Genomic DNA, 288,358 nt, shown 5'->3' on the forward strand with positions numbered 1-288,358 from the left:
GATGACTATCAGACTAAAAATTAAAAGCATTATTTAGAATTAACATCACTATGTTATGTTACCCGCACCAATAGAAATGCCTTCCTTCTATTGACATAATTGTTCCTTTTCCCTTTCTCATACTCGTTGCCTTTGTCTCCTGCTCGGAATACCATGTGGGCTTCTTCCTGAATCAGTGCATACCAGATAGATATTCTTAATGATCTCGAAGAGATGCCTGTTTCCTTTCACTTTGAAAGGCCTTTTATTTTTAGGTTAATAGGGTTCAGAACGAGTCACCCCAAGATGTGCCTCTGTGGTATGGTATATGGATTATTTTGGGCTAAAAGCATCCAGCCCAAGAGAAATTTGTGGGCTCAAGAGAAACTTTTGCCATCCCGCCCTTAACTATGTAGTGGAATTTGAATTTTGAAGCCTTGCCCATAATAAGAGGTAACCTTTTTGACCTACCTATATGGCAGGGCAAACCACTAATTACTGAACATGTGCTGTCCCTGCAATGACCTGAAACCCAACGTGCCGTACCTCATCTTTAGCTCAGAATGTTGTATATACCTCAATTTCCCTTACAGCCTCTGAACCTCTCATGTATGTGGGATTCCCATGCATGAAATTAGATTTTCATTTGTCATTGTGTCTCATGTTGATTTGATTATTCAACAGGCCAAAGGAACCAGAGGAGAGATGGGGGAATGTTTCCCTTTCCACACACTACTATTCCTGTAAGTGGCTTATGATCACCTTTGTGTTTATTTATCAGTGTATGTGGGATTCTCCAACACCTATGCAGGGCAGCCTATTAGGATCTCACATGGAATGGATTGACAGGTGGTTTTGTTCCCAGGGGACCAGAGGCAGTTAGATCAGTAAGTTGAGAACTTCTCTTCTGAATCATTTCAAGACAGGCTTCTCAGTCCTCAACCTACTCACTCATTCAACAAATATTTTGAAACCATTTATTGAGCACGTATTGTGTTTCAGGCACTGTTCTAGGCATTTCAACTTCTTTCCAATGCTGCTGGCAAGACAAGCAGCTGGTTACTCTCATGTTGGGCAGGGCTGGGATTCGGGTGAGGGGAGTGAGGCACTCTCCTCAGATGCAAAATTTAAAGGGGTGCCAAAAGACTCAGTGATAATGATAAATATTTTAAAGCAATATTTTTTAAAAAATGAATATTAATTTAAAAAATCCATGATGAACAAATTATCCATTTAAAATAAAGGCGGGACCCAACAGGCCAGGATTAGGGCAAAGAGAGTGAGGCCAAGCCGTGCAAGGGAGGCCACTTGCCTCACCCTAGTCCCAGGCTTTCAAGTCCCATAGCTGCCTGCCCATGCAGGCAGAGGGGTGGAGGGCAGTCACTCTCTCTGCCCCCAGGGTTCCATTGTCTCCCCCAGTCATGTAATCAGTGGTCTGAACCACAGGCATTATGAGAAAGCCAAGACTCTTTCCAATAAACAGAAACCATCTTTTGTCCAGTGAATTAAATTACCACCTTTATCAGGTTCTAAAATCCTGTGCATATTCTGGTCTATTTCTGACTTTTCTCATCTGTATTTCAAATTTTTCAGTTTATATCATGAGTCTACCAATTTTGGGTGTTAATCCCAGAATAACATTTGACCAACTATTTGGGTACTCTGTGGCCCAGCCAAGTTGACAGAAAATTAACTATCACAGCATTTAATTGAAAGCAGGAAGATGTTGAAATCCAATAGGCAGGGCTGTCAGGATTCCCATGGGTCAGTCCTCAGATCCCTAACTTGGGAGCAGTGTCTGCAGGTGAGAGCAATGGAGAGGGGAAGCTGAGAAGCCAGTAGAAACAAGAAAAAGACCCTCTTTTCCTCAAGACGCAGTGATCAAGATTAAGACTGTCCACCACAGTCAAATTCTTAAAGAGAAGAAAGATAATAAAAGTATAAGTGGGTGGGCGCTATGATCTGAGCTTCCCACTACATGTGGGGAAAATGGTGTAGGGTTCCGTTTGTGGTTCCCATAAGAGACATTTTGCAAAGCCCTGTGCAAATGAATATGAAAACTTGACTGAAATGGATGTTTGGAGAATATGAACTTTCAAATTAACCTAAGAAAATATATTTTAAAATCTAAAATTGAATGTTATCAAAGAGTTACAAAAAATCAAAAACAAACTAACAAAAAACCACGTCAGGACCAATTTCACAAGTGAATTATTTTAAACCTTGAGAGAACAAATAATTATTTTACCACGAAAACTTTTCCAGAGCACAAAGAAAGTTTCCAAATTCTTTTGACAAAGCCAGAAAAACTGATTCCAAAAACCCAACAAAAATACTATAACAGAGTATGTAGAAAAGGGTCACACATAAATACGAATGTAAAATATTATATAAAATATTTGCAAAAACAAATAAACAAAGACTATTAAAAGAATGGTAATTCAAGTGGAGTTTATTCAAGGAGTGCAAATACAATTCAACATTAGGAAATCTGTTATCAAAATTTAACTAATTAATAGATCAAAAAAGAAAAAATCAAATGATCATCAAAGAATAGTAAAAAGACATTTGACATAATTCAAAATCCCTAATTAAAAAAATGAATTCTTAGGGATAGATGAATACTTTGACATATTAAGAAAACTTGTCCAAAAACTCATTTGGACACTAAGTAGCAAGTTCCTTCCTTCCTTCCTTTCTTCCCTCTTTTGAGTTCCTTTATTTATTTAGGTATAAGTTACATACCATAAAAATTACCAATTTTTAGATATGCAATTTGATGAGTTTTGACTACAATCACATAATCACAGTCATTATATATAGAATATTTCATCACCCTAAAAATTTCCTTAGCTCCTTTGCATTCAATTCCTCTTCCAACTTCCTAGCTTCTAAGAACCACTGGTCTTGCTTTCTATCATTATAGTTTTGCATCTCCCAGAATTTCATGTAAATGGAATCATAAGGTATTATATAGTCCTTCGTATCTGGCTTCTTAAATGTAATGCCATCTTATTATGACTTATCTATGTTTTTGCATTTATCAGTATTTTGTCCCTTTTTATTGCTCATAGTGGTCAATTACATGGTTCTATCACAATTTGTTTATCCATTCATCAGGTGATGGAGTTTTTGTTATTTTTCTGCTTAAGGCTATTATGAATAAAACTGCTATAAACATTCATGTACATATATTTTCATTTCTCTTGGGTAAATACCTAAAAGTAAAATTGCTGGATCACATGGTAAGTACATGTTTAATTTTAAGGAAACTGCCAAACTGTTTTCTTAATTAGCTATATATTTGTTATTACTACCAACAGTGTAAGAGAATTCCAGCTCTCCACCAAACCTTGGTATTGTCTATCTTTTAAATATTAACCATTTTAGTGGGTACATAGTGAGTGGTATTTCACTGTGATTTTAATTGCATTTACTTAATGACTAATGATGTTAGACATCTTTCTATATGCTTGCTTTCAGTTACTCTGTCTTCTTTGGGGAAGTGCAATTTTTTTGCACATTTTAAAAACTGAGTTGTAAGTGTTCTTATATATTCTGGATGAAAGTCATTTATCAAATATGTTTTGCAAATATTTTCTCCTACTTTGTAGCTTGCCTTGTCATTTTCTAAAGTGTCTTTCAAAAAGCAAAAGGTTTTCATTTTGGTGAAATCTAATGTATTTTTTCCTTTATAGTTCAGGTTGTTTCCTGTATAAGAAATTTTGCCTAACACAAAGTCACTAAGATTTGTCTCCTATGTTTTCTTCTAGAAGTTTTATAGTTTGGGTTCTTACATTTACATCTACATTCATTTTAAGGTGGTTTTTTGGGGGGAAGAGGGGTATTATTTGTTTGTTTCTTTGTTTTTACAAGGGTTGAGATAAGGGTCACAGTTAATATTTTGTATGTGCATAGCCAGTTGTTCCAGCACCACTATTGGGAAAGATTATCCTTCTCTTCCATTGAATTGTCTTAGAAACTTTGTAGAAAATCTATTGGCCATACAGGCTTGAGTATATCACTGGATCTCCATTTTATTCCATCGATTTGTCTTTCTTTACATCAATACCACACTGCCCTTTATTACTGTGGCTTTATAATACATCTTGAAGTCAGGTAGCAGTAGTACTCCAACTTTGTTCTGTTTCAAAATTGTTTTCTCTCTCTAGATCCTTTGAATTTCCATTTAAATTTTAGAATCCAACTGTCAATTTCAATTGATAAGCCTTCTAGGATTTTGATTTGGATGGGATTGTGATCAACTTAGAGAGAATGAACATCTTAATATAGGGTCTTCTGATCCATAAGCATATTCTCTCTCTAAATAAAGGGGTGTCTTTTATTTCCCTCAGCAATATTTTGTACTTTGCCACAGAATGTTTTTGCCAGAACCTCCTAGCCTTGAACCCAATGTTTCCTTTCAGTCCCTGTCCTATCTGACCTCTTCAGTGCTCAACACTGGACCTTTCCCTCTTTTTTGAGGCTCCCTCCTCCCTGGAATTTGTAACCTCATCTGGTCCTTGTCTTCCTTCTGTCCCTTTGCCCCACCCCATTCTCTTACAAGTGTTTTCCCTGTTTCACACGACCACAGGAAGAACAACTGAAGCTGACCATCCACACTCCCGGTGGCTGCAGTTTGCTGGTCAGCTGTGTTGGTGATGACCTGTTCTGGAAGGAAGTCCTCTCTTTGGGTCTTTTAGAAAATGGTCTCTGTTCTTTCCAACAATTGTGGGATGATGGTATTTAGAGTGTCTTAAAAAAAGATACCATTCTTGGAGTGGGTGAGCCTAGAGATTAGAGGAGAATTGCCATGTTGGAAAACCTAGCAGTATTGTAGGTTTTCCTACTCACCATCTCAGCCTATTGAGATCTCCACAGTTTTCTTTCAGTCACTATGCCCACTTAAATACTGAAATTCACATAACATAAAATTAACCATTTTAACATGAACAGCTCAGTGGCATTAATACATTCACCACCTCTACCTAGTTCCAAACCATTTCCATCACTCCAAAGTAAAACCCCTTACCTATTAAGTGGTCTCTCCCCACTTCCCTCTACCTCAGCCTCTGGCAAATACCAATCTGTTATGTCTCTGTGGATATATCTATTCTGGATATTTGATATAAATGGAATCATACCATATGTGTGACTATTGTGGCTGCCTTCTTTCACATAGCATAATGCTTTGGAGGTTCTTGAGTCACTTTTTAACTGTTCTGTTTTGTTAAACTGTTCTGTCACATAATGTGACCAAAAAAAGATAACAAATATGAATAATAAAATGGCAAAAACTACATATCTATCAATAATTACTTTAAATGTAAATGGATTGAATGCTCCAGTCAAAAGATAGGGTGGCCGAATGGATAAGAGAACAAGACCCTTACATATGCTGCCTACAAGAGACTCACTTCGGATCAAAAGGCACGAACAGACTGAAAGTAAAGGGATGGGAAAAAGAAAATGGAAACAAACAAAAATATCTGGGGTAGCAATATTTATACCAGATAAAATAAACTTTAAAAGAAAGGCTATAACAAAAGACAAAGAAGGACCCAGTAATCCCACTTCTGGGTATTTATCTGAAGAAACTCTAAATGTTACTTCTATGGGACATTTGCCACCATATGTTCTTTGCAGCATTGTTTATAATGGCCAAGATGTGGTGGCAGCCTGGTGTTCAGTGGATGAGCGGATAAAGCGTAGGTTGTACATATAAAAAAGGAACATTGCTCAGCCAGGGAAGGGAATGGGTTCTTACCATCTACGGCAGCATGGATGAACCTGGAGGGTATTGTGCTGACTGAAGTTTGTCAGACAGAGAAAGACAGATGCAATGTGATTTCATTTATATGTGGATCTAAAGAACAAAAGAAACAAAACAGAAACAAACTCATAGATACAGAGAACATTTGATGGTCGCCAGATGGAAGGGGTATTGAGGGTGGGTGTAAAATGGGAAGGGATTAAGAAGTACAAATTGATTGTTACACAGTAGTCATGTGGATGTAGGTTCTAGTATAAGTACTATAGTCAATAATACTATAATAACTATGTGTAGAGTTAGATGGGCACTAGATTTATTGAGGTGATAGGTGGAAGGGAATTGGGGGGCAGGATAAAAAAGGTGAAGGCATTAAGAAGTACAAATTGGTAGTTACAAAATAATCATGGGGATGTAAAGTAAAGCATAAAGAATACAGTCAATAATGTGGTAATAACTATGTATAGTGCCAGGTGGGTACTAGACTAGTTAGGGGGATCACTTCTTAAATTATATTCTAAGTTATATAACCACTATGCTGTATACCTGAAATTAATATAAAATAAAATTGAATAACAACTATAATTGAAACATTTAAAAAGGGGGTTAAAGGTGAAAGGGAATAAGAGTTTCAAATTTCCAGCCATGGGGATGTAATGTACAGCATAGGGAATATAGTCAATAATATTTTGATAGCGTGGTAATGTCGGATCATTGCTGGACTTACGGGGATCACTTCCTTAGGTATATATAAATGTTGAATAACTATTGTGTCCACCTGATAATATAATATTGTATGTTAGATATACTTTCATAAAAATCTTTTTAAAAGAAAGAAAGAAAAAAGCAGAGAAAGACAAGAAAAACTAGCCACGCCTGAGAGTCAGCTGTGGAGGCCCTCACACCTGGGCAGGGGAGGTAGAAATTGCATTCTCCCTTCTCTGTCTCCACGCATAATACCTGGCTGCAACAGTCCAGTGTAGCCTTAATGCAATGATGAAGCAAGGCGGAGAAATGCTATGAGCCCAGTGCTTAAAACCAGAAAAGCACAGTCCAGAACTCTCTCTAGCTCCCTGCCACTCCCACCCCTTTCTAGTTCTGAATTATTTTGTTTTGTCTTTGAAACGCACAAACACACAAAATGTCTACAACAAATGCTATTTTAATCTTCACAGAACGACTATTAGAGAAGGGTCTATCCTCAATTTACCCTTTCTCCTCTCCTCTTTTTTGCATCTGGTAATTGTGTAGTACAAAAGAAATTATAGCCTAATTTCAGCTCCCTCTTGCAAGCTGTGCAAACGTGGACACATAACTTCTAGGTCTGCCCCTTTATCTGTGAAACAGGAGATGACAGTGTCCCACGTCAGAGCTTTGATGTGGCAAAGAAGTAATATTTGTGAAAGGCAAATACTGGTGCTCTCGGTATGATAGTCAGTACTTAGAGCCTCAGTGAACACGCCCATGGTTAATAAGAAGCGCAGCCAAACACTTTTCCCGTGTGTCTTCCTCAATGACGTGTGAGCGTCTAAAGTCAAGTCCTATCTGCTACAGGGCAGAGACTTTGCAGGCCAACTGCTACCAACTTACAAGTCCAGGGCGAAGTGCCTTGTTTTGGTTTGAAACCCTAGGACTCAGTCCAGAGCGGCCCCAGCAGAAACCGTCAGACGCAACACCCGCCCCGGCAACCGTAGCTCAGGCTCCGCCCCCTGCGCCCATTGGCCCATTTAATTCACGCCGGCACCAATGGACAGAGGCGGCCGCCGCGCGGTCTAAAATCCGAGCCCCTGGCGGCCTGCGCTGTTCTCCCGGACTCAGAGGGACTGCGAGGCGGTAAAATCCGAGGTGGAACTCCTTACCCCGCACTGCAATGAGCTGTGCCCAAGCTGTGCCACAAGACCTACTGCTTCCCCCGAGTCAGAGGGCCCATCCCACGTTCAGAGGTGAGGGCGGCGGTAGCAGGATCGGTCGATCGGCGCGAGGCGGCGGGTGGGTGGTTTGCCTGAGGACACCGGGACTGAGGGAGGCTCGGGGGTGGGAGGGGTGACTCCGGCTTAGCCGTCAGGGCCTTGGGTCTGCAGACCAGTTTCAACCCTCACCAGTTGTTGGACAGCCTTAGCCAGGCACTTGGCTTTTCCTAGCTGCATTCTTGATAGAGCGGTGCCCCATCCGTGGTGGTAGTGTGCTTCTCGTGCGGTTGTTACTGGCCGGGTTTGGCCCATTGGTGGTGGAGACAGCCCTACGGTCAGTGATTCCGTTTAGCAAGGGGGCGCGTGTGGGGCTCGGGACCCGACCCGCGGGGGCCGGGCTGCGTCCACGCTGAGAACCGATTGCGCCTGCGCAGGGCAGTCCCACCTCCTGAGTCGGGAGCGAATGTCTGGAGGGGTGGTGTTGTCTCAGCTGATGCTCCTAATTTAACGCCCTAGACATTATAGAAATCTAGGGTTGGCTAGGTCTTCAGAAGTAACGTTGTTATTTCTTTGGCCTACACATGGGAAAACAGAACAAAGAAATTCTCACCCAACCGCGGTTCTGGTAAATTTGACAACTTGGAATCTAGTTTTCATCTCTACCATTTATTTGGTTTCCTGAACCTTGGCTTTCAGTAACTATGTTGAAAATGATTCAACATTCTTCACTTTAGATGATGTGATTCTTGTGCAAAGTGGTTGTGGGGACCTTTTATGGTAACAGTCTCTTAAAAATGAGATTATTTCTCAAAGACGATACTGAATTGGGAAATTTTTTGTTATATACAAGATGTGATCATAAGTAGAACGTTTTTTGAAGTAAAATCTTGTAGTCAGTATTTGATGTTATTATTGTAACTAATGTTGACTTGTAGCTTTTTTGTTATTTAGAACAAAGAAAACAAAACCTCAAGGAACATCTGTTCAAAAGAAAAACTATTTTTGCATACAAACACGAAAATCAGATATTATCCAGGTGAGGTCAATTTTTTTAAAATTTCAGATCTGTAAAATTATATCAGAACTGTCCAATAAAAATGTCTTATGAGCTACATGTATAATTTAAAATTTTCTAGTAGCCACATTTAGAAAGGTTTTTTTTTTTTAAGATAAAATGAATTTGAATAACATAATTTAACATATCCCGTTATCATTTCCACATGTGATACTTAAAAAAATTATTTACATTCTTTTTTGGCACTAAGTTTTCAAAATCTGATGTGTATTTTACATTTTCAGCAAATCTCAATTTGAACCTAGTCACATTTTAAGTGCTCAATAGCCATATGATTTTCTGTGTGAATTAATTCACACTCTTAAGAGGAAACAGTTCATTCTAATCCAAAGTTGTGTATATTTACTAAAATACTGACTTATGGCTTATACAATGCTACAAAGGCCAGTCTTTGTATAATTCTGCAAGGTTTTAGTCAGAGTGAGTGAGTGTGTGTGTGTGTGTGTGTTGGAGGGGAGTTGTTCTTTGGGAGGTGACCTTCCTAAATGTTTGGAAATCATTTGTGTTAGTCTCAACCTTCCATAAGAATATATTTGTATTGTTTTGTTAAAAATTTAAAAATAGTACATGGTGTGACTAAAATAAAAACCCATGAAAGTATATAAAGCAGAAAATCAAAAGGTCCCCTCACTCTCTCACAATAACTGCTGCTTAACATCCTTCCAGGCTCTTTCTGTGCAATCTAAGAGCATGGGCTTTAACGTAATAGGGACCTGGGCTGGAATATGTAAGTCTGTTGCTACAACTGTGTAAATTCAGGAGAGTTACATGGCTTCTTTGAATGTATTTACTTAAATGAAAATGGGGTAGTAATAGGTGTTTTTCTTGGAGATTAAATGAGATAGGGAATGCGTTGTGCTATGCCTGGAATACAGGGAGAGCCCAATAAGTAATAGATGATTTCATGATCTCACTGGCTTTACACAGAGTGGATTGGTTCTTGAAATACTTTATTCTCCTTGTTTCCCTAATTTTCTCCCAACGTCATTGTTATCCTCATGAGTTTAAAAGAAAAGCCTCATTTTAATTTTCAGTTCTTTGCATTAGGTACTTTACTTATTGTTGTATTTTGTCCGTATGCATGCTTCGTACCCTTTCTTGTGGTGGAAAGGGGTCAGATTCTGCTTATATTTAGGAGGACTTGGTGATAGATTAGGTATGGTATGATAGATTAGGTTGGTGTAAAAGTAATTGTGGTTTTAAAGGCTAAAAATAATTGCAAAAACTAATTACTTTTGTACCAACTTAATAAAAAAGAGTGAAATTAAAGATGATCCTGAACGTTCCAGATTAAAGGAGACTAAAGAGATGTGACAACTAAATTCAGTACCTGACCCTGTAGCGGAAGGGGAAATGCTGTAAAGGACATTATTGGGTCAGTTTTCAACTAGAATATGAACAGTAGATTAAAGTGGTACATCAAGGTAAATTTGTGAATTTGATACTGTGGTTATGTAAGGAAAAAAAATCCCTGTTTTTAGGAAATAAACACTGAAGTATTTAGGAATAAAAGGCCATCGTGTATATAACTTAACGTAAAAATGTCAGGTGAAAAATCATATATACTCCACATATACACATGCTCAGAAAGAGTGCAAATGATAGCACAAGTAGGATAAATGTTAACAATCTTCAAATTTGGGTAAAGAGTACATGAACAGTCTCTTTGAACTATTTATACTTTTGCCACTTTATAAGTTTGTCATTATTTCCAAACAAACTTTCTTTTTAAATTTTAACTTGAATAAACTGTTTTACTTTGGAATAAACATTTTCATAAATCCCACACTTCTTCGCTTAACGCAAACCAAAAAAATGGTCTTGGACTTTTGATTTGAATAGCTGAGTAGCTAGTGATACCGTATATCAAGATGGGGAATACTGAACTAGGAGTGGGGGAATTAGGAGTTCTGTTTTGACCATGACCATGTTGAGTTGGAGGTAGCAATAAGGCATCCAAGTGGAGATGCCCAATAGTTAGGTGCCTGATGTTCAGGGTATGAGATCGGCTCTGGAGATATAAACTTGGGAATTGTCAGTGTGTGGATGATATTTATTTAACACCTAGGAGTGAAATGAGATTATTAGAGAATAAGTAGAGACTATTAATTCAAATAAGACAGTGACTCTCAACTTCTTAAATAAGAATCCATTGGGGTCATGGGGTATGTAATTTATACACAATCGAAAGAAAAGAAAATTCTAAAACTCTTGGCTTTCCCCAGAAACCTCACAAGTGCTATTTTTACTCCTTTTAGGAAACAGATGTCAATTTAAATATTATTACTTGAGCTACAAATTATTAAATAGACAACCAATAAGAGTTGCAGCTTTTCAAAATTAAATAGTTCTATTTTACGAACTTTAGTGTGGGTATTTTAAGACTTCTTTGTTTAAATAACTCTTCTTAGGGCAATTTTATCATAACAAAATAGAATAAGATTATATATTTTAATTTAAGTCTCCATACTGGACAGATGAATAAGGTGGGTTCCCTTATTACCCTTAGTTTTTTTGTTGTTTTTTTAAGGTTTAATCATTTTATTTATTTTTTTCCTTTTTTTTAAAAATTTGAGTTATAGTTGACATACAATAATATTATGTTAGTTTTAGGTGTACAACATAGTGATATGATACTTTTATACATTATGAAATGATCACCACAATAAGTCTAGTTACCATCTGTCACCATACAAAGTTACTACAATATTATTGATTATACTAGCTATGATGTACATTAAATCCCTGTGACTTATTTTATGACTTGAAGTTTGTGCCTCTTAATCCCCTTCACCAATTTCGCCTGTCTCCCCACGTTCCTCCCCTCTGGCAACCACCAGTTTGTTCGCTGTATCTGAGAGTCTGTTTCTGTTCATCCTGAGAATTTTTTTAGCTGGCAGTTAGGAAGGCCAGCAATTTCAAGACTAAGCACTAGAGTTATGTCAGCACTGACAGAAAAAGAGGAGGCCCTCAGAAGTACAAAACTGAAATTAAAAGGCAGAAGAAAAGTTTAAGATTTGAATGTGGCCTTGAGCCCCAGCGAGGTTAGGAAGAAAAGAGACTTATAAAAAAGAAGTGGACTACTGAGGTAGGGGGGAAAGTAGAAGAACTGATAATCCAGTAGCTAAGTGAAGAAAATGTTTTAAAGAAAGAATGACTATCTGTATCAAGTGCTGTTGAAAAATTCAGTAAGACAAAGACAGAATTGACCATGAGTTGAATGTAGAAACCGTTGAAGTAGATGACATTAGGAATTTCAGTAAAGTGGTGGGGACAAATTTCTGATAGGCATAGCTGAGAAGAGACTAGAATGTGATAACATATACAGTGCATATAGATATCTCCTTTTGAGGAGTTTTGCTATAAAGGAAAGAAATGAGTAAGTAGCTGAAAGGGAATGTGAGATTTAAGGCTTTAAGATGAGATATAATATGTAGTGTTTATATGCTGATGGAAATGACCTAGTAGAGGACAAATTAATGATGCTGAAGAATGAGCAAATAATCACAGGCACAAAGCCCCTAAGTAGGCAAGAGGGAATGGAGAGTTTGGCCCTAGGTCAGCATGTGTCAGTTCATACATTAGACAGGAGGGAAGGCAGAGTATATGGGTGCAGAGGCAGGTAGGCTGGTAGTCTTTGGTGGAGGCAATATAAGCTAATTCTTGTTAAGATTGATTCTGATTTTCTCAGTGAGACAATATCACAGTGTACTGTAAGCCCAGAAGTATTAGAGGCTGAGATCAATAAGGGACCTGATTAGTGAAGGTACCACATTGGGAGCAAACTGGCAGGTTGACCCTGAGCATCATCTCCTCCCACCCCACCAGACAGCAGGCCAGGGAATGACAAGAGGAGTATTTGCCATTAGGTAGTGAATGCAGGAGCTTAAACTGGGGAGACATTGCAATGCTCTGGGTGATGGGCATGCCTGGGAGGAATAGGAAGCATCAACACTCAGAAGATAGCTACTAAGATACTCTGTTCAGTGGCACATTTTGACCCTTCGCTGCCATCATTCAAAATGTGTGGTACAAGCTATGTCCCTTCTGCCAGCAGACTGAGCAAGTAGATGTGAAAGGCAATATAACCAAAATTATTTTGTGGACTAAATGTACACTTTTTTCACATTTGAACATCTCTGAATGAGGGATCTATCTTAGAATCAATGGCATCTAATTGACCCTGATTTTTCCTTTCTTCACTTGCTAAGAGATTCTCACAGCCTGTACTAACCAGTCTCTATCTATGGAAAGGAGTTTAAGTCAAATTCTTGAGAAGTGCTTTTCTTTGGATATGTATTCTAAATGCAATGCCATCTAGAAACTAAAGTCCATATTAATAGATTAAGCTATAAGTGTGTGTGGAAAATTTTGGATTTCTTTTGAGAAGACTATTTTAAAATTATTTTCAGTGTAAGTCCATTACTGAGTACTTAAAACTAAAACTAACGAAAGAAAGTGTTGTTTAATAAAGGTTTTTGAAGACTTGTTTGAACGACTAGAACAAAATGGTTTAGAATGAGATTATCAAGTGTTTACATATTCTGTGGGGGTAGAGTGTTAAGACTTTTAAGAAAATATCTTTAAATTTCTCAGCCATCTTGTTTATAACATTTGATCATGCTATATTAAGAAAAGTTTTGTTTAGGACAAATAAATCTCTCAGTTATTGCCTCCATTTAAAATTATGAAGTCAGGTAACTTATTATTCCTCTATCTCTTCCCTCCAAAAGGAAACTGTGGCATGGGGTTAAACATTTTCTGTCTTTTTTTTTTTAAGTAGTAGAGACCAGAGAGTGATGACATCTGAGGGTCAAGTCCAAGAAGAAACAAAAGTTCTGAAACTTAAGACAAAAATGGTAAGATATGGACATGGTCTTATAAACTGTCCTTTTTTCCCTTTCCTAAACTCTTTCTGAAATACTAATTTGTCTTAACCCTTTTAGGCTGATAAAGAAAATATCAGTAGTCCTACAAAGAGCAAAAATAATGTAACAGTTGAAAAAAATTGTATTCCTTTAAAACCTTCTAATGAATTAACCAATTCAACTATAGCAATTGACACACATAATTTGGAGACTAATAATCAAACTCTGCAGTTACCAAATAAAGATAAGCCCCAAAATCAACGTATGACATTAAGCCAAGCATTTCACATTAAAAACAATATTAAAAAGAAGCAAATGACTGCGGAAAAACCAAAGCAAGATGCTTACATGCTCAAGAAACCTGTGCTTGGATCTTACCGTGGCCAAATTGTTCAGTCTAAGGTTAATTCATTTAGAAAACCTGTACAAGTCAAAGAGGAGAATTCTGTAACAACGAAGAAACTTGCAACTACTATCTCTGAAGCCACAAAGCCTCGGCCTATAAACACCAGCAGTATAACAGTGAAAACTGAGAGAGCCCCCAATATGAAACCTACCACTAAATTTGTGAGCACTACATCTCAGAACAGACAACTTTTGCGTCCTCCTATTAGAAGTCACTACAATAATACCCAGGACTCCATGAACCGAAGCATCAGTAGAACCTCTGCCAATGTTACAATTCGGAAAGGGCCTCCTGAGAAAGAATTACTGCGATTAAATTCAGTTTCATCTAATGTCAAAACCAGTTCTTCTCAGGAAGTGAAAAGAAAGCAGGCACTATCAAGAAGCATCACATCGGAAGTTATAGCCAAGCCTGCTTCATCTTCTAATACCAAACTGACAGAAAAGTCAAAAACCATTGACCAGCGTAGACATACTATCGCAAAAGCAACTGTCAATAGTAGATCTGCTCAGCCCAAAGAAACTGCAGAAGAGAGAAAGTAAGTAGATGTAATCTAATTACCTTAATTTTTGATACCGTACCATTTGTAAACTTGGTTTATAATTTTCTTGAATATATTAGAAGTTTTTTGTGAGGATTCTCTTCTGTCATATGCACACAAATTTATACACATTTATATGGTGAAGTAGTATGACCTAAGTTATTGTGCTGGAGTGTATTTTAATTTAGGTTGTTTTAGGTAATATAAGTTAAAAATGCTTAACAAAATTGGGAAATATTTTGTAACCTCTCTATTTAAAAATTCACTCTTGGGTCTTTAAGCATAAAATTAAGATTGATATGTTTAATGTTTTTTCTTCAAATTGGTGAACTATGTATGTGCCACTAGCATGGAACTACTTAAAGACCTGAGATATTTTTAAACTTTTCCTCTTATTTGACAATGCTATCAGCAATATCACAGTAATGTTTATATACTGTTTCTAACTGTAGAGCTCGTCTGAGTGAGTGGAAAGCTGGCAAAGGAAGAGTGCTGAAAAGGCCTTCTAGCTCAGTAGTTACCCATCCTGAACCTGAAGGACAAAATGAAAAACCAGTTGGGTCATTTTGGACTACCATGGCAGAAGAAGATGAGCAAAGATTATTTACTGAAAAAGTAAACAAGACAGTTTCTGAATGCCTTAACCTAATCAATGAGGTAGAGTGTTTATCTTCCATTTGTGCAGTAGATTATAGTTTGTAAATCACCTTGATAAATATCTAATTAAATTACATTGCTAATCTTTTTTGACCAAGTAATGTGTCAGTGGTGTTACAAAGACTTAATGTTAATAGTGAGATTATTTCTCTTTAGCCTTTCCTTTAATGGACTGTATTTCATTGAGTTTATGTAAATATATCTAAGGGATTGAATTTTTACTTGAGTTATAAATATTGTATTTCTCTAAGATGTTAATAACTTACCAAAGACTAGCAATACAAATTAGTGAATCATTATCACAGATTAAATTCAAGTTAATTAAAATATTTGCAAACAAAAATCCCATTAATCTCCAACAATATCATCAGGGTCTTAAACATATTCTACTATTTGGAGCAGAATCCAAGAGACTATAATAATTAACTCCAAAATGTTCTTTATTTCCTCACTACTCTTCAATTTTGCTTTGGTCTCACCCTACTGTCTAAGATCCAGAGCAATACAGAATATGATTTCAAACCTTACTCTAGTCCCATGAGCATCTTTCAACTCTTTGAAGTTCTGAGGACCAGTGAAATTACAGTCAGGGGAATGCCGATTCTTACTTCTGCTCAGCTGAGGTTTTTTAATTGATACCATGGAATTTTTCTGCCCTGCTGCTTAACTATATATAGCTCTTACTTACACAAACCATTACAGATTCATTTTACCCTTACTGTCAAAACTTGACAAAGCAATTTAAACAAACCAAGTTATTTTCATTAATAAATATTTGGTAGTTACAAAAATTCTAAATAAAGTATTAACAAATGGAATCCCACAATATATAAGAGGATAAACATCAAAGCCAGGTAGAGTGTTACTCTGAGTCTTTTGTTTTTACCAATATTTTTCTCAGCTAGTATTTTGTGTGTGTGTGTGTTCCTTGTACTTACAGCTGGTATGCTGCTTGCTAGCCATTCAGAATAAATTTAGAGTAAGAAAGATAATAGTGAATATTTTTCTGCATAATTTTCTGTCAGCTTTTTCTCTGTCACTGATCTTTTTTTTTTTTTTTTTAAACTTTTATTTATTTAAGTGTGCTTTTCCAGGACCCATCAGCTCCAAGTCACATAGTTGTTTTAATCTAGTTGTGGAGGGCACAGCTCATAGTGGCCCATGTGGGGATCGAACCAGCAACCTTGTTGTTAAGAGCACTGTGCTCTAACCAATTGAGCTAATGGGCTGCCCCTCTCTGTCACTGATCTTGATTATAGTAAGCTTACTTAATTATTCATACTTTCTAGGCTAAAAGATAGCATTCAGTTTATTTCTTGATATTTTAGGGCTGCCCAAAAGAAGAAATATTGGACACACTGAATGATCTGATTAAAAATATTCCAGATGCCAAAAAACTTGTTAAATATTGGATATGCCTTGCACGAATTGAACCACTCACAAGTCCTATTGAAAATATTATCGCAATCTATGAGAAGGCGATTCTGGCAGGAGCTCAGGTGAGATTACAACTTGCTGATCTTTATTAATTAGTGTAAATGATTCAGAATTATTTGGAATTATTCACAAAATAACAATAAAATTGTGGAAATATACACGTATGTCATAATGAATGTTTAAAGGTGACAAGGATTACGTATTATAAAAGACTGTTTCTCAACCTAAAACTAGGGCTAATCGGATGTTAGGAAATGGATATACTGTAAGCTGAAATGTACGTTTAATGAAACTTCCTGGGAGAAATATATTAGCACATGTCATTTTGCACATTTCCTAGTTGAGAAATCTACTGGGAAGTTGAATTTTTAATATTAAAATTTATTTATTGAATATAAGTAAATGGAATTAAATTAATTTTTCAAATATTAGCAGCTCTGTTGGCTTTGTAAGAGAACTCTTTCACTTGAGGAATGTATCTTAATGTACTCACATTTATATGCTGTACGTTAGGTCCTGCTCACATATAGGAAATGTCAATAAACTAGTTTCTCTGATATTTTTAACCCCATAGTGGGTTGATACCGTTCCTCTCACCTCTTCCTGCTCTTACTACACAGAGCTCTGGGCATAGAATAAATTGTCTCTTGAGGCTCTTTAGTGTGTGTTTTTTGTTTGTTTTATGGGCAAATGTTCCTAAAATGTATTTCCTTTTGACCAAGTTTCTCAAAAACGCATTCTTGGAGATTGTTTACAAAGAGTTTTGAAAAAATTCTCTTTTTAGCCTTTCCTTCGCATTTTCGCTGAGATGTTCATCAGTAGGTGAATGATAACCATGTTTCCCTGAAAATAAGACCTAGCCGGACCCAAATGGCTCTAATGCACTTTTGGAGCAAAAATTAATATAAGACCCGGTCTTATAGTAAAATAAGTAAAATAAGACCGGTCTTATATTAATTTTTGCTCCAAAATACGCATTAGAGCTCATTGTCAGGCTAGGTCTTATTTTCGGGAAAACACGGCATTACCATGCCACTGACTGCAGCGTTCGACTTTACCCCATGAGCTCAGTGTTCCAGAAAGGAAGTTTAGGAAAGCAGATGTACACTTTTCTATATTTTTGTGTTTTTCAAGAACGAATAACAATGGGAAATTTTTGTACTTGAATCATTTATTTTAATAAGATGTAGCACCTTAACTGTAGTTACTTAAAGATATAAATACTGTAATTATTGTCTGGATTTTTGACACATTTTGGAGAAGAAGCTTGAAATCAACGCAGTGAAAAGACTAATAAGAGGTCTACTTGCAATAGTCTCAGCAAAACCAACAAATAGTCTCACAACGGCTATTATGTATAAAACATTTTGAAGAAGAAGAATTGTATTTGACAGAATCCCACTTGGAAGGGAGTATTAAGTCCCTACTACATTGAACCAAACCAGAAGGGGGATTATTTAAGGCGGCTTAGGGCAGTATAAGTAGGATGCATCACTAGAGCTAAGGTTTCACATAGAAAGCAGTAGTGTAAAGAGAAAGATGTGACACTAGAGCTGAAATTGGGAAACAAGGATCAAAATTAGCCAAGAAAATTGAAAGCAGGATGGGTGAGTGAGTAGTTCAGGACTAAGTTCTAAGATAAGAATATGAGCCAGAGCATTCCTTTTATATAATATCTTGAATATGTTGCATTAGCAGGTATGGCAGTTCAGAGGAACACAGGAAGTGCTCATAATATCTGGACATAACGGACACTTAGTGAACTGCTGAATTTTTGAACCTTGAGCTGTTCAAAGATGTATTTAATGCCATGCGAAACAAGACTACAACCATGTGCTTGAATGTAGGAGAAAAGGAGTAAACTTAATATAAAATAAACTTAAATAAAATCAGCCTTGTAATAGATATTAATAATGTTAAATTGTTACTTGTTCACTAATTTTGTTCAAAGTAGGCCAGCAATAATAGTTATCAAAGGCTTAAGAGAAATTATGGGGAAAATTTTTAAACTGATGAAATGCTATCCCTTAAGTTTATTTTATAATTTGGAAAAGGAAGCCATTTTTTTCAATTTGAGTGGCAAATAAGTGTCTAAGAGCCATCGTCTTGTTTTAAAATATGAAATTTAATCACTGGTTTTAACATTTCCAACTTGGACAACATAGTGTCTGAGGATATCATTCTAATATAGGTCTGCTTTCTTCATTTAAAAAATTCTAGCCTATCGAAGAGATGCGACATGCAATTGTAGATATTCTAACAATGAAGAGTCAAGAAAAAGTTACTTTTGGTAAGTTTCTTTCAAGTGAATTGTGATCTTATTAAATTACTTTGCTGAATTATTTTTCTTTTATCATTTTTAATTTTTTAAATATGTAGCTTGATCGTTCCTCATACTTTTGTTGATATACCTCTCAGATTCAGTAGCTTTGTGTAGTGTGAAGAATTTTTAATTAGGAGGTCTCGTTCAAAACCTAAATTTGTCATTGAGTGTCTGTGAAAGCTACCTATCTAGGCCTTTATTTCCTGTCTTAAAGATGAGGCAGTTTGACTAGATGATCTGTATAGACTTTTTTTTTTTTTTTAAGTTTTTATTGGGGAAGGGGAACAGGACTTTATTGGGGAACAGTATGTATTTCCAGGCCTTTTTTTTCCAAGTCAAGTTGTTGTCCTTTCAATCTTAGTTGTGGAGGGTGCCGTTCAGTTTCAAGTTGTTGTCCTTTCAGTCTTAGTTGTGGGGGGCACAGCTCAGCTCCAGGTCCAGTTGCCATTTTCTAGTTGCAGGGGGCACAGCCCACGGAGTTGAAGAATCGAACCAGCAACCTTGTGGTTGAGAGGATGCACTCCAACCCACTGAGCCATCCGGGAGCTCAGCGGCAGCTCAGCTCAAGGTGCCATGTTCAATCATAGTTGCAGGGGGCACTGCACCATCCCTTGCGGGATTTGAGGAATCGAACTGGCAACCTTGTGGTTGAGAGCCCACGCTCCAACCAACTGAGTCATCTGGGAGCTCAGCGGCAGCTCAGCTCAAGGTGCCATGTTCATTCTTAGTTGCAGGGAGTGGAGCCCACCATCCCTTGCGGGTTTCAAGGAATTGAACTGGCAGCCTTGTGGTTGAGAGCCCACTGTCCCATGTGGGAATCAAACTGGCAGCCTTCGGAGTTAGGAGCATGGAGCTCTAACCGCCTGAGCCACTGGGCCGGCCCCCTCTATAGACTTTTTACATATGAGATTCTGTCATCTGTTCCATGCTGTAGAGAAGCTCATTTAGGAATCCTCTTTGCTAGGAGTAGTAGATTGAGAGGCGATAAGAGATTCATTAACTGTCAGGTATATAAAATGTAAACATTTTCTAGATTCAGATCTAGATTGTACCAATTACTGTGAACTTTTGCAAGAAATTTAACCCCTTCCTTACCTATAAAATGAGACAATGCTAATATCTTTCTCAAAATTGTTGGGACCATTGAATGAAATAATGTATGTAAGTATCAAATTCTATGGCACATAGTAAGTTTATTAATCTTTAGCCACTGTTAATATTAATTAGCTTAGCTGAGAGGAGAAATCACTACATACGAGTATAAGTGAAAGCTAATTTGTTTCTTTGTTTAGAGTTATTTCCAATTTTTTAGTGGAACTATGTCACCCAGTCACAAATATTTGAGCACCTATTATATACCATCATTCATTCCACCTGTTTATTTTCTTTTGATTAGTTTTAAAAAGTCAAATAGTTTAAACTTTTTAAGGCTGCTCATATATGCTGCTAAATTTCTTTCCAGATTAGTTTTAAGTATCCTTATTTTCAGTACACAAAATAAATTTAAAATACAAAGATATAGGTCAAAGGCTAAACTTTAAATAAAATCAAAGAGCATACTGAAATTCTAAGTGTATTATACATGTTTCGGTTACATGTTACAAAAAATAAAAACTGTTCAATGAGGTTAATGTGCTAATAGCTTATCTATGTGAAACAGGGAATCATCTTTTATTGGTTTAGTTCAACAATGACTATTTCAATATATGGTCACTGTTAATATACCACCAAGAGAAAATACAGAAGATGTATATGATCTGATCTTACTAGTTATATTTAATGAAGGAGCTTTAGTAGGAACGGTCAGGGAGGTAGGAGAAAAAATCAGGAAAGAGTAAGTAGTATACCACAGACAAGGTGGAGAAAAGTTTAAAAATAACCCAACCCAGTGAAACGGGTGAAGAGGGTCCAAAGGTATAAGCTTCCGGTTATGAAATAAATAAGCCATGGGGATGTAATGCACAGCATGGTGACTATAGTTAATAACACTGTATTTGTATATTTGAAAGTTGCTAAGAGAGTAGATCTTAAAAGTTCTCATCACAAGAAAAACATAATTTTGTAACTATGCATTGGTCAGATGTTAACTAGATGTATTGTGACCATTTTACAATATATACAAATCACGAATCAATGTTTTATACCTGAAACTAATATAATGTTATAAGTCAATTATACCTGAATTTTTAAAAGTTAAAAAAAAGAATAACCCAATCTTGTGTCTTATATGCTAAAGACAGCAAAGTGGAAATAAGAATTTCATTTAAAAAGGCTTCTTCATAATTCTCACTCGCGTGAAAGATATGTAGAGAGAGAAAACAGTATTTAATTCGCATTCTGTTTTTTATCTTATTTTTCCTTAATAGAGTAATACTAGTTAGGGGAATCTTTTTAGCACCTAGAATATTTGTCTTTAAATGGAAAAAGAAATGCTATCAATAAACTTGGCTTATAATATGTAATTATAAGTCGTAGATACAAAGTCAATTTTACAAATTAAGATTATTTATTAGGTACCATTGGGAAATAGAAGACAAATAATAAGAGAGACAAGCACCACTTGTGTGTGTTTCAGATGCCTCAATCCCATATATCCAAACTTGAACACATCATTTTTCCCTAAATCTTATCCTTTTTTTGGTTACCTTTCTCAATAACTGACACTCCAGTTCTCCGAGCCAGAAATCTCGGGATTATATTTCACTCCCTCTTTCCCACATCACCCTGTTCTCAGTCAATCAAATTCAGTTTAACTTCATAAGCATCTCTTAAAACCCATCTACTCCTCTTCATCCTTACTCTCATCACTGTAGTCAAGATCACCTACAGCCCTTACCTGGACTACAACACTGGTCTCCTAACTCGCATGCTTCTCTGTTCTAGCTCCAATCCATTCTCAACACTGCAACCAAAATGCCCCATCACTTACCTGCTTACGTTCCTTAGTCCAGCCTCCTCTCGTCACTTTTCCACTCCTTCACAGCCCTGAATTTCTTTCTTTATTTTTTTTTCATTTCCTAGAAGGGGCTATACTGTCTTGCCTCTGGGTCTATCCAAGCCAGTCTTCTACTTTTAACCTAATTCCTCTCTGTCCTTTGGACCTCGATTCAGACGTAATTCTTTTGGGGTACTTCCCTGATAGCCACCTTTCCTCCTTCACCCAACCAGATTAGATGCACCTGTTTTGCTCCATGTTTTTTCTCTCTGTGCAATAATTGATGCACTTGATTGTCTGTCTTGTCTTTTAAACTATAAACTTGATTGACAAGGACAATATCTGATCTCACCATCGTTTCCCCAGTGTTAATGCAATGCCTAGCATATATTAGGCATATATTAAATATTTGTTGAATTAAAGAATCCATATTCCTACTTTAACTTCTCACTAAAAGAACTGCATTCACTTTATTGTGCAACTGAAACATCTCTTAGTAAAAATCTCTAATAATTTTCTAATAATCAAATCCAGAGGTCTTTTCAGCTTGGTGGATTTACCATATGTCTCACAAGTATTTAAATGTTTTATTTTGAACTCTTCCCTCACTGCTTCCCCATACCATGTCTTCCTCCCAAAAAAGAAAAGGAAAAAGAAAGAAAAAAATCCTCCTCTGTGATTAAAGACTCCTAAGCAAGAAATTTTTCTAGAGTTGCACCTAATACATACACTCATTCAGACATGCATATGCATTCATTTATTTATGAACTCAGAAATAACTCTTAAATCAGGCTCTTCCTTCTCACCACCTACCTCTGCCACCTTGCTTAGACTGTTACAACAGCTTTATCTTCTTACCATCACAGATTATTAGTTTTCATTCCTGCTATTCCAAACCAGCCTTTATAGTGTCCAAAGCTACTTGGAACTCTGTCTCTCCAACGGATTTTTTTTTAACCAAACTTCTTGCATATAAAGATAATTACCCTCTAATCCCTTCCTACCTTTTTGAGGTGTGATCAAAAAAAAACGGTGGATGGTTAAATAAAAAAAATTTATTACAGTAAAAGACACATTTCTATTAACCTCCTTCAAAATACTCCCTCTCGCTTCGAACACACGTATCCCACCGTTCTTGCCACTTTCTGAAGCAGTTCTGGAAGTCCTCTTTTGTGAGTGTCTTTAGTTACACTGTCAAGGCTGCCTTGATGTCCTGAATCATTTTGACTTTGGGGAAGAACTGGAAGTTGCACGGTGCCAGATCCAGTGAATAAAGTGGATGAGGATACACTGTAATATTCTTATTTGACAGAAAGTTCCATACCAGAGAAGATGTATGACAACGGAGCATTGTCATGATGGATGATTTACGGCACAGTTTGAAACACACTTTCTCTCAACTGTAGCTCACGCCCAACTGACTACACTCAATAAGTTGAAACTTGTCATACATTATTATTAAGGTTTGATGCGCCACTTCCGCTATTGAAGATCCCTGCCTTCCCGTTGGATGGCTTTTAGCAGCAGCATTCACCATAATTTTTTATCACACCACAAATCTGAACTCATCACCTCCTCCCACATTCTGACCTTGCTCCTCACCCTGTATCCTAAGCACACTGGCCCTTTAATGTTGTCTTAGATCATTTTCTTTTAAGCTTCATACCAAGATTGCCTTCCTTGGTCTTGCGAAATACTCATTTTTCAAAACCCAGCATAAATGTCACTCTTGAAGCCTTCCCTAGCCATTGCCCTGTCCCACAAGCAAATTCAGTTATTCCTTTTTGTGGATTCTTATCTCAATTATAGCCTTTTTCTCATTTTATAATTAATTATTGTCAAGCATGTCTCTTCCATGGAATCTGAACGTCTCAAAGACACATTCTTATATTTGTATCTGTAATCCCTGACACATAGGAGTTAGTATTTGTTAAACAGTTGTCAGCAGTATTAGCTTAGGAAAAGTAATGGTTAGGAGATGGCTTGGTTTTTTTATTTTGAAAATCTGGCCCACTATGAATAACTTTAATGTAGCTTGATTTTGTTCTTTCAATTTGACCAAAAGCTCAATATATATACATATTTCTATAGGAGAAATTTTTGAAGAGCCTTGTGCAACCAAGGAAGAAATCCAAGAAGTCAACATTGAAGATACCAGTGTTAAACTAGAGTCAGGAAAACCAGAAATGGAAAATAAACATAGAGATGTAGTATTTCAAGACTGTGAACCAGAGCAAAATGACAAAACAAAAGATCCAGCCAATGATGTTAAAACTCCCAGTACAGAAACTAGAGAGAGTTGCTTAATTAAATATAATGTGTCTACTACACCATACTTACAAAGGTAAGCTTTTAAAATGTAATATGTTGTGATTCGTTTTTATGCTTAGGGATAATAAATATGGTACTTTTAAATCTTTAAAATAGCTTCGGATTAGAACTAGTATTTGTTACTAGAAAGGTTTCAAACAAATCTAATATCATTTGGACATTTCACCTTTTAAATACTGCATTTGCTTTGCTTTCTTCTAAGTATTGCCATTTTGAAAAAGAAAACTTTTACATCACTTTCTTTAATCATTGATTGTGTATTATTGATAACAGTAGGGTTTGGAATTCATCAGTTAGCCAGTTCTACAGATTTTCAAGTATCTAGTGTGTATAAGGTGTGACCAAAATAGGAAAAAGAGTTAAGTTTTTTATTTCAAGGAGCTTGCAGTACCTCTCTTTCTATATGACAAGCAATCACCTGGTTATAAAATACAAGTTATAGTATGATAAATAGCATCAAAATACAAAGTAAAAATGTTAACATGTTTTTTAACTCGGAATAATTTTGTGGGGTTTTCTTTTAGTGTGAAAAAGAAGATGCAAATTGATGAAATAAATTCTACATTTAAAGAGCTGAAGTTTCTAACACCAGTTAGACGTTCTCGACGTCTTCAAGACAACATTTCTAAATTGCCAGATATGTTAAAAGATCATTATCCTTGTGTGTCTTCATTGGAACAGTTAACAGAGTTGGGAGATGAAAGTGATGCTTTTATATGCCGCCCTAATGCAGCCCTGTGCCCGATGTATATGGAGCCTGAAACAAAAGAGAAATGAAGCTATGATTAGGAATGAGGTTTTTACTATTCCTGGGCTGTTTTGTTTGTTGTGACTTTGTATGTCTCTTAGGTCGGGAGTTGGCCAAGTAGCTAAGTATTCACGGCAGTAAGCTCTTGTACTAACATTGACATTATAGCGGGTGTTGCCTTCTGTGTGTCTGAAAGCTAAATCCTATGTTATCTAAACAATCTAAGGTTTTCTCTAAGATAGGTAAATTTTATCAACTAGTTTATTATGTTCCTTGAATATAGTTAATAAATGTCATTCTAGTTTCAGTGATATTTCTAAAATAACGAATACTTAAACTTGTTTTGTAATATAAAAATTTCACTGTTAAATCATGTCCCCTGAAACATGATAGTTAGATATTGTAAATAGTTCTCTTCTCCCCACACACATAAGTACCACCAATAAAATTGTCTTTATATACCTTTGAACTGATACTTAAATGGCATATATCCTCTACCAGCTCTACTGTTTCAAGTAAGTCGTTGTAAGATTAGCTAATTTTAAAACTGTGTGTAATGTGAATGTGGTTGAAAAATCACACACATAGTCCTACTGACGTTCATGTGTTCCATTTGTATAGCACTTGTCTTCTATTTATTGTCTTCTCGTGTTCTAGAGAATAGGATTTTTAGTTTTTAAACTATAGCTATTATGAATACAATAAATGAAAATGTCTACATAATGATGTTTCAATGACATTTATTTCAACAAATATGAAATGCACTTTAACCACAGTGAATAAATTTGAATCTTGCCTTCTTGAGGTTTTCAACACTTAAAATAAGTGTGTGCTTAATGGTTATTTACTTTTGAAAATTTATCAATTTAGTACTTATCTAAAATTTTACCCTAATTTTTACCTCAATTTTTTAGTTTGTTCTTTTCATATTTTGTATGAGCGGTGCAAAATATGCCACTTTGAAATAAACTTCATGCTGGTCTATACTTCTGAGCTTTATAATATATATAGCATAAGGTTCATTTGGTCATATAGCATGGCTTTAAATACCTCTGTGAAAGAGAACTTGAGATAAAGTTCTATATTTGGACAGATTCCATAGAGTGTTTTTCCCTCCCTTAACTGAGGGAAAATCGTCTCTCTAAATAGTGCTAGAGCTAACATTTATAGACATAGGTCTAACTCCTTTTCAGTTAGGTGTCTGACCTAGGTTTGTTCCAAACTAACTACATCTAAGGATTGATACATGGTGCGTGAACTTTGAAGTCCTTTATTCAAAATCTCAGCTCCTACCTTCCTTAAAAGTTTTGTAACCATGGAGACTAAGTTGAACCCCATCTTTGTGAGGGATAAAGTGGCAATAATCCCCTCTGATCATTTTGTACCATGTTATCTGCTTGTCCCCCTGGTTGATTGGCCAAAATGAACACCTGACCATCATAGCTGGACTGTCAGATTCTTTACCATAGGTGTGTGGAATCAGGACTGAATTAATTTTTTCTATGTAGTTAGACCTGAAATATATAAATATGAGGCCCTGGGTGACCGTATGAAGGTTGGGTAGCAAAGGTCACCAGTCAATGGAACAATTAAGTAACTACCCAGGGAAAAATATTCCTGCCTGGGGTTTTCCTATATTTGGGTAGTTGTGTATCCGAATACAGATAAAGCAAAATCCCTCTGCTCTAATCCCACTACCCTTCTTAAATGAAACTAACATTTGTATGGTAACTTGCCAAATTTTTATTCTGTATATGTAACATACACAGACATAAATATACACATAAACGTGTGTATGTGGATTTTATTTTGCTTTGTCGGCTATAAATGGCACCATACTTCATGTATGGTTCTGCATCTTGCTTTTTGTCTAATTGACTAAGTCAAGGAAATTTTCATTGACATAGATCAATGGAACATTAAGACACTTGGGAGTTTAGTAAAGGGTACATTTTATAATTCAATACAGTAGAGAGAATGGCTGTGAGTCAGTCCGCCTTCCATTTTGAGAACAAGAAATTCCAATCTCTACACCACTTGCAAAAATAATTTCCTGGTAGAATAAATAGTTAAATTTAAGTATATTAGGAAATGTAAAGTACATTTTTTCCTTAGGAAAAGAACAAGACTCTTTAAAGGAATCTTGACCATTGAAGGGTAGGGTAGAGCACACAGAGTTTAGCCACACTTGGCAGCAGGACTAGAGTAAGACATTGAGGAGCCAGACCAGTTACCCTACCTGAGATCTTCAAAATTCTGTGAGGAAATGGATTGTGAAACCGGAACTATATGCCCAAGGTATACAGAGGGTGCCAAAAAAAGTATACACATTTTAAGAAAGGAAAAAACTATTAAATTGTAATTCTCAATATATACCAATAATGAAAGATGAATACAAGTCACGTTTGACTTCTGCAATTACAAGAGGTGCTCAAAGTGGTTACCATCAGCGTCCAGACACTTCTGATTATGGCGAACTACTGCTTGAGCAATGCTGACCAGTGTCCACTTGTACATTATTTGGCACCCCTGGTATTAAAGTTTGATTATAAAACATGAAATGAAAATACTCCAGTGATTTCAACAGGAGAGGTGTTGAAGACAGAATTAAAGCTAATTTTGCTAATGAGCTTGTCATGTTTGGGAGCAGGATGCAGAAATAACGTGTACTCTCGTCTCATTTAAACCTCATTCAGTACTTGGGGTTTTAAAAAGTTAAAATACAAAACAAGGATAAGACCCAGCAATTCCATTCCTAAGTATCAGGAGAAATGAAAACATACCCCAACAAAGATTGTACATAAAGATGTTCATAGTAGTCTTACGCATATTTGCCTCAAACTGGAAACAACACAAAAGTCCATCAACTGATGAGTGAAAAAACGTTGTATGCTGTGTCCACATAATGGAAATTAAGCAAAAGGAAACAAATTAAGGAAAAGGAACAAACTACTGATAAACACGATATGGTGAATCTCAAAAACATTAAAAGAAGGCAGAGGAAAAAATTACTGATGCCCTCTACGTGAAATTCTAGAAAAGGTAAAACTATATTGACAAAGTAGATCAGAAGCTACCTGGGGCCACATGTGGGGGAGGGGACGTTTTGGAGTAATGGAAATGTTCTATATCTTAATTGTGGTTATGGGGCTATACATTTGCCAAAACTTATTGAAGTGTACACTTAAAATGGGTGAATTTTTTATTATATGTAAATTATACCTTACAACAGTTAAACATAAAGATACCCACTAAAAAAAATAGAATATATAACTCCAACCACTGTGGGGAGGTGGGTGCAATGGGGTTTTCATCTCTGAGGAGTTAACCACACAGACAGATGCATGAGGAACCCCAGCTGTTCCAGCCCCCAGCTGTTTGAGTCTTCCCAGCCCAGTGGCAGACCTGACCTGAGGTGACCTCTGATGATTGCAGCTCCCAGATTTCAAGCTGCCCCACCTGATGCTAAGTGGAATGGGTTCTCAGGTCTGATTTATTCTCTTCCTTTTCATCAAAGTTTCAGAAGTAGAGCAGTTTCATGTCTGCTTGAATCTGCCCTTATAGCGTCCCTCATGTCTATATACACGGCTTGTAGTGAAACTATTAAGACCTAAGGCACTTAATACATAGAGGGAGCTCCCAAAATTAAGACAATCTTTTTTTCTCTATCAACAAGTCCTAGAATTGGAGCCTATTACCTCATTAAGAACTCAGGAAAATTAACTTTGAGATTCCAAGTTCATTGGGCATCACACTACTAGTTTGACATTTTGAAAATATTTGTTGTAGCTATACTGTTTACCAGGACAGAAATCTGGCTCTGTAATCAATTTTCACCTGCTCATTGTACCCCATACACTGCAAAGCTGAGAGGTGATGCCTGCAATTGCTTACTGTGTTATCACCTAAAGACTGTTACTTTTCTATCTTTTGAGGCTCAGAGTATCCAACTAGATGGGTGGTTATCATCCAGGGGAAATTTTGCATTGCCTCCACCTCTCCCCATCCCCACCCCCGCCCAGGGACATTTCTAATTTCTAAAGACAATTGTAGTTGTCATGACTGAGGGCAGGGGGTAGGGATAGGCCAGAGACATTAATTACTAAAGAACCTGTAAAGCACAGGACAATGCCACCCCCACTCTGCCCCCCTAACGAAAACTTATCCAGCCCAAACTGTCAACAGTGCTGTGGGGACAGAGTCCCAGAGAGCAGTTTCCAGGCTCTGGGCCTCATGTGAAAAGGTGCTGGCTCGGTTATTAGATGGCCATCAACTATAATCAGATGGCCATCCACTGTGGCTGGGTGGCCATCAGCTGTAACCGGTTAGCCATTAGCCACTAATATAACTGTCGTGGCTACGCTGGCAAAGGGGTTGGTTGGTTGGTTGGTTGGTTGGCAGAGAAGCAGACTGCGGATTGCGGCTGGCAAGTGGGGTTAGCAAGCGGATGGTGGATTGCGGATCCTACTTCCTGTGTCTCTGCGGGCCGCCAGCTAGTTGGGTACAGGAAGACCCCTCATGGGGTACTGGTGGATATTTGTTTTTGTGTCTCAATCACCACCATTGAGAATATAGTGGTATGACTCCCCTACCTATGGCTCCGTGGGTGTTCCTTTTTGGCCTCACCATGTCCTGTGTGCTTGTGTGGGGAGCAGGAGATGAGACCCTGCATTACAAGAGCTGAGGTTGAGAAGTCCTGAACTAGATTACTGCCTCCTCTCTTTGCTAATTTCATCTAAGGACTTCTTGGTCACTCCCTCAGCTCTCATTCCAATGAACGTTGCCTCGTCCTTCAGCTACTGGTTCCTAGGCCGTACATGGACTGTGGCACCAAGAACTGCTCCTCTTCTGACATCTTAGACGTTATGGTCCCGTTCTCTTCACAACTGCTCTCCTGCCAGCTTTCTTTCTCCCTGGCTCTCTATATGTATTTTTTGACTTAATTCAGACCTCTGGTTCATCAAATGCTCCGTTTTCCCCCATCATGACTTTCTAGACCAGCACTAGAAATAGAAATATATTACAAGCTACATGTGTAACTTAAAATATCCTAGTAGCTATGTATTTTACTTAACCCAATATATTAAAAATATCAGTTCAGCATTAATCAATATATAAAATTACTAATGGAATATTTTATTTACTTTGTACAAAGTCTTTAAAATCCTGTGTGTATTTTATACTTACAGCACATTTCTATTCGCACTAGCCACTTTTTCAGTGCTCAATAGCCGCACATGTCTAGTGGCTCCATATTGGATGGTGCCAGTTTAGACTTCACTTCCTTCACAAGGATATTCAGCCTAGATTCCAAGGTGTATCATTTCAACCATCCTTAAAGCAGCACCCTCAACTCTCATCCCAGTGTACTTCTGTTTTACTTATCTGTATAATCTCAATTTTAGATTAATCCAAACTTCTCACTGCTACCGGTAGAGACAATTACACAGCTATGTATTGGCATCACCTCTGAGCTGCTCAGTAACTTTTGTCCACATTAGCTTCCTCTCATATTCTGATAAAAATAATCAAAACTTCACTACTCAGAGTTTTACTGTATATAATTTATAAACAAATATAAAAATCTTGATTTAAAAAAAACTTTTTAAGATTTTTGTCCCAACACCCAAACTCCATAGATGACTTAATTTTCTATTTCATAGAGAAAACTGAGTCTTTCAAGATTCCTTCTCCTTCTCTAAAATTGCCTACATTCATACACATCCTTATTTCCTCCTCTGGTTTCAGAAGTGAATCGGTCAGTCATTGAATCTGTTTACTGGACTCTTACATAGAGAAGTTTAATTACTTCCTATACCAGTTTCTGATTGCTTCAGTCTCAAGTAGACCTTCCTAGTCCCCTCTGCCTCTAATATTTTCAGCCTGTCTTTCCTTTCATTGATTTATTATCCCTCAACATATAACTTTATAATTTCCCCACTAATAAAATACTCTCTTAATGTTGTGTTTCCGTCTACCCAGTGTTATCACTCTCTTTCCTTCCCTTGTACGGCTAAGAATCTTCAAAGTTCTTCTTGACCATCCCATCTCAACTACTGCAATCTGATTTTCTCCTTCATCACATTGAAACTACTCTCGTCAAGACTACCTGTTAAATCCAATGGGCCCTCTTTAGACTTTGTAACTTTTGATACTGTTTACTATTGCACCATCTCTCTAACATTATTGTAGTGTAATGGTTGAGGCAGACTCTGGAGTCATACTGCCTAAGTTCTAATTCTAGTTCTACCACTTATTAGTTGTGGGACCTGCGGCAAATAACCTGTCTACACCTCAGAGATAATAACTGTATCTACCTTTAGGGTTATTTTGAAGATTATATGAGTTAATAACTAACACTTATCTAGTCCTATTCTAAGTACTATACATGTATAAACTCATTTAAAACAGTGCCTAACACCTAGTAACCTGTGTATGCCATCTATAATAACATTTTATTATTTCCAATCACTACCCAGTTCAGAACCTCCTTGGCTGGGATCCATGCTTGGCAATAGCTATAGAAAATGGGCCAGATCTGTTCTCAATGTCCCCACATCCCCATCCTCACCAGTCTGTGCTTGCTTATTATTGGTTGAATTGTGTCACTCCAAAAAAGATGTCACTAACACACTGATGAAACAAGGGAAGGAGTCTTTCTCATGACTGTTGACATTCAGTGGGAAAGAAAAGAGTTGGGTTCTTTTATCACCTTCTCCCCCATGCTGTGGTTGAGGTCTGTGCCTGTTGCTCAGTGGTAGTTCATGGAAACCTAAGCTGTAGCTGCATTCTGGGTATACACATGTGTAGTGGTTTTGTTTTCGTTCTTTTCATTGAAACAAGTCTGTTTTATTGCATACCATGAAAGCAAGCAGTACAAGTGTTGCCAGTGTTGACCATTCAAACATTATACGCCTACTCTTATCACTACCTTCAGAACAACCATATACGGTATTAACTATTACATGTTATAGTGCATACATTTAGCACTTACAAGTATAACCAGACATTATTCTAACATGTCTACATTCTAATATATATTCTAACATATACTTCTAACAATCATATTCTAATATATTTAATATATTTAAATTCTCACAATAATCCAATTATACTTTTACATAGAGAGGTTTAATTACTTGCTGTATTAGTTTCCGATTGCAGTTGTAACAAATTAACACAAATTTAGCGGCTTAAAATAACATAAATTTATTATCTTCTGGAAGTCTGAAGTCTGGAATAGATCTCACTCTACTAAAATCAACGTATCAGCAGGGTTCTGTTTATTCTGGAAGCCCAAGGGGGCAATTCGTTTATTGGCCTTTTTCCAGCTTCTTGAGGCCACCTGCATTTCTTGGCTGGTAGCCCTTTCTGGAGGGCCATTGTTCTGCCCTCCACACTTGCCCAAGGTCACAGCCAGTAAACTGAGTGCTGTGCCCGGGGAAATTTATCTATGTTGGCTGTTTGCTTAAATGGAGACAAAAGTTACTTTCCCTAAATACTACTGGAATTTTTCTAGAGCCAGGTGGAACAACAGTTTTAGAACGCGCCCTTCATGGGCCCGCCTACTCCGAGAACGGGGCCTCCCGCCAGACCAGGGAAGCGTCCTTGGCCCGCAACCTGAGAGACGACCAAGAGGCCCGCCCCACCCGGCGGAAGCGCGCCAGTCCTGGGGGCGGAGAAGCCGACTCTGGTCGCGGAGAAGTGGGTGAGCCGTCTAGTCTGGCAGGCCGCCTTTTGCGGGAGGATCGCGGTGTGGGGCCTGGGGAGCGGGCGGCGTCCACGCGGGATGGGGGCGAGTGGGAGACGCGCCCCGGATGCTGGAGGGCCGGGGCCCCAGCACAGCCCGGGGCCTGGCCGCCCGGCGCGCGCGCAGCCTGCAGACCCGGGGGAGGGGGGAAGGGGGGCGGCACAGGTGGGGTCCTGTCTGGGGAGCGGGGTCCCCGGGAGCAAGGATTTGGTCGCGGGTGAGCGGGGTGACTGGTCTCCTCCGTGGTGCGGTCACTCCGCGCGCACCTTCTCAACCTCACCTGTATCTCACCGGCGATCCCACTTCTGGGTATTTGCAAATCCCTTTATTAGTTTTTGTTTGGCATAGGCATGCGAAGGGACACTTTTGTCACATTCAGAGTATGTGCAAGTCTCTTAATGATCTTATGGGTGTAATGTTGAATAAAAGGGCAAATGTGGGCAGAGAGGACCAATTGTGGTTTTCAGCCAAGAAGTGTCAGTGGTTGCTGTGTTTATCAGTTACTGCCTGTCACGTAGTAGAATAGACACCCTGCAGTAAACACGAGTAGGAATGTGGGGAAACTTGCCTCCGTGTTAAATCGTGTAACACCAGGGGTCACGTAGAATAGTGGCAAAGAACTTTTTTTTTCAAGGCCCTTAAATAAACTGAAAGACCTAACTGTTCTTGAGAAGTTGTCTTGAAGACAATGCATCTGATTTGGTTATATGAAGAAATTATTTGTAGGGTTTCCTGCTAATTCTATGATAAACAGGAATACAAACGAAGTTTTACAGTTCTCTATATCATAGGTTTTGGTTTGTGCTTTTTTATCTACGTTGCTCTTAGTGCCTCATAATTCCTTGTGGTATGATTTAAAAAATATAAAATAAAACACTACAAATAAACTTTCTGAAAATCAAGTAAATTCACTCCAGTGTTTTTTCCTGTAATGAAAAAAAGAAAGCATCAACTTTCTAAGCTTTTAATAATAATAGCTGCCATTTATTTGGGGCTCCTATGTACCAAAGTATTAGGAACTTTATATTCATTCTATCTTACATATTAAGCAGTGCAACTGGCTGCTTTATCTGGGAAGCATAGAAGGGGAGACTGAAATTAAGAGACTCTTTAATGTCTCTTAGTCACAAGCACCTCCAACTCAACATGCCTTTCCCCACCCCTGCCACATTCCCATTGTCAGAAAAATCAAACAAAAACCACGCACACAACCATTGTGCCTTTCCTCTCTCTGAGAGAATGAGACCATCATTAACCCAGTTTACACCAGAAACCTGGGAGTCCACTGTGTCCCCTTCTCCCTACTTGTCCCCCATAAATCGATCACCAAAAATCTTGCCAATTCTTTCTACATATTTCCTTCCCATTTTCTTTATCCCTATTGCCACCACCCTATTCCATTCCATCATCATTTTCCTGCCTTTTCTGTTGTTGGAGTCTCTACTGCCCCATCCCCTGTCCAGTCCATTTACTTTGTAGCCAGAGTGAGTGAGTGTTCTAATAGGCAAATATAACTGTATTGCTGTCTTGGTTGAAACCCTTCTGCGACAGCCCATTAGTTACTCCAAGGATAAAATTCGGCAACCTGAATTTGGCTTAGACAGGCCCTGTCTGCTTTATTAATCTAAGTTCTCTTTCAATTCCCCAAACTGAACACAATTTCTTTTGCCCTTAAATATGCAATTCCCTCTGCCTCCATCAGAGGGAAAACCCTTTTTGCCTACTAGCCAGCTTCAGTTCATCCTTCAGGCTTCAGCTTAAATATCATTTTCCTCACTCCCCTGGAGATTTCTGCTGTGTGCCAGCTCTTTCTGTAAGACTCACTACTCTACATGTGTTGAGATCTGTGGTCCTGCCTATATGGCGGCATCCGTGATGGCAGGGATGATGAGAGATGTGTGCAGGATTATAAAATCTGGCGCAGGTGCTCAGTGTCTACCTGTTGACTAATAAAGGAATAAGTTGCTGTTGTTCTGTCATGGTGATTAGAGCTACTTTGCATTAATTCAGCCTTTTGAAAATAAATGTAACTCACACATTTCTGTTTTTGACTATAGTTTGGGAGTTCCTGGTGACTGCGAGAGTGGAGCCGGGCTGTCTCGGTGCCCAGCATGGATGGCTACACAGTCCTGAGAGTGATCGGGGAGGGCTCCTTTGGCAGAGCCCTTTTGGTTCAGCAGGACAGCAGTCATCAGATGTTTGCCATGAAGGAAATAAGGCTTCCCAAGGTCACTGCTGAATAAATTAGCTCATGTTGAAAGTGCACGTGCGATTTGTATAGGAGAATAAGCTCTTGAGATTTGACATGAAATTGCTCCTCGGTGCCAAAGATGTAATGGGTTTATCCATTAGCTTTACAAGGTTTTAATATATTGTATTTGGTTCTTAGGTTATTGTAATTAACAAAAAGGGAGAAAAAATAGTCAAAGGTGACGATTGCTGTTTATCTCAGAATAATTTGTAATAATTTCCAATTTTGTATACCTAAGAGTGTAGGGCGTCTGCCAAAAACAACTCAGGTGTAATATTAATGAAAAAGGAACATAAAAATACAATGAAGAGCAAAGACCTAACATGCCAGCCCTTGGTATCAGGACACCTATTCTGTGGATCAGTTTGTAGGTTTTGTTTCCCTGTATGATGAGGAAGGTGCTCATTTATCACTATCTCTGTGTATCTTAGTTGTCCTATGAAAGAATCCATGCCACGGAGGCTGCTTAATACTGTTTTGATCAATTTTTTTAAAAATGCATTTTAATAAAATTCCCAGAGTGCTATTCCCTGTCCCCCCTTCATTCTTGACCTTGTTTAGTGATTCTCAAACTTGACTGAGCATCAGAATCACCTGGAGGGCTTGTTAAACTGTTTTGCTGAGCCTCACACCTAGTTTCTGCTTGAGACGGCTGGACAAGCCTGTACATTTGTGGTTTTACCCAGTTCCCTGTTGGTGCTGAGGTTGCTGGTCTGAGAACCGTTGTTTGGTTTCTTTGTAAGATAAAGCAGTCAGGATTTTATCCTCATAGAGTAAATTAAAGGATAAACAACTTTGGAAACTACTTTGCGTATGGTCTTTGTCCATCTTTGCTGCAGTAATACACCGGTATATTCATTTTTATCTGGGCCGGTGGACTGATAAAGAGATGCAGACAGTAAAAACATGAAATCTCTAGTTTTCTTTAAGGATAGACTACTGTGAATGGCCTACTGGCTCTCCAAATCAGGTTATGCTGAGGCTGATGTTAACACTAGTTTACGTTTATACTTGTCAGAATATAAGAGGTCAGCTTAAGCATGCAAAATATAGCCATAGTTGAAAAATCACCATATGTGTTCTCTTAGAGTTTGAGAAACTTAAGCTGGGTCAAAGTGCCGTGCTGTAAAACTGTATCTGGCATTGAAGTATCGTATAAACTATATGATAGTGAAGCTGTCTACTTTAAAATGATTATTACGTTTACACTTGTTTAAAATCTTCCTCTAGTCTTTCTCTGATACACAGAATTCTAGGAAGGAGGCTGTTTTGTTAGCCAAAATGAAACACCCCAATATTGTTGCCTTCAGAGAATCATTTGAAGGTAAATATGAAGTCCCCCAGATGCATGTATTTCTGAATTTGATTATGGCCACTATGCTTTCCTAAAGAGTCTTACATTTGTTTTAGCTGAAGGACATCTGTATATTGTGATGGAATATTGTGATGGAGGGGACCTGATGCAAAAGATTAAACATCAGAAAGGCAAGTTGTTTCCTGAAGATATGGTAAGAGACTGACTTACATAGTTTCCTTTGATTTACAAGCAACTTTTCTCATAAAAATCTGTATAAGTTAAAACAAAAGCATTAGGTCTGTGATTACCTGACACTCTAGTTAGAATGGTTTCATTTGTGTGTCCGTTCTTCTGTTTAGTGTTGTCAGGATGTGGCTGCCTGAGATGATTTAAGGAAGTAAAATAGATATATTTATAAAATATCAAGGCATAAAACATCCATTTTAGAAGAATTTCAAAATTGTATTACTCATCATATTTTGTACTACATATTTAAAAGTTTGATTTTTGTTGTATTTAAAGTTTAGAGGGCAGATGGACTTATTTTGTATTTCTAGATCATCAGAAAAATGAAGCCCACATTTCTGTTTCTGGGGAGTACCTATTCTCAATCTGTTTCCTTCTAAAGTTTAGCATATTTCCTTAAGTTTAGTACTTACTGCCTTTTTAATTGAAAATTGCGTACTAATGTTTGAATGAATTGACTAAGGAAAATATTTAAATAAACAGCTTTTATGAGGTTTAATTTGCTTTCAGGTATGTTATAAAAATGTATTGGTATAAATATTTTTTTATTTACAAGTTGTTTTGTTAAAAATATGGGCTCCATAGTTCCAAGGAGGTCAAACCTTGACTTCAAATGAATGAATCTCTATACCAGAAAAGAAAAAAAATAATCAGTTTGGCATTTAGTTCTAGGCTCCTGGAAATTCTGGGTACTATTGACTGGGGATTTATAAGCAGAATACTGACCACAAATGATTATTGACAATACAATGAAACATTTTAATGTTAATATAAGAATATTCTGAAAAAGGGAATGAAAATCTGATGTAATGATTGCACTATACAGTTGTAGCATATTTATTTCAAAGTGGTAAACTACTTTTATATATGTGTTTAAGAAATACTTTGGGAGGAGATTGGTAGATGAGGGTAAAGGGGATCAAATATATGGTGATGGAAGGAGAACTGACTCTGGGTGGTGAACACACAATGGGATTTATAGATGATGTATTATAGAATTGTATACCTGCAATCTTTGTAACTTTACTAACAATTGTCACCCCAATAAACTTTAATTTAAAAAAAAACAACAAAGAAATACTTTAATTTGGTTGAATACAAGAAAAATACAGTGGGAGTTTTTTTTAATTGCTACTTGGATCATACATACATAAGATGATGAAACGTAATTTATAGCTTTTCTGACTTTCTCTAGGCAACACTGAATCTTAGTTGAAATATAATTTTTAGGAGTTCTGTGTTTACATTATGTAAAACCAAAGTCACCTAAGGCCTAGAGACCATTCTTTGGAATTTTGGGTTAATATGAACCAATTTTTTGCATTCTTGCAGATTTGCATGCTTTTTTCTTACAGATACTTAATTGGTTTACACAAATGTGCCTTGGAGTAAATCACATTCACAAGAAACATGTGTTACACAGAGATATCAAATCCAAGGTAAGTGGAATACATTTTTGGTCCATGAAACCCCCAAAACTATTTCATTTAGTCTTTTTTTCTGTGTTATTCTATTTCCTTTTGGGACATTTTTATTTAGTTCAGAAAATTTGTCAACCTAATATTCATACTAGCCAAGTAAGGTACTACGTGATAAAAAAATCATTAAATCTCTTCAGTAGTATATGTTAATACGTTCCAAGCTTTCTTACAGTAGCGACTGCTTACTAAGACTATTTGTTCTCAGATGGAAAATGGCTGAGACCTGGGCCTGCCACATGGAGTTACCCTGATATAGGTTCCCAGTCGGTCAGTCAGGGTCTGCTGATACAATCTTAAGCTTGCTTGTTAGATTTCTAAGCTGTCATTCTGAATTCCCAAGCAGGAGGATGTATAGCTGTCAAGAGGCTCTTTGTCTTTTTGTGTTCCACTTGAGGACTCAGCTATTAGCGTTTCTACCCTTCATCTCTCCATCATCAGCAGGCTTGGAAAGACAGCTTCTCTGGAGACCTCTGCCTTATGTTTGAGTGATGGAAGACATAACCTGAGCTCTTCTTTTTAATGCAGAATATCTTCCTCACGCAAAATGGGAAAGTGAAACTGGGAGATTTTGGATCTGCCCGTCTTCTCTCCAAGTATGTATGTCTATCCTGTAGAAGTGACAGTCATCAAATAATCCCTTATTCAGGAATGCTCTGTACTCACTCTTTGCCTCTCTATGGTTTTAGTCCCATGGCCTTTGCTTGTACTTACGTGGGAACACCTTATTATGTGCCCCCGGAAATTTGGGAAAACACACCTTATAACAACAAAAGGTAAGTAATGTACTTATTGGTGCAAGGGTGACTGTTTGGTGGCAGGCATTGTAGCCTACAAATGAAGTTTGGTTTTTAAAAAACTATAGGTGAAAGCAGTGTCGAATCTGACCTCCGAGGCTTCTAGATGAAAGTCATATTTTTCCAACTGTTTTAATCAGAGTTGAGAGGAGCTAAATGTAAATGGTGAAAGAAAGGCCAGTCATTTCTGGTGTGAATTATATCATTGGTTCTCAGACTTTGCTATTCCCCCTTCTGAAAATCCCAAAGTGCAGGTTGCAACCATACCAGTTCAGTCAGAATGTCTGGGGTGGGAAGCAGGCATCTGTAATTTTCTACGGTCACCAAGTGATTCCAATGTGCAGCAAAATTTAGGAACCACTGGATTCTGTCATTGAGTTAACATTTACAGGACTAGATCATAAGCACTCGATTGATAGGTTAATTGATTACAATAAGATAGTATGAAGACCTCATGATTTAAAACTTACCATTTTTTCTGATTATAAGTAATACGGTATGTGCCGGTTGAATGAGTCTGTGGTCAGGGAGGAATTGGAAATATGGGATGGTACAAGAAAGGAAATGTCAATCACCCACTTTTTCACAACTATTAATTACATTTTGGTGTTTTCTTCATCAATTCATTTCTCCCCCACCCAAACCTCGTTTATGTACTCTATATACAATTTGGTATCTTGCTGTTTTAATTTTATATTATATCATATTCATTTGTGTATGATGTTTAAGATTTCTGTAAGAATTTAATCACTTAAGTAATTATTTAAGTAATTAAACTCATACAAATCTTAAATATTTAAACTCTTTGTAAATATTGTTAATGGTTACATAATATTTTACTACATGGCTCTTCCAAAATTTACTTAACATTCCTCTGGTGTCTCCAATTCTCAATGTCATAAACAGTGCTGTGATTAATACACCTTTTATGCATAACTGTGTCATTGTTTTGTATCACATTCTTGTCATGAAATCTGAGAAGTAGGAACACCTAAAGGCTTTTGTTATCTTCTGTCAAGTTGCTTTCAGAAAAGGGTACGATAATTCATACTAAATAGGTTCCTTAAGAGTAAAATTGGCTGAGTTGGGGACAAAACAGCTATAAAGGGACTTACTGAGGCAATTGGGAAAATTTCAGTTTTGAAAAAAATATGAGATAATATTGAATTCAGGTTAAATATCTTGGATGTGACAATGGCATTGTGTTTATGAGGGAGAGTGTCCTTACTCTTAGTAGATACATGCTGATGTGTTTATGGGCGGAGTGTTTGATGTCTGCAACTCAGATATAGATAAAGGAGGGAAATAGCACTCAAATGTGACAGATGTTAATGAGGAAAACTAGGAAGGAGGAAGGAGCATATAGGCATTTATAACTTTTCTGTAGGTTTCAAACTTTAAAAAATTAAAATTGGGGGGAAAGAGTTGATAAAAGCCATTAGTTAAAATTGTAGTATCATCTAGAAAAAGTCTGGAGAATGACAACTAGGAGGTGAGAATGATGGAGATTCTTAACATGAAGAAGGGTGAGCATATAGGGCAAACAATAGAACTCTTCTGATGTCTAAAGAGCTCTTTTGTGGAAGAATGAGTAGTCTTGTTCTCTTTGTCTTGGAATGTAGAACTAACAGAGGGTGGAGAGGGTCTCCAGAAGACACGCTTGACTTAATGATATGGAAGAACACTGTCCCTTATAGCCTTCCAACAAGGGCATAGACTGTGCCCAAGGTAGATGGCTGGCCATCAGGGGGTGTGATCAAAAGCCTGGTTTGTTCACTGATGGTTTGGGTGGAAGCTGCACTAGAGGAATTTTAGTCCTTCGTACTGTGATAATCGGAGTCCACAAAGATTCCCTCTTGTACCAAATACTACAGAAGTGATATGTGAACCACCCTGATTTGGAGGGGTAGAGGTTGGGGAGCAGAGAGTTTATTGTGAACATTACTGTTAGTAAGTAAGTATTAGACCAAAATTACCAGATGTTTTATTTTAATAGCCAGAAATTACTTATAATATATAGTTTTATTAAAGGTAATTTTCATTTTTTTTTATATTGGAAAGTACATATGTTTTCATCTGATAACTCATAACCTGCATTGCTTCCAGTGACATCTGGTCCTTGGGTTGCATTCTGTATGAACTCTGTACCCTGAAGCATCCAGTAAGTATGGCGGGCAAAACGGAAAAGGCAGCCTTTCGTAGCTGGCTAAGTCCTAAGTAATGTGCCCAAGTCCAGTAGCTAGTTTGCTTCCCTATGATGAATTCTTCATTATAAAAGTTTCCATATCTTTCCATCACTATCATCTTTGCTTTGACCCATTTTTGTAGCAGATACTAATAGAAAATTTCCATTATTTCGTTTTTTTGTAGTTCTATATTTAGCTTCTCTCTCTCCCTCCTCCCTCCCTCCCTCCCTCCCTCCCTTCCTTTTTTTTTTTGCTACTAATTTTTTTTATTTTGACAAAATACATATAACCTAACATTTATCATTTTAACCATTTTAAGTGTACAATTCAGTGGCATTAATTACTTCACATTATTGTGCAACAATCACTACTATTTACAAAACTTTTTCATCACCCTAAACGAAACTCTGTACCTGTTAAACAATAACTTCCCATAGCCCTCTCCCCTCAGCCTTGGTAACCTCTAGTCCACTTCCTTTCTCTGTGAATTTCTATACTCTAGATATTTCATATAAGTGGGATTGTACAGTAGTTTTTATTTTGTGTCTGGCTTATTTCACATAGCATACAGTTTTCAAGGTTCATCCATGTTGTAGCATATGGGTCAGAATTTCCTTCCTTTTTATGACTGAATAATATTCCATTGTATTTTATGCCATGTTTTGTTTATCCATTCATTTATCTCCTGATGGACAGTTGGGTTGTGTCCACCTTTTGGCTATTGTGAATGATGCTGCTATGAACATGAGTGTACAAGTATCTGTCAGAATTCCTGTTTTCAGTTGTTGTTTTTTTGAGTATATATCTAGGAGTGGAATTGCTGGGTCATATGGTAATTGCATGGTTAGCTTTATGAGGAACTGCAAACCTGTTTTCCAGAGTGGCAGCACCATTTTTATACTTATCTTTTACAGTTAGATTTCATTTATTATGTGAGTTTCGTGTCTAACTGAATTATTATGAGAAAATAGACTTTGCCCTGTAATATAGTTTTCAAGATATTTTTAAAAATAATTTAACAAAAAAGAGATAACTTGCTCTGCTTCCTCAGCAGGTGTTTATTACATAGAGTGAGCAGTCATAGCTCTGATCCCTGTTAGGTCTTAGCTTTGCCTAGAAATCAATTCTGTCCTTTGGGTATGGATTGAAACTTGGTGCTAGCAAGCGTTTTTACAGATGTGCTGGAGAGCACATAGGGCTCATGAGAGTAATATCAGAAAAATCCTTCACCGCCACTAGATGAAAGTAGCTCAGACTGAAGTCATGCACTGCTAAGGAGTGGTTTATAATGCTGGCTGCAAAATTAGAACAATGTGGGAAACTTTAAAAAATACTGATGCCTAGGCCACACCAGACTAATTGAATTAAAATCTCTGAGGGTTTCCTGGGCATTAGTGTTTTTAAAACAGGTGATTCTAATGTATGGCCCAACTGGAGGACCGCTATTGTATATAAATAAAATTATTTTTTAAACTCCAATGTTGTATTTATGATTATATTATTTCCCTGATTTTATCTTTTTCAGAAACTTTTATATACATGTTCTTTTTTCTTTAATTTTTTATTGAGGAATATTGGGGAACAGTGTGTTTCTCCAGGGCCCATCAGCACCAAGTTGTTGTCCCTCAATCTAGTTGTGGAGGGCGCAGCTTAGCTCAAAATCCAGTCACTGATTTCAATCTTAGTTGCAGGGGGCGCAGCCCACCATCCCATGTGGGAATTGAACCGGCAACCTTGTTATTGAGAGCTCGCGCTCTAACCAAGTGAGCCATCCGGCCGTCCCTACATGTTCTGTTTTTCGTAGCAAGCATAACTATTAATGAGCATAGTGCCCGGAATGTTTGGCACACAGTCTGTTCTGTCATCTGCTTTTAGGCAAAGTAGTTCTCAAACCTTTAGGAAATGCAGAAAAACTCAGTAAAATTGTTAAAAAGCCTGAAGGAATGCAGATTCAATTTTTCGTTACTTGAATTTTTCCTTTGTCATATGTTGATTATTCCTTTTTTTATATCTTCACTTGTATATTTTATTAATAGGGTAATGCACTTCCAATGCAGAATGCCAACATGATCTTATTGTCGAGGCTGACACCTAATATTAATTCTATTAATTTTAATGAAAACTCTTAAAATGTTACTCTGGTATGTCATGTTATATCCCACTCTATTGTCAAATTTTAATAACTATGTTGATGACTTGAAAGGTGAAAAGGATTTTGCCATAGATGTTTAAAACTGGAAAAGTCTAAAGTGCATATTGCCAGGAAGTAGTCCTGGGGATTTCTAGGGAGGAGTGAAATAAACCAATATTTATTGTAAGTCTTTAGTGTCATTTGACTTCTAAAAACATCATATGTATGTATTACTTTGATTTTAAAAATATGTATAAAATGTGTATCTGCAAAAACATTGATTAAAAGTAATAAAGTACTGATGTTAAGACTTACTCTAGATGGGGAAGAAGCTTTTTTAATAGTTTTTTACCTTCCTCCCAAACAAAATCTTATGTTTACTGTAAGATTTCGAATAGTATTTTAAGGATACCTCTAAGAAGAAAAATGATCAAGCAGCAGATACATTTATAGATACATTTATTTGAATTAATTCATATGAATTCAGTTCCTCTGGTATTTTCTTATTTTTATTCTCCTCCCTTGTATCTATCTGCCTTTATAGTTTAATTTTACTTTTCAGTTTCAGGCAAATAGTTGGAAAAGTCTTATCCTCAAAATATGTCAGGGATCTGTGAGTCCACTGCCATCTCATTATTCCTACGAGCTTCAGCATCTAATCAAGCAGATGTTTAAAAGGAATCCCTCCCATCGCCCCTCAGCTACCACTCTTCTCTCTCGAGGCATTTTAGCTCGGCTTATCCAGAGATGCCTAACCCCAGAGGTATGCTATGTGTTGGATTGACTGTGAACAGTTTTCAAGTGTGTGTAAAATGGTTTATCTTTTAAACACAGTTACATGTTTTACCTGTAAAATCTCAAACAATGCAGCAGTGTATAAAAAAAAAAAGGTAGAACTTCCCTTCCCTCCTCTTCCCCCTTCAACAATGTTATTCCCCCAGTATCATCATAGGTATAGTTTTGCATAGCCTTTCAGGGCTTTTCCTAGATAAGTGTCTGTGTGTCTAAATTTTATTTATTTATTTATTTATTTATTTATTTATTTATTTATTTATTTATTTGGAAAAGGGGAACAGGACTTTATTGGGGAACAGTGTGTACTTCCCGGACTTTTTTTCCAAGTCAAGTTGTTGTCCTTTCAGTCTTAGTTGTGGAGGGTGCAGCTCAGCTCCAGGTCCCATTGCCGTTGCTAGTTGCAGGGGGTGCGGCCCACCATCCCTTGCAGGAGTCGAACCGGCAACCTTGTGGTTGAGAGAACGCGCTCCAACCAACTGAGCCATCTGAGAGCTCAGTGGCAGCTCAGCTCAAGGTGCTGTGTTCAATCTTAGTTGCAGGGGGCGCTGCCAGCATCCCTTGCAGGACTCGAGGAACCGAACTGGTAACCTTGTGGTTGAGAGCCCAAGCTCCAACCAACTGAGCCATGAGGTGCCGTGAGCTTGAGGCAGCTGAGCTTGAGGTGCCTTGTTCAATCTTAGTTGCAGGGGGTGGAGCCCACCATCCTTTGCGGGACTCAAGAAGTTGAACCGGCAACCTTGTGGTTGAGAGCCCACTGGCCTATGTGGGAATCGAACCGGCAGCCTTTGGAGTTAGGAGCATGGAGCTCCAACCGCCTGAGCCACCGGGCCAGCCCCTATATTTATTTTTAAATGGCATTTTTATTTTTCAACTTTCAATGTTATTGTGGGAAAGAATGTTCATAATTAAATGACATGGCAGCATCTAAAGAAAAGTGGTTCATATCTTTAAATTCTCTGCTTTAAATTTTCAGATCATCACAGATTATGGCGAGCAGATACTGGAAGAAACTAAAAAATCTAAGCATAGTACACCAAGAAAAAAGGGTAGGAATTTTAGAAAGCTTGTTTTTTGTTAAGTGTTCTTTTTAAATGTAGTATACCAAAAAATAAAAATGTAATTTTCAAGTTAATAGAGAGGTTTTTCAGAGATACTCCTCAAATCAAAATTTCCTCCTTGTTACTTAAGATGTAATTCTGTACTGAATCTTACACATTTAGTTTGCCAGGGATCCAAAAAGCTTGGAGATTTTAGTGATGTAGCGATTGTTCTCTGTTTTATTATAGTATCATATTTACTCTAGTTTGTTATGGGTAAGGCAGAAGGCTTCTGTGAGCGAGCCTAGGAGTCTAACCATGAAAATCCAATGTTACCCTTAGAGGAAAATTTATCCCCAAGTTTCCAAAGATCCATCTTGTAAATAAAGGTTTAAAAACAGAATCCTAACAAAAGTTGGAACTGTTCACATAATAGCTGCACAAAATTTTCATACATTGTCAATCCTGAGCAAATTTCAAATGTAATTTATTATCTCTCTGGAAGTTGTCATCTCTTAATTTTTTTCAAAGCTGTTTTTGTTATCAGTGACTCAGATTTTCCGTATGAAGAGATTCAAAAAGATAGTAGATATGACCAGAATAAGAGAGAAGAGTTAAGGTGAATGGAAGGTCACCCACTGTAGGGACATGTTGCAAAACCTCCCCGTTTGGTGTCCATTATCTCAGTGTTGCATACCACAAAAGAAACACTTCGAAAACTACTGTTTCCATAAAGTTAAATTTTAAATGTTATTTTTGTAAGAATGATGTAAACCCTTCAGGCTTATAATTTACTCTTTTCTCCATTATTTAAGAGGCAGCTAGTAATCTTTGTGTCAGCAGTTTGTTTTAGTGTTGATTTTACTTTAGGTATTGCCTTATAGCTTTTGTTCACATCCCAGGGTAGTTTGAAATTATTCGTTTTTAAATGCTGGGCAACAACAACAACAAAAGCAGTGTAAGAAAAGTTTAAAGATAGTTTGGAAAAGTGTAATTTTACAGTGTCTAAAAAGAAAGGAGTAAACCAGCGAGGAGGTGCCACCATGTTGGGGCCACGTGTCTGGTGGCATCTCCAACTAGTCTATAGACAGTGAGACTAGAACAATGAAAGCTCTGTGAGGAAGGGGACCCTGTCTCATTTTCTCACTGTTGTATCCTCTGTGCCTGTCATCACAGATGCTCAATAGCAAGTATTTAAAATGTTGACTGAATGAGGAACACAGATAGCAGGCCTCTGTCGAAGAAAATCAGGCCGGAGCTGTCCTTACCAAAGGGATCTGTTGCCGTAGTTCTCTCTGACTGAGGGTCGCCTATTCCACCTGCTAGTATCACAGGTGTCAGCAAAAGCACTGACTAGCTTGCGCTGAAGGTGTTAGTGACCTGAGAATGCAGAGTATCTTACCTCCTAGTGCCTAAGTGGGTTGGCATAAATAAATAGAGATGTCAACTTTCAGATGAATGTTAGGAATACAACAGCAGAAATGGCCTCTTAGCAGCTTAGTGTTACTAGGTGGTTAAAGCTTGATAATCACTATTCAGGCTAATGCTTTGGTTCTTTGACTTTAAAAACTTCATTTGTCTTCATTTGTCTCTCAAGCTTTATGCAAATCACATTAGCAGCTTAATAATGTGAGACTTTATGTGCTTTCTCTTTTTACCTTCTCTTTTCTCTTTAAGCAGACCCCAACAGAATCAGGATTGCTTTGGAAAAAGAAGCAAGCACAGTGGTAAGTGCTTGAAACTTAAATTTATGAAATAACCATTTCCTGGGTCCCTGGTATTATTAGGTGTCATGGGATATTTGGAAGACTGCGACCTGGTCCATGTAGTTTAATAGTTTTTTATCTTTTAGCATGTGAAGTAATTGGTAGCTAGATTCCTGTACTGCCAGGTGAGCCACTTTAGATCACCATTTATTTTGTTTGTTTTTTTATTTTTAATTATTGATGGCAAGTGGTTACAATATAACTGTGAGACAACTTTGTTCAGCTTTTAGTCATGAAAATCCTGTGTTAGCCCGGCTTTTGATTTGTGTTTTTTTTTTAGTGTGGTAAAATATATGTAACATAAAATTTACCATTTTAGTCATTTTTAAGTATATAATTCAGTGGCATTAATTACATTCACAAAATTGTGTAACCATTACCACTATCTGTTTCCAATACTTATTCATTATCCAAAACAGAAACTGTACCCATTCAACAATAAGTCCCCATTCCTCCCTCACCCCCACACCCGCCCTGGTCCCTGGTAACCTCTATTCTACTTTGTGTCTTTATGACATAATTGGCCTATTCCAGATACTTCATGTAAGTGAAATCATACAATATTTGTCCTTTTGTGTCTGACTTCTTGCACTTAGAATAATATTTTCAAGATCCATCCATGTTACAATATGTATCAGAATTTCCTTCCTTTTTATTTAGATCACTGTTTTGATATTGACATTTTTCTGTTCGAAAACTTTTAGTGCCTCCCCATTATCCCAGGAATCAAGTTTTTCAGCCTGTCCTTCAAAGTCCTGTTGGTATTGTTTAGCTCCGAGTGCTTTTGCATGAAAGCTACAGTGAAGTCATACATAGTAACGGCCATTCCACTTCCTAGTGTTGTCATAGCCCTCTTGGTGAATCGTGTCCTACTGATGATTTTTGTCTTTCTTCAGCATTTTAATCAATCTTTCAACTTGAAAGGATGTACTAACAACAAATTATTCTGTACTAGTAATTAAACTTCTAAATTTTTTGAATGACCCTTAGATTGTAAATAAATAACATCCTACCTTTATGTTGCTACAAGTGGAATATATCCTGCCTCTCTACTTTTTTTTCTTTGCATGGTTATACTATTTTTTCCAGCTTTATTGAGGCATAATTTACATAAAAATGTACTCATTTTCAGCATACAGTTTGATGAATTTTGGTAATTTTATAGTCTTATAACCATCACCACAATCAAGATACAGAAATCCCATGCCCCTAAAAAAGTTTTCTCGTGGCCTTTTGTAGCCGATCTCCACTCCCGTCCCAGGCAGCCACCACTGATTTTAATACCACCTAGAGTGGGTATCAGTCAGTGTGTTTTCACAAAATGAAAAGGATACAGTATGTACACAGAATGGACAAAGAACCAAAAAAGTAAGTCAGGTAACAGGAGACCTGAGGGAGGAAGCGAGTCCCGGGCAGGCCCACAGGTGTGATGGGCTGGGAGTGGTGTTGGATGCTGCTGTGTGCAGGGGAGTGACTCTCAGCGGGCATGGAATATGAGACTCTCCCCCCACCACCCCCGCCCCCTGAGCTTTTAAAAACTGCTCATCACAGCCACTCCTCCAAGGTTTTGTCTATTGGGTGGGTGGGTGGGGGAACCTTTGAAATCATGCCGCCTGGGTGTATGGGGAGAGAAGTTTGAGAACCACTGTATAGAACGTAAGAAAACAATGTGCCAGCTACAGCCTGCTGTTTAATTTATTGATTTATTCAACAAATCATTGAGAACCTATGTGTTGGAGACTCAAGGCACTGGATATGTATTCCTTCTCAAAATATGAGATTTAAAGATGATAGCATGTACTGTATAGTTCATGAAATCAAGTGCTTTGATAATTTGGAAAAATAATGAATTGAGTGGGAACATTTTGATCATATATAGCAACTTTGTACAATATTTCATTTTGATATTTCCAGCATGAAAAGCCCAATATAGCAAAAGATGTTGAGATTTTTTTATTATTTCCTCTATGAAGTCCTCTCAAATATCTGTCATTTTTATATAACCTCTTTATATTTGCAATGATTGATATTAACAGCTAGTAGTGTATATGACTATTAATATACATATACATACTGTATTTCCCCGAAAATAAGACCTAGCCAGACAATCAGCTCTAATGCGTCTTTTGGAGCAAAAATTAATATAAGACCTGGTATTATATTTATATTATATTATATTATGTTACATATTATATTATATTGTAAGACCTGGTCCTATATTATAGTAAAATAAGACCAGGTCTTATATTAATTTTTGCTCCAAAAGATGTATTAGAGCTGATTGTCTGGCTAAGTCTTATTTTTGGGGGAACACGGTATGTATGATGTATATGGCTATTAATATACACTTATGTATAAGATCGGTGATCATTAATGTTTTTCAATTCATTAACCTTTATTTAAAATTAAAACATCTGACTGCATAGTTGTTTACCTTTTTTGTAGCAAATCACGCATTATTTAATCTGTATTTTTAATCTCTTTTAAAGCAAGAGGAAGAACAAGGTACAAAGTACAGCCACACTGATTTAGAAAACATTAATAAAAATATAGTTGAAAGTGCACTGAGGAGAGTAAACAGAGAACAGAAAGGTAAGTTATTCAAATTCTAATCATTGTATAAGTGAGGGGTTGGGGAATATAAAAGGAATATCAGTGTTCACATGACTAGGTCACAGGTGTCATAAACAAGTGGACAGGCATACTTTTGTTTGCTTATCCAGTAATTTATTTATTTCAGGAATATCTTATCCATCAAAAAGAGAGAATAGTGTTTATTAGTAAGAGTCTTTAGAAAAACTAGTATTTGTTATGCTCTCAACCATAGAAAGCATCGCATTCAGTGTGTATCTAAGTCCTCTCAGAGCTTCATTCTTGTACATAGTGTAATATGTAAGTATATACATATTATTATTTTTTAATTGTATAAAGTCTTAATTTTTACTTTTTTAAAAAAATTTTTTATTGGGGAATATTGGGGAACAGTGTGTTTCTCCAGGGCCCATCAGCTCCAAGCCATTGTCTTTCAATCTAGTTGTGGAGGGCGCAGCTCAGCTCCAAGTCCAGTCACTGTTTTCAATCTTTAGTTGTGGGAGGCGCAGCCCAGCATCCCATGCGGGAATTGAACTGGCAATGTTGCTGTTAACCTTGTTGTTGAGAGCCTGAGCTCTAACCAACTGAGCCATCCAGCCGCCCTGTACATATTATTTTTAAAAATTCACCTTAATGATTTGGTTTGCCTTTTCATCTGGATTTTTTTTTCATTTCCTTTGCTACTTAGAGTTGAACAACATTGTTGTTAGATCTGAATTTGAAAGAGAAAAGAAAATACTTCTGTATTGTTGTTAGAGAAATACATGTGTGGATATAAACGAATAAATGAAAGAATATGTTCTGCAATCCTTTTTTACATTTTAAAATCAGATAATAAATCAGTCCATCCGAGGAAAGCCACTTCACCAAGTCCTCTCAGGCGACAGTGGGAAAAAAATGCATCCAGTGCAGCACTTACAGCTTTGGAAAATGCATCCATACTCACGTCCAGTTTGACGGCAGAGGATGATAGAGGTTAGTAGTCAGATTGAATACTATTATTATAGAACATTTTCACATAGTTGTTTAATGGGCTGGAGATTTTTTTTTTTAATGTCACTCTGTGAAGGATGTTTGGTGTCACACATTAGAGTGCTGCTCAGACAGGTGAGTGAAGTAGATTTTAATAGAGAGTAAAATATGATTGATTTGCTTGAAATATGATCTGGAAGATATGTGCTGAAAATCTTTTTTATTTGGCCCTAATTTTTATCTTTTCACAACTAGGTGGCTCTGTAATAAAGTACAGTGGAAATAATACCCGTAAGCAGTGGCTCAAAGAGACTCCTGAAACCTTGTTGAACATCCTTAAGAATGCTAATCTCAGCTTGGCATTTCAAACATACACAGTATATAGACCAGGTGATTCATGTTTGTTATGTAACCATGGAAACCCTTGGATTTTTTTTTTTTTTCAAGTTGTGGTAAAATATACATAACACAAAATTTACCATTTTGAATGTTTTTAAGTGTATAGTTCAGGGGAATTAAGTACATTCATATTGTTGTGCAGCCATCAGAACCATCGTCTCCAGAACTTCCCATCGTCTAAAACTGAAACTCTGTACCCATTAAACAATAACTCCCTATTCCCTCCTCCCAGAAACCCTTTGATTTTAAAGTTATAAAATAATTCATAGCGTTGTATTTTTAGGTTTTCTTGAATCTTTCTTAGCTAGTCTTAAGCTATAGTTAAAATTTCCCATAGAGCTATATTACTTCTATTTGCTCATTTGTTTGCTTATTTTAATAATCATGTGACTGCTTTCTTTAAGAGTAGCCCATTTTTCCTATGCAAATACACTGGTGATTTTACAGTTCAGACTTCCTCACAGTAAGAAACTGTAATCTGACTATCCAATGATAACTTTTAATGCTTTAATATAAGTTCTTATAATTGAGGATTTTAATTGTATTGTGAATTCTTTTGAAGAAAGTAGTATTTTAAAATGTAATACACACACTGATGCTTCCTGGGCTTGTTTTATGCCAGAAATTATGCTAGGTAAAGTGGGGAGGTACTGAAAAAAATATATAGAACATGGAATTATCCTCAATTAACTAGCAAGCTTTTGGAGGATTTTAGTCCAAAATGCACAATGTTTAAATGAGCATGATTTCTGTTCATATTCCTCTGAAGGTTCAGAAGGGCTCTTGAAAGGCCCCCTGTGTGAAGAAACAGAAGCATCAGACAGTGTTGATGGAGGTTATGATTCTGTCGTTTTGGACCCAGAGAGACTCGAACCTAGACTGGATGAGGAGGACACGTATGTTGTGATATACCTAGAAAGCTTTAGTTGTGGTGTGTGTGTGTGTGTGTGTGTGTGTGTAATTTAAATTATACTTTAATAATTTCAGGTTTAATCGGAGTTGGTTATATTATTTTACATCATAAATGAATATTTTGATTTTTTTTGTCTGGCATGGTACGGTAATACATAATAGTAATTACAGAATTCCTGACTGAGCCATATGTTTATAATGTTCAGCTTGGACTTATTATTTTTTAGTATATTTGATTATATATATTAACATATTAATATAATATATTGAAAAATTTATAGAAACAGTGAGAGAAGTGATCTTTTATAAGAGCTGACAATTTTTTTCTCTGTTCAGTGCCTTTTGGAGCTCATTTTTCAAAAATGTAAATATTGTTATGATGGTGTTCTGCTTACGATGTCCCTAATATGGAGGCTTAATATCCACACTTTTTTCACAGGGACTTTGAGGAGGAAGACGACAACCTTGATTGGATATCAGAACTGAAGCAGCGAGTTGGCTGGCCAGAAGTGTCTGATACTCAAGGCTAATACTCAAGGAAATGTACCTTAGTCACAATGAGTAGATATTAAAAGTGAGGAATTAAAGTTTGGATAATATGAGATTACGAAATGTATTGTTCCCCTTGGAAACAGAATAAAGAGGGGAACTGAATATTTAAAATTGTTCCTGGTTAGTATTACAAGGTTTGAAAAAAATCTACAACTCTTGTGAGTTTTTTAACTCAAAGGAGAAGGTGTAGCATGATGTGTGTGAGGCTTGGGCTTTGCAGTCAGAATGGAAATTGGATGCTACTGTTTACTGCTTGTGCGATTGTGGGAAATTATTTAACCTCGTTAGGCCCGAATTTCCTCAGCTAACATGAGGATAACAGTGCCTACCTCATAGGGATGCTGACCATAGAGCATGACAGCAGTCCATAATGTTATTTGCATTTTTATGATTTATATTTATTACTATGTGACTCTTTTTACCTTTCCTAAAAATTTGAGGATCTAAATATATTATAACATAATAATGTGTGCAGTTTTTCATTGATCACCGGGTCGTGATCAATGATCTTCAATGATCTTCACCAACTACCAGCTGTCCTTAAATGCAGCCCCTCACAAGATACACAAAGAGCCCTGGTCAGAGGATCCACCGTAGGAAGAGTGGGGTGGGCTACATATCTTGTCAGAAGGTGTCAGCCTGTGTGTGAGAAAGGAATGGCGCCAAAGGTGTGGAATCAATATGGAAAGTATCAGCAACTACAATGTTGTGAAACTAATAAAGGGGGTAGGATCCCAACATGTATGGATCACCATGACAAACTGCACTCCTTCCTGTCATTTAATTCCATGATACTTTAGTGAGGTGAGACTATTTTACTAAAGAAGGAACAGGCTCTTCCCAAGGGATCCCACAGGGGCAAGTGTGGGAATAGCATAAGCCTGACCTGGTATAGGCAACAATGCTCAAGAATAGGAGGAGAATAGCTGTGAAACTACAGTGGGATCATTAGTAAGGATCTGCTGAAATATGGAATACATACATCTTTTAAAGATTTAAACAATTTTTTTTATCTTAACATACAAAAACTGTGGTGTAACCTTCACCTCCACATAATTTATTTATACTTCAACATCTAGTCATCCTTAGGTTCCTCTGGTCTCTGACAGTCTCCCAGTCTTTCCTTATTTTTCAGGACCTTGACATTTTTAAGACATTAGGTATTTTGTAGAATGTTCCTCAATTTGTTTGTCTGGTGTTCTTCTCATAATGAGACTGAGCTTAAAGGGTTTTGGGGAAGAACACCGCAGAAGTGAAGTGTTCTTCCCATCACATCATCAGGGAGAATCTGATCTCAATGTGACTTATTACTTCTGTTGTTAACCTTGATCACTTGGTTAAGGCAGGGTCTGCCCAGTTCTCCACTGTAGTTACTAATTTTCCACTTCCATGCTCTGTTCACTCGAAGCAAGTCACTAAGTCCACGCATACCCAAGTGGAGAGGAATTACGCTCCATCTCCTGAATAAGGGTATAATCCAATACTAAGTCATTTATTTTGCTGCTTAAATTGTTCAAGCTTTGGCCATTGGGGGTTGTTTCAGGTTGGCTCTTTGTCCCTTTGATATGTCCACATCCTTTTGTGTTTTGAGTACTTCCTTACTTTCTGGCGCAGCAAGAAGATGGTCCAGGGTCATCTTGTACCTTCTCAAACCCAGCCACAGAATCTGCTATTTCTCAAAGATACCTAGTTCCTTTCACTGGTTTAGAAACCAAGATCTGGGTGCTGGGTGTGTTTGTTGCTACAGGAGTGTCACTGTTTTGAGGGCTTCTCAGCAGGAAGAGCTGGAAAATATATGTATGTATACTAGCCTGTGTATTTACTCACATCTGTAGTCATTTCTGTGTCTCTCTGTATGTATATCAAGGTAAGAATGGGTTCATACTGATGTCTTGGACTTTAATCCAGTATCATAGGGTTCATTCTAACCACCCCCCATCCTCACCCTGTGATTTTCTGTAGCTTCTCTGACAGCAAGAAACCTGGCTTGCTTAGTTCAACATCAAAACACATGTAAAGCAGTTTCCAAATTATTAACCCATACCATTGGGAAAAACAAGTTTACCTACTAGAATAGAGTTTATGTATTGTTCCTATTGTCGTTAACCTTACACTTCCAGTCAAAACACCATTTCCCAAAGTTACTTAGGTTAACTCCTTTCCCCCCCACCATTCTTGAAGACTTTTCAAGAGTTATGGTAGACGGGGATAGTTTTAAGGATACTTCCAGATACTCAGCTTCCATAAAGACTGTATTCTGTACCTCTTAGTCATCTCAAATCTTAGTATCCCCCAACGTGTAAACATTTCCAAACCACCAAAGGGAATTTGAAATTATGTATAGTTATTGAGAGACCAAATGAGTCTTGATTGGGTGACAAATGCTTTCAAAAGTCAGATGGTTTGCAGGGTTTTGCTTTTAAGAAAATTTCAAGAGATGCTAATGGATGATTAGGAACCATTTTTAGTGATAGATTATGTGATTCTTGACATACAACTCGGCAAGAATTAAGGGACACTTTTAACAAAACTTCCAATTCCTATTTTCTGATAAGAGGCTTCTCAGCACTTAGATTTTAAAAAGAGAAAACAAGAGAATCAATGTTGAACCTTGTCTGTTCTAGCAAAAAGTTAGCATTTCTCTGTAGATACTAACTGAATTAATCAGGAGGGAGGAAGAGGAAAGCCCATTCAGATCTTCAAATGAATTTCTGATACGATTTTACTTTTTATAATTAGTATTTATCAATGTGATTTTATTTTGATCAGTTATGTACTAGTGATTTTAATAATCTAATATAAAAGCCAGTGATCAGGAAATAGAAATTAATTTCCGTTTATATGATAGGGTTATCAATAAGACTGAAGCATGAAAAACATTACATACAGAGATGAGTTCAAGGAGAGAGTAATGATGTAAACTTTGATACTTAAGGAAGAGCTTACTTAAAAAAAATGGGTTGAAACTGCCATGGTATTTAGATTCCATTGGCTGTGTTTTACTTGTGTCTGTCAGCATTTATAATTGCTGGGAATTACATGCTTTTCAACTACTAAACGTAATGAAACGTGTTAGACAGCTTGATGTGTAATTTGGAATGAGGAATGGTGGGAACGGGAGCATGTTTGCAGGCCATTGGCTGCAGCCAGTTTTGTAAGAGGACCACATGGAAGGCCACCAGCTGTGGCCAGAAAAGTAGGACTCCGTTCCAAGTCTTCATCTCTTGACAGTATTTGAGACCTTGCACAAGAAATTTCCTGTCTCAGTTTAGCTCATTCGTAAGACGGAGTCTACTACCTCGCTGGGTTGTTGCATGGAGATAATATATGCAAAGCATCTGGTACACCGCAAACAAGAGCCGGAGCGCTGTGCTTGTTGAGGGTTAAGAAAGGAGTTCCGACCGGTAGGTCTCCAAGCTCCCCACCTCCGACTCCTCTTCCTGGTGGACAGTAGGGACACGTCCCCGCGCCCCACCCACGTTCCTTCGCGTAGCTCCGCCCCGGCCGCAGGGCAGCGCGGCCACCGCAGAAACCCAGATCCACCAAGGACGCTTTTCTCACCCCACGGAGCCCGCGAAGCAGGTATGCAGCTGGCGGGCCACCTTTGTCCTTATCCCGAGCTGTTCCCAGGGATCCGGGAGCGCCGAGGAAAGGGACCTCACTTCCGGGGAGACCCGGAGGGCGGAGGATGGGTCTCGGGTCCTGGACGCGTCGGTCTCCATGGCAACGCGCTGCGCGCCCAGCTCTCGCGCTCCTGTGCGCGCTCCGCCGCCTTCCGGAGTGTTCCTCAGGGAGAAGAATTTCCCCCCAAATCTGGGGCTTTCAGCACCTGGTGTCACCTGTGCGGGAGGGTCGCGGTCACTCAGTGTCCACACTGGTGCCCTCGAGTACCAGCCCCATCCTACTCAGTCGTCCCCACTTCCTACCCTAATACAAAAAATACTCAAAAACATAAACTGCTCATCAATTTAAAACAGAAAAAAATATTATGCCCAAACTGTAGTACAAAGGGAAATTGCAAAGAAACAATTTGTAGTAAAGTCTATATTTCCATCTGTACTGATGTATCCGGGTGCCCGCGCCGGGGCAGGGAGTCACCTGACCACGAAGTTCTTAGCTACCTGGAGCTGCATGGCCAGTGGGGGCGTGATTTTTCAAAAACGGTGACCAGTTCTTGATAAAGTTCCAAACAGAACAAAGTGCAGTCAAGCTTTGATTTACATGTAGTTGCATTCCTCGAAAGTTCACTGTTAATTAAAACTGCAAAAATTTATTTCGATGTAAAATAGAACTGGATTCTAGCCGCAAATAATAATAAACAGATTTTTCCACGGACATGAATGTGTGGGAGACTTTCTAAAGTTGTAGGGCTGCGTGATAATCCTTTATTGTGCAGGACTGTCCCTTGCATCATGGAATCTTAGTATCCGGTGCCTCAACCGCTTCTAAATGCCGCAGTGTCTCTCGATCTCTGGGGAGAACAGAAAAAAACTCCATCAATTTTCATAATGTCCCCTAGGGGGCGGTACCTCACCACTGAGCAAAACTGGACTGTAAAACTACACAAGCATTACGGACCTTCCTGCTTTATAGAGGGGGTGATGCCGGGGTATAATCTCTTAAATTCTCAGAACAACTTGCAAAAAAAGGTATTGTTATTTCCAAGTGAGGTTTTGCGCAGTTAAGTGAGTTCCCCAAAATCACAAAACTATAGTGTACCAAAACTATAGTGTTACAACCCAAGTCTGATCTCGGAGCCCACTGAGGGGCTCTCTCACTTTGGTTGTTGCCTGTGGCCACAAGGAGAGTTATTTGACTTGACTTGTCTTGGTGAGGCTGGAAGGAAAATTTTAGTAAAATGAGTTCTTTTACCTTTTAGGGATCAATTGTCTGATTTTGTTAACGTTTATGAAAAGTGTGCAATAAATTTTCATTGCTCTTATTTCAGGAACCTCCATGCATTGGAGACCATGGATAAATATGATGTGATTAAGGTCATTGGGGAAGGTGCCTTTGGGAAAGCATACTTGGCCAAAGGGAAGTCAGATAGCAAGCACTGTGTTATAAAAGAGATCAACTTTGCAAAGGTAAAGTGAAGCAGTTCACATTCCTGTTCATATCAGTGGTATATGCAGCCGGCTTTTAATCCGGTGTGAAAAGGGAACACATTTTGTTTTGTTTGGTTTTTACAAGTATAAACAGTTGACTGTTTACTCAACCTCATAAATCCATTGTCCAAACAACAACCAATTATCTTGTTTTTAAAAAAGAAAGGAAAAAAGAATAAAAAGGAAAGAAAAGAATTCGTATCATCCTGGCTTCTATTGCACTCCTTAGGGTGGCCTGTAAGGCCTGTGAAATACCACCCACCTCTACCACTCTTTTCTCTGTTTTGCCCTAGGGTGGTGCAGTTCCTGTGAAGGACTCCTCTTATTTAGGTCAGCTCCATGAGGGGGCCTTCCCCAAGTATCCTAGCTCAGGTAGCTCCCCAACCTCAAGCACTCCTTATCACCCCACATGGTTTATTCTCTCTCTCTCCCTCCCTCCCTCCCTCCCTCCCTCCCTCCCTCCCTCCCTCCCTCCCTCCCTCCCTCCCTCCCTTTCGTTGTCTAAGAGGTAGCCATTAGTCACATATAGCCACGGAGCACTTGAAATGTGGCTAATGTGACTGTGGAAATGAATGTTTACTGGTATATTCTGTTAGGATTTGTAATGATCTGCAATTACTTTCATAACTTAATTCTTCACTTGTTTATTGTCTATCTTCCTCAGCATGCAGAACAGTGCTCAAAAATATTTATTGAATGAATGGAGGAAAACCATCTATTATTGTTAGTGTAATGATTTTGTAGAATAATTAAATGTATTTCATTAAAAAGGAATCATTTTTGCTGAATTCCCCTTGGTCAGTGTTTATGTCACCCACTCTAGTGATGTGTTCATCTCAGAATATATTGGGACAATAATGTCCATTGTGTGTTAGAATTAGTTTTAAGGCAAGTTTTGTTGGTTGCCTTCTCGAGGATTTATAAATGAGTGTAGCAGAAAAAATTTCATGCAAAATGGATTGTTCAAGTTGTACAATGTGAATGTATTTTTGCCACTGAATTGTACATTTAAAATGGTTAAAATGTTATAAATTTTATGTTATATTTATTTTATCACATTTTTAAAAATTGCAAAATAAAAGGGACTAACCCACATTATATTAAAGCTCAAAGTATAGATAATTAGTTTCTAAAAGAATGCTTTATTTATCACTGTAGGTCCCTTTTCATGAATCCGGGGCACACTTCTACTAATGTCCTCTTATTCTAGTGACCTATCAGAGCTTCCTTCCACAACATTATTCTGCTCACTCTCTTGTTTACCTGACGCCTCTTCCTCAGGCCTCTGTCTCCTCACCCTCTCCATGTCCTTTGCTAGCGCTCATCTCTTTCTGTACATTGTGAAATCACCTCACTTCAATCTTTAAGCAAATCACTCTTAAAATTGTCTCTCCAGCCCTGATACCTTCCAACACCCTAACTGCCCGCTTGATATCTTCAAGTAATCTCTGTTAGTAATCTATTGTTGTGTAACATATTACCCCAAACTTAGTGGCTGAAACAATAAACATTTACGAGTGTTGTGTGCCTCAAGAATTCAGAGCAAGGATCATTGAGGGCCATCTTGGAAGGGACCTCAGTTGTACCTGAAACAAAGCAGAAATTTCTCATCTTTCCAAGCAGACGCACTTCACCTGTTGTGTGCTGCCCAGTGTTAATGATGTCAGTGTCTTTATGATATCCAGGCTCAAAACCTTAGGGTCTTCTTGGAATATTTTCTCTCTCCACATCCAATTTCTTGCTAAATACTGTTGACTCTTCCTTGATTTTGTTTCATTCCTTTTGTTGATGCCCTGAGTCACTTGGATCACTTCAGTAGTTTTTTCAAGGCTCCTACTTTTCATGTAGCCCAATTTTGATAATGCTCCAGCTATGCCCCCAAACCTTCACTGAGACCGAAGTCATAAAGGAAACCATGGCTCAGTGTGACTACATAAAGATATAAAACTTCTGTGTGACAAAAAAAGTACAAAAAAACAACAAAAAAACCCACAATAAATTGAAAGAACATTGACAAAGTGTCAAAAATATTTTTTGCTAGTATCAACTAAAGGGTGCTAGCTTTTTATAAATCAATAAAAACAAAAACCCAAACCCGTAATTGAAGAAGTCATACAAAAATTTCAAAATCATTAGTATACTAATTAAATAAATCAATAAATATCACTTTTTGCTTATATAATTGGGGAGGATTAAAAAGAATATGAACGTCGGGGAAAGCAGGCACTCTCTTTCTATACTGATGGAAGGTAAATTGGCACCACCCTGAATGGAATTTATCAAAATGTATCAAAACCTTGGAAGGATCCATGCCCTGTCTATTATTGACAAGGAGTAAGGTCCACAATATGTTGTAAAGATGAAAAAAATCAGGCCACAAAAAGCTATGTGTGTTTGTGTGTGTGTGTGAGTGTGTGTGTGTGTGTGTGTGTGTGTATATATATGATTAATGTTATACACACACGTAATATTAACAGTGATTATTGCTGGGTGGTGGGATTTCACCTCTGTCATTCTTCATTGTCAGAAATTTTAATATGGAGCATACATTATGTTTTTAAAATTATGAGTTGTATTATTTGTATAAGCAGAAAAAGCTATCTTAGTTTTGGGAAATAAAAGGAAAAGAGCACACATCTTAAGATCCAGTAGTTCTACTTCTGACAGCTTATTCCAGAGAAATACCCAGAGATGTACTCGTACAGACAGTTAGGAACACTTGAAAGTTCAAAAGTAGGGGATTGGTTAAGTAATCTATGAAAATCTAAGTGGCTCTTAGAAATCATGTTGTAGGTGAAGTACTGACATGGAAAATACCACAACTTTTGCTAATTGAGAAAATAGTATGTGTAGAGTGATTGAATCTTTGTAAAAGTATGTACATTATATATATATAGGTATGTGTATATCCACAGATACATTCATATACATACAAGAAAAAAAGACGTACTTGTTATTATCTAGGTGGAATGTGGGATTATTAGTAATTTTTGCCTTGTACTTTTTATATTGTTTTGCTCTTCAGATTAGTTTTGACACCCTCTCTGATTTATTCCCAAATACTATTTCCATCCTCCCCTTCATGTACCCTTCTGTTTTTTCACATACAAATCCTTTGCGCTCTAGCTTCTGAGCTCTTCCATGGGGCTGTTACTTCCAAGAAGTCTTTGCCTGCCCATCTTCAACCATCAAAATCCCACCTGTTCAAGGCTGAGCTCCAGATACCTTCCAGAGCCTTCCCACTCTAAATACTAATCTCACTTTCTCTGTAAACTCCATAGCTTTTACACATATTGGTGCTGCTGTTAATGGTACTGCTTGCTTTCTACTTTGATGTACTCTAGCTGTTTGTTTTGTGCCTTCTCCCCCTTCTTAAATTGTGTGTTCCATGCAGGCAGAATCCATGTCTCATTTGTCCTGATGCTTCACACAGCACCTAATAATGCTTTGCATCAGCAGGTGTTCAATAAATTCTTACTGGATAAATGATTCAATGAATAGATACTTTCAGGACCTCTAGCTCTATTGTTAAGCTGGTGCACACTTAGAAAGTACAATATAAAACCATTTTAATTCTAAGTAAAGAAAAAGCTATTTGGGAGGTGAATCTGTTACTGAACCCAAGGGGTTTGCTGCTTGGGGTGTTCTAGTCACTAATGAGACATGGTTGTCTTTAGGTGGTTTTGTTTACTGGAAGCAAGTAAAGGAAAGGAGATTTCACATCAAAAGCTCTGTCTCCTGAAGAGGAGGCTTAGTTGTTGCTTTTTTGGTTAATTTTTTTTTTTTATTGATTACCAAATAGTGACTTCTTCTTGGCAGTTGGCTAAAGTATAGTTTTGGTCAAGCTCATCAGGTTATAGCTGCATCTGCAAAATACTGTGCTACATTTTAACATTTGACAAAAATTGTATTTAGTAAAAACTGCCCAGACCTTGAGACCTTTGTCTTATCTAACAAATCCTTTGTAAAACTATATATTAATGCATTTCATAGTATCTCTCCCATTCTTTAGTGGAGATAATAAAAAACTGACTGTATTTTTCTAGTACAGCACGGATTATTTTTTCATCTTTTTTACTCACGAACCACCTTTGCCTGCATGCCAGAAGTAAGTAGAATGTTATATTAGGCCTCGGTATTCTCACTTTTCTATATTTCTTTATGTTATCAAGTTTGTCTAGCAACACCTGTGTAACAGTATCAACATTTATTCTTTCTTCCTTTCTACTCTAATGTAGTTTTTCATTACTTTTTATCTTGAGAAATTTACATTTCTTCTAATCTCTTCAACACCTCTCAGCAAACTGTAGACCCCAGAACTTAAATTGCTTATTTTTTTACAGGTACCAAAAAGCTAATAGAAAATATCATCATGCTACCATTACAAGCATACCCTTGTATTTCTTGCCTCAAAAAAGTGTTATATGTTTTCTTGAGATTATAAAAATAAAAATTTTCATTAGAAATTTTGAAAAGAACCAAAGAGGAAAATAAGACCATTTAGAGGAAAATAAAAATCATTTATAACCTCTCTCTTAATACCTATTAACATGGTGAATTTCCTCCAGGCTATTTTTAATGCATAAATGTACTTTGTAAGTTACTAGAATGGTTAGTGTCATGGTGGATATACTCTGTGGTTTTTTTTTAGTTTTTTTTTTAAGATTTTACTGGGGAAAGGGAACAGGACTTTATTGGGGAACAGTGTGTACTTCCAGGGCTTTTTTCAAGTCAAGTTGTCCTTTCAATCTTAGTTGTGGAGGGCACAGCTCAGCTCTAGGTCCAGTTGCCGTTGTTAGTAGCAGGGGGCGCAGCCCACCATCCCTTGTGGGAGTCGAACTGGCAGCCTTGTCGTTGAGAGGACGCGATCCAACCAAGAGAGCCATCCAGGAGCTCAGCAGCAGCTCAGCTCAAGGTGCTGTGTTCAATCTTAGTTGCAGGGGATTCTGCTCACTATCCCTTGTGGGAGTGGAGGAATCGAACCGGCAACCTTGTGGTTGAGAGGCCACAAGCCCATGTAGGAATCGAACTGGCAGCCTTCGGCGTTAGGAGCACGGAACTCCAACTGCCTGAGCCACCGGGCTGGCCCGGATATACTCTTTCATAGCAGCTTTTTACACTTTGCAGTATATTGTGAATATTTTCTCTTGTCATTCAAAGTTTTCATATAATGAAATATTCTCATATGGTAATATTAAATGTTCACAATAACAATAATGATAATTTTACCACTTACTAGGTGCCTATTATATGTCATGCCATCCTACGTGTTTTACATATATCAACTTCTTTTATCCTTCTAATAGTCCTAAAAGGTAGCCCTCATTACTCTAATTGTATAAGTGACAGTGCTGAGCTCAAATAGGGTAAGTAATTTACTCAAGGAGGTACAGAAACCAGCATGTCTTTACTCTTCCTCGCTCTTTCTACTGTAACACATTGCCTCCCTTTTTTTAATGTGCTTTTTTTAATGGCTGCGTAGTGTAACATCAGGTTAAAAATACCATAATGTATGTAACTCTTTTTCTACTTCAGATAATTATGTTTGATTTTTTTGCTATGATTAAATAACACTATATATGTAAAGTATGATTCATTTTTGTTAAATAATATGCATAATATATATTATATAAGTATATATGTATGTATATATTTACCTATAAATGCATTAAATAAAAAGGGTTTAACAATTAGTAGCAATTATCCCTAAAAATAGGACTGCATGGACTGGGTGGGGAAGAAAAGGGAAAGTTTCCGTTTTACCTTATTCACTTCTATCTGGCTTAAAATATTTTTTAAAATCACAGAATGTATTTTTAGAGTCCTTAAAAAACTGGTAAGACACTTTAGTTATGACTTTTATATGAGAATCCTTGGGCACATTGCTGATTGGTTTCTTTGGATAAATTTCCAGAAGAATTAATAAGCCAAAAATAGGAGCATTTTAAAGTTTCTTATTAATACCGTAAGATTGCCTTCCCAGAAAGACTTTACAGTTTACATACTTACACCTGAAGTATATGAGTGTCCATTTTGCTGCTTTCTGGCTTACAATGGGTATTAACATTCTTTTTGTCTTTTCCAATTTCACACATGAAATGTTACATCAAATGTTGTTTTAGTTTTTATTCTTTAATTACTGAGTGAGGTTGAATTTTTTTTCCTGTTTATCAGCCATTTTCATTTCTTTTATTTTTTGCGAGTTTTCTATTCATGTACTTTGCCATATTTCTATTGGTGTTTGCCAGAATTAATTTTTAATTCTTATTAATTGCCAGAATTCTTTATATATTACAAATACAAAATCTTTGTCAAATATATTGCCAGTATTTTTTTTTTACCTAACTTATGTTTACTTTTAATTTTGTTTATAATGTTTATATGAAAAATAGTAGTTAAAATTTTTTTAAGGAGCAAAATCTGTCAGTTGGGTAGGAGTAATTCAGTAATTTTTGTTTTGAAACTTGTGTATTGTCTATACAATTTAAATTGGGGAAGAAGATATTGAAGCTTAGAAGGGTTAAATAACTTATTGGATGCATAGCTAGGAAGCCACGTAGCTGGAATTGAGAACGTTAATTTTTTTTAAAAAGTTGTATTTCTAAGTGAGGATCAGGAATTTGGGGACTCAAACATTATGTGTGGGCCAGTGGTAAAGAAGAACATTACAGAAGGAGCCATGAAAAGGAACAGGTGACCCATGGAGGCCAAAAAGGTGGGGCAACTGGGCTGGAAATCAGGGTGGAAATGTAAGTTGGCAAAGTGCCAAGAAGGAGGGAGGAAATGTAGAAATGAAGTGTGGCCACTGCCATTGACACCAACACGTTTGAAAAAAGTACTGGCCATAGATGATAAATAGAATAATAAGTAAATACAGCAAATATACGAGGTCAGACAATTAAGTTCACGAACTCATCCTAGGAAAATGTGCTACATACCTCACTGCTGAATATCACTATGGTCACCTTCAAAGCACTCCCCTTGGGAAGCTATGCATCAATGCCAGCACCTAGTCCACCCTTCAAAGCAATTTTGGAACTCTTTTTCTGGAATGGCCGTCACAACTGAACTCATATTACCCTTGATGTCCTGAATGTCATCCAAATGTCTTCCTTTTAATATTTCCTTTCTCTTCAGTAAAGAAAGAAGTCATTGGGGGCCAGATCAGGTGAGTAGGGAGGGTGTTCCAATACAGTTATTTGTTTACTGGCTAAAAACTCCCTCACAGACAGTGCCCTGTGAGCTGGTGCATTGTGATGCAAGAGCCATGAATTGTTGGTGAAAAGTTCAGGTCGTCTAACTTTTTCACGCAGCCTTTTCAGCACTTCCAAATAGTAAACTTGGTTAGCTGTTTGTCCAATTGGTACGAATTCATAATGAATAATCCCTCTGATATCAAAAAAAGTTAGCAGCATCGTTGCAGCAAGTTCACGAACTTAATTGTCAGACCTCGTACATGAAGTCATAAGAGAATTTTTATTTGAAAATGAAAAATGCTGTAATCTTAATACAGAATTTTACTGGTCTGATTTATGTGATATGTGACACATTTTCATATTTTAGATTTTATTTCTTCTAGGCAGTGATTCCTGCTGGGCCATTGCATTTTTATAAAGAATTCCTTTGCTACAGAAAGATAAATATAAAATAACTTTCCTTTAGATGCCTGAATAATTAACACAGTATCATCAGCCCAACTGAACTTAATTGTTTTTTTCAATTACAGTTGATATTCAATATTATATTAGTTTCAGGTGTATAGCATAGTGGTTAGACATTTCTATAACTTACAAAGTGATCCTTGGCTCAGTCTTGCTCCCACCTGACACCATATATAGTTATTACAATATTATTGACTATATTCCCTATGCTGTACTTTACATCCCTGCGACTATATTGTAGCTGCCAATTTCTACTTATCCCTTCACCTTTTTCAGCCAGCCCCCCAACCCTCTTCCCATCTGGCAACCATGAGTTTGTTTTCTGTATCTATGACTTTGTTTCTGTTTTGTTCGTTTATTTTCTTTTTTAGATTCCACGTATAAGTGAGATTATATGGTATTTGTCTTTCTCTGTCTGACTTATTGCATTTAGCATAATACCCTCTAGGTCCATCCATATTGTTGCAAATGGTGAGATTTCATTCTTTTTTATGGCTGAGTAATATTCCATTGCATATACAGAGGGTGCCCAAAAAATGTATACACATTTTAAGCAAGGAAAAAAACTATTAAAATTGTAATACTCAATATATACCGATAACAAAAGATGAATACGAGTCATGTGTATACATTTTTTTGGCATCCCTCATATATACCACTTCTTTATTCATTCGTTTTCTTTGTGTGTGTGTTTTTTTAAAGATTTTGTTGGGGAAGAGGAACAGGACTTTATTGGGGAATAGTGTGTACTTCCAGAATTTTTTCCAAGTCAAGTTGTCCTTTCAATAGTAGTTGTGGAGGTTGCAGTTCAGCTCCAGGTCCAGTTGCCGTTGTTAATTGCAGGGGGCACAGCCCACCATCCCTTGCAGGAGTTGAACCGGCAACCTTGTGGTTGAGAGCCCACTGGCTCATGTGGGAATCGAACCAGCAGCCTTTGGCATTAGGAGCACGGAGCTCCAACTGCCTGAGCCACCAGGCTGGCCCCTCCATTCATTTTTTGATTGGAACATTTAACCCATTTATATGTAAAGTAATTATTGATAGATGTATAAGTATTGCCATTTTATTAATTGTTTTCTGATTGATTTTGTAGTTCTCTGTTCCTTATTCTCTTGTTCTCTTGTATGTCAATAACTTTCTGTAGTATTTTGTTTGGTTTCCTTTTTATGTATTTCTTGTATATCTCTTGTAAATTTTTGGTTTGTGGTTACCATGTGCTTCATATATATGAAGAAGCTATGTTTATAACAGTCTATTTTAAGTTGATAGTCACTTAAGTTTGAACACATTCTAGAATCACTACCATTTTTACTCAACCCCTCCACGTTTATGTTTTTGTCATTATTTTTTTACTTCCTTTGTGCATTTATATGTTTGTGTATATCCTTTAATTTCCTGTTGTAAATGATTTCCTACATTTGCCTTTGAACCTTTGTACTAGCTTTAGTGTCAGTTGATCCACTGCTTTTATTATGTTTGCCTTTGTCAGTGAGAATTTTTTTCTTTACGGTATTTTCTTATTCATATTTTTTATTTATGTTCTTCTTCTTAAAGAAGTGATTTTAACATTCCTTGTCATATGGTTTAGTGGTGATGAACTAACTCCTTCAGCTTTTTCTTGTCTGGGACCAAGTGAACTTTTAATACAGCAAAACTTCACCAGAAATATTTATTTTTTTGTTTATGATTGTCATTGACAAACTGTTGAGTAGATATATGATGCACTTTGCTAATTCTAGAAATGTCGTTTTCTGATGTCGAGAGATTGGTTTAAGAAGTGCCATTAAAAGCCAGTGAAATTCTGGAGAGTTTTAGATGGAAGTGAGCAAAAAGCATGTTCTTAAAGCAAGTTATCTTTACAGACTATTCTGTCTCTTAATATAATTTAGATGCCCATCCAAGAAAAAGAAGCTTCAAAGAAAGAAGTCATTCTTCTGGCAAAGATGAAACACCCTAACATTGTAACCTTCTTCAGTTCATTTCAAGGTTTGACTTTCTAGCATTCTTAAATTATTTTAATAAAGTTTAGTCATGTAGACTTCTATAAATGACAAAACCAACCATCCAAACAAACATGAAAAGAGTATTGGTCAGGAACCATCCATTCACTTAACAAATATTTCTCAAATGCTTACTACATGCCAGGCATTGTTCTAGGTGCCAGGAATAGAGCAGTGAGCAAAACAGGCGAAAATTCCTGTCTTCATGGAGTTTGCATTCTAGCGGGAAGAGGCAGACAATATACACATAGCTAGTCTGTCAGGTGTTTATAGGCTGTGACAGGGCTGTATAGGCCCACAGTTCACCATGGGGCATTCCCCATCCCAGCGCTCGGCTCTGTGGCGCTCATTCATAGGTGGTAAGTAGTTCATGGAGCAGGAGTGTTACCTCGCTATCTTTAAGCACCACCGGGGGCTAAAAATCAGTAAATAAATAAACACTGTTATTTGAGCTGTCACACTGTGCAGGGCACTGTGCTTCTTACAAATGAAAACCACTGCATTCAAAATAATTCTCTGTGTGCAGCCCTCTTTAGCTACTGGGTATTTAAAAGAATTTGGGGACTTCTGAGGTCTTCCTGGGAGCCGAGCAGTACACATGAGCATGGGATTCTCAAAAAGTTCAAGGGGCAGCCACGAAATAAAGTGTCTATATTCCTGATCATTGATTCCTAACAATAATGCCATACGATGACCTTTCTTTTCCTCATCCTTTGGGCTGTTACTGTGACTCCCTCTGTCTAGCTACTTCCTCCTCCGCCTCAGGCCTTCTCTGACATCACAGTTCAAATTATAGTGCCCTTTACTGATCTTGCCCAGCTCTTTGTACTTGTGTGCATATGTCTCTTTATATGGACAATTATGAATTGGTTTAATGTTTCTCTCCCTTTTAAATAGTAAATTTAATGGATTATTTTGCTCACCACGTGATTTGCAGTATCTAGCACATAGTAGGTGTTCAATACATTATTTGCTAAATGAGTGCATGGATTGGACCACTTTAATAGACTGGAGTGTAACTTTATACCATGCAAAATGGATATTTGAGGACAGCTTACCCTAGGTACTGTTATAAAATTAGAGGTCATTTTTACAGTGTAAATAACCTCCGTTGAGTTTGTTTGTATTGTAAGCTTAAATTTTCTTAGGACAGCTTTTTTCTTTTTATAAAGTAGAGCACCCCTGTGTTTAGAAAAACTAGAGCTATTGTGTTGCCTTTTCATTTGCTTGGAAGATTGTTGGGACTTAAAACACCAAGCTTATCTGAAAGCCTCAGAGTCCTTGCAGCACCTGACGAGTGGGGATTGGAGATAAAGCCTTTGCTTACCCTCAGACAGCGCTCATATTTCTGAACAGAACCCCGGCTCTAGTTCATTAAATGTTTGTCTATAGAGAGTATGAAGATTTACAGGTTTGAAGCAGCATACGAAAATGAGAATGTGGTGAGATTTTCCTGAGGCCAAATTAATTCCACTTAAATTTCTTCAGTAAGTGTTTATCAAGTACCTATTATATGCCAGGCATATTCTAGGTCTTGGGAATATACCTCAGTGAACAAAATAGGCAAAAATCCCTGCACTGTTGTTTTCTGTCACTGTATAACAATGACTGCATTGTTAGTGGCTTAACCGACACCCACTTATCTTCCGGTTTCTCTACATATGTCAGAAGTCTGGGCTTGGCTTAGCTGGATTCTCTGCTCAGGGTCTCACACAATTGAAGTCAATATGTCAGCTGGGGCTCATAGTAATTCTCTTCCACGGTTATTCACGTTGTTGGCAGAATTCATTTACTTGCTATTGTAGGACTGAGGTGTCCACTTTCTTGCTCGCTCTTAAGTCGGGGGTGGTTCTCTGCTTCTAGAGGCCAACTTCTCTCCCCTGTCATGTGGCCCTTTAAGAGGCTCTGTCCTGCTTGGAATCTCTTACTTCCTCTGTCTCTGACCTCTAGCCCCAATTTTAACGGCTCCTGTGATTAAATCAGGTCCACCTCGATAATCTCCTTCTTTCTTAACTCAAAATCAGCTGATTGGTAACTTTTATTATATCAGCAAAATTCCCTTTGCTAACATAACATAATCCTGGCAGTGATAGCCCATCATTTTTATAGGTTCTGCCTTCACTCAAGGAGAAATTACACAATGTGTGTGCACTAGGGCCATCTAAGAACCTACCTGTTACAACAGTGGAGTTTATGTTTTTAGGGGGGAGGGTGGGGAAAAACAGACAATAAATATAAGCATAATAAATATAATCTAGACACTCTGTTAGAAGGAGATAAGTGCTGTGGGAAAATAAAATAGGGTGAGGCAGGAGTGGAGAGAACAATTTTAAATAGGGTGGTCAGTATGGGCCTTATTGTGAAGGTGACATTTGAACAAAGACTTGAAGAGTCATGCTAATGTCTGGAGAAGAGCTTTCTTGGCAAGAGGAACAGCCACTGCAAAGAGAGGAGGCAAGAGCACATATGAGTCCGTTGATTAGAGTACTGAATATTCTTAATTGCATAGACCAGCCTCCTCGTTTATGATTTCCAATTTCTTTAGAGTTGAGTAAGAATTTACAGATCTTTTGTGTGCACAATCCTTTTAAAGCATTCCCAGCTATTTTCCACTTGCCCCATCCAACATTTAAGTCAATGACTTTCTTTTAGCTCTTCACTTTTAGAGTCATCCAAAGCATTCAATGTAGTTTTTGTAGAAATAATCACATCTTTCTTTTCCCATTCATGTTTCATCAGTTATGAAATAATTACAATCACAAGTATAATTGGTATAAACAGACTTGAGAACAAGCACAATGATCTTGGTAAGAATCAGTGGGAACAGAGGTAAGTGAGCCTACTAGAGAGTCTAATAGCCACCAGGGGTAATCCTGAGTGGGCAACCCTGGTGGAGCATGATGCCCATTAATGTAGTGTAGGTCAGGCAGAGGTCAGTTAAAAGAGTGTCTGTTGTACTCAATAACATGGTTGAATAAGTGTCATATAAATAAAAGTTTATACTCAAATTCGAGAAAGGTCTATTTATTCTTCCTGGAGTGTTGGGAAGACAGCTGCTATTTTACAGCAAACTTGTAATCTCTTGGAGGAATATATTAATAATAACTAACATTTATTGAACTATCATGTGCAGGCATAATTCTAAGCATGACATGGATTTAACTCATTTAATCGTTAAACAATTCTAAGAGGAGTTTATTATTATCTCCATTTCACAGATGAGATAATGAGGCACAGAGAAAGTAACTTGCTTAGTCACAGCCAGAGATAGATATAGATATACCAAATTTTGCTGTTATATTCTCCATTTTCTAGAACTTGAAAGACAAATGATTAGTAAATATCTGAAACCCTACCAGAACCAAATATTGCCTTTTCTTACAGAGCACAACAGGCTGTTCATTGTGATGGAGTATTGTGATGGAGGGGATCTCATGAAAAGAATCAATAGACAACGGGGAGTGTTATTTAGTGAAGATCAGGTAAAAACACTTCTAATTTGCCTTTTGATTTACGTGGGGCCATTAAATATACAATGCTATAAGCAGTAGACTGTGTTTAGATGAAGTATGGTTTCTGGTAGAGAAATTCAAACCATAAAATAGTAGATCAATATTCCTGATAGATTTAGTCCAGAGCATGTTTGCAGTTGAACTTAAATTGAATCTTTCTGAGTGAAGTTTGCTTGAGAAAAGACAGTATCTTATTTTTGGACAATCTCATGTAGGATACCCCTGATATAAATCTTCAGGGCTAAAAAAAAAAAAAAAAAAAAAAAAATCTGAATGTGGATGGTCTTTAGCCATTTTAAATGTGACATATTTATAGTTTCTCTCTTCCTCCTTTTACCGTTTGGTACTCTGTTTTAAAATAGCTGTCCCAGTTTCCTAAGGAAGATAGAAGCTCTTCTTAGCAATGGCTATTTAGTTTCATTGGTTATTAAGAGAGAGAAGCAAAAAGGTAAAGAATAATGGCCTCAATTCCCATTTTCTCTTTGCACAAACACATTTTTCTTTTATACTCTGAGCTTCCTTTAGAAACCTCTTGGGAGTTGTACTCATGATGGAGACAGGTATGTGTATGGAGAGGAATCCGAATCAGGGCCTGTGTGATTGATGGGAAAGGAGTGGTCCACCATCTTTCTGTAGGTCATTTATTTCTTTGTTGTATTTTAGCATTTAAGAGGATCATACCCACGTAACTTCTTCCTAATGTTAAAATGGAATATTTTGAATGTATGAATGATTAAAGAATCTATATCTCTAACCTCTGTAAATTTAATCAAGCATTTTTCCTATGCTCATTTACATTATAATTCCATATTTGTAGAAACCTTCCTATCTAGGTATTAATATTATTTTGCAACATTTAATAAAAATACTTTTTCTACAAAATTTTGAATTACATTTCCCTTTGTTGGGAGAGAACTAAAACTACAACTGAATCATAGTATCTGGCATATGGCTTTTTTCCCCCTATCGTTTTCCTTTCTGTATAATTTGGAGGACAGAGTGAATAAAATTTTAGAATAGTTTCAATAAATCTCTGTAGGCACAAAACACATTTTACTAAAGAGGATCATGACCAGCTAAGAAAAATAAAATCATGACTAAGAAAGTTAAGCTTTAAAAAGTTTAAAAGTAACATTTTTGTTTTTATATTATGAACATATATATGGTATTTCATTAAAATTTTTAATAACTTTTACATCCATTTCTTCCTTTTTCTCTCTCTGCCCTTGGCATCCTCCTTCCACTGAAAAGGAAAAACCAGTGGCACCACAGTTATCAAGAAACAGGGCTGCTTGTCTACCATCCTGATACAGTTAGCAACCTAGTGTTAAGAAAAAAGAAAATCATGAACTGCCTCCCTCTCTCTCTTGCTTCCATTTATCTTTTGTGTATGTGGAGTTCCCTTGGATACCAACATATTTGAATTGATTTTTGCACCTCCATTTTTCTAGCTGTAAAAAGAAAATGATAAGATGGTATATCAGTTAGCTTCATTCACATAAACACATACATAAATACATTATTTCTTTTTTGCATATTATGAAGACACACGATGACCATCAGACTACTCACTAATTTTGTCTTATGTTCCCTCTATAGGTTCTGAGCTGGTTTGTGCAGATTTCTCTAGGACTAAAACATATTCACGACAGGAAGATCTTACACAGGGACATAAAAACACAGGTAACAGCGGATCAGAGGGAAGACCAAGACAGAACTGATCTTTTGTTTTCTTGAAATTTCTCAAAGAACATAACATTTTCTCCATTTATAGAATATTTTTCTTAGCAAGAATGGAATGGTTGCAAAGCTTGGGGACTTTGGTATCGCAAAAGTCCTGAACAAGTAAGTACTTTTCAAAATCTTATTTTTTTGTATTCATAACAGCCAAAACATATACTTTTAGGTATTATAAATTAAGAAGCTATTAAAAGCTTTGTTTCCAAATAATTCAAAATAACTGTTTATATAAATCCATTAAATCATTCAGATGGTACTTTATCTGAAATTAAAATTCCCAAGATAAATCTTGGCATAATAGAATGTTGGTGACATTGTTTTGTAGTGTGATCTAAACGTACCAAATGAGATGTAACTTTAATATGCATAAAACTAGTGAGAATTTAGTGACCCATGCAAATTCACACATGCTGGGGGGAATATATTGGTGTAACTGGTTTGCAAGACAATTTGGCAGTCCTATCAAGAGATTTTTAAATGTTCTCTTTTTGGGAATTTGTTCCAAGAGAATAATTTGAATAATTTAAAGGCCTAATAATTGGGAAATGGTTAAATGTAATAGAACTTGGCATATAGGCTATATACTTGAATGTTATATAGCCACTAACAATCATGATTTTGAAGACTTCTTGATGATATGAAAAAATGTTTGTTATATTAGGTAAAAAATGAAATTCTGAATTTTCAATACACTGTGGTCAAAGTATTGTGAAAAGATATGCATGGAAAAATGATAAAAAGGAAAGTTATCACAATTTTAACAATTGTTTTTGGGTGGTAAGATTATGGATATTTTTTTTCTTCTTTATTCACTTTTGTATTTTCAAAATTTTAAATCAAGAGGTTATATTACTTTGATAATTGGAAATAGGGGACTCTTTCTACATCTGAAAGATTTTTGTGCTATGACAGTTGTCCCTCTTTGTGGAGTCTTTAGGCCATAAAATTTTTTCAATGTGTAGATTTTGGGGAGGTGAATTATAAGTTTAAATATCAACTATTTTTATCACTCTTATCAATGGACAATATGTTCTTTATTTTAATATGTGCTTACATCAAATTTTGTTCTCCAGTTTTATACTTTTTTCTTGCATGTCCATGTCTTAAGATTTTTCTTACTCCAATAATAAACCATTATTTTGCTATTCAATATAATTTATTAGTTCCATGGAACTTGCTCGAACTTGTGTTGGAACACCTTACTACCTGTCTCCAGAGATCTGTCAGAATAAGCCCTACAACAACAAAACGTGAGTTGCTATCCCTTTGAAAATCTCAGTAAAATCTGATGGAGTCTCTCTTTCTTATGGTACTACTGTAATTTCATTTTCTTCAAGTGTGAAATGGGGATCCCAGTGACTGTCTCTGGCCACTTCATGTTCCCAGAAGCTTTTGAACTTATTTAGAATAAAGCAAATTTTCTTTATTTAAAGATACAAGTGATGGGATAACGCTGAAATTTTCAGTCATTTTGATGTCCGTCTTTGTATTTGATTTTCATATCTTCTAAGCACTATTTAGGTCATTGCAGAAAAGTGTTGTAGGTGGGCCAGATAGAAGGCAGTGTGGTCTGGTGACAGAACACTCGATTAGGAGCTTGGAATCCTAGTCTTGTATAGGGGTTCAGAATGAGTGACTCCAAGATGTGCCTCTGTGGTATGTGGATTATTTTGAGATAAAGGCAACCAAGATCCAGCAGGCTCAAGAGAAACTTTTGCTCTTCTTTGATTACCTAGAAGAATTTAAATTAGGGGACTTGCCAATAATAAGAGATAATCAGAGATAGCCTTTTTGACCTATATATCACAGGGCAAACTTTCGTTACTGAATATCTGCTCTTCTTCGGTCCTGCAATGACCTCCCTCCCCTCTGAAGCCCCAAGATACCTTGCCTCATCCTTAGCTTAGAATGCCATACATACCTCATTTTCCCTTTCTATCCCTAACTTCTCATGTATGTGGCGTCTCTGACTCTCATGTATGCAGGGTTCCCATATGTACATATATAATTAAATTTGGTTATTTTCTCTTATTAATCTGTTTCATGTATATTTATTAGACCAACTGAAAGAACCTTGAGGGTAGAGGAAAGTTTCTTCCTCCCACACCTGGCTCTGTCGTCAGCTTGACCAAATCAGTGGACCTCTGTGGGCCTGTTCCCCTACCTATAACAACAAGAGTATTGGCTAGGAAATCATTAAGGTATCTTCCAGCTTTAAAACTCAGCTAGTTTTTATGAAGGTGATACCAGAGCCTAGTTCTGAGGGGTAATATTAATATACACAGTGATAAAAGATGAAGATGAGGTCGTTTTTACTTCCATGTAAGGGGAAGGAAAAAAATTTCACTTGTCAAAGCTGGCTGCCAGTTGAACCAGTTGGCCTATCAGGAAGACTGAACTCCTTTTGCAAGTTAATTGTCCATTTGTTTAGGAAAACATCCAAGGGATATTTGACTGTTTAACTTTGAAGCATAAATGGAAAGCAAAACCCAGCTGGTAGAGACTTACAAAAAGAATAATAAACATTTCTTCGCATAATAAAAGAATAAACAGGTAGTGTTTTGGAGCTATACCCTGGCACCAAGAAGGCATTTGGCCTCAAGTAGAGCAGGAATGCAGCTCATGTAGGGCTGGGTGGCAGGGCGTGCTGTCCAGAGCAGAGTTTTGTGCTGCTGCCAGCTGAGAGCCCTAAGCGAAGCAACACTGTTCTATTTCTTTGCACTGTTTTTTAAGAATTTGGGTCAACATTCAAATATACTGATGTGGTGATTCTGATAATTAGAAGATTCCAGCAATAATCAGCTGCCCCGTTTAGACCAGGAAATCATTCCCAGGATCATCATAGTCCTCACCACAAAGGGAGGTACAAGGCATACGGAAGGTGCCACCCTGTCCCAGGTGGCTTCTTGTCCTGGAGAGCTCTGCAGACACATGAGGTCACTGCACTGGCTGCAGAGGGCGCCCTGGGACAGAGGAGGAGTTTGGGCCTAGGAAAGACCAGGTAAAGAGAAAACTCTGTGTGGTGGGGGGAAGTGATCAGCAAGTTTCTAGAAACTCTAGAAAAATGCTAGAAACCAGTTAGAAGTTGTTTCCTACCTATTCTGTAATCACCCTCTATTGTACTCAAACCTGTAGTATATCGCTCTCTGTTTCTCCTGCATGCACACTCAAAGAAAGTGTTGCTAAATAGTGGAGCCATTTACCTCCCCTTACTGAATCCCTCTTGTTTTGACTCTGACTATCTTCTCGCTTTCTTGACTTCTCATTATATTTTCCTTGGTCTCTTAGATTTAATTATGCTTTTTGTTTTATAAGTTATCTCCTTATTAAACCAATCACATATAAATATTAAGTACTAAAGAGCAAGCCTCTAGTCATACATTGTAAGCACGTTTTCAAGTTTATTGAGTTGCAGTATTATTTTCATCACTTAATAAAACTTTGGTTCTGTCAATAACCTTGAGGGGAATGTACCTTTCTAAATCAACCAAAATTTACCTTTTGAATAAAAATAAATCCATGTTTGAGTCCTGCCTCCTCCCTCCACATTGCTCAAAATTCCATTTTCTTTGAGCACATGATGGTGAAGTAAATATTGAGCCATCAGATTGTAGTCAATTTGGATACCTTTTCTCCTCTTGGATTCTGACAAACTGCAAATTGTTTTTATTTTACCTCTTATATTAGTAAGAATAAGAATTGATAATGTATCTTAAAAATTTCTAAAAACTAGTCAACCTATATAAAATTGTAAAGATACACAAATATAAGGCACTGTAAGGATAAGGCTTTATTAAGAACTATGAATATTTTTTGGCATGTAAACTCTTATCTTCTCCAGGGATATTTGGTCTCTTGGCTGTGTCTTATATGAGCTCTGCACACTCAAGCATCCTGTAAGTATGTTAATTGTCAGATGAATCTTGAATTATTGAAACTGTATAAACGAAATTAACTTCTGAGAGAAAAAGGTTAATGTTTATTTTACTAGGTTGTTGAAAATTATGTGGACAAGCTATTAGGAATGATAGATCTATATATGCTGACCTGGAATGATATCCAAGCTATATTATAAAGCGAAAAATACCCATAGCCTATTTCCATTAAAAAAAACAAAAAACAACTTTGTGTGAATATAAATAATCAGTGAAAAGGTTCATGGGGCCGAAGTCTATAGGAAATAAAGCATAAGTTTCCAAGAGCATCTCCCAGTAGAGTCACACAGGATGCGCTAATTCCTCCAGCAACAAGTTGTGACAACACACATGAGGTGCTATCTACCATGGAAGCTCGTTGGAGACCAAGTGCCCAGGTTTCTGTTGGGGACTGGTTATATAGGCACCCTCTACCTGGCACGTATGAAGCTTCCAGACTCCCAGGAAGACAGCAGGTGTTCAGCATAAACATATCGTTTACATAAACAGTGTAGGCACAGAGAGCCACTCTGAACATATAGGGAGTTGTGGGAACTCTCCTGATGCCGAAGTTACCAGGCGTCAGCCAAGGGCCAATACTGTAAGCAGGTCTTTCTAAGGAGAGCCGTGTTAGGCCTTGTGTGTTAACTCTTCTACACAGCTGACATTGTCATCATCATCATCATCACTGTTGTCCAACGTCACACAGCTAGTGTTTACCAAAACCTGTATCTTTATTGCAACACCAGCACCATGCTGCTGTGCATTGTTTTTACAGCCATGCATCGCTTAACATTAGAGATGCATTCTAAGTAATGTGTTGTTCAGTGATTTCATCATTATGCAAACATGCTGAGCCTCTTTGCCTGTAAACGACCCAGAGCCAGCAGTCAATTCAACATCATAGTTGGGTCCAGCCTTTACTTTCAACATCATAAACTTTTTGCTGATAATCCATTACAATCTTTTTTATTAAATGTATTGGGGTGACATTGGTTAATAAAATTATGTAGGTTTCAAGTGTACAGTTCTATAATAAGTCTTCTATGTATTTACATTGTGTGTTAACCACCCATAGTCAAATACTCTGTCACTGTATATTTGACCCCCTGTACCCTTGTCTACCTCCCTCTTCCTCTCTTACCCTCTGGTAACCACTAAACTGTTGTCCGTGTCTATGAGTTTTTGCTTTTTTGTCTGTTCATTTGTTGCTTTCAGTTTTATATCCCATATATGAGTGAAATCATATGGTTCTTGCCTTTTTCTGTCTGAATTATTTCACTTAGCATTGTATTCTCAGGATCCATCCATGTTGTTGCAGATTTCAGTATTTCATCTTTTCTTATCGTTGAATAGTATACCACTTCTTCTTTATCCAGTCATCTGTCAAAGGACACTTTGGTTGTTTCCATGTCTTGGCCACAGTGAATAATACTGCAATGAACATACGGGTACATATATCTTTGCAGAAAAATGTTTTTAGATATTTTTGGTAGATACAGAAGAGGGATTACTTGGTCGTATGGTAATTCTATTCTTAATTTTTTGAGGATCCTTCGTACTGTTTTCTATAGTGACTATACTAATGTACATTTCCCCTAGCAGTGTATGAGGGTTCCTTTTTCTCCAGAACCCCTCCAACACATGTTATTACTTGTCTTATTGATAATAGCCATTCTAACAGGTGTGAGGTGTTACCTCATTGTGGTTTTGGTTTGCATTTCCCTAGCAGCTAGTGAGGTTGAGTATTTTTTCATGTATCTGTTGGCCATTTGTATGTCTTGTTGGGAGAAGTGTCTGTTCAGGTCATCTGCCCATTTTTTAATTGGATTGTTTGTTTTGTTGTTGTTGAGTTGTATGAGTTCTTTATATGTTTTGGATATTAGCCCCTGTTGGAGGTGTTGTTTGCAAATATCTTCTCCAATTCGGTTGGTTGCCTCTTTGTTTTGTTGATGATTTCTTTTGCTGTGCAGAAACTTTTTAGTTTGATATAGTTACATTCATTTATTTCTGCTGTTACTTCCCTTGACTTTGAGGTCAATTTCATAGAATCCTCTCTAAGACCAAGGTCCACAGTTTAGTACCTATGTTTTCTTCTATGCAATTTATTGTTTCAGGTCTTATATTTAGTTCTTTGATCCATTTTGAGTTAATTTTGGTGTTTGATGACAGATAACAATCTAATGTCTTTCTTTTGCACGTGGCTTTCCAATTTTCCCAGCACCATTTATTGAAGAGACTTTCTTTTCTCCATTGTATGCTTTTGGCTCCTTTGATGAAAATTATTTGCCCATGCATACAAGGGTTTATTTATGGGCTCTCAAATCTGTTCCATTGGGCTGTGTGTCTGCTTTTCTGCCAGTTCCATGCTATTTTAATTATTGCCGCTTTGTAGTATAACTTGAAGTCAGGGAGTGTGATACCTCCAGCCCTGTTCTTTTTTCTCAGGATTGCTTTGGCTATTTGGAGTCTTTTGTGATTCTAGACAAATCTGATGATTTTTTTGGTCTGTTTCTTTAAAAAATGCCATTGGGATTTTGATGGGGACTGCATTAAATCTGTAAAATGCTTTGGGTAATATGGCCATTTTAACTATGTTGATTCTTCCAATCCATGATCATGGAATATCTTTCCATTTCTTTATATCTTCATTCTTTTAATAATGTCTTTTAGTTTTCAATGTATAGGTCCTTCACATCCTTTGTTAAGTTTATTCCTAGGTATTTTATTCTTTTTGTCCAATTGCTAAAGGAATTTTTTTTTCATTTCTTTTTCTGAAATTTCATTGTTAGTATATAGGAACACATGGATTTTTGTACACTGACTTTGTATCCTGCATCTTTACTGTAGTAGTTTATTGTTTCTAATCGTTTTTTTGGCAGAGTCTTAGGGTTTTCTATATAAAGAATCATGTCATCTGCAAAAAGTGGCATTTTAACTTCTTTATTCCCAATTTGGATGCCTTTTATTTCTTTCTCTTGCCTGATTGCTCTTGCTACGACTTTCAATACTACGTTGAATAATAGTGGTGAGAGGGGGCATCCTTGTCTTATTCCTGATCTTAGAGGAAAAGCTTTTAGTTTTTCATCATTAAGTATGATATTAGCTGAGGTTTGTCATATATGGCCTTTATTATGTTGAGATACTTTTCTTCTACACTTATTTTTTTAAGCGTTTTAATCATAAATTGATGTTATATCTTGTCAAGCGCTTTTATTTGCATCTATTGATACGACCATATGATTTTTATCCTTTATTTTGTTTATCTGGTATATCACATTGATCAATTTGCATATGTTGAACCATCCTGGAGCCCCTGGAATGAACCCCACTTGGTCGTGATTTATAATCTTTTTAATGTATTGTTGTATTTTATTTGCTAGTATTTTGTTTAGGATTTTTGCATCTGTATCCATCAGAGATATTGGTCTGTAGTTTTCTTTTCTTGTGTTATCTTTACCAAATTTTGTTATCAGGGTAATGTTGGTCTCATAAAATGAGTTAGGAAGCATTATCTCTTCTTCAATTTTTTGGAAGAGTTTGAGAAGGAAAGGTATTAAATCATATTTGAATGTTTGGTAGAATTTACTAGTGAAGCCATCTGGTCCCGGACTTTTGCTTTTGGGGAGGTTTTAGATGATTGTGTCAATTTCCTTGCTGTTGATCAGTCTATTTAGATTTTTCAGTTCTTCATGATTCAATCTAGGAAGGTTATATATTTCTAAGAACTTGTCCATTTTTTCTAGGCTATTGAATTTGGTGGCATATAGTCTTTCATAGTATTCTTGTATGATCCTTTGTATTTCTGTAGTATCTGTTGTAAGTTCTTTCATTTCTGATTTTGTTTATTTGTGTCTTTTCTCTTTTTTCCATAGTGAGTCTAGCCAGGAGGTTGTCAATTTTATTAATCTCTTCAAAGAACCAGCTTTTTAATGCATTAATTGTTTTCTATTTTCTTTTTGTTCTCTATTTCATTTAATTCTGCTCTAATTTTTATTATGTTCTTCCTTCTGCTGACTTTGGGCTTTGTTTGTTCTTCTTTTCCTAGTTCTTTAAGATGTAATGTTAGGTTATTTGGGATTCTTCTTGTTTCTTCAGATAAGCCTGTAATAATATAAATTTTCCTCTTATTACCATGTTGGCTGCATCCCCGAAATTTTGAAATGTGTTTTCATTCTCACTTGTATCTATGTATCTTTTGATCTCTGCTTTTATTTCTTCTTTGATCTAGTTGTTCTTTAGTAGCATGTTGTTTAATCTCCACATATTTGTAGTTTTTTCCTGCGTTTTGCAGTTGATCTCCAATTTCTAAACATTGTGGTCAGAGAATATGTTTGGTATGATTTCAATTCTTAAATTTGTTGAGGGTAGTTCTGTATCCCAATATATGGTCTATCCTTGAGAATATTCCATGAACACTAGAGAAGAATATATAATCTGGTGTTCTGGGATGAAAGGCTCTATAAATGTTGATTATGTCCATTTGGTTTAATGTTTCATTTAAGGCTGATATTTCCTTACTGATTTTCTGTTTGGGTGATCTATCCATAGCTGTCAATGGGGTATTTAGGTTCCCTGCTAACATAATTGTGTTTTGTTAGTTTCTCCCTTTAGTTCTGTTAGTAGTTGCTTTATATAGTTTGGTGCTCCCTGATTGGGAGCATATATATTGATAAGTGTTATGTCTTCTTGATGTATTATTCCCTTTATCACTATGAAATGTCCATCATTGTGTCTTGTTACCTTTTTTATTTTGAAGTCTATTACATCAGATACCGTGTTTCCCCGAAAACAAGACCTAGCCGGACCATCAGCTCGATTAGACCCTTATGTTAATTTTTTACTCCAAAAGACGCATTTGAGCTGATGGTCCGGCTAGGTCTTATTTTCGGGGAAACATGGTATAAGTATGGCTATAGCTGGTTTTCTCTGGATGCCATTTGCTTGGAGTATCGTTTTCTACCTTTTCAAAATATAGACTTTGAGTTTATATTTGTCCTTGCAACTGAGATGTGTCTCTTGAAGGTAGCATATGGTTGAGGTTTGTTTTCTTGATCCAATCTGCTACTCTGTGGCTTTTTATTGGTGAGTTCCATCCATTTACATTTAGGGTGATTATTGAGATATGAGGATTTCCTATAGCTATTTTACCTTTTATTTTCTGGTAGCTCAGTTTCTCCATTTTTTCTTTGCATTTGTATTTCTGTCTGTTATTTTTGTTTGGTGGTATTCTGTGGTTGTTTTCCTCTTTTTTATGTTATGTATCTCAGTTCCGGATTTTTTTTTGAGTGGTTACCATTAACCATATGATCTCACTTATATGTGGAATCTAAAGAACAGGATACATGAGCAAACTAAACAGAAATAGTCTCAGAGATATAGAGAAAAAAACTGATGGTTGCTAGATGGTAGGGGGGTGGGGATGAGGGAGAAGGTGAGGGGATTAGAAAGCACAAATTGGTAGTCAACATATTGCCACGGACATACAAAGGCAGTTTGGGAAGTATAATCAATAATATTGTAAAGATTTTGTAGTGTATCAGATGGACACTTGTCTTATTAGAGATGGTGTAGATGCCTGATCATTGCGCTGTATACCTGAAGCTGAAGCTGAATAATATTGAATGTCAACTGTAATTATATATATATATATATATATATATATATATATATATATATACACACACACACACATATATGTCATAGGATGTGGAGTACAGCATAGGGAATAGAGTCAATGGAATTGTAACAGCTATATACGATGTCAGATGGGTAGTAGATTGGGGGAGGGACTTATCACTTTTTGAGGGGAGTAGATGTTTAACTATTACATTGTTTTGTATACCCGAAACTAATAAAAAAAAGTTTATGTAAAAGAAAGTTTCATATATACAGTAATCCCTTTTCTTCTGCATGCATCTTATCTCCATTCCCTTTTGCAAATTCAGACCTTCACCCCCTCCCCTTTTATGTTTTGTTGTCACAAATTACCTTTATTTGTCACAAATTATCTTCATTTCTTAGTTTCAGTAGCTTTTGTCTTCTTCTCTTTTTTTTTTTATGATTTTAACTCCTTTAACTTTTATGTTATATTTAAGTATATGATACCCTATTCTAAAGAGGGGTTGCCACTTCCTGCTTCTGTCTGTCTGTGAGTCTGATTCATAGTTTGATATCCTTTTGTCTTTTTGTTTCAGGTAGAATAATCCTCTTCATTATTTTCTGTAGTGCAGGCCTTGTGGTGGAAAATTACCTTGGCTTCTATATGTCTGGAAACATCTTTATTACTTTTATATCTAAAGGATAACTTTGCTGGATACATTATTCTTGGCTGGTAATTTTTCTCTTTTAATAGTTTAAATATTTGATTCCACTCCCTCCTAGCTTTTAGAGTTTCTGATGAAAAATCTGATGATAATCTACTGGGCTTTCCTTTATAGGTTACTGTCTTCTTTTCCCTGGCTGCCTTGAGAATTCTTTCTTTGTCATTAATTTTTGACAGTTTTAGTATAATGTGCCTCAGAGAAGACCTTTTTGGATCGAGATAATTAGGTGTTCTGTTTGCTTTTTGGGTTTGAAGGTCCAGTTCTTTCCATAGGTTTTGGAGGTTCTTGTTGACTATTTGTTTGAATAGGCTCTGTTCTCCTCTTGCTCTTTTATCCTTCTGGTATACCCATTATTATTATATTGCTTTTTCTGATGAGGTCAGATAGTTCTTGTAGAATTCTTTTATTTTTTTAACTCTCGAGTCTCTCTTCTTCCATCTGCATCATTTCCAGATGCCTATTTTTGATATCACTAATTCTTTCCTCCATCTGGTCAGCTCTATTTCCTAAGTTCACTATTTCATTCTTCATCTTTTATTGAGTTCTTCAGTTCCAGAATTTCTATTTGGTTCTTTTTAAAAATTTAAATCTCTTTGGTAAAATATTCATTTTGTTCATTGATTTTATTTCTGAATTCATTAAATTGCCTATTTGAGTTTTCTTGAGTCTTGTTGCATTTTTTTTTTTTTTTCAGAACTGAAATCTTGAATTCTCTGTCATTTAAGTCACATATTTCCATGTTTAAGTTTATTTTCTGGAGATTTTTAATTTTTTTTTTCTGAGCTGCCTTGTTACCTTGGTTGTTCATTGCCTTTGTGGATCATTTCTCTGCCTTGGCATCTATTGGAATGAGCTCTGGAGCAGGTTGATAAGAAGTCTTTCTTTTGTTTTTCAGTAGGTGGTGATGGAGCATTTTATTTTCTCTTGCACTGTTCTGACTTCTTGCAGTGGAAGATGCCTTATATTCCCTGGGGAGGTGGTTGTGTCCTTTGTGACTGTGTCGCCTAACTCTCAGGGCACTACCCCCATGGGAGAATATGGTAGGTGATGGGGTTCTGAGCCCCTGAAAGCCCAGTGCTGCACTGCCTGAGCTGTCCTACGTGCCACTACTGGGATCAACCAGGAAAAGTCAGGGTTGGGTGCGCTGGGAGAGCTGCTGGTGTGTTTGTGGTTTTATTCAACTCCCAGCAATGGCAACTGCCAGACTTCAGCTGCCTGGCCTCTGTGTCTCCACCTTTGTCACTAGGATTAGCCACAGTGTGTGTCTGCTGCTCAGGAACTGTCTCTCCTTTTTCAGGGCTGTAGGTATTCTGCTCTTTAACCTGACACTCACCGCTGTAGTTATTTCTGGGGCTTCACGCTAGCTCTGGGAGAGCGTGGGCAGGTGAGCTCTGGGAGGTTAAGAGGAGGCAGCCAGGCTCTGTGGCTTTGTTCTCTGCCTGGCAGGAAGGGCTGCTACACCACAACTATTGCACTTCTGTGTTTGGTCTCTGCCCTGATTGCTAGGTTCAGCCATATTATATGCTGATCACTCAGGCAGGAATGTTTGGGACCACAGAGAGTGCGCCTGCAGCCTGAGTCCTCCTTTCTCCCAGGACCACAGTGAGCTCCAGTCAGCGTCTGTGGCACCCGTCTCTGCTCTCATCTCTTCTCTCTTTCCCTGTTCATCCCTAGTCACCCAACTTCAGATGTTCCTATGTGCAGATCTTTCAGACGAGTTTGTGTGTTGCACAGGGAATCCTTTGTTGAATTATAGCTGTTCAGCTTGTTGTAACTTCAAGGGGAGAGATCAAGAGGGACCCTTCACACTGCAATGTTTCTCATCTAATCCATTGCAATCTTATTGGCCCATCATCATGTATGCAGTCTGTGGTTGGCTGAAACATTATGTAATGCGTCGCTGTATGTGTAAATAACTGAGGATTTCACACTATGGAAGACTTCCTGGTTTATGAAGAGTTTTTTAAAAAAATGTTTATGCTATGTTAATTTAAAAAGCAAGATGTAACATTTCATATCATTATGACCTCAACTCTATAAAATACACATTATTAAAAAGATTAGGAGCTAATATACCTCTGGGTGGTGAAATTATACGTATTTTTCCCAACTATTTATAACTTCCTGTACCTTCCAGTTTTTTATGAGTAAATATTGATAAGAAAAAATTAAAACTAAAAATATCTTGTCTTAAATAACATGCCATCTTGTTGAGTAATTGCCTGCAATACCTGCTCATGAAATGTTAGTTGATGAAAATAATTTAGGGTGGACCATGGTGCTTCTAACTGAAGCTCTAAAAAATTGTTTTGTTTCATGATACTACTTTAAATACTAGTGTTGGATTTTTCTCTAATTTAGTATTACTATTCCTTATCCTTCAGTTTGAAGGTAACAACCTACACCAGCTGGTTCTGAAGATTTGTCAAGCACATTTTGTCCCAGTGTCTCCAAGTTTTTCCCATGATCTACAGTCTTTGATATCTCAGCTCTTTCAAGTATCTCCCCGAGATCGGCCATCTATTAATTCTATTTTGAAAAGGCCTTTTTTAGAGAATTTTATTGCCAAGTACTTGACTCCTGAGGTGAGTTTTGAGGTTATTCTGCCTGGATTTTGACAGAGATTTTGGTAGGCAGGTCATTGACTCATGTTCAATTTTAGGTCATTCAGGAAGAATTTAATCACAACCTCGTATGTCGAGCAAGATCATCAGTTTCTCAACCTGCTGGGAAGGTGGCCCAAGGTACGAATGATTTAACTATGCAATCAAAAAGCATTTATTACCTGTGTGTCACATGGTGAGTCATAATATATGGCTGACAACATTAGCAGGGAAATGTCACCAAATATATTGAACATGGACATTTAAAAAATATGAGCAATATAAGCAAGAGGAAAATTATCTTGTCCAGTGGTGACTGCTGGGTGTGCCTATATATCTACTTCATGTATGACCTGGAAGAAGCATCTTCTCTCTGCTTATTAGTCAGGAAAACTTCATGAAGCAGTAAATTTGCTAAAGAAGAGATGTTTGAAGATGTAGAATCCAAACTTTTGTGTAGGTAAGGGATCAAGAGTAAGAAAAGGTTCACAGACAGACCTGATGATGAGATGAAGCTTTTTTTTTTTTTTTTTTTTAATAAAGAGGATAGACTGGTGATTAAGAATTCTCTCAGAAAGGCCCATTGGAGCTTAAGGTAGGATTTTGGACCTAATCAGTAACAGTAGAAGGACTGTTATTATGTGACCTCCCAAAGAAAGCACGTGATACTTTATGATAATTATAAGTAGAGAAAATTTTAATGTCAGGAATCAGCTGATGAAGTGATGAAGTGTGTGTGTGTGTGTGTGTGTGTGTGTGTGTGTGAGAGAGAGAGAGAGAGAGAGAGAGAGAGAGAGAGAGAGAGAGAGAGAGATTAAAGAAAATTACTAATTCAGTTATGTTGTGAAATTAAGAGGAGCAGGGTTGAGCCAAAATCAAATGTCTGAACTTAAAGGATAAGGAGAAGTAGAAAATGTCTCCAAGGAATCAGTGATAGGGAAATAATATCCACTGTGGTACAGAAACTAAAATTGAGGAAAGTTTTGGAGGCAAAATGAACGAATGAGCCCCGTTACCATGTTCAATTTGATTTGACACTGTTATGTGTTGGTTTAGGTTTAGAATGTTTAGAAAGTAAATAAGTAAAGGATGAGAGAAAGTACATTGTAAACACTTCTAATACAGGAAAGATAGGAAAACAAGAACAGATTTTGATGGCAACAAACATTTTAAAAGACTTACTAAATGACGAGGTGTCATAAAAAACTATGGTGAATGTTTAAATAAAAAAAATTATTTAAATTTAAAAAATTACAGTAAAAGACACATTACCATTAATCCCCCTCAAAATACTCCCCCTCACTTTGAACACACTTATGCCATCATTCTTGCCACTTTCTGAAGTAGTTCTGGAAGTCCTCTTTTGTGAGTATCTTTAGTTGCGCTGTCATGGCTGCTTCAATGTCCTGAATTGATTCAAAATGTTTACCTTTCATGGTCATTTTGCCTTTGGGGAAGAGCCAGAAGTCGCACAGTGCCAGATCTGGTGAATAAGGTGGATGAGGACACACCATAATGTTTTTATTTGACAGAAATTGCCACACCAGAAGTGATGTGTGACACAAAATTTCATTTAATGCATTGTTCATGATCCATGATTTATGGCACACTTTACCATTATTACTATTTTTTTGGTGGAAAGAAAAGCAGGTTTATTCAGAATGCTGACATTCTGGGAAAATGGTGGACTCTTGTCCAAATGTTAGGGGAGTCTGGATTCTTCTTGACACAGTGAAGAAACAAAGGTCACCAAGCTGATTAATATGCAAGCAGCGTTTATTAGCGATACATTCTCAGGGAAGAGAACAGGCCTAGCCAAGGTTGGAGAGAGAGACCTAAGCCTCTGGTGTTAGTGATATGTGCTCAGGGAAGAGAACAGGCCTCGTTGATGTAGGGGAGAAGGGAGAGAGAGGGAGGGGAAGAGAGCGAGGGCAAGAGAGCTCAAGTGTCAGAGAGAGAGCTGGCACAAAAAAAGCTATGGCGCACTTTAAAACCCACCGTCTCTCAACCCTAGCTCACACCCGACTGACTGACTTCACTAAACAAGTTGAAACTTGTCTTCACTAAACAAGTTGAAACTTATCATACACTGTTACTAAGGTTGGATGAGCTGTTCCTATATTGAAGATTCCTGCCTTTCTGTTGGATGGCACTCAGCACCCGCATTCACTGTATTTTTGATCGCACCACATACATTACAAACAACAATGTGACATGAATGGTGTGGCCTGATAATCCAAGCTCTGATGACTACTTTTAATTACTTGTGCCATTATCTTTTGCATATTGTTTCTGTAAATGTTAACATTAATTCTTAATATTTTTTTAAGTAGTATTATATCTAAAGGAATCCTGGAAAAAATAGTTTTCTCCGTTCAAAGAAAAGGCATAATAATTTTCCATCAGTACTTCTGTCACTGGGAATAAATGTCTCTGGGTAAACTTACTGTGCTATGAAATATCTTTTATGTTTATACCCTCACAAGCATCAATATTAAAGATGTGGAAATTTTTAAAAATTGAACTTATTTTATTTTGGTGAAATAAGATTCTGAAACACAGAAAGTGCGATTCCAGGGGAAGTGTGTCCCAAGATCAAGGATATCAGTGCCAATTAAAAGGAAGGATATAGTGTATAGAAATGAATGGAGACCACCAGTTGGAGCCCAGAAGCCATCTGTAAGTCGTACTAAACCATTCTGGTTTTTTAGCAGATAGTATATTCTATAAGCTTACTTGCACATATTCAAGAGGTACAAGGTCATTACTTTGGAATCCACCAGTTTTGAACTTCTAATAACGTATTTCTGTAATGAGCATTAGACTGGTAATACACCTGACAACTTCTAGTTGTTATTTTTTTTAAAACAATGCTATATTGTCTTACAAGTATTGTATACATTAGTTTTAGTTTCCTTTTTATAACTAGAATTCTTTTAATTTCTTTAAATAAATAGAGTTTTCCTATATAAGACAAATGAGTAGCGTAGTGGCAAAAAACATGCATTTCGTACTCTTAATTCTGACATGTTATATATAATTGAGGGATTTTTTAAAATTATATAATCATTGATCTTTTCCTAGAGATTCTTTATGCTTAGTGATTTGAAGCCACTTCAGCAGAGTGTTGAATCTTTTAGTTCATGCTAGTGAAATGCTTCTGGTAAATAAATAATAAAATGGTTATTATTTCTTAATTGAAGAAGTGTATTTTTAAAGAAGGCTCGTGGTATAATTAGAGGACCATTTAGAAGTACATTTACTAAGTGTTTACTTGCTATATAGACATTTTAGGTAATGTGTTAATGTATAAATAGATTTTTTTTAAACTATTAAATTACCACTCTTCATTTGCTAGAAGGTGGTTTAACTTTATGAAAGAAATTTTAAAAGTATGTTGTGATTTAGAATATTCTGTGGCAGGCCTGTAGGAGAGAAAAAATATCTAAAAGATATTAAGTTAGGAGATTAAATTGGCATTTTTCTAATCCTTTGCAAGCTTCTGCTAATACAATGAAATGAATGCGTCTCCACAGGAACCATCTCTGATTCTGTTACCATTTGGGATTTTAGAGAAAATCCTAAAGAAGCTGTTTATTTCCTTCCAACATTTTTCTTTATTTCCAACCATTTTTCAACCTTCTTTTGGGTTGAATATAGGTAAAATTATAAAACTAAGAAAACTACTTCATACTTTAAATATTTAAAATATAAATACATAATTTATGTTTAGATTAATAAATCAAATTTTGTATGTTTAATATTTAAATAGAAATATGAGAGTACCTTTTTATAAGTTGAAGATAGTCAAATATCTATAACTCTGGTTCAATCTAATACATATTTATACATATAAATATAAAATTAATATATAAAATATTAAAAATACATGAAAAAAACCACATAGCATTAAAAAGAAAAAAATATAGTATGTTACTTTTTACAGTGAGGAAATTTGTTTGGTTTCCAACTGCCAGGTCTAGGTCTTCCCAATAGTTTGACCTTCTTTTTCTCTTTTGTTACCAGCTGTTGAGTAGGCAGAATTGTTCTGATTAATGTTAAATTGACCCTACTTTGCCATTTAGCAACAAGGTGTTGACTGGTTTTCATGTGTTAATTTGGTCTGATTCTCGTCTTCTACCTCATTGGTGTCTACTGAACTCTAAGATAAACATTTGTGTCTGGTTCTCCTCCTCTCATTCTGTTCTGGTTGGGAAGGGTGGTGAGGTATAATGTGGGATGGCAACGTGTCTGTTACAGCTGTTACATGACTTTCCTTGTGTTTACTGGGGAAGAATGACTAAATAACTCATAATTTTGTTTTCTTCAACTCGTGACATTTTGTCTTTAGTCAATTTATTTGAACTTAAAATGTTGCAAATCCCCAAATTTGTGAGTTGCACAACAACATTTATTCTTCCATAAAGTACAGAAAGGTGTAAATAAGTTTATGAAAAACAGAAAATGAAAATACTGAGTTTAGTTTCAGATCTTGGATGGGCTAGGTGTACTCCCTAGCTAAGTATTTTTGATGTACTAGCCATGAAGTATGCATAATTCATACCACACCCTAGCAAAATTATAAACTACCATATTGCAGACTTCTAAAATCTTTTTCAATTCTAGGATTTGGGGATTCTAAGATTATTTTAATCTAAAAACAATTCTAGAGCAAAAACAACAAAAATATACCTTCAGTGCCTTGTCTTAGCTACAGTCACTATCAAACCGTCAATCATTATAGATTTGTATTATGTATTTTTAAAAATCTTCTCTCTTCTTTTTAATCCCAGATAAAAATGGTAGAAAGGCCCAAACCTGCTGCAGTGTGTGGCCATTATGATTATTACTATGCTCAACTTGACATGTTGAGGAAGAGAGCCCACGAACCAAGTTACCATTGTTTCCCTCAAAAAGATACTGGAATTGAGGAAGAAAGCCACAGCCCATCACCAGGTCAATGGTAACATGACAGTCTAACTGAAACTTTGTTCCTCTGAAAACATCTTGATATATCAATATTCTTTACTCTGCAATCCTTCCAAATTCTCCTAAAATAATCTAAGAACTTCCAAACTCTTCATTTTATATACCGTGTTTCCCCGAAAATAAGACCTAACCTAACCATCAGCTCTAAAGCGCCTTTTGGAGCAAAAATTAATATAAGACTCAGTATTATATTATATTACATTATATTAGACCGGGTCTTATAGTATAGTAAAATAAGACCGGGTCTTATATTAATTTTTGCTCTAAAAGACGCATTAGAGCTGGTGGTCAGGCTAGGTCTTATTTTCAGGGGAACATGGTACTTAATTCATAGTTCCCTTGACCCATTTTCTTTTTTAAATTTTTATTAAAAATTTTTAATTTTTTAATTACAGTTGACATACAATATTATATTAGTTTCAGATGTACAACGTAGTGATTACACATTTATATAATTTATGAAGTTATACCCCAGTAATCCCTTGACCCTTTTTCATCTCAAATCTGATGTAGTTTATCTTCTTACTCATACAGTCGTTTAACTATGGGCACAGATTCATACTCTTGAATTTTTAATGTTTTTTTCCTTTCTTCAAGTAAATTTCTCATGAAAGTTGTTGTATATTTATCACTTTTTCCAAGAGGTTATTCATATTCATCAATAATAATTAAATTATAATCAAATTATAATTTGAGACATATTGAAAGTGAAATATATTTCATTCAACGTTTATATTCTTGGGAATTTTCAGAATATGGATGTATTAGAAAGAAAATACTTAAACTGCTTTTATGGCAGACTTTCAAAAAATTTACTCCATAACAAATTTCTGCATATCTACAATATTTTCTGTTATTTATTTCACACCAATGTCAGTGTTCCTGCATTCAGAATAATTGACATCCATCCATAGGCTTGAAGACCTAAGTCTGAGAGTCATTTTTAAATAGTGGTTTTGCCATCACATTTTTTTCTTTCAGGGTTGGGAATTTGCTAACTTTTGGTGACTTACTTATTGTTGAAATTTTGGATAAATAATGAAAAATACAAGAGACTATGTGATGGTGAGCCCATCAGATAGCTAATGAAAACATTAGCTATGGGAAGAATAGACACTTTATTTTTAAAGATATTGGGTGCCATTATACTTTCATCCATCTTCATAACACATTTTTAATGACTTCCATGACCATCCAAAGTTACCATGTTTCCCCGAAAATAAGACCTAGCTGGACAATCAACTCTAATGTGTCTTTTGGAGCAAAAATTAATGTAAGACCGGGTGTTATATAACAAAACCGTGTCTATGTAATATAATACAGGGTCTTATATTAATTTTTTGCTCTAAATGATGCATTAGAGCTAATTGTCTGGCTAGGTCTTACTTTCGGGGAAACAGGGTATGTGTTCCACTAGTTCAAATTATAATGTTCATATAAGATTCTACTAATGAGTGATATATATTTTGCATAGGTGAAGCCACAAAACTCCCTTGCCTGTTCTCAGTCACTGGGAAAATGTCTCCCACTCTTTGTCTAGATATGAGAGCTGTCAAACTATCAATTATTTTCATTATTTATGATTTTATCCCCCAAACTCTCACATAACATGGTAGAAAAGCCCTTCTGTTTCCTGTATGCTGCCCATCACAGTCCTCATCCTACTGTATCCCAGGATGCCCTTCTGATGACTTGACCAGTAACCCCCTCCTCATTGTTCTTGTAGGCCCACACCCCCCGCTTTCCTTTCTATCTGAGCTCAGGTTACATGGGAATCCAGTCTTGATATACCTGTCTGGAGGAAGAGGAATCTGTGTAGAGTTGGGATGTGTGTGTGTGTGTGTGTGTGACAGAGACAAACAGAGATACAGAATGTATTTTGGAAAGCCCCTGTGTGACTGAATAGTTTTTCTCATGGAGATATTGTTATACACGCCACTTAGGTTTCTGAGAGAGGTGAGTGCTACACGTTAGCCCCATTTGATTCCAGCACTATTTGTGTCAGACACTGGCCAGGCACCTGCACACACCTAATCTCGTCTCATCTTCATTATCAATCCCTATGAGATAGCATTGTGCTCGTTTTATATATGAGGAACTAAGGCCCAGAGACCTTAACTAGCTGCCTGTTCCGTCCCATTTCTGAACGACTGACTTATTAATTTGACTCTTCATAAACTGCGGACTGCTCATCATGATGTTCCTGAAGAAGTTATTTCTGAAATGATAGTCCTGCCTTTCCAAACAACTTGGTCATATGCTCGTAGGTCATACTATTATCTGAAATGTGGTAGTTTTCATTTAACAATTAGTAATGACAGGAATTCTTAGCAGGAAATTCTGCAAAAAAGATAAACATATAGAACATAGGTATAAACCTGAAAATGGTTTGACCAGAATTGTGCTGGAAAAACACCTTAAACATTGTGATTCAGCTAAAGCCTCATTTTTTTATTCATAAAGCATTTATATGCCAGCATGAGGGGTAGAAGTAAAGTGATGGGATACCATCCTACTCTTGCTGAGCTCAGAGTGTAGTGCAGGAAACAGACTAGCAACCATCAGTCAAGTCAGGGTTGTCAAGACTGTGGATTAGATACCTGCACAGGGCATGAGAAGATCCTAATATGGGTTTGTTTTTTTCCCTGCAACGTATTGTGGACTCTGAAAGGACTGATCCAGCCCTGAAGAAAAATCACTGGATCAAAGTTTTTCTGTTTTATTTTCTTCTGTATCCCCAATTATCACGATTCTCTTTATCTCCCTTCCTTCTTGATTCTAAAGATCTTCTTTCCCAATGTACACACTCTGAAACTTTGAACTACTTCTTGAACTCAGAACTTCATGTCACAGGTGAATTGTGACTCTTATTACTAACCTGAAAATCCGCGGGTGAAATCGATGTCTAAGACTGGTTAAAATTTCTACTCAAGCTGAGCATTTTCATTTCCTAAGGCCTGCTGAATACCTTCAGAGGAAATTAGAAGCGCAACAGTATAAGTTAAAAGTGGAAAAGCAATTGGTGAGTAAAATATGAGAGGCAATTGGGAATTTCCTAATCGTGTCTGTTCACAAATATTCATGGATCCATAAGGCAAAGTTCATTCCACATTGAAGATCAAGTCTCCCCTCCACCTTAGTTTTTTAATAGCTTAAAGAAGAGTAATTGGAATAGACTTGAACCAGGGTCTGGGAAGATTGGCTTGTCTTTGCTGGCTCTAACACTTGCTGTGTGATCTTAGGCAGGTCATGCAACCTCTCTGAGACTCAGTTTCCTTTTCTATAAATGATAGTTTTGGAGTCGATGAGTTCCCCTTCACTGCTACAATTCTTTGATTCTATTTTATTAGAATTCTACACATTTTTAAAAAGGGAGTACTGTATTTTATTTGAAATAAAAGTTAACCTTTACCATTAAGTATAGTGTCAAAATTTAGGGGCTGAGGGAGACTGGGTATGCATCCTGTTTGTATTGCTCTTATTTTGAATTGCTAAATAGCTCCAGTTCTATTTCCCTAATCTAATCTCATGCTTCAGGGGTTGCTAAACTTTTACTGAATTTTTAATTTAACAGTTAATTTGCCAGTTCAGAAAATGAATCTAGGTATTTCATATGGTAGCATTGTTTTAGATAAATAACACAAATAGTTTTATTAATTTTCTGTAATTTTTAAGTATTTCATGCTTAAGAAAATTCTACTGTTCACTACAAGAGACTCCTAAATACTGAGTTTGATTGGTGATGTAATTCTTATTAAAGAAAAAAGTCAAGGTCAAATCAGAATATGTTTCCAAAATGCAAGTATGTTTTACAAATTACTTCATTCACATAATAGGGTCTTCGTCCATCTTCTGCTGAGCCAAATCACAACAGAAGACAAGAACTAAGAAGTAACGGAGAAGAGCCTAGACGCCAGGAGCGGCTGTTCAAGAGAAACAAAATGAAGGAACAGGTTAAAAACAGTCTGATTCCAGGGCCACCCCTGTACTTAACTTATATCATTGTCTTTTGTATTGTAATAGCGTATTGCTTTTACTGTCTACAGTACATGCCTGTGAGAGCCTGTTGCACAAATACTTGTTTTGCACACTCCTGTGAAGCAGCATACTGGAGGTTTTAGGGGATACAGAGATATATATCTCACCTTCTCTGAGAATGCAGCAGAGCGAAGTTCATAAGGCTTTTGACCTTGGATTGAGAACGTAATTGCCATCATTAACAGTTTTGAAATTTGTATTCACTTCCTTAAACTACAACAAACTGAGTGGTTTAAAGCAACAGAAGTTTATTGTCTTACCGAAGTCGAAAATCACAGTGTTGGCATGGTGTCATGCAGGGTGTCATGCGGGGTCTCTGGTCTTGCTCCCCACATAAGAACGCAGGACATGGTGAGGCCAAAAAGGAACATCCATGGAGCCATAGATAGGGGAGTCATACCACTATAGTCTCTCTGGGAGCTGGGTTGGAGACACAGGAAGTAGGAGCCACACAATCCGCAATCCACACTCCACCGCTTACTAGCTCAGCCATCATCTTTTTGCTACCTTCCATTTGCTGCTAGCGTAGCCACAGCAGTTATATTAGTGGCCAATGGCTCACTGGTTACAGCTGACAGCCAACGAGCCACAGCTGATGGCGATCCAATCACAGGTTATGGCCATTTACTACCTGAGTGAGCACTTTTCCACATGAGGGCGAGACCCTGGAAACTGCACTCCTGACTCTGTCCCCACACTTCACCTCTACAGGGTCTCGCCTCACAATCTACACGACAAGCGTCTTCCGCAAGGGGCCCTGTGCGAGGAGCCTGGAGGTGAATGCAATATCCTGGACACAGCCAGGCTCTCTGGCACAGCCAGGGTTTCTCAGGGCACCACCAGTCCTTCTGGGCATAGCCAGACTTCCTGGACTTCTTAGGGTACCACCAGTCTCCCCGGACACAGCCAGGGCCTCCCAGGGCACTACCACTCTCTCTGGGCACAGCCAGACTTCCTGGACACAGCCAAGGCCTCTCAGGGCACTGCCACTCTTTCTGGGTACAGCCAGTCTTCCTGAGCACAGCCAGGGTTTCTCACATATTCTCGACGGCGGCCGGTTGGGACACAAAAGCAAACATCCGCCAGTTCCACTGCATGGTGGTATGTTCCCAAGCAAACAGTCAAGTGGTCCATTAAATTAGGGATGGAGCCCATTCCCCATAGTCCATAGTCATTCGCCAGGGCTGTGCGTTGGCCTCACAATGTGTTCCCTCTCCTCAGGGCAAGGGCTCCAAGTCCTCCCCAAACTGGGGTGAGGGACGACCTTGACCTCACCCGCATCTTCCACCGAGAACTCAGCAAGCGTTTCCTGCTGGGACTACAAGTCCTGTATCCAGGCTGCCTCAGCAAGCACTTCCCAGCCCACAGAGCCGCAACGACCTTCGCTTTCTCCGGCCTATGCTGGTTGGGGAACCATCCACATCTTTTCACCCCTCCATGGGGGTCCAGCTCTCAGGCAGCTGCTCCTCCTGGTCTTCCTGAGACTGAGTGTTCATGCGCATAAACTGCTCCACCGCCTTTCGGAGAGCTTTGGCCGGCACCATACGCTGCTCGCTGTACCATTTGTCGTGCGGGAGACCCTGTTTTGATGCAGGGTGTCATGCGGGGTCTCTGGTCCCGCTCCCCACATAAGAACGCAGGATATGGTGAGGCCAAAACGGAACACCCATGGAGCCATAGATAGAGGAGTCATACCACTATAGTCTCGCTGGCAGCTGGGTTGGAGAGACAAGAAGCAGGAGCCACATGATCCGCAGTCCACACTCGGCCGCTTGCTAGCTCAGCCACCATCTTCTTGCTAGCCTCCATTTTCTGCTAGCGTAGCCACAGCAGTTATATTAGTGGCCAATGGCTCACTGGTTACAGCTGACAGCCAACTAGCCAAAGCTAATGGCCATCCAATCACAGTTGATGGCCGTTTATTACTTGAGCCAGCACCTTTCCACGTGAGGCCAAGAGCCTGGAAACTGCACTCTTGGCTGTGTCCCCACACAGGGCCACGCTCCCTCAGAAAGCTGGAGGGGAACCTTTCTTTGCCTCTTTCTAGCTTCTGGTGGTTTGTCAGCTATCTTTGGCAATTCTAGGCTTACAGCTAGATATCTCTATTCTCGGCTGTCGTCATGTGGCATTCTCCCTCTGTGTGTCTGTCTTCACACGGCTGTCTTCTTAAAAGACATGAGTCATACTGGATTAGGGGCCTGTCCAGTGTGACCACATCTTAGCCCAGCTAATTATATCTGCAATGACACTCTCTAAATAAGGGCACCTTCTGAACTACCGGGCATTACGACTCCAACATGTCTTTCCTGGGGGAACAAAATTCTATCCGTAACAGGGTTATATATAAAAGTGGGATTGTGGAGGCAGAGCCCCAAAAAGTAGTTTCCAGGCTCTCGGCCTCACATAGAAAGGTGTTGGCTCAGGTAGTAAATGGCCAACTGTGATTGCATGGCCATCAGCTGTGGCTAGTTGGCCGTCAGCTGTAACCAGTGAGCCATTGGCCACAATATAACTGCTGTGGCTACGCTAGCAGAAGAGGAAGAGAGGAAGAATGGGGGCTAGCAAGAAGATGGCGGCTGGGCTGGCAAGTGTGGATGGCGGTTTGCGGACAGTGTGAATCCAGCCTCCATTGAGAGTATAGTGCCGCCAGAGAGAATATAGTGGTATGACTCCCCTACCTATGGCTCCGTGGGTGTTCCTTTTTGGCCTCACCATATCCTGCGTTCTTGTATGGGGAGCAGGAGCAGAGACCCCGCAGGCCTCCCTGCACGACAGGGATATATAAAGGAATTGTATGTCATTCATGCATTTGAAATTATATATAAACGTGAGATCACCCCAAGCCACCGTATCACTCACGGGGTGAAGTACCACAGCCAAACGGAAGGCGGATGGAGTATTGTCTTTAGGAGCAACAGGTTTTCTAATTCTAATTATATGTCACACATTTTTAAATCATAGGCTATCTCGAGATTATTTTGTTAAGTAGTTTGCAAACATTTACAAATTTTGGATTGCGATTGCTTTGCAGAAATATTGGAAGCAGTTAGAGGAAATACGCCAACAGTACCACAATGATATGAAGGAAATTAGAAAGAAGATGGGGAGTGAACCGGAGGTGAATAAATTCATTCTCCTAAAGAAAACCTTGTTCTCTTGATTTAGAGCTAACTAAATTGAGCAGGCATTAAAAGTAACAATCTCATAGAAAAGAAAACTATCTTGTGAACTCTTTTTTTAATAGGAAAGCTGTCAGATTTAATTGAAGCTTTGCTTTGTTATCGTTTACTTGAGGCTACACAGATGATGAGGATATCTGAGATTCTCAGTTAGGAATGGCAGTTATGAAAAATGCTTGTTGATTGTCTTTCTCATGAATCAGTCAATAACTATTGACTGAGCAGCTAAACTACACCAGGACTGGATTAGATGCAGTAAGTAAATTCATGCTCATGAGGTAGGGAAAAGAGACAGCATTTAATGAATTCAACTAGTGGAATAGTTTCAGATGCTGGGAGAAAATTCTAAAGTCCATGCAAGACACATTTGTGTGCAGTTGAGATCGTTCCTGAAAATCCCTTTAGGGTGTCACATTGGAAAGTCATTTTTTCATCTCTCAGATCACTGCTTTTTCAGTAGAACTCCTGATGAAATAGCTGGCCTGTGTTTGCAGACCATGTTATATGAAAAACACACGGATATTTAAACACTAGCAACACTCTCAGTGCCCTGGATTATATATAAAAGTGAGATATATAAAGTGACTATGTCATCCTAATTCTAATTATATATATGCCTCTATGCGAGACCTGTGGGCATGGAGACCAGACAAGATGCAGCTGGGCTCTCATCTCACCTGCACTTGAGCTCACACTCATTGAGTAAATGATCGACGCTGCTGAAGTTGATCTTTCTCTTCCCATCTCCCCCACCTCTGAGTGCCTATAGATGAATTAATACAGATGAGATGAGCGTATGGTACAATTCAGTTGTACGTATCAGGCTCTGAACTAGAGCTTTCACATACTCTTATTTACTCCCCATACAGTAAAGTTAAGTAACTCATCCACACAAGGTAGACTAAGTACCGGATTCTAAAACCTGTTCTCTTTCTAGCATCTGCTCTTCTACTCATAAGTAGTTGGAAAGATAAGACACACATATAGGAAGCAATTTTTGAATAAGACCAAATATAGTTAAGCTCCGAAAGTCCATAGGAGTAAGGATGAGCAGGCTGAAAGTTTTCATGGAAGAAGAGAGGTGGAGTCTGGGAAGGAGTGGAGTTTAGGAGGCAGAGCTGAGGAGGAAAGCATTCTGAAAGATCCACGCGAGGATTCAGGCGGAGGACCGGAAGTGCCGAGAGGGAGTGGGATGGAGGTACTTCTCTCCAGAGCAGAGGCTTGGGTAGTGGTGGGGAGCCTCGTACCATCACCAGCCTTATTTTTAAAGTAGGTCTGTGATGGGAAACCTGAGTTCAGGAAAGATGGAGAGTGGGCATTTCTCAAGAGACCACGAAAGAAGCACTTGGGGAACTGGGGAATACCAAGCAGCTAGGGAAAAGGAGCCGTAAGGAGAGCGTTATCCAGCCACTGCCATTGATTGTCCCTCAGCCAGCTGAGTACCAACCTTGCTGACTGTATAATTTGTGTTAAAGGAGGACTTAAAAATAAGTCATAAAACCTATCTGGTGAAGAAGAGGAACCTGCCCATCCACCAAGGGGCACCTGAGGAAGACGTACCTGTGCAGGTGATGGTTATTGTTAGACATTTATGTGTTTCCCAGTGAGTTTTCCCAAGGCTGGTGGTTCTTACCCCTCACAGTGCAGGGTAATCATGTGGGAAATTTTTTAAGAACTCAGATGCCTAGGTTTTGCCCCAAATGGCTTGGGGTGGGGCCCAGGCGTCCTTTTTTCAGAAGCTGGCTGGGTGATTTAGTGTGTAGTGAAGTTTCAGAACTGCTCTTGTAAACGTATGAAAGTTCACTTTCTGGATGGTGTTTGAGTCAGAATCTCAGACACATTGGTCAGGAAATCTGATGGTCGGTTAACTTCTCTTCTGTTTCAAACTTACATTTTTGGCGGGAGTGGGGAACTGGGAGCTGAATTATCAGACAGCTCTCGAGAGTTTTTTTTTTTTTTTTTTTCCTTCTGGGAAGTCTTTTACCTTTATCTGCCTCAAGGGCTTGAGTAAGAGCAGGTGAGAGGAAACAGTGTTGAATAAAGGCTGAAAGGCCTCCCCGAATGTTTTGCTTTGTGCAAAACCCCGGGACCTGCACATGATGCCAGAGAGACCTAAAGTGGACTGAGGTTGAATTGGTGGGGGTCAGGAGTCTAAAATAGTGGTATTTTAAGGAAAATAAAGCAATGTGATACTTCGTGTACAATTGAGACAACCAGACTACACAATCAAATCAGTTAAACAACTTCAAAAACATAAGTAAGATATATACGTCACAGTCCTGTTTCAGAGTTCATAATATTTCCAGTCAGAAAAACACCCTTCCCAAGGTTGCAGGGCAAACAGCTAATACTGATTCAAACTGACACATGCTGTATGTGACGCATATATACAAAGGCTGTGGTAATGCAGATGAGGAATTCTACGGGAGAGATGATAGAGACCTAATGTACAATGGTGGAGAGAAGAGAGCATGACACACACACACACACACACCCCTCCAAGTCCCGGCTTGAAAGGGATCATTACCATTTCCTAAGATGGGGAAGAGTGGGGAGTGAGCTTGTGGGGGGCCACTTTGGAATGTCGGTTAGAGAAGATCCGAGCTTGCATACCTGTTGCGGGGTCACTGCCCTGCTGCTCCCCCTGATGGAACATGCTTTCCTGAGACCTTCATGTGCCGACGTCCGGGATCCTTCCAGGGCTTACAGCAAATGCCAAAATCGGCTTTTCCCGGATCACTCTCATCCTTTATGCTGTTACCGTATTTTATTTCCTTTATCACATTTAACACTTTGTGAAGTTATGTTGTTATTTTGTTAATTCATTTATTATCTATCTAACTCCCGTACAATGTAAGTTCGTGTCAGCAGGGACCTTCCGGTCACATTCACGGCACGAGCCCTTTGGACAGTGTCTGGCCATAGTGAGAGCTCAGTGTGAGTTTTTGGAAGATGATACTAAGTAGGCAGTTGAGTGTGTGAGTCTGCAACTCAGAGGGGAGGAAAGATCAGATTTGAAGGTGCACATTGAGAGCCATTGTATAAAGATGGCTTTTAAATCCATAGGAATTACTGAGACCCCCCTTGTGTTGAGGAAGAAAGGGGACGGGGGCCCAAGGCCGAACCCTGAGAAAGCTCAGCATTTAAAGTTCCCCTCCCAACTGTTTCTTTGAAATTCTTGTCATGGACTTTTACAGTCTTCTTTTCTTCTTCCTTGAAATTGCCTGTCACGTTTTAGAGCCGTCTCCTTCCTTTCTACTGTCATGAGCTGTGCGCTTTTCTTGTTTTCCTGATTAGGATCATAAACCTCTTAAGGAAAGGCTCCTGTAGTCAAAATTACATTCAAAATTAGGTTGTAGTGGACTGGACTGGAGTGATAGGCGTTGTCACATTGCAGACCTGTACCCACTGAGGTACCAGTTTTAAGTATACTAATATTTTGAGTTAATGGGCACTGTCCCCAAGTTTTTGTGAATTATTATTAAAAGCATGTTTCTATTCTCAAATCAGTCATTGGATTCAATGAAGAAATCAAACAATGTAAACATACCATGCTGTGAATTCAGGGGTTGTAAAAATATAATTGTTTGATCAATATTAAATGCTATATTTTAATTTTCCTCTGAATTTTCAGGATATTGAAAGAGACTTGAAAGAAATTAGACTTCAGAACATAAAGGAAAGTAAAATTCCAGAACAAAAATATAAAGCTAAGGTAACACACATTATGTCTTTTGGTTTCATATCAGAAAGCTGGCTGGTTTGGGGGGAGGTGGTCCATACCTTGCAATCTGGGTTGCTACAGGAGTTTTCCCCCTACTGTTTTATGGAATTTGCTTTATTTTGTGATGTTAGACTATTGGTTTTAATATCTATAACGTCAAATAGGGAGTTATAATTTTAAAGTTTTTATTGGATTGCTTAAACTAAGATTTTTTTTCTTGCTTTCTTCTAGAGAGGGGTAAAGTTTGAAATTAATTTAGACGAATGTATTTCTGATGAAAATACCCTCAAAGATGAAGAGGTATGTCATTAAGTATATACTTCCATTCGTAGGCGTGAGAAAATGAGTGTCTTAGTAGCATTTTTCATGAAATTTTTCCATAGCGGGTAGGGAGAATTTTCTTAAATCTTCCTAAAAGGATCTCTAGTGTTCTAATGAATCTTCTAAATCCTTTTTATCCTTCCATTCTTTTTAAAATTGAGGTTATCCCCTTAAATGGATTATTCAAATTTAATTTATTTTTCTTTTATGAAAGATCCATTTTCCTTATAATATTAACTTTTTATCATAACCAAATTAAAATAGCAGATATAATTCACAGTCAACAACTAATATACTTACCTAAAAAATTGAGCAGGTACCCTGAAATGGTTACCATGCACACTTATTTTAGGTCTTAGTTATTGATAACTTTGTACTGGTCTTTGGGTAAATCTCAGTTATGCATTTGGGCTCTCATTGATACAGCAATAAATGCACAATTACAGTGAACTCAAACCTCATTTTATTACTTGAGTTCAACATCTTTTTTAATCTCACTTTTTACCAGACCTGCTAACAAATATCAAAATTAACTGATTTGTGTTTCCATTTCATCTTCTCTAAATTTGTCTTTTAAATTACCAAAAGTTAAATATGTGTATATGCGTGTTCTATATCATACCTGATACTCATTTTCTTTCTTTAATGTTCTTTATTAGCATAAAACTTTTTAATGTTATCATTTCTTTCAGGGGTGTGTGTGTGTGTGTGTGTGTGTGTGTGTGTGTGTGTGGTATAGGACCATTTTTTATTTTTAATACACTTCATATTTTAGAGCAGTCACGGCAAAATTGAGCAGAAGGTACAGAGATTTCCCATATTCCCCGGCGCCCACACATGCACAGCCTTCCCTGCTGTCAGCATCCCTCACCAGACTGGAAAATTTGTTACAATTAATGAACCTACACTGACACATCATTATCACCCAAAGTCCCTAGTTTACCTTAGGGTTCACTTTTAATGGTGTGCATTCTATGAGTTTGGACAAATGTATAATGACATGTACTCATCGTTAGAGTATCATGCCAAGTATTCTGCCCTAAAAATCCTTTCAGATTCTGACTAGCCTTTTGCTACGTAAAACTTCATTAGAGTGGTGATAGTTAGCAATGACCTCCATTTATGTAACCTTTATGCTTCTAAGTGTCTCAGATCTGTATCCAAGGGGCGCAGAGAGGGGACAGTTTCTGGGTTGGAACCTGAGGAGTGATACGTCCACAGTGCTTCTGTGAAGTGAGGTGCTAAAGTTGGCCCGCTGGAATAAAATAATAGAGTCAAAAAAGTTTTATCTACCAGCGCATTCATCCTTTGTTATTCTCTGCTTTGATATGTTTGAAACAGTGATCGTTTTTGTATTGATTATGGAGTATTAGGAGCAGTTTTAGGGACCCAGTTAGGAATGTTGGATACTTAACATGGCGTGGAGGAGATAACCTTGAGAATTCTGTAGAATGAACTGCAGTAGTAGGTTGGTGCAAAAGTAATAGCGGCTTTTGCATTTATTTTTAATCTTTTCCACCACGATTACTTTTGCATCAACCTAATAGAATATAACTGAAAACAGGAAGGCTGGATAAAATTAAGTTGCCACATAATCAGTGCTTATCACTATTGATAAGGAAAAGAAGTGAAAACATTCTTGTTTCTATCTTGTTCCAACATAATTCCACTTGTAAAACTCCATTGACTTATTTGCTTAATCTACATATATTGAATACTTGCCATGTATCTTGGTAAATGCTATTACTGAGAACACAAACAAAATGTTTTAACTTCTTTTTTTCTTTCTAAATATGACTTGTTTCTCATGAAACACCATGGAATTGCTTTAGGCCACGGATATACTAAATGAAACTTTGACCTTTGAGGACGGCATGAAGTTTGAAGAAAATAAATGTATAAAGGAGTGTGAAGATTATACAGATGAAGCATTTGAGAAACTCTGTTGCTCAGAAGCAGGTACGTGTACCTTGAAAGCTGTAGATGAGAAAGGAACTGTTTTATTAGCAATCCATCTCAAACTGTCTGCCACTACTGCACTGTCCCCTGATGCCCCTTGCTGTCACTGAGCGGCGCAGAGACCTGGCTCCTCTGCCTCTGCCCTCCCCTGCAGGGTCCAAGCTCTGGGACTCAGCCCTCCTCTCTCTCCATCCACTGTCTCCTTGGGCAGTTTCACCTGCTCCCTTAGCTTCCATTTCTCCCAGCCAGCAGCTCCAACATGCATCCAATTTTCTCATGATCTGCTGGAAAGCTCCCTGGACACATCCCACTAGCATTCAGATACAGCGTGTGTGCATTAAACTTCTGAGCTCTTCCTTCCCAGCAATCCTTTATTTCGGGTCCCCAGGCTTATGGTTCCTGCTGCTCAGGGTGGTTTCTACTCTGAGAAGTCTCTGAAGTCTTTCTCCTCCTTCATCCCCTCTGCCCCTGGTTTAGGGCTCTGTCATCTCTCAGTAGTGTGTGGTGGAAAATGCATGGGCTTTGGAGACAGGTTTGAGTTTAAATCCCAGCTGGTACTGCCACTTTCTGATTGTGGGACCTTTCACTGGTTCCTTAAATCCTCTGCATCTCAGTTTCCTGTTAGGACCGAAGGATGATAGTACCTGCCACATGGGCTTACTGCGAAGACTAAAGTGAAATTTGGTATATAGCAAGTACCTGGCATAGGTTAGATGCTTAATACATGTTATCCCCTTATTCTCCCTCTCCCTTCCCCCCACTGAATTGCCTCTGTGTCATCCCTTTTTCTAGTATTTCCCTTTCATTCTCTAAATGATTGCTTGAGTCATCGTATCATATTATTACCCCCCTCGGTTTTTTTGTTTGTTTTGATAATTCTTATAGGATACAGCCCATTCCACGTAGTATCATGTTTGACCCTAAGTGGCCTGATCCTGTGGTGACCCATTTTTCTTATCCCAGCACCCTCTCTTTCCTTCCTCAAGTGATGGGATCTATACATAGCTATGTGAGCATTTACGCAGCTTGGCTTGGCTCAGCTTCCGCTTCCTAGAATAATACACTTTGCCTCATTTCCATCTGGAAAAATCTTTAGTCAATTCAGTGGGCATCTTATCAATAATCTTCCTTGTGCCACAGACTCACTAAGTGGTAGGGAATCTCAAAGCTGAATGAGACCTCAAAATCACATAGGTGTCATGAGCCAAAGAAAGGAGACACAAAACGTGTGTTCTGAGCCCAAAATGCAGATCATTGTTGGAGTGAGAGCTGGCAGGAGACACGGAGAGGTACCTACTGCTATACAGCTTGCCATGCCTAGGAGCTTAGGCTTTATACTTTGTGATAACTTTCAGTCAAGGGAATTAAATCCTATTAATGATGGAGAAAGAGCACGCTGGCTGCAGTGTGAAGAATGACGTGGAGGGTGAGGATTGAAGGCAGGTACGTAGCCCAGGTAGGAAATGACAGGTGCGCGGGCCAGAGCAGTGCAGTGAGAATAGACATGGAGTGTGAACCACTAGGTGTGGGGCTTGAGGAAGAGAAGAGAGTCAAGGATCCTCCCAGTTTTCTAGTTCAGATGGATGAAGCTGTCACCAACCAAACAGACATATACAGACATACCTTGGAGACAGTGCGGGTTTGGGTCCAGACCACCACGTCATCGTGCAAAGCAAATATCACAATAAAGCAAGTCGAGAATTTGTTTGCTTCCTAGTGCATGTGAAAGTTATGTTTACACTCTACTGTGGTCTTTTAAGTGTGTAATAGCATGTCGAAAAAACACAATGTACATACCTTAATTAAAAAATACTTTATTGGGCTGACCCGGTGGCTCAGGCGGTTAGAGCTCCGTGCTCCTAACTCCGAAGGCTGCCGGTTCGATTCCCACATGGGCCAGAGGGCTCTCAACCACAAGGTTGCCAGTTCAATTCCTCGAATCCCGCAAGGGATGGTGGGCTCTGCCCCCTGCAACTAAGATTGAACACGGCACCTTGAGCTGAGCTGCCGCTGAGCTCCCGGATGGCTCAGTTGGTTGGAGGGCGTCCTCTCAACCACAAGGTTGCCGGTTCGACTCCCACAAGGGATGGTGGGCTGTGCCCCCTGCAACTAGCAACGGCAACTGGACCTAGAGCTGAGCTGCGCCCTCCACAACTAAGACTGAAAGGACAACAACTTGAAGCTGAACGGCACCCTCCACAACTAAGATTGAAAGGACAACAACTTGACTTGGAAAAAAAAGTCTTGGAAGTATACACTGTTCCCCAATAAAGTCCTGTTCCCCTTCCCCAATAAAAAATCTTAAAAAACAACAACTTTATTGCTAAAAAATGCTAACCATCATCTGAGCCTTCAACAAGTCCTAATCCTTTTGCTGGTGGAAAGTCTCGCCTCAGTGTTGATGGTGGCTGACTGCTCAGAGTGGTGGTTGCTGAAGGCTGAGGTGACTGTGGCAATTTCTTAAAGTAAGACAACAGTGAAGTTTGCTGCATTGATCGACTTTTCCTTTCACGAACGATTTCTCTGTAGCAGTTTGATAGCATTTTACCCACGGTAGGACTCAAAACTAGAATCAGTCCTCTCAAACCCTGTCACTGCTTTATCAATTCAGTTTATGTAATATTCTAGAACCCTACATGAGTTTAAACAATCTTCACAGCATCTTCGCCAGGGGTAGATTCCATCTCAAGAAACCACTTTCTTTGCTCATCTATAAGAAGCAACTCCTCATCCACTAAAGTTTTATGAAATTGCAGCAATTCAGTCACTTCTTCAGGTTCCACTTCTAATTCTAGTTTTCTTGCTGTTTCCACCACATCTGCACTTACTTCCTCCACTGAAGTCTTGAACGCCTCAAAGTCATCCATGATGGTTGGAATAAACTTTTTCCAATCTCCTGCAAATGTTGATATTTTGACCTCTTCCCATGAATCATATATGTTCTTAATAGCATCTAGAATGGTAAATCCTTTTTAGAAGGTTTTCAATTTACCCAGATCCATCAGAAGAACCACTATGTATGGCAGCTATAGCTTTACAAAATGTATTTCTTAAATAATAAGTCTTGAAAGTCAAAATTACCCCATGGGTTACAGAATGGATGCTGTGTTAGCAGGCATGAAAACAACATTAATCTCAATGTACATCTCCATCCAAGCTGCTGTGTGACTAGGTGCATTGTCAATGAGCAGTATTAAGTTGAAAGGAATCTTTTTTTCTGAGTAGTAGGTCTCAACAGAGGGCTTAAAATATTTAGTAGACAATTACATAAACAGATGTGCTGTCACCCAGCCTTTGTTGTTCCATTTATAGACCACAGGCAGAATAGATTTAGCATAATTCTTAAGGGCCCTAGGAATTTTGGAATGACAAATGATCATTGGCTTCAACCTAAAGTCACCAGCTGCATTAGCCTCTAGGAAGAAAGCTAGCCAACTTGGACGCCAGGCGTTGACTTCTCTCTAGTTATAAAATTCCTATATGGACTCTTCTTCCAACAAAAGGCTGTTTTGTCTTGTTAATCAATTTTGAATAAGAACTGCAAGGCAAATAAAAGCTTTATTTGGGGGTCTTTTTTTAGGAATTATAATCCAGGAGACACAGATTTGGGTAGAAACCCCAACTATGTTCCAAAAGTGAAACAAAGGGAAAGAGTTTATAAAGACAGAAGTGGGGCTTTGAAAGGATTACCTGTTTCTTTGAAAGAGCTGTCTGTGATTGCTTCTGGCAAGCAGACTTACACTATGCTATCTACATGATTAATTGCTTATGTCTTTTATTAGGTAAAACTTTTATTTTATTTTTTAAAAACTTTTATTGGGGAATATTAGGGAACAGTGTGTTTTTCCAGGACCCATCACCTCCGTGTCAAGTCGTTGTTTTCAATCTAGTTGTGGGGGGCGCAGCTCAGCTCCAAATCAAATAGTTTTCAATCTAGTTGTGGAGGGCGCAGCTCACTGGCCCATGTGGGAATCGAACCGGCGACCTTGGTGTTATGAGCAGTGTGCTCCAAACACAGCCAACCGGCGCCCTAAAATTTTTATTTTTTTAATAGAGAGTTCAGTGATGCTGAGCCAGTTCCAGGAAATGTATCAGGATGTACCTGTTGTTGTTTAGCCCAGTTCAAAAGTTCAGTTTCACGAAGAGGGGGTGAGTTAGCTCAGCTTTCCAGAGGCCTCCCAGCTCCATTTTAGATTGCTATCTTGATAACATCAACTCCCTTTTGCTGGTGTTGTTTTATTTTATTTTTTTAGTCTACATTGAAAATCTGTTGTTTAGGGTAGCCACCTTCATGAATTATCTTAGCTGGGTCTTCTGGAGAACTTGCAGGAACTTCTGTATCAGCACTTGCTGTGGGTGCAGTTTGTGGCACTCCAAAACAATTACAATAGTAACATCAAAAATCACTAATTACAAGTTAATAATATCGTGATAAGTTTTCACGGTGACAGATGATTACTAGACTTAGTATGGTGATCACATTGTAAGATATATAAATGTCAAATCACTATCTTGTACACCTGAAACTAATATTATGTTGTATACCACCTATACTTAAATTTTTAAATATCATTGATTATAGATCACCATAACAAATACAATAATAATTAAAAATTTTGAAATATTGCGTGAATTACCAAAATGTGACAGAGACATGAAGTGAGCAAATGCTGTTGGAAAAATGGTGCTATTAGATTCGCTTGAAGCAGGATTGCCACCAACCTTCAATTTGTAAAAAAAAATGCAGTATCTGTGAAGCACAGTAAAGCAAGTGCAATAAAACTAGGTGTGCCTAATGTCACGTAGAGCGATGTCATCAGAGATAATGTGATGATCTGAATTTGGAACATATTGACGTTTGGGTATTTAAGAACATCAGCTGGAGATGTTTAGAAAACACAAGCTGTGTGAGACATAAGCCCTGGGATAAATCAGGGCTTCTTTAACATATACACAGTATTTCAACCTTGGTGATGGTTGGAAATACCTAGGAGAGGGATTAGGGAGAGAAGGAAATGGAGCTTAGGATGGACCCTAAATTTAGCCAAGTTCTCAGATACTAAGGAGAGTAAAGCCAAAGAAGGAGAAAAAGTCCTAGAAGGAGGTGCAGGGGTTGGCAGCATTGATTGGAAGAGAAAGGCCAAGTGAGGCAGATTAACTTAACAGCACAGGCTTTGGCCATCAGGAGTCCTTAATGCCTAGTGAAGGCAGTTCAGTAGAAAGGGTATATTCAAAGATTAGTCTTTGCATAAGTTTGCAGGGAAGCGAGAGATGGGTTATACATCTCAAAAGACATTAGCTGCCTTTTGTTAGGTAAAAAGAAAAATGAACCTTTATAAGTTTGATATTGAAAATGGTCTCATAATATAAACTACATTCCTGTAATTATTAACAGACTGAACAATTTTTCCATGTTTATTGACAATCTATATTTCTCTTGTGAGTTATGTGCTCATGTCCCTTACCCATTTTTCTACTGAAAATGGCATGTTTGTTTTTTCTTTATAAGACATTTAAACCTTTGACTGTAATATGTGTTGTACATATTGTCCCCATTTGGTCTTTAGATCTAATTCATAGTAACAGTAGCAAATGTGTGTGTGCATGTGTGTGCACGTGCACATGTGTGTGTGCGAGTGTGTGTACATATAACTTGGGAATAAACTTTACAAGACTTGTGCAGAGTATATGAAGAAAGCTATAAAGTTTACTGAGGTGTTTAAAGACCGTTGGAATAAATGGAGAGAAATAACACTATTATATATTGGAAGTATTCTTTCCAAATATAAGGATTTTGGGCAATTTCAATCAAAACCACAATAGGATTTTTTTCTGGTGTGAGGAGATCTTGGAAGATTGGAGAATCTTGGAGATTCTTAACTAGCCAAAATATTTAGAAAAGAAGAGCAGTGAAGGGACACTTACCCTTCCAAATAACAAAATATATAAATTACAGTAATTAAAACAATACACTAGCATCAGAATAGATAAAGTAGTAAAAAAAAAAAAAGATAGACTAGAAACAAACATTTTTTTGGACTGAGAAGAACTAGCTATTCAAAATACATAGGAAAAAATATCACATAAATTAGTAATAGATTCAGCTTTAACAATGAAAAGCTTTGGTAAAGCAAATAATACTAGCTCCTAGAATTGTCAATTTCAGTACTTTATCTAGGGTAAATAATCATAAATGTCCACAAAAATTTAGCTACAAATGAGTTCATTACAGTATTATTTAGAATAGTGACAAATCTCTAGCAACCTAAAAATCCAGCAGAAAAGAATTCGTTAAATTATAATACATGAAACAGAATACTATGTTTGCTTAAAATGGTTGTACAGAAGAATATTTAACAATTGGATATGATACGTTGCTAATTGAAAAAAGCAAGTTATGAAACGGTGTGTATTATGTGACCCATTTTTTGTTTCAAAACAAAGCAAGGGGAAAGTTCTTGAAATTTAAATAGTCTCTGGACAGTGGGATTATGGGTGATTTTCACTTTCTTCTACGTATCTGATTTTTAAATTTCCTTTAATGAAATGTAGGAATAAATAAGGAAAAGATAACACAAGTTGTCTTAAAAATTGAGATAATGGAATAGAATACATTTCCATGGAAACTGAAGAAAGTAATTCTCATAATGCCACAAGGAGTTTGTCCATTTGTGCTACTAATATTTCTTTAGCATTTAAATATTTTGACCAGTCAATCAAATGTTATTAATAAAAGTGAAACGATGTTAAATCTGTTCATAATATCAGTCTTATAAATGTGATCTATGTCTTTGTCCAGGCTGCTACAGCAAAATACTGTTAATTGGGTGGCTTATAAACAACAGATATTTATTTCTCACATTTCTGGAGGCTGGAAAGTCCAAGATCATGGAGCTGGTAGATTTGGTGTCTGGTGAGGGCCTAGTTCCGCCTTTTGGCTGTGTCCTCACATAAGAGAAAGGGTGAGGGAGCTCTCTGTGGCCTCTTTTATAAGGACACTAATTCTGTTCAGACGAGCCCCACTCTCAGGACCTAATCACCTCCCCAAAACCCCACCTCCTAATACTATTACATTGAGCATTTGGTTTCAACACACGATTTTTGGGGAGAAACACAAACATTTAGTCCATAGCAGTCTCTATTAGAAGGATGGTGGTGATTTCTCTGCTTTTGAATGTACCAGCTGAGGGACAGTCTCTGGGTTTCCTAAGAACTGTTCATGGCAATTAGTCACCCTTAGGCTGCTTTTAAATTAACGAGTTATTTTCTTACACCCAGAGTTGTTCATCCAGGATGCTGCTGCTGCTGTTGCAGAAAACAGAAGACAGTGGGATGCGGGAGCTCCTCAGACTCTGCTGCAGAGGATGGCAGAGGCCCACGTCACCTCCATCTGCTCCACGACACCTGAGGGTGAATTGAAATCAGTTGGCATAAAGTGCCAGCAAGAGGAGACCAACGTCCCTAATGCAGCTGTGCTCATCCTGCCTTGATAGTTCTTGCTTTTCAGTACAATCCCTATAGATTTGGTATCAGACACCTTGCACAGACGTTGTGTTGGTTCCTCCCCTAGCGCCAGAGAAACTTGCCTGCTAATTATCCTAGACAGCTGACCACTCTAGCTATAAGAATGTAAAGGAGGAAAGGTCCAGAATCCTTCCTTCCTTACAGTGAGAGAGAATGTATAAGGAAGGGCAGTTGACTTGATTTGCCTTCAAATCCTAGCCCAATAACTTCCTTGCAATTTTTTGGAGGGTTGGTTTTTTTAATCAATACATTTGGAATTAAAATAATAGCAATTCCACAAGATATAGAGAGGTAACAGTACAAAGACACATATAAAATTGCTTTGGAAACCAATGTGCTATTTAAATGTTTGGGGTGTTTCGTATGCGATGAAGTTTTCCATCTAAATTCCTTCGTTTACATTTGAGCTCCTGGCATAGTCTTTCCTTAGAAGAGGTTTACAGCAACATCCAGGCATTACTTTTATAGGTAATGAAGATTTTTATTATTTCCTATGTTCCCCTTGATGATAACATGGGGCTAGGGGAAAGCTAAAATGTATACCCATGTTATAAGCTGAAATACATAAGTATATCACTGAAATTAGTTATTATAATTGGATGAACTGACATATTTATACTATTACAAAATACTAACCTCATTAAACTTGCAAGAAAGGGCTTGCAAATATAGTACAATTTAATCTGTTCTAAGCCAATGAGTCAGTAAGAGGGGAAAGTTAATTTAAAATAAGCAATTACAGTAGAAATTTTAACACATCAAAATAGCCAGTTTACAGAGCAAACATGGACTCTCCTGCTCATCAGCTACGTGACAATAAGTCACTAAACTTTTCTGTATCTCAGTTTTCTTACTAATAAAATGAGTGGGGGGAAGGAGGGGATGAGGTTACCTCCAAGGTTCTAACATTCTGTGATTTTATAAAAACTCAAATGAAGAAGCATCTTTATGTTCAATAACCCAGTCTCCTCTTCAGATGGCCAAGTGATGGTGATCAAAAACGTTCCAGAAAATAGGAAACGGTGGCAGCATGAAGCTCCAGGAACTTTAATGAGTGTTTTGGCAGCTGCACGTCTAACAAGTAGCTCATTTTCTGCCAAAGAAGAATTTGGTATGTAGTTTATTTGTAGAACATAACCAGTCCCCTGAGGAATTTTGTCAAACACTTGTAAATGCAAAAAGGGCATAAAAATACCTTCAGCCTGGAGAAAGAATTGTGAGGGTGTCTAAGCCTTTTCAGAAGTTGATTTGTTTTGTCCAAGCCTGTCCCAAATGCCGTTAACAACATTTCCAAGAAGAGCGGGGTAATTTTGTTCAATGTGATCATTTGACAACTGATGAAAAGTTAAGCAGGACTGGTGGCTTTGTAGATAGTGAGCTGGTATCGCTTAGCTGTACCGGCCAGGCTCAGTTTATTTCTGACAGCTATTCAGCAGACTCAAAATACGATCCTATGGGCAATAAAAATACATCTTAACGTAGTTTTTTGGCTTTTGTGCTTTTTGCCTTCAATGTTTAGCAAGATTGTGCTTGTGTTTACTTCTAGGGAAACCAACTATCATTTTCTAAAGTTTGAGGCAATTCATATCACAATGGGGATTTGTCCTCTATCAGATATGCAGGTGTGAACTGCTGCAAGAAAAGCCATTGTGGACAGGCAGGTGTCAAATGAGGACCATCTGCATAGGTGTGCGGTCTGGGCCCTGGTGTTGCAGAGACGTGAGGCTGAGGTGGCAAGAAGGCATAGAAACAGACTAGATAGTAAGTGGCTGGCAATGCTTACAAAGTTAAAGAACAGTACAAAAATATATACAAGACTAAGCATAATGCAAAAATTACCCAATTATTAATGAAGAGTGGTCTGCCACCTTATGAAACCCAATTTCACAATCTTTGGGAAAGTTGAGTCCGAAACAATGTGCAGGGTTTGCCTGAGACAAGAAGAAAGGGCGTTTCAGGTGGGGAGTACCTGAGGAGACACACGGTCCTGTGCTGGAGACTGAGAAAACCGGTTTGATTAAATCTAGGAGCAGTAGAAGGGGCCAGAGTCCCTGAGTATATGAAATCCTTCAGTATTACGGCTTATCTAAGTTGACATACTGCTGTTTAAAACTTAAAAGAAAAGAGAGAGAGAAAAAAAAGAGAGAGAACGCTGTCTTTGAGACACTCTTTCCAGGACCACAAACTGAAGGTTACTTGTTTGCTTGTCTGCTCCCTTCCCGTCTGTCCTGGGATAACAGCGTTGTCTCTGAGTGGGACTGGAGGTGGCCGGAGGAAGCTTTGGGCAGGCCTGGCTTGGCCTGGAAGCCAAGAGCTGGGGCCCTGGGCTAATAGGAGGGAGGTTCCCATCATGACACGCCCATGGAGACATACTTGGTGGCTATGAGTCTCTCTTCTTCTGTTTGCCCCTATGATTCTTGGTGTCAACAGATGTAATGTCCAAACCTGTAGAGAATTTTTATGAGTTTATTTGAGCTAAACTGACCACAGTTGCCAGGAAGCAAAATCTCAACAGATTAAGAAAATGTTCTGGAGACTGGCTGTTTTACAGCTTATTTTATATAGTAAAACCAAAGGAGGAGACAAGAAGAGCACATGAAATTCATTGGTGGTAGATGAAGGAGGCAGGAGAAAGCCAAGTGGTTGAAATCTCTGGGACTGGATAAAAAGTAAAACAGAGAGATACATACTTCCTTTATGTTGGTGGGTACAGGAGTTAATAACTAACATTTACAGCACATAGACATGGTATGTGGGGAACAAGATAATAAGGAGGGGTTCTGTGGCCTCTGATCTGGTGTAGTGGGTTGTGCCCTGGAGGGTCTGGAAAAGGAGAAAACGCTGATGTTTCAAAGGTATGTTATCTTAGATGCAAAATGACAATAGACAGACTCACTTAAGTTAAAGACCTTTGTGAAGAAAGCTAAAGGCCTAGGATGTGAGTACCCGCCATGACCTGCTTTTAGTTAGAAATTTTGATGTTCTGACCATCCTATGTGACTACTTTTTTTTTCAATTTAATTTAATTTTGTGTGCGTATGCTCTTTTCTTTTTTATTAGTTTCAGGTATACAAAACAATGTAATAGACATTTATTATTTACACCCCTCACACAGTGTCAACCCTCCTCCCCCCATCTACTGCCCTCTGACATTGCACAGAGCCATTCTATGTGGTTACTTTTGGTCTCTGAGTTTGTAAGGCCCATTGTGCTGGCCTCCCCTGAGCTTGTCAGGTTTATTATATGGCCCCTTTTTCGTCCACATTGGAGAGAGTCATAAAAAACTCTTCTTTTGATCTATCATGACAAATTAATTCATAAACTTACTATATTTTCACATGGACGGTTTTACATTAGGCATATATGAGCAATGTATCTAACAAGTAGGATTAGAAATAGGAACTTGCCTCCAAAGGTGGCATTCAAAGTAAAGTGCAGGTATTTTCTTTCGTAACATGCTGACGTCCCATCCCAGTCCAACTCAGCGCTGCTCTTTCAGCCTCTAACTTTGTTGTTGGCCTCCTCTCACCTTTCCCGTTGGTGCAGCCATCTTGACTTCCTGTCCTTCGTCACCTTTTTTTCCTTCAGCTCACCCTCTGCAGTCCTGCCAGATAATCCTCCTGAAATGGATGAAGTCGCTTCTTGGCTTAAAATCCTGCAAAAGACCCCTCCTTTACCCACAGGATAAAATCCAGACTTTGCAGAGTCTGAGCACATTGAAGATCAGATGGTCCCTCCCAACCTGGACCATCCCCAAAACCATAGCTGCTAACATTTCTCTATTAGCAGAAATTCTTCCCGGTTGAGAATGAATGCTTTCGTCCCTTTGCCAAGATAATCCCTCCTGGAAGGTTTCACTCTGATGCGAACTCCCATCCATTTCTGTCATTATGTTTGTTTTTATAATTACATTTTTAAAAAATTTATGTGTCATTATGTTTTATCGTCAGTTACCCTGCTTTCCCTACTTTTCCCTATACTACCAGATAGGGCTTTTCAAAGGGGTCTGGAATATACTACAGTCTGAATAAGTGTTTTTTTGAATGAATGAGTGAAAGAGTTTGCAACTTGATTAACATGCTTCTCTTTAATCCAAAAAAGCCTAGTAAGTCCTCAAGTTTGTCCACTGTCTTTTCTCTGTTAGCTGCCTCTGACAATTTCACATTCACTCAGTCTCACTTAGATTCATTCACACTCAAATATTTGTTAAATGTAGAAAATATTGACACTTCATTACTATATTGATCACTTAAGTGCGGATCATAAAAAAGATGCAGTGATGATATTATTGTGAACTTTCAGTGATTGCTATAAACACTATCTAAATTAAACTACTGCGTGTGTACCATGGGTAGGGAACCACTGTTTTAAATGATTGAGAAAACGTCTGGGCAAGTTTTCCTTATAGTTCTCTAGGTTTGGTTTCCCTGCTTAATATCCCACAAGACATTAATTCTCTGATCATAAAAAGATAAGTCACTTTAATTTCTTGTTTAATATATTTCTTCCTCACTAAATAAGCTTATGAGAGCTTTGTCTTACTCACCACCCACACTGCCTCTCCATCCTTAGTGTCTGGTCTGCCTAGAACTTAGTAGGTGGCAGTAGTCTCTGTGAAGGAGCATGTAGCTATAGGACATTTTTAGTATTACTTTATGCAAAGGCACGAGGTTGCCAATATTTGTGTTGCTATTAAGTGGGATAGGGAAATTACATTAAAAATAATTCTTATGGATGCATAGAATCTTCCTAATGACTTGCTGCATGTGTAAATTTTAGTAACTTTGATTACAAGTATAATAGACAATTTATAAATGCTTTTAGGGATAGGTGATTTATCATACACTTAAGCATGATTCATATATCTTACATCAAACAGTCTTTAGCTTAAACTTCCAAATCCTTGAAAATAAATTGCTTTGATGTTTCTAACTCTAAATTTCATTTTAAAATGAGGCTTTCTCAAGTACATGTTTAATTTGTCCTAATTTAAAAAGTTTAAAATAGCAAGACCTTCTAAAATCCTTTTGAATGGCTCTTACTAGTAAAAGCTACACTTCTTAAATAAGGACAAGTATTTTTTTTAACATGTGCATAATTAATTCAGGTCAGTAACTTTGTTTATCATTTAACTACTCCAAGTGAATCTTTGGTGGGAAGGTACCCTCCATTTTTCTTGTGTAAGTTTTCAGGCCCCATAGTTGCCTTGGTAACAAGTTGCCTATTCGAATAACAGCTGATGTACATTTCTGTTGTTAACCATACATTCTTTCTTGTCTCCTATTAAACAAGAACAAGAACCTCCTAAAATTGTCTTCCTAAAACAGGAAAACAAAAACTGTCAGTTTGCCACACGACGTGGAATACTCAGGCTGCGTCTCATTAGCCAGACTACCTCATAGATGAGATATATCAATCTACTTCATTAATTTTGTGCACTTTTAGGAAATAATATGGGTTGTGGTTTTGGATGAAACTTATGTTTGATGAAAAATGGATAAACATTTAATTACAGTGTGGTGCAACATTCACCACACTGGTAGGATGTGTACATGAATAGTCATGTAATAGTTTACAAAAAAAAAACAAAAAAAACGTGCCACACTTTGCTTTTAATTCCACCTTTGACGGAAAATTCATATTTCAAATCCCAACTTCTTAAATAAATTTCTAGTATATTCCTAATGTAAAACTGCCCATATGAAAATATAGTAAGTTCATGAATTTACTTGCAGTGATGGAAAGAGAGAGAGACTATATATAACCAAAATAGCACATAAATTGGGAGTGGTAAATTACAGTTAGAATATTTTGTATTTGCATATTGTTTGGGAAATGGTAAAAGTATTAAATTATACTTTAAGATGTCAAGAATGCATTTGGTAGTATTTAGGGTAAATACTATATAATAGTAAAATTATGTATAATATACAAACAGAAGAAAAAATTGAGATTATAATAAATACTTAATTCAAAAAGAGGAAAGAAAGAAAAAAGGGGACATGGAATTGATGGGCCAATAGAAAACAAATAGTAAGATGGTAGATTTAAACTCAAATATATAAAAATAAATTACATTAAGTATGTATAGACTAAGGATTCCAATTAAAAGACAGAGTTTCAGACTGGATTAAAAGAAAGAAAAAAAGACCCAACTACCTGCTGCTTTAAAAAAGACACTCTTTAAATATAAGTATGCAGGAAGTTGAAAGGTGAATAGGTGGAAAAAATATAACAGGCGAACACTAAAAGAAAAATTCGTTTTAAGGAAAGTAGCATAACTATAGATAAAGACTTTCCATAATGGAAAAAGTATCAATATATCAGAAAGATATAATGATCTTAAATTTCTATGTACCTAATAACATAATATCAAAACGTATAAAGCAAAAGTTGACAGATCTAATAGAAATAAACAAATCTATCACATAGTGGGAAAATGTAATGTACCTTTCTCAGTAGCTGATTGAACAGACAAAATCAGTAAGGATGTAGCAGATTTGAACAACAGAATTAATAAACTTGACATGATTGACATACTTAGAACGTTACACCCAACCATGGCAGAAAATATCTTCTTTTCAAGTACACATGGAACATTTACCAGTAGGTTTCAAAGCTGGGCTATAAAGTTTTATTTCAGTAAATTTTCACTTCATTTAATATCCAGACAGGCCACATTCTAATTTCCCCAGTTGTCCCAAAAATGTCCTTTACATCTGATAGTCCGAAGCAGTATCCTCTCAAGGACCAACATTTCATGTGATTAATATTTCACTTAAGTCTTTTAAATTAGTACAGCTCTCCTCTGCATCCTTTTCTTCATGACAGTGATTTGTTGAAGGTATTACCATGTTGTCCTGCAGAATGTCCCATCTTCTGGATTTGTCTGATTGTTTTTTGTTTTGTAAATAAAAATATATCCCTTATATACAAGTATTTTTTGTAAACTGAATTATATCTAAAGTTTGATGGTTTGAAGTTAAAGGGTTTTTACTAAAATATATTCTAGGTAATGTATACTTTGTATTGCATCACAGCAGAAGACAAGTCCTATTGCTGCACCATTAGTTAAGCAAAGGCTGACCACTGATTGAAGGAGGTGCTAGACTGACAACCTCCCGTTTACAATTATATTTTGCATGTTAAGTCTAGAATGCAATCTGTGCAGTGTTACTTTAGCACTATACAAATGTACAAATCCCCATCAACCATTCACTTAATGGTTTTAACATCAGTAATTCTTGCCTAAAACAATTATTTCCATAGTATTTGTGAAATGTTTTTCTAATTCAGTTAAAGTATTAAATCTGTAGATAATCAAATATAGCAATCTTTTCCTTTGTGTATTGTGAGGATGTTTAGGATGGCTTTTTCAGCTTGAAATCTGAAAAATATACACTCTTATTTTCTAGTTCTTTTTTTGTTTTATTTTTTCACAATTCAATCTTTAATTCTTTGGTATTTATTTTGGTGTAATGTAGGAACTTTAATTTTTTTCTCAAAATAGCCAACTTTCCAAAATTATTTATTGACTAATAGATTTTCTTATTGGCTCAAAATTTATTTTACTTTATCCTTATATATACTTGGATCCATTCCTAGGCTATTTCTTCTCCATTGATACATAAATATAATTCCCTATACCTGTATCATTGTTTGATTTTTCTTTTAGGATTTTTTTACTATAATAGTATAAATTTTCTCTGTAAAAATGTTCAAAGGTGTATTGTGCTAAGAAAAAGGAAAACGCAAAATATCTAAACATTTACATTTACATTTGGAACACATAAAGGTTGTTTATACATTAGATTCTCTCTGCAGTATACTCATATTACCAGGCAGCATTGAATAATGGTTAAGAATGGATTCTATACCTAAACAGATCTGGTATAATTCCTGGCTCTGACACTACCAATAGGATAACCAATCTTTCTTAATTTTTCTCCTTTGTAAAATCAATATTAAAATGGTATCAACCTCAAAGCATTGTTTTAAATATTAAGTGAGATATGATATGTAAATTGTCTAGCAAGTTGCCTGTCTGCGTAAGTGCTTTATAAGTTCTAGCTTTTAACATGGTGACCAAGAATACCGGTTCTGATGCAAGTTCCAACTGATTATCACGTGCTCTTAAGTTAGACACTTAACCCTTCTGAGCCTCAGTTTCCTGAAATTCACCAGTTCTGAGATGCACATCATCCTCTTTCCTCTTTTAATGATTCTGAACTTGGGATGCAGTGTACAGTCAATGGTGTTTTATAGTCACTGTAGGCCAGGCAGTAGTCCTGATAGATTATTGTCTGGACCCCAGTTAACATCAAAACTAGTAGAATGGGTATCAGTGGGTAGGGTTTTTTTTTTCCTGGAGGCTGAAATGAAACACTCTTTGGACCCTTAGGAGCCAGATGGTTGTAGAGTGAACATTACAAAAATTATCACAGTCCTTCACTCCTCCCTGTAACCTTGGCTTTTGCAATATGACTTCGCAGCAACTACATCATTAAATGTTTTGGTTTTTTTTTTTTCCCCACTCTCTTCTTGAATCTCAATTGGCCTTGTGATTTGCTTCACCAGCAGAATGCAGTGGAAGTGGCGGTGTGCCAAGTCTGAGTATTCAGGGAGCTTCTGCTTTTTTCTTTTGGAAACCTGTTAAGCTCTCAACTAGCTTGGGTTGGTCTGCTGGAAAATGAGACCCCATGTAGAACAGAGAGACAGTCCATCCCAAGTGAGGCCGTACTAAACCAGCCAATTGCCAGCTTGTCTGGCCAGTGACTGCAGATGCGTGAGTGGGCCCAGCTGATACCAGAAGAACCAACCAGCTGAGCCCAGCTAAGGTTGCCTAACTTCAGAATTGTAACCTAAATAAATGGTTACTGTTTCAAGCCACTAAGTTATGTGGTGGTTTATTGTTCTGCAGAAGCTAACTAATGTAGACATATTTAGTAAAATTCCCAAAGTGGTAGTTAAGAGTAGTCTAGTTCTACATAAGTTTAAAGCCACTTAAGAAACCAGCATTTTCAGTTTTTGTGAATTCTTTTAGTTCTTTTGTGTATTCTTTTAAGAAAATCTGTTTCAACAATGCTCTTGGCTACAACAAGATTGAAATTATATAGAAAAAAATAACAGACATCAATGACAAACATATGAAAAGATGCTCAATATCACTAATCATCAGGAAAATTCAAATCAAAACCACAAAAATATATCACCTCACATCCATTTGGATGGCTGTTATCAAAAACAGAAAATGACAAGTGTTGACAAGGATATGGTATAATTGGAACCTTTATATACTATTGGTGGGATTGTAAAATAATGCAGCCATTATAGGATACAGTATGGAGGTTCCTAAAAATATTAAAATAGAACTACCATATGATCCAGCAATCCTACTTCTGGGTATATATAAAAAACAAAAAACAAGATCTCAAAGAGAAATTTTTGCACACCCATGTTCATTGTAGCATTATTCACAATAGCCAAGATATGGAAGCAAAATAAATGTTCATTGATGGTTGAATGGAGAGAGAAAATGTGGTATAAACATACAATAGAATATTATTCAGCCTTAAAAACAGAAGAAAATCCTGACATATGCTACAACATGGATGGACTTTGGGGACATTATGCTGAGTGAAATAAGTCAATCTCAAAAACACAAATACTGTATGATTCCACTTATATGATCTATCCAAAGTAGTCAAACTCAGAAAGTACAAAGGTGGTTTCCAAGGGCTGGAGGGAGGGGGAAATGGGGAATTGTTGTTCAATGGGAATAAAGTTTCAGTCATTCAAGATGAAAAAGTTCTAGAGATCTGTTGTATAACAATGTACATATATATGATAATACTGTACTGTTGACTTAAAAATTAAGTGGGTAAATTTATGTCATATTTTTTACCACAATAAAAAAAAAAGAAAAAAAACACCAATGACTTAAAAAGTAATTCAAAATTTCTTGATTGTTTCATGAATTGTTTTATTATGGTCTCTCTGAATAAGAATCCATAAAAGTTTGATTGATATGTAAAAAAATAATTCAGAGGAATAAGACTCTGAACATGAGGAATTTCAGTTATATCTTATCCAATGTGTTTCACTATATTTTCCTTTTTATGAGTATACAAGAGTGATATGAGATAAAATATATATATATATATATATATATATATATATATATATATATATATGCTCAGAAAGGGTTAAAAGAGTTCTTGTGATAATTTATATTTGTAACTTATAAATTCTAAGGGTAAGAAAACATTGTGTCATTTTACTGGGAACATTTTCTTTGCTATTTGTGTATAAAATAAAAGTGCCTCTTATAATCAGTGGAATGTTAGAGTTGTCAAGGGGATGCTACATTGCCATAAAGAAATAAAATATTGTACTATCTTCAGTCTGATATTTTCTCAAGAGGAATAAAATTACATTTTAAATAACAACAATATATCCACCCCACTGCCACCCAAAAAAGATAAAGTTGTGTGTATGTGCTTTGAATTTCCTCTGCAGACGGTAATGAGTAAGCCTAACAATGAGCTGGATACTCATGTTATAGAAACAGTGAAGAATAGGATGGTCCAATAATGTTGGCAAGTCTTAAATTTTTATAACACAAGATTTTAAAAAATTTTCTATACAATCAAAGCGCCTACCCCCAAAGTGGGAGTATTTTGTCTCTTCGTTACTTATCCTTATTCCTTTCACTTCTTTTCCTTGTCTTGTGTTTCCTACTAGTTTCAGTACAATGCTGAGTAGTTGGGTTTTCAGCTGTCATCACTGTCTTCTTCATTTTAATGGAAATGATTCAAAGGTTTTACTATTATGTTTGATGTTCACTACAGGATTTTGGTGCATACCCCTCATCAGGTGTATATGGTGGTATGTGTTCATCTCTCTCTCTCTGTCTTTTTTTTTTTAATAGCGGGAACATTAAAACAATGGCTTCCTAAAGAAGATGAGGGGAAGGTGGCAATGGCCTCTGGCATTGAGGTGGATGAGGAACCAGTAGAACCAAGATCTGATGATGATGATACGTAAGTAGGTCACATACCAGATGCCTAAATGAAAGGAGAACGTTCCAAGTGCTGTTGTTGAGACATAGAAGATACCCTCAGAGACCTAGCTAAGGAGACCAGGTTTTACTATGTTCATGGGTTTGTTTCTGGGCTCTCCATTCTTTTCCAATGGCATTGTTTTCTATCTCTGCATCGGTGACGTTCTGTCTTGATTACTGTGGCTTTTTCATACCTTTTGATATCTGGTAGGGCTAGTCCCCACACCTTCTTCTAGTCTCCACATCTTTTTCTTCAAACTTATCTTAGGTGTTGTTGCCCTTAACATATTCACCTTTGCATTCTCTTGTAAAGTGTCATGAAAACCTTGGTTGGGATTTTGATGAGAATGACGTTTGTTGATTAATTTATGGGAATTGACATCTTTGTGATTATAAATCTTGACAGCCATGAATATAGTATAGCTCTCTATCTGTTATGTCTTTTTTATATTCTTCAGTATTTTTGTAGTTTTTTTCATGACATAGGTGCCACTTAAATTTTGCTGCTGTTGCCATTATTAATGGGGTCATTAATTTTAATTAATGGGGTCATTTTTCTCTTGTGCTTTCAACTTTGCTGCTGCTAGTGTATAAAACACTATTGATGTTGTATCATGTAACCTTACTGAATTCTCTTATTAGTTTTAAAATTTGGAGTCCTTTGAATTTTAAAAATTTTATTATAATTTACTTTAAAAATCAGTAATATATATTCATATAGTTCCAAATTCAAATGGTACACTCTTTTCATAGTCTTTCTGCTGTCTCTACCTTAGCTACATAATTCCTCTCCCCAAAGTGAACCAATCTAATCTGCTTCTTGTGCAAACTTCTCCTGAGGAATTCCATTAAAATGTAAGCAAATATGTATATCTTGTATATATGTATGTTTTCCTTTTTTATAGAAAGTTTCATAGTGTACATACTATCATGAAACTTCCTTTTTTCCCTTAGCAGTGTATCTTGAATACATATCATCATATAAAATAGTCATATACATATATATTTATATATATTATGTGTAATACATATATATACCTGTATATATATACATATTTAAATCCCAGAACAGCAATGTATTGGGGCAAAGATTATGTACATTTGTATTGGATATTGTCAAATTATTCTTGTCAATTATAAAATTGATAAGTAAAAAAATGATGTCACAGTTTAGTTTTAATTAGCTTTTTTTTTTTTTTATGAGTGAGGTTGTCTTTACATATGCTTAAGATCCATGTTTATTTCCTCCTGTGGGAACAATTTATTAAATGACTGTAGCCATTTAAAAATTCTAGGCTATTAATATTGTATTGATTTTGGGAAGTTTTTGTATATTAGAAAAATTAGTTTTTTATCTGTAATATGATTCAAGAATATTTTCCCCAGTTTTTTATTTGCCTTTTGATTTTATTTATAGTGGCTTGTGCCATGTGGGAATTTCTTATTTTTATTTAGTTAGATTTATCAATTATTAAAAATTGATATCAGGATTTTTAAAGAACTTTTATAATGTAATTTTCTATTTAGTTAAATATTTTACTCATCTGAAATTACACTGCAAAGTGTGGCTCCAACTTTATTTTTTTTTCCAAATAAGTCCTTACTATTCCAGCACAATTTATTGAAAATCTTTATTTTTGCTACTAATTTCAAATGTCACTTTTATGATATACTACATTTTTATACATATTTCCATCCAATTTCTATTCTTTATAGTCTAATTACTGTATTATAAACGTATTGCTTATAATATGGATTCTTATTTTGGTTCCCCTAAATATTAACACTTTTGTTTTCCAGAATGTTCCTATCTAGTTTTATTTTTCCATATGAACATTAGAATCAACTTGTGTAGAAAATAAAGGAGGGAAGGGGGGGAGGAAGGGGAGAGAAAGAAAGGAAGGAGGGAAGAAAGGGAAGGAGGGAGGAAGGAGGGAAGAATTTTCTCAGCCTGCTTCTTGCCAGTAGAATTTTGATTCCAGCAGCCTCTTTTGATTTAGCACTGTCTCTGTCCCACTTGGTCCAACCTTGCTGTTTCTGCACATATATTTTTTCAAAAATCTTGTAAGGTCTCTGCAAATCTTACTTGGATTCACTTCATTAGACAAAATCCAGACCCACAAATCTTTTTGAGTCAAGCCATACTCAATCTTGAGCTTTTGCTCAGACTACTAAAGGATGACACCCTTACGCTTCCTAGAAACCTTACTGTTGGAGAATAATTTTGAGATTCATCCATGTTGTTACATGTATTGCAAGTTCATTCTTTTTATTGCTAAGTAGTATTCTACTGTATGGATGTACCACAATTGATTTATACATTTTCCGATTGATGGACATTTGGATTGTTTCTAGTTTTGGGCTATTACAAATAAAGCTGTTATGAATATTTATGTAAATGTCTTTGTGTGGACCTAAGTTTTCATTTCTCATGAGTAAATTCCTAGGAATGGAATGACTGAATTTATGGTAGGTAAATGTTTAACTTTTTAAGAAATTGCTAAACTGTTTTCCAAAGTGGTGGTGCCATTTTACATTCTCATGAACAGTGTTTAAGAGTCTAGTTGCTCTGCATCTTTATCAAGCACTCGGTATAGTCTGTTTAAAAACTTTTTACTAATTTAATGGGTGTGTATGGTATCTTCGTAGTTTTTGAGTTATAGGCATTGTTTACATGTCCTTGCTACCAGTTCTCTCACTTTCTGAATTTTCTTAATAGTATGATTCAAGTCCGAAGTATCTGACTAAAGTGTTTTTAAATCACTCTTTTAAAAGCCAGGATTTCTACTTTATTTTCATTTTGGACAGAGACCATATCATCTGAATATTAGTCATTTAAAAAAATATATTGGGATTCCAATTGCTATTTAGTACAATGTCAATTTTATGATTGTTACGTACTTGGAAAAAAAATGCGTGTTCTTACTATTTGGGGGCTACATATGTTCTATATGATTATATATATTTTTTGTTAATTATTCTAGAGCCTTTGTTTTTTGCTTCCTGATAGAGATACAGTAAAATCTGAACTATGTTTGTGGTTTTGATGCTTATTCCTCATACATCTGTCTTCTTTTCAATGTACTTTAAATAGGTAGAAGCCATGTTCTAACTTATGATTGTTGTATCAGTTTGGTAGAGTGCATATACAAGTGCATTTTTTAATATTATGTATTGTCACTTTTGTTCCTATTAATGCTGTTTGCCTTAAATTCTATTTTGTCTGATACTGATATTGCTATTTCAATTTTTAAATTATTTTATTTTTTAGTATTTTTTTTTTTTTATTAATTAGTTTCAGGTGCACAAGACAAAGCAAAACTTAGACATTTATCATTTATATCCCTCACACTGTGTGAACCCCCCTCCCCCTTTTTAGTATTTTTATGACACGTATTTTTCTATTGTTTTATTTTTATCATTTCTGTGTAGTTTCACTATAATGTGTTTCTTATAAAGTACTTGTAGCTGGTTGATATGCTCCTAGTTATGTGATAATTAGTCTTTAATTTGTTATCATAATCATCAACATATTTGGGCTTCACTATAAGCTTTAAGCTTGATTTTGTGTTTTACCTCCATTTCTCATTTCCTTTTCCCTCTTTTTTCCCTGCCTTTTGTAAGGTTGCCAAATTTTCTATATTACTATTTTTCCTCTGTACTAGTTTTTAAGATACAGATTATATTTCTATTCTTTAAATAGTTAGCTTTTATATATTACCTACAAATTGATCTAATAGATTCAAAAGTTGCTTAGTATTCCTTTCTTTCTCCCAAATATGAAAATCACAATTTAAATAACCACTAAAACTTTTGCATCCTGATCTTGTTTTCTAGTTGTAATTTTACTTAAAAAAACTTTTTTTCATTGTTAAATATTTAAACATAGTAAAAGTAGAGAGAATAACATAATAAACCCTCATGTATCAATCATCTAGCTTTAACAATGATCAACATTGTTCTTTACTTCCCCACACCTCCTACATATTATTTTTTGTAAGTTTGGAACATTCTAAGTTTTAGACATCAAATCATTTCATCCAATTTTACCTTTAAATAAATAAAAAAACATTATGTATATTTAAAATATATAGAGAAATCTATATCATTTTCAAATATACATTTAATCTCAAACTTAATTCAGTTTGCCAACGTAGTTTATCACGTTGAACTTGCCGTGTTTTTTTCTAGTCTATCCTTTCCTTCTATTTTCAGTTTTGTTCTTGTCAATGTATATTTTTGAATAATTCTTTAAGATAGGTCAAATAATGGTATACTCTTTTATTGACTGCATATCTAAAATTTTTTTATTTTACTTTCAATCTTTAGTAGTAATGTAGTTGAACAAACCATTTAGATTTAGATTGACAATTATTTTTCTCCTGGTCTCTATTATTGTTGATGAGAAATCTGCTGTCGTCTACTTGTTTTACTTTTAGAAATATGCTACTACTTTCATAATTTTGTTACCTTTATATTATGTTTCACTGTGGTATGTCTAGGTCTGGATTTGTCTTTTTCCTGCTTGGTTCACTTTATTCTGAGAACTTTTGTTCTTTTTTCAGTTCTGGAAAATTTTTACCTATTATTTCTCCAAATACTGCTTTTCTTATTCCCTCCATTTTGGTGCTCCAATTAGATATACTTTAGAGCTTCTTAATCTGTCCCCAATAACATCTAATTGTACTTTCATATTTTTCATTCTTCTCTTTGTTGCATTTTAGGAAATTTTTGAATACTGCTTTCCAATCTTATCTGGGTATCTATTAAGTTTTTATTGCTATCTATTTCATGTCTAAGATTTATAATTTTTGTATGTGTTCTTGCTTCATTATTGCATAATTATTTCCCTAATTTAAAAACATTTTAAAATGGATACTGTGCTTTAATTTCTCTCTTTGAGCATACTTACTTTAAGAGTTTTATCAAAATCCTCCTCCCTTGCTGCCATCTATTGAAAGTCAGCCCTCCACACGCGGGCTTGTAAATGAATAAACAAACAAGCAAGGAAATAAGAGTGAAAAAAATTCTCCATAAAAATAATTTCACCTGGAGTCAGTTCATGTTCGAATTTTTTTGTTGTCTTGCCCATCTTTATTACCATTATATTGTATAAATATATTGTGGGATTCTAATCTGTGGGCTCTTCGTTTTGGAGGTTTTTTTTCCCCTCTTTTTAAATTTTCGTTCTTTCCTTCCTGTCTCTGTGTACATCCTATACACCTAGTAGTAGGTTTGTTTTGTTTTGTTTTGTTTTCTTCAATGGGTTCGCCTCCATTCTCGCCAGCTGGAACCTTTGGAGAGCTACACATCAGTGCAGGGTGGTCTAGAAAAAAATCCAGTAATGTGGCTTGTCTGTGTTGGTCCCGTCTCTGGGAGAAAAATTCTTCCTGAGAAATTTATAACTGTGGATTTGCCTTCACTCAGTTTTGGAGTTTGAATTTACAATACTTGGATGGTCTGGAAACATGTACATTGAGAAATGAACATTAAAATTCACAGTGAGGGATCATAATACTCTGGGATCTCTAGAAGAAGTAAATACAAAACAAGCTATAACTTTAGTCCAGGTGACATCGAGTTTTCTCACTAACGCACTACTGAAGGTGACTCACAATTAAAAATTTAAAAACACAATCCATTATGAGAGATAGCAAACACAACAAATAGCTGAATTAGACCATGAAGAACTTCAGATAGTTATCTTATGAATATTTAATATTTGTATAATAATAATGTATATTTAAAATTATTTAATTAAAATAAGGAATCAAAACATGAGAGAAAAAGCAGATCCATCAAAAAAGAGTAGGAAAATGTGATAAGTAACCAAACAGAACTTTTGGAAATGAAAAAAAAAAAAAATCTACCAATAGAAATTAAAATTCCACTGACAGTTTAAAAAACAGAATAGGTACAGTTAATGAAGGAATTAGTAACTGGAAGACAGCTCTGAGGGAAAAAAATGTAGAAAATGTGAAAGAGGAGTTAAGAGGCATGAAGGCCTAATATATATCTAAAGAGAATTCCAGAAGGAGAGAATAGGGGGAAAGCTATAGTCCAAACAATTATAGCTGTGGACTTTTTCTAATTATTGAAAGGCATAAATCATATCTGGGAAATAAAAGCACCACCAAGAGGGAACAATGAAAAGGAATTCACACCTGGACACATCATTGTTTTAAGTTGTAGAGGAATGAGCACAGAGGGAAGATCCTGTGTAAGCATATACCTCAATAATGAAAGCTTAATAAACAGAGGCTGTAATTTGTGGTTCACCCCAAATTTATGACCTCCAGTTTTAGTGGGGGCCTCTGTGATATCTAGTAATCCTATGACTAGTCAGCTTCCTTTCAAACCCTCAGCCCTGCGCACTCACCCCCACCCACCCTGCTGTCATCATGTGACTGTGCCTCCCACTTCTCAGGGGCCGTGTGTGTTTGTAGGTGGCATCATCTCAGCTGTCTAGTTCCATAACCCGTCTATGTCCACATGAGTCCTTATCTCCTCTTTCCCTAGCTTCCTTCATAGATGAAAAATTGTCTGCCTTTCCGCTGAAAGCCCATTGTTGCACAGGTACTCTAAATCCTAGCCTTTTTTTTCAGTGACCTTGTTTTTAGCAATTAATCTGCTTTGTCGCTTTATTTTCAGTGTCTATTATCTATTACCTACTTTCTCTCAACACAGAAACATGGCCAAATTTCTCCCATCTTGAAAAACAAATGAACAAACAAACAAAAGCAAAACCATTACTCTCATGTTCTTGAGATAACACTGTCCTTTCAGAGCCGGACTCCCCGCAGAGGAGTTTAAGTTCATTGTCACCACGTTTTTACCTCCCATTGCTTTCTTGATCCACAGTGATGGCATCTGCCACACAGCACTCTGAAATACTCTCCCAAAGGTCACCTACTACCTTGAAATTGTCATTTCTCAGGCCTCATCTTATTTGGCTGTTCCCTCCTTGTGGATAGTTTCGGCTCCCTTGGCTTCCGTGATAAACATGCTTGGCTCTTACCAGCTTGTTAGTCTCTTTCACTTGCCACTTAAATATTAGTGATCTTTGAGATGGTTTTCTTGGTCTCTTGCCTTCTGCCCTTCTAAACATATCAGTGTTGCAGTCTTAGACACAATTTCAATTCCTACCCCTACTAATTAGTAGCTGTGAGACCTTGAGCAGTTTTTTAAACTTCTCTGAGCCCAGATTCTTTACAAATTGATGACGATAATATCTACCTCAAGTTTTGTTAGTATTAGATGAAATATAGCAAGTGTAAAGTGCTCTAGGGCAGTGACTGGCATATGGTAAGGGCTCGATATATATACGGCATATTATTTTTTCTTTTTTTCTCTTCCCTCTTCTTTTAAACATGAGTATATGGGTATTAATAAACATAATAAAGGTTGCTGAACAAAAGTCCAGCTGAACAGAATATTGATTCTCCCAACATATCATTCTTTGAAAAACCAGGTAAATAATTTATTACCTGGGTGAAAATGCAAGTTTCATATTGCTCAAGTAAGGGTGGGGCATGAGAAGGGAAACTAATTTTCCTATGTATTCTTCACTGTTTTGGCATCATGACGTTGATTTTTACTGTGTATTATTTCAGAAATTTTGAAGAATCTGAAGATGAGTTAAGAAACGAAGTAGTGGAATCCCTGGAAAAACTCACTACTTCCAGAGAGGAGGACAAAAGAGAAGAGGCTTCCGGTTCCTCTAAGGACATTGAAACGTTAGAATAAGAGTTAGGAGAATTTCTGCAGATAAAACGCAGAAATATACAGAATTAAATATTATGAAGGTTTGGAGAACATTTCTACTCCATCTAATGCCAAAATTTTTATTGTTGATGAAGACCAAGGAACATTAACAAACGGTCAAAATATACAAGTGTGATTATTGTACTTTTTAAAAAAGCAATGTTAGTGTCTATTAACTATGGTATCTGTTTGGGTATGTCATAAATATTCATGTATTTATAAGGCTTTTCTAGTAATCACAAGGACTTACTAACTTTACTCTCTAAATTTAGATAACAGAACTAGCTTGAGTGTAGAAATTAATATTTTCACTTGAACATTTCTATTAAGAAATCTTTCAGGTAATTAACATATGTGGTATGCGGAGTAAAGTGGTTTCCCTTCCTCAAATGTGAACCAGCATATGTTACATGGCAAAGGGGAATTAAAGTTGCAGGTGGTATTAAGGTTGCTAAGCAGTTGACCTTCAAGTAGGGAAGTTATCTTCCATTTTCCAGGTGGACCCAATGGAATCACGAGTCTTTAAAAGTGGAAGAGGGAGGCAGGAGAATCAGAGAGATGACAGTGTGAGAAGGAGCTGGCCTGATGCTTCTGGGTTTGAAGATGGAGGGAAGGGCCAAAAGCCAGAGAATGCAGGTAACCTCTAGAAGCTGGCAAGGGAAAGTATTTCCCCCGTGAGCCCTGCTGACACTGTGGTTTAGCGTAGTGAAATCTACGTTAGACTTCTGACCTACAGAACTCTTAAGACAATAAATTTGTGTTGTTTTAACTTAGTTTGTGGTAATTTAAGATGGTGATAGAAAACTAATACAAATTCATTTAAAATAATGAATCTGCCATTTTATAAAACCATGAATTTGAAATTTCTTAAGTTATACTGAAATGTTTTGAAGCTGATGTTGACCTGGGAGTACGGCAATTGAATGAGTAACAAGGCGTCATTAATTATATGCCAAATAATCATTGTATTATGTTCTATTATTTTCTGATAGTTTCAAACATATAGGTTACAAACTCTTATGATGGTCTGTTTATATATAGTGCTTAGCACAGTGCCAGAAATGTTTCTTGAATGAATAAATTATAATACAATTTCCTCATTAAGACTGTAAGCTCTTTGAGTCAGGAAAGCCTAGGCTTTTTGTGTATTGATTATAACAATCCCAGTGTTGAACATGTGCCTGGATCTTAATAGATATTGTTGATTTATCTGCTGCTATGAAGGACAAGGTTGTTGTACGTCTTAGTGGTACAATTCTGACTGAAATATTTGCTCTATAATAAAAATAAAAATAAAATTGCACATCGAGACAGTGCTGAACCAAGAAAACCTATTCTTCTTGGGCATGAGCGGCAAGGTTTTGTTTTGCCTTAATATTTTTTTTCTTTTAAAAAAATGTCTTGGCATGTGAAGCCTGAAATATTGGTAGGAGATAATAAATAATTCAGAATTGGGAGACCAAATGAGGGGTATAAAGGCACCATACTGTGAAAAGTACGCAAGATAACGAAAATCACTTCTTCAGATCATATTTAGATACAAATGATTTTGTATCTTAAAACACAAATCATATTTAGATACAGATACATTACTATACAAAAAACATACACAACTGGAACAAGAATGTGAATTGTACTACTGCTGTGGACACTCAAAAGCAACATAATATAGAAATTAATAATCACTCAGCATTCGTCCAGATTGTTGCTAACATATTTTGACACTTTTCATGGTAACATTCAGAAAAAAACAAACATGTATTATAATACATTAGGGACAGTAAAAGTAAATATATATACAAATTATACTTTCCAATGATACGTTTGTGATAAATGAAAATTATTTTGAAGAAACAGCTTAAATGTTTTATGGAGTTTCAGAATCCTTTCTTACTACATCTTCTACTTCTGCTACATTTCAATTTCTTTATCTTTGGTCCCACGATTTTCTTTAGGTAGAAGGGTAGGCTAAGTGTACAATGGTGTGAATCCTACCTCAAAGACTAGCTGTAAGGTAAGAAAAAGCACTGGGCTGGAATCAGAACACCAAGGTTATTTATAATCCAGATTTTTTCATTCAACAGCTTGTGCTACTGAAGGAGTCTAAGTTCTTTAAATTGCGCTTGTCTGTAAAGTTGAAAGTAAAACTGGGCTGTAGAATTTGTAGCATTCCTTCCATGTCCAGTTTCCACCAGTCTTTCTTTTCTAAGTTGAATGATCTTTGACACAAAGCTGTATGCGTGTGTCAGAATGTCTTGGGATTGTGTTTTGCTGCGTTTTGATCTGATGACAGTAGACCGCCTGCAGACACATCAACAATGTAATTGGGAGTAGATAACGAAGCTGGCTGGACCAATGAATGGACGAGGGGAGATTGGAAAGGAAAAACATACTCTTTAACATGCCCCAACACAAAGATGTATCAGACTGGGAAGGTCAACTCACTGAACTAGAAGGAACTGACTACGTATGCTGACAACGCCAGGAGTTGTAGGCCTCCATCGCCTTATGTGCATATGCATAAATTCACTTTTCCATGCTAATTATTCAGGATAAAAGTCCTGTTCGATTATACTAGTTCCTCGTTCCTGGCTTAGTAACCAAGAATCTACATAGGGTTGTAGTGCACTACTGATAAAGATAGGACTACAGAAGACGTTTACATACATGGTTACCTTTAACTAAAGAAACTTTTCTAATTTTCAAAGTACTTTCACATACTTTCCATGTTAGTATCAGAACTCCAGAAGGCAGTGGAGGACAGGCATTACCATGTCCAGATTATAGATGAAGAATCTGAGACTCAGAAAGATTAAAGAAAAGGCTTTAGTATCAAAAGATCAGACGCTTGTAAATGATGAAGCTGAGCTCAGGCCCAGGTATTCTAACTGCTAGTCCAGTGCTCTCTTCTGCCACCTGTTGCCTTGCGATGCATGATGCTCAGGGAGAGCCAGCGCATGGATCTGTATGTCCCCTCACCACTATGGGCAAAACCACGGCTGTTCTTACTCCGCCCTCCTGAATGACTGAAGCTGACTTGCAGCCGCTGAGATGGGGAATGTTAAGGGGTAATGAGAGCCCCGTACACTGGTACTGACAGCCCTAAGCAGAAACCGTTTTCACAAGTACCTGGCTATGGAGAAGGTTACCGGGAGCACCTTGGCCACGACATGCCACGCGCGCACACACAGAGCAATCACTGTCAGTTCGTCTTGACAACATGCTTTTAGAATATGATTAAGTCTGCTTCAAGTTTCTTTTTTCTTTTAAGAAAATCATTATATTCAAAAAGGCCATCTACAATATCATTTAAAATGTAAATGTACCAGAGTTTTTCAGTGTTCCAAAACTGTCAAAACAATTCTAAAGTACCCATCAATTATCTGTCACCCATTTTTCTTTCAACATTTCCTTTTTTTCTAAAAAGAAATTCTCTTTCCTGGTTACTAACGTGATTTGACAAATAGGATTTGAAAATTAGGAATATACCAAAATTAAGATGGTTCATTTTATTTCTTTCAGATATGTATTTTTCAGAATTTGAGACCAAACACTAAAATTTTTAAATTTAAACTATGTAAGTTTATCTTTTCCATTTATGTAATTTTGCCTTTTTTCCCATTGAAATAAATACCTTGCTTACACACACACACACACACACACACACACTGCTGAGAGCATTGCTTAGGCTGACTTTATTACAACAGGGAATGAGTTTAGAAAACTCAACATATGAAGGTGTTTGGCCATTTTATATAAAATATCTTTGTACAGGTACGGCATTACTTAAATAACTTTTCAACAGATGACAGGAATGTCACTTCAAACTTCTGATCAGAGAATCGGCTTACAGATGCCCGAGCACTGTTTCTGATTTGGAGTCTCTTTTCCGCAGACATGGAAAGAATATGGGCCATTGTCTCAGCATAGCCTTCTTCACTGTCAGCGAGAAATCCAGTTACCTCTCCTTCGTGAGGGACGACAATGTCAAGCTTTGGGCCCCCGGAATTGTGTGCAAGGATAATTGTGCCAGCTGCCATGCACTCAACAATCCCTGAGGAAGAAACAAAATAATGTAGTCTTTTAAGTTTTCAAATGCATTCTTAAGAACAAGAAAGAGCAGAAACCTTTAAAAATTTTAAGAGACTCGTGAGAAATTTAAGTATCTGTATGCCTATAAATTTGCTCATTTAAATTCCATGGTGCAAAAAAATAATTTTAAGTTTTTAAGTTTTCAAACCTTTACAATAATGCTTTATTCTTTTTTTTTTTAATTTATTGGGGTGAGAGACTAATAGATGGAAGAACAGTCTATACAAAAGAGACATACTACAGATAATAAGGCAAAGTAGAAGACTAGAGAATGTTAGCAAGATGGTAAATAACTAATAGATATCGAGAGATAAAAAGTAAAAAAATATCAAAAGCAAAATTTTAAGAGTTCGAATTACAGCATGAGGAGAAAAAAGGAAAAGAGTAAGCCGCCTGAGAGGCATATTATTGCTGATGCTTACGTTACTACCTAGATTTCTGGCAATTTTGAGACTACTGGATGCCCAACAGCAGTGAACTAAATGAAAGTTTTAGTTAGTTTCTGCTGAATGATGTATTAGGTTGGTGCAAAAGTAACTGCAGTTTAAAGGGTTAAAAATCACTGCAAAAACTGCAACTGCAATGACTTTTGCACCAACCTAATAGATGAGGATATAAGTTGCTCTCGTCAGCCTTTCTTAGCCACATTTCTAGAGAGAATTAAGTCGTCAGAAAATCATTTAGTTGACTGCTCACTTCTCCAAAGGGTGGTGCAGAAGTGATATCCTAGATGCACAGGAGAGAAGGGAGATCAGTATAACTGTTTTTTCAACACTGGTGACATTTTGACAGAACACAGTTTTCTGCTAATGTTGTAATTTGAATTCTTATTTGAAAAATATGTATTATGCCATAGTATTCTGTGCAAGGCTGGATACCACTCCTTTATACTTTCTTGGAGACCTCAATCTAATCAATTTTATCCCTTCCCTCCAGGATTTTCCCCCTCTCCCTTTCTGCCTGCCTTGTAAAATCAAAGCATGTGTGTGTGTGTGTGTGCGCGCGCACACACACACACACACACACACACACTCCTCTTCAGGTCACAAGTCCTTCGCTGGCTACTGTCTCTTCTTTCATCTCCGTTTCACAGATCAACTTATGGAAAGTGTTTGCATTCACGAACTGCACTTGCTCACCTGTACTCACTGCTCAGCTTAGCGTGATTCAACGCTTGCACCCCCTCCTCCACTAGCTCACTCTTGCCCAGGCCCCCGCTGACTTCCTTATCTGGCCCAGGCCTGCAACCGGCTGCTCTTTCCCCTCTTCTGCAACTCTCTCTTCCCCGGGTTTCCACGACATTGCACTCTGCTGGCTTTCCTCCTCCCTCCATGTCTTCTCTTCTCCTTTGCTGGCCCCTCTTCTGCCCACTTCAGAGCTGTTAGTGTTCTCAGCATTTTGTACTACGGGCCTCTTTTCGCTCTACTCACTTTCCGGGGAAATCTTCCCACCTCCACAGGGGCAGCAGTCACTACCCCGACAGCGACACCTCCCAGTCTGTATTTCCACATCAGGTCCCCCTCCTGTACTTCAGACTCATATACAACTGCCTGCTGTACACACTGGTACATGACCCTCAGACAATTCAAACTCTGCATGTTCCAAAGTTGGCTCATCAGCTGCCTCTCCTGTTGGATTCCCTGTCTAGGTAGAAGCCATCACCATTCACATAGTTGTCGGAAAAACACTCGGCAGTTGTCTCTGCCTCCTCTCTGCCCAGGATTTAACACACTCAGTTAATCACCAAGTCCGTTCAATACTTCAGAAGCTCGCTGGCGTGTCCACCTCCCAAGTTCAGGTGCCAGCACCGCTCATCAGGTTTCTGGGGCAGCCCCAGGCATCTTCCTGCCCTCTTTGCCCCCCCCCCCCCCCCATCCACTGCCCACACTGCAGCCAGAGTGAACTTCAGGAAACCCAGTACTTAAAACCTGTCTGTCTTTTTCCACCGGCTTAACGTGGCCGCACAGCCCCATGCAGGCCACGTCCCCTCCGCCTTGCTGTCCCCTCCATGCGCCAGCCACACTGAACTCAGTCCTTTGACAATGTCTGCTGTACCCTCTGCTGGCCACTCTCCCCTCTTCTGCATGGCTAACTGCTGAGGTCCCAGCTTCCGTTCTTAGCGTCCCCTGACCCCACGCGTCTGTGTTGGGTGCTCTCCTAGCCCTCTGCCCTGGCCCTAGCGAAGCACTCAGCACGCTGTGCAGTGACTGCCTGTCGAACTTGTATCGCCCAGAGTTGTAAGAGCGGCTCCCACTGCACAGTCACTCCCGGCACCCACTCCCGTGCCTGCGCAGTAAAAGCTCAGTAAGCATCTGGGGAAGGAAGCATGGAAGTCAGGCTCCCTGCGGAAGGTTCGGATCAACAAGTCGCTGCTGTTCTGTCTGAGCTTCGTACTGTGCTACCAACGAGGGACAGAAAAGGGTGAAAGAGAAACTGTAGCCTCGCGTAGGAGACTTCGCGTTTATGTTGTCCTATGGCCCCCTAACACCTGGCAGTATGAAACACGGAGGAGGAACTTGAGAAATACTTGCTGAACCAAATGAGACGTAAAGTAGTACTTGATTTTATACCAAAATCAAAGTTATGTGTGCATAACAGGTCACAGTAGAGAGACCCTCTGGGTTGGAATAAATAAGGCTCAATTAAAGGGGCAAGGAGATTGAAGTTAAACACTTAGGATGGGATTTGCAGAAAGGAAAGGAGAGGCCACTCCAATACTGAGTACAGATCAATAAAAGAACCCACAGAATTTTGTGAGACCCCCGCCTGCAGACACTGGCTCTCAGCTTTTGGGGCACAGCAGAATCACCTAGCGGAGCTTTACCAACGGACCTCGGGCCTGGGCCCCACCCGGAGATCCCACGTGGTCCTTCAGGGGCCTTAGGGTTGGGCCCAGGGATCTGTGCCAGGAGGTGGATGAGGGCAGCTGGGGAGAGGAAACGTGGTGGTGGCAAGCAGGGCTCTCTGGGTTAGGCTTACTGTGTGACTGAACTTGGGCGAGTTCTAAACCTCTGTGTCTGAGTTTATTTAAAAAATAGAGATAATAACACCTATCCACTAGGGTTTTAGAGAGGATTAAATCAGATAATACTTGCAAAGACCTCAACAGTGACCCTCCCCCACACACAGTAAATGATCAATAAATATTAGCTATTATTCCTGATCATAAATTATTATGTCTTACACGGTCTCAAATCAGGAAAGCACACTTAGTACACTGGGGGAAGAGAATTAGGACTTGATGAGAACTTCCAGAGTATTACTATTTTATCAAAACAACCTAAAATGTATTATCTCATTGCACCAAACAAGTTAAAGGACAAACTCACCAATCCCAAAATGCTCATTCCACATGGTGTGCAGACCGATTGTGGCTTCAGACAAGTAATTCTTTAATTCATCAAATGGAATATTTATTTTAAATTCCACATCTTCTTGAACTCCTAGATCCTCAGAGAGCCTTCTCAGTTGGTTTACCCTAAGTTCATCATCTTGGTTACGACAGCCTCCAATGAGGACAAGTTTAAGTGAAGGAAGTGACTTAGCCTCCTCCTTATTCAGCAATTTAGCAAAGGCTCTGATCTGCAAAGGATGATTCTTTTCAGGCCTAAACTGGCCAATAGACACTAGTAAGTGTCCCGAGGTCATTTTTTTCTCATGTACGGGAATGTCCAGAAACGTCTGTACATCACACGGCGGATAAACAATGTCAGTGCAATGCCCAACCTTCCACAGTGAGAGAATGTGGTTCAGTGTCCAAGAAGAATTGACCATGACTACATCACTGCAAGAACCAACAAGTCCATAAACAAAAGCAAATAAATAGTAGTAGATGAGCTTTACTTTGCTGAGAAAGGGATTCCTGGTAATGAAGGCTGCATTATTAAATCCAGCATTTTGATTCTTCACTATAGAGAGCATGTCAGTGCTGATAGTGGGATAATGAACGTAGCTTCCAACTCGGCAACCGCCTAAATACTTAAACAGAGGAAGCGTGAAAGCGTAGCCCATTGAGTCGATGTAAATATCGGGAACACACTGCATCAGAGCTTCCCAGCCAAGAAAAATGGATCCTAGACTTTGGCCCAGCAGTGTGAAGTGAGGGTAGAGGGAATCTTCCACAAGGTAGCGCTTCTTTAAGAAAACAAATTCCACTGGGTGCATTAATCTGATGTTAAATCTTCTGAAAGCACCTGCTAATATTTGCTGACTGCTGACATTAACATCACCGGTATAAACAACATAAACTGCTTCAGGAAACCTAAAACAATACAGCAGTTAAGAATTTCATTAGTTTAGGTTCAAATCAATCAAAAAGTTGTAGATATTTTTTTTCTCACCATCATAAGCTTATTTTTAGACTAAAAAATGTTTTCCACTGTTTTTCATTCACTGCATTTGGACTACTGACCCCACTCTTTCCTGCCCTACAACTCCAATGTTAGTCCTTCAAATGAGACCTATAGATCTTTGCAATCTCCTCCAGTAAGAGTTCTGCAGGGAGCAGATACCAACAAAAGCTGCTGATTTATAAATGAGACGTTTTCATTTTCAAAAAAGTAAAAAATTATATTTTGACAACTTTCTCAGTATAAAAATGGTGATGAAATATTAATAAAATACTGATAAACAAGATTCACTAAAGATTGAATGAAAAGTGTCCTGTAGCTTATGCCAAGTCAGGAAAGTTTTGTAGGAATTAACTGAGGGGAAAAAGGCTGTTTCAGAAAAAAGGGAACACTCTGAAAAGGCAAGGAATCTAGAGAAAGCATAATGCTCCTAGTTCAGTACGCTGGAGCACAGTGTCTGTGAAGGAGCAGAGAGGGATGAGAATATGCGGCAAGAGCAAGATGAAAAAGTATCTCCTATGTCACACTAGAGTTGGATTTTTCTTCTTGTAGGTGAATTAGGAGTAATAGGGGCTGCTGAGGAGCATGTGTACAAATATCATGAAACCACCTACCACTGCCTTCGAGTTAGATAATCTCGTCAGGGACAAAGGTAATATGCAGAGTCATGAGAAGGAAAGGACAGTGTGGATTAAAGGAGGGAGGGCTTCAAAGAGGTGGAAATTAAGCTGAGATTTAAGAAAATTCTTTGGATGTAGGCATTTATGGAAGACGGAAGAGGAAATACAGGGATGGTGGCTGGAAACCAGATGGGCCAAGAATATAGAAAAGTAGAGCTAAGGGAATTACCTGAAGGCATTGGAACTGAATGGAGGGCGTGTGCCAGGAGGTAGAATAACCATGAAAGGACAACAGTTTTTCTCATATGATAGAACAATAATGGAACCTGTATTTTACTATGGAACCTGGGTTTTTCCTTTCTAAAAGGGAATCATAAATATTTTTGGAACAGGTGTGGGAGAAAAAAGCCTAAAACACAAAATGATGTATAACACTATACTCTTTTTCTAACAAGCTAACTTACTTAAGACAATCCAATAGATAATGGTATCAAAATGAGAATAAATAGATGCTTCATGAAGATAATTTTGGGTATGCCGCTACTGACTATAAGTATTCAGGTTAAGTGCTCCACAGTACTGGGTATATTTGTTTAGTATTCAATTTCTCCTCCACACACTCTCCCAAGGTGACTAATTATTCCCACTAAATTATGCTATAAAAGGGCAGACACTTTCCATTTCTTTATCATAGAAATTAAAACTCAATAGGATCTTGTAAGGCAGGTTGGCATGTGAGATAAGTATTTCCTTATTAAAGAACAGTTTAAAACGGAATTCCTGGCTATGAATAAAGTACTAGAAAAAGATGAATTCTGGATAATGATTTTTAAAAAAGTGGTAACAGTATAGCCAATTAGCTAAGAAAGATGCATACCTACTTTTTCTGCAGGGCCCGTAATGCACACCATAAAACTCTTTCTCCTCCTCCGCCAGCATTGCAGTACGGATGGAAAAATGCAATCACCATTTGATTTTTCCCATCTTTTCCAGTCGATCTTGAGTTTTTCTTTCTCTGTAGCATCACTCTGATTCCCCAAAGGAAAATGACCAAACACAAACATAAAGTTCCACAAACAATTATCCCAGGGAAGAATAATGAATAAAAAAACCTGAAACAAGAGGGGAAGGGTGAAATAGGTATAAATGCCCATTGAACAAAAATAAGACTACAAAGTAAAGTCTACTTTTACATATCTACTTTATATATTAGTTGCAGACAGAGAAACATTTTATAGCTTTGAGAGTCTAGCAAAATACTCAATTATTAAAATTCTAATACTACAAAATATCCAATGACTAAAGCGTAAGTCCCCTTTACTTCCAATCTCCACAGCACATTAGCAATTTTTAATCAGCAGTAAAAATCAATGTTGAGCCAGCCACTTTTGTCCTAATTCAGTATATGTGTTAAGGGATTAAAACAAATTTAATTAATTTCAACTAGACACGATTAGCAATGGCATCTGATCCTCAAAATGACAATATGTAACCCCAAAAAATGTCTTCTTGAATGATCAGTATTCTACGAGTTAAAAGTTTGGTGAGATATTTATTCTCTTCATCTCAAGTAGAACAATTTCTGGGATAAGAGGGATGGAATTTAAATGTCTCCATTTCTATTTGAGTTCTGCATTTGATCTGTTCACATGACTCTAAAATCACTCCTTTCCCCTACTTGCCTCTAAACGAGTTGCCAAAAATCCACTAATGTCCTACTTCATGCACATTAGAAAACTCACTCCCACACTCACTTCTAAAAAGTTCTCTATTTTTGCCAAGTCAACTGAAGCTCTGCAAAGGCAAGAACCCAGGCTTGTTCACCACCGTATCTCAATGTCTCCCATAACCTGGCACAGAGATGACATCCAATAAATACACACTGCCTGAATGCAAAATTTTATTACCTCCTCAGATGACTCTTAAATTATTTTCAAATAATTTCTCAAGTTAAAGTTTTTCTCTTTGGGTTGGCCATCATACCAGGTCAGACAATTAAGTTCGTGAACATGTTGCAATGATGTGGCTAACCTTTTTTGATATCAGAGGGATTATTCATTATGAATTTGTACCAACTGGGCAAGCAGTTAACCAAGTTTAGTATTTGGAAGTGCTGAAAAGGCTGCGGGAAAAAGTTAGACGACCTGAACTTTTCGACAACAATTCATGGCTCTTGCATCACAACAATGTACCAGCTCACATGGCACTGTCTGTGAGAGAGTTTTTAGCCAGTAAACAAATCACTGTATCTGAACACCCTCCCTACTCACCTGATCTGGCCCCCAATGACTTCTTTCTTTACGCAAAGATAAAGGAAATACTGAAAGGAAGATATTTGGATGACATTCAGGACATCAAGGGTAATATGACCCACAGAATCCAAAGATTTTTATGACATTTCCTTCAAATGATTTAAGTGGGAAATTATATAAGATTTTCAAACTGAACTATTTAATTTAAAATTAGAAAAAAAATCACATTGACTAATGTTGAACCAGTCCTTTATTTTGTTAATTTTGAATATACACTTACAGTTCTTATAAATTTATTAAACATCCTGCAGTACTTGCACATCAAAATTGCTTTTTAGAATTTGTTTAAATATAACTAAAACATGTGCCATTAAATAATGTTTACCCATATTTAAACACAAGGCTTTAAAAAAGATAATTGTAAACAAGTGAGTCATTCATTTAGCAAACATTTATTTAGTCATTATTATGTGCAAAACACCGAGTTAGGGATATTTCAAATGACAGGGAAGAATATGAAGGCTCTGAAAATACTTTCCCATTCAAAATGTTTTTAAAAAATCATCCTAGAATGTGAAGTAGAGGGGACAAAAATGAAGAAACAACATCTCAATTTTGGAGAGAATATGTAAATACTGCTATTCAGAGTGCTATTGTGTTAATTATAAATTTTCCACCTGAACAAAAATACGTAGGTGTTAAAAGAACTGTTTAGGTAGAATAGACAGGGTCTTTCTGTTTTATTAGTGTAGTTCAAGTCAAGTGAAGTACAGCAGTATTACAACAACAAATGTGGAAAACAAGTCTGGGTAGTTTTTTCAGTAAAATATTAACAGTAGTTATCTCCGTATGGTAGCATTCCTGGCGAATTTTGGTTATTGCTCGTCTATTTCCTAACTTTCCTACAAGAAACAATTTACTACCTATGTAATAAAAACGTAATATTTCATATAACTCTTCTTAAATCATCAGAAATAAAAATCAATGGATGATCAAGAAGCAGGGGATTCAACATAAACTTTATGCATAAGTGACTAATGTTAACAATGAAGGCTTGGCGAGTGAAACTAAGACGTGAGAGGGAAGATTCCGTTTCCTCTTTACCAAAAAGACAGACACGAGTGGAAAACGATTCGTGGCTCAATCATAAAGGAAAATGAGGAACACACATGAATAATTTACGACTAATTGGAATGCGACCAAGAGAAAGATAAAGCGAAACCGTGGAGAGGGACTCGACCCCTCAGCGAGCAGTGGGGCAGGTGAAGAAAAGGCGGTAAACAGAGTCTTTAACCCAGTCAGCCCCAGTCCATTGAGAAGACCCCGAATGGGAGGAAGAGCGCTCACCGGCCTTGAGAAAACAGCCTAGATTCAGGACAAAGAAAGCCCTTCCCCGCACGCTTCAGCTGCATGGGACGGACACGTACTACCGCAATACCGACAACGCCTGCGAACCCAACCCACCGACTCCTCACCTCAATAACTCGTACAAGCACCAACCCCTGTCGGCGGCCATCTTCAGTCGACCCCAGAACGCAGGAAGCGCTTTGCTGTTCCTCTTCTCTATTGGCTACTGAGGAAGCGTGCGGTGTTTTCCCCGCCTTCACGGGGCCGACTGTGCATTTCAATTGGTTGCTGGTATAGCTTCCCACGGCCTTCCAGCCAATAAAATAGCTTGCGGAGTAGACAAGTTTTTGGGGTGGTGTACCCGGATTTCGCGGCCCATGGGCGGGGCTGTAGTGGGAGGTGACCTGGGTGGGAGTGGCCTGTGATGGACAGCCGGCTCTCCCGCCCTCTGCCCCCACCCCATTGGAAGCCCCCGCGCCCTCAGCCCAGAGAGCCTCCCACCGGTTGGAGACCAATGGGAGGCCCTTGCGCGTCTCGGGTCGATTTTCCAGGTGCGGAGTTCATTCCCGAGGCGGCTGCGGCGTCTGGGGACCGCGGTGCCCGGGAGTCAGGCGCGGAGCTGGAGAGGGGGCTGTGCAGAGCGAATCCGAAGCGGGCGCCCGCCACACCGCACCTCCCCCGCCCGCGGTGGGCGAACCCTGGGATCTGCATGCCCCGCGCGGGTCTGCGAGGCTGGTCCACCCTCCTTCCCTCACCGGCACACGCGGGAACTAAAGACCGAGTCCTGGGCGCATCGCCCCGAGGGAGCGGAGACTTGGGAGGTAGGATGGGCCCCGCTAGGAGGGACACTGTGGCACCCGCAAGCCCACCTCCGGTTGCGGGTTAGGGTCCGAGGCCCACTCTCCCCTCTCGTTCTCTTGCGGGCGCCCCCAAAGGCCAGGGGCGTGGTGGCGCGCAACTTTGAATTAGCCGGTAGGGTGAGGGCAGCGGATCCCCTCGTCCGAAATACTGGGGCGGGTTCCGAGATCCTGCCTCCGTGACAGCCGAACCGCAAAGATGCCATCCACACCTCGCTCCTCTCCTCTCTGGATTTTAACACTGCGCTTCTTTCCCACTAACCAGGTGATCTCTGGGCTCTGGGCCGGATCACAGAAGAAATTGGTTCCTCCGAGAGATGATGCCTGAGCAGGAGAGACAGATTACAGCTAGAGAGGGGGCCAGTCGGAAAGTAAGTTTCCTTCCCCCAGCGCTGTGCGCACACACCTACCTGGAGGACTTTGCACGCCCATCTGCTCACCTGCAGCCCTTACCCGGCTCCTGAGGGTGTGCTGGGAAGGCCGAGAAGGAGAACCCCATCCCCAGGGGAGTCATAGTTTGTAAGAAGAGCACCCTTTAGAAAGGGCATGCCATTAACTGGTTTTCAGGAACAATTTAAAACCCGGCACTTTTCTATTCATGTTTATGCTGTTAAGGGGCCTCATGCTGGAGAGGTAAAGTGAGTATTGAATTGCTGTGTAAGGGCCTAATTGCTTAAGATGATTAAATTAGTTACCTGGATAATTATTCAGAGTTGGTGCGTGGACCCCTTTATGGTCTATATCCAGATCCTGTAAACTTTTTTTTTTAACAACTATTTTGAATTCATTTCAATTATACAAGTAGTACATTAATGTGGACTCTTAAATTTAAACAGTACAGAAATATTTAGCGTGAAAAGCAGATCTCTTTTTCTATTGATGGACATATGTCTATTAATGTACATAGGTCTTTGTTCGTTCAGCAAATATTTGTTGAAAATTTACTCTGTTTCAGGTGGTGGTGAAAAGCTGAAAATATAGTGGTTAAGTATATATATGTATATATATGTAATATATATTATAATATATAGTATAATATATGAATATATATACATGTATATATGTAATATGTATACATATATACATATATACACATGTGTATGTGTGTGTGTGTGTATATATATATATATATATATATATATTATATATATATATATATATATATATATATATATATCCAGAGAAATCTTTAGGTTTTGTATGTTTGTGGGTTTAAAATTTTTGCTTGTTTTACTTGTAATCTTATAAATGAGATTACATAGTGTGTATTTGCTAAACTTTTTTCCCCCAATATAACAATATGTTTTGGAGATTGTTTCACATTAGTGCATAAGCATCTGTCATATTCAGTTTAACCTCTACACAGTATGGACGCACTATAGTATGTTTCTTGTTTCCATGTGGAAACATTCTGGCTGCTTCTTTTTTTTCCAGCTCACAAGCCAGTATATAGTGGACATCCTTGTACGTGATATTTAATGCTGACACTTGAGTATTTCCTTAGGATAGACACCTAGACCTGGTTTGCTGGTCTGAAGAGTATGCTGTGCCTTTTTTACAGATTCCTGAAATTAATTCAACATTATTGCATGTCCTATTGTAGTGAAATACGTCTAGGCTGTGGTGGTATAGAAATGAAAGGTAAGTGGATTGGTGGATAGGCACAGTCTGGTCAATAAATGAGGCTTAGTATGATGACTCTGCATTTAATGGATGTGTGAAGAGAGCATGTGTGAGGAAGGTTGGCTTGTATATGGGGGAGACACTTCCATCCCCCTGAAATGTCCCCACCTCTCTACCATCAGAAAAATCCTTATCCTTCTAGATCAAGCTTAAGACCCGCCCTCCTTGAAAGTTTCTGTGACTGCCTCTGCCCATGTTGACCTCACCCTCTTCTGGATTCCTTTGATACTAGCCAACGTTACTGAGCTTACTATGCGCCAGGCAGTATATTAAGCATTTCATGTTCCTCTATCTCATTTAATCTTCGCAAAACCCTTTAATGTAGGTATTCTCATCACCATTAACTAAACAAATATTTTTTCAGTATTTACTTTGTGCTGGTCACTGGGGATCCAGCTAAGACTCAGACTCCATCCTTAAGGAATTTATATCTTAGTAGGAGATACAGAAAAAAAGAGAGTAAACAAATATGGTAGTTCCCGCTCATCCACAGTTTTGCTTTCTGTCGTTTTAGTTACCTGTGGTCAACTGAAGCCCAAAAACATTAAATGGAAACTTCCAGAAATAAACAACTTAATGTTTTAAATTGTGAGCTGTTCTGAGTAGCATAATGAAATCTCATGCCGTCCTGCTCTGTCTCACCCGGGACATGAATCATCCCTTTATCCAGCCTCTCCGTCCTGCATTTACTACCCACTTGTTTGTCACTTAGTAGTTGCTTTGATTATCAGTGCTTGTGTTCAAGTCACGCTTATTTTACTTAATGAATCCAAAATGCAAGAGTAGTGATGCTGGCAATTCAGATTAGCCAAAGAGGAGCTATAAAGTGCTTCCTTTAAGTGAAAAGGTGAGTACAGAACAATAAGATTTTGAGAGAGAGACCATATTCACTTAACTTTTATTACAGGATGAGGTGTGATCAAACAATACGGTGAATGTTTAAATAAAAACAATTTATTACAGCAAAAGACACATTGCCATTAATCCCCCTCAAAATACTCCCCCTCGATTCAAACACACTGATCCCATCGTTCTTGCCACTTTCTGAAGCAGTTCTGGAAGTCCTCTTTAGTAAGTGTCTTTAGTTGTGCTGTTGTGGCTGCCTTGATGCCTTGAATTGATTCAAAACCTTTACCTCTCATGGTCGTTTTGACTTTGGGGAAGAGCCAGAAGTTGCACAGTGCCAGATCTGGTGAATAAGGTGGATGAGGACACACCATAATGTTTTTATCTGACAGAAATTGCTGTACCAGAAGCGATGTGTGACACAGAGCCTTTCTGTTGTGATCACAAAATACGGTGAATGCTGCTGCCAAGTGCCATCCAACGGAAAGGCAGGGATCTTTAATACAGGAAGCAGTGTGTTGAACCTTAGTAACAGTGTATGACAAGTTTCAACTTGTTCAGGGCAGTCAGTTGGGTATGAGCTACCGTTGAGAGAAGGTGTGTTTCAAAGTGTGCCATAAATCATCATCATGACAACGCTCTGTGTCACACATCGCTTCTGCTATACAGCAATTTCTGTCAAATAAAAACATTATGGGGTGGCCTCATCCACCTTATTCACCAGATCTGGCACCATGTGACATCTGACTCTTCCTCAAAGTCAAAATGATTCAGGACATTGAGGCAGCCACGACAGCACAACTAAAAACACGAAAGAAGATGTCCTTAACTGCTTCAGAAAGTGGCAAGGATGATGCCCTGTTTCCCCGAAAATAAGACCTAGCTGGACAATCAGTTCTAATGTGTCTTTTGGAGTAGAAATTAATGTAAGACCGGGTCTTATATTATAGTAAAATAAGACCGCATCTTATATTAATTTTTGCTGTAAAAGATTCATTAGAGCTGATTGTCCAGCTAGGTTTTATTTTCATGGAAATGCGGTGGGCTAAGTGTGTTTGAAGTGAGGGGGAGTATTTTGAGGGGGATTAATGACAATGTGTCTTTTACTGTAATACATTTTTATTTAAATAGTCACCATATTTTTTGATCACACCTTATATTGTTATAATTGTTTCATTTTATTATTTTTGTTAATCTCTTACTGTTCCTAATTTATAAATTAAACTTCATCATAGATATGTATGTATAGGGAAAAAAAACTATGGGGTTCAGTACTATCTGTAGTTTCAGGCATCCACTGGGAATCTTGGAACATATCCTCTGCAGTAAGAGGAGACTCTGGCAGTGTTATTTGGGGTAGTGATAAGGCTGAGACGTAAATAAATCAAGGTAGGGACATTAGGAATGACATGGAACAGGGAGATACTATTTTAAGCAAGTGGTGAAGAAATTCTTATCTGAAGTGGTGGCATTTGAGTAGAAACATGTATGATTCAAATTTGGGGGAAGTATTCTGGGTTGAGTAATCAGAAGGTGTCAAGGTCCTAAGTCAGGAGTGACCTGAATGTTGGAGGAAGTGTAAGCAAGCCAGCATGGCTGGAGCGGAAGGAAGAGGTGGTAGAACATGAGACCCGAGTTAATCATCTTTACAGATGGGGACTGTGAGGCAGAGAGAAGTTAAGTTACTTGCCCAAGGTTCTACAGCTACTAAGAGGCAGATCTGGGATTGACTCCGAGCCAGGCCTGTCTTTCTCAAATATGTGCTTTCTTTCAAACTTACTTAATACTTGGGCATACCGTCTTTTCTTTGCAACTCTGTGCTTCTTAAAAGTGGGGGCCAGGTTTGTATCACTTAAAAATATGCTCCACAGTGCACATAATAGGTGCACCACAATTGTTCTTGAATGAGTGACTTATAGCATGATTCCCCCTTCATTGTTTTCTCTTCAGAGGCCTCTTCAGGGGCAGCGGTGACCCTGAAAAGGAGGTGATCCGTGACCTGGGTCATTCAGCCTTTAGTCCAGAAACATTACGGAGCATCTTCTGTTTGCCTGGTGCTGGGTCCACCAGGGGATGCAAAGATAAATAAAGGTCAGCCCCCGAGCTCTTGGAGCTGACAGGCATAGGTGCTAGGTTATGTACTGTGTATGTGTCTACACAGTACAGCACTCACAGGCAAGAATGCTTGGTTGGCCTTTCCTGGGGGAAGGAATGCAAAAGAGCTTCACTAGGAGGTCGTGCCTGAATGAAGTCTTGAAGGAGGAATAGGCATTGGCTGGGCACGCGGTCGAATGGAGGCACAGGGGGAGACCAGTGTGTGCAAAGGCCCAGAGGATGGGAATGCTAAGATGCATTGGGCATGTGGGGTCGTTATGAGTGCCTGACAGGGCTGGAAGCGTGATTGTGGAAGGCCCTCTTTTTCAGGCCAGGACTTTGGACTTTATTCCACAGATTGCAGAGTTTTAACATAGGAAAACAGTCAGAGGTACTTCTCCAGAGAAGAGGGTGAACCTAGGAATGGAGCTGCTGGAGACTTGCGAGGGGCCTTAGATGGTGACCAACTCTGTTCAAACCCAATTGGTGGAAAAGCCTCAAAAGAACTGGGAGTAGGCTCTGTTGTGCCTGATTCCTCGTGGAGTTACTCAGCATTACCCTCTTCTCAGCAGAGAAAATCGGCTCTCTAGCCTCCTGAGTGTTCAGTGTCAGGGGCCAGTGGTAGTCCTAACAGCAACACCAGTATAGAGTGTAGTTGGTTCACGAGTAACTGGGTGAGAAGCTATGGGGATGAGAGAGCTGGATTTTAAATGCTTCTTTATCTGATCGAGATTTTTTTTTTTTTGTAAAGTTTTATCACATATATGAATGCCTGAATAATGCATTATTTTATTTTGCTTGTTTCTGAGCTTTATGAAAAATGGTATCATAGTGTGTTTCGTGTTTTGGGACTAGCTTTTTTCTTCTCCATTGCAAGGATGGAGGCGATGGCCCTGTGATACATTCCTGTCCACTGACACCATAGCACAGGTATCAAGGAAGTATCCATGTTCAAGTGTGTGCAATATTATTTTTTTACTATAGGAGTAGAATCATTGCCAAGTGAAATTCTGAAATGTCTGTAGTTCTTTTTTTTTTTTTTTTTTTAAATTGAGTTAAAGGAGGAAATCTGAGCAGATCAAAGGTTGATGAGCTAGAGGGTAAAGCAGAGAGTGACTTTTGTGATGTAACTAACATAGTAAATAAGACTTTAAAAACAGCAGTGATTGTGAAATCTGTGCTTTTAGAATGGCACCAGTTTTTTTGAATCATCAGTTTCTCCAGAAACTAAAAATCACTCTGCATTGAGCATGAAACATTTAAAATTATTTTTTTAATTATTATTATAAAGGCAAGTTAACTCCATAACAAAAATTTGAAAATAAAGACCAAAAGGGGAAAATTTACTTTTATTCCTACCACTCTTAGGAGGACTGTTGTTAGCATATTTGTAAACTTCCTTCATTGTTTGCTTTTGCTGCATCTAGATACTAATTTTTAGAAATAAAAAATATACTTTTACAATTCAAAGATAACCAAAATAAACATCTTTGGTCTAGTCTCTCTTTGTTTTCTTTTTCTAAACCCAGTTGTACTCACATTACAGATATACTTTTTTTAAAAAAACAGCTTTAAAAGCTGCCCATCAGTCTATTACTATGATTATTGACTGGCCTTTCTTTCCTTATCCTGAGACTGCTTGGTTTAAAGCCTGAAGTATTCTTTTTTAAAAAAAAAAAAACTTTTATTTATTTAAGTGTGTTTTTCCAGGACCCATCAGCTCCAAGTCAAGTAGTTGTTTCAATCTAGTGGTGGAGGGCGCAGCTCACAGTGGCCCACGTAGGGATCGAACCGGCAACCTTGTTAAGAGCACCACGCTCTAACCAACTGAGCTAACCGGCCGCCCTGAAAGTATTCTTTTACCTGCCCCTGGATTCCGGTGGCCTCCAACCTGCTGGCCCAGTGCTGCAAACTGCCTTCTCTGTCCCTATGAATTGCTGGGGGAAATTCAGGCATTTCACGGTTGGTGCTGTTAGCAATTTCTCATTTCTAATTGTCCCTGCAAATGCCTTTTACTTGTTCCTTGCAAACTTCCTGTGACTCTTATAAAACTTCACCACCTGCAGTCATCCTGTGCTCAATCTCTGCCTTCCCTTAATCTCAACAAATGACCTCACTTCTTACCTTGAGAAAATTGGTACCATTGTGTATGATTTTCTTCAACTTTCTGTCTCCAGGCACCTTCTTCCCAAATTTTACTTAGATGTCCAACCTATTTTCACTTCCGTATTTTTACTCTCAGGACAGGCCTGTCTTCTTTTTAAGGTTATCTCGTCTACCAGTGTCCTTGATCCCTACCCCTTCCTCTCTACCCGTTCTGGAGCTATCGTTGGTAATCTCCCCTCTTCTCTTCACCTCTTCACCTAGGAGAAGTCCTAGGACACAGACTTCTCTCCTTCGGCATATAAAGCCATCCGATTTGGCTTCATTCTAAAATCTCTCCTATCACTTTGTGTCCCCTAGTAGCTGTTATAATGTTTCTCCCCTCTCCTTCCTCTGTCTTCCAGGGAGAACCACCTGCATTTGTGCGTTTCCACTCCTTCCTTCACTTTTAAGATTTTTCCTCATTATTTTATCAGTTTATTGGACATAAAGAAAATACGTAAGTATATACTGTATATACAGTATATACATGCACACATATATAGTAATAAAGCATAATGAAATAGGAGACGCCTGTGAACACACCATCTGACCCAAGAACGAGGGGCCATGACATCTACCCAGTTGTTCTTCATCTTCTTGCGTGGCAGAGAGGATTCACTTAGAAGTAACCGCCATCCTCAATTTTGTGTTTGTTGTAACCCAGCTTTTTTTTGGTAAAGTTTTATCACATATATATGAGTGCCTGAATAATACATTATTTTGTTTTGCTTGTTTCTGAGCTTTATGAAAAATGATATCATAGTGTGTTTAGTGTTTTGGGACAAGTTTTTTCTTGCTAGACATTACAGTTCTAAGATTCATTGCTGTGCGTTATGCTGTTGTGGGAATACAGCACAGCTTATCCATTCTCCTTGAAGGACGTTGGGTGGTTTGTGGCTTTTTGCTGTTTAAGCAGTCTGCTGGTGTATACTGGCAGTCTGTTCCTATTGGTTCACCACTTTTCCTGAAACTTCTTTTGTTTAGTTTTCTATGAATGCCAGAAGCATATCTTCCCTAATTCTTATTTTAATGGTCTACTACATTAAACAAACAAACCAGATTTATTAAGATGTAATTTGTATACCGTGCAATTCACAGATATGTGCAGTCTCACCAATCAATTTTAGAACACTTTCATTATCTCCAAAAGGAACCCTGTACCCTTTAGCTATCACTCCCTATCTCCCCATGACTTTTATGCCTAAGGAACTACTAAACTGCTTTCTGTCTATATAGATTTGCTTATTGTGAACATTTCGTATAAGTGGAATCTTTGTCCTGTTCCTGATCTTAGGGGGAAACTTCCAGTCTCACCATTAAGTACAAGTTAGCTGTGAATTTTTCATGGTTGTCCCTTATCAGGTTGAGGAAGTTCCCTCCAATTCCTAGTTTGTTGAGTGTTTTTATCATGAAAGGATTTTATCAAATGTTTTTTTCTGTGTCTTTTGAGTTGTATCTTTTGTTTTTTGATATGGTGTATCATTGATTTTTGGATGTTGAACCAAACTTACATTCCTGGGACAAATCCTACTTGGTTAGGGCATGTAATCTTTTCATATGTTGCTGGATTTGGTTTCCTACTATTTTGTTGTGGAATTTTGTGTCTGTATTCATAAAAGTTATTAGTCTGTAGTTTTCTTATGATGTCTTTGGTTTTGGTATTAGAGTCATGCTGCCTTCATAGAATGAGCTGAGAAGTGTTCCCTTTTATTCTATTTTTCAGAAGACTTTATTAAAAATTGGTGTTAATTCTTTTTTATTTTTTTGTTTTTTTACTCGGCCACTCACGCTGGCCACTGGCTGCTCACAGCAGCTCAGCTCCAGGGAGAGCTGTTGTTCACAGTCTTAGCTGTAGAGGGCGCAGCTCACTGGCCCATGTGGGAATCGAGCTGGCAACCCTGTTCAGAGCTGGCGCCATAACCAGTTGAGCCATCTGGCCACCCCTAATTCTTAAGAAATGTTTGATAGAATTAATTGTTGAAGCCATCGAACTTGAGCTTTTCTTTTGGGAAGTTTTTTTATTTCTAATTCAGTATCTTTACTTGTTATGGGTTGATTCAGATTTGTCTATTTTGTTAATCTTTTTTTCTTAATCTTTCTTTTGTTGTGGGTTGAGTTTTGACCACTAAAAGCTGTATTGAAGTTTTATACCCTAGTACCTGTGACTGTGATCTTATATGGAAATAGGGCCTTTGTAGATTTAATTAGGTAAATTACGGTGAGGTTATACTGGATTATGGTGGGCCCTAAATCCAATCACTAATGTTCTCAGAAAAATATCATGTAAAGACACAGAGAAGAGAAAGTCACATGATCACGGAGAGATTTTAGTGATGCTTCTATAAACCAAGAAATGCTAAGGATTGCCAGCAACCACCAGCAGGTAGGAGAGTGGCAAGAAACAGGATTCTCCTTCAGAGCCCTGAAAAGGAAAACCTTGACTTCTAGCCTCCAGAACTGTGAGAGAACAAATTTCTAATACTCAATTTTTGGTATTTTGTTACAGCAGTCCTAGGACACTAATACACCTTCCTTCTGCTTGCTTTAGGTTTATTTTAGTCTCCTTTTTCCAGTGTCATAAGGCAGAAGATTAGGTTATTGAATTGAAATCCTCCTTCTTTCTTAATATAGGCATTTATGGCTATAAATTTCCCTCTATGTGCTGCTTTAGCTGTGTCCCACAAATTTTGGTATATTGTGGCTTAATTCATTTAATTTTAATCTCCTTTTTGATTTCTTCTTTGACCCATTGGTAATTTAGTAGTATATTGTTTAATTTCTACATGTTTGTTTCCTAAGTTTCTTTCTGTTACTGATTTCTGATTCCATTGTGGTCAGAGAATATACTTTGCATTATTTTTAATTCTTTTAAATTTATTGAGGTTTATTTTATGGCCTAGCATATGGTATATCCTGGAGAATGTGCTGTGTGCACTTGAAAAGAATATATATTATGCCGTTATTGGGTGGAGAGTTCTGTGGGTGTCAGATAAGTCTAGTTGGTTTATAGTGTTGCTCATGTCTCCTATTTTGCAATTCTGATACCAGTTCCAAAGTGTGGGTTTTACCTTGCATGAAGCAATTCTTGGACACCATCTGGGCATCCTACGATTTAACTCAATTCTGATACTATCTACCTGGAGGATAGCATCAGATCCCACAGGTTAATCCAAGTTATCTCCTGTGCTTCTGACTGACTGGCTATAGATAGGAGGTTCCAACAACCCCCTCCTTGGGTTGATTAATTTGCTAGAGTGGCTCAAAGAACTCAGAGGAGCATACCAGTGTATTTATAAAAGGGTGTATCTAGAACAGCCAGATGGAAGAGATGCGTAGGGCAAGGTCTCTGCAAAGCTGCTTGGAGATTCCATTACCCTCTCTGGGTGATTACTCTCCTGGATCTCCACATGTTCACCAACTTCTGAAGCTCTCTGAACTCTATTGTTTTGTGTTTTTATGGAGGTTACAAAGGTGTGATTGATTAAATCATTGCCATTGGTGATTGAACTCAATCTCCAGCTCCTCTGCCCTCCCACATGTCTGGGATGGAGCTGAAAGTTCCAACCCTGTAATCTGGTTGGTTTCCCTGGCAACCATCCTTAGGTTACCTATGGGGATTTCCAAAAGTCACCTCATTAACATAATAAAAGGCATCTTTATTGCTCTCCTGGCTTAGGAAATTTCTAGCATTTTAGGAGCCAGAAATGGGAGGAAGATCAAATATATATTTATTATAAATCACAATATAATAAATATATGTTCATTATAAATCAAAATGATCTTCTACCTAGTTTTTGCCCATTATTGAAAGTGGATATTCAAGTCTCTTAACTATTACTGTTGAATTGTCTTCTATTCATTTCTTGCTTTATGTATTTTTGTGTTGTTATTGGGTCTGTATGCTTATAATTATATCTTCCTGATGGTTTGACTTTTATCATTATAAAATGTACCTCTTTGTTTCTGTTTTTGTTTTAAAGTCTATTTTGTTTAATATTATAGCCACACCAGCTTCTTGTAGTTGCTGTTTGCATGTGTGAGGGAGGAAGAATCTTTCCTTCACCCTCAAGGTTCTTTTGGCTGGTCTAATAATCAAATAGAGATGAGACAGATCAGCAAGAGAAAGTAACCTGATTTAATACATATGTATGGAAACCCCACATGCATGAGAGTTAGAGACCTCATGTGCACGAGAGGTTCAGAGACAGAAAGGGAACATGGGTATGTATGACATACTGAGCTAGGGATGAGGTAAGGTACCTAGGAGACTTCAAAGGGTCATTGTAGGGTGACAAGAAGAGCAGATGTTTTGTAAATAGAAATTTACCCTGCCCTGCTGTAAAGATAGGTCAAAAGAGGTTATCTCTGATAATTTTATTATGGACATGGACAAGATTAAATTCTAATTAATTTAATTAAATTCTTCTAGGTAGTTAAGAGAAGGGCAGAAGTTTCTCTTGAGCCCTTAGCTACAGTTGCCTTCGTTAGCTCCTAACAATCCACATACCACAAAATCACATCTTGGGGTGACTTGTCTGAACCCCTGTTCATGATACATCTTTTATTTTCAGTCTATTTGTATCTTTGAATCCAAAGTTCGTCAAGCTCTCTGGATGTGTAGGTTATTTTTTCCACTAAATTTGGGAGGTTTTCAGTCAATATTTCTTTGAGTATTATTTTTTTATTTTCTCTCTTTCCTGGTATCCCCATTATACATATGTTGATGTGGGGAATTGTGTCCCACATTTCTATGAGGTTCTGTTCATTTTTCTGCTTTTTATCTCTGTTCTTAGCTTCCATAATCTCTTTGATCTATCTTCATGTTTGCTAATCTCCTATCAGTTTAAATCTGTTCAACCCAACTGGTGAATTATTCGTTGCAGTTATCGTACTTTTTAACTGCCATGTGCTTCTTTTTTATAATTTCTTCTTATTGGTATTCTCTATTTGATGTGACATTGTCATCATCTCTTCCTTTATTTTTTTTAAATGGTTTTAATGGTTTCTGTCTTTTCTGTCTTTGTATATTAAATCCTACATCTGGTTGCAATCGCAGGCAGTTCCTCTTGGCTGCTTTTTTCCTCCCAGTGTATGGGTTCTAGTTTACTGTTTCTGTGCGTGTCTCATAATCTTTTGTTAGAAAGTGGACCTTTTAGACAACTCTGGGTGCTGCTACTCGCTTACGCCCACCTGCCCGAGGAGTTTGTTACTGTTCTTTGCTTTTTTATTATTTGGTGACTGGCAAGATTATTTTAGTAGAGTCTGCCGCCCCCTCCCCCCACCAAACACACCTCCCATTAAGCCTCTGACGTTGATGGTATGCTCACAGTCACCTTGTGACGACATTGTTTTGTCTTTGTTTTTTCTTGGCATTTAAGCTCCACTAACTGTAGGCTGATATATTGTTTTCAATAATGTCCTGGGGCATAAATTGCTCCCCAGACTGATGCAACCAATTGGAGGTCCCTTTGATGGGATAGTTCTTGAGATCCTGTTTGGAGATTTATTCTGACTCCAGGCGTGCTTTCCGTGTCTCTTTTCCCCCTGGTTCACTCCAGCACACTATCCAGCCTACAGATTAGCCTACATGTCCAGTTAGTCGACCAGTCTCCTCCCAATTGCCTCTCACTCAGGCAGAATTGCTGAGCCACAGCTCTGGAGCTAGGGACGATAGCACACTTCATTCTGCGTGATTCCCCCACTTCAGGAGCTGAATGCTTGGGTAGAGGGTGGGGAAGTTTGGCGGGGGAGGTGACGGACAGTTTTGCTCAGCTTTCCTCTCTTGATGTGGAACCACCACCTGTGAGCCAGGGCAGGGGCAACCAGGCCCCATATTCTGGGTGCACTGTGCCCAAGGCAGTGCCTTCATTCCACCAGTGGGGACTGGATGGAAGAAAGGAGCCCCTGCCTCTTGGCTGCTTTGCCTGCGACTTATATCCTCAGCGTCAGGATGAGATGGACAGAATGAGCAATGCTGATGTCCTGTCCCTCCCGGGAATAAAGCCCTCTGACTAGGAGCTGGAGGAGAGGGAGCGCCGGTGTGGAGTGGAGTTTCTGAGGAGAGGGAGTAGGGTTGAAGCAGGGCCTGGTCTGCACCCCCACAGTGGAGGCCTCTCTTTGTCCAGGCCTCACCTTTACTTACCTACCTGTAGCTCAAGAATAGATCATCCCCCTGGGGCTTGAGCTCTGGAATGTCTCCTGTTCCATCCAGTTCCTTGTTTTAGAAAATTACCCTGAAACTTACGATTAATACCCTTAAGCTTATTGATCACAATCTCTGTGATTTGACATTCTTTCCACACTACTCCCATCATTGTTCCTGGGTTGCTGACTCTACCAGAGAATCATGGGTGCAGAGGAAAGGCTCTATGCTGAACCCCAGAACCTTCACGTCTCCTCTTGAGGAACGCCTAGATTTTGCCTTAAAAATCCCAAGTCGGTCTGAGACTGTTACGGCAGTTTTTGGAGGTGTTAACCCGCTGCCTTCTCAGACCACTGGTGCTCTGATAATAAATGCTTCTTGTAGGACCCAACTCATTTGGTCTCCGGTTTCAGGGTCATGGTTCAAATACCAAAGATTGTCACTGTTCTTACCAAACTATAGTAGATTTTCATGAATATATGTTTCTCATTTGCTGTATGTCTTTAGGGCTCACTTTCAGAGATTTTCCATGTTGTTTATTTCTTTGTTTAATAATTTTCACCAGTTTCACTGAGGAGCTGGTCTGCAGAGCTCTGTATACTGCTGTGACAGAAGTCCCAACCCCTCCACTGCATGTGACACTTGTATTAGCTAGAATTATATTTGGCTGTGTGTAACAGGAGACCCAAAACAATATGGCTGTTGATGAAGTCTGGAGGTATGCATCGCAGGTTGGTGTGGCACCTTCCCTGTCATCGGGGGACCCCAGACCCCTCCCCCCCATTTAACAAGCTAGAACACAACATAATTTTCTTAATACCTTATGGCTTGAAGATGGCTGTTAGGGTTCCAGCCATCTAATCCATGTTGCACCCAGCAGAAATGAGGAAGGGGTAAGGCCAAATGGTGTCTCTCTTTTAAGCAGCTTTCTCAGGAGTCTTGACATACAACTTTTCCTTGTATTTCGTTGGCCAGAACTTTGTAGCAGGTTTAAACATTTTAAAATTAGAAAACTTTATTGTGTAAAACCCCAGCTCCTTCTTTTAGAAACTCTGGTGACCCTAGGCCATTTAACAACAGTTGGCTGGAGCCCAGGAATAGCTGTTTCTGTTACGTGGCGCATGAGCTGTTCATGCGGCCCACATACCCGACCCAACCTATGTAAACTAAAGTCCAAAGAAATATTTTTTCTCAAAAGTATTTTTAGATAATGATTTGCAAACCAGGAAATGCACCCCTGGTTTGAACCGAGAATACGCTCCAAAATTGGGGGCGGGGGGGATAAAGGCAGAAGTTGCAAGGAGCTGCAACCCAACGAGATGGGTTGCTAGGGGAAATAAGACCACATTTACATCATTTGTTTTCTGATTGGCTGACTTAGTGGTCAAGCAAATGGGGTTGTGAGATGACAACAATGGGTAATATATGGTTAAGCATTTATCAACGTTCTAGTTTCAGCCCAGGCCTGTAGAGCAAAAAGGTTATTTTTTCTTTTGATTACACAATTGTAGTACAGGGAGTGTCACCGGTATGTATCTGCAATGCAAGGAGTAGGATTTATCAAACAGTACATCAGCACAGGGTTGCTGCTTGCTCTGCCCATAGTTTTGGAGCTCAAAATGTCATGTCTTGTAAGCAGTTTCAGAGCTCAAGATGCAGAAATTCAAATGTTGGGCCACAAGTTATGATATTAAAGTTCTCATTAATTCTCATTAAGGTCAGTGCCTACTCTTGATAATATTTGAGCTTAGATTCCTGGCTTGGAGGAAAAAAGGAATGAGTGAGAGAAGGAGGAAAGAGGGCCAGCTTTGCATCGGGACACCTTCCCATGTTGTCTATTTGTGTGAAAGTTTAGTGTTTTATCACAAGCAAATAAGTTTTGTTGGGTATTCTCTGTCATTGATTCATTCAATAACTATTTATTGAGAAACTTAAGTATAAGCACTGTTTTTGTGCTGGAAATACCGCTTTGAGTAAAGAAAATAGACAAAGGATTCTTACACTTTTGAAACATTCTAATTGGGGAGACAGTAAACATCAGTCATATATACATATATAGATATAGATATAGATATAGATATAGATATAGATATAGATATAGATATATATGTATATATGATACCAGATGGTAGTTGAGTGTTCTGGAGAAAATGCAATAGGGGGTGGGGGATGTTTGAAATGTTAATGGTAATTATGGGGACTGAGAAAGAGACATTTGAGCAAAGACCTAAAGGAGGTGAGGAAGTGAGCCATCTATCTAAGTGTCCACTTAAGAAACGTCCATACTTGGAGAGCACTTTAATGAGTTAGTTGACGCAAACTGACAATAATTGCCGGAAAACAGAATTTCAGCAGATTAATAAAATGTTCCAGACAATGGCACTTTTGCAGCATATTTTTATATATTAGGATCAAAGGAGGAAATGTCAGCAGGATTACATGAAATTCATTGGTGGTAGATTAAGGGGGCGGGAGAAAGCAAAGTGGGGAAATCTCTGGGATTGGATAAAAAGTAAAACAAAGATACATACTCCTTTTACACTGTTGGATACAGGATAGTTAATAATTAACATTTACAGCATATAGAGATGGTATTCGGGGAAGGAGATAACAATGAGGGATTTTGTGGTCTCCTGCTGTGGTGCGGTAGGTTGTGCTCTGAGGGGTTCGCGAAAATGGGATTACTCTGATAATTCAAGGGTATGCTATCTTAGATGCAAAAAGACCATAGACAGGCTCACTTAAGGTAGAGATTGACCTTTGTCAAGGAAGCTACAGGCCAAGGACATGACTACAGGCCATGACTTGCTTTTAGTTAGGAATTTTTATGTTCATACCATCCTATGTGGTTAATTTCTGTCTCTGAGATTGTAAGGCCCACTATGCTGTCCTCCCCTGAGCTTTTCAGGTTTAGTATGTTGCCCCTTTTTCATTTACATTTCCCTCTTTTGGTCGTAAATCAATCCAAAGGATGCATTAATGACCAACCGTTTAGTTGGATAATGTGGTCCCACCGTGCTAAGAAGGCTCATTCCTAGGAATTCTTAGTGTCATCCTTTGTCTTCCTGAAATGATGGGCGACTGGGAATGAGACAAGACCAAGACCTTGGATGGTAGTCAAGACCAAATTGGTTTTCAAAAGGAAAAGCTAAATGGGAGGCAATCAAGTCTTATGGGCCTTCACTAAGTAAGAAACATACTGGATCATTTCTAACCTATAACTGTCATCCAAGTTTTGCTGTTGAACTTTTCAGGGTTTTGCATGTAGTAGACCATTTACTTATAGTTTGAGGCTACACCATACACCTCTTTAGTATATCTGGCCAGGAGGGGGTTCTCATTTACTGGTTTATTATTGTTTATTATTTTAATATGGCCCGTCTACTTCCCATTGGAAGCACTCAAGTGTCATTTGTTATTAATCTGATTTCTGCTAATTGTGCAATTGGGAACTGTAACTTGAAGGTTTAATCAGGGCCAAGGCTCTAAGAACACAATGATGTAAATTACAATTACCATCTAAAAAATGTCCAGAGGTCAGGAGGACAGTAAGTTTCATAAGTAAATTTCCTGTACCTTAGCAGCCATTATAGAGGGCCATTTTTTTTTATAGCCTCTTCAGTTTTCATCTGAATTAATATAGTCAGTAATCTTTGTTGGGTTAGGGGGTAAGCATGTTCCGTAATTGTGTTCTAGTATTTATAGATAAAATTCCTTTCTCAGTGTTTCTTTTGCATTAACCTACAGCTTCACTTGTCCTCAGTTTGTCTCCTTTTCCTCATTCAGAAATAATCAACTTATTAGGACAAATTACTTCCTTTTAACTTCTCTCAAAACACACACACATCCCTTTTCTTCCTTCTACAATAACATTCTTTCTAAATTTCAAAAGAGAAACCATAAATATAGTATTATTGATAATATAAAAGTTATCTTATATACCTTCAGCAATTATTAACAGTTGGGCTATATAAGTACAAGGTTCGAGAGAAGCCCAAAGAACAAGTGTAACTATCATTATGACTAATACTATTAGCAGACAGTAAAGACAATCAAACAAATGGTTGCTTTAAGTTCAATATCAGTTATGTAGGCATGCAAGCCTTTCCAGTGTCTTGGGAGGGCTGTCTGCCCCTCATGTCGGTGGCTTCTCATCCTCGAAGAGTCTTGGACGCTCACTGTAGGTGGAGGCGAGTGTCAGATGGGCAGATAGTTAGGCACCTTTTTTTTTTAATGAGAAGCATGAATCCTTGAGTTAAGACCTTTCAGTTTAGCTGCACATAAATTACTTAGTAATACGTGATAAGTCCCAATGAGGTTGGAGAGAGTCTTTAACTGATGTCTTGTCCAATGGATGAAATCTCCTGGTTTTGAGTTGTGGTCTTTGAAGTTTTCATCTCCTGGGAGCACACAGCGAAATGAATCAGTTACTAATTTATCAGTTTATTTAAACTGGTTGATAAGTCCTTGATAATAATGCAGAATGTCTCCTTTTAGTAAGGTTGGTTTATATGTCCCTTCATCCAGATGCATAGGGTGAACTAATGAATAATGAAGAGAAAGCCTATGTTTGCTAAAAGGAGTAAATCTCAGGTTGAGAAGCACTATAGGGAGAGCTTTTGGCCAAGGGAGATTAAAAGCTTCTGAAAATTTATCTAGTTAAGTTTTTTTTTTTTCCAATTTTTATAAGAGTTTATTTGAGCCAAACTGACAACATATGCCAGGGAGCGAGATCTCAAGTGCTCCTCTATCTAGTTAAGTTTTTTTGTTTGTTTGTTTTAAAGATTTTATTGGGGAAGAGGAGCAGGATTTTATTGGGGAACAGTGTGTACTTCCAGGACTTTCTTCCAAGTCAAATTGTTGTCCTTTCAATCTTAGTTGTAGAGTGTGCCGTTCAGCTTCAAGTTGTTGTCCTTTCAGTGTTAGTTGTGGAGGGCACAGCTCAACTCGAGGTTCAGATGCCGCAGCTAGTTGCAGGGGGCGCAGCTCACCATCCCTTGCAGGAATTGAACCGGCAACCTTGTGGTTGAGAGGCCACACTCCAACCAGCTGAGCCATCCTGGAGCTCAGCGGCAGCTCAGCTCAAGGTGCTGTGTTCAATCTTAGTTGCAGGGGGCTCTGCCCACCATCCCTTGCGGGACTCAAGGAATCGAACTGGCAACCCTGTGGTTGAGAGCCCACTGGCCCATGTGGGAATCGAACCAGCAGCCTTTGGAGTTAGGACCACAGAGCTCCAACCGCCTGAGCCACCGGGCTGCCCTATAGTTAAGTTTTAATTGTACCATTTGAACATTCCACCAATCCAGAGGACGGGTGATAAGCACAATGAAAATGCTGTACAATAGGCCAGATATTACAAATGGATTGCATTGTTTTCCCAGTGAAATGAGTTCCTCAGTCACTATGTAACTCACAGGGAATTCCACAATTGGGGATTATTTTTTCGAGTACTAATTTACCTACTGTTAAGGCTGTTGCTCTCCTGCAAGGGAATGTCTCAACCCAGTGAGACAACATGCAAATCATGACTAACATATATTTGTGTCCTTGAGATGGTGGCATTTGGATAAAATCCAATTACCATACCTCAAATGGACCTAAACGAATGGGGATATCCTTCAAACGTATGGAGTGATTTTCCAGGGTTATATTTTAGACAGATAGAACATGTGCTGTATACTTGATGAGCTACAATAGAAGAAGGTTTTCAGTAATATTCTTTACTCCACAAAATTATCTTTTCAAGACCCTCTGTACATGTTGAAGTATATGTAATTTAGCCCCTATAGGTAAGATTGGTTTTGATTAGGTCCAAGCCATATCTGTTTGTCTGGGTCAAAGTTTCCCCTTTTTTTGTTGCCATATTGTATTCTTCTATAGCTGTTCATTGGAATTATAAGAGAGTCTTTTACTGATTTACTAGGGAGAAGAAACATTCTCAGATCTGGATAATTTGGCAGGTTATTGCTGCTTGTGTAGCTGCAAATAATTAATTAAATTATTTCCTTTGGCTTCCATGGTGGCAGCTTTAGCATGTCCTGGAATTTTGATAATTGCTAATTGTTTCAGTTGCTGTATGACATCTAATAATTCTGCAACCTGTTTTCCATTCTTTGTGGGCTGCTGTGAGGAAGGTAAGAAGCTTCACTGCTCCCACAACATTCTGGAAGTTGCGAGCTACCCCAGAGGTATACCAACTATCAGTATAAATATTGGCTATTTGATCTTTGGCTGATTGTCAAGCTCCTATTAGAACAATTAGCTCAGCTTGTTTGGCAGATCTTATTCAGGTAAAAAAGAACCTTCAATTTATGTTCACCATGGAAGTTATTACATATCCAGCTTCGTGTTGTCCCTTGTTTATCTTTCAGATAAGATCCATCTGTAAACCCAATTAAGTCAGCATTATCAATAAGAGTTTCCTGTGAATCTTTCCTAGGAACAAGAAGGTGGTCAGTAAGCAAAACACAATTGTGGATGTCTTCATCCTGCAAAGAAGGTAGCAAAGTTGCTGGATTAAGACTGTTATATCAAGTTAATATTAGGCGTAGAAAGCACGAGTACTTCATAAGAAGCCAGTTGACTGACAGAAGTGTTAAGTGTGATGAGAGTTCAGTGGAGAGGCAACAGAAGGAGTAACATAAGGAAAAGAGCAACCATAGCTATTTCTTCTGTTTGTGTGCATCACATGATTGTAGCAGAGATGGCTGTCATGCAGGGAGAGAGCCCTGTAACTACTGAGTTTAATTGTCTGGAGCTTCTTCAGCTCATTTCTCGTCAGGGTTTCTTTGAATTGGATGAGGTTAATCTGATTTTAGTAAACCATATAGAGGCTGGGCTATTAATGAAAAATTTGGAACCCAGTTGTGATAGTATCCAGTCAGATCCAGGGATCCTCCAAGCTGTTTTTGTTTTTGGAAGAGGAAAGGATATCATTCCTCTAAGTCTTTCAGGGTTAATTAATAGCCTATCTTTAGATATTAAATAACCAAGATATTTTACTTGGGGTAAACAGAATCGAAGCTTGTCCATTGAGACCCTATGACCCTTTATGGCTAGCTATTGTAATAGGTAAATTGTGTCCTTTTGGGAGTCTCATATATCCTAGAGCATAAGAGTAAACCATCCACGTATTGGATTAATTTCTGGGAAATTCAATATCATTCAAATCAGCTTTTAGTATCTGAGAGAAATAGGTGAGATCCTTGTACAGTCCCTGGACAGTACATTACTGTCCAAGTAAACCCAGGTGGAAAAGCAAAGAGATGTTTCCTGTCCTTTTTTTTTTTTACAGGAATGTTGAAAAAAGCACTACATAAATCTATCACTGAAAAATATTGGCAGCATAAACAGGAATAGCTGATAACAGGGAATGTGAATTTTGAACCACAGGATATAGCTAGCTATGAGATCCTGTCCAAATCTCCATCCTTTCCCTTTGGGTTTCTTTACTGGAAAGATAGGAGAATTACAGGGGCTTATATATGGAATTATAAGCCCCCTCTTTTGAAAAGTAATATTGTAGAATGGGCTAATTCCAGCCAGTGCATCAGACCTTAAAGGATATTGGCAGATATTAGGTAGAGGCAAAGTGTTGTCCATGGTTATGTTAATAAGAGTGACTGACTTATTCTTGCCAATATCTGTACTGGAAAGCCCTCAAGTTGCATTGGACCACCCTGTAACAAATATTCAGCCAGTGTTAAGATGAGTTTCCTCTCATGTAGTTTCTTTTAAAATCATTATTTTCCCAATTGGTTCAGTATCTGATTCATTTAGTTCTAAATACATTTCACCCTTCAGGGAGAAGGATATGTGGGCGTCATTGGTTTCAAGAAAGTCTCGCTGTATCAGGTGAGTCCAGGCAGATTTGACTAGTAAAAATATATGTTGCCCCTTAACGCTTCCTAGCTGGAGGGGAATAGATTCTGACACTGATTGATTAGATGTCCCTACCATTTGTATAGAAGCTTTACCTCGAGGGAGAGGGCAATTTAGGTAGTATTAAGAACAGGTAAAGTAACCCCAGTATCTACAAGGGCCTTAGAGGTTTCTCCTTTTATGGTCATTTCAGTTGCTTCCCAAGTATTAGTAAGGGGAAATGTCTCCTCAGAGTCCTTGGAGCAGCCCTATGCTTGCTTCTGTTTCTTTTCTTTTTCTTAATCCCATTTCAGTTTTCTACAATCCTTCTTAAGGTGACCTGACTTTTTACAATAAATCAGAGTCTTCTACAAGAATTTCCCCAGCAAACCTTATTTAGTAATAGTGTGCTTTGCTCTCTCTCAGAAACCAGTAGGTGTGTTGATTGAAATAGGTCAGAATAACCAGGATCATATGTTCTAACAGTTAATTCAAATTCCTTTGAGAACTCATCAGGCTCCTGGAAAGGGTTGGGGGAATCTAGTAGATTCCTTAGGTCTGTTTGTATACAACTGCTGGTTCCCCTCTGCCTGAGACTGGCTTTTCTCCAAAAGGAGCTGCCAGAATTTCTGGGTTGTTTTTTCCTTGGTCTGTCCTGGTCTGGTTTTCTATTGAGTGTTCTCTAGCTCAGTGGGGAGCTGCATAGAGGTGTAGGAGAGGGAGAAGCAGAAGGAAAGGAGAGTGAGTCTGGACAACTTGAAGGAAAGAAGGGGCACAATGGGACAGTTGGAGAAGAAGGAGAAGTGGGGTGTTGGCATTGAGCAGCTTCAGAAACCGTCCTTAGTTCAAGGATAGTCTCTAAAATTTTCTTAGTATCTTCCTGGAGAGAAGAACGTCTCTCTGTGCTCCATTTCAGAGGCTTTTTTCTATTTGCCCATTCATTTGGTTTGATTTTAAAGCCAGCTTTTTCTAATTGAGCACACAAAAAATTAATTTAGATGTCAAAAGAGCTCCATTTTGGCCATCTTAAGTTACTATCACTTCCAGTTAAATCTTTCCATTTCCATAAGTACTTGGAAGTAAAGGCTCCCTAGGAACTGTATGTCTGCAGGAGTGTTCATGGGGCTGGGGGCTGGGAGCTTACCGGCCTTGGAGGCACGATTTCCCATGTTAAGTTTTAGTTTTCTTTTGAGAACTGCAGAGTCTGAACAAATACCTAGTAATATTGTGTCATGGGTTGAAGTGTGCGGCTTACCGTTGAGCTCCAAGGGGCCGTCACCTCCCACGTCTCTTCAACCCTCTTACTTGCCTCAGTTTCTCTCCCCGGCTGTCTAGTACAACCATTAGGACTTGGAGCGCTAAGTAACCAGCCTTTATGTGCGCGTCCCCAGAGAAGTCAATTATTTAACTACAGCTGTGTTGGAATTCCCTATGGGGCCATTGCTGGTTTTGAGGAGTACCCTAGTCACCTAACAATACCCAATATTCGAGCTGGAGGGAGTAAATGCCCCTTATCTTTGGAGCTGAACAGGTTCAGACTCTCATTTATCCAGCAAAAGATTTTGTTCAGACTCGCAGTAAGCAATTCCAATTGAAAAGCCAAAATTAAAAACCAGCCACCCATTTTTTCCCCCTTCTGTCCCTGAGTTATTTTAATTCTTGTCCTTAGTCTGGGTTATCTCAACCCTTAATCTTTAATGCCACCTGGAGGATTTTTTTAAAAAACAGCTCAAATAAAGTCAGGGTCTCCTTTCTTAAAACAGGGAGGTTCAGAATTCCAAGAAAAACTTACCCAAGTTCACCCAATGCGAAGTGGGGAACTGGTGGGACACAGTGGCCCCTGCTGGTACCTGGCACCGTATGCAGGTCTGCAGGGTGGTCCTAGGTGGGCTTCTTTGGAATCCTGCCAACTGCACCCACCAAGTAAATGTTTACGTAAGAAAAGTCCAAATCTGTAGAGAACTTTAATGAATTTATTTGAGCCAAACTGACAATAATTGCCAGGAAGCAAAATCTCAACAGATTAAGAAAATGCTCCGGAGAATGGCCGTTTTGCAGCTTATTTAATACATTATTTTATACAGAAGGAGGGATACATGATATCCATTGGTGGTAGATTAATGGGGTGGGAGAAAGCAAAGTGGGGACTGGATAAAAAGTAAAATGGAGAGACACATAGTTCTTTTACATTTGTGGGTACAGGATAGTTAATAATTAACATTTTATAGCACACAGAGATGATATTGGGGAACGAGATAACAAAGAGGGGTTTTGTGGTCTCCTGTTCTGGTGGGGTGAGTTGTGCCCTGACGGGTCCAGAAAAAGGGATTACTGACATTCCAAGGGTATGTTATCTTAGATGCAAGAAAGACCACAGACAGGCTCACTTAAGGTAAAGAATGACCTTTGTCAGGGAAGCTACAGGCCTAGGACGTGACTCCCGGTCATGACCCGCTTTTAGTTAGGAGTTTTATGTTCAGACCATCCTATTGTTGCTGGAGAGCAGGGGCTGTTGGTAAATGTCACAGGAACGAATTCCAGCACATAACAAATTAAGCCACACAAACAATGCCAGGCAAGCAGAGGATTTTTTAAAAAATGGAAAGAGAATACACTCCCAAAATGTGTGAGTAGACAGGCCCAGAAGGAGAGGAACTGCTCCAAAGAACAAAGAAGTTTAGGATTATATTGAATGAGGGCGTGAAATATTCAGGGGTGGTGTCACGGGTATTCCCAGGTGGGTCCTCGCTGACCACTTCTTTTGTGGGGCAGTGGGATTCCCTTGTTTTTACTTGGCCTTGTTGGAACTGTCATGGCGGCACAGGGGGTAGAGATTTCTCCCTTCCCACAATGCTAATAGTATTATAATCTATTACAATTAGCTGTAGCTGCACATTTTCTTAAGAATGATTTTATCTCCTCTTTTCTTTGTTGTCTTCACTTTCTCTTTCCCTTCCTCCTGCTCTCTCCCACAGGCCCTGGGCTTTCTGCCCATGGTAACACTGCATGGTTAATTTCTGTCTCTGAGTTTGTAGAGCCCCCCCCCCCCCCTTGCTGGCCTCCCCTGAGCTTGTAAGATTTAGTAGGTGACTTGTTTTTTTGGTCCACATACATATGGGGTATTGGTGGAGGAATATTTCTAAACGTGGGAGTAGCCAGTACAAAGGCCCTGAGGCAGGAGCTTGTCTTGCTTTGTTCCAGGAATAGCAGGATCAGATGGTTTAGCAGAGTGGGTGAGGGTGAGGAGTATGAGGCTAGGTTGAAAGGTAGTGGGGGTGGGGCAGACCCTGCAGTGTCCTCTAGGTCAGTGCAAGGAATTTCAGCTTTTACTCTAAGTACAAGGAAATCCCCTGGAGGGATTTCCTCATCTGACTTCCCCTTTAAAAGAATTCCTCTGGCTTTTATGTTGAGAAGAGACTTTAGGGGTGAGAGCAAAAGCCAGGGGGTCACTTAGGAGATTATTTTAGTAACAAAGGTGAAACGTCCTGTGGTGGTTTGGGCCATTGGTGTAGTGGAGGTACGGACAAGTGGTTGGGTGCTGGATGTATTTTGAATTTAAAACGGACAGGATTTGCTGGACATTTACATATGATTTAAAAGGAGATGATTCTTATCAAGGATGCCATCCAAGATTCCCCCCCAGTGGAAGGAAGGAGTTGCCATTTACTAAGGTGGGAAAAGCAAGTGAGGGGCAGAATATTGGGAACTCAGTTGTAGACAAGTTAATATTTGAGATGCATATTAAATATCCGACAGATGTTGATTGAGCACGTGGGTCTGTAAGTGTGGAGCTTGGGAGCTGCTGGCTGTACGTGGTGTGTCTGCTGGACTAAGGGAGATCACCAAGGAATGAACACAGACAGGGAAGCAGAGATACAGCCAGGAGCTGAGCCACAGCCACTCCAGCACGCAGAGGTTTGGGAACTAGCTGGCTCTTGTGAAGGACTCTAAGAAAGAGCTGGCAGGAGGGTGGGAGGAAAACCTGGAGGGTGGGTACATGGAGGCTGACCTGGGGGCAAGGACAGCTCCCTGGGCAATGAGAGGGAAGGCACTCAGGCAGGTGGTGATTGAGATGTTTGCAAGTTCTTTTCCGATTGCTTCTGTCGTGCGGGAGACCCTGCTCGCTGCACCATTTGTCAGGCTGGACTGCCTGCGGGATCTCAGCTCCCGCTCCCCACACAAGAACGCAGGATATGGTGAGGCCAAAACGGAACACCCACGGAGCCATAGGTAGGGGAGTCATACCACTATAGTCTCACTGGAGGCTGGACCCACTGGACGCGCGACCTGCCGTCCGCCTTTTCGCCAACCGATCGACGACTCTCCTCCACTCTCCTCGACTCTGTTCCTCTACTCTCCTCGGCTCTCCTTGACAATCCTCGGCAGTCCTTGGCTCTCCTCGGTAGCTGTAGCAGTTATACTAGCGGCCAATCGGCCAACCTGCCACAGCTGACGGCCAATCAGCCACAGCCGACGGCCACCCCCCACCCCAGCCAGCACCTTTCCACGTGAGGCCGAGAGCCTATAAACTACTTTCTGGGGCTCTGTCCCCACAGCTTCTTTTTATTTTTATTTTTTATTAGTTTCAGGTGTACAAAGCAATGTAATAGTTAGACATTTTTATGCCTCACAAAGTGATAACCTCCCTCCCCCAATCTACTACCCCTCTGACATCTCACAGAGCCATTACATTTCCACTGTCTCTATTCCTTATGTTGTAGTCCGCTTCCTGTGAATATATATATATATATATATATATATATATATATATATATTTATAGTTGACATTCATTTTGCTTCTATTTCAGTCGACAGGGAGCAGGCTCATCGGTGCCGATTGAGGGGGGCAGGGAGTGGAGGTCTGAGGCTGGGAGGTGAGGGATCTTGGAATCTTGGGATCTTGGGATCGTTGTCCAGGAGAGTAAGGAGAACTAGGCAGAGACGGCTGGACTGCGGGTGTCAGCAGGGCCTGCCCCGGGTTAGTGGTTGTGATTCAGCGTGGCCGGCCAGCCTGCATGTATTTTGTCTCCTTGTTCAGCTGCAGGGAGACAGATTTGGAGGCTCTTGGAACCTGGCGAATACCAGTGTTGGAGTTGTGCCAGGTGGTCCCCAGGGGAGGACGGCAGCCAGGGAGGTGGAAGGTATATATAGGTACTTAACTGGAATCAAAGCACTGGCTTTTACACTTTGATGAGCTCAGTGTTTCTCTTTGTGACCCTGTCCAGTCTCTTTATAATTTAGAACCATTATAATTTCTTTTTTCCCCCACTCTAGGCTGTTCAGCCAAGTGCAGTTTTATTGAAGAACACTCCCTCCAGTGAGCTTGCCCAGGTTTTCTTTGTTTGTTTGTCTCCTGTTAATACACTAGTATAAAACGCATGCAGAGCTACCTGTTTCAGCTCTGAAGTCCCCAGCTCCTGGGGGTGAGGAGCAGCCGGCCAGACCTTCAGACCCACCAGTCCTTCCTGGCAAGTCTTCCAAGGTAACTGGCCTGCAGCAGCCCCTCCCTCACCCCAGCATCTCAGTTTGAATGTTTTTTTTAGCATTTTAATACTGTCCTCTAATTGTTTCCTAACTTGCTGACAAGCTCCTGAGGGCAGAAAGTGTTTCTGGTATCTTCTTTTGTGCACAGCACTTAACTATTTGTCTCTCAGGCTCTAAATTATACTCATTTATTAATATTCTGCCCCCATTGTGAAGGATGGGCCATTCTTACTGCTCGTGTTCTCTGTACGGGAACCTTCTGGGCCACTGCTTCCCAGCATGCAGCTTGGTGTCAGGTTCTGCATCCTGACCAGTCACAGGATCCTGGGATCCTCTGCCTGTCCTGGGAGGACTGACCCAGTGTTGTTTCTGAGAAGCCCCACCCAGTGTGAGCCTCTAGCCGGGCTGAGTGGGTAATCTTTGTGAATGTTGAAATATTTGAACCAATTGTCCCTCCTCCAAATAGGGTCCTTTGTCCTGGAGGCTCATGGAAACATGAGCTGCCCATCTGCCTTTGGGCCCAGGCTTCTCAGGTTGCAACAGGATTGTTTAGGACACCAAAGGCATTTTTATTTTTATATAGGAAAGATCCACAGAGACTGGGAAGGTGGGTAGGAGATAAACAAGGTGAATTTTATTTTGGAAAATAGCTGATAAGATTTGCACCTGTGGGAGGCAGAATACTTTAGTGCAAGGAGACACTTGAAGAGCTATAGTTCTAGGAGTAATATGTAAAAGACTAATGGAGTTTGCCCTTGCATCGGGATAAGAGGGACAAAAGCACCGTGAAATTCTAGGCAGAAAGCTCACTCTGATCTGTCTGTAGTTCAACCCAGCAAGTATTTATTTCCCGTGTGATATTTGTTCATTACCTTGTTAGGTCTGTGGGCAGATAAGACCTAAGAACCTTGTCTTCCAGCAGCTTACAGGGTTTCCTGGTGCTGAGTGCATGCTAAGCAATAGCGATAAGTAGGGCCTGATCTGAGTGCAGCCTCGGTGGGGGGAGAAGACTTGTCCTCAATATCGATGGAAGGCTGCCAGCCTGCAACCTTGGCATAAGTGATAAGGGAGGGAGCCCTGCAGGGTGGAGGAGCCTCCAAGAGAGGCAGGACTTAAAGGATAAGGAGGATTAGATGGGGGGGTGGTGGTGGAAACTTGGGGGTCAGGTGTGAGGAAAAGGGAAGGTGCCAGAAAGAGGAGTTTGGACTTGACTCTCTAGCCTGGGAAAGGGCTCCTGCCCTGGTTGTTTCCCAGGATTCTATGCGAACGAAGGAGAATCCACCATTTCCACCCCAGATATGCCCCCCCCCCCATCTCTGCCAAACCAGAAATGGCATTGTCATCCTCAGGTGCTGTGCGTCACCTGCTGTGATCACGATCGCTGAGCCTGGAAGACACCCGCATTTGTTTAATCCCACTCCACCATTGATTGTTTTGCTCCTTTTAACCCTATAGTCCTCCCTCCTCCGAGTCTTCTTTCTTGTACTTGCCCGAACTGAATTTCTCAACCATAAATAAAATCATGTACGTCCTCTGCTTAAAAACTCCTGATGATTCTCCACTGTCCACAGGACAAACTCTAAACTTCATGTCCTTTGTAACCTGGCCACAGCCTCCTCCTAGCTGTGTTCTGGGTCCGAATGACCATTTAGGAGACATAAAAGTATTTTACAGTTAAGTATTTCAATCTTCATACTCATGGTGCCAACAGGACAGACTATTCCAAGGCACTTGCAATGTACGGTGCCAGCATTCTGTCCTTACTGCTTACTGACCACTCATAGCTAGAGCACAGAAGAGCCATTTATATTTATAATGATCTTGTAGCACCAAGGAAAAGTTGAAACATGCATAGTAACTCATATTTTAAAAGGCAACTGAAAGATAAAGGACACCTTTGGGCAGGATTTCCACCGAATATGGCAAATATATATATATTTTTTAAAAATCTGGTGCTTAAAGAGATAAGCCTCAGGTATCTGGAAAACCCACTTAGGATGCCCAGTAAAGGAAATGTGAGGTGGGCAACAAGCATACATAGGTCCCGACAGGTCCCATCAGGACGCTGGAAGGCCACGGGTAAGCCAGCAAGAGTTGAGTGATTGCAAAAAAGAAATCACACACATACCAGGCTCATCTCTGCTGGCTTCTGCAGGGGGTTGGGGCCCAAGGCCCTTAGCATCAAACATCCTTTTTTGAGGGTGCGGGGGTCACTGATTTGAATGGCATTTCTTGCAAATGGAGGCAGGTTCTTTTTTGGCTGAGCACATGGAAGATAGGAAGCCAACCCAGACACATTTTGAAGTTGGCTATCTTGAGTGTGTTTCAGAAGTGGGAGAAAACAAGTGGTCACAGAGTAAATGAGAGGGAGAAGAATGACAAGTCTCCAGGGGCCTGTGGTGAATGGATCAGTGGGGCCCTCAAAGAGCAGATCTCTTGGTGAGGAGTTCTTGGAGGCAGTGATGGCAGTTTTCATGGGGAGCAAGGGTCGTTGTGGGCAACCCGTAAGGAGGCAGAATCCACAGTGACTTTGAGCACAATGGATGTGTCCTCAGTGGGTGCACAGCCCTGTGACACCCACATCCCCTGCAGCACATTGTTGCGGGGGTGGGAGGGGGAGAGTAATGCAGGGCTGAGTGACTGTTTACCAACCAACTTGATGCAATCCGCAGTGCAGCGCAGACACTCCGCAGGCACTTGCCCCAGGAGGTGTTGCCCAGGTTAGGGACTGGTTGAGCTGTTCCTCCCGTGGGTGGACCAGGTCACCTTTTTCCCCTGGTCTGTGAAGGGGTGGGGGTGGGAAAGGAGGCAGTGCTGCCTGTGGAGCAGGAGGCTGCCGGGATTATCACGCTGTCTTGTGTCTCCTCCTCTTAATCCTCCTGTGGAGCAGTGAGTAGCCTGAGAAGCCTGAATCGTGCGTTGTTCGTTCCTGGCTGTTCTGCCACCTGTGAAACATGGATAAGCCTTGTTATCCAGTGAGTTTCTGCAGTCAGTTCTTACTGAGGTCAAACCGTTCGTCCAAGGGGAAACAGGAAGCATGGAACTTTCTTACACCTTCTTGAAAATTCAAGTCCTGTTGCCTGGGAAATACTCTCCCTTAGTGCTCAGCACACCACCAGCATTGGAGCAATGGAAGAGGCAGCTGAAGTTATTCCAAGAAAATGCTCAAAGTTTGGTGATGAAAAGCGGTGTTTCTCCGCTGCCTCCAGGCTGCGTTTCTGGGAGTGCACGTGGCCAAAAGGAAACCTCGCTCAGCTCCAGGAGATGATTGTGCTGGACTCTTGTGCTTGCCTCCGGGTGTCCTGGCAGCCCTGGGTGGGGGCGTGTGCAGGCTGCGTGCACAGACTCCCAGTGCCGAATGCAGTGTGATGAGGGAGAGGGTGGCAATTGGTTAGAAGGGTGTAGACAAACAAGAGCAAATGTACATACAGTGGTGTGCGGTGTGCAGTCTGCCTGAGCTCCTGAAGCTTGCTGCCAGCCTGAAGACTCGGCAGCAGCCTTTCCTCGGCGTGCTCAGGAGCAGAGGGGAACCTGCAGGACTGAGCACAGAAGATGCCTTCCCCCTGCTAGTCAGGAAGACACTTTAGGCATTTCCTTCTTTGTTGACCAAGTAGCCTGGTGAAGGTGAACTGCTTTAGCAGGGGCGAAGGTGTGACTGGAGCAGCCATGGAGAAAGCCGGGGGAGAGACACACAGGAGCCCTGAGCAGTCCTTCCTGGCAACTTTGTGCGACTCCCAGGTGACCCTGCTGTCTGTCTACCAGCGATGGTCCTTCAGGAAGAGCGCGGGGGCCAGGGCCTCCAGCAGGCCAGCAGCTTCGCTGGAGGAAAGCTCTACGCCATCACCGGAGGGAGAATTTTCCCAGAAGGTTTTGAATGGAACACAAGAAATCAGTTCCAATCAGGTCAGTGTGATTGCAGAAGGGCTAAAAAGCCAAGAGAGGGTTGGATCCGGTTTATAGATGGAGGTTTCCACCATGTCTTACATAGGAGGCATCTGGGGTGGGGAGTAAGAGTCTGAATATAGCACTGAGCCAGGAGTCAAGGTGAATTCTCCAGAGATTAAGTTCATTATGGATAAATCTTGGGTTTTATTGCTTCTTATTTTCAGGATATTTTACAAGCCTTTGTAGAGCAAAAGTTTTCCAAAATGCAAATCAGACAAAAATGGATCTTCCCCTCTTTTTTTTTAAATGTGTACCTTAATTTTGTTAACCTCCACATTTCAACTCAATAAACATTTTGAAAATGATGCTACAAAATGAAACTGCTTTTCTTAAGCAAATGAAAGTTTTGTTAACCCAAAGGTCTGGTAACTTCAAAAGTAAGGCAGTATAGCGTTTTGTGAAAATGGTGCCTTTTTAGTAGGAATTCCAGGTGGGATTGGTGGTCTGTAGGGAGTCTTTTCATTGAGATAGGTAGGTGAAAACAAAAAAAAAAATTACTAGTTAGATACATAGTAAAAAAAAAATACTAGTTAGATACAAAGGAAAGCTTTTTGTAAGTACTCTGCCCCTTTAGGAGATACTTTTGTTTCTTCTAGTGTTAATTGTTCAAAAAGACCCCCAAACTAAAGGAAATTTTGTGAACTGAGATTTTTGAAATGTACTGTGCAAGAGATTTACATATGTTGAAAGAGATTTATTGAATGTGCATTTATGCAGTTCACAGTCAGCTTTTATATTTTTAGCTGAGTGTATAAGATAGCAAAATAGTAAAAAAAAAAATTTGGAAAAGGCTTGAGAGCATGACTTTAAAATGTTCAGACTTCTATTTTATGAAATCCAGCCTCTGTCTGAGGTATTTGAATGTGAAATATTCTGATGATTTTTAATGGCCAGTACTAATCTCACATGACTTAGGGGTGCAGTTGGAAGCTGGCCAGGTAGGGGCTGTGGCAGCCGTGGTTGCATGCTCTGCCCTTGCGAGGCTTGGGACCTGACAGGTGAATCTTGGTCGCCTCGACCTTCAGATTCCTCATTGCCAAGGGGGTAAGTCCTACGTCATAGAATTGTGAAAGTACTTTGTAGAATGCTGAATAAATGCAAAATGGCATTGCTTCTGCCACAATTATGATTTTCAATAGAATCCCGCCTTGGAGATATGTTTGGTGCCCTGTGAATATCTGGTAGAACTATGTCTGAGCACAGTTTTATCTTTTGTTTTAATTATAAAAATAACAGATGCTCATTATACAAAACAAATTGAAGATGAGGCAAGGAGAATGTAGAAAAGTATAAAGAAGAAACTGAAAGCAACCTAATGCCCCAGCTGTTTTCCCACTACAAATAAGAATATGTGTAAGCATATGTGAGTTTATTTTTTTGTTTTACAAATATAGGATCAAGTCATACCTAGTATTGTATGCCCTGTATTTTTTACTTAATATTTTGTGGACAGTTATAGACACACACACACATCAGTATCATCAGTTTTCATTACAATCCCACTTTTAAATTTAGGATTATTTATAGAAAGAATTTAAGTTAATTATCCTCAAATGGCAGAAGTTTGTAGTGGCTGGTTATGATGATAAAAGCCGAACTACAAGTCAATTACAATTGAGTTCTTGTTCACTGTTAACAATGTATTGACTCAAAGTCTGTTATAAATCAATCTTTGGATCTACTTGAGAGTTAACTTATTTAGTACTTGGTTCATGGAAGGGACCTAGCTCACGTCACTTTGTTTAAATATCATTGTCCCGGGCCTGCCTGGTGGCTCAGGTGGTTAGAGCTCCATGCTCCTAACTCCGGAGGCTGCCGGTTCGTTTCCCACATGGGCCAGAGGGCTCTCAACCACAAGGTTGCTGGTTTGATTCTTCGACTCCTGCAAGGGATGGTGGGCTGTGCCCCCTGCAGCTAGAAAACGGCAACTGGACCTGGAGCTGAGCTGCGCCCTCCACAACTAAGACTGAGAGGACAACAACTTGACTTGGAAAAAAAAAAAAAAAAGCCTGGAAGTACACGCTGTTCCCCCAATAAAGTCCTGTTCCCCTTCCCCAATAAAATTATATATATATATCATCGTCCCCCTTTAGCAGACAGAAAGCTGAGATAGAGAGTTTAGGTAATTTGTTGGAAGAATTGAATCCTAGATCTGTCTGAAGACAAGACCCTTGCTTTTCTATTGGGACGTGGACGTATTATTCAATATACTGGGTGAGATAGTTCTGAGCATATGTGAGTGTTGGAGAGCTGCTAGTTTATCGTGAATGGAAAGGTAGCTTGCAGGTGCTGCGTCACACAAGGTGCAGGGAGCTTCTATGAATAACACATTTCAAAATTGTGGTTGTGGTGAGTGGATTTGTGTGCTTGTATTTTACATGGCGTATGCAGTACAATTTAGATTGAGATCATGATGTTGAGCAAGCTGTAAGCTGCTTCTGTGTTTTGGACTGGCAGAGGGGGAAAATGTCTTTTAAGGCATAACTGGTAAAAAAACATGAGTTCTGGAGAGGGCCTCTCTCTCTTCCCCTGTGTATTAGCAGGCTCAGCAGGTTGGGCTAAGCCTGGTGAGGGCCCTAGACAATTACCTACTTCTCCCAACTGAGGCGAGCTAACCAAAGACTAGAGTGCAGGGGGCCTTAGTGCCTAGCCTGCCCCCCCGCCCATGGTTTCTTTCAAGCCCAGGACAATGGAGTGGAAAGGCACCACTCTTGCCTCTCAGAGTGGGTGGGGTAGAGGTGACTGGGGATTTGTTATAATTGGAGAGGGTGGAATTTCCCTTTCCTCCCAGAAACAACTGCCCAAGACGCCTTACCGTGGTCCTACTGACTGCTTTGGCAGCTGTTTTATTAAAACTTTTATTTATTTAAGTGTGTTTTTCCAGGACCCATCAGCTCCAAGTAAAGTAGTTGTTTCAATGTAGTTGTGGAGGGCGCAGCTCACAGTGGCCCATGTGGGGATGGAACCGGCAACCTTGTTGTTAAGTGCACTGTGCTCTGACCAACTGAGCTAACCAACCAAGCCCCGTGGCTGTTTTTATTTGTCTTTCTAGCCTGTCTCTGAGAGTGTATCAGTCCGCAGTAATCAAGCTGTTGAATGAGTGAATGAATAAACAGGAAGTGGATTTATATTGTTAGGTTGTAGACTTAACTGTTTTAGAAGGTTAGATACAGAATTGTATGTTGGGTGAGGGGTGGTTAGGTAGGATTTTATTTTTGCTTAGATGAAATCACGATGACTCAGCTGGCACAGATAAATCTATTCCTGCTAAAATAAAGGGGGAAAAATTATATGTAGTGGGGTGGTCTAGTCACTTAAAGAAGTCACGACCCATTGTCATGGCAGCAGCAGCAATAGCACTACAATATTTGCTTTTCTAAAGAACTTACTGTATTTGTTTCATTTTCTCTAAAATTAGTATCTGCTGGATATAAACATCAATAACAGAATATAGAAGTGTGGATTTGTTTCCCCTCTAGACAAATAGCGTATACTGTATAATCATACAGTTCTGTACCTTTTTCTCCCTTTAATCTATCATAGATGTCTTTCCATGTCCATACATGTAAATTCACATTTTTTTTTTTTTAAACCACTGCATAAAATTCTGTTGGATGGATACTTTACATGGCCAGTTTTCTACAGAAGAATATTTAGATGATTTTCAGGTTTTCACTATCCAATGTAACAATGAACATTCTCGTGTAATTGTATATATGATGAAATTCCCAGAAGTGGAATTACTGGGATAAAGGCAATGGGTATTTAAAATTTTGATAGGTAGTGCTTAATTGCTCTCCAAAAAGACTGTACAAATTTTTCTACAAACAGTGGTTGAGAATTATTTTTCCCTACATGCTTACTTACTGTATCATCAAACTTATAAATTTTGCCTGCCTATTGGGTGAAACATAGTATCTTATTTTCCTTCTCATTCACTCACCCCCCACCCCGTTTTTTGAGATACAATTGACATATAGTACTGTTTAAGGTGTACAGCATAACGACTTATACTTATTATGAAATGATTAAATTAAGTTTAGTAAACATCCATCATCTCATATAAATACAAAAACACCCCATGAACCCAAAAAAGTATTTTTTTTTCCTTATGATGAAGACTCTTAGGATTTATTTTCTTAACAACTTTCATATATGCCTTGTAGTAGTGTTAACTATAGGCATCATGTTGTACACTACATCCTTACTACTTATTTACCTTATAACTGGAGGTTTGTATTTTTTGACCACCTTCATTCAGTTCAGCCTCCCCCTATCACCTTCCTCTGGTGACCACAAATTTCATCTTTTTTTTTTTTTTCCATGAGGTTAGTTTTTTCTTTCTTCTTTTTCTTTTAGATTCTACATAAAACTGAGATAATACAGTATTTTTCTTTGTCTGACTTATTTCATTTAGCATAATGCCCTCAAGGTCCATCATTGTTGGAAATGTCAGAATTTCCTTCTTTTTCATGGATGAATAATATTCGTGTATGTGTCTCATATTTTCTTCAGCCTTTCATCCATCAATGGACACTTACATTGTTTTCATGTTTTGGCTTTTGTAAATAAAGCTGTAATGAACATGGGGGTGCAGATATCTCTTAAACATAGTGTTTTCATTTCCTTCAGGTAAATAACCAGAAGTGGGATTGTTTGGTCGTATGGTAGTTCTATTTGTAATTTTCTGAGGAACCTCCATACTGTTTTCCATAGTGGCTGTGCCAATTTACAATCCCACCAGCAGTGTACCAGGGTTCTCTTTTCTCCACATCTTCACTAGCATTTGTTATCTCTTATCTTCTTGATAATAGCCATTCTAACAGGTACAAGGTGATATTTAATTGTTGTTTTGATTTGCATTTCCCTGATGATCAGTGATGTTGAGCATCTTTAACACGGACCTGTTGGCCATTTGTATGTCTTTGGAAAAATGTCTATTCAGTTCCTCTGTCCATTTTTCAATTGCATTATTTGCTTTTTTTTTTTTTTTTGTATTGAGTTGTATGAATTCTTTATGTATTTTGTATATTAAACCCTTGTTATATATATGGTTTGTAAATATTTTTCCCATTTGTAGATTGTCTTCATTTTGTTGATTGTTTCTTTTGCTGTGCAAAAGCTTTTTAGTTTGATGTAGTCCCACCTGTTTATTTTTTATTTTGTTGATTGTACTTTAGGTGTCACATCCAAAAAAAATCATTGCCAAGACCCATGTCAAGGAGCTTTTTTGGGGTTTTCTTCTAGGAGTTTTATGGTTTCTAGTCTTACATTTAAATCTTTAAATCATAAAAGTTAATTTTTGTAAATGGTATAAGATAGGGATCTAGTTTCATTCTTTTACATGTAATATCCAGTTTTCCCAGCCCTATTTATTGAAGAGATTGTTTTTTCTTCACTAAGTATTTTTGGCTCCCTTGTCAAAATTAGTTGGCCATATGTTGTTGTTATTTTTTATAAGGTTTATCAACCACTTATGTTTCTTTTTCTGAGGATTATTTTATGTAGCAACTGATCATGCATTTATAGAGTAGCATAAGATATAAACATTTGGTTTATACCTAAGTATTTCAAAGGAATAATATTTGTTTTATGTATAGCTGGTCATACCTATAATTCTAGGCAGAAATCACTATACTCTTTAGCCACAAAAGTGTGCATTTGTGTGATAAAATAAAATACTACCTACATTATTTCATCAAATCTGACATCCATATTCAACTTATCAATAATAATAATTAACAACAAAAATAATCCCAAATTCATTGACTTCTATCATGCAATATAGATGTCTGAATTAACTTAATATTGTTGGTGGGACATTTCTTCTAACCAGTGATAATATTGGACATATCTAATGTAGGTCTTTTTGATCATGATCTTATTATAATTCTGAGAAATGACATAAGGGGATTATGACCTTATGGTTCTGACATAAACTATTTCCTTCAAATGTAAAAACATATTCCAAGGTACTGACAGTTGTTTGATAGTGACAGGCTTGTTATTTAAATTTTTTTGTTGTTGCTTGGGAGAGCCTTGAAATATGGAGTGTTATCAGAGAAAATTCTGAAGCAGGAAAAAATGTTGTTGGTTGATAAAAGCCTGATGGAATAATTGTTACAATGCATGTTAAAAGCAACAGAATTCTCTGAAATGGCTGATACTAAAGCTGTGTGGAATGAGATAGTGAACGGGTTTTCTGAGGTAATATTGTGAAGTGCTTCTTGGAGAGGTCTTATAGTTTGTGAATTTCTAAGTTTTGTGTTGTTGTATGTAGAAAACACCATATGTTGGACGTATGTATGTATCTAGATTTGTTAATTTTGTTGTTAATTTTATTCACTTTTTCCTCCTGGGCAAATAATGGGTATACTGCATACAATTTCTCAGTATGGGTTAATATTTTTTCTTCTGTGTCAAGAGAAGGAAACAAGCCATATAAATGGTCATTTGTATGGAATTTCCCAGAAAGTGCACGGTCAGCACCAGGCCTAGGGGTGGCCCTGGAGGGTAGAGATCAGGTTGTCGCACACACAGCCCGGGCACATAGTCAGCCCGTTTGAGTTAATGCCTGAGTTTTGGTTAGTTTGTTTTTTCAGTAGGTAAAATTTAAATAATTATCATGGGAAGTTCTTTCTGGACCTTTGCAAAACAATGTTAAAGGCTAGTTTGAAGGGGTTAAAGTGGAGGTGGGGGAATATGTACCCTAGTTTTAATGATTAACTTATTTTCCACCATTTTACTGATGAAGAACATTTAATGTTCTTCATACCTCCCTGGGCCACTTTTGAAGATCAGATGAGGCCATGTTTGTCTTCATAGTCATTCATTTTCAAACATTAATGGTATTAGACTTTTAGCTTTTAGGCCTCCCTGCAAAACTGTAGGTAGGGAATTATTACATTTTATACCTAGAAAACTAAGGCTTGAATTCACTCCGACAAGGCCGGGATTCATACTCCAGACTGGCAGACATACTCTCAAGAAATTCACAATTTAGAAATGAAATACATATTTAAACAGAAATACATGAAAGTGTTCTTGAGCATATAAAGAGCCACGTGCAATTATATCATCAGCTCATTGCCGTCCTCTTTATCACAGTGATTAATGTTGTCGCTTATATTAGTGTGGTTTAACAAAACATGTTCTTTCTTGCCTTAGAGAAACTGACAAACCACATTGTAGGAAAGTAATACTTGTTTGCTTTATTAATTTAAATTTTAAAAATTGGAAAATATAGATAGATAGTAAATAATCAGAATTTCATAACTTACCCATAGATAACCTCAATTTTAGGAGTTAATACATATGTGTATACTCCTGTAAATCGACATACATAGAGGTTTAACATGGGGACATTGATTCTTCTCATTGAGGGTTTTAGAGACTGACACCCATCTGCTTTGGGTGGTTTGAGTGGGGTCTTTTCAAGCAGTCTCTTCTGACCCTCCCTCCCCTGTGAATCTGTGACATCCACAGAATTCTCAGATAAGGACAGAGCCAGGCAGTGACTCAGTCACACACAATGTATTCAGGAGAATGTACAAGGTCCTGGAACCATTGCGGCCTCTGCTTGTGCCCTGCTTCCTACATGTGGTTGCCTTGCGTGTACTTAGAATTAGGGCTATTGAAGAAGGCAGAGCCAATGTCGGTGTTCAGCTGTAGTTTTTCTGAAGTGCCTGAGACAGCTGGAGGTGACAGGTCCTGAGGGAGGAAGGCCAAGCTCAGGCTCAGGCTGCCAGGCTCAATGGTTTTAGCCGCACCCTGGCCTTCCCACTGCACTGGCTGTTTTTCTGTTTCCTTCATTTTTGCTTCTCTGCATTGTAGTCTCTTCATAATTAACATGACTAAAAAGCAAGAGTAACCTTAGAAGCTGTTAAAAAAAATACAGCCTGCTAGACTTTTGAGCTGGATTTAAAGCCCAGCTCTGTTTTTTAAATTGATTGTAGCCTTGGATAAAACTCCAAGTCCGTTTCAACAATAAAATGGTGATAAGAATACCTGCTTAGAGAATTATTTTCAGTATTAGGGATATAAAATGCAATCCTCATAAAATAACACTGACAGTCATTAACTATTTGCTATTATTGGGTCTGTGTACCTGTGAAAAAAATCAGGATTTTCTGTATTTTGAATTCTGTGAAAGTTCAGGAATATAGAGTTGCATGGGGTGGAGGGTATGTATTGGAAAAGTCGCATACATGCATAACATTTTGGCTTATAAGTTGTTAATGGTATTTGTTATATACCCTTCAAGTAAGAAGTCTCCAGGATAAGTGGTCGAGCAGTGTCCTATTTAAGGATGATGGGGATCCAGGTGTAACAGAGCGACCTCAGAAGTGGCTACTGGGCCTTCCATTGTGCACGTGGTAGTGTTGCTCTTTGATTTGTGCTCACAGTCATTTTCTACAAGGTATGTCATTTCTGGGCGTTTCAATTTCAGTCTGGCTTTGAAGTTTTTCACCAAAACATTCCACCCCATTCCCAGTTTTTTCACGCAAATTGGCCCGTGTGAAGGTCTTATTTTCCTTTCCTGGCTGAGCCTTGGTAAATCAGCACTTTATATTCCATTAGATTTTTTCTTTTTTTTTTTTTTTTCAGTAAACCCTGGCACTCAGCAAATTCCGTGTGACCTGGGTGCCTAGAGAGGCAGCAAAGAGTTCATTGTGGATTCCCGATTGTGAAATGCCCCTCTGCTCCTGTGTTTCCAGTTTCTTCTAATCCTGATGCCTGTCATATTCATCGTTTATTAAAATTCAAGAGCTAGCAAACGTCCTTCCCCAACCTGGTGTTGGGCCTGCATGTTTGTCCTCAGGAGTATATATATCATTTAGTAGGAATTAGAGAACACTAGGGCTTCCACAAGGTTTTCCCTGGACACACAATATGTACCCTGGACCCACTCTCCAATGTCTATGATTGCTTGATGAGCCCTTAACCCTAAACTTATTTGTTGATTTGAACTCATTAGATGAGAGTTTTTCCCCCACCAAAGATTGTCTTGAGGAATGGAATTAAAAGCATACACACACACACACACACACACACACACACAAACACATACCCCACGTGTGTATATCCAAACACCCAGCAACTGTTATGAGATTGCTTGTAAACCAACAGGTACTCTGGTGTTTCATAAAGTTGTGTTATTTGCAAAGCTTTGTTCTCCTTAACTGCTTGTCCTTAGAAACCTGCCTGTCTGGAAGGGGGCCTCTGAGTATTGTTTGCTACAAACAAATAGCTTCCAATACTTCTGCAAACCCTTTTGGTAGGAACATAGAATCAGTAATCCAGGGATTAAGAGCCAGCATTGTCATTTGGGGTTTGGTGAGTTGTAACTAGACCTAGGACCGAGAACAGTAAGTTGGGGAGTGAATCATTGGGGATTTAGTTTTCCAACAGACCGGGTGATTGAGGGTTATGTCTTATAACAAGGAGGCAGTTTCTTCTTACTACTAAGATACTATATTGAAGTGAATGTCCTTGGATGTTGTCTTAGTTTTTTCTTCATTTTTTTTCAGTTAAACAGATATTTAATTTATACCAATTACAATCAAATCACTGTTCTGGATCTCCTTTATGCTCATGTTATTTTATTTTCATTTTCAAATTATTTTTTGAAATTTGGTAACACATGTGCATTGTACTATAAATTGTACAGTGAAAAGCACCTGTAACTCTGCTTTCTCACTCCTGTGCCCAAGCCACCTTGTCCTTCAGCGGCCCACTCCTCCTCAAGCTCTATACCAGTTTCTTACGTATTTTTCCAGAGATAATCCAGGTGTAGACAAGCATCTATGTATATAATATTCTTTTTCTCACATAAATAATGCTAGCGTACCGTGATAGACTTAGTTTGGTGGCCCTCCCAGTGAACTTAAGCCCTTATGTAATTCCTTCCCATATGGACTAGGCTTGGCCATGTGACTGGCTTTGGCCAATGGTGAACTAGCAAGTGTGATGCAGGGACAGGCCTGATAATTGCTTATACATTGGGACCTGTTCTCTGAGAATGCTCGCTATTGTGACACTTCTGTCAGAACCCAGAAACCACCAATTGTGAGGTACCAGCCTAGTCAGTAGAGAGGCTACGCTGGAAGAGAACTGAGGTCCCTGCCAACAGCTTCCGGACAGCGGCAGACATCAGTTTGTCAGCCATGTGGTGACTGAACCATCTTGGAAGTGGAACCTTCCAGCCCCATTCAGACCATTCCAGGTGATGCTATGTGGAGCAGAGACAAGCTTTCCCTACTGAGCCCTGTCCAAATTGAAAAATGTGAGCATTCGTTATAAGTCACTAGATTTGGTTTGTCATGCAGCCACAGGTAACTGAAACACTATATATTTTCTGCCTTGTTTTTGTCACTGTATGATGTATTGATATCAGTCTATTTCAGTGTTTATAGGGTTGCCTCATTCTTTTTAAGAGCTGGTTAGTATTCCATTGTATGGCTGTGCAGTAATTTAATTAATCATCCTCTAATAGTTGGACATTTATGTTGTTTGCAGTCCTTTGTTGCATGCTTCCTTTTGAACATAAACATACATATTTATTGGCTAAATTCTTAGATATAGAGTTGCTGGGTCAAACAGTATATGAACTTGGAATTTTAATAGGCATTGCCAAGTTGCCCTCCAGAGAAGTGACAGCCCCACTGGCTCTGGGGATCCAGTTGATGGGTGCCAACCTGAGTGGTGAAAACTGTGCCACAGTGAAGTTGGAATGTTACATTTCTCCTTTAATAGTTTTTTCATATATTGAAAAGCCGTTTGCATTTCCTCTTTGATGAACTGCTTCTTTTTCTTTGTTGCCCTTTTTCTTATTTGGGGGAGCTCATTATATATTAAATTAGTTTTTAGTTTGCTGGATGTGAAGCAAATCTGTTTTTCCCCTCACTTCTTATTTATCTTCTGCCTTGATCTGAGCAAGTTTTTTCTCTTATTGTGGTTAGATACTTGTTTATCAGTCTTTTATATTTTATAGCTTCTGGATTTTCTTGTTTTTATTTTGTCATATATAGGCTTTCCCCACTCAGATTATAATAGATATTCTCCTGTGTTTTCTTCTAGTATTTTTATTATTTTGCTTTTTAAGTCTTTTAATCTATCTGAAATGACTTTTGATATATAGGTTCCAAATTTATGTTTTTCCAGATAGGTTTCTGAAGTGGCTTTAGATTTCCCAGTTGTCCATTAATACTGCTATGCTATGTCATCTTTATATACCGTTTCCATATTTATACCATAGATAAATTCAGTTTTTTTTGTTGAATTCAATAAACTCTTTTGAGTTGCTAGCCCATAAATTACTTAGTAATTATTCCCTTTTTTTCTATACTATTTTAGGAAAAGCTATAATGAATATTTTTAAAAACAATTCTTTATAATTATTCATCTTAAACTAGCTTATGAGTTCCTTTGTGGATATACAAGTAAATATTTACATTCTGTTTTAAAAAGTTGTTTGACCTTTCATCTTGTTAAGCTGCGCAAAAGCTAAAGTTGGAAAGACAGGCATTTTATGCACGGGGATATGGAGATTGATCCATATAACTGAAGATAAGTAGGATTGTGTAGATGTAGAGAGTGACATGCTTCTTGTTTTTTAATCATGTAATATATATATATATATATATATATATATATATATATATATATATATATATATATATATATATATATACACATATACATATACATATACATATATATATATGTATCCTGTTTCCAAATTTCTGAAACATGTAATAGTACTGGTATCTAATTAAAAGGGTGGTGAGGCTGGGACCCTGTGAAAGGAAAATCATGTCATGTTAATAGAATGGCTGAGGCCACATCATTATGAGGAGAAATCGGGAAATTACACTTGTACTGTGGTATATTAAGAAAATGGGTCCGTTTAATTTGGTGATGCACTCGTAATTTTCTGTAATGACTACAGCTGTCCTGAATACCCAGGAGTGACACTCAGAGGAGGTAGAACTGAGGAGTTCGTTGTTTGTTACACTTAACTTACACTTAACTTCCTGTTCTTCCAGCTTTTTCCCTTCTGCCCCTCTTGGCCTCAGGCTCAGGGAACCTACTTCCAGACCTTTTTCAACAGGCACTTTGTCTGACCCCATGGGGCCTGGGACGTCTGCATTGGGAACATGTGTCTGTGGTTGTTAAGGATAGTTAACCCCTGCTAAGAGATTCAGACGGACACCCCTAGAAAGAGACACAGAATTAAGGTGTTACCTAATATTTGTATTTGCATTGCAGCTGGGCCCCCAAAGTTGGAGCTAAAAGGACCAAATTCTGTGGGGTAGGTTTCAGGTATCAGCCAGTGGTGGGGGAGGCTCTCTTAGGACCCCCATGAGCTGCTGCCTCTGTCATGGGCCTACCATACTTGTTCTGTGCTGGGAAGTTGAGTCATGCTCTCCTCCTTTCCCACAAAAGCCTCCATGTCTTCTGAGTAAGAGAAACATTTCACTAAGGCGAGCAAGTTGATTTCTAGGTTCAGAATCACAGAATGTCAGAGCTAAAAGGAACCCATCTGAACCGTTCATTTGATAAATACAGTTGACCCTTCAGCAACACAGATAAGTGGACCTGTGTGGTTCAAACCCATGTTGTTCAAGGACCAATTTTTTTTTTTTTTTTTTTTTAAGATTTTATTGGGGAAGGGCAACAGGACTTTATTGGGGAACAGTGTGTACTTCCAGGCCTTTTTTCCAAGTCAAGTTATTGTCCTTTCAATCTTAGTTGTGGAGGTTGCTATTCAGCTTCAAGTTGTTGTCCTTTCAGTCTTAGTTGTGGAGGGCGCAGCTCAGCTCCAGGTCCAGTTGCCGTTTTCTAGTTGCAGGGGGCACAGCCCACCATCCCTTGTGGGAGTCGAACTGCCGACCTTGTGGTTGAGAGGACGTGCTCCAACCAACTGAGCCATCCGGGAGCTCAGTGGCAGCTCAGCTCAAGGTGCCGTGTTCAATTTTAGTTGCAGGGGGTGCTGCCCACCATCCCTTGCGGGAATTGAGGAATCGAACTGGCAACCTTGTGGAGAGCCTTGTGGAGAGCCTTGTGGAGAGCCCGCGCTCCAACCAACTGAGCCATCTGGGAGGCAGCTCAGCGCAAGGTGCCGTGTTCAATCTTAGTTGCAGGGGGCGGAGCCCACCATCCGTTGCGGGACTCGAGGAGGACACCGTCCCACTGGCTCATGTGGGAATCAAACCGGCAGCCTTCGGAGTTAGGAGCATGGAGCTCTAACCGCCTGAGCCACCGGGCCGGCCCCCAAGGACCAACTTTTACATCCATGGATGCGGAGGGCTGAGTGTAATTAAGTGCTTATAGAGTCAAAGTTCTACGCAGATATTTGACTGCAGAGGCATTGGTGCCCCTAACCCCTGAGTTGTCTTTATAGCTTTCTTTGCCTGCATTTTCTGCTCTTGGACCCTTGGGATGTTTTGACACCAGTGGCATTGTTTTCCTTTTCCTCAGTGCAGGACATGCTGGGGTATTTGAGAAAAAATTTTGTCTTTAGGATAAAAAATGGTATGTATTTCTTTTCCTTTTAGATCCTGTCTAAGCTTCCTTTGCCTGCTCGGGGCTGGGAACCAGCGATGAAGCAGAGTTTCGCCTTTGACAACGCTGGCTACGAAGGTGGTCTGGACGGTGTGTGCCCTTCGGAGACATCCACCAGCACCGTCAACATAGTGGGCATGACTTGCCCGTCGTGTGTAAAGTCTATCGAGGGCAGGATTTCCAGTTTGAAAGGCATCGTGAGCATTAAGGTTTCCCTGGAACAAGGCAGCGCAACTGTGAAATATGTGCCGTCGGTCGTGAGCCTCCCACAAGTTTGCTGTCAGATTGAGGACATGGGCTTCGAGGCCAGCATTGCAGAAGGAAAGGCTGGCTCCTGGCCTTCCAGGTCGGCGCCCACCCTGGAGGCCGTGGTCAAGCTGCGAGTGGAGGGCATGACTTGCCAGTCGTGTGTCAGCTCCATAGAAGGCAAGGTCGGGAAACTGCAAGGCGTAGTGAGGGTCAGAGTCTCACTCAGCAACCAAGAGGCAGTCATCACGTATCAGCCTTATCTTATTCAACCCCAAGCCCTCAGGGACCATGTAAATGACATGGGTTTTGAAGCTGTCATCAAGAACAAAGTGGCTCCCGTGAGCCTGGGACCAATAGATATTGGGCGATTACAGAGCACCAACCCAAAGACACCTTCAACTTCTATTAACCGGAATGTCAATAACTCGAAGACCGTGGGGCACCAAGGGAGCCATGTGGTCACCCTGCAGCTGAGAGTAGATGGAATGCACTGTACGTCTTGTGTCCAGAATATTGAAGAAAATATTGGCCAACTCCCAGGAGTTCAAAATATTCAAGTGTCCTTGGAGAACAGAACTGCCCAAGTACAGTACGCCCCTTCTCGTGTCTCCCCAGGGGCCCTGCAGAGGGCCATTGAGGCTCTTCCACCAGGGAACTTTAAAGTTTCCCTTCCTGACGGAGCTGAAGGAAGTGGGACAGATAACACGTCTTCCGCACACCACGCCCCTGCCTCCCGCCAGCGAAGCCAGGTGCAACGCTCGTGCTGTACCCTGGTGCTTGCCATTGCTGGCATGACCTGTGCGTCCTGTGTCCAGTCCATCGAAGGCCTGATCTCCCAAAGAGAGGGGGTGCAGCAAATATCAGTCTCTTTGGCGGAAGCGACGGCAACGATTCTCTATGATCCCTCTGTCATTAATGCAGAAGAACTACAAACTGCTGTAGAAGACGTGGGATTTGAGGCTTCGGTCGTTTCTGGTACGTAGTTGCTCTGGTTGACGTGCAGCCTGGATTTGTTTCCTTTCTCTTTGTGTCTTATGCCATAGTACCTGCGTGGTTGAACAGGTGAGCCACACTCACTGCCTCACATGTCGAGCCTGGTAACAGAATTCTGCAACTTCATGTGTTAAGTTTGTCAGGATAGAGGAAATAGAGTTTCCAGGTGTTTAGATTTTGCCTCTCATGTAGCTGGGACTAAAATGCTATAAGGTCCTTGTATTCTTGGCTTCTTTTCTAAAGAGAACTCTGATTCTGTGTGGGTTTTTTTGTGTGTTTTTAAAGAATACCGTGGGAACATCAGATCCTTCTCTGTCCAAAGGAATTATCATTGCTTCCTCTGAAGATTCTCTGCTAAACAAAACAAAATAAAAACAGAACTGTAGTCTCACCACCTGGAGCCCATTCTCTTGAAAGTGGGAATTAAGGAAAGGATTTAATGATGATTTCCTTTTTCTCACTTGAGGTCTGTGAGAAGAACTGTGGTGGGTGACAATCTACACAAGGCAAGGTGCCCACATGCCTTGATGTCACTAGGCAGAGTTTCCAGGGCGGTGGCCATCCCTGCTCCCTCCTCCTCTCACTTGCTGATTTTCTTTCATGGCCCTTACACGGGAGCCCAGAAAATGCCGCAGCATATCTGTGCACCAGGACTGTTAGTTGTGGGCTCCTCAATGAGTGCCACATGCTCTCTCCTGGGAGCTTAGGTTGTAACGAGAATGGGACCGAGGGGAAGGAAAGCATTCAGTGTAGCGGGGCAAGTCCTGTGCGAACACAGGTGAGGGGCATCTGAGCCGAGCCCCGGGGCGTAGGAGGCACTCCTCTGGGAGAGTGAATGGGAGTGAGCCAGGGAGGGCAGCGGACTGGGGCGGGGGTGACCGGGCACGTTGAATGCCCAGGAAGCAACCTGGGCAGTGGCCTGAAAGCCCGAGAGGCAGCGCAGTGTGCTGGGGAAGCTGCAGAGGCCAGCAGAGTGGCCTGAGTGTGAGGACTCAGGGAAAGCGGTGAGACCGAGGGGGACTGGCTGGGCCGCCTCCAATGGGGCCTACATGTCAGGCTGACTTCGGACTTCATTGTAAAGGCAAGGGGAGTCACCAGTGGATTTTAATCAGGAAGCGAAGGTCCGATTCAATTTTAGACCAGTCGGTATCAGGGTGCAGTGTGGACTGAGGCAGTGAGACCACGTAGGAGCCTGGGTGAGTCCTGATGTGGGCTGGAGAGCAAGAGATGGATTTGAAAAACACCCCAGAGGTCAGACCCACCCGCTCAGTGTCAGGTTAAGGGTGTGTGTGATGGGGGTGGGCCAGGGAGGGAAGGGAGAGCCTGGGATAAGCCCTAGCAGAGGGAGATGCTGGAGGATGGTTGGGTTTGTGAGTCCTGAAGTCTGGGGAGAGTGGGGCGGGAAATGCAGATTTGAGTGGTGGGAGCCAGGAGGGATGACAGAAGACCCGGGAAGAGTGAATGTGAGAAGGGAAGGAGCAGAGGAGGAACGTGATGGCACTGGTGTGGATGAAGGGTGCCTGGCAGACCTCGCAGACAAGTGATATAAGAAGAGGCTGGTGTGCTAGGAGGAGGCCATGGTAGGAGTTGCTTCAGGGCCCATGTCAGGTGGGAGCCCCACCTGCATGGTGGTGAGGAAGGACAGACGTCCAGTAGCTTAGGCCCAGGAGGGATGGGGATGTAGATAGATGGGGAGGAGTGGTGGAGGGAGAGGCTGAAGAAAGGATGGAGTGTGGGACCTTTTGTGAGGGACAACTCTGTGCGTGTTTAGATCCCAAGACACAGGCCCTGTATGTCAGTGCAAGTGCAGGCTGGACTAGGAAGGACATGGACAGTTTCCTCAGCGTCTGGTTGCAGCTTCATGCTACAGGGAAGTGGCCGGCCTGGCACTAAGAAGAGCTCGTGGGCAAAGCCCACTGGCCACGCTGAGGGCCAGCTGGACGTGAGTTTCCTACATCACTTTCCAATGGCCACTGAGATAAAGTATGTCTCCTTGGAAAGTTTGCTCTGCTGTCATGTGTTCTGCCCACACACACCCTTAAAAAGAGGGCGTAAGTCGTGTGGAGTGACCTGGCCCCATTCTGTCCTTTGTACCAAGTTTCAGGAAGGAGGGTTTTTTTTCTTCCTTTGTGTATTTTAAAAAAAAAATAAATCAATAAGGAAAACACTAGAACAGTAAATCCTGTACTCAAAAGGTAAGAAGTTTAAGTACCGAGCTGTCGTCTGCTGTATTTGTGTGAGGTTTAAGGTCTTTCAACAGAGGAATCAGGTTATTGGAAGTAAAAAGAAATTTACATTGAATTACATAATCCAGTATAATTGGATTTGAATAAACATAAAATATTGTTGGGAAAGGGAAACTTTTTTTAAACAGTGATTTTTGTTGCCCAGAATTATGAGAATTATATTTATCCCAAGTATTTAGGGATCAGACTTAGCAAATAAAATTATAGGATACCTAATTAAATTTGAATTTCAAATAAACAATGAATAATGTTTTAGTATAAAGATGTCCCGTGCACTGTTTGGGAGATACTTATACTAAAAAAATTATTTGTCATTTATCTGAAATTCAAATGTAGCTGGATGTTCTGTATTTGACCTGACAGTCATAATTTAGGATAAACCGTACATGTGCTGGTGACTGCCCTTGATAGCCATGTAAATGTTAAAAAGGCATTATTGTGTTTGATCACTCTTTCTGGATTGACTAGGAGCTCCTTGAGGACAGTCTTCAAACCATATGATTTGTTTCTCCTTTGACTCAGTAGCACCCGACACATAGTAGGCATTTGTGAAGGAAATGAAAGAGAAAGAAAATAGCAGGGTCTCACAGGGTAGCTGACTGGAGGGCTTTAATCTGGGGAACTATTTACAGAGATTGTAGAGAGTTGAAAAACCAAGCAGAATGGGAAGGAAACCCAAGAGATTAATAATAGCAAAAGCCACCCCCCCCCCCAGGCAGGAGGGTCTGAGGGAAGAGGGCACTGGGCTCAAGTCGCATGGTGGCCACTGGAAGTACAATGGGAGGGCTGTGGCCAGGAGCTGGGGTCCCAGTAGACAGATGGGAAACACTTTCATTTCCCCCCCTTTCTGTCCTATCACTTCTCACTTTTAACCTCCACTGTGCCAAATTTAATCAGAAACCAGTTGATGAGGGAGCTTGGGAAAAGTGGTTTGCTGGGGTCACATCCCGTGATAATGGATAATGGAGGGAAGGGAATGGTCTGAGAGCACATAGGCAAGTGACCGGCATTGAATTTCAGTCAGCTTATTCGACAGCTAAAAATACATTTAGACCTGGTTTTATCTAGAAGGCAGCTCTGCCTTTGTTCCCTGGTTTGCATGGTAACTATTTTTTGAATGACTGATAAACGGATGAATGGATATATGAATATAGTGTGAGGAAGTCATTTGTCCCGTATGACAGTCTTCTCTCACCATTGGAAATGGCTAATGTCACTTCCCAGGCATGGTTCTCTCATCCCAGCCTGTGTTGAGGTTCTTCTGGGTCCCAGGCACTGTGCTGGCTGCCAGGAGTTGCCCAGAGGCAGGTCAGCACCCCCCGCCCCATATGCGGTTCACACTCGAACAGCGTAGCAGATCACAGAGACCCATTATCCAAGGCAGGTTTAAAATAACTGCAACAAATAAGGTGCGGTAAATTACTCTTGGGATTCAGAAGATAAGGAGAAAATCCAGCATGTGGTTGGGGGGCTCCCAAAGACTTACTGGGAGAGGTAATGTTGGAGCAGGGCTTGGATAGGATTTCAGCAGGCACACAGGGCGCAGGAGATACAAGCACAGGCCCGCAGGCAGGAGTCTCCAGGAATGTCTTGGGAGCTGTCTCTCTGGGATGGCGCTTGGATATGATGGTGGGAGATGAGGTTGGCCAGGTCAGCACCCTGGTCCAAGCCACCGTCATCTGTCTCCCAGATCCTGGAAGATCTGAACGGGTGTCTCTGCTTCCTGGTTTTCAGCCTTGCAGTGTGTTCCCTGCCCAGTATTCACAGAGATCGTAAGAGGAACAGTCCTTGTGGTGGTCTAGAAACCCCCTCCCTCACCCATTACATTTCTGACCCCTTTGGATTCCTCATATCAGGCCGGTTCTCACCTCAGGGGCTGTAGTTGCTGTCCTCTAGAGCCGGCTGGAATTCTCTTCCCCCAAAGTCCCGCCGTGCACTTCGTTTCATACATAGTCTTCTAGACTTTTCTCAAAGCATATAGAATTTATATTTAGAAATATGTAGGTTTGTATTACACATAGTTTTGTCATCTTTTTCCCTCTGCAATTTGTCATAAACATCCTTAAGTCCATGCTTGTGTGTGCAACACCGTGTTCAATGGCTGCACAGCATCCCGTCGTATGGATGTACCGTAACCTGGTTTCCTATTGGACTGTTCCCATCTAGTTTGTGTGCAGGTAATTGTAAATAATACTGATGGGCATCTTTGAGGCTGAATCTTTATGCACATACTTAATTATTTCCTTATGATAAATATCTGAAAGAGTAAATGCTGAGTCACAGGGTATAAACATTATTTTATTCCATCACAAATATTTATTTTGCCTCGACTAAGTACCAGGTAGTTAGAGGTATGGTTTTTAATAATGCGTATTGTCACGTAGGCCAGAAAGAAAGCCTAATGAATTTATATGCCACCCATAGTGTTAGCATACGTTGATGAAGGACCCAGCATTTACTCATACCTCAATGTTGGAGACTGGCAATGTGTACATTGTAGGTTGCTAAGGGCATATGAGATTCTCCGTGATCGCACGAATATTATTGAAATTGTTGACCACAATATTTGGGTAGAAAGGAAGGTGAATCCAGAAAACAGGTGATGGACTGAGGAAATAGGGACAGGCTGGACAGATGCAGGAGAGACGATTGGTGCGGGAGGTGGAGTGTTGAGACGTTGTGGCCACAGAATAGATTTTGTAAGTTAGAGATCCCAGGGATAGAATCATTTTGAGCAATGACAAAGTCCAAGAGATTAAAGCTGTGCTGGTGGGTGAGGTGATGGTCTCTGCTCAACAAGGCGGGGATCCTGTGAGGCCAGAGCACTGCAGGGTCTTCCATGAAGGTGCTGAAAATGTCGCTCAGCTAGACTCTTAGACTGTGAGTAGAAGTAGTTGTAGCACTTTCCAGAAAATGTGCAAAACATCTCAAGATGTGAAGGATATCATAGGCCTGAATGTGAACATTTATTAAAATAATAGAGCTTCTAGAAGAAAAGGTCATGAATATTTTCACAACGTTGATGTAGACAAATATATGAATAGAGCGAAACACTAATCATTAAAGTTGGTTTTGTTGATTGATAAGCTGGGCTTCATTAATTAAGGACTTCTTTTATCAAAAGAGACACCATCAGATAAGAGTGAAAACAGACCACAGACTAGAAGCAGCTATATGCAGTGCATTCAGCTGGCAAAGGAGTCATGTCCAGAATGTATACAGGACTCTACAAACAATAAGAAAAAAGCAAACAACTCAATCAAGGTGTTTTGGGTCATTCTGATTCCCATGGGGAGTGAGCGAACCTCTGCTGGCTAGAATGAGGTAGTGGTTAAAAGGACAGATCCTGGAGTTCAGCAGGCCTGGTTCAAAGCTAACTTCCCTACTTAGGAGCTGAAGAGTGTGGGCAAATTAATTTCTTATGACTCATTTCTTCACCGATCAGATGGGGATCGTAGTATTTACCACAGAGCTATTTTAAGAATTAAGGGAGGTCATATGTGTGCTTGGCGGAGTGCCTGGTGAGTTCTTATTACTGTGGTCATTGTCGTCGAGTTAGAGCATCGCCTAGCCCAGGGGTGCCCAAACTTTTTTCAATGTTTTCCACCAAGGGCCATATGCGGTAAAATACACGAATAGCCGGGCCACTCACTCGAGGTGAAGTACGTATTGCCTCACCTGGCTTATTTAAGTAAACTAAATATATTTTTGGAATCTGCTGTGGGCCAATTAACAATGGATTGCGGCCCGCGGGCCGCAGTTTGGACACCCCTGACCTAGCCAGACATTCCATTCCTGAAGTGTCAGCATATTTTCATGTGTCTGTAATTGTGTGCCTCTGTCTCTGGTTGTGGGAAGAGAGAGAGAGAGTGATGAAAGCACCAACCATACATCCTCTCCAAGAGCTTTCCTTTGAATATTGTCAGGCTTGAACCTCCTGCTATGAAAAAAAGCCAACTATTTATCCTTCTAATTTGAATGATTTCTGACATTTTATTCTAGCAAACGGTTCTGGAAACCACAGTGCGGCGAGTTCCACAGCGCAAACAGCAGCTGGCACACCTGTGTCCACACAGGAAGTGTCTCTCCATGCTGGGGGTACCCCTAAAATCCACAGCCCTGTCCGCTCGGCAACATCCCGGCAAGCCTCTGCAACAGTGGCACCACAGAGGTGCTTTTTACAGATCAGAGGCATGACCTGTGCGTCCTGCGTGTCTAACATAGAGAGAAACCTGCAGAAAGAAGCTGGTAAGAGACATACACCCGTGTTACACTGGGAATGCTACGTGTGGGCTGTCAGACACTGCAGTCAGCAAAATGGGGCACCGTGCTTTCAGACTCTCCATTGACTGTGTTTATCGGTAGCCCTGATAATCCAGTAGCAAGTTCATAATGCAATAGTATAGCGGTTTGTCTAATGTTCATGGGTAGTTGGCATCTGTTCTTTAAGAAGTATTTAGTTTGTTTGAGGTAAAATGTGTCTCTGAGTAAGTTAGCCATGGGAAATCCAATTTAGAGGGTGGCCTCCTCAAGTAGCTTGTCCTAGTAGTATCTTTATCTTTCCCCTCCAACCCCATTAACCTCTCACCATCAAGTGCATATACAGACTGCATTTTGTGAAGTTCTAATTTCAAATATTCGGTCCTGTTGTCCCTCTAAACTAGACTACTATGGAATTGCCAAAATCTTCTCCTCCAAACTACATTTCCAATACACTCTTAAACCTGAAAGTGCAACAAAAATCCTGTCCCAATTTTTTGTTTGGAAAATATTTTAACCATGACTCTCCCTTACCACCAGAGTCAGAAAACTTTCTCTCTTTCCTCACTCCAGTGGTTCCATGTCTTTCTGATTGGTCACTTGGCCCTTAAAATCAACCCTAAATTGGGATGACATTTTTTTCAGCCTCTCTTTCACTGTGCTTTATTGCTTCCTGGGGCTCTAGAATGACCATTCTCAAACTGAGGTGTTATAAGACTTCCTTTCTTACCCATGGGCTGGCTGCTCATAAATGTAACCTGTACGTCACAGTGCCTGTGTTTCTGTTCCTGGCTCGAATCCTTCATTCTTATCCCTTACAGCATCTTTTCTACAGCACATCATTGCTTTCATTTATTTGAATGAGCCTTTTTATCCCCCTTAAACTAACACAATAGTGTTAGCAACATAGCCTGTGTGAGTTCTTTTTCACTCCTGAAAGTGATCAGAAACTGAAAAAGAGTAAGGAAAACCACTTTTGAAAATTATTTTTCTCTATGTGAAAAGCGACTGGAGAAAAAGACCTGTCTTTTATGTAACAGTAGTTGCTAACTGCAGACTAGAGCCCTTACTATGAGGTGCGTACACCCCGTGTCTTCTAGAGTCTGACCCAAAGTGGCCCTGGGCCAGTAGGCTGTGCATCACCTGGGAGCTGCAAAACCTCAGACAACACCCCAGACCATCTGAACCAGAATCTGTAGTTTAGTAAGGTCCTCAGTTAATTCATATGGCCTTTAAAGTGTAAGAAACATTGTTCTAGAACAGTGGTTACAGGCTTTGCTATTCATTAGAATCACGTGGGGAACTTTAAAAATTAAAAGATGCCTGGAACCCACCTGAGAGGTTCTGATTTAATTGTTCTGGCGTAAGGGCCAGGCATGGGGATAGTTAAAAGCTCCCCCAAGCAATCCTAACGTGCAGGCAAGTTTGAGAACCACTGTTCTAGAGACGTCTGGGGCACGTTTTTCTTTGTTTGGTTATGTTGAACATGTCACTCCAGAGGCCTTGCCTAGAGTGTTACAGCTGTGGCCTGACGGTTTCAGGTATTCTCTCCGTGCTGGTTGCCTTAATGGCCGGAAAGGCAGAGGTGAAGTATAATCCAGAAGTCATCCAGCCACTCGAGATAGCTCAGCTCATCCAGGACTTGGGCTTTGAGGCAGCAGTAATGGAAGACTACGCAGGCTCCGACGGAGACATTGAGCTGATCGTAAGTATGGTGACTGAGCTAGAGCTGGGACCTACAGGACAGCAGGCCTCTGACAACCTGCAGATGTGTTCTGACAGCAGCCATGGCTATGATCAGTCAGCTTCCGCCATCTTGCTGCTGTTGGGTGTTTTGTTTTGCATTGAAGCCAACAAGGACCTGTTCATTTTGTGAAGGGATGTCGGTTATGTCAGAAAGTCACAGGCGTGGATCCCACTGGGTACATTCAGGATATTAGGAGGAGAAGGAGGAGGTGGTGGGAGTGTTGGAGAAAGAGGAATTTAAAAGGACAATTGTTGTGAATCAGTGATTTGAGAGAGTCGAATATGAACATACTCCATGAAGCAGATAGAGGGAAGCTGGAATGCCGGCGGTTTCTTGAGGCTAGATGAGCTGAGACAGCATGGTAGTCAGTGCCATCACAGATGGAGGGGGCTTGTACGTGGGGACAGGGACGTCTAGAAGGTAATCGGGGACAAGACTGTCCCAGAGCGCTCAGTCTGAGGTGAGCGCTGAAGGTGGTTGCTGTTCCCAGTGTGGGTGGGTGGCAGGGGTGTGGCGGGGCCGGTGGTGGTGTTTCCTGTGTTCTACTGTTACCAGCTGCACGTCAACAAACCATTGAAACAACGGGTACGTCAGTATTTTGAATATGATATGTTTACAAGCACTGAATGTACAAAGCTCGTTTTGTGTAAATAAGGGGAAACATAGAATAAACCCCCAAAGGAATGTCTTACTGGGGTAAAAGAGTTTCACTTCCTTACTGTGTTTAGTTGCTGCCATTAATACTAAGTAAATGTTTGAAGAAAAGGTACTGAGAACACGAGAGGCACTTTGAGCTCCTGATAAGTGTTCTTTGTAGACCAAAGCCTTCCCTTTGGACGGGCCTCCCTGCGTGTTGAGGGACAAAGGGTAATATTCTCTAGGTTACAGCTCAAATCGGCCCCTGCGATACGAGCAGGGCGCCCGCTGCAGACCCCAGGTCCCGATGTGGACATCTCTGCACGCTCTCAGACCACCACGGGCTACGTGTGGAAAAATCTGAAACAAGAATATTGTTGGGGAAGGGAAACTTTTTTTGAACAATCTTTTATTGAAATTTTTTTTAAACTAAGCAATATCAATAGTTATATCGTCATCACATGTTCAGACATTTTATGTCTGTATTTAGTTGTATCCTGGAAAATGCTGACCGCTGATAGTTGGAAGAGTGCATTGTCTGGTTTGCCTAATACATATTATAGGGACGGTATGTGTCACTCCTATTTCTCAATAAGATACAGCATGGCGTGGCAGACTGGCAGCTTTCACTGGGCTTGAATTCTGGCTCTGTTATATTATATTATATATTATATTATATAAGACCGGGTCTTATATTAATTTTTGCTCCAAAAGATGCATTAGAGCTGATGGTCCGGCTAGGTCTTATTTTCGGGGAAACATGGTGTTATCATAAAGGTAAACGAGAGCTCAGAAGCACTGTTGAAATACTTGTAGACTTTGTAAAGTTCTATTTGCACAGCTACTTGCCAGCCAGTAAGTGCCTCATCTGTGTGAATGGGCCTCCTTTTCCCACCTTTTCCTTGGGTCCCATGTCAAGGGGAATGTGTTCCGATTACAGATGGGCTTGCCTCTCCTTCCTCCCTAATTCCACATGGGGCTCTCCCATCTCTTCTGATATTTGATTCTGGGATTACTGATGTACATTGCAAAGGGCAGCTTCTGTCTCCTCATTCTGATGACTTCCCATCAAGTGCTGGCTTAGCAACCTTTGTAGTTGGGTGCTCAGGTGTCTTCGTGGGGACCCAGCCAACGTGTCAGGCTGTCCCCTCTTCCTTTCCTTGCACATTCTGTGCCCAGCCAAGGCTGGCTGTTGGTGGTTAACTGTACACCCCGTGCTGTCCTGCCTTTTGTCTTTTCCCATGCTGCTGCTCCCTCTGTGGTTACTCTTACTTTCACCTGGAAATACCCTATCCGTATCCATCGCCTCAGTCAGTCACTTCCTAAATCCTTTCCTCCTGTTGATAATAAGCTACTGACATTATTACCCTATGAACCAGCAGAGCCCTGCAGTCGGGAGGGTTTTAGCAACAACTGCAGACCAAACACCAGCGACACTTGAGATTATAGAGAGTATTGCAGGATCTCAGAGGGTTTTGCAGAGCTGCACACCCTTACCCTTTAGAGGCAGAGAAGGTGCGTGCATTATTACCTTAGTGTTACTGGTGAGGGGACTGAGAAGAGTGTAGGTAGTTTATGAAAGCCCATCATCATCAGAGCCGGAAGTCAAGCCTTAGTAGAGTGGGTACGTCTCCTATACCTGAATTGGGAAAGAACCACTGTTTATATCCTTGAAGCCCCTGGGGGAAGGCTCGGGGTTTGGAGATGGGCATCCAGAGTCTTGGGGAGGGTGCTGTGGAAGGAGGAGAGACTCCGAGGCTTGTGGCTGCCTGTGTTCCTCTGACATGATCCTCTCGATCCTGGGTCCGTGGGATTTTTGTCGTCTTGTGCTGCAGATCACCGGGATGACCTGCGCCTCCTGTGTTCACAACATAGAGTCCAAACTTGCAAAGATGAATGGCATCACCCACGCCTCCGTATCCCTTGCAACCAGCAAAGCCCAGGTGAAGTTTGATCCTGAAATTATCGGTCCACGAGATATTGTCAAAATTATTGAGGTAAGTCATTCATTAAAAAAATTATACTCACCTTTTAAAAAAGTCATTTTATAACCATTGTAGAAAAGTGAGAAAATATAACTAAGCAAAAAAACAAAAGGTCACCTAAAATCCTTCAACTTTTCCCATCGGGTGAATCGTTTTAAAATAAACTATGAAGTTAAGTAAATATCAGATATTCTGAGAGGGAAAATCAGTGAATGGGTAGGAAAAAGTTGGGGGAAAAAGACATTATTGTTTTAATTTCAGATATTCCCTGAGAAACATCAATATTGCCAAAATACCTGGTACATAGGGTTAAATCACCTCAATGTAATTTTTAGGTATGCTTTATATCTGTACCAAGTATCTATAGACCAAAAAAATGTTGATATTGGAATCAATTATACTGCATTTTGCCACTGTACTAAGCCTTCTTTTTAATGGGAGAGTTTGGTAATTTCTCCTTTGAAAAATCAATTAGAATAGTGTTCATACACTCCCTTTCATTTTGTCCACAGACATCCTTTTTTTTTCAAGATTTTATTGAGGAAGGAGAACAGGACTTTATTGGGGAACAGTGTGTACTTCCAGGACTTTTTTTTCCAAGTCAAGTTGTTGTCCTTTCAATCTTAGTTGTGGAGGGTGCCGTTCAGCTTCAAGTTGTTGTCCTTTCAGTCTTAGCTGTGGAGGGCGCAGCTCAGCTCCAGGTCCAGTTGCCGTTGCTAGTTGCAGGGGGCACAGCCCACCATCCCTTGCGGGAGGCGAAACCAGCAACCTTGTGGTTGAGAGGATGCGCTCCAACCAACCGAGCCATCTGGGAGCTCAGCGGCAGCTCAGCTCAAGGTGCCGTGTTCAATCTTAGTTGCAGGGGGCGGAGCCCACCATCCCTTGTGGGACTCGAGGAGTTGCACCGGCAACCTTGTGGTTGAGAGCCCACTGGCCCAAGTGGGAATCGAACCAGCAGCCTTGGAGTTAGGAGCATGGAGCTCCAACCACCTGAGCCACCAGGCCTGCCCTCCAGACATACTTTTTAAAGTCTATCTTATACTGCACCATACGAGGATGAGCATTAGTGGTGATCTGAATGGGTTAAGACAGTCAAAACCAAACAGGATTAACTTGTACCAACTAATGGTTAAGAATAAACGAAGTTTAGCGGAAACCACTACTTACAAAATTTCTTGGGCAATGAAACATCTTGTAGCAGGTTTTTAATGCTGTCTTTCATTTTCTCTTCATTTTGTGTGTGCATGTGTACGTGTTTTAAGAGGATGAATGGACTGGCAGAGCTTTTTGACATGCAAAGAATGCTGCAGCTGCTGCTGCTGGACAGTGAGTGCCTCATGCTCGGAAGCAGACAACACAGCTTCTTTATCAGATGAGCAAAGATCCCCAAAGGGGTTACGTACTTTGTTTACCGGTGCCCAGCCAAAGGTGGCAAAACTGGCACTTAGACTCAGCTCTTCCGTTCCAAGCTCGGCGGCCTTCCTGTTGCTACTGTACCATAGGTCTTACAGAACAGCAGTGCTATGGCGTTGATGAGGCTCAACAGTCAGACTAAGTAGTAGGGAGAGTCGAGGTGGTACTTACAAGAGGGGTCAGTTACCCCTCTTACTTATGATGCCCTTGCTGGCCTCTACCCAGCCCGCTGAGCTCAGCACAGCCCCTTTGTCCTTATTAGAGGATTACTGCCAATGTCTGGCCTCCCTTCTTGTGACTTGGGGCATCTTTTCTTAGTTAAATTAGGCTGCTATTAGTTGTCAAAGGATCTGTCTTTAGACAATCTTAGGGGCTCTTTCTCCCACCATCACTTTTAATTTTTTGTGTAAAATCCCAGCACCAGGGTTCTGGGGCCCCTCTGTATGTCATGCTGGCTGACAGGACATTTCCTGGCAGCTTTTTCTGTGTATATTCATAAAGGATATCAGCGACTTCATGATCAGGTCAAATATGGCAGAGAGTGCAAGGGGCACAGGCAGCAAAGGAAATGCTTGAGTTGATCTGAAACAACACAAGGTTGAGGCCTCAGTGGCAGCTACGGCTGTCAGATGCTGCAGTGGCCCCACTCTGCTCGGTGTGAGGAGGCCTGGGCTGGCAGCCTGGAGACCTGGGCACTGGATCTAGTTCTTCTGCTCCTGCTGTGCATTTGGGCAGGGTATTTAACCTCTCTGACCTTCAGTTTCCTCATGCAGAGAATGAAAGTAGCAGACCACTGGATGTTTGGGCTTCCTTAATGCAAAAATTCTGAGTTTACAACTCAATACCGATGAGCATTGGGACCTGTTGACCTTATCTCCCAGAACCTGCTCCTTTTGTTGACAGAAGGAACAGAAATTGCCACCCGGAGCCATCTCCTTGGGGATGATACAGCTTCTAAGCATAGCTGGTGCTGAAGCTGTGACAAGATTTGTAGAATGATTTGGGTAAAGAAGTTGTGGGTGGGAGGAAAAAACCGGTACATTCCTCTGAGGTGCTTTTAGAACAAGTTTCTAATTTCAAAAGATGTAAAATGCTTTCTACCAATGCGTGTTTTAACCAAGTGCCTTCTTCCTTCTTTCCCCACCCTCTCTTTTTAATGACAAGGAAATCGGCTTTCATGCTTCCCCGGCCCAGAGGAACCCCAACGCTCACCACTTGGACCACAAGGTGGAAATAAAGCAGTAAGTAGAACAGAAAATATAAACTGAGATGTTCGTCTAAGTGTCTCCCTCTCCCCGGGCCTGACCCTGCCTCATCCTGTGCTTGTCACTGTCCCTGCTTCCCGTGGTGCCTCCCACTTGGGTTAGTTGCCTTTGCACCTGCAATGTTCATCCTCGAATGCTGTCCAGTAGAACTTCCTGTGATGACAGAAACCTTCTCTATCTGTGCTGCCCAGGACGGTAGCCACTAGCTACCGAGTACTTGAAATGCAGCTAATGTGACTGAGGAACCGAATTTTTCATTTCATTTAATTTTAACTAATTTTAATTTAAATAACCACCTATGGCTGGTAGCTAACAGGTGGGACAGCACTGAAGTTGGACAGGAGTGTGGATTTTCTTCCTTTACAATATTTTAAGACTTTATTTGAATGGATTCTAGAACTAGGATCCAAGGGCAGGAATCATGGCCAAGTGGAAAGAAAATGGCGTGGGAAGCCGGAGACCTGGGTTCATTCATTGTTTCACATATTCCCTTATTCGTTCAACAAACACAAGGCCGCTGTTGTATGCAGGGCACTGTGCCAGCGGCAGGGCGTGAACAGAATGCTGTCTATTCACGGTGCCCATATTCTGGCTGGGAAAGAATGGATGATGAGCAGTGATTCAAGTGGGTTCTGGGTGGTCTGTGAAGCTGACAAGCAGAGGGCACGGGATCTGGGCCTCACAGAATGAGTGGGAGTTTCCTAGGCTGAGGAAGTCTGGTGGGTGTGGAAGTGGGGGTCTTCTAGGGGCACAGAGGCACAGCCTTCGGGACTCTTCTGTGGATTGCTCTGGGGGACATGCCTGCAGCACTGGAGGGGCTGGCAGGACAGGCGTCTGGAATGCTAGTGAGGGGCTGGATTTTTGGGGCCTCGGGCCACAGCCTGAGGGTATAAGACTTTAATCTCACAGGCTAGTAGTTTTCCGACGGGGGTTAAGGTGCCTTAGAGCGTCCACACCACTTGGTTAGAATTTCATGGCTGCTCAAGCTAATGTTTAACAAGACCACCGCTGTCACCCATGGTCCCCCCACCCCCATCCCGTACTGTGGTGTTCAAGACAGACTCACAAGTCTCACTGACTCTATTTTAAGTAATAGTTTAGAAAGGAAATGCATAAGTAAGTTTATACTACTACAATAGTATAGCTATTTTTTTCTTAGGAACCTGTGTAAGATTGCATTTTGGAAAAAGCAGTAGGCAGGCATGGACAGAGATGTTAAACTTCTCTGGGGCTGGATTCTCAGCTTCTGGGCCCGGCCGCCTCACCTACAGTTCGGAGGTAACACATCAGCCACAGACAGGTACAGGCGAGTTCTAAACATCTCAGGAATATCCTTGCAGCGAAGTTTAGACTCTTGCATGCTCCCTCCGATGGCCAGTGTCAAGGAGAGGGCCTCCCTTTCATTTTTGCCCTTGGTGGTCTGTCCCAGACATGTGACAAAGTCTGAAAGCTAAGTCCTCAGGAGGGTACCGGCCCATAGTCCGAGTGGCAGGAAGAACCTAATCTGTGTGTTGCTTGTTGCTTTCCAGGTGGAAGAAGTCTTTCCTTTGCAGCCTGGTGTTTGGCATCCCGGTTATGGGTTTAATGATCTATATGTTGATACCCAGCAGTGAACCCCACGAGTCCATGGTCCTGGATCACAACATCATTCCGGGACTGTCCATTCTAAATCTCATCTTCTTTATCTTGTGTACCTTTGTCCAGGTACGTATCCGAAAGGGGAAAACCTCTGCACTCCATGCCTGTATGTGGCCAGTGCTTTACTGCAGCTTTCCTGACCCAGCCCAGCCAGGTGCTGCTTTTTTCCATCTTATTACCAGCAGCGGGGTGTCCTCTAGCCCAGGGCACATCAAAGGACCTGGTTTCACTGTCAGTTTCACACTTGATTGCACAGCAACCACCTTGCTACAAAGATTGGTGAACCAGTTTGTCTCCACTTAGCTTATTGTTTAGCTTAATTTACATTTGTTGTTAGAAGCAGCAGCTCGATCACCCTGGAGCTTATGCTTCTCTTGAATGTCTTACCGTGAATGGCAGAAATGTGCTCCTGAGGAAATTGTAAGTTAAGAGAGGCAAGCCTCATGGAGCTTGTAGTCTGGGGCGACATTAAGGAATTAGCTGCATTTCTAGTGGGAAGTGTGGTCTCCATTTATTTTGGGATAGAAAAATAAAACTCTTGACTTAATATTGAAATGCTTAGTTTAGGACTGTCTGGGGGCAAGTCTTCATAAGCTGAATTTGTGTTTTCCTGTATTTTCTTTTTAATTCCAAACGTGATGTACATTAATTGTAAACAATTCAAGCCATACTGAAGTCTTTGGAAAGAGGAAGATATTCTTTCACTAAGGACATCCTGCCTTCAGACCGTTGCCATTTCCCAGCCTCACCTTAGTATTATTATTACTAGTTGGGTGTGTGTCTTTCATCTACGTAGAGAAAATACCATGTACGTGTGTGTGTACATGTTCACATAAGTCAGACACATACTAGACGTATTGATTTATGACTGGCTTTTTCACTTACTCATGTAACACAGGCATCTTTCACTCCAGTGGTTTCTAGATGTAGCACATTCTCTGAAGGGACTGCACAGTGTTAGTCACAGTAATAAGGACATGTGATTTATTTCACCATTCCCCTGTTGATGGACACTTAGGTTGTATGCTCTGAGTTTTAAAGTTCTCCCCTGCCCTTGATTATTTATTCCTGTGGCCATTAGTCCTCTGAATCAGGAAATGGTTTTAAAAAACATTGATTACAGAGGAAAAACTCATGTCGAAATTGTGGGTGAGCCTAGAATATCTGCCACCCCGTTTGCTCCTTGAACACCAGAATGTAAAATGAGAGCCCTGCTCATCATGGCCATCACTCTCCTTCATCTGTCTTTTAGTTCCTCGGTGGGTGGTACTTCTATGTACAGGCCTACAAATCTCTCAGCCACGGGGCAGCCAACATGGACGTGCTCATTGTGCTGGCCACGAGTATCGCCTATGTCTACTCTCTCATCATCCTGGTGGTGGCCATTGCTGAGAAGGCTGAGAAGAGCCCTGTGACATTCTTCGATACACCTCCCATGCTCTTTGTGTTCATTGCCCTTGGGCGGTGGCTGGAACACGTGGCAAAGGTAACTGCCGTTTCACGTTAAAAGAACTGTTCCTTCAGTAATACAAATCTTAACCCATCTGAACACCATGTTTAGAATTACTAATTATACACAACCTAGAGAAAGACTTAAAGAAATGTGAACCGTACATATAATTAGGTGCTTTGATCACTAATCTCCAAATTTGTCGCTATTTCCGAAATCCCAGCTAATCTGGCTAATTATTAAAACCTTTGTTCAGGTGTATCGTGTCATGGAAAGTACCCCGGATTTCAGGTCAGAGGTCACACCGCCTCTTAGGACATAACTGAGGATATAGCTTATTAGTCTAGAAATCCACATTTCCACCTGTGGGTCATGCCATTTTTTTTAACACACTGCATTGTACCCAGCATTTTAATGTATCCTATAAAAAGCGTGGGGCTCCAGCCCTGAAAGAAATTCGATTGAACCTAAAAGAAAACTGTCAGTGGGTAGATTGGTATTGTTTTTTTCAGTCTGAAATGTAATTCATTGAACTAAGTGGCATTGTACATCCAGTGTGGCGATGACATGGCTGCGTGTGGATGGGCAGGAGTCACACTGTCCGGGGAGAGCCCTTGGGGCGCGCTGTGGCTGTGTTAAGGGGGCAGCCTTTTCTTGCAGGCGTCAGCTCTCATTTTACATTCTGGTTATTTCTTAGAGCAAAACCTCAGAAGCCCTTGCCAAACTCATGTCTCTCCAAGCCACAGAAGCCACCGTTGTGACCCTTGGCGAGGACAACTTTATCATCAGGTGGGTTATCATCATCCAAAGTTTTTGATTAACTTATGTCATTCTGTGTAAGACCCATCAAACACCCACCAGGTATGTGACATTATACTAGATCTTGTGAGGGGTGGCAAAGACTGTACAGTAAGATCCCTTCTTCAATCCAGTTAAGTAAACCAGACAATTAAATACCCAAAGATAAGCCAGAGTTCACAGTGGTGTTACGTGTGCTGAATGATAGAGGAAAGGCACAGATGATTCCCGTCCCTGGAATTTAGAAGAGGAAGCCTTGTGGTGGTCAAGGAAAGCTTCACGGGGAACGTGGACTATGAGCTGGGCCTTTCTCTCAAGACCTGGAGGATTCAGACAGGCTGAGGGATAAGGGTTTCAACTTGCCAAAGAATGAAAATGGAAGTAGTGTTTTTCTTCTTCGTAAGGTTGGCAGATATTAAAAATAATAATGTTTATTTTCATTATTACTGGAACTTATATAGCATTTACGGTTTTCCAGACACTCTTCTAACCTCTGTATTTAATCTAACCAAAAAATGAAAAGAAAAAAGAAACTTTATGAGGAAGGGACTGTCAGTTCCCTTATGTTAAAGATGAGGAAACTGAACTTCAGAGAGGCTAAGCAACTGGCCTGCGTCACACAGGTATTAAGTGGAGCTGGGATATAGCCCAGGCCGTTGGTTCCACAGTACACATTCTTTACCCTTACGTATGCTGACTCTTAGAGCATATATAATAATGTGGATATTTTTACAAATGAGGCTTCTGTGCAAATATTTCCCTGGTCCGCCTCATTTTCATATTGTAGGCAATGGTTATTTGTAGGCCTTCACATTCCTGAAATCTCTCCAGCCCCACCACTGTGATCCCCTTTAAGCTGTGATCTCACTTCTGAAATCACTGCTGAAATCCCGCCCGCACACGCCCATGGAAGAGGCGTCTCTCCCTCTGGGCCTCTGTTCGGGAGCCTTCCTCAGTCGAGTTCTCGTTGATCTTCAATGTTTCTGCCTTTGCAGATTCTTGCCATCAAGTATGACATACCCAAAACGCACCTATTTAAGCCCCTCCCACTGTGCACTTGCCCATTCATCACACTATTGCCAGTGCTAGTTCACCAGCTGTGTCCTCTGAGAGACAGCCCTCTGAGGCGGACACAGGTCGCTTGCTTCCCAGTGGGGCACTCAGTGAGCCTGTGTCAAGAATATGAACCAGTGAGGGAGACATGAATGAATAAAAATGAATGAGGCGCAGACTGACTACAGCACTGGCTTTTGGCTGGATGCTGGCTTTTAAATAATACTCAGAATTATGGTGGTGATAGCTGAGATTTGAGAACTTTCTGTGTACCAGGTACACAACTCAGCGTGTGCATAAATTGTCTGATTTAACCCTGATAGCTACCCCTTTCGTTAGGAAGAACCTTAAGCTTGGTGAGGTGAAGTAACTTGCCCAAAGTCCACAGCAGGTGAGTGGCAGAGCTGGAATTGGAGCCCTGCAGACACAGAGCCACCGTCCCAGCCACCTGCTAAACTGTCTCCCAGATAGGAAGACCTTGTGTGACAAAGGCGTTGTCACTTGTGGGCTTCTACGTGCAGTTGGCTGCTTCTACACTAGTAATGCACCTTGGCTGCTTTTTTCTTATAAATTAATGACATGCGAGTTTCCGAGAAGTGAAAACGTTCAGAATGGAAATAAAGCTGTGGGCATCTGCACTTGCTGTCCGCCTTTCATTTGGAAGTGCTTTTGGTAGCGTGGCCTATAATTGTATGGACTGCTCCATGGATTTGAATACCAAAGAGGTGCATCTTTGCCAAAAGGCGAAAGCTAGTTGAAATGCCAAAGGACTGTGGGGCTAACCTCACATAACTCAGTTCTTTTCCAAAGATAGTGATTAATTTTTGGCTGTGGACACACTGTGCGCCTGAGTACTACCATCGTGATGTGGCGGTACCATTTTTTAAGCTAGAAGACCATCTGGCTTTCCTCAGATGGGCTGTGTGCTTGGAGCACATCAGTTAACATCTGTTTGGTACAGTTCCTATCTGTCAAATGGGAGGTTGTTCCTATTGTTCCTACTGCACCTTCCTGACAGGGTGCTCCGGGCTGCTGGGAGGAGATGGGCCCAGCGTCACCCCTTGCTCTCCCGGGGCCAAGGCCACTCCCTCGGCCCCTCCTGAGGAGCTCAACTCTCTGTAACATGAGGCGTGCTGGTGCCAGGGCCCCCAGTCAGCCTCGCCTCCTGCAGCGCCCTCCTGCGTCTGGGCCTCTGCTGGCATGGACAGGTGTGTGGCGCCTTCTAAAGGACACTGGAGTTTCTCACCTCTCCTGGCTCCTTTCAGCGATGGGCCTATTCCTTGGTCCCTCTGCTGGGGATATGTGTCCTTTCTCTCCATCCCAAGTCTCGGGTGATGGGAGCGTCTGCATGGGTGCTCAATCTGGCACGTGATAATTTCTTCCCTAGCTGCTGCTTGCTGTCTCCTTCATGGACTTGCTTTGCTCTCCTCATTCCTTAAATATCGATGATTCTTGGGGTTTCCATGTTGGCGCTCTTGTCTGCTGTCTTGGTGTGTTATAGACTGTCGCTGGGACACCTCATCGCCGCATATCTTCATTCTCAAACCTCCCTCAGATCTCAGCATTCAGCTGCCTTTTGGAATCTGGCTCTTGGGTGAGCATAAGGACTCAACGTCAACTGTTTGTCCTGCCCATCAGCTTTCCTCTGTGCTCCCCTCACGGATTCTTCCCCTTTCTCTGCCTTACGGTGTCCGTGAACGGCACCGTCCCATGTCAGCTTCTGAGGCAGAGGCCTGGGCATCCTCTGTGACTCCTTCCCCTCCCTCATCCGCACATCCTGTCTCTGTCCTCTTGCTTCTAGCTCCACAGCCGCTGGTGGCCTCACACACTGCCCCTCCCGCTGCTCCCACACTTGTTCAGGCCACAGCTCTCTTGTCTGAAGCACTGTGACAGTCTCCTCCTTGCCCTCCTGCCTCCAGCCTGGTCTCCTGCCACATATCTTCCCACAGATCTGATTGTATTCGTCTGTAGTTGAAAACCTCCCGGTGATTTGCTGTTGTCCTTATGCACGTTCCTTAATACACATGTGAGACTTGTCATGTGCCCCATGTGCCTCTCGGGCTCAGTCTCTTGTCCAGCTGCTCCTCCGTCATTCCAGCCGCCCCCACTGGCCGTTCCCAGGAAGAGGCTCTCCTGCCTCCAGGCCTCTATACACACCATCCCTGCCCCCAGACAACTCTCTTCCTTTCCCTTCGCCTGGCTCCTTGTCTGTCAGGTCTTGGTGGAGGTGTCATGTCCCCAGGAGGCTTTCCTGTCCCCCAGGCCTGGCTTGGTCACCTCAGAGCTCTCGGAGCACTGGGTGACTGCAGTCACGTGACAGGTGCTCAGACGCTGACTAGTTGAAGGAATGAAACGACTGTCAACTGTTAAAGAAATAAATTGTGCAGGTGTGTATGCTGGACATTAAAAGGCCTGCACAGCCTAGACCCCAGTCTCCCACATTGACGTTTTTTGTTTCTTATAATTGGGAAAGCAAGTTAAGAATTTATCTAGTCCAGGGGCCATTCTAAGTGTTTTCTTTGTCTTTTTTTAACTTGTGAGAGATGAGGTAAAGACAGGTGAGGTAAACAGACTGCTGGCAGAAGCTCTTAAAGCTGAAGAAATGCTAGGGGAAAGAACTTGTCTTAAGCGTATTCCTACACCTCGGGATTTTGGGGGCATTCGTTTCCGAGGAAGAAATACTACAGGTAATTCACCAGAGGGAGCTACCTTGCCCCCCAAAAGGGCTCTTCACTTTAAATTAAGCTGTGTAGGGTCAGATCAAAGGGGAAATTCAAAGTTAGATTAAGCAGAGATTAGCATTACTAATAGAAAGGTGCCCAAGAGGACATATGTGCCAAGTATCACCATCTAAGCGAACAGTTTAAAGCTTCGTGGTTAGGTTATGGGGGAGGGGAGAGTCTGCCCATTAGCCCCCACAGCCCCCTTTTCTGAAGCAAGCAGGCGTTCCTTCTCCTGACACAGGCTTCTCTTGCCACGTTGAGACCTCTGTGGGATGGTCCTTTCCAGGTCATGCAGACAGGCCTTAGGAGGGCGCTGTTGGAGCCTGGGTGTCTCCATCACTGGAAGACTTTAAAAAGAAGCAGAGTATTGTCGCGTTGCAGAGATCCTCCCCTTCTCCTTGTTCACCTTCTCCTTGTTACACATCTGTTCCCAGGGCTCAGGGCTTCAGTCTGATGCCCACTGTCCCTTAAAAGGTCTCTCCTTTTCAGTACTCCCTTTATTTCATTATGGTCATGATTAAACTTAGGTACATATACGAGTCTCCTTTTAGCTTCTAGGCTGTAAACCTCACAAGATGAAGGTGTGATTTTCCCTGTTGATAATCCCAGCCTAGCACAGCGCCTGTTGCACAGAGGGCAGTAGATAGTGAAAACATCCATTAGGTGGTAATGAAAGTCGCCAACATTCACGGGTCACTTCCTGGATGTCAGGCACTGTGCTAACCACTTGGGACACATGTCATCTCAGTTAATCCTGGGAACAAAACCGGCCTTGTAGAAAGGAGGACATTGTGGCTTTGAAGCAGGATTCGATCCAGATTGCACTGCTGCTCTGTGACGAGGGCTCTGAGCACCCACGGTCAGGGCCATGTCTGCCTTGTTCACTGCTGTGTCCCTAGCCCCTGGTGAACACAGTGGCACACATGCACTTTGTCCGTCTCAGGCATGTCGTCTGCCCTGCAGCCTGCACGTCTGCACTGCGGGAGCAGTGTGCCCTCACACCCTTGCAGGAAGGGGGCGCCGTGGTGGGGGGAGCTGGACCTGCAGATTCAGACGGGCGTTGAGTCTGTCACTAGGCTGAGGACGTTCCTAATCGGTTTTTAAAAAGAAAGCACTGATGTAAACGTACGAAACATCCGTCTGCGCAAGCTGATTCCTAAGTTTCATGCCTTCATACATAACAACATTTAAAGAAATGGGCATGCGTGTTCAATTTTGTGCCTTTCTAAGAAATATTCAGGTTTTTGCCAAATAGGCAAATATCACTTACTGTGCTCCTAGGATTTTGGAAAGATTCGATCAGACATAACAAAAATCTAGCACAGTCCCTGCATTCAGTAAATGTCTGTTTTTTCTTTCTCACACCAATAAGGTGGCATCCTGTGCATTCCTCTCTGGTAGTTTAAATGTAGCCTTTGTAGAATGAAAGGAAAGTATAAAATGACCTCAGAGTTCTGCGTATTATTGTACATGCCTGCTTTTCTGACTTTGTCACCATTTGTTCATGAGCCAGTGTTCTCTATACAAGTAAGTGTACTTGGCCCATGGTTCACCAGATGGCCTCCTTCGCATTTTCTCACTCTGTTCCTACTCTTCCGTCTCCATCCTCCACTATCTAACTATCTCTATCTCTGTCTCTGTCTCTGTCTCTCTGTAGGACCATCCCCACCAGCATGTACAAGTCACACTTTCCTATCCTAATCCACTCCCTCTTCTGCTGCTGTTTCTCTCTTCCCTTTCACAGCAGAACTTCTTTTAAAAGTTGTCTTTAGCTGTTGTCTTTGTTTCCCCGATTCACATTCTCTCTTCGGCCCATTCCAGTTGAGCTTCTGCCGTCACCAGTTTTTGCAATTGCCTTTGCCAAAGATACCGAGTAATCTCCATTTACCCAAACCCAACCTTTGCGTCTTTTTAATCTTCATTTCTACCTCTCACCAGCATGTTTACCCTTTAAAATTCTTTCTTTCTTTTTTATTAAGATATAACTTATATTCACTGAAATACACAAATTAATTCTAAGTGGAGAGTGTGATGAATTTTACACGTTTGCATCTGTGTAACTATGTCTGCAGTACTTGGTAGGATGGGCTGGCTGCTCGCTCCCTTGGATCCTCCCTCTGCGTTTCCTCCGCATCCCTGGCTGGCTGTTTGCATCTCCCTTGTGGGCCCTTCTGCTCCTGCTCAACCTCCAAATACTGGCATGTCCCAGGGCTTAGTTCTAGGGCTCTGTCTCTTTTCCGGTTACTCTTCATAAAACAAATGAGCTTACAACAAATAAAACCATTTCATGGCTTTAAATGCGTCTCTATTTTGTCTGTTCCCACGTATGTACATCGAGCTCTGACCTCTTCTCCCAGCTCCAGTCATATTTTTAACTTCGTACCTAACATTTCTAGATGGAAGTCGAATGGGCCTCTCAGACTCGGCAGGTTAAAGCGAAGATCTTCATTTCACCTCCTCTGCCCTCTCCTTCCCTCAGCTGCTTCTTAGTTGTCTCCATCTCATGAATGATTTCTCATCTACCCAGTGGCTCGTACTGAAAATTTAGACCTCATCTTTGATCTTTCCTTGTGCATTCAGTGCCGCTGCGGCCTTAAGAACATCTTGGCTTTGTCTTCACTCCATCTCTAGCCACGTTGCTGATGCCTTTTGCTTGGGGTGCTGCAGCGGCCTAAATCTTCCCTCCACTCGTGTTATTACCCCACAGCCCATTCTCATGCAGCAGCCAGAGAGATGGCTTGAACATGTGAACCAGATGGTGTCACTTTCCTACTGAAAACCTTCCTTTCGAAGCACACACTGCTCTGTGAGACCGACTGTGATCTGGACTCTGTGTGCTGCACTCGTTTCCCTCCAGTCATGCTGCGGATTTCCCGTTTCTCCAAGGCACCCTTCCTGCCTGCCTTAGAGCCTTTGCATTAGCTGCTTTTTCTCCCTTGAATGGTCTTTCCCCATAATTTGGCCCCTCTTGTCATCCAGCTCTCAGCTCAAATGTCATCGTCCAAGCGAGAGGACTTCTCATTTTTCTCCTCCTCCCCAGCCCACGTAAAGAAACCCCCCCAGTCACATTCTCATCGCAGCACTTATTTAATAACTGGAACTATCTTGTTTGTTGTCTGTTTCCTCCATAGAATTTGTCTTCATGAGGGTAGAGACTTTGCTGTCCTGGTCACGCTATAGTCCCAGTGCCTAATACGGTGCCTGGCACTTACTAGCTGCACAATAAATATTGACCCAATCTCTAAATGACACATACAGTGAGTACTACTGCTCAATGTAAAGCAAATATAGTGTAACCACTCCGACAGTGTGTCTAGAAGCCGGCCTGGGTGACAGAGCCAGAGGATGAGCTCCAGTGAGTGGCCATGTGTGTAATCTGAGTGGCATTTGTTGCAGAGAAGAGCAAGTACCCATGGAGCTGGTGCAGCGGGGTGATGTCATCAAGGTCGTTCCCGGGGGAAAGTTCCCAGTGGATGGGAAAGTCCTGGAAGGCAGTTCCATGGCCGACGAGTCCCTCATCACAGGTTAGGTGACTTGTTTCACGTTCCCTTCGGGTGGGGATCAGCTCAGTTGCTAGGTCCCATGAATGCTGAATGGGGCTTAGCGTGTGACGGTCTGTCTCTCTTCACCTCTAGGAGAAGCCATGCCTGTCACCAAGAAACCTGGAAGCACAGTGATTGCCGGGTCTATAAATGCACATGGCTCTGTGCTCATTAATGCCACCCATGTGGGCAACGACACCACTTTGGCTCAGATCGTGAAACTGGTGGAAGAGGCTCAGATGTCAAAGGTAATGAAGAAATTTTAAAAATGCTATCACTTTAGGTTCCTCGTTTTAGAACTCATTCCAAGAGTTCCATAGAATCAGGCAGAGTTTACTGATTTGGGAGTGAATGAGGAAGCTGAGAGTCCTGGGCCTCATCCATGCTTGTGGTGTTTGACTTCTTTGCAGATTGTAATTTCCCATGGTCTTTGTGTTTTATTTTTATAGGCACCCATTCAGCAACTGGCTGACCGGTTTAGTGGATATTTTGTCCCATTTATCATCATCATTTCAACTTTGACGTTGGTGGTATGGATTATAATCGGTTTTATCGATTTTGGTGTTGTTCAGAAATACTTTCCTGTAAGTTGAATGCTGTGGTTGTTGTGTTTCAAATAATCTATTACCGTTACTCCTTTCATGTTTTAGATTCATTGGGCTTTAATTACTCATTACATTTTATTTGATTGCTTCACTTATTGGCAGCAACATCTTAGCCAGGGTAGTACAATCAGTTACTCTACTTCTGCAGGTTTTTTATTAAAGATGACTTTTGCTTTCTAGTTAGATAATTTCACAAAAACCCATTGGCTCTCAGTGAAACTGCTTAAAGCATTTATATGATGCAGTATTGTCCATTTGGGGGGTTATGAGTCACATACCATAGAGGATAGTTCACTTCTGATTTTGATGGCATGGTAATATTAACAAATTTTAAGAAAAATGAATTTTTGTCCTTTACGTCAATAAATACTGTCTTTAACCTTGCAACTTCCCAAGCAATGTTAATAGCTTTTTAGTAAATATTTATTAATCATTATATATGAGGCAAAGGAATATACATTTTTGAGTTTAAAAAGTGGATGAAGTACATTGTCTTAAGAAATGTAGGTTTATCAAACTTTTTTAAAGATGGAAAACAACACACAGAACTTTTGTGCTTCAGAAATAAAAACTATAAACATCAGCGATTCGCAACTGGGAGTAACTTTGCTGCCCCAGGGGCATTCGGCCATGTCTGGAGACATTTTTGGTTTTCGTGACTGAGGAGGGGATGCTATGGCATCCAGTGAGTAGAGACCAGGGATGTTGCTAAACATCTGCAATGCACAGGACAGACCCCACAACAACGAATTATCTGGCCCCAAATGTTAGTAGTGCTGAGGTTGAGAAACCTAAATGTACATAAAAAGCTAATGGCCCACTTAGAATAGTACAGGATAGCTATACAGTGAGTAGAATAATGTTTTCCTTTATTTTTTAAGATATCTCATACTTAGCCCAGTGGAGTGTGCATTTTACCTTAGAGTCATAGACTAAGAAACCGCAAATATGGAATGGATAATTTTTTTCCTCTTAAAAAAATTTCAACCCATAACTAAAGGCATATGCTATATTCTTCGGGTATGTTTCATCCATTAAGATGTCATTTTTCTCCCTCAAATTTCCTATCTTAAAATGAAAAACGTCCAAGTTATACACTTTCTGACATCAAAGGAGATCTCAGTGCTTTTAAGAGTAACTTGTGACTGTATTCCTAGAATTTGCCAGTAGCTATTATGGCACCTGACTGCCTAAAATTTCTGATTTCGTGGGGAGCAGCTCATTAACATGTAGCTGTGGGAAAACTCAGTCCTAAACAAGTTGGAATCTGTGGCTTTCTGCTGTTTCCTGCCTTTCCATCTTACTTTGGCTTATTTTGTTTTTATCTGCAATATCAGGGAGGATGCTGGCAAATGAGGTACTGCATGTTCCTTTAAGATATTGTTATCACTGTGCTATATAAAAGTTATTGTAGGGACAGGGTTCATGTTAACTTCTAGAAGTCTACCCAGGCCCATCTGAATGCCTGTGTCATTTTGATAAGAATTACTGTCTTTTTTTTTTCTTGTTTGTTTGTTTTTTAAAAAATCACACACAAAACAACCACATCTTTACCTCTAAGAATTGCATTATGTCTTAAACAACATGCCCCACTACCTAAATCCAACTGTTTCTGTGAAAATTAAATGACCCTTTAATAATATATCTTTTTTTTAGAATCCTGCCTTTCAAAAAAATCAAAGAATAACGTGTAGACAGAAGCTACAGAGATTATGGTCTATATTCCCGCTTAGAAAACATGCATTTACTGTAATTAAGTAAACATAGTATCTCCTGATTGTACTCCAGAGACAGTAGCCATTTTGAAAAATAAACCAAGATAACTCAAGATGTCAGAATGCAAATAATAATACCACTATGTGCCACCAGGTAACTTGAAAGGGCATATTTTGTTTGTTTTGGATTTATGAAGAAAACAATAGTGAAAAATAGAAGAAAGTAAAGATGGCTCCCAATCCCATTCCTAGAAGTAGCTGTTTTTCACACTTTGATGAACATCTTTCTACTATTGTTGATAAAAAGCCTATACACACGACAAATACACACACACACACACACACACACCCCGAGGGTGCCAAAAAATATATATACAAAATATATATACAAGTGGACACTTTGGTCAACATTGCTCAAGCAGTAGTTCGCCATAATCAGAAGTGTCTGGACACTGATGGTAACCACTTTGAGCACCTCTTGTAATTGCAGAAGTCAAATGTGACTTGTATTCATCTTTTGTTATCGGTGTTTATTGGGTATTACAATTTTAATGGTTTTTTTCCTTTCTTACAATGTGTATACATTGTTTTGGCACCCTCTGTGTATATATATATTAATATTATATAGATATGTATTATATATGATATATATGTTTAGATGTATATCATTTAATCCTTACAAAATCCTGTGAGGTGGGTATTATTACCTGCATTTTGTATGTGAGGAAGCTGAGACACGGAGAGGTTCCATTCATGTCAGAGCCAGGATATGGACGTACCTGGTCTGTGCTCTTTCCCCGATCAGGGATTTTTATAGGACTCTCTGCTCTCCTAATGTCTTTCCCTGAGGAAAGCTTGTAGGATCAGGTGAGAAACCTGGGACGTGGAGCCCTAGAGTGAGCCATGTGATATCCCCAAGGCAGGGGGGAACACACCGTGTTTCCTAAACCCCACTCCTCACGCTGTCTCCGGCCCCACTGCCTGCACTGGAATGTTCTGTGTGAAGAGGATTCTGTGTGATTCCTCATCTCACGCTCCACCTGCCTCTCTGTCCTCTTTTCAGACCCCCAGCAAGCATATCTCGCAGGCAGAGGTGATCATCCGCTTCGCGTTCCAGACGTCCATCACTGTGCTGTGCATCGCCTGCCCCTGCTCCCTGGGCCTGGCCACGCCCACGGCGGTCATGGTGGGCACCGGTGTGGCCGCCCAGAACGGCATCCTCATCAAGGGAGGCAAGCCCCTGGAGATGGCCCACAAGGTCGGCCCCACGCTGCTGTGCTCCTGCCGCCCTTGGGGTCTTGGCTGGGAGGATTCTGGAGCTGTTTACTACACAATCTTTTTTTCTTTTTTTAATTTGGAGAGGTCAAGTGAAAATAGTATCTGTTTAAATTTCATATTAAGAGAAAAACCTGAGAGAGGCCTTGGGTGGTAGCACTGTTAATGAACTAAAACAGGAAGTCAGGGTTGATAGAATGACAGCAGCAGCCAACAGTTAATAGAATTAGATGCTTTATAAATATTAGTTGATTGAATCTCATCAACAATGCTGAGATGGTGCTTATTCCCATGTTACAGATGAGGGAACTGCGGCAGGAGGAGGCGCGCTCACTTGCCCAAAGGCCTGCAGCCCGATCGTGGCTGCTGCTGACTGGCTGAGCCCAGACCCGTGGGGACTGGTGCAAAGCTGCCATTGACCAAGTGGGACAAACTGGCTCCAGTGGTTACTTGTTATTATGTCCTTCCTTGAACTTGGAGTGCAAGAGCTTTATTCTCAGTAGGCTTTTGCCCTTACGCAGGCTAGAGAAAACCATGGTTGGCTCAGCAGATAGCAGTGGACACAGCTGGGCCAGCTCCCAGGGCCCTGGCTCCTGATCTGACCAGTGTTGCTGTCCAAGAGATGGTGGCCTGCCATCTCCCATGACATTGGAATGAGAAATTCTGTCTTAGCCTGGTTAAGGTTGAGCCACAATGTGGATTGTTTTGACTGGGCAGAGAGGGAAACAGTGTTTTTGCAGGGGGAATGGTTGAACCTTGGGATTGATTGCAGGCCATTATGTCACGGAATTTGCGGGAGTGTTGTTATCGGCTTGAGGGAGGTTGAACGAAGTTCTGCCTCAAGATTGTGTGGATTCTGAAAGTCCCTTCCATTTGTATATGTGGTCACCAAGATGTGGTTCTTTTTGGCAGATAAATACTGTGATGTTTGACAAAACTGGCACCATTACCCACGGGGTCCCCAAGGTCATGTGCGTCCTTCTACTCGTGGACACGGCCACTCTGCCCCTCAGGAAGGTTCTGGCTGTGGTGGGGACCGCGGAGGCCAGCAGCGAGCACCCGCTGGGCGTGGCTGTCACCAAATACTGCAAAGAGGTATGTAGATCTGGCCATTGCTGGTCTCCTCACTCCTGCCGCCTCTGCTCTCCCCAGCTGGGCCCTGAGCACCTTCCTTCGAGGAGGCCTTGGCTTGTATGGTCTGGAAAACTTCCCAGCAGCCCCCCTGGAGCAGGTGGAGATATGGCTCACAGTAGCCAGTCCCTTGTCACATTTCCAGATTGTCACAAAATCAGCTCAGTCATTTATTGAGCCTTTACTGAGCATCTATACTTGGGACAACTAGTAAGATGTGAACTCTGCCCTCTGGGAGCTGATGGTCGGGTGGGGAAGACAGATGGTGTATAAATTCAGTACTTGATGAGCCCTTAGTGCAAAGGGATACAAAAATGAATGGGGTCTTGGGGTGAGAGAGGGAGAAATCCACTCAATCAGCGACATCTGAAGTGGAGAGAAACCAGCAGAAGTGAGCCGAAAGCCCAGTGGGTTCTTGGCACAGTTAAGGAGGAAGCATTCATCTTTTGCTCTCTCCAGATGAAAGGTCTTATTTAATTTTCTCTGTTTTCAATCTGAGTTTAGAGGCAGCAGGATGTGCCAGAGTGTTCCCCTGAAAAAATGTAGATGGTCTGGTCTGAGCAAATAACAATATTCAGTAAATATAGAAGGTGACATGGATGCCTTGAAAAAGCTGACAACTCGTCTTGGACGGGGAACCTTCCAGAAATATCATTTTGTGGTTTTGTCTTTAATGTAGGATCAGAATGACTGCCATCTCACCTCTCACCTTTCTGACGTTTCAGGGAGAACTCTGCTCACCCTCAGTCATCCTTCCTTTGCTGTTGTGTTAACCAAATAAAAACAGTCCCTCACTTCTTCCTCCTGCCACATCATCCCTCCTCTTTCCAGGGTCTGTAAATGGGCAGTTCTGTCTTGATAGCCTCAAAATAGCTTTGCTACCACTTTCCTTTTGCGTCATTTTAATGAAATTATTAGCAAAATGAAAATAATACCTTCACTCTCTTTGGCACCTTCGCCCCCGCCCCCCCTTCCTCCGTCCTCACTTTGAGTTGTTTGGTGTGAATTGCCTTTCTCCTGCAACCAGCCCAGTATTACGAGGCATCCACCTAAGTACAGAGTTTAGGCCAAAATTAAATCAAACATTTAATTTTGTTCAATTTACTAATTATAATGTCTGTGTCAGAGAAGAGAAAAAGAATTGCTGAATTAATAGTCCATCTCTTCACCTTTCCCTGCAATTCTACTTCCCATCCCTCCTTTTCCTCTTAATTCCTGGTTGGTGCTGCTCTCTCTCCTGCCCTCACTCTGTCTCTGGTCTCTGTCCTGCCTCTCTCTCAATTCACCCCAACCCCCATCCCCCATTTTCTCGTTCTTCTCCCCACTCCCTTCCTTCCCAGGAACTTGGAACAGAAGCCTTGGGATACTGCACTGACTTCCAGGCAGTGCCAGGCTGTGGAATTGGCTGTAAAGTCAGCAACGTGGAAGGCATCCTGGCCCCCAGCAAGCACCTGAGCGAACAGGCCGCTCCCCTGAATGGGGTTGGCAGTGTTCCCGTGGAAACAGGTATCCCTGGCCTTTGTCTCTGCCGCTCGGTCTGCCAGGGGTTGGGTCCAGCTGGGATAAGTGGCGGTGTGCCAAACCACAGAGAGCACTGCCGCACGCACTGGTTCCGGTGTGGGCTGGAGGGCTGTGCGCCTCCCTCGCCAGGAAAGCCTGCAGTTTCCCTGGTGTTCTTTGCTACGTCTGAATCTTGATGCCGATCGTAGACAAAAGTAGTATATTACTTCAATCCATAGAGTATTGCTTATCTGCTCCATAATTTTGAGTCTTTTCTTTCCTATCCCAAGTTAGCCTTGCTTCTCATAAGCTACAAAGTAGACAGATGGGATTTCTATTTTGTTCTTCCTAAACAGGAAACCTCCCATGTAGTAGAACTCTGACGGGATATTTCATATTTACGGAGCTGGCAGCAGTCAGGGAAAGCAGATGGAAATGCTCTGCTCAAGCTGAGAAGGGACACTGCTTGGAGTGACAGCTGCATTTGACTAACAGCCTTATTCTAAGGATAGCTTGGCAGCCACCAGCATAAGGGTGTGGAAACCACGCCCCCGCCCACACACACAACTGCGTCTAGGGTTTTCTCTTTGGTATGTTGGTAGTTGAATCTTGACACAGATTTTATGGTTAGAAACCATCTACCACCTGGCAGTTTAAAGCCCCAGAATGACCTTTCCTTAGAGCGTCCAGGGACCAGTCTGTATAATGACACCTGTTAGTGGCGTATGTAGTTAGAAGGTGACAGGTGAAAGACTCACCTTGCAGGTTCACCTTGGGTCATCCATGCCGAGCAGTAATGAATCTAATCAGCACTTGCATTTGGTGCTGAAGAGAGAAGCACGTGCTTCTCATCCCCACAGGAAAAGAAGCGGCAGGTCCCGCTCAAGGCCAGTGGAGGGCACCACATCGTGTTGGATGTGGGTGACATTCTCGTGCCTGGAGCATGTGCCTTGTAACACCCGTTTTCATCCAGACCCACATGTTCTACACATTAATTATACTTTTTACCCTGGTCCTTTTTAAGGGTGATGTTCCGAGTGGTGCTTACTAAGTTATAGTTTCTCGGAACAGTTAAATGCTTATTTTGCTGTTACAAGGATTTCATAGTTTTTAGTAATTTCTCACAGTGAAATTGGACTATTTGGGAATAACCACAACTCTTCTGAACAGATGTGGGCCCCCAGACCTTCTCTGTGCTGATTGGAAACCGAGAATGGATGAGGCGCAACGGCTTAGCCATTTCCCGCGACATCAGTGACGCTATGACAGACCACGAGATGAAGGGCCAGACCGCCATCTTGGTGGCTATTGACGGTATGGCTCTGCTCACGCCTTCTGTCTGCTCTCTCAGAAATGACGTTGCTTGGAAACATCCGGCCATAATTAATTTCCTCCCTATTAATAAATAAAAAATACATCTTCCTCCCTATTAATTTCAGTTCTATTCTGTGAGCTTGCCTTGCCATCTTTTTCACTTCATTCTCAGTCCCGAGGCCCTTTTTCGCTCGCTCTCTCCATCTTTACCCCGAGCCAGCTCTGGCATTGGTCTCCTTGCTCTTGGAATTCCGGTGTCTTCACCATCATTGTTTGCACCTGTCCGAGCTGGTGGTTCGGCGTCATCCTTCTCGTTCATTCCTGCAGACAAAACAGTTCACTTTCCAAGGGGTTTAACTGCGGCTTTAAATAGTGAGATCCCTGCAACTTTTCTCAGCTTTTCAAGATTGCATGTGTCTTAGTACTCCGTTGTATGTTGGACTTTACGTCTCAGATAGATTAGAATCTTACTTTGTTAGTGTTAGTTTCTGCTAATATAAATAAAACTATATGCAAATAAATAACAATTTATGTTGCTGTATTTTGAATGCTCCAGGCAAATATGTCCTCTTTCCCATTCTCTCTTTTTTTTTTTTTTACTGCTCCCACCACCAGGCCTTGTCCTAAGTCCTTGTAAAGCCACAGTCCCCTCAGCTCTTCAGACCAGAATTGGCTGAACTAAAGGAGTCGTGCCCCCTTACTGTGCTCCGATCACACCTCAGGCCTTGAAAGCCATCCTGCTTCAGTATCTAAAAGATTCACTGAAAAAAAGAAAAATTCTATGCAAGTGTGTTTTGTAGGAAGAAGAAAGAAAAGGAAGGATTGATTTTTCTAGCTGTTTGGACATTCATCATTTTCTAAGTAGCATTTGTTGTATTTGTTATATTTCTCATATTTTAATAGATAACATGTATTGCGTTATGAGCCAGGCATTGTGCAAAGTGATAACTGTGCCTTGTAGAGAAGTTGGAAAATTCTAGAGCTATAAAGAAGAAAATGGAGTCACTTGACATTTTGATAGTCCTTCCAGATTTCTCTTTGCATCTGTCAATGTTATTACATTTTAGAAAACAAGTCAAAGCCATAGTTTGTTATACAGTTGGGTGTTTTGTTTTCTGCATGTAATGACGTCCCCATTCATGAAGTCGGATGTGCTCCTCAGGCCGTCCTGTGGCCCGCTGCCGTGCACTTACTGTGGTGTCTCCCTCAGGGGTCCTCTGCGGGATGTTCGCTGTCGCAGACACCGTGAAGCAGGAGGCCGCCCTGGCTGTGCACACGCTGGAGAGCATGGGTGTGGACGTGGTTCTGCTCACGGGTGACAACCGCAAGACAGCCAGAGCCATTGCTGCCCAGGTAGGGGCCGGATCCAGGATCCGGGGCCATCGTCTCCCTTTAAAATTAAACTGATTTTAAGCTTGCAGAAGCAGAAAAAAAAGTAAGTACCTGTGCATCCAGTGCTCAGCTTTTCTTCTGCGCTTTCCCCCTCATTGGGGACTTTCCGTCCTTGTGCTTTGATCTGCTCCGAGCCATGCAGCATCCCACAGGGGACCACCATGCTGCCACAGCAAAGATCACATCTCTGGGACCTGGAGCTGTGTTCATGCTTGACCGGCTACAACCCTGCAAAAGCAATGCATCCATCATTTTCTGTTTCCCAGGCTTTGCAATGAAAAAAAAAAAAAGATGTGTTGAGTATCCCCCTTCCTGGTTCAGACTTGTTCATCCATTCAGCAAGCACTTATTAAGCACCACGCATGTGATGGGCAGGCTGCAGAGAGGGCTGAAGAGGGCACCTGCCCTGAGGAGCTCACGGTCCTATGGGGAGGGAGGCCCAGGGACCGTGTATAATAAGTTGAGGGCTTGGTGCTGCAACAGAAGAGAGCACTGGACACATGGGAGCCACCAACTTACCCTCCAGCCTGGCAGGGGCCGGGGATGCCTTTCCAGGAGAGAGGATGTTTGAGTCACAAGTGGTCCAAGGAAGAAGAGGGGGAGGGATGAGGGACGGCAAGCTGACCTTGCCAGTGCAGAACAGGCAGCTCTGAGTTGGGGAGCACAGGGAGCTGAATGGTACAGTCCATGGGAGCCCCGAGGCAGGGAGCTGCAGACGGGCAGAGAGCTGATCTAAGGGGACCTTGGGAGGCAGACCGAGAAGTTTAGATGTTTTCCTAAGGGACCTGGGGTCCACTGGAGGATTTTAAGCAGGAGGGTAAAGTGACCAAATGATTATTGATTTGGAGACACACTGGGACAGCACAGGAAGAAGAGAATGGGAGGCGGGGCTGTGGGCAAGGAGCCCAGAGAGGGACCCAGACCACTGCCAGGCCTTGGGATGCGAGCAGGGGATAACTTTGCCATGTGACCTAGAGCCTGTCCTGCTTGATGACTGGCCCTGGAGGCTGAGGGGGTGGGGCAGGGGCAGGACGGCTGGGGTTTCTGCTGCTGTTCCTGTCCTTTGCCAGCGCCGGGGATTGTCATGTATTTGTTTCTGACGGCTGTTTCCCTTTCCTTTTAGGTCGGCATCAACAAAGTCTTTGCGGAGGTGCTGCCTTCTCACAAGGTGGCCAAGGTCCAGGAGCTCCAGAAGGAAGGGAAGAAAGTAGCCATGGTGGGAGATGGCATTAACGACTCCCCGGCCTTGGCCCGGGCCGACGTGGGCATCGCCATTGGGACAGGCACAGATGTCGCCATTGAGGCGGCCGACATCGTTCTCATCAGAGTGAGCTGCTGTGTCCTCCTCCCCGGCCCCGGCAGTGGGAGTGGTCAGGGCGTGGGCCCCGCTCCCGGCTCACCACGTGTTCTCTGCCGCAGAACGACTTGCTCGACGTGGTCACTGCCATCCTCCTCTCCAAGAGGACCGTGTGGAGGATACGGCTCAACCTGGTGCTGGCGCTGATTTATAACATGGTTGGCATTCCCATCGCAGCAGGTAGGTGACGGTGACGCCAGCTGTCTGCCCGCCGGCAGGATGCTTCGCTGTGTGCTGTGCCCTATCTGCTGAACCATGTATTAAGGCATATGGTCCGAAACACAACCATTATGAACAGGTAGGGGGCACCTGCTACCTGCTAGGGCACAGTGATTGCTGTTTGAGAACCGTATCGTAAAACGTCATGGTGCCTCACTTACCCAGTCTCACAGAAATTATCACGGAAAGAGAGAGATCTTTTCCACTTTATAACTCCTTCCTTCCCCGCTGAATATAGTCACCAGGTAGGGCAAAGTTTCAGACGCGTCGGCAAGGAAAGGCTCCAACATGGACTGAGACCTGAAGTTTTTAAACACGACTTCCCCCCCCTCCGGCCCCCTGTTGTGCATGAGCTGTTAATGGGGACTCATGTCACAGATTAGGGTGACCTGTCTGCCGTGGCCTCCTGGGTCACCTGGGCCAGGCAGCTGTACCTTCTGTTTGCAGAGCTGGTTCCTCCTGTGTTGGTGCCTCTGCCCCAAGTCTTTTCCCGGACGTGGACACATTCTCCTGGCTCTGTCCTGGGGCCTGGCTCTTACTGCCCTTTAAAAAGGTGTTTTGAGCCCTCTGGGGAGAAAATCCATGCCGACAGGCCTGTGGTCACTAGCATGTGTTGTCTGAGCACTCAGCGTCTCCGCGGTGCCTCCGGAAGCTGGCTCCCCGCGCCCTGCTGCTGCCCCTCAGGTCCCTGACATTCCCTGCTCCCCTGGAGTGTCCCCTGAAATGGGTGACGCTGCTGTGAATGGGCCCAGGAAGGTCAGGGCGTAGGGAGACGGAGACCCCAGTCCCCTGATAGCGCCCCCGCTGCCTGCCTCAGAGGCCTGCAGGCACATGAGCTTCTGAGCCACCCTGCGGAGCATCTCATGGTGGGCCCTCTCCTTGCTCTCTCCTCTGGGCTGCGGTGCGAATGTTGTCCTCCCCTTGGCAGGTGTCTTCATGCCCTTTGGGATCGTGCTGCAGCCATGGATGGGCTCGGCGGCCATGGCAGCCTCCTCCGTGTCTGTGGTTCTCTCGTCGCTGCAGCTCAAGTGGTGAGTCCCCAGGTGGCGGGAGCACACGCCGCAGGCGGCATTCGCTAGGCCCTTTTGCTCTGCACGCACAGGGCACAGATTTGGGCTTGCCGGTGCTGCTCCTGGGCTAGCTGTGGGTGTGTGCTGTGCTCAGGTTCCTCATTCACTCAGCAAAGGCAAAGACTGAAGGGACGGCCCTGAGTGGAGCCAAGTGTGTGTTTGCCTAATGATTTACCATGAGAAAATTACTTACCACCTAGCAGTCATCACCTGGGCCATTCTAGTTATTCTGCCCAAGGGCTGCTTATGTAAATACCGCCGTGATGCCGCCTAACCGCTGTGATGCCGGTGCTACTGAGAAAGGCAGCGTGGGGATTTCATCACCGTGTGAGCATCACGGAGCGCCCTCACACACACCCAGGTGGCCCAGCCTACTCCACACCTAGGCTGCGTGGTATGGCCTGTTGCTCCTGGACTACAAACCTGGGCAGCATGTTACTGTACAGCGTGAGATTAAATAAGCACACGAGAAAATGATGCAATTAAGACTCGTGGTAAACACAAGCTTTATGAGGCTGCTGCCAGTGTAACACAGCATAGTGTTTTACAGCAGACTTTTTATCGTAAGTAGAAAGAATACACTCGTAACAATAAAAAGTATAGTAAATATATAAACCATTAACAGTCATTTATTCATTATCAAGTGTTGTGTACTGCACGTAACTGTAAGTGCTGCACTTTTTAGACTGGCAGGCCAGCATCACCACAAACACAGGAGCAATGCCTTACCCGACGTTAGGACTGTTCCAGCATCACTAGGTGACAGCAATTTTTCAGCTCCGTTATAATCTTACGGGGCCTCCGTGGTATATGCGGTTTGTCGTTGACCGAAACATGGTCATGTGGCTCATGACTGTATGTAGACATGGGATCCCTGTGTATTGACATTTTTCCTTTTTTAAAATAGATGTTTATTTACTTATGCTTTCATTTAACAAAAATGAATGACAGCCTACGATGTGCCAGGCACTTGGATGGGATGTTTCTAAATTGGGCAAACTGTACCTGAACCCTAGGAGTTTGATACTCATGTTATTGAAAGACTTGAATGAAAGGCCTTCAATCAGGCTTCAAAAAAAAAAAGTCAGTGTCCAGAGTAGTTCAAATGCTCTTGGCTTCTTGCTTTGCAGCTATAAGAAGCCCGACCTGGAGAGGTACGCAGCCCAGGCCCAGGGCCGCATGAAGCGCCTGTCGGAGTCCCAGGTCAGCGTGCACGTCGGCTTGGACGACCGGCGGCGGGACTCCCCCAGAGCCACGCCCTGGGACCAGGTCAGCTACATCAGCCAGGTGTCTCTGTCCTCCCTGAAGTCCGACAAGCTGTCTCGGCACAGTGCCACAGCTGACAACAGTGGGGACAAGTGGTCTTTGCTCCTGAATGACAGAGACGAGGAGCAGTGCATCTGAAAGCTCCAGGCCGATGCAGAGCCAGGGCCTATCTCCCAGCTGAGCAGCAGCTCGAGCCCCACAGGGGCAGCTCCAGCAGCCAACAGCAGCATGGGTGAAGCTTTTGGGGACTTCCATTCCCTGGACATTCTAGATCATTCCTCCCTGCAGCATGTAGCCTTGTCCAGATGTGGCTCCTAGGTAGGACCACCCTGCTGGATCCCACAGGCGAGGCTGAGACCTCAGCCATGCTGTTGGCGTGGGCTTCCTGGAAACCTTGTTGGACTCGAGCCAGCCCTCCTCAGACCTCTGCTTTAGGGTTTGAGATGACGACTTGTGAAATGAGGAAAATCTCATCAGGACCAAAACCTCAGCTGGGCCTTTGCATAGGATGCATGCAAAACCTCAGTGTTGTCCTGTTTTTTACGAAGACCACATGCGTCACGTATCTGAGACCACAGTTTACCTCAAGTGCACTGTTAATTTCTGCTGCTCCAATCTCTTCCTTTTCTGTCCTTGATACTGGGGGCGCGGCACCCCCATCCTCTGTCAGGTCAGGACGACGCACATCCTCGCGGTCCCTGCTGCTGCTCTCAGGTGCTTCTCCAGTCGCAGACACGTGTGTGTACTTCTGCCTGAATCTCCTCACTACACGCCTGGCCAGACAGCTTGTCAGTCAGGCTTCTCTTCAGGTGGAGGAGAGTTCTTTCTTGCTTTCGAGACCCTTCTCCATAGTCATGGCTTCTCACCCCACTGACTCTGGCTGCTCAGCTGGAGTAAGGGTCTCAGAGCCTGAGACTTGAGAAATCCAGCTTCCTGTGGGGTTCAGATGCCTGGGACCTGGGGAGACCTGTGGTGCTTGAAGCAGGTGTCCTGTGGGGAGGCTTGTGTGTGCAGAAACCTCCTTCATGGCTCCGGGCGCTTGGGTTACATGGTCTGCTATGTGAATGGAGTTCAATATAGAATTCATGTCAGCGGTGCCCCTGGCATTGTGCGCCTCCAAGGAAAGCAATGATACCCAAATTAGAGGAAATCACAGTACTTTTCACGGACTTCCATTTCTGCACGTTGAGTTGGTGTCATAGGAAAGGGGTGACTACAATTTCCCAAAGGGAAATTTCTAACTTTCAGTGTTTCTAACTTTCAGTGGCTCTTTATGATTGTATGACATTGGAGCGGCAGGAATGTGGCTAGTTTTAGACTCCGAAGTTGGTGTTGATTGACAGACCTCATGAAAATAGACTAGTAGAATTAGAATCTTGGAATAGGCAGAGCAAAGCCTATTCTAAATTCTAAATGTGCTGCCTGTTCTAAATCCTAAGGTGAATCCCTTGACACACACACAAAATAATTTTATTTATCGAGTGTGTTGTTTTCCAAGGACTGTAAGCACTTTTTATAAGTTATCTCTAATCCTCCCAACAAAGTAGATATTATTGTCCACTTTTCACATGTGGGAAAATAGGCTCAGAGAGGCTAAGTATACTGCTCAGGATCCCACAGGCAGTATACATGCCAGAACAGGGGTCTGAATCCATGTCTGTTGGCTCTGAAGTCTTTTCTTTTTCTCGGCTCCACTTTGAATCTTTTGCTTCATAAGAATGTACAAGATTCAAATATATGATGATAGAAGGAGAACTGACTCTGGGTAGTGAGCACACAATGTGATTTATAGATGATGTATTACAGAATTGTACACCTGAAATCTATGTAACTTTACTAACAGTTGTCACCCCAATAAACTTTAATTTTTAAAAAAAAAAGAACGTACAAGAAAAAGCCCCTTGCCCCTGGAAGAACAAATCTGTGAGGTGGTGTATTTTTTGTATCAACTTGGAATGAGATTTGAGCATGAGGTCATCTCACTTGATGACTTCATGATCAAGTTCATTTCCCTTGGATGGTTCATTTTCACCTGTGCATATGATTTGGTTTTTGCTGGGTCTTATCCTCTAAAATCAAAGTGCAGGGTTCTGTTTTTATTGTTGTCAATTTTCCTTTTCCTCCCAGCACTTTCCTACCGTGTGTCCTCTTTATTCTTTGCTGTGCTTGGGGAATATTTCTTGTTTTCTAACTAGGCTAATCGTCTAAAGAATCTAATTGTATTGATTTTTTCAAAAAGCTTTTAGGACCGTAAATATCATGTTTATATAGACATAAAGATATTTATATAATTGTACAGAAAATTGCCTTTTAGATGTTCAAAGTGCAGGAATTTTTTTTGGTCAGATAAGAACCATTTCTACTTCAAAACCTATGAGTGCTGTGTTAGAATAAAGTTTCTTTTTCATCAAAAAAACATGCTTTTGGCTGGTCGTGTCCGAGTGAGGAGTGTGGTGGGGCCGGAGCAGTGCCGTCCTCAGTGAGAACCGCCAGGGGCTGGCTTTGCTCTCGGTGACTTTTCTGGGGAGAGAGGGATGGTTTCTTTCTTTTTTTTTTTTTAAGATTTTTATTAAAAATATTGTTAGCATACAATATTATGTCAGTTTCAGGTGTACACCAGAGTTACTCAACATTTATATACCTCAAGAAGTGATCACCACGATAAGTCCAGCCACCATCTGACACTGTACCACGCTATCACAATGTTATTGACTATATTCCCCATGGTGTACATTACATCCCCGTGACTTACTGGTTTTATACCTGGAAATTTGAACCTCTCATTCCCCTTTACCTTTTTCCCCCCATTTAAAAAATTTTTCAATTACAGTTGAATTCAATATTATTTTATATGAATTTCAGGTATATAGCCTAGTGGTCAGACATTTATATGATTTAAGAAATAATCCCTCTGAATAGTCTAGTACCCCCCTGGCATTATATATAGTTATTACCATATTATTGACTACATTCCCTATGCTTTACGTTCCCATGACTCTTTTGTAACTACTAATTTGTACTTATTAATCCCTTCCCATTTATCACCCCAATAAATTTAGTACCCATCTGACACCATCCATAGTTATTACAAATTTATTGACTGTAATCCTAATGTGGTACCCTACATCCCCATGACTACTTTATAACAAGCAATTCGTACTTCTTAATTCCTTCCTTTTTACCCATCACCGCCAACCCCCCTCCTATCTGGCAACTATCAAAATGTTCTCTGTATCTACGAGTCTGTTTGTGTTTTGTTTGTTTATTTTGTTCTTTAGATTCCACATATAAAGAAAATCACATTGCATCTGTCTTTTATTGTCTGAATACTCCACTCAGGACAATAATTCCAGGTCCATCCATGCCGCCGCAGATGGCAAGAACCATTCTCTTCCCTGGCTGAGCAATATTCCATTGCATATGTGTACCATCTCTTCTTTATCCATTCATCCATTCAGGGATACCCAGGCTGCCTCCACATCTTGGCCATTGTAAACAATGCTGCAACGAACATATGGATGCACACGTCCCCTCGAAGTAGCATTTTGGGTTTCTTTGTATAAATACCCAGAAGTGGGATTACTGGGTCCTTCTTTGTCTCTTGTTATAGCCTTTGCTTTAAAGTCTACTTTGTCTGGGATAAGTATTGCTACCACAGTTTTTTTGTTGTTGTTGTTCATTTGTTTCTATTTTCATGAAATAACTTTCTCCATTCCTTTACTTTCCATCTGTGTGTGTGTCACAATCTGAAGTGAGTCTCTTGTAGGCAGCATATGTAAGGGTTTTGTTTTCTTACCCATTCAGCCACCCTATTTTTTTTTTTTAAGGTTTTATTGGGGAAGGGGAACAGGAATTTATTGGGGAACAGTGTGTACTTCCAGGCCTTTTTTCCAAGTCAAGTTGTTGTCCTTTCAATCTTAGTTGTGGAGGGTGCCATTCAGCTTCAAGTTGTTATCCTTTCAGTCTTAGTTGTGGAGGGCGCAGCTCAGCTCCACGTCCAGTTGCCGTTTTCTAGTTGCAGGGGGCACAGCCCACCATCCCTTGTGGGAGTTGAACAGGCAACCTTGTGGTTGAGAGGACACGCTCCAACCAACTGAGCCATCCGGGAGCTCAGCGGCAGCTCAGCTCAAGGTGCCGTGTTCAATCTTAGTTGCAGGGGGTGCAGCCCACCATCCCTTGTGGGACTCGAGGAATTGAACCGGCAACCTTGTGGTTGAGAGCCCGTGCTCCAACCAACTGAGCCATCTGGGAGGCAGCTCAGCTCAAGGTGCCATGTTCAATCTTAGTTGCAGGAGGCAGAGCCCACCACCCCTTGGGTGACTCGAGGAGCTGAACGAGCAACCTTGTGGTTGAGAACCCACTGGCCCATGTGGGAATCGAACCGGCAGCCTTCGGAGTTAGGAGCATGGAGCTCTAACCACCCGCCTGAGCCACCGGGCCGGCCCACCCTATGTTTTTGATTAGAGCATTTAATCCACTTACATTGAAAGCAATTGTTGATAGATATATAGTTATTGCCATTTAACTATTTATATTTTTTATCCTTTTTTTCCTATCTTAAGTCCCTTTTACATGTCTTGTCATACTGATTTGGTGCTGATGAACTCCTTAAGCTTTTTCTTGTCTGGGAAGCTCTTTCTCTTTCCTTCAGTTTTAAGTGATAGCCTTGTTAGGTAGAGTAATCTTGGTCATAGGTCCTTGCTTTACATCACTTGGAATATTTTCTGCCAATACCTTCTGGCCTGCATAGTTACTGTTGAGAAATCACCTGACAGCCTAATGGGAATTCCCTTGTAGGTAACTAACTGCTTTTCTTTTGCTGCTTTTAAGATTCTCTCCTTGTCTTTAACCTTTGGCACTGTAATTATGATGTGTCTTGGAATAGGCCTATTTGGGTTCATCTTTTTTGGGTCTCTCTGCGCTTCCTGGGCTTGTATGTTTATTTTCTTCACCAGGTTAGGAAAATGTTCAGTCATTTCAAATAGAGTCTCAATCTCTTGCTTTCTCTCTTCTTCTGGTACCCCTATGATGTGAATTTTGGTACGTTTGATGTTGTCCCAGAGGTCTCTTAAACTATCTTTTTTTATTTTTTTGGATCCTTTTTCTTTTTGCTGTTCTGACTAGGTGTTTTCTGCTACTTTGTCTTCCAAATCACTCATTCAATCCTCTGCTTCATCTAGTCTGCTGGTGATTCCTTCTAGTGCATTCTTCATTTCAGTTATTGTACTCTTCACTTCTGACTGGTTCTTTTTTATGGTTTCTATTCCTTGTTATCTCTTTGTTGAAGTTCTCACCAAGTTCCTTGACCATTCTTATATCCATTGTTTTAAACTCTGTATCTGGTAGGTTGCTTGCCTCCATTTTGTTTAGTTCTTTTTCTGGAGTTTTCTCCTGTTCTTTTCTTTGGGACGTAGTTCTTTGTTTTCTCATTTCAGCTGCCTCTCTGTGTTTGTTTCTATGTATGAGGTAAATCTGCTATGTCTCCTAGTCTTGCTGGGTTGCCTTATGTAGTAGATGCCCTGTGGGGACTGATGCCACAGACACCCTGGTCACCTGTGCTTAGTGCTCCAGGAGTGTCCCTTATGTGGGTTGTGTGTGCCCTCCTGTTATAGTTGAGCCTTGATTGCTGTTGGCATGTCAGTGGGTGGTATTGACCCTAAGGCTGACTGGCTGTGGGTTTTAGCCATGTCCATAGCTTATGGGCTGCTGTGCGGGGTGCTTACCCCATGGTGCGGAATTTGCCCCAGTGGGTTCTGGTGCCTGTTGAAACTGCCCTTTGTGTGTGCTGCTTGTGGGGCTAATTGGGTGGTGCTGTCTGAAGCCAACCTCCAAGTATGTTGGTTCTGGGGCCTTTTGGGAGGGGCTCCAGTGCAGGCCCAGGTCACTTACTGCCTGTGACTAGCTGAGGAATACCTGGTAGGAGCTACCAAGAAATACATGGTTGGTTGCTGCCTCTGCTGAACCTAGAGGTACGTGGGAGAGGCCATGCTGCAAACTGAGGACAGCTGCCACCAGTACCAGGTCTGGGGTAGCTCCACAAAAAGGACACTCCGAGGCCTGCTGCCACCTACCTACTCCTGTAGGGTTCTGCCGCTGATAAAGCCTCTTACAGTAAGCATGTTGGGTGAGGCAAGTTTTCAGTGAGTCAGCAGGGTGGAGCAGCAGAGCTCACCAGGCCAATCAGATTCAGATTTGGCTTGTAGGGGCGGGCTCAACACAGTAAAAATGGCACCTGCCTGCTGGCTGCACAGGAGAACGGCCCCACACAGGGAAAATTAGGACTGTCCTCGTCCCAAGTTACGTTAACTCAGCCTCTCCCCATATGTCTTGGATGCCCCCAGAATCACCCTCCGGAGTCCAGGGTGAGTACCTGCACGTGCCCTTTAAGAGAAAGTCTGGTTTTCCCGCAGCCTTACATCCCACCTAGATAGTCGGAATCCCCACTATTTTTCACAGCCAGAAACTGTGGGGACTCCTCTTCCCAGCACTAGTACTCAGGTCTGGGGAGCCTAGTGTGGGGGGCTGGGGTCCCTTGGTCCTTCGTGAGGAACCTCAGTGGCTGAGATATCGCTCCTGATTTTCAACTGCTACACGTGCGTGTGGGGCCAGCCTGTTGCGCGTATCCACGGCTTCTACTAGTCTCAACCTGGCTTCTTTATATCCTGTTATAAAACTTCTGTTCAGCTAGACTTCAGATGGTTCCCCTGGCTGACTGTTCTATGATTTATTTGTAATTTTGATGTGTTCACGGGATGAGGCAAGCACAGTGTTTATCTACTCTGCCATCTTGCATCTCCTCAGGTGAGGGTGGCCAGAGCCCTCTGATTGGCCATCCCCCGCGCTGTGTGAGCTCCTCCCAAATGCCTGCCTCAGTGGAGTGTGGGGTGAGCTCTGAAGGACCACCCCCAACGGGTCAGACAGCCCATTAGATGCACTTCTCTGGTTGAGGGTGATTGTCACAAAAGGCTAATTTCAAATGTACACATTTTAATTTGGAGGGCTATGTTTTGGGTTCTTTGGCTCTGAAGGAGTTCTGGTGTGGGGAGTAGTAGAAAAATCTGGACCAAGGGGCTTTGCTGGGAAGGCTCTGTGGGCATCTTGGGGTGGCAGGGAGAGGTGGGCGTGTCGTGAGCTACACCTGAAGGTGAGGTGACAGGGTCATTTATCATCCAAACCAGAACACTTAAGAATGAAAGAAGGTTCCTATTAATAATAATTCCAGGAAAACTGGCCTAAACCAGGACTATGCAGGCAAACTGGGCCATAAGGTCACCTTCCTTAAAAGAGAAATAGACAATATGAAGTCATCACTGACACAAACTGTATCACTTTAGAACTTTGCTCTAACTGGAGGTTTCACAGACGCACCGGTGACATAATTCTATATCAAATTTTGAGATCCCCCCCACACACACACACATCCTGATACCAACACTTCTCTGTAGAAGCATCGAGGTGATTGTCATGTGGCTCAGGTTGATCACACAGCTAGGACGTCAGTCATGGGTTTGCACTGTTTGCCAATGTCCTACAGGTAAACTCAGCGTGCCCCGTAGGAATCGCGCTAGGCCTGCTTGGCTCTCTTTCTGGATGCCCAGGTATGGGAATTTCATGTATGCCTGTCACATTGTGGAAAGGGAAGGTTGGTACCACCTTTTATGGGATTCCATTTCTTTAGAAAATAGATGCTTTCTAAAACTTGAGCAAACGTCCCTGATATGATTCCACATGTACCAGAATAAATTATACCATCTGCCCATTTTTTATAAGTTTTCAGCCTTTAAGACCGTAGTGAAGAATTGTGGTGTGATCTCCTTTTAAATAAATGAATGTAATAATTCTAGTGTTGTTTTTTTTAACTTATTTATTTAAGTGTGTTTTTCCAGGACCCATCAGCTCCAAGTCAAGTAGTTGTTTCAATTTAGTTGTGGGAGGGTGCAGCTCACAGTGGCCCATGTGGGGATTGAACTGGCAACCTTGTTGTTAAGAGCACCGTGCTCTAACCAGCTGAGCTAACCGCCCTCCCCAAATTTGAGTATTTTAAAATGACAACTGGAAATCGACACATCAAAAAATATATCACCCAAAATTGTACTGTTTACTAAGAAATCAAGGTTAATAGGTGACCTTTATTTTAAGAAAATCCAGCATAGCAAAATCAGCCAAAGAGGTTAATTAGAAAAAGATTATTAGATTACAGAAGGATTTTTTTTTGCTTTAAAAAATTTATGTCAGTATTTCAATAGATAAATTCCCTAATGTATGTAAAATTCTTGAGTTACTGTTTTGCATACAACTCTTTCTTAACCTCATCATTTGTGTGTTTTTTTAAAAGTAAAGAAGGCATATATATATATATATATATATATATATATATATATATATATATAAATAAAAGCCTTTTTTTTTTTTTTTTTTTTTTTAGCTTAATAGTCAGAGCAGCTTTAGGGGCTGGAGAAGCAGGGTCCAGTGGTTATGGTTGTGCTGGGGACCCCAGGTACAGAGGTAGCGAAGAAGGCAGCAAAAGGGCATTCTCTGGTGTCCTTGGCACTGGGGGTGGTTCAGTGAGCATTTGGGGATCAGTAAGCACCTCATTAGTAGGGCTAAGTTCACACTTTTTACATAAATCTACGGCCTCTCAAATAGAAAAATACTTGTAGATAAGGAATCTCTGACCGTTTCCCAAGACGTTTACAAAAGAGGCTGAGTTATATAATTGTGTTATAGTTTAGGGTCCCACTAAGGGGCCAAATCTCCCCTCCCCTAGTTGGTATTGGGGCTGAGTTGTGTTACAAAAAAGATTAGTTGACCTTTTTTTAAATTTTGAGGACCAAATTGTGACGAATTAGAAAGGATGCATCTCAAGGGGGTACCGGCAGGAATGGACTCTTGATTCCCCAACTAGAAAAGGGAAATTCGCTGGACGAGACAGGTCACCCTGGGGGATGGACAATGGCAAGACTGTCCCACCCCTTTTCTGGATTTCTGGCGTTTGAGAAAGGGTCCTGGTAGTTCCCACATTCTTCTGGGAGTCAAAAAAGGCTCAATCAGGAGGCAGAAATTATAGAGGGCTAATGGGGAAAGCCCAGGGTCTGATTTTGATTATTCCACCCAGAACGAAGTACTCAAGCCCTCCTGCAAGCAGTTGTCCCTTTGTTCCTCCACCTCCCGTCTGCTGGTATTAGCGTTACCCCTTATTGGGCAATAGTGTTCAAAAAGAGCATGGCCTTAAGGGATTGGAGAGGCAAATTTGAGAGGTAAAAGAAAGAAGCCTGAAAAGGCCCAGAATCTCCTCTGAAGGTGGGAAAGGCAAGAAAAGCTTCTAATCCATACTCATTGCATTCCAAATGGCTGGAGTCAAAGGGTGCACTCCGAGTCACGGCACCAAAATGTCACGGGAGTCTCAGTTCTTCTTGCCAATCTGGTGAAGAATCCAAGGTCAGCAAGCTGATTAATATGCAAGCAGGGTTTGTTAGTGATACGTTCTCAGGGAAGAGAATGGGCCTAGTGAGGTGGAGGAGAGGGAGAGAGAGAGAGAGAGAGAGGGAGGGAGGGAGGGAGGGAGGGAGGGAGGGAGGGAGGGAGAGAGAGAGAGAGAGAGAGAGAGAGAGAGAGAGAGAAGGGAGAGAGTAAGGGCCAGAGCAAAAAAATGCTTTAAGCAACCACTTGTGCTCTGACTCTCAGTTTCCCTTTCAGATTACCTTGATGTGTAGGAAAGCTGATTTGGTATTGGAAAGTATTGTGGATCTGGTAGAAATGGAATCACTCTACTTTCCTCATTTTCAAACTCAACTTGGCCAGGGAAATACATAGACACCACTGTTTGGGTTCGTTCCAGAGGGAGATGTCTACTTGTGTGCTATTTTCCCTTGTGTGAAGACAATGACCACAGTTGAAATTAAAGGACAGAATATGAGAATGTTAAATAACGCTACAAAATCCCAGGGTCTCCTTTATTCTATTCCAAAAGATGAATAAACATGTAAAATCATCCAAAGGCTAAGATGAAAACAAGAATGATGGAAGTTTTACCATATTTTCCCTCTGTAAAGGAAATGGTTATTATTTTTCTTAATATAAAAATAACTGCTTATAGCAAAAACTGAAGCATACTGCAATATGTAAAGGGGAAAAAAGGCTGTCCTAATAGCAGCACCCCTGGCTCTCAAGAGGAAACCCCATGATATGATTTCATGGAGGGATGTCCCTTGTGGGTGTACTGCGTTAGGACCCTGAGGGAGCAAAGCCTGGCTGCCCATGGAGACCCAACTCCCTGACCAAATTGTAACCCTCTGAGCACAGACGTGCTGTCGTGGGCCCTGGGATGGACGTTTTGTGAATTGACAGGCACCCAGGTCTCAGTGAGGGCAGGAAACAGACAAATACCATGGGTGCTGCAGTAGGTTCCATCATTCTTGCTCAGCGACCGTGTTTTCCCGAAAATAAGACCGGGTCTTATATAATTTTTGCTCCAAAAGATGCATTAGGGCGTATTTTCAGGGATGTCTTATTTTTCATGTACAACAATCTACATTTTTTCAATTACAGTCATGTCATCTTCTTCTGGAACATCGTCATAACGTACTAAATGCGTCCGTCTGACTGACGATCTTAACTGGGGCATATTTTCGGGGTACGTTTTATTTTCGGGGAAACACGTAGTTCTCACAATGGCATTAAGAGCTATGTGCATCACTGTTCCATTTTCACAGATGGGGGACCAAGCTGAGGGGAGTCAGGGTCACTGTCCAGCACACACAGCTGGCCAGGTGTTCAAGCCCACTTGGCTTGGGCCACAAAGCCCACTCCATTGTGCCCCTCTGGGCCACCCCCGTCCCTGCAAAAGGGACGCTGGGCACTCTCCTTAGCAAAAGCTGAGCTTCCTTGGCACCCCGTGGTGACGTGCTTGGGGCAGCACCAGTGTCGCTGGGCAGGACTGTGTGGTTTATCTCAAGAGCCACCAGGTGTCTCTCTGACCAAAACCAACCTCCCATTCTGCAGCCAGAGCCCAAATTCTCTTGATCATTTTGATGCATCTGGAAATCCAGATAAACAGCATCATGAAAATGTGGGAGATGGAGCAGAGTGGGAGGCAGGAGTTCAGCCCTGGGGCTGGCGTACCTTGAGCTACGATGTATTTATATGTGTGCTTGCAGCCCAGGCTCAGCGGCTCCTCCATGTGCATGTAGCCGTGCAGAGCACATTGTTGGGAATGACTCAACAGTGACAATTTCCTTTATTATTATATCACATGCGTCTGAGCTTCATATTACCTTCTGGCACGCTTAGATTTTTTTAAAAAGAAGCTTGAACATGAAACAAAAAAGGTGTTTAAGGACTTAGTGGTTTTCTCCTGGGTTTGCTTGGGCTTATAAACCTCTATCCCAACCCCCTGGGCAGAACTCTGTCCCCACCTGTGTCCATACAGTGCTGGCACGCAGGCCAGGGCCTACCTGCTCCGGACCTCTATTTCCTCAGGAGGAAATAGGAGGACAGAAGGCGCAGTCCATAGGAAACCCCCCATGAAAGTGCAAGGTGGCCGATGGACTCAGGTAACCTCAACAGGCAATGGACATGGTATCCAATCTCCTTTAGGTCTTCCGACCTTGTCACAATTTTTAAAAATAAAGTGATCTGGGGCCTCAGCTTTCTCATCTGTACAAAGTGGGGATGATAATAGTTTCCACCTCCCAGGGTTGTGAGGATATAATGAGGTCATCTGGGGAAAGCTCATCCTGAGCCCCCAACAAATGTTAGCTGGCGCTGCTGTTATTATGAGTGAAGGTGGCTGTATTCTAGACACAAGAAACACAAAGAAAAACTCCAGCCTTTCTGTTCCAAGCAAGTGAAAACCATCTTTGTGTGTTCCTTTGCTGGGCAGGAGGAAGCACCTACTGATGGGTCTGCTTCTAAGAGTTCTTGCACTGGGCAGATTGCTTTAAAAGGAGGGGCTTGGTCCTGTTTACTGTGCATCCGGCTGGACTCCAGTTCTCCTGTTTCCCAGTGGTCCTAGAGCCTGGCACTCCTCTGCAGCGTGCTCTGTGTTCCAGGAAGCACGCCCCAGCCAAAGCAGTGGTGCAGAGGTTAAAAGCACCAGCCTTAGAGCTGGGCAGACCTGGTTCAAAACCTGGCTGGATTCCTCGAGGCATGTCACTCATCCGATCTGAGCTTCTGAATCGAATTGGAAGGCGTGCACTCCCCCTTCACCGGCTTGTGAAGGCCAAATGGAATTACGTGCCCCAGGAGCGGCTACTAGACCATAGAATGGCACTGATGTGACATTTCCCCCACTCCCAGGGACCGTGTGGTGATGGCTCCCTCGGCAGTTCCGGGGTTATCTGGCAATGGGATGCCATCTCTTAGAAGCTATTTATTGACTGAATGATGCTGGTGCACAGTGGGAAGGAGGAAAGTGAGCATAAAGGGTGCTGGTGAACAAGAGCTGTGAATAAAGTACAGTGGTTTCTTTTTAACGTGTCATTTCTGTCTGATTTAGAGGACAGGGTCTTGTCTCCTTCAACCTATCTACATTCTATTTAGGAATCTGATCATTTTTACCAATAAGTTTTTATGTCTTTCCCTTCTCCAGGGTAGAATTACATCACCTCAGGCATGATTTCCTAGAGAACATAGTAACATTTGATTAAAATAGAGTCACGTTGCTCTGCTATTTCTGATGACTCAGCTTTGGGGGCTAAAGATAAACCCAGCACACAGGTGAATGTCCATCACAAGTGGCGTGGCCGTGGCATCATAGAGACTGAGTCTCAGAATAGCCTGACTTCAGTTAGTGCTCTGGAAGGAGCGGGGCAGAGAGCACATCTTTCTGGGTTTTTGGAGGAATACACGTGTTTTATAAATTTCTGTTTTCTCCTTCCTGTTTAATGGTGAGAGTTCAGGTTAAAATCCATATGTACTAAGAATCCAGCTAGGTTTTGAAGTGTATTACTTCTGGGAATCTAAAAGAAGCTAATACTACCACTCTCCTACTTGAGATTCACTTAAATTTGGATCTAGTGGGGTTTTCTGTAAAAGTATGAAAAATACTAGACACCTCAGGATAAGGGATTTGTTTTCCATTGAAAACTTCACCCATTTCTAGATAATGTCTTAACGGATACACACTTTCACTGCCAATTATCATTGCTCCCCTGTCCACTAAGGACATTCAGTGCAAGTGACTCCATCTCTCCTCACCTCCCATCCTTCCTCCCCTCCTCCCTACCACAGACACCTGTGCATGGGCGTGCGTGTGTGTGCGTGTGTGTGTGTGTACACACACGCACACACACACCCCTATTGGGCCAAAGGACATCCCATGTCTTAGGAGAAGAACCTGGGGAGGAGAGAGAAATTGCATGTGGTCCCTGTGCTGGGATGAGGGTAGCCTTTGGGTTGCCCACTGAAGTGTGGGTTGTAATTTCATGGAAGAACATGCAGGGAGAGGACTGAAGGAGCAAAGAGGAATCAGGGAAAGCCAGGTGACCAGCCTGGTGGGTCAGGGCTGTGCTGGGAGGCAGGGTGGCCTGGGTGAATTAAAGATGGCCCTCGAGGGCTAAGCTTAGAAGTTGGCCTGCAAATTTTGTTGACTTGATTCCAAGGACCTGGATTGACCTCTGAAGGGTCAGAAAGGGCAGAATCCCATTCATACCAGTCCTTGGCAAGTGTGTGCGGGGGGCCAATGTGTGAGGGGTATGAGTTATAAGGGAAGGTTCTGGTACACATCTCTGTTTCTCTCTAACTGGATTTGGGGGACATTTGGGACCTACCCATGTAACATCTATGTATTTGTATTATATGTAGATGTTTGTATGTATATACAGAAATACGTGGTCTCCTCTCTCTCCTCCCCATCCCCACCCCCTACTCTGAACAGTGGACCCAAGAGTGCAGAGGTGGGGGTTCCTTGGCAGAATAACTAGTGCCAACTTTGGCCCCTCCTGGCCTCAACCCCACTCCAGGATTATGAAGACCCTCCAAAGGTCCAGCCCACTTGCCCTTGGAATTGAGGGAAAGAGGAAGAGAGGGGTTGTTTAAAAAAAAAAAAAAAAGGTGGGGAGGAGAACTCGAACTGCACCTCGGCTGGGGCTCCACTCTCCCCGAGGGTCGTGTGCAGCAGTTTTGGGCAACGGAGACTGAGGGCAGGGAAGGCGGCCCACGCCTCCGTCTGGGATCACAGGCTGAGGAAGGGGTGCTTTTCAAACCTAACAGAATAGGAAGCGCCTGTTCCCCACTCAGCCTGGAGCCCCTGGAGCAGCGCTGATGTTTATTCATCGATGCAGATAATTCACGGAGCCCCCAAAGGGTGCTTCTTCTGGAAGCATGCAAAAAAGCAGATTCCCACTTGGAAAAATGACCCAAATGGATGCATATAGGCTGGATTCGCCTTTCTAAGGAAATCCTCCTGCAACAAAAACTGAAGAGACTCCTGGCTTCAGAGGAAGGGGCTGTCATCTCAGCAGGAGGATGGACTGAGAGCCTAAATGGGTTTGGAGTTTTCCCTTCTCTTTCCCTCACCTCTCCTCTTTTTTCCTGTCTTTTCCTTTCTTTCCCTTCCCTTCCCTTCCCTTCCTCCTTTCTCCCCTTCCTTCCTTCCTTCCTTCCTTCCTTCCTTCCTTCCTTCCTTCCTTCCTTCCTTCCTTCCTTCCTTCTTCTCTCCCTTTTTTCTTTCTTTTCTTCTTTTTTTAAACAGGCAGCCACCTGCACTGACCCCTGAGACAATGTGCTCTGTCAGCTGGTTAATGCTCTGTGGATTTGGCACAGCTAGTATTGTTTTGTTTTTCCTGATCTTAACAAGCCACGAATTTCTTTGCTTCCCCAGGTTGTCGTGACTGGGAATACTGAGGCTGTGTCAGAGCCACAAGGCTGGTTCCTCATTGGCCCATTTCTATCTTGTTTCTTGAGAGGCTTCATCGAATGGCTTGGACAAGCAGGGCGGCTTACGTCACAGCTCAGCTTTCAGAGTCTAAAACTGGAGTGGGTTTGTCCACAGGTTGTCCTCCCACTCCTGCTGGCATTGGTGGGCAGAATTCCCAGGGGCTCATCTGGATTTACTAACAGAGGCCTGTCTGAGAAAAGGACTAGCCAGTTCCACGGGACATGACAGACCGTTGCCTGAATCTGATCAAGGATTCAAAGAGCCCACTCCATCCTTTTAACACCATGCACTGTGGTAGACAGAACAATGACACCAAAATATGTCTGCATCCTAACCCTCAACCCCTGTGAATGTTACTTTTGCAGAAGTGATTAAGTTAAGGGTCTTGGGGAGAGTATCCTGGGTTATCCAGGTGGGGCTGATATAACCACAAGGGTCATCATAAGAGGGAGGCAGGAGGGGGAGAGTCAGAGAAGGTGGTATGATGACGGAAGCAGAGGTTGGAACGTTGTGCTTGAACGTGGAGGACGGGGCCGCAAACCAAGGAATGCACGTGGCCTCGAGCAGGTGGCAAAGGTGATGCAGCTGATTCTTCCCTCAGTTCTCCAGAAGGACCCACCCCCACTGACATCTTGATTTTAGCCTGTTAACTTAAAAATAAAAGCCCTTTCACAATTAGAGGCACACAGCATTTATTTGAGATTAAAGAACAGCTATTTGGAATGTATTGATGCAGGCAGAAGCCCAAACAGTGTTCCTATTAGAAGACAAAGGCCATAGGTATTTATGAGAAAGGGAAAGGGAACAATTACATCAATAGAAGGAAGGCATTTCTATTGGTGTAGGTAACAATATAGTGATGTTAATTCTAAATAATGATTTTTAATTTTCAGTCTGATAGTCGTCAGTCCAGTGGTCATATCTGCTTTCTTGTTATCCTTGCAAACAGGTTTTTTTTTTGGTCGTTGTTTTTTGTAGTGTTGCCCTAGGCCCAGTCCAAAGATAATTGTGCTCTGTTTTAACATTTCCAGGGTTTGAGGTATAAGACGTGAAGGCAGTTCCTCTGGCATGGCAGCACCAGCTCTGTTTTAAAGTGGCTCCTTTTGCGTTGTTTATAAGACCATAAGATCCATTTCAGACTTTTGACCTACAGAACTGTAAGAGCATAAGTCTGTGTTGTTTTAAGCCACTCAGTTTCTGGTAATTTGTTACAGCAGCTATAGGAAACTAATCCATCGCACTAAGGTTTCTGCAGGCCCCTGAGCCAACCAGTTCCAGGGGTAACAGCCTAAGCCTGCCCCCGACCCATGCAAGTTCCTCAAGATAAGCTCCTGAAGCTGAGTCAGTTTGGAAGACGCTGGTGTGTAAACAGGACTCTTTCATGGAGGTGACCTCTCAAAACCTTTAAAGTGTTTATCTGTCTAGTGAGTCTTCAAGAAAAGGGTATGTGCAGAGGTTCCCAGTGCTCTAACTGAGACGCTTTCCCGAGTGATAACTCCTGTGGTTGGGTGGTCTGTGAAGGACTAACCACCTCTACCCAGCCTACTTTCTTCATCCTGTGACTTCCCCTGTACAGGGCCAGCATTGCCTGGAGAGAGGTGTAATAGAGGACCCAGAGAACAAAGGCAGAAGTCTCAGCGCTGACATTTCAGAAAGACACAACCCAGGTGCACAGCTGGTCAGGCTGAACCAGCACTGCTTCCCCAACACACATATACGACATATACGACACCCTCCACACTGGCCAGGGGAGTAAATGAGAAAGCTTGCCTTAGGTTGCGTTGCTGAGAAAATGTTTTGCATTCTGCCCCCACCCCACCCGTCCCAGCTGAGTAGGAGAGAGGGAACGGGAGGGGGCATATATTTGCGGGAGAAAAATGCTTGAACCCCTTTAAAGTGATGGATTGAAAATAGAGCAGAGTATCACCTTGCATGCTGTGTTTATGGCTTGGGAGGCAGCGAGCTGCTCAGAACTTTCTGTGTGGCCTGGGCTAGCAAAAGACAGGTGCTGTCTGAATGTCTGGTCAGATGGGCTTGTGGTGGCAAGAGCTCTGATGCAGAGGTCACATGGCATGACTTACAGAGGGCCTGCCCCAGAGTCCGGGGTGCCTGGTCTCAGCAGATTCCCCTGCCCACATGTGGCCTACAAGTGGACTCCCAGGAATCACTCTGAACATAGACACTGAAAACTGGGGCGCAATCCTGCTAGGCTGGGGAGGGCAGGTCCTCTCTCATCCTCTAGGATCATTTAAGACTCCTAGATTCCTGTGTGACTTTGGGAACTGCTTGAAGTCCAGTAATGACCAACATGTAATTCCCAGCCCAGTGAAAACGGCAATTGGAAAAGCAATTACCTGGCAGACCCAAGTTTATGATTGAGAGGCAAACCTGCTAGATATCTGAATGCCTACACTGCTCCAGGTATTGCAGGAGAAAGCCAGGCTGCACACCGCTCCCCCCACCCCACACACACACAAACATGCCTTATTGCTCACAGTCACCACAGATACTTGACAGCTAAGAGCTCTGCAGCCACTTCTCAGTTTCTAGATCAACCGCCTGAGTGTTGGCCAGCATCAGCACGCTTAACAGCTCTCTCTCCATCCCCGAGAGCTCTCTGCCAGCTTCTCCACCTCCAGGCCTGGTGGGACTGTGAATTGCGACATTCAGAAGTCAAATTAAACAAGTTCAAACCAAGGGGGAACTTATAAATGGTCTGTCGGTGTGTTGCAGGGACATAATGAGCCTCAGGAAGAATGGGGGCTGAGAATCTGAAGGCCACCAGGAACCCACTCTCTCATTTTAGTAACAAGTATTTACTGGGCACCTATCCCCACGGGGCTCACCAGCAGTCCTGCCCCTGCCCCAGCCGTTAGACCTCTTGTGGCTCAGATGCCCCAGGCCCCACTTTTCCAGGAGCTAAGGCTACACCCGCAGGAGGTTAATGGCTGACCTCACCACCTAGCAGAGCCCTGAAGAAGCCCAAGACCGAGTCCAACCCGAGCACCTCCCCCAACTGCCTGCCAGTCAATTACAGCTCAGTGAGTCTCACACTGATCCCCTCCCCACTTTCCCAACCCAATGCCTTCACCCAGGCCCTCCTCAGAGCTCGCCCATGCTGCACCTGCACAGAGCAGATGTTAAGTACATGTTTGCTGAATTACCATAAAAGTCTGGTCTGTTATCTGTCTAGTCTTAACTGGCTTAACGTAATTAAGTTTCACTTCGTCTGAAAAACTACACAAAATAGCCTGTAACGGGCTTTTATCAAAAGCCTGCTTAAGCACTGGAGCAAAATACAGGAGGTGCCTCTCATTTTTCTAAGATGTAAAAACCGTGCTGAGAGTATGTTCTTTGATCCCAGGCACATAAATCATTATTAAAATGCCTTTTGGAATCCTCACTTCCAACTTCATACCTGGATTTCCACAAAATATTGCCAATGGCTGGCTAGTCCCTTGATCCTGACCTTGGTGCTGGAAAGTTCTATTTCCTTCCTTCCTTCCTTCCTTCCTTCCTTCCTTCCTTCCTTCCTTCCTTCCTCCTCCTATCCTTTCTTCCTTCCTCACTGCATGTTAATCCACTATGAGTCAGGTATGGTGTACGAATACTAAGAGCATAGAAATGAAATGAATGCACTCTCTGCTTGGGGTCGAGTGGGGGAATCAGAAAGGCAAACAAGCACAGTAAAGTGTTGAGGGGCTGTTAGTAGGTGACATATAAGGAAAGCAGATGCTTGTGCAGCTATATAGAAGGAGACCTGCAAAGGATAGTCACTACACCCCTGTTTGGACAGGAAAACAGCCAAGACCTCCATCAGTAGGGAAATGGTCAGAAAAGTTGTAGCATGTGTCTTCTAAAAAATATTCTGCCACATTCAAAATAATGAACTAGGTCTGCATATAGAGTTACATGGGTAATTCTCAGAACCACAATGTTGAGTGAAAAAGGTTGCAGACAGACACATATAATGAAATTGCTTTGTGTAAATTTGGAAAAACAAAATCATTCCCATATACTGTTGTAGACACAGGCTTTTGTAGTCAGACTAGAAACATGGTCAGGAGATACACACCAAGTCAGAACAGTTGTCTCCTCTGAAGAGAAGGGATATGGGAGAGTTTGAGAGGTATTATGAAGCAAATAACCCAAACTGTCAGCACTCGTTAAATTTGGGTGGTGGATGATACATGGGTTTTGTTTCATTCTCCATATTTTTAGGTATATTTCATATATGTACAAGGTATGACAGTTAAGTTCGCAAACTTGTTGCAACGATGCTGCTAACCTTTTTTGATATCAGAGGGATTATTCATTATGAATTTGTACCAACTGGACAAACAGTTAACCAAGTATACTATTTGGAAGTGATGAAAAGGCTGTGTGAAAACATTAGATGAAAACAAACTGAACTTTTCGCCTACAATTCATGTCTCTTGCATCACAACAATGCACCAGCTCACAGGGCACTGTCTGTGAGGGAGTTTTTAGCCAGTAAACAAATAACTGTATTGGAACACCCTCCCTACTCACCTGATCTGACCCTCAGTGACTTCTTTCTTTACCTGAAGAGAAAGGAGATATTTAAAGGAGGACATTTTGATGCCATTCAGGACATCAAGGGTAATACAACGACAGCTCTGATGGCCATTCCAGAAAAATAATTCCAAAATTGCTTTGAAGGGTGGACTAGGCGCTGGCTTCAGTGCAAAGCTTCCCAAGGGGAGTACTTCAAAGGTGACCGTAGTGATATTCAGCAATGAGGTATGGAACACTTTTTCTAGGATGAGTTCGTGAACTGAATTGTCAGACTTCATACATGTTTTTTGTCTATGGTTATTTTCACACTAAAACATCAAAGTTGAATTACTGTGATACATGAGGAGGGGCTGTCATGAAAATTCCAGGTGCCAGGACAGAGCGCGTCCTCAGGTGCAGCGGCAGGAAGGGAGGCTGGCCCCGGGGGCACCGCTGGGCTTGGCAGTAGGAGTTCACGGAGGGCCTTTGAGACAACCAGCTGCAACAAATGCAACTCATCATTTCGAGAAGTGTAATGGTGAAAAAAAAGAAGAGAAAGAGGATGGCATTGAGAATGGCAAGGATGAGGAAAGTGTTTTTAGGATGGAGAGAGATCAATATTTGGAGCCTCAGATGACAGATATGAAAAAGGAAGTAAAATTAATGGAGCAAATTTTCGGAGGGCAAAAGTGAGTGCGAGAAAAAGTATAGTTAGGTTAATTCTTCAATAAACAGGAATGAAATTATTCACACATCTAGGTAGAGAAGGGAGGAGAGACGGTTGGCATTCTTCCAGGACACCAAGCTTGCTGTTTGGTATGTGGCACTTTGGAGCTCCCTGAGGGTGAAGAGACGAGGGGTCAGGCCAGGGTTGTGATTTATTGAGCACCTGCTATAAATCAGGCACATTCCTGATCTCATTTAATCCTCATTACACACTTTATAGCTCAGGAAAGTGGGCTCAGGGGCATTAAGCACTTGCCCACACACACTGAGCAAGTAGCAGAATTGCTCTTAAACCACGTGCTCCTCCACGCAACCCTGGGGGCCCACTGTCCTTGAACTGCAGGATGCCCTGGGGGTGCCACTCAGCTCCCAGAAAACAGCCAGATGGATTGACTCAGGTATGCAAGGTACCTGGAAACCTGGATGGTGCAGAGGTGGCTGAAGGTTGAGGGATTTAGGAAATTAGGGATCCCTTCTGTCTTTGTTCTTGAATTATTATTGTGTCTGGAGTTCCTGTTCCTGTTCTACTCTCTCCATTTTTGTGGGGGAGGGAAAAATTGTCCTGTTCCCTCAAGGGTCTTCTGGTCGGTCTAATAATCAAATCTACACAAGACAGATTAACAAGAGAAAATAACCAAATTTAATTACACTCATATATTTGGGAACCTCACATTCAAGAAAGAGTCAGAGACACCCACTACTCCCATATAAGAGAGGTTCAGGGACAGAAAGGGAAAATGAGGTTTGTATGGCCTTCTGAGCTAAGGATGCAGGAAGGTACCTTGGGGCTTCAGAGGGGAGGGAGGTCATTGCAGGACGATAAGAAGAGCTGGTGTTCAGCACCTAATTTTGTATTTGTCACGTTATAATCTTTTTTCCTAAAGATGATGCACCCAACCATATATGCTTTAGGCCCCACAAAACCTGGATCTATCTCTCACAGAATAGTTAAGCCACAAACCAAAATCACGGCCACTAAGTGGCCCAACCAGGATATGAATCCAGAGTCCAAGTGCTGGCCTCACGTTACATCTCAGACTCCAACATATACGCAGTCACCTGGGGCTCTTGTTAAAGCGCAGGTTTTGATTCAATAGATGTGGGCTGGGGCCTAGATGGCACAGCGGGGCTATTCTGTGGGCCACACTCTGAGGAACCAGGGCTTCTAAGCTGATGTGCAGTTGGCTAGCTCTCATGCAGGGTGATTCAGTCACTATAATTCCTTGTGAATAGATTCTATTTCACCCAATTTCCTCGCTAACAATTCCTTTCCCCTCACTCTAGCCTGGAGACGTGTTTGGCATTAAGAAGTTTTCTGAATACTATGTTTCACTACCCAACTTCCCTCTTACAGTTTCATGGAGCTCCTACCCCAGGCTGAGTATTTCCTGTGGAAGGGGCGTGTTTCCATCTGTGGACAAGAACATTGCTGTTCAGAAAGGTCATGTGACTTGCCAGAGGCGGCCAGGTCGGTGGTAGAACTCACATCTCCAACCCCACATACCTGGTGGCAGGCGGGCTAAGTGAGGACTCTCTACCTCACTAGAGCCGGTCACACCTCTCCTGCCTCCAGTCTCCACCTTAGGACTGTCCCTACGTGCAGCCTCAAGAGATGCAGGATGAGCAGGTGAACACTGGAGTTTCCAATGTGACGAATATGATTGGGCTAATCTCCATTTGCCTGGCTTTCTCCGCCTTTGGGCTAGAGTTCCTTAGCCTCACTGAGTTCATTCTTGTCCATTAAATGGGCTTAATATGACTCAACTCAGAGTTTTACGGGGAATAAATGAGGCATTATATGACAAGTTACTCATGTTGGCCCATAGCCAACGTGGAAGTAGTCACTCTTGTCTCTGGGCTAAGCTGACCTTGGCAATCAAGTGGGTACTCCTTATAACATGTACCCTGGGCTTCCTTCTTCCAGATATGGGTTAAGAACAGACGGCATTAGAACACAAGGATATCTGGAGACATTGTTCCCTGGCAGATGTCAGGTTTTCCTGTCTGACTCTCTTAGGGCGTTTGCAGCTGTGCAGCAGGCTGACAGCCTCTGACATTCTCTTCCTGGCTTGGTCTTCCCCAATGCGCCAAAAACCCCTGGCATGCTGCTTAATCGCCACAGGCCCACCTGGTGACAACACGCTGTGGTGATTTTATTTGTTGTCTTTAGAGCACATGTAGCAATATTTTTTTCAGAGACTTCAGACGTTTGTCCTATAGATACATTTTCCAGGAGAAAATGCTAACACATAGCGGCAGGCTGTGTTTCCTAGCTGTCCCGATCCCCTGGAGGGCGGCTTCTGTTGAGCAGCAACCCCCTGACATGCACCATAATGGCTGCAGGCTCAGGGTGGTCCTGACTCGGTTTCTGTAGCTCGGGCTGTCGGTGCTGTGGTTTGACTTTCACGACTAGGTGCAGCCTGGCCTGGATTTGCGTTATTTTAAGCCGTCTCTGCAATGCAGCTACAAACCCAGAGAAAGAGGAACACAAGACCCACTCACCAGGGAAGAGCTCGCTAAGCACACGCTGTCACTGGCACAGAGAACAGGCAGACAGTGTGGTTACAGTCACTCCAAGAGATTCATTCTGCGGAATTGCTCCTTTGGGGGCACCCATCCCATTTCTTTGGTGCCAATACAATTAAAAAGAAAAGAAAAGGAAAAAAAAACATGGTGAATTTCAAAATGCCACAGGTAGAAGAAGCAAACTGCTTCAATTAGTTCCTTGGTTACTTGTTTAGGATTTTATGTAGCTCATTAGAAATATTTTGCAATGAAGCTCCTGGCCCTGCCCTTTGGGGGAAAGGGGAGTCCAAGAACAAAGGGAGGATATGACCTCAACTGTATTCCATGTGAAGTATTAGCTTCAGGACGACAACAGCACAGACTGAGCCCTGGGAATGCCGCGTGCCCATTCATCTGCTTCTTAATTTGGTGTCTGAATCAACAGGCTTTCGCCAGAACAGGAAGAGGGAGAGCTGTGAAATTCCTTTCCCTGGAACGCTTTGTTTAACAGACACCTGTTAGCACCCAGTGACAGACAGAACCCTGAGCTCAAGAGGATAAATCCCATAACTCGCAAGTTCCTTCTCATACTCACTCCCATCAGTCGACCTTTGCAGATTCCAAACTGTTTCTTCGGTTTCATTCATTCGTGTGTTCACGCACCCATGCAGCACGCACTCATTAAATGTGAACTATGTGCCACGACGACACTGGGCACTGGGGACACCGTCCCTGCCCTCCAGCAGCTTATGAGTCAGTGCGGGAGGCAGACGTGCAGACAGAGCAGTTAGTGCTGCTCTCGGGAAGCCCAGGATCCAGGGTGCAGACGAGGCTTCCTGGACGGGACCTGGGTAAATAAGTGGGGGCTACCGAGAAAGGAGCTTTGGAGAAAGAATAAAGACGTTTAAAGGGAGATTTTAAAAAGTGTGACCAGTTCATGGCCTGTGGAAACCTTCTTTCCAATCTCCCTCAAAGTCTTTACTTTGAGATCCATTTTCCTTGAATGCACCATGGGCTGGGAGCATAGCATGTGCTGACCTTTGCCTCCAAAAAAAGCATGGGTGACACTGGAGGCTGCTGTGGGAGGCGGCTGCCCCCACCTGAGACGGAGAAGGCTGTTTGTAGAGCAGCCAAAGGCAACTACACAAAGAAAACTCACAAAAGCACTGGTCACAGGAGCCCTGCATCTCTCATTCTTTTAGTCACTTAGAAGTATTGATGGAATACTTGCTAGGTGCACTGTTCTAGATTCTGGAAGTACAAGCAGTGAACACATCTGGATAGCTGCCCTTTTGGATCTTTATGTAATGCTGGGGGGAGGGGACAATCAACAGACAAGTAAATCTGTGGTTTGTCAGACGGCCATGGAGAAAGACCACGGGAGGAAATGAGACAGTGAGAGCAGGTGTCGGGTGGGGTTTGGGGAGCACACTGTCAGGTGACATTTGAGTAAATGCTCAAGGGAGTAAGCCATGTGGATTCCTGAAGTCAGAGTGTTCCAGGCAGAGGATATGGTATGTGCAAAAGCCATGGCAGCAGTGTGCTTGTTGTGTCCAGGGAGGGGTGGGGCCGTGGCAGGAGAGAAGGAGAGGGAGCTGGGCAGGGCCCCGGGAGCGGAGTGGCATGACATGACACGTTTAATATGGATGTCCACCATCAGGTCAGTGCAGGCCCAGGCTTTAGAGCAGCAAACTGGTGCCTAGCAAAGAAAAGTCGGAGGCCTACAGAAACCGATTAAGCATACATATTTAAAGAACATCTAGTACGTGCAGGACATTTTGCTGGGTAGTTTGGTTCTCATCCTGAAGGAGTGAGCCCTCAGGGTGAGTGGAGAATACGTGCAGGCATGGGGACGACAACTCAGTGCAGGGCAGTACATCACACGTGTTCCAGGTGGTGTAGGGTCTCAGAAAGGGGGCACCGAGCAGCTAAGCTTGCATGGACAGGTGAGAGGAACCCTCACGGTGGGCCAGCACTCTTCTAAGTGCCTCAGGCCGTCCTGTGGGGATGGGGTGAGTGAGTTCTGGTTGCACACAGAGTAGGCAGAGGTGAGCCACTCTGCTCTTTCCTGGAGAGTTCAATCTGCAAAGCATAATAGTCTCATTTGAAAGGAGCTAAGTAAACATCTTTTCAATACAGCAAAAGTCAATAAGAAAATTTGAATTTTATTTATAACACTACTGATCAGGCTTTGCCATGGGGAGTAATTTCAGTCAAGCGTTCAAATCAATGATTTCAGACCAAAACACTGACACACCAACGTGATAAGGTAGTGGGTGCTTCAGTTACTATTGATGCTTAACACACGACCCCAAAACTCAGTGACTTAAAACAATTATTTGTTATTCCTGACTCTGGGAGGTTCTTTGGTGGGTCTCGCCTGGACTCACTGGTGTGGCTGCATCCAGCGGAGGGTTCAGCCTGGGGACGGGTGCAGCTGGGATCCTGGGTCACCTGGGCTTTCTCTCTATGCAGCATTGTGTTAAAATATAGGTTTTATCGCTAAACAGGTATGCTGACGCTAACACGTCAGGAGATGATTGCCACTGAAAGAGCTGTTACACTCGTAGTTCCCAAAAGGAGACATGCCATGCCCGCACATGGGGAAACACCAGGGTCGGCCAGGAAGCAGAGGGAGTGAATGGGAACAGTGGTCAAGAACCTTCCCTGTGGTTTCTGTGGGAAGAAATGGGTGAATGGGTAGGCGTGTTTGCAATGGACAAGTCTGAATAATTTCAGCAGGTTCTGGGGCACAGGGACTATCCCTGGTTGTCTGGTACTTGGCCCTGGGTGAGTTGGATAAAGGGGGTGGTAGGTGTGTGGGTTCTGGATTGGTTGGTTTTGTGTATGAAAGACACATCGTGGGCAAGTTGCTTCCTATGTCAAAGTATCAGAATACAGATAACAAAAGACACGGTAAATACAGGTCTCAGGGCCTCTCTCTCCGCATGGTCTCATTAAGGGCTCTAGGGTGACCTTCCTAAGAGATGGCAAGGGCAGATGAAGGGAGCAAGCGCAGAAGCACAGTCTCGTAAGGCCCAAGCTTGGACGGTGTGCCACGTCACTTCCGCTGCATTGCACTGGTCGCAGAAGTCACAGCGCTGTCCCAGATTCACGCTCTGGGTGAGAGGAGAGAAACACTTACTGTGCGGGATGGGAGGACTGTTGTAGTCATCGTGGCAAACAATCCACCCCAGAAGGTGTGTTTCTTGAATGTTGCCAAGGCCTTTCTGAATCGATGGGATCCAAAAGGAAGGGCAGAAAGAAGTGGAGTTCCAGCTCATTTACCTTTGCTGGTGTGTGGACAGGATGTAACTTTCTTCCCACAGTTGGTCCAGCATCAAAGGTCAGCTGGGTGTTTGCCCAGGAGCCCACAGGGACCTTTTGTACAGGAGGGCTGCCATGGCTGAGTTGCTGTCCGTCAAACCACCGCAAGGCCTGGCATCCAGGGAAAATGCCTGCCTGCTCAGACAGGGAACCCAGGCCTGTTTGCAAACTGTTTGAATGCCTTAGGGCCAGGCTGTCTCATATCTTCTCATCAGGAGTTAAAGTAACCCTATAACTTCTCCTACAGAAGCACAGATGTTTCATTACAAAAGTGCCATTTGTAAAGCATGTGGAATTGGGCCAATAATAGACAACATTTACATCACACTTTAGAGTTCATGAAAAACTTTCTCATACACGTGGGTGTCATCATCCTAGTTTTTCATGCAAGGGAACTTGAAGCCATGGGGCTTCAGGCACTCACTGGGGTGTCTAAATCGGCTTGGGGCACCAGGAACTGCCCTGGTGAGGCTATCAGAACCCTATAAATTTACCCCCACTTCACATGGGTGCTTCAGTGCTTCACTTCGGTCCCCTATTATTCACCCTTCTGTCTGGATGTCCTCGTTCGGAGATTATGTCTCTGTTTGAATCAGATGCTTCAAAGAGTCCCCTCAGTGCACCAGAGAGTTAACTTTTGCCAGGGAATTCTGCTCTGACACCCCCAGAAAGAGCCCAGCCCTGCCCACTGCTCCCCTAGCTCTATCTCCAAGGAAATAAGCCAGGCCCCCCATTTACTGGGAGGTCATTTCAGTCCCTCAAGAATACATAGCCTGTGAAAAGCCAAACTGGCTCTCAAGTCTGGACCCCCAAATTACCTCTGCAATGCAGTGCTGTGATTCATTTTGGCGAGTTATTTGTTCTGCATCTGAATCTGAGCTAGACACCAACCTGTCTGCTTCAGAACAACAAATGAGGCTGCCTCCATCAATCCAGTTCAAGGAAAAGAAAGCTGAGTCATTGCTGAGTCACCTCCAGCTAGTGCCACAGGCTGCTCTCCTCAGACACAAACACACACTAACTGAGGATAAGGAGGACAGCGTCTCTCACAGTTATATCCTGTCTCTTTGGAGACCAGAGTGCAGTCTTTTAAATGCTACAAAGCCTGAGATCGCATTCTGCATTTCCTAGAATGCAGAGGCATCAAGTCCCTACAGGGACCTAGGGGTTGGGGGGTGTCCCGTGGTGGCCGCTGCACTTCGGGACTCCATTTCCAGCGTGGAGGCTGAATGCTACCAGGACTTGCCCCTCGTCTCTGCATTCTCAGTGCTTCCTTTGTGAACAGAGGGGGAAAATCTCAGAGAGCTGCTGAAGAGGAACCAGGCCTCCCTTAGGATGCCGTGAAGAAGATGCTGTCCGAACGAAAGCGTCCCAAGATGGCAAAGGTATCTCCCTAGCTGGGGACAGAGTCCGGTGCAGATGCAGCCCATGTGGTGAGTGGGACTCAGAGCAGGTGCTGAGACCACTCTGAAATCATGCACCTCTGTGTTTGTGGTTCCTAACGTCCTGCTTCTGGGGCCTGCTCCTGCTGATGCCTCGTTTCTCCAGGAGGACACTCTCTTTTCTCCCTGCACAAGCCACCTTCAGCCTGACTTTTCTTCTCCTGCTTAGGGACCTTCTCCACCAATTTCTTTGCGGTGTCTACCTTTCCTCTTAGGGTTCTTAACCAGGGGTGATTTTCACCTCCTGCAGGAGGCATTTGGCAGAATCTGGAGATATGTTTGATTGTTACAGCTGGACAGGCCACTACTGGCATCAAGTGGGGAAAGGCCAGGGATGCTGCTCACCAGCCTACAGTGCACAGGAGAGCCCCCCACAAGAAAAAATTATCCAGTCCAAAATGTCAGTAGCGATCAGGTTAAGAAACCCTGGTGATGATAGCACCTTTTACCCAGCAAATAAGATCCAAGTGTCTCCCCCTCAGCACCACTACTTTTCACTACCCTGAAAATGGACCATGCTTGTTTTATTTCTTTTGATCTAGAGCCTCCCGTTTTCCATGCTCATACCAGTAATTTCTATTCAAAGCAGGGGAAAACGATCCATTATCACTATCCGTTATGATCCATGAGCTTCTGGAGGCCAGGTGATGTTTTCCCAGATCTGCTTCTTATTCATCATCATCATCATCATCATCATCGTTATCATCGTCATCGACATTGCATCATCCACAACAGCAATGACCTCATCACCACAAGAACTGGGTATAAGCTAGCTGACAAGCAGTCATTAGTCAACAGCCTGTAGCCCAGTGCTCCCTGAATACACTTCCTGCCATTGCATATTCCTTAACTCTAAAGTAGGCAGCAGGGAAACGGGCCCACGGGCTCATCAACACCATCGTCGTGGGTGTCATCATCATCATCGCTGTCATTATCATTGCAAACCAGCCAACAGGTGATCAACACGTCCACGATGGTGACGGTGAAGAGCAGGCAGCCCTGCACTTCCAGAAGCCAAAGGCCACTGACACTGTCCTGGGCTTCACTTCCTGGGCACTTTGTCCAGTGCGAACACATTTTTGTTAGGAGCTATTGGCATCTGAGCCTCTGGGGACAAGGTCCTGTTTTCTAAACACACACACACACTCACACACGCACACGCGCACACACACACACACACACACACACACACACGGAAGACTGTTGGAGAAACCCAAATGATGTCTCTAAATATGCACATCAGAGCAGAGAGATGGGTGGAGACACTTTGGCTGCCCAACCAGGTACTATTTTGCCAGGGCACAAATCCCTACGAAGGCAAAAGTTTCCTCTTTCCTGCCCCGTCACTGGCTCACTATGGTTACCGCAGGCTTGTCGAGCCCAAGTTTGTGCATTCTGGAGCAGCCTTTGCCACCCACGCACAATATTTTGTCTTTTTCATTTTTGACTTATCACTAGCAGAGCGTGGCACATGCCTCTTCCTTTGGCCCCCCAGAAAGTGAGACTCTTGGCTGTTTCAATTTAGCATCTGACTCATTAGATGCCCAGGAACTCCTGTCTCTATACCTCAGGATTGGGATAAAGAGTGAGTGCATTGGAGCAGGGGTGGGGTAGTTGGAGGACAGTTTGCCCCCTACTCAGTGGCTCTCCCGAGCTGTCCCACGGAGAAAGCAATCAGAACCTGAAGTGACAACAGAGACATTGTCACCGCAATGTAGAGTCTCTCTTTGCTCTCCCACCTCCTCCCTGGGCAGCCCCTCCCACCCTCTCACAGTACACTTAGGAATGACGTACGAGGTGTCACTCTCGGAAGCAAGACTTGAATAGCAATGAAAGAAAAACACTATAGTTAGGGATTCTGGATCATCTCTGAATGCACTTTATACATCTGCGAGCACCTTTCAAGACCTGCTCAGTGATAAATAAAGTGCCTCCATCTCACCTTGGTGCTTCCCACTGCTCCATCTCTGCTGCCGCTCATTATGAGAGCAATTCTAGTTGTGTGCCTCCTGATTACCCAAACTGAGGAGATGGTACCCACATAAGGAGTGCAAAATACTTCCATAATCGTGTGTGTGTGCGTAAACAGAATTATCAAAATCATATTTAGTTTTAATCAGCACCTACAGTGGATGCTCTTGGTCCCATTTACTGGGCAGGTGCCCTCATCTCCCAGCTTCTGTGAGTATTGGCTCAGAGCAGCTGCCCCCTTCTTGAAGAATTGCCCTTGGTAGAACAGGAACCACCATGCTCGAGAGGTTATCCACTCCCTGGCATTCCCACAACCAATGACTGAGTGTCATCAGGGCTGTATTAGTTATCTATTTCTCAAAATGTAGTGGCTTCAGATAACAATAAACCTTATTACCTCACAGTTTCTGTGGGTCAGGGATTCTGGAACAGCTTAGCTGAATGGTTCTAACTTGGGTCTCTCACGAATTGCAGTCATTTGAAGGCTTGACTGAGGCAGGAAAAGCTGCTTCCAGGGTGGCTCCCTCACCTGGCTGGCAAGGTGGTGCTGGTTGTAGGCAAGGCTCAGTTCCTGTAACCTCAGCCTCACCCAGGGCTGCCTGAGAATTCTCATCACCTGGTGACTGGCTTCCCATAGAGTGAGCAACCCAGGAGAGCAGGGCAACATGGCAAAGATTTTATGATTTCACCTCAGAAGTCACACGGCATCGCCCAGCCCTGTCTAGTTACTAGAGGCAAGTCACTAAGTTCTGCTCACAATGAAGGGGAGAGGAATTAAGCCCCAACTTTTGAAGGAAGGAAGGTCAAAGAATTGAGAATATATTTGAAAACCACCACTGGGACCATGTCTGGGGAGCAATTCTCACATCAGAGCTCCTTTGTGGGATCAGGCTGATGCGAGTTTCTAGCTGAGAACACCTGCTTGCTTAGCTTTTCCTCTGCCCTCTCTGGCTTCCCTTCCTCCCCTCTCCTCACAAGAGCCCTCCCTCAATAAATCACTTGAACGACAACCCCTATCTCCAGCTCAGCCTCTACAGAATCTGACGGAAGATAATAATTCTTTAGAAAATCTATACTCTAGAATATCTAGTAAAGTGATAACTTTCCTCCAATTTTCAGATTTGCAACCTTTTTTCTCAGCAATTCTTTTTTAACCATTCAGGGGCTGAAATATTTAAAATTCTGGTTCAGCAGGCATGTGGGCGAAAGACCTCTTGCTTTAAACAGCAACAGCAGCAGCAGCAGCAGCAACATTTCCTCAGTCTTTTCCATATGCCAGGCCAAGGGGAAGGGCAAAATATGGTGTGATTTTGTGAAAGCAATGCCCCACCCTCCTGACAGCAAATGGAACAAGGCAGCTTGCAAACTGTCTTCATCATCAGTGCTTTTTTCATTTGCCAATCTTGATTGTCATATCTCATAGGACCCAGAATCCATATATATATGTTGTGGAGACAGAGCCAGGAGTGCAGTTTCTAGGCTCTCGGTCTCACGTGGAAAGGTGCTGGCTCAGGTAGTAAATGGCCATCAACTATGATCGGATGGCCATCAGCTGTGGCTAATTGGCTGTCAGCTGTCACCAGTGAGCCATTGGCCACTAATATAACTGCTGTGGCTACGCTAGCAGAAAATGGGGGCTAGCAAGAAGATGGTGGCTGGTAAGCGTGGATTGCAGTTAGCAAGTGGGGGTCCATCGGTTGGCAGAAAAGCGGACAGCAGGTCGCACATCCTGTGAATCCAGCCTCCAGTGAGACTATAGTGGTATGACTCCCCTACCTATGCCTCTGTGGGTGTTCCTTTTTGGCCTCACCATATCCTGAATTCTTATGTGGGGAGCGGGAGCAGAGACCCCACAGGCCCACGACACATGGCACCGCGAGCAGGGTCTCCCGCATGACTTACGTATTTTGTATTGTTCTTTCATCTGATACACTTTGGCATTTGAACTCATCACCGGTTCTGACCACATTACTGAAATGGCTCCTCCCTTTGGGCCTCCCTGGAAGCAGGTATCCACATCCCAAGCCATTCATTTCAGTCCTTTTATTACATGGCCTCTCTGTAGTGCTTGACCAAGGTGACCAGCTTCTCCTTAAAACTCTCCTCTCTTGGATTTTGAAATAGGAGGATGGTGAGAAAGGCCTGGTATGTTTGGGCTAGATGAAGTAGACCCAGTGGAGTAATGCATATTTTCTGGGCAGGGATGGCATGTGAATGGACCCTCTGGGGCCTTCTGCAGGGTGGATTGTAGCCAGGATGGGCTGGAGGCAGGGAGAGCAGCAGGGAGGAGGCTACATGTAGACAGAGGTTGATGGAGCCTGACCTGGAGCAGGCAGTGAGCCTTAGGGGAGCAGGTGGACTCTGGAGACGTAGGAGAACCACTGTTATAGGGCTTGGTGCAGGGACTTTGGCTGGAGTGGGCACTGGGGAAGTGAGGGAAATGAAGACATTGAAGATGTGGCCAAGACTTCTCCTTGGCTGGCTAGGGATGCCATTTACCCAGATAAGCTGATGTGTCTCTGTGGTTTTGTTGTGTTTTCTTTGTTTTTCAGTTTCCTTGGCTTTATTCATTCCTAGGAGTACCTGTTCCAGGGGCCATCAACAGCTGAAAAGGGTGTGAGGTACCCATGAGTGGGGTGGGGCACAGGCAGCTCTACCAGGGCACCACCCTCTCTGGCTGGAATGGTTTTCTTATTTGTACCAGGGTTATTTCTGCCTGGAACCCCAGAAATAACTCCATGTGGAATTTGATTTCTTAATAGGTCAAGTACCAGGCCCAATTTTCTAATTAGTCCAGATGCCACCACACCCAAGAAACACACTCCATTAAAGTATGTAACGGAACCAGATTCTATTCCTTCATAACCTTACATGGGCATTAGTACCACTAGTCTCAGAAGTTCGAAGCCTTGCTTAAAAAAATAAAACAAAACAAATTTATAGAGCTATAATTCACCTGCCATAAAATTTACTCTTTGAAAGTTTATTCATAGAGTTGTGAAAACATCACCACCTTTGAATTTTAGAGCGTTTTCAGCCCTCCCCTCCACAAACCCCCAGTATTTGTTAGGAGCCACACCCTGTTCTCCTGTAACAATCGTGGATCTACTTTTTGTCACTATGGATTTGCTTATTCTGGACTTTTATTTTGGATTTGCTTATTGCATTTCCTATAAACGTAATCATACAACATGTGGGCTTTTGTGTCTGGCTTCTTTCACTTAGCATAACGCTTTATAAGTTCTTCCATGTCGTAGTCGTACTTCATTCCTTTTTATTGCTGATAATGTTCCATTTTATGGATACGCCATATTTTCTTTATTTTCAGTTGATGGGTATTTGGGTTGTTTCTACTTTGGGGCTATTATGAATAATGCTGCTATAAACATTTTCAGACAAGTTTTTATGTGAACATGTTTCATTTTGCTTGGGTAGACATGTAGGATTGGAATTGCTGAGCTAATATGCAACTCTGTCTTCAAAATTTTGAGGAACTAACATGTTGACTGCATCATTTTACACATTAACTCCATCAGCAACACATGAAGGCTCCTATTTCTCCACATCCTTGTCAACACTTGTTGTTGTCTGTCTTTTTTATTTTAGGGAGTGTAAAGTGGTATCTTAGTGAGGTTTTTATTTGCAATTCTGTAATGACTAATGTTGTCGAATATCTTTTCATGTGCTTATTAGCCATTTGAACATCCTCTTCAGAGAAATGTCTATTCAAATCCTTTACTTATTTTTAAATTGTTATTTTTCCTTTTATTGTTGATTTTTAAGAGCTCTTTATATATTCTGGACTCAAGTTCCTTATTAGATATATGACTTACAAATATTTTCTCCCATTTTGTGAGTTATATTTTCACTTTCTTGCAGATGTCCTCTGAAGCACAAAAGTTTCTAGTTTAATGAAGTCCCATTTACCTGTTTTTTGTGGTTCTTGTGCTTTCGGAATACACGTATATACCGGGGGTGCTAAGAAAATGTATATACATGACTTGTATTCATCTTTTGTTATTGGTATATATTATTACAATTTTCATACAGTTTTTTCATTTCTTAAAATGTGTATACATTTTTTGGGCAGGACTTTGTATATATTTTTTCCATGGATGGTTCTGACGCACACTCCTGTTGAGAACCATTGTTCTCATAGTGTCCGGGCAGGCAGGCCTGGAAGGCTGGCTGAGCTTCTGACAGGAAGTTCACAGTTAGGAGTACCCAGCAGGCTTCTGGACATGCTGCAGTGTAAGAAGCAGGCATAGTGGTTTCCCATCGGACAGGATGAGCCTTTCCATAGTCTCACCAGGCTCTGCTGGATAACACGTCATGGCCCTCTCAGGTCACCAGGTTGGGTGAAGTGAGAGGGAATGTTCACCCACAACTTCACGGAGAAAACTTTCCCCAGAGAGCAGTGATGGTGGTGACGATGGATCTCTCCCCATGCATTTCAGCCAGGCTGGAGAGGGCTCTCTACCTCCCAGAAATGCTCTAAATTTAAAAGAGTCTCTGAAATAATAAAAAGACATTTCAATAATTATAACAAAAATATTTTATTTGTGTCATATACATCTCTCTCTGACACACACACAAACATACACATACACACCCCTACCTGGAGCTGTATGACTTGTTACATGTTTTGAAAACCTTTTATATTCACCAAAATTTCCCCAGCGGCACTGCCGGAAGGAGCTGGAGAAAGAAGGAAGTCAGTCTGAAGCTGTCTGTGTGCTGAGGTTTCGATTTCCCACAGGCTGGCTCCTCCCAGGATGCAAAATGTTGGACTTTCCTACACCAGTCTTGGGGTGGTGGGGTCCCAGTGTTTGCTGAATGCTCACAGAACTTGAGCATACCATTGTTCTCTTGAGGAAAAGAGCTGCTTTAAAGCAGGCATCATTCACAGAAAAGAGATGAGGTGCTTGTGCTTAAAAGAGAAGAATCAGGTAACCATTGAGAGAGACTCGTGGTAAGAGCATCCTGATTCTAATTTGAAAGGTGGAGAGAATATGTAACACCACAGGGATACTTTCAGATAACGTACGTTAGGCACTCACCACACAGGAAATACTCCATACTCATAGTCATAAATGTTATTATTAGCTGTCCTCTCAGGCATCTTTCCCGTTACCTCATCCCAAGGCAGAGGATCAGGAAAGTGGGTAGTGGTGTCAGTGTCTAGCTGGGAAGGGTGAGGGGAGAAGAGGTTAGAGATGAAGAAATGCTGGATCTGATCCCTTTGGCAGTTCTAGCCTCAGCCCTGTGCCACAGGTCTTGCTTTCAATGTCCTCATGTAGATCCTATTATGAACACTCCACTCTACTCCTTCCCACCAGAGTTCTTTTCAGGATTATCCAAGAAACAGCAGAATCCATATTCTCCCTGACGTGTAGAGAACTAACTTGGATCGTCGTCTTGGGGCTCGATTTCCCTGTGGTTACCATGGGGTGTGATCTCCATCTGCAGGGTGACCACTCCCACCTGCTGAAGGATTCAGAAAACCACCTCCAGATGCAGTTTCCCACCCCAAGACGGCAGCTGAAGGGGGCAATGCTATCAGAGCCAAAAGCTAGTTATGGGTTCTCTCTCCCTTCCTACAAACTGCTGTCAACGCAACAGGCATCTCAGCCAGGCCGACCCTGGTTTCCTTTTTCTCAAAGTGACTGTAATTTCCATTCACACGTTTGGGTCTTCCCTCTTGCCAGTTTCTCAGCCCTTTCAGGCCTTTCAAGTAGAAACTGCCAGACATCTGAGTCCCACTGTCTTGCTAAATGGAATTGGGGCAGGGCTATGAATTACAGAGCCAAACATATGGATACAGGATTCAGACATGGCCAATCACCATCACCTCAACTTCAGCCACAGTGATTGGCTCAAGGGATGAATACATCACCCACAGGCAGCTAATCAGAGTCCTACTGCATTTCCACCCATAGGTCCTCTCTTCATCTTAGCTCATCCGTCACTGGATGGCATGCAGTTGGTGTCACATGTGTTGGTGCCTCTGTCCCCTGACAAACGGCAAAAACTTGTAGAGGGAAGGAAAGAGACCAGCACAGCAAGATAATACTGAATTGTGGAGTAATAATAACGCCTTTGCTTAGTTCTTGAATCCAGTTGTGCCTGAGGCCACTTCTGTCCTTGCCCATTCAGTTATCTGAACCAATAAATTCCGCTCTCTGCTTGGTGATTTGAATTGTTTCTGCCATTTCTAAACTTTAAAGTTGTGATTAATGCAAACACTTTTTCCCTATGCAGTTCCCAATACAGGTATTGGTAAGTCTCTGTCCACTTAGTCTCTATCTGAAAAGAAGCAAGTGTTGCTCTTCTGCCCCCAGGTCCTTCACACGGTCCTGTGCAATGAACCCCTCCTTCTTCACTCTGCTTACAGCACAGCTGTCATTGCCATTAATTATTATTATTATTATTATTATTAAAGCCATATAAAGTTTTGCATTGAGGATTTAATATATTGTCTGCACAAGACAGCAAACTTCTTCAGGGTGATTTTCATATTTTCAAAAACATCTCCTTTAGGACTGACCTTAATTCTGGGCACATTTCCAATAAATAATAATGTGAATGAAATAAGAAACGTCCAAAACACAGAGCCCACTGACTCCTCTGATGCACTACCACCCGCCCTGGTGGTCAAGCCCTTGGCGCACGGAATCATTTGACTGTTCATATCCTCGGGGAGGAATGGCTGAGCAGAGCTACATATGGAAAAAAGTCAGAGGAAGAGATTTTTCCCCACAACTTTTCTAAACTAAAAATTGTCTTTGAAGAGCACGAGTAAAGCACACATCCGTCGTTGTTTTTCTGACTAGTTGCGGGATCAAAGTGATTGTGAGGCAGCTGGTCCAGGCTGAGCCGGGAGAAAGGAGAGGAATCTGAGATGGGGGTGTGGAGGCGTCTGTGGCACAAAATCAACCCCATGGCTCAACATTTGGCCTCTTCCTGATCTGTCTATGAAAGTCCAAAACTTTCTGATTTGACATTCTTTTTTGCTTCTACTTTCTTATTGAGGGAGACAGAGCTTTTGATGTATTTAACACAGGCAAATTGTTTTTAAATGACCAAAACAATAGATACAGTCTAAGCTCTCCCGATCGATCCCCTAAGCCAATATTTGAGAAATGCAAAAAAAAGCAAATTAAGCTAATGTCCACTCAAGAAGGGCTTCCTTGGTGACCTTCCCTTCTGTGAACCCTTGGAGAAAGTCCAGTGCAAGCCCCTGTCAGAGGGCTCAGTCACTGCTGCATGAAAAGAGGGTATTTAATGAGCGTGTGGATACAACTCAGTGAGAAGGAAGGATGAACTTACATTGTTTGTCAAAGAATAGAAAGAGATATGAGCAAATGAGCTGAGACACTTACTGGGTTAAATCTTGTGTTGCATCTGGGTGCAGATCCCAGGGCAGGGTGTTTAGTAGGAGGATTTTAACGCAGCAGGCTAGTTACAAGGGTGTTACAGAGCTAACCCCAGTAGAGGGTGAGGGAACCCAGGAGCTGCAGGAAGCCACTCCCACCCCCGAGGCTGGAGGAACAAAGGGAGGAGACTGAGATCCAAGACCTCAGGAACTGGAAGCTGGGACCATGGTGTATATGAGCTGCCTAAGGAGCTGCCGAAGGGGCCCTATGGTTTTGGATGCTAGGCAGGAGTTGCAGTCAGGGAGGAAAGGCCATGCACGGTGTTGAGGGCCAGAAACAGGACGGGGGCTGAGTTGCAGACCTGGGTCCAAGGAGGAGAAGTGGTCCCTGCCAGAGATGTAGCCACTGCCCAATACAAGGCTGGAAAGGGGGTTAGACAGGATCAGCTGGTGTATACCAAGTTCTCCCCTTCTTCCACCCATGCCTCCCATTGACTCAACCTGACAGAAAGCAAGTGGGTACAAGAACTGAGGAACTATGCTTTGTAGGGGCCAGCCCCCAGCAATCTGAGTAAAACAGTGTCTCTCCGTGAAACGTGGGTTATGTCAGGTCTGTGGAGGAACTGTTTTTGCTGTTCATCTCATTGTCCATCTTGTTTCTATTTCTCCAAGTGAGACCATCTGATGTACTGCTGATTGCTTCCAACGTGTATTTCACACCTTTGAGAGAACATAGCACCTCGGGGGGACTAGACTGATGACTCCCAGGAGAATAATACGAAGAGACCTACGCGTGCTCCTTAGTCAGGGGCCCCATGAACCAAACCAGTTGGTGTCAAATAAGTCAAAGAATGTACCCGAAGGGGCATGAACCCGTTTTAGTCAAGTGGCTTGTTTGTTAATTTCTTACATTTGCTACAATACCAGCAGTATTGATCCAGGTACAGCAGGATGTGTTTGCCATGGCACAGTCTCCTCCTTATTCAGCCAATAAAGCAATTCTATTATCTAAAACCACCTTAGCAAGAAAGTCTAGGGACGTTTGTTGTGCAGCTGTGGCCTTAGCAGTAGATTCAGCGATAGTTGCCAGAGTTAAGAAGCATAGTCTTTCCGTGCATTAACAGAGAGAAAAGGCAAGTAGCAAAAATGCAAAAGGAATAAAGATTTCATATTGGAGATGAAGATCTTGATTTGCGATCTTGGGAGAGCTGTCCATCTCAAGAAGTTGTCTGCTTCTGGGGAGAAACCTCCCTCATCGATTTTAGTTTTAGACCTCCAGCTGGTGTGCAGTTCCAATAGTCTGCAAGAATCCTTTCTAATTGGGAGATGTGGACTCAAAATTCAAGACTCTGAAGTCTGACTATTATCAGGGAACTGAGGAGCACCTGATATGGTCCCTTCCAATGTGGTTCAAGGGCAGTCTTTGTTCCAGTTCAGTGGTGTGATCTTAAATTTATTAGCAATGAGTGCTCTAGAGTACTTGTTAGGTTGTTTTCCAAGAATCTCTCTGAAGATGAAGCACTTTTTGCAAAAGCATCAAAGTAAAATAATAACTGTCTATAAATGACAAAAAGTCTTTAAAAAGAATGGCCATGGTTAAAGATCTGATGAAAGTTCATTTGATAAGGAAATTCAGTTATTTCTGTGGCATAAAACAATTTAGGATAATAATTGGACAACGAAGGTATTGACAAATTTCTATGAACTTTAAACAATTTCTGGATGCCAAAATAATCCTTGTGCCATAGAGGCATATTTTGGGGTGGCATATTCTGTTACCCTTCAGAATCTGTACATATTTGTTTCTTTCAGAATGCTTCAAAATCAAAAGCACTTTGGCCTCCAATACTCCTGCCTCTGTTTAGAATTTCGAGAGCCTATCTGAGAATGCAAAATAGAAATTTTGGCCTTTTGATCATACCACAATCTTCTGGGTTTTCCCTTCCCTGAGGCCCAAGACTCAAACTCCTGGCTCAATTTTTATATTAGAAAGGGTATGATAAAAAGGAAATAAGGAAAGGAAAGCTACCTACAGAGATCAAAGCAGAGCTTCTAAGGTTAAACCAGAAGTCTGAGGATCGAGCCCCCCAGTCTCCCATGTCCCTTGGCCATTTGTGAGATTGCAGAGCTCCACAGAACACAGAAAACCACTGTACTCATCCACAAGATTTATTAGAGGAAGGTCATGCACCTCTCACTGTTGTTAGCACATAACAGATGCTCAATAAATACGTGTGAGACATGTCTCCATATCTAACAGTAGGTTTAATTTTTGAAAAGTATTAACTATACCAGATATTTTTGTGACTTAGTAAAGTTGAAATTAGAAATTAGAAATGTGTATTTTCAAGATGTACTTTAGCTTGCATTAGCTGTAGGGAAGAGGGAGATGAAGTAAAGGACTGGTGGGGAGAAGATGTGAGTGAGCCAGGATGAGAGGTCAAGGAAGGAACTGATAATTTAAATATAATGAGGAGGTTTCCAGGGCAGTATCAGGGGGTCAGAAAAGAAAAGTGGATGAGGAAAAGAGGCAATGGGGTCTTAAAAAGTTATAAAAAGAACAAGAGAAACTAAAATAAGCTAGAAGGAGAAAATGGAATAGTTTTCCCATTTATATCGCTAGCTGCTTACTGCTAGAACAAAGAGAAAGATTCAGCTTTTCATATTTATCTTCTAACTAGCCATCTTACTAAATTTCATCTTAATTTTAATAGTTTTTTTTTAACTAGGGTCTCTTGGGTTTTCTAAATATATAATCACATAACCAGCAGAAAAGGAAATAGTTTTATATCATTTCCATATTGCATTTGTTCTTTTGCTTATTTTTCTTATTACATTTTATTAGAACAAAATATTAATTAGCTATTCGTAGAGAATTAATCATGATTTAGATCAATGTATGAAATACCAAAGAAAATCTAATAGAAAACATAATTGATTTAAAAGCTAGTTCTTTGAAAAGCCCAATAAAATAGATGAAACCATTGTGATAATGATTAGGATAAAAAGAGCAGAGAGAACCAAAGTAGATAAGACTAGGAATGATAAAGGGAATATAATGAAAAATCAGGAAAGTTTCAGATAGTTATATGAATATCAGAGGCAACTCAATGGCAAAAACAAAACAAAACCTGTTTTTGAAAACCTGGGCAAAAAGAATAATTTCTTAGGAAAACACAAATTTTTGAAATTTAACCCTCGACCCTGCCAATGGTCACATCATAATGAACTCTATAAAATATTTTAAAGTAAATTTAACGAGTAAACAGGACTTGTAAGAGATAATTAAATCTTATTGAAGGATAAGGCATGGTAGGGGGCATATTGGCTTGCAACAAAATATCACAGACCAGGAGGCTCAAACAACAGAACTTCATTTTCTTAAGGTTCTGGAGCCTGGAAGTCCAAGATCCAGGTGTTGGCAGGTTTGTTTTCTCCTGAGGTCTCTCTCCTTGGCTTACAGATGGTTGCCTTCTCTTTGTGTCCTCACTTGGCCTTTCCTCTGTGTCTCTTCCTCTGCTTGCATTGGATTTGGGGTCCACCCTTGTGATCTCATTTAACCTTAATTACGTCTTTAAAGGCCTGTCTACAAATTCAGCCCCATTGGGGGTTACGGCTTTAACATATGAATTTGAGGAGGGATACAATTAGTCCATAAAGGAGGATATGAGGAAAAGTGTGAGTACTATAGCCTTTTACCAAAGTAATTTGGTAATGTCTATTAAGTATGTTAAATATTATATATATATATATATATATATATATATATATATATATATATATATATATATATATATACTGTTCCACTCAGTAATTTATTCTGAAGAAATTATCCATTATCCCATAGCTATGTAGAAAACTACCAGTAAGAAAGAACGTAAGTCCAAGGATGTACCTGCAGCACTGTCATCGTGGCTAACAGCCACACCTGGACACAGTGTAAATGCCCATTGGTGGGAGAAGAGTTAAAAAATATACACATCACCAGAGACTATGCAGCCATGAAAAAGAATGAAATAGAACCGAACCAATTTACTTGGAAGAGTTTCTCTAAAATGCTATTGTGTGAAAAAAGCAAGATGTAGAAAAGTATGCAGAAGGTGATTATAAACAATGATAACAAATCTTACATGTATCTACATGGATCTCCTGGAATGTGGTGGGGAAGGCGACTGATGTAATATGGTAGGTAATAGAGAGGTTGCAGAAGTGGGAGCAATAAAGGAGAAAATAAATTTTGAAAAGGCTGCATCAAGTAAAAATACAGTGTGTTTATATGATCGCATTTTATCATTTATGTAAAATTACACATATATAGGTGTGTCTATCTTTAGAGATATTTTTAAAGTAAAGTTAAAAGATATAAACTCAGACCTGTCCCAAAAGCTAGAGATGGCTGGGCATTACAGAGTTAAGAGATACCTGAGAGGACAGCAGTCAGATGAACAGGCCCAGGTCACCTCTCCCCTCAGCAGCCCTTTGTTCCCTCAGGGGCCTGAAAGTCTCCAAAATGCAAGAAGAAGGAAATAAGAGATTGAGAATTGTTGACAGAGTCTTCAAGAATTTACTGTCCCCAGAAGACTCACATTTTCCCTCCTGCTGCGGTCTGGTCATAGAAACAAATACTTCTAATTCCCTTTAAGTAGGCTGGAAAATGAGCCACATAAGGCTATGCATTACGGGATTAATGTGAAGGAGAAAGCCCAAAGCCAGGGGCTTTCAAACAAAAGAAACATCTATTATATTGTCTGGAATGTCTTGTCTGTCCTGGTGAGCCTCTCAGCTCAAAAAGTAGGTTTATAAAATGATGGACTTCATTTTTGAAATGCAAAGATTTTGTCAAGGTTATCACTGTTATTCAAAAAAAAAAAAAAAAAAAAGAAAGAAAAAAAACATCCCAAGAGAACTAAAATCAAGAAGGCTTAAATCACTGTTTACCTGGATTCTCCTTTGCTGGTCTTATGGCCCCAGTCTTCAGAATTCTGCAGCCAACTCCATCTAACTATAGAAGCAATGCTCAGAGAATTGTCAAATAGTTACCCAGATTAGTTACTCATGGTGTTTATTGAGCAACCCAAGGAAGTATGGCCAACCAACCACCAGGTGGTAAAAGCATTCCCACTGTCAAGTGTCAATGTCCTCCAAAAAGACCACCAGACAAACCTATGTAACAAGTAAAGCCAAGATTATTAGATTTACTGCAGAAAGGGAGCACACCACCTTGCAGAGTCTTAGTTGAGTCTGAGAATGGGAAATTAAAGGAAGGTCTTTAAAGGGTTGTAGGTCTTGAGTGGTTTTAGAGTAGGTCTTACAAATGTGGAATTGTGTGGATTTTTGACACAATTACTTTGGATGGGTGAGCACAGTAAACAAGGTCTTGAAGTTAGTTTTGAGGAGCCAGCTAAAAGTCTTGGTAAGTTAGTTATTTTAGTTGGTTTGACAATGTTATCTTCCAGAAACAAATACTTCCTTGAGCAAGTAGCTAAGTTATTTTTGCTTAGTCTCAGAACTGTGTAATACAGGGACAGGAAACTATGCTGGTTTTAGTTCTCACCACTTAATTATTTACCAGCCTGAAGTTTTCAATAATTAGAAACTTTCAGCAGATAGCACGTCATGAGAGTAAACTCGAAGATACTGCCCGAAGTCTTTGTTTGTAATGGATTGTATTGTAATAACTGACTTGAAGTAAGAATGATATAGGGGAGAGAGAGAAAGCTTTACACCTACAGAAAAAAGTAATTGTTATTTATTTAAGATGCCAACAGTGGGAAGGTTAAGAGCACTGGTTCTAGTATAGACTGCTTTCAAATCCTGGTTCTGTCATTCACTAGCTGTGTAACTTTGACTAAGTCACTTAACACCTCTGTGGTTTTTTCCTCATCTTTAAAATGGGAATAAATACTCATATAAAATAATATTGAATGCCAACTGTAACTGAAAAAAATAGTTAAAAAATAAAAAACAAAAAATAAAGAAAGATAATATACCTAAAAATGCTTTATATAAATATATAAAAGAATCACAGTGGTTAAATACTTGATATCACTAACTGATAGTGATTAAATACCCATTGCTCCAGAATGCGAATGTTTTCCCCCACACTTCCAACCTAGAAAACTGACAGCATTGATTTTTACTTCAGAATCATTTATAAATAATTTCGGTTACAAAGAAAAAAGGAAAAGAAAAAGCTAGAATTGATTTGTGGGGTTTTTTTTTTTAAGCAAGCAGGAGCAGAAGTTTTTTATTAAGATTCTGAAAGGAAGAGGTTAAAATATACAAGTTTAATAAAAAAGGGCCTTACTTTCTAAAGTAAAAATGTATAATATAAAATATAAATAACAAATATAGAATGGCAAAGGAATGGATGTCCCAAGTATGGGGGGGGGAAGGGACTCACAGTTCACTCAGGCCAAATGAAGACACAATTGAAGTGTCATTGTCAGTTGTGTAATAAACTGCTTATAGTTTTTCTTCTCTTTCTTTCCCCCCCACCCCCTTTTTCCATCTCCACCCCAACTCTGGTTCAAGCCATTGTTTCTCAGTCTAGTTGTGTAGGACACAGCTCCCTGGCCCAGCTGGTATTATGAGCCTTGCGCTCCCCCTGGCTGAGGCAGTCGGTAGCCAGTCCTCGGTTGGCCAAGGCACACTGTAGTCCTTGGCAGCACTCAGCAGTCCACAGCAGTGCAGCTCCAGGGAGAGTCGATGTTCACAATCTTAGCTGTAGAGGGCGCAGCTCACTGGCCCATGTGGGAATCAAATTGGCAACCTTGGCGTTAGGAGCACGGCGCTCCAACCACCTGAGCCACCAGGCCGGCCCTCTTTTCTTTCTTGATGAAAAGTTTATAATCTTTATACTTTCACAGAATAAATATAATGATCACTCATATTTCACAATTTTCTGAAGCCACTTTTCTGTATTCTCAGAAGTTTCTCATGGTTCTGACAGTTATCATTTCCCCCATGCCACGCGTGTGTCTCTTTAACACTTTTATAACTGCTGGGTCGGTTCAAAGATGGGACTTGATTAAGACATAGTTGGTCATGTTTTGGTATTTCTACCTGTCTGATTTTGAATTCTTATGAAGTGCGTTTTTGCTTTAGCAACTAACAAAACCAGAGTTAAAGGCAAATTAAGGAGAATCATCCGGGATGCTAATGCTTCAATATGCTATTAAGATCAGAAAATAGACTCACTTTACATTTGGGGATAACACATATAGATTTTCTTTCAATAGAAATCAGGAGGTACCAGCCCTGTAAAGACCCAACAGTCCAATTTTAAAATGTCACTAAGCATGCATTTGGCAATTATATATGTTAATTATTGAATATACCAAGGGTAACTAAATGACATGGTCACAGAATCTCAGACATAGTGCTCAGCATTGTATTAGACATTTAGTGAGGCTTTGATGAGTAAATGAGTGGCTACTTACGTAACCCTCATGAGATCACAGGTTCACGTGGGTCAGTCCTAAAATAATGTTACATTCAAAGTGGTATAAAATGATTTTAAATGAATTTTTCTTTATTACTTTTCTTCACATGCTTTAATCTGACTAGATGAACAATATTTTTTTTGTTGTTGTTGTTTTTGTTTGTTTGTTTGTTTTAAGATTTTATTGGGGAAGGGGAACAGGACTTTATTGGGGAACAATGTGCACTTTTAGGACTTTTCTCCAAGTCAAGTTGTTGTCCTTTTCAATCTTAGTTGTGGAGGGTTCTGTTCAGCTTCAAGTTGTTGTTCTTTCAGTCTTAGTTGTGGAGGGCGCAGCTCAGCTCCAGGTCCAGTTGCCGTTGCTAGTTGCAGGGGGCACAGCCCACCATCCCTTGCGGGAGTCGAACCGGCAACCTTGTGGTTGAGAGGACATACTCCAACCAACTGAGCCATCCGGCAGCTCAGCGGCAGCTCAGCTCAAGGTGCCATGTTCAATCTTAGTTGTAGGGGGCAGTGCCCACCATCCCTTGCGGGACTCGAGGAATTGAACTAGCAACCTTGTGGTTGGGAGCCCACTGGCCCATGTGGGAATCGAACCGGCAACCTTTGGAGTTAGAAGCACGGAGCTCTAACCGCCTGAGCCACCAGGCCGGCCCTAGATGAACAATATTTAATGATAACCCACGCTTACACTACGCAACCCCTGACAGTACTTCACATCCTCTTTTCTTTTTGTCTTTAATCTTTTTTTACCCCGACTCTTTGGAGCTTTTCATTCACTAACACGCTCCTGACTCTGCTCCAGCCCTGGAAGCTTTTGCTCCCTCTCCCAAGTGTTTCTCTTCTCTCTCTCTCCCCTCTCTATAAGAGACATTGATTCCAAATTCTTCCATTCCTCCCCCCACCTCCTAGTCCTTCCTTCATTTTCCATTCTCTGATTTAAAAATAAATCATTATTGGGAAAAATGGTGAGGAAGTATCAAGAGGCATTATGTTCTCTATACCCTTTCAGGCCCTTACTATTAAAACTATCTCTGGTGGGTGACAATTCTGTTCTGTTCCTGAAGCAGATTGTTAGAGAAGAGATTGGTGCATCCTTTCCAAGGTAGAACCACCATCTGGGTGGGGGCATCAAGCAGGGACCTAAAGCCCCAGTTACTGCAGCTTTAAAATCTTTCTTGTTGCCTTGTGTAGTCACCTGGGCATAAGCCAGAATACTTGACTTATTCAGTCACCATCGGCCTGCTTTTCCTCAAGCTAAGCAATCAGTTTGTCTAACATCTCAACATAAGCCTTAATCACTGTTGTCCCTTCTTTCCAGCTTTGTCCAGGACTTTGGCTGGAATTTAGATCCCATTAACCCAAAGGACCCGTGTTTTACTCATGGCACTCATGGGATTGTGGAGCCTGTGGCCTAAGTTTAAAACCCTGATCCTAGTGGAGAAAAAATAGCTGTGAAGCATTTCCACGTACATATCTCTCTTCTTAATCATTGTTATTTATGTATGTTCACCAAAGTGGGACTACTAAGGGCAGATAGTGTGGGGACCTACTTCTTCCTTTGTAGTATCCTTTGTTAACTTTATACAACAAAAAGTATTATTTTTAAAAAATGGTTCTCCCATATGTATCATCGTTACTTAATCTCTTGGACAGCCTAACCAGGTTTTCAAAACAACCAATTCTTATTTCCAAATACTTTATTTATTATTTTCCCCTCAAACACTTCAATACTATAGGCCCATGCCTCAGGGTAATAGCATGGAGAGAGGAGAATAATAATTACAAAGGTCTCTTCAAGTATTTCAATTGATTATCAGTCCTTCTTTGTTCACAGCTTAGCTTAAAATTCTGACTTCTTTAGGGTAGAAGGAATTGAATTTAAAAGTCAACAATCTAGGAGCTTCAAAATTACTGCAGCCGCCTACTACCTTCCAGAAATAATCACCCCTGGAGACTTGAGACTCTATTATTTATTACCCATATTTGTTCTATTATTAATGTTCTCAAATCACATTTGAGCTTGAAAAAACAAACTCCACAGCTTCTCTGACCAACCATCCCCCCCTTACAAGAGTATATTTGGAGCATCAGACTCTTTTTGCTATCAGTGAAGGTGTCAGCTGGAAGCCATACATAATGACTTGACACCCTGTATTATCCCTTTTATTCTTTAGAAAGTCCTTCCTTAACCCCCAGGTTGGGCTAAATGACCCTTTTCCCTGTGCCAAAGTACTGTCTGTAAATCTCTCTCTGAGCACTTACCATATTGGTTAGAAATGTGCCTGGCACAGAACAGGTGATCTGACATTCCTGGTAAGAAAAGGAGTGTGTGTGTGCATGCGTGCGTGCATGTGTGTGTGCATGTGTGCGTGCATGTGTGTATGCATGTGTGCGTGCATGTGTGTGTGCATGTGTGTGCATGTGTGCGTGCATGTGTGCGTGCATGTGTGTATGCATGTGTGCGTGCATGTGTGCATGCATGTGTGTGTGTGCGTGCATGTGTGTGTGCATGTGTGCGTGCATGTGTGTGTGCATGTGTGCGTGCATGTGTGTGCATGCATGCGTGCGTGCATGTGTGTGCCTGCATGCGTGCGTGCATGTGTGTGTGCATGCGTGCGTGCATGTGTGTGTGCATGTGTGCGTGCATGTGTGGGGGGGGAGGAGGGTAGTGGTGAGAAATTGAAGGAAGGATACATATTTCATTTGCTTTTATACTGACACCACTCATCTTAACTTCAATCCATATTCCAAATCTTCCTCTGAATTTTAGAAATTCTTGATTATTCCATTCTCTATTGGAAGGTTCTGATGCCCCAGGGAACACCCTAAAGCTTCAGCAATGTTCCCAATCCCTCTTTGATGGATTGCTTCTGCGAACAGTGGCATCCAGTCCTTGGTGGAGACTGCAAAACCTTTGGTCACGCACAATAGTGATTCTTGTTCTTAAGGATATTTTCAGATTGAGGAAATAGAAACCTACTTGAGCTAACGCCAGTAACAAAGAGAAAATGTTATCAGAACATCTCACAGAGCAGCCCAGCTATGGACGGTCCGGGACCAGAAAGCAGTGAGCCTCAGGGAGCCCAGGAGTCCCTGTCCCTGGCTGTCACCCAGCCTGCTTCTCTCTGCATGTTTTGTTCTTTTTGTTCTGCTGCAGACTGGTTTTCTCTGGTTCTCAGCCCACAATGTGAACAGGAGTGGTGCCTTGCCAAGAACTCTTGAGTTTACAGTCTCTTTTCCATAAAACTGAGGCTGGAGGATTGCTGTCTCCTGCCCTGGAGTCCCCATTCAGCGCCCAGCTCTCTCTCCTTTAATTCCCATGGACTGAAAAGGTTACCAAACTGAAAAATCTTTCTAATAAGATTGACATAAAAATAAAAACACTTTTGTCTGTTGGCATTTGTGATCTGTGGGGGCCAGGACCAGGTCTTCCTTGCCTGGCTAAGGGATGTTTGCTGGAAGCCTTAAATTCCAGGAATCTCTGAGTAAATACAAATCAACCCTTTATTAGAACCAAGAACAAAACCAGGAAGCCCAATGTTACCATGTTTATGTAATTTCCTTTTGGAAAATGTTAAATAGAAGTGAAAGATACAAATATATTGCATATAAATTTAATATATAACAAAGGAGAATTCATATAGAGAATGAGTTATTTAATACATTGTAAGGGAATTCCTAATTAGCAATTCAGAAACATATCTTTGGCCCTTACCCCTCTTCATATACCAGATATTAATTAAAGTCTATATATGTTCAAAAGTTACATATTTAAAAATAAGCTATTAAAGGGAGAAAAATCAGAAGAAAATAGAAGTGAATATTTACCAAATCTGTGTCTGGAGGAGAACTTTCTACATATAGGGCTGGCCCAGTGGCTCAGGCGGTTAGATCTCCATGCTCCTAACCTCGAAGGCTGCTGGTTCGATTCCCACATGGGCCAGTGGGCTCTCAACCACAAGGTTGCCAGTTAAATTCCTCGAGTCCTGCAAGGGATGGTGGGCTGCACCCCCTGCAACTAGCAAAGGCAACTGGACCTGGAGCTGAGCGGTGCCCTCCACAACTAAGACTGAAAGGACAACAACTGGACTTGGGAAAAAAAAAAGTCCTGGAAGTACACACTGTTCCCCAATAAAGTCCTGTTCCCCTTCCCCAATAAAATCTTAAAAAAAAAAAATTCCAGAAAAACAAAACATAACTGCAGACTTTTAAAAAACTAAAAGTGACCACAGCATAACTGAAATAAAATCATACAGCAGAACTTGAATAACATAACAAACAGCAGAGTGGGAAAAGAATTTGCAGCAAACAAGATGGGAATTAATATCTTTGGTATGTAAGTACCTCTACAAATTGGTAGGAAAAATGCTTAAAATCCTATAGTTTAATAAACAAACATGTGAACTTAAATCGATGCAAAAGACAAAATAAAGCTAGTAAACAGTCATTAGAAAATGTGTAGTCTCATAATTAAATTAATGTTGATTTAAAATCCAAGATAAGACCATTTTCACCTTTTTTTTTTTTTTTTGATGGCAATACCCAAAGTTAGGGAGAGGGTAGTAAAACAAATGCCATTTATACAGGGCTGGTAGAATGGTCAACTAATACAAACACATCAGAAAATAATTTGGGGAAGCTTACCGCTTGACTCACTATCTCTACTTCCCGAGTCCAGGAAGTAGAGATAAATCTAAGATAAATAATCTAAAATAGGAACAAATATAGTCATTGTAGTGGCATTTATAATGAAGAAACTTTAAAAACAAGCCAGGTTCAATGCTCGTAGAAGGGCTTAGGAAATTATGGCCCATTCTCTCATGCGTACAAAATTTGTTGGGCAACTGCTGTAAGCCGGATTCTGCGCAAGGAGCTGAAGAGTCAAAAATGGACCAGGTGAAGTCTCTGCCCTGCCGTACAGTGTAATGGAGCGTATTATATGAAGTGGAGGAAAGAATAGCCTGAGAGTAGACATATATTGAGAAACTACTATGTGTTTGGCATTTTACAAAGATCATCACATTTAATCTTCTGAAGTCCTGAGCCACACAGTACTTAAGTAATACATTGGGGAAGGAAGAGACCACCAGAGAAAGGTCATACCACACGACTCATACAGAGCCTGTCTGCATGTTGTCAGGTTTCCCTCTGTCTTCCATCTCTGGTCCTCAGCCCCATATCTCAGATCAGTCCTGTGAACAATAATTAGCATCATTTTGGCTAGAAGAAGGGGGTTTTAGCCTCAGGCCTCTCTGCTAACCAAATCTTCAATCCTGTGTGGGATAGAAATTCTGGGGCCAACACCCGGCTGAAAATTCCAAAGATTTTTCCTCTTAGTATCCAGACAAATTTCTCCCTTCTTCCCTCCAGCTGGCATCTCAAACTCACCAGAGTATTCTGCCAACAAATGTTGCTCTACTTAACAGAATCTCATCTCCTATAAGATAGTTGGGATTATAAATAGAAAATAAATTTTCACATCCAAAAACATGAAACCAGAGAAACAAAGACCTTTCATGTTTCCCCAGTACCTAATAACAAATTTAGACACAGAAAGTTGATTTTTCAGGCCCTCCATTACCTGCTTTCTCACCAGTCATTACTCCCCAAAACATCATCTCCTTTCTATCACATTCCATTTAATAAGCCACTTCAGAGTCAATGATTCAATTTTAGAAGTGAGGCTAAAAGACAACACAATCATAAAATCAGAGCATGCAAATTGAAAAGTAAATAATAACATAAATGCAAATTATGTCGAAAGAAGTTAATAGTATTAACGAAGACTCAAACAGAGTAATCTTTGCAGCATGTATAAATCCGTATATATGCAATGATTGTTAAGAACCCAGCAGAATTTCTGGTACTCACAATTAAACTCAGCTTCAAACTGGTGACATGTGTGCAAATGAAATGACTTCATGACTTCCTGAATCTCTTGCCTGAGGGACCGACAGCTGATCATACTTCATGGGAAATGCATCAGAGACTATTAAAAGGGAACATAATTTGGGAGAGGTCATAGAGCCTAGGGAGGATGTGGAGGTGTTCCAGAAACCAAGAGGCTGTTGCTTTGACAAGGGGTGCCTGGTCACCCCCTCGTTCCCTTCTTTCCCAGGCTCCCCCAGGAGAGTTGCAAAAATGAACTAAAAGGATGGTACAGGGCTGAGGATGAAAAAGAGGTCGTCAGAGACACCCCAACTTAGGCAAAGAGATCTGCGCTAGGAAGCAGCAGCCCCGCTGACCAGAGGCAGTCAGTGAAAAGTAGCTATTAGGTTGGTGCAAAAGTAATCGCGGTGTAAAAGGTTAAAAATAATGGCAAAAACCGCTATTACTTTTGCACCAACCTAATAGAAAAGCATTGCCTTGGGCTGAAGACCCAAGGTGGAGGAGGAAGGGCAAGGCAGAGGGCTTTGGTTCTGGAGTCTGGGTCTAAACAGATCTTTGTGGCTGTGGAGGAAGAGACTGCTGTCTACCACAGCTCCCCTAAGCAGGGGGCTTCAGTAAGGGGTGTCCTGGCTGGTTTCCATAGGCAGTGCCAGCCGAGCCTTACCAGGAGATTGTGTTTGGCATTGGGCAAGGGTGTGATCACCCCCAGGTCAGCAGCTTTTGCAATGATGTTGTTTCCTTCCAGTTCTCTCTCCCTCACCGGACCCCTCACACAGCCACAGAATTCTATCATCCTGAGGTCTAGCCTCTGGGGACTTTGAAGTCAAGAATTTACCCCTGGGCCAAATCAGAATTTGGTTGACATCCTACCAGATTTAGAGAGGGGCAGGTGGTTAGAGAGTCAAGGGAATTTTCGTCAGAATATCTTCTTGGTGATGTGTCAAGCGCGCTAAGAGGCTTGCCAGCAAAACTAGGTCATTCATTGACGAGGGTACTTAAGATGTAAGTAGCATCCAAAAATAATAATAATAATGGAGCCACTTTAAAATGGGGCCAGAGCTGCCATGCCAGAGGAACTGCTTTGTACGTCTTATGTCTCAAACCTTTGGAATGTTAAAACAGGGCAAATAACCTTTGAACTGGGCCTAAAGCAACACTGTACCGCCAAAGAATTGTTTGCAAAGATAGCAAGAAAGCAGTTATTACGACTACCAGACTGATGACTACCACACTGAAAATTATTAAAAGCATTATTTAGAATTAACATCACTATGTTATGTTACCTGCACCAATAGAAATGTCTTCCTTCTCTTGACATAATGATTCCCTTTCCCCTTTCTCATAAATACCCATTGCCTTTGTCTCCTAACTGGAGCACTATTTGTGCTTCTGCATGAATCAGTGTATCCCAAATAGCTAATTTTTAAAATCTCAAATAAGTGCTTATTTTCCTCACTTTGAAAGGCCTTTTATTTTTAGGTTAATGGGTATGTGAAGCCTACCTTAACTTTTTATGTAGGTAAAGAATGTCTGTCTGTCCATTGGAAGAGCTTTTCTGTTTTAGCTGCTTTAATGGAAAGGCATTTGAGAGTGGCTACTGAATGGGGTATTTTTAATTTAGTTGAAAAAATCTTGGGTTCTGGAGCAGAGACGCTCTGGGTCCAAATCCCTATCCCACCTCTTGCTGGTTGCCTCACCGCAGGCTCCCTGCACCTCAGTTTCCTCATTTGTAATTGAAGCTAACACTAGTGCTATTGTCACCAGGTTGTGAGAGTTGATTGAGATATACTGTATTTCCCCAAAAATAAGACCCAGCCGGACAATCAACTCTAATGCGTCTTTTGGAGCAAATATTAATATAAGACTCGGTCTTATTTTACTATAAGACTGGGTCTATATAATATAATACCGGGTATAATATAATATAATATAATATAATATAATATAATATAATATTAGTATAATACTGGGTCTTATATTAATTTTTGCTCCTAAAGACACATTAGAGCTGATTGTCTGGCTAGGTCTTATTTTCAGGGAAACACGGTAAAACGTTGTACAGCACTTAGAACAGTGCTTAAAGCAGAGTGAGCTCTCCAACATCAGCGATTAGTCTCTCTTTTCAAGGCTTTGCTGGGCTCTTCTGCATTGATTAGAGAAATGTGGATCTAGAACTAGTTAAACCAACATCTCATTTTGTTGCTAAGCAACCAGCTCTCAGTTCTGCAATAAGTGCAGCTCTGTGTGCAGTGACCCTCCCCTTTCCTCCCCCCCAGCAATTCGGTTCATCAGGCTGTTGCTAAGCCATTGTTCTATATTACTTAAAAGCTCATTTCAAATTGTGGAGAAAGAGGAGCATGCACAGATAGCACAGTCATAAAGCATGAGCAAATCCAGCCTTTCTGGCTGGAGGGGCTCACGATGGGTGGAAAAAAACAAAACAAAACAAGTGGTGATGTGTGCTTGCACCCACCTGCAGGGGGGAGAGAAGTCATCCGTGATTCACTCTTTCTGGGGTTAAAGAAATTGTACATCTCCAGAGTGGTATCCCCCATGAATCAACGGGGTATCCCTCCTTCACTCCTATTTGGGTCTGGGATTGCGTGGCCTGGGTGCAAACCTGGAGATGGGGTTCCAAGCTGAGAAGGGGCAGGGCTGGAAGCACCTACAGTGGTCCCACATTCCTTCCCTCAGGGAAGTCAGGGGTCATAGTCACTGACTTCAGGGGAACTGTTCTCCCCTAGATCATTCATTCATTCATTCATTCATTCATTCATTCATTCATTCATTCATTCATCTATACCATTAAACATGTATTGAATACTAACTGCCCAAGATTTGCTAGGCACTGAGAATAAAGCCTAAAGCAAGACAGTTGCTCTCCATCTTGTCCTGGTACTTAGTCAGGAAGGAGGAGGAGGGAGAAGAGCAGGATGGGGAGGGGAGGAAGAGGGGGAGGACAAACTCTAGCTAGTTTATCAGACAAGGTATTTATTGAAGGTACTTATTAGAATGACTCACGGAATTTCCCCAACAGCCATAGAATTGGGGTTGGTGGCTACACAGCTAGGAACATTGCCCAGAACACAGTTCTGGATTGCTCTGGAAGAGCCTGTATTGTCCCTGCAGCAGGGCTTGGGCTCTGCAGCCCCCACACTGTCCCAGTCAGGTATCCTCTGCCAGGGCCTCTGCACCTGCTGCTTCTAAATTCTCATTTCCTGCCACCCCCACACAATGACTTCCACCTGGCATTTTTTCTTCACTGAAGTCTGGCATGGATGCATGTGATTGGTGGAACCTGGGTCACATGTCTGAGTTCTGGCTATAAGGGAGGATGGGAAATAAATTTCTGCCCTTCCTTTGTAAAGTGGGAAATTCTTCAGACATAAGAAGGGTATTCCGAAGGTGCTGGGCAGGCACAAAGCCTTCATATATTCCCTACATTGTCTCTGCCCTCTCAACCTTTAGAATCTACTGGTGGATTTGGCAAATAAACCAGAGGACAGCCCAACATGACCGTTTCTGCATCAGGGGAAGTACAGGTGCTAGAGGGACCCTCAGAAGGATCTACCACGCGATGATGGGGTCAGAGAAGGTGACTCAGGGCAATGATGCTCGGCTAATACTCTAAGGGTAGTAAGAGCTCATTAATCAATGTGAAGGTTGAGGGAAGGAGAACACACCTGATTACAGGAATGACAGGTGAAAAAGCCCCATGTCACTCGGGAGCTCAAGTTCAGGGAAGGAGAGACTGTTTCTTGTGGCTGGAGAAGGGGTAGGGCTGATGTATGCTACAGTATGAGAAACACTGCTCTAAATAATGTGCTTATATTGCTGCTTTTTCAGGGTTAGGCATCATATACTGACTTTCCATACACACACACAAAAGCAGATTTCCCATCCTCCCTCTCCTTCCAATATTGTGTATTATAATTTTGGTTAGATCATAATAAGTATTTATATTTATAATACTATGTAAATGCTATTCATAGCTGAGTCCGTACTATACCACAGCTATTTTTCCCTTTCTGCATAAGTTTTCATTTTACGTAACTATTGTTTTTTTTCCCCAGTTGCTCAGTTTTCTCCACGCTTACCACATGTTTACCCCTCAAACTCTCCCCCAGTAGTGTTAATCTCTTACATTCAATCACGTTAAGTATTCCTCCAATTTCATCTCTTGAAGTTGTTTTTAATGCTTTCAGATCTACTCTAGCCTGAACTGGGACCCTGTCTGGGCTAGGACCACAGCTGTCACTTTGGGGTCCCCTCTCCCTCATCCTCATGTTGGATGATTTTCTGAATCCCACATCTGCCCCCGTCTTGCTTAACTCCCTCATTTTGGAGGAGCTCCTTAGAAAAGGATGTATTAGTGGTAAATTGAGATCCTCTATGCCTGAAAATGCCTTTCTTCTCTCCTCACTCTTGATTGATTGTTTGGCTGAGTATAGAACTTGTACTTGGAAATCATTTCCCCCAGACTGCTGAAGTCATTGTTCCGTTGTCCTCTATTGTTCCATTGTAGTGGTGTTAAACAATCTGAATTCATAAGCTATTCTGAATTCTGTGTTACATTTTCCGTGTTACTTTCTCTCTCCCTCCCTCTCAGGTTTTAGGATCTTTTCTTTGCCCCAATGTTCTGAAATTTCATAGCGATATATCCTGGTTGGATCTATTTTTATCCACTGTTCTGGGCATTTGCGGGCCTTTTCAATCTGCACACTAGTGTTCTGGGAACGAAGTCTTGAATTATTTCTTTGGTGATTTCTTCCCCTACATTCTTTTCTTTTTGGATCTCATTATTTGGAGGATGGAAGTCCCGGACTAGGACTCTATTTTTTTTTTAAGCTTCCCCTGACCTATTTTCCTGTCTTTTTGCTCGTCTTTCTCAGAGAATTCTTCAGTTTTACCTTCCACCCACTTCTTGAACTTTTCATCCCCGTTATGTCATATTGCCAATAATTCTTTTTTTATTTTCCGAATAGTCCTACCGTGTTTCCCCGAAAATAAGACCTAGCCGGACAATCAGCTCTCATGTGTCTTTTGGAGCAAAAATTAATATAAGACCCGGTCTTATTTTACTATAAAACCTGGCCTTATATAATGCAATATAATATAATACAATACAATATAATATAATATAATATAATATAATATAATATAATATAATGCAGGGTCATATATTAATTTTTGCTCCAAAAGATGTGTTAGAGCTGATTGTCTGGCTAGGTCTTATTTTCGGGGAAACACGGTAGCATTTTTTTCTTGTTTCAGAGATGCAATATCTTCTCTTATTTCTCTAAGAATATGAATGATAATTTTGAAGTTTTTTTCTCCCTGCATAGTCTGTACTTCCTTCAAGTTACAGTTACGTGTTCATTTTAGCCTGTGTCACATCAGAGGCTTTCCTAAAGTGCTTGGCAATCTTGGACATCAGCTCACACTTAAGAGGAGCAATGAAGAGGTGACTAGGAGCTGGGTGCAATGGTGAGTCCCCAGTGGTACACTTTTAGGCCTACTCTCCTGAGATGGTCAAATTCCCCAGGGAAGACTCTTCCAATTCCCTGCTTACAAGGTACAAGCTTGGGTGCCAGCATTATGAGAGCTGAGTGGGGGAAAAAAGATAGAGAGAGAGACAGAGCTAGAGAGATAGAGATAGATAGATAGATAGATAGATAGATAGATAGATAGATAGATAGATAGATCTGCTGCTCCGTAACAGATTACTCCAAAACCTTGTGGGTTAAAACCCACTTATTGTCTCACACTTTCTGTGGGTCAGAAATTAAAGGACAGCTTAGCTGAGCGGTTCTGGCTCAGGTCTCTCAAGAGGTTACAGTAAGCTATGGGTGGGGTCTACAGTCACTTACCTGGGTCTGGAGGTTGTGCTTCCAAAGTGGCTCATTTACATTCCTGGCAACTGATGTTAGTCATGGGCAGGAGGCCTCATTGCCTCTCCAGGGGTCCTCATGACATGGCAGCTGCCCTCCCCCAGAGTGAGTCATTTAAGAGAGAGCAAGGCAGAAGCCACAAGGTCTTTTATGACCTAGCCTCAGAGGTCATACTCTCTCATTGTCCCCAGTACCCTACTGGTTACACAGGTCAGCCCTATTCCGTGTGGGAGGGGCTACCCCAGGGAACGCCTACCAGAACGGGAGAAGTACTAGAAGTCATCTTGGAGGTTGGCTACCATGAAGGTGGGGTGGCAGGGGTGCCTCAATACTGTTTATGTACATTTTTCGTTTTTAGTCATTTTTAGCAAAGCATGACCATCTTCGGGTATACCTGATGTCTCCAGTTCAAGGACCCTGAGTTTTGTCCTCTCCACCAAATAAATTTTCAATTGTCTGCAAAATGGAGAAGCAGCAGCCTCCTGGCTGCACTGAATGGGGAAGAGGGCCAAGGTGTTTGCTCTTAAAAACACTTTCATTCTTTCTTCCTGTCACTAGTTCCACCTTTATGCTTCAGGACTTATCTGGCCTGCTAATCCCCAAGTTTTCGAGGGAGGGAGGGAGGTGGTTCTGCAGTATAAACTGGATTGGTTCTTGGCTTTTCCCAGAGCCAGTTTAAAATTCAGCGTTGTTTCTGCTAAATCAGCTACGCTCATCCGCCTGCTTTTCTGCTTTCCAAATGTTGTTGCTATTGGCTTTGCTCCTATTCTCTTTGTTCTTATGGATTTATGTCTTTTTAACATCTCTTTACCATGTTTTATTGGAATTTAGGGAGGTGAGTAGAAGCTGGCGCATGCATTCGTTTTGTAATCTTGAACTGGAAATCCCTTCCTCTTTCACCCCTGCTTCTTCTGGGCTTTGCGCTTTGATTTGAAAATTATTCTTTCTTTTTTTTTTCTCTCCAATTCTCATAAAGCTTCTGAAATGAGTCTCAAGAACCTATTTTGAAAGCCAAAAAACTGAATGAAAATTTTTTCTTTCTATGTGCCTTTTAAATATTTTCTAAGGAAATGGACGACTGGTTAAATAAGAAGAAAGTCACCTACAAAAAAATTTAAAAGTTTTATGCATTTCAAAATATTACCTTGTGTTATCATCCTCGTCAGGGCACCAGGTAAAAGCAACTGAAGCAATAAAAATCATGCTTTGATCCAAGTATGTTGAGTGTTCCCCTTGCTTTAAGCCAGCCACATCCCTTCACTGAATCTCATTGCTGAAGCTCTACTATGAAGGACAAGGCATGCTTCTATGTAAACAAGTAATTAAATAATTTGTATTGATCAATAATGAAAACTCACAACCTCTTATCTAAGGGTGACTGAGTTGAGAAACCAGTGATTCTCAAAAGGAATAGAATTGTCTCCTTTGGAATGTTGGAAATGGGTGGGGTAATTTTGGGTTGTCATCAAAACTAGGCAGCCTTGAAGACATTTGTGGGGCCAGATATGCTAAATGTCCTGAAAGGCTTAGAAAATACTGTACTAATTGTTCTATCCTAAATGCCAGAGGCACTCCTATTGAGAAACACTGCATAGGAAGATACCTTCAGTGGAACTTGAATTTTCAATACAATAACAAATCCACAAAGTACTAGAGCTTGAGTAGTTAACTAATTAACTTGGTTCTATAGAGATGTAGCAAAATATTAAAAGCAAATTTTGGCTGAAGCACCAAGAGACAATAGATATCAAATTCCAGAAGAGCTGGGCTGGCCTGGTGGCTCAGGCAGTTAGAGCTCCATGCTCCTAACTCCAAAGGCTGCCGGTTTGATTCCCACATGGGCTAGTGGGCTCTCAACCACAAGGTTGCCAGTTCGATTCCTTGAGTCCTGCAAGGGATGGTGGGCAGCGCCCCCTGCAACTAAGATTGAACATGGCACCTTGAGCTGAGCTGCCACTGAGCTCCTGGCTGGCTTAGTTGGTTGGAGTGCATCCTCTCAACCGCAAGGTTGCCAGTTCGACTCCCGCAAGGGATGGTGGGCTGCGCCCCCTGCAACTAGCAACGGCAACTGGACCTGGAGCTGAGCTGCGCCCTCCACAACTAAGACTGAAAGGACAACTGGACTTGGAAAAAAAAAGTCCTGGAAGTACACACTGTTCCCTAATAAAGTCCTGTTTCCTTTCCCCAATAAAATCTTAAAAAAAAAAAAAAATTCCAGAAGAGCAGCTAAACCGTGTGCAGAATTTACCAAGGAATTTTCCAAAAACTGTTTACACAACTCTTAAACCCTCATCCATGTTGAAGATACTAAATGGTCAAGAGTAGGAAATTTCTGGAGAATTTCAAAAGATTTCTTTATAAAGAGCCTATGCTGTGAATCTGCCCTCCCCCCAAAAGAGAAAAGATGGGGAGGGGCTACGTCCTAGCCCAAGTCAAGAGGGAGGAGGGCTTTAAGAAGACCACTTAGAGTCTTAAAATATGATACCTAAAGTTTGGATAACATGGTGCTCTGGTGACTAACTCATGCCTGAGAAACCAAAGGGTAAGGGGCTGACTGAAGCAGCCAGGCGCATCAGGGAAGAGAGCTAAGGTTTGGGGAGCAACTACACTCCAGATTTGGTCAAAACCAAAGATGAATGAATATGGACCAGATGTGGGCTTTGCAAAAGAAAGGGGCAGAAGTGTCTTAGATCCTATGCAAGAGGGCCTTCTACAGGGGTTAGAGGTTACCAGTATTTGTTTAGGGCCATAGTAATATAACAAGGAAACGGCTGAATATTTACATCCCATGCTCATGGATGTGAGGGCAAGTAAGAGTGCCCTCTTGATGTGTGTGTGTGTGTGTGTGTGTGTGTGTGTGTGCGTGCGCGTGTGTGTGTTGTGGGGGTGGGGGTGGGGGTGGTCACCAAGCAACCACACAAAAGCCACCATAAGACAAACAAGCAACTTTAAACAACTCTCAAATCCGGAGAAAGTAAAAGCTAGATCTCCACCATAGGAGCAGTCAAGGAAGAACTTCCTGCTTCCATCCCTCTCCTCTTCCCTCTACTTCAACCTGAGAAGATGCACACTCAGGGTGGACAGGTGGTGATGGAGGACAAGAATAACCAGGAGAGCAAAGGGAGAAGACGGCTGCTTTCTTTCTCCTTCAACTGCAGCAGGTTCAACTTGGGGAGTTCAAAGCTTTGATTATTACATGGGAATGGAACATCTTAATAACTGAATTGGGACTGTGTTTTTTAACTTAAAGTGACCAGGAGAAGCCTTAGTGTCTACTTAAGTTTTAATTTAGAGGCAAGAGTAACCCTAGCCCCATTGATAAATGTAAAAGGATAATGGGAGACAAAAATAAAATTGCTTTATGACTACATCTTAGAAATCATGTCTGTTGGAGGTGATGGTCACAGAGAATTCTTAACAGCAGGAAGTCTGATACTGGCACATAGGAAGAAATGACCCATGCTCCTCAGAACAGTGAGGAATAGCTTTATTGAGGCAAATGACATCATCATGGAGACAATAATAGAAGAGGAAGAGTCAGACTTGGGTCACAACACAGTTCTACCCCCTTAGGAAGCCTTAGGAAATCCCTATGCTGAACAGTTTCTTCATCTACAAAATGAGGATGCTCAACTAGACAGCCCGTGGGATGTCTTCTCTACCTAAACTCTCATGTCACTCTAGGGATAGCCAGGTGCAAAGAGGCTGGATGGGGACTTTCTTTCCTGGAGATGATTTAATTCAGAGGTGATTTAAGACATAATCTTTGGAGGTCCTCCCAGGAATCATCTGTTACTAAAGAATCAGCCAGTCCTTCCTGACTTGGCCTTCCATTCCTGGATACAAGTCGGATATGAAGTTTTCTCAGAGGTTTGATTGTGATGGGGTATCACACAGCACCCGACAATGAGCCTGTAGAGATCTGCTGCCTTGGGCACCCTGGATAGGGTGCCCTTAAAACCTCCATCTTCAAGTTTTGATCCTATGAGACCTTTAGCAGCTTGTCCACTAAAATCCCGTTCCTCTACGCTGTTCAAGGACAGCCAGAAATGGGATGTTAACTGCATTTCTTGTTCTTCACATTCTACTACTTAGCTGTAGATTCCACCATGATTCTAATGAGATGTGTCAATTAGAATAATGAAAAAATTCTAGTGTTATTTATTCATACCAATCTAAACAAAAACTTCTACTTTTAAAAAATCTATACTTTGTCTCTTTATTTATGAGAGAGGAGTTCAAGGCAGACCCTTCTTAGACCCCATTCAAGTGTCTCTAGTCATTTGTCACACAAATCAGTCATAGGGACAGCTCCTCTGCAAGTACTTCTGGAGCATTCCTTCTGTGAAAGAAGATTTACTCACACCAGGATTTTTCCAAAGGGGTCACTGTGCCCAACTGTTCCAGATGCAGCTCAAAGGTCAGCTAATGTCTGTCTGATAAGCTCTGTTAAAGTATATCCATGTGACCACACCTATTTAAACATTTTAAATGAAGTACAAGAAGACTAAGAATGCACTAATTCTGACAGACTGGAATGAGAAATAAATCATTCAAGGCAATAGCTATGAAGCAAAACAGAATGGAGGAATCTAGAATTTACCAAATGATATATAATGTGCTAGGAATTTCAACATATATTGTTTCTTATGACCCTCACAACATATGTATAAAGCAATAGGTAACTTGTCAAAAAACAGTTTATAGGACCCCTCTGATTATGTGGGTGTTATTATCATCATTCCTGTTTTACAGATCAGGAAACAGGTTCGGAGAGTTAAAACATTTTTTTAAGTCACTGTAGTGGGCTGAATTGTGCCTCCCCCCAAAAGTCCTAACCCCAAGTACCTGTAAATACAAACTTATTTGGAAATAAGGTCTTTGCAGGTGTAATTAAGTTAAGAAACTTGAGATGAGATCATCCTGGACTTAGCGTGGGCTCTAAAGCCAATGACTCTTGTCCTTACGAGAGATGTGGAGATTTGAGACACAGAGGTGCACAGAGTGCCGTGTGAAGATGGAGGCAGAGATGGGAGTGATGCATTTACTTGCCAAAGATTGCCAGCAGCCAACAGAAGCTAGGAGAGAGTCATGGAATGAATTGTCCCTCAGAACCCCCTGGAACCAATCCTGACAAGACCTTGATTTCAGACTTCTGATGTCTAGAACTGGGAGAGAGTAAATCGCTGTTGTTCTAAGCCATCAAGATTGTGGTACTTTGTTGGAGCAGCCCTAGGAAACTGACACAGTCACACTCTGGTTAGCGATGGAGTCCTAACCCCAAGTACCTGTAAATACAAACTTGTAAATACAGTCCTGGCACTTGGGACTGCCTGTCTGACCCCTTAGCTAAGTCCTTTCACATTCACATATCACTTTCACGACTATTAACAGCAATGACGATGCCGGACCCTTTGTTCTTTGGGGTCTGAATTCAATGATAAACTATGTCACAAATTCCAAAGATGAGAGTTCGGCACATCAATCTGAATGGCCCTTTGAAGAATAGAGAACTCTGTTCAGCATGTCCAGGCACGCACTAGCTCTCAGGGAAATTATACATGTGTCAAGAAGGTTCTAGCAAATTCCCGGTCGGTCTGTGATCCATAGCAAATTTTTACCAGCTGAGTATGTTTTTCTTACTTGAAGGTCATATGTTTTACATTATATTTAGTATAACTTTGTCCCCTCAGAGGTGGGTCCAGGCTATTGAGAGGAGATTCAGGTTTATGCACAGATGGCAGTGAAGTCAGCAAGAATTTTGTTGGGCCACTTAAGGTGCCACCTCTTTGATACTTAGTCCCTTTCCATGCATGTCCATCCAACAGACGCTGGATGCTCTGGTTGAGGCCACACCTCCTCATTTGGGTAGCCTGTACCCGGGCTGCAGAGGTAGGAGGTAGGAGCTTTGAACTGTTCTTCCCCCTCCTAACTTCTCAGGAGAAGCTCCATGCTTCAAACCGAGTTTCTAACACTGCCAGGTAGGGACTTCTTCCATTGAAATGTCCTCTACTTCTGTAGCTGCAGGAACAGAGGCTCAACCTGTGCCCTCAAGTTCTTAGCAAAAAGCGGCAAAACTGGAAATAGAATTGGGGCCTTGGGTTTCCATCCCAGTGCTTTTTCTACTGTACACAAGTGTTTTCCAGATTTAGTTTGCATAAGAATCATCTAGAAAACATGTTAAAAATACATGTTTTGAGTCCTGGTCCCAGAGATTAAGATCGAGTAAGTAGAGCCCTGGAACTACATTTTTGACAAACACCTTGTGAGTCTGATGCAGACGGCCCACAGCCTAAAGGTATTGGTGACAGTTCCCAGGAGCAGATCGCATTCCCCAGGACAACCTATTCTGTTTGAAAAATGCTATCCTTCCCCTTCTGGCTGGTTCAGGTAAGAGCTTCTGGGCTCACGGTTTTGGGAAAAGATGATATGTCCTCAGGGTGAATTTAGTGGTGGGGTAACAATTACAGCAATAGATGCCCTTCCTGGCATCCTGAATCTGCCAGTGTCTGCATGATGGTTCTAGAATGGAGATGATTGTGAAGCTGAGGCCCAGCGGAATGAGCCTGACACAGCATGGGTGACACGTTTCCTGCCAGGAGATCAAAGCAGGGGAGCCAAGCTGTTCCTAGATGTCTGCTTGTGCCTTAGCTCATGGAACACCCAGGAAATCTTTCAGGAGCTCAGTGATGCTGTCATG

The 288,358-nt window shown here is 40.8% G+C and overlaps 5 protein-coding genes and 1 long non-coding RNA gene across 16 annotated transcripts; 4 read left to right on the forward strand and 2 right to left on the reverse strand.

The window, feature by feature from the left end:
* Window positions 1-7,491: 7,491 nt before the first annotated feature.
* CKAP2 (cytoskeleton associated protein 2) lies at window positions 7,492-25,703 on the forward strand. 3 transcript variants are annotated; one of them, XM_074329901.1, is made up of 9 exons: window positions 7,492-7,692; window positions 8,595-8,700; window positions 13,515-13,593; window positions 13,681-14,546; window positions 15,002-15,206; window positions 16,535-16,705; window positions 18,864-18,933; window positions 23,993-24,245; window positions 24,757-25,703. In XM_074329901.1, exons 1-9 carry the CDS (start codon window positions 7,620-7,622, stop codon window positions 25,007-25,009), a joined length of 2,076 nt encoding a protein of 691 aa, XP_074186002.1. In that variant the 5' UTR covers window positions 7,492-7,619; the 3' UTR covers window positions 25,010-25,703. The 3 variants fall into 3 exon arrangements, with proteins under 3 accessions (XP_074186002.1, XP_019607710.2, XP_019607711.2); XM_019752151.2 differs by having other exon boundaries at window positions 8,611-8,695; XM_019752152.2 differs by having other exon boundaries at window positions 8,611-8,695; window positions 13,518-13,593.
* Window positions 25,704-32,402: 6,699 nt separating this feature from the next.
* Window positions 32,403-52,252, forward strand: NEK3 (NIMA related kinase 3). Of its 2 annotated transcripts, none has more exons than XM_019752179.2 (16): window positions 32,403-32,688; window positions 34,788-34,958; window positions 36,212-36,305; window positions 36,392-36,489; window positions 37,880-37,963; window positions 38,531-38,598; window positions 38,692-38,778; window positions 40,906-40,960; window positions 43,679-43,879; window positions 44,885-44,957; window positions 46,626-46,675; window positions 49,204-49,306; window positions 50,138-50,281; window positions 50,534-50,668; window positions 51,447-51,573; window positions 52,029-52,252. In XM_019752179.2, the coding sequence occupies exons 2-16, from the start codon at window positions 34,842-34,844 to the stop codon at window positions 52,117-52,119; spliced, it is 1,527 nt and encodes a 508-aa protein (XP_019607738.2). In that variant the 5' UTR covers window positions 32,403-32,688; window positions 34,788-34,841; the 3' UTR covers window positions 52,120-52,252. The 2 variants fall into 2 exon arrangements, with proteins under 2 accessions (XP_019607738.2, XP_019607741.2); XM_019752182.2 differs by having other exon boundaries at window positions 32,405-32,688; window positions 46,629-46,675.
* Window positions 52,253-52,398: 146 nt separating this feature from the next.
* Window positions 52,399-130,593, forward strand: NEK5 (NIMA related kinase 5). Of its 3 annotated transcripts, XM_074329904.1 has the most exons (23): window positions 52,399-55,723; window positions 57,090-57,228; window positions 66,800-66,896; window positions 70,295-70,392; window positions 72,022-72,105; window positions 72,197-72,267; window positions 73,326-73,412; window positions 76,004-76,058; window positions 84,787-84,987; window positions 85,065-85,146; window positions 87,554-87,684; window positions 89,799-89,968; window positions 92,950-93,016; window positions 93,831-93,947; window positions 97,064-97,150; window positions 98,687-98,779; window positions 100,846-100,926; window positions 101,167-101,235; window positions 103,089-103,215; window positions 110,494-110,625; window positions 111,716-111,850; window positions 121,670-121,781; window positions 129,415-130,593. In XM_074329904.1, exons 2-23 carry the CDS (start codon window positions 57,112-57,114, stop codon window positions 129,545-129,547), a joined length of 2,346 nt encoding a protein of 781 aa, XP_074186005.1. In that variant the 5' UTR covers window positions 52,399-55,723; window positions 57,090-57,111; the 3' UTR covers window positions 129,548-130,593. The 3 variants fall into 3 exon arrangements, with proteins under 3 accessions (XP_074186005.1, XP_074186006.1, XP_074186007.1); XM_074329905.1 differs by lacking the exons at window positions 97,064-97,150; window positions 98,687-98,779; XM_074329906.1 differs by lacking the exons at window positions 52,399-55,723; window positions 66,800-66,896 and having other exon boundaries at window positions 57,103-57,228.
* Window positions 130,594-131,079: 486 nt separating this feature from the next.
* Window positions 131,080-142,507, reverse strand: ALG11 (ALG11 alpha-1,2-mannosyltransferase). 2 transcript variants are annotated; one of them, XM_019752148.2, is made up of 4 exons: window positions 142,354-142,507; window positions 139,508-139,738; window positions 136,987-137,918; window positions 131,080-133,619 (listed from the first exon to the last, which is right to left on the reverse strand). In XM_019752148.2, the coding sequence occupies exons 1-4, from the start codon at window positions 142,392-142,394 to the stop codon at window positions 133,348-133,350; spliced, it is 1,476 nt and encodes a 491-aa protein (XP_019607707.2). In that variant the 5' UTR covers window positions 142,395-142,507; the 3' UTR covers window positions 131,080-133,347. The 2 variants fall into 2 exon arrangements, with proteins under 2 accessions (XP_019607707.2, XP_019607708.2); XM_019752149.2 differs by having other exon boundaries at window positions 139,504-139,738; window positions 142,354-142,460.
* A 136-nt stretch (window positions 142,508-142,643) lies between these two features.
* Window positions 142,644-233,532, forward strand: ATP7B (ATPase copper transporting beta). 5 transcript variants are annotated; one of them, XM_019752164.2, is made up of 22 exons: window positions 142,644-142,776; window positions 143,348-143,453; window positions 186,841-188,071; window positions 194,338-194,583; window positions 196,137-196,300; window positions 198,814-198,975; window positions 201,541-201,617; window positions 203,171-203,345; window positions 204,532-204,765; window positions 205,427-205,518; window positions 212,700-212,827; window positions 212,939-213,093; window positions 213,295-213,429; window positions 216,229-216,423; window positions 217,353-217,535; window positions 218,912-219,077; window positions 220,242-220,385; window positions 221,596-221,738; window positions 222,901-223,104; window positions 223,197-223,314; window positions 224,282-224,384; window positions 225,554-233,532. In XM_019752164.2, exons 2-22 carry the CDS (start codon window positions 143,400-143,402, stop codon window positions 225,825-225,827), a joined length of 4,383 nt encoding a protein of 1,460 aa, XP_019607723.2. In that variant the 5' UTR covers window positions 142,644-142,776; window positions 143,348-143,399; the 3' UTR covers window positions 225,828-233,532. The 5 variants fall into 5 exon arrangements, with proteins under 5 accessions (XP_019607723.2, XP_019607721.2, XP_074186003.1 ...); XM_019752162.2 differs by having other exon boundaries at window positions 142,655-143,046; XM_074329902.1 differs by lacking the exon at window positions 142,644-142,776 and adding an exon at window positions 172,227-173,239 and having other exon boundaries at window positions 143,351-143,453.
* A 7,804-nt stretch (window positions 233,533-241,336) lies between these two features.
* Window positions 241,337-248,540, reverse strand: LOC141571058 (uncharacterized). The gene is made up of 3 exons (XR_012495559.1): window positions 248,314-248,540; window positions 246,223-246,414; window positions 241,337-245,923 (listed from the first exon to the last, which is right to left on the reverse strand). It is a non-coding gene; the product is annotated as an uncharacterized LOC141571058 (long non-coding RNA).
* Window positions 248,541-288,358: the final 39,818 nt, after the last annotated feature.

Source organism: Rhinolophus sinicus, linkage group LG04 (assembly GCF_036562045.2).
Source record: "Rhinolophus sinicus isolate RSC01 linkage group LG04, ASM3656204v1, whole genome shotgun sequence".
NCBI lineage: Eukaryota > Metazoa > Chordata > Mammalia > Chiroptera > Rhinolophidae > Rhinolophus > Rhinolophus sinicus.

Excerpts from the sequence above, each read along its gene's own strand:
- ATP7B (XM_074329902.1), top strand. The coding sequence starts at position 173,003 with ATGGAGAAAGCCGGGGGAGAGACACACAGGAGCCCTGAGCAGTCCTTC. Across the intron at positions 203,346-204,531 it reads TCTTGTGTACCTTTGTCCAG|TTCCTCGGTGGGTGGTACTT; the intron begins GTACGTATCCGA and ends TCTGTCTTTTAG. Across the intron at positions 213,430-216,228 it reads TTGTTCAGAAATACTTTCCT|ACCCCCAGCAAGCATATCTC; the intron begins GTAAGTTGAATG and ends TCCTCTTTTCAG.
- ALG11 (XM_019752148.2), bottom strand. The coding sequence starts at position 142,394 with ATGGCCGCCGACAGGGGTTGGTGCTTGTACGAGTTATTGAG. Across the intron at positions 139,739-142,353 it reads TGCTTGTACGAGTTATTGAG|GTTTTTTTATTCATTATTCT; the intron begins GTGAGGAGTCGG and ends CTCTTGTTTCAG. Across the intron at positions 137,919-139,507 it reads TTACGGGCCCTGCAGAAAAA|GTTTCCTGAAGCAGTTTATG; the intron begins GTAGGTATGCAT and ends GTATTGTTTTAG.
- CKAP2 (XM_074329901.1), top strand. The coding sequence starts at position 7,620 with ATGAGCTGTGCCCAAGCTGTGCCACAAGACCTACTGCTTCCCCCGAGT. Across the intron at positions 13,594-13,680 it reads TGAAACTTAAGACAAAAATG|GCTGATAAAGAAAATATCAG; the intron begins GTAAGATATGGA and ends TAACCCTTTTAG. Across the intron at positions 18,934-23,992 it reads TCAAGAAAAAGTTACTTTTG|GAGAAATTTTTGAAGAGCCT; the intron begins GTAAGTTTCTTT and ends ATATTTCTATAG.
- NEK5 (XM_074329904.1), top strand. The coding sequence starts at position 57,112 with ATGGATAAATATGATGTGATTAAGGTCATTGGGGAAGGTGCCTTTGGG. Across the intron at positions 70,393-72,021 it reads TGTTATTTAGTGAAGATCAG|GTTCTGAGCTGGTTTGTGCA; the intron begins GTAAAAACACTT and ends TTCCCTCTATAG. Across the intron at positions 72,268-73,325 it reads ATCGCAAAAGTCCTGAACAA|TTCCATGGAACTTGCTCGAA; the intron begins GTAAGTACTTTT and ends ATAATTTATTAG.
- NEK3 (XM_019752179.2), top strand. The coding sequence starts at position 34,842 with ATGGATGGCTACACAGTCCTGAGAGTGATCGGGGAGGGCTCCTTTGGC. Across the intron at positions 34,959-36,211 it reads AGGAAATAAGGCTTCCCAAG|TCTTTCTCTGATACACAGAA; the intron begins GTCACTGCTGAA and ends ATCTTCCTCTAG. Across the intron at positions 44,958-46,625 it reads TAGTACACCAAGAAAAAAGG|CAGACCCCAACAGAATCAGG; the intron begins GTAGGAATTTTA and ends TTTCTCTTTAAG.